Raw genomic sequence first — 220,136 nt, 5'->3', positions numbered from 1 at the left:
GGCGGCGGGCGGGAGCGGTGGCGGGCTGGCGCGTCGCCCGGCCCGGCACACCTCTCCTGAGGCGCCGGGCGGGCGGGGTGAAGGTGTCCCGTGCCTGGGAGGCCGGCTTTGCGCGTCGTGCGCCGGTCTGGTGGCGGGGAGGGTGGAGGGGCCGAACGTGGCTGCCTCGTCGTGGGGCACGGCGGGGGGCAGGCGCGGCCGGGAGGGGAAATGGCGCCGGGCTCGGGAACGAGCTTTCGGGAGAAGGGCTGGAGCCGGCTGTCTTCCCTGAAGTGCTTCCCGGCAGCGCCGCGATTGAAACGGCTGTAAAAGATAATGGGGGGGGGGAAACGAGGATGGCTCTCCCGTATCTGCCCGCGTTAACGAAATACGGGGTGAAGGAGAAGCAGATTACAGGCTTAGCGTCTCAGAGAGCCTTTGATGGGGTTCTTTCGGCTGTCAAGGAAACAATGGCCTGTGTTGGGCGCTGGGCTGGCTAATCCCTTTCTAATGACTTGGGAAATGTGAAGCATTTGTGAAGGGTGCAAAGCGATGCCGGGTAATCGAGACGAGAGGTAGCTAGCTATACATACTCCAAGTCGCTGTGAAAGCTCGGAGGAGGAGCAGTGAGCAGTGTTTGGTGGGATCTGGCGATAAAACTATGGGAACTTTTGCATATTTCCATCTTCCAGATTAACTGACGCTTCTGAAGGGAGAGGGGGGAGAGGGAAGCTCTGTGAACAATTGAACATGGATTTTTTGTGTACTGGTTACCAAGGTGGACTGTGTAAGGAAAGGAATAGTATAAATCCTGAGTGTTTTGTATCGTGATTCACTCAAGTGTTAAATCGTACATCCTTGCCTTACGTTTACAAAGAAATCCCCAAAATAGGCACGTTGTAGGCAATAAATATCCAAACTTCTCAAACTTTAATAAAAAGAAGAAAAGGTCCTACTTGTTTTGTATTAAATGTAGACTTTTAAAAATCTCTTCTCTTACGCGTCTCTTTCCAAGGAGAAAGTAAGCAAGAAAAGGGAATGTTTTTTTCAATGTAAGAAATGTATAATCAATGGTTTAATTAAAAAAAAAAAAAAAGGGGGACATCTACGCCAGCAACAAGAATAGTCAGTTATATTCCTACGGGGAGCATGTTTCTTGCTCCAGGTTACCAGCCAGCTGCCAGCTGAAAAGGAGCAGCTCCGCTGGCAGGCAAGCTCTCCCATAGCCTCCGTGGAGTGTAGAACGGTGTCTTCAGCAAGATGGACTGTTAACTCCAAGCTGGCATGCCAGCTCCCGCGTTGCTGTAGAGGCTGCCAGCCGATGATGCCTCAGCTGTAAGGAGAGAGGAGACACCACCTGTAGCGGAGCACTGTGCCTCACCTGTCCAGGTAGGAAGGGGCAGGATTGCGACAGCGGTGAGCCCGGCATGGCAGTTCTGCAGGCTGCTTCAGTGGCAGCGAGATGAACCTGTGAGCCTTAGAGAGGTGGGTGGGTGCTGATGGTTGGTTGGGAATTTTTTACTCCTAAAATCACTAAAATGTGTTTAAACCTAAGTTTTGCTTTTTTTTTTTTTTTTTTTTAGGTTAATTGAGGGTTTTTTCAATACAGGTGGAAGAAATGCCTGCTTTGTGCTGTTTATAAAAAATAATCTATAAAGCATAGAATGACAAATACTGTCTGGACCATATTTTGCTACAAACAAGTTATTTGCTTAGTGTATTGCAAGCGTTTGCCTCCCCATTGCAAAGATGCATTTTCCCAAATATATGAAAATCATTTTTTATATGCATCAATAAGTGCAATGTGCCCATTTTATGGCCAACAAGGTGCACTGTTGAAGAAAATACCAACTTGCATGCACTGAAATGAGATTAGGCTATCTGTGAGAACTATAACTTAGAAATACAGGCTTTTTTATTATCTTTTCCCTTCTTCCCATCTCTTCCAGTTTAGTCCATAATAAAATTCCTATTGATTTCAGCAGCACAGGCTCAGACTTCGTTGATGAAAAGGCAGGCAGGAAATTGTCATGCAATTTGACTTTGCCCCAGTTAGAGCTGTTCTTGCTTGGAGAAGCTCTGGTCTTGGTGAATTTTCAGCCTTGGCTGGGGAGGGAGGCATATCCTCAGCTTGGCTGCTTTCTCTGCTCCTCTTGGAGAGGAGAGGTCAAATCAGAGCTGCGGCAGGGGTCATGCTGAGCTCTCCTCTCACATGGCTGCATGGGAAAGAAGCTCTTGGTTCTGTTTTCAAAGAAAGGAGGAGCAGCCACAGAAATTTCAGAAGCTCAAGGCTTACACTTGTGTGCACACAACAATAACGCTGTTGAGAGACTTGGCAAGATTAGTTGTTTTAGCAGTAAGCTGGAGATGAGTATTAGGAGTTCAAAAATTGGGTGACTGTAAAAGGAAATATATAGGTTTGCTGCTTCTTGTTGCCTTTCTGAGGTTGGCAGTGCTACCGCTCTTTGATACAAGCGCTTCTAAGAAGGATGAGCATCATGTCTAAATTCAAAACCCCAGCTTGCGGGAATTGGAAATAGGTTTCAAAAGTCTGTTGGGGTGGCAAAGGCAAAACTACGGGAGGGAGAAAGCTGGGGCAGTGGGGTTGCTGGAAAGAGCAACAGGACTTCTGGGGGGAAGAGGGTTCCCTGCACAGTGCTTTCATGTGGACCTGATGAATTGCACAGTTGTTAGGTAGACTACAGATAACCCCTGTAAATGTGTCATTCTCCCTAAGGGTGACAAAGAAAGTTGGATTTTTCAAGCTATAAAAAAGGAGGATGAAGCTTCAGTTCTGATTGGGGCTATTGGTTCCTGCAATCTTATAGATCCTGAATTTCTTAACATTTAAGTGCATGGATGAAAAATGGTATATCTGATTATGGACTGCCATTGTGGACCGCAGGTCAGGCCTGCAGTCATTATATAGGCAAATTTGTTGCACATAGATAACGCAATGTCTTAAATTAATACTTCAAGGTAAATAGCACATTCTAAATGCAATTCTCCAAATAACAAACCGGACGCCAGGTACAATACAACAGTCCGTTTCAGGAGAATAGTCAAGCAGAAGTAATGAATAATGCTGAAACGTCATCCAAATTGTATTCTTTCATACAGTAGTGTGTGTCACTAAATTATATGCCCTGGGAGATTCATTGTGAGAATTTTGCAGTTTGCAAGGGTAAGAGGATAATTCAGCATAAAATATAATCTGATTTTATTTGATAGGTGTTGATCTATTTCTATACTGTCTATTTACTGGGATTATGATATTTTATCAAAACTTCTGAATCTGCTGTTGAGCACTTTTTAAAAGCAGTGACATTTTAACAATCTTGAGTATACTGTCGCGCTTTCCTGTTGGCTCTTTGCTAAGAGGTAGGCAGTGCCCATTTGTAGGGCAGAGAAGGATGGCTGTGTTCATGTGGGTTTTTCAGGCTACTTAAATACAGATTTCTACTGTATTTTCATTTGTGTTCATTCTCTTAATTCAGCAGTTTTCAATCTTCTGCCGTTTAAAGCCGATGACAAATTTTCTAGTGGTAATGGGAAGAGAACAGGCCTGGTAAGTCTCATGCATGCAGTCGGCTCTCGCCTCAGGCTTTCTTGCAGGCCGGCAATACCTCACACACGCGTGCAGTGTGGCATCGGGACCCCCGTCCAGCTGAGCGACCTGATGTGCGGGACACGGCTGGCCCGTATCCTTAGCTTGATGACCGGCTCTACCTGGCTCATCTCATCATGGAGCATGGGCAAGGTCTTAGGGCCGCAGGGAACAGGGGAAGTGCCTGGCAGGAGGATCTGGTAGGCACACAGGGGAATTGGGGTGATGCCCTTGCAGGGGGCTGCCCTGCATTGCAACCTGTCTCTAGACGTCAGTCTGGCCAGGTCCTGCTATGTGCATCATGTCCTCTGCTGTGCGATAGATGACTGACAGGTTGCACGAGCAGCATGGTAGTCTACTATGTTAGGACTGTCCCGCCGTTGTAATGCACTGCTTAGTCTGGCTTAAAGGACATTTGTGCTCAAGAAAGGCTTGGGCATTCCCAGCCCAGGCGTACTGCCAAATCTTTCCAGTGCAGTTGGCGCTGAGGAATCAGAACATCGGCTTCTCCTTCCAACATTGTTATTGTTACTTTGTGACTCCAGGCAAGCCATTTCTTCTCCATGCCTCAGCTTCCCCACTTGTGAAATAGCTACAGTAGTGATTGCACCCCTCTGTGCATGAATATTTATCCAAGCATGCAGCCAAATATTTTAAATTGGCTCCTCTTTGTTACCATAATGGGGAGCCTGGAAGCCTAACTTCAGATATGGATTTGTTGGTCCATCAAAACCTGTTGATGTTTAGCCATGGAGCTAACAGTGTTATAGAGCTAATGGGAAAGACAGCAGATTACTTGCTATTTCCAGGGAAGTTAAACATTTACTGTTCTTTGGAGCTGTGGGACAAATGTTCAGTGGGAGGGAGGTAGACCATATCGCACTCTACGAGACAGCCTCCTAGCTATCCTGTGTTTGTGTGTTTTAGAGCTTGGTCATTCCATTTCTCTGTCAGTTTTTTAATCAGAGAACTGTTTAATCACACAGGCACCTCCTGGACTTGGCATTTAAGCATTCTTTTAATAATAAAAAATAACAGCACACAAATATAGTGCAAAGATTTCTTGTTAATCACTTGATTTATAAAGTGTTGCAACATTTTGCAATATTGTATCCAAATGCCTATGTAAATTATGAATAATAAGAGTTTGATATCTTTCATCCTTTTCAGAAGACATCAGAGAATCAGATATGGTGTGGGAGAGTTCCCACACATAATATCAGTTATTGCAATGATGCGTATTATGAACTTACAAAGCTTCAACCTTGTATTCAATAGAAGTTAAGGTATGTATTTAAATTCTAATGAGATACCATGCATCACTATACATCAAACACATACCAATAGCCAAAAACTATTTAGACTTTTCCATTGCAGCATTTGCATGAACATAAGACTTTTTCTATGATGTTATGATAAAAGCCCAGTTGAAAAATATCAATGACCTTTTAATCACAAATGAATTTATGGCCTATATCTTTATTAGTGATTGCATTATTTGCTGACAATTCAGTACTTCATGACACAAATCACTGGTTTGTGAATTGTACAGGGCTATTGTACCTACAGTAGAGCATTCTTTGCAGAAGTGTGTGTGTGTGTTAGAGGAAGGGGGTGCGTAGCTGGTTACTGCGCAAGTGCTCTGCTTTTTTTCTGTTTGTTAAAAGGGCTACAAAGGGAATCAATTAAAAAAAACCCCAATCTATAAGTTTTAAAATTATAAGTTGTGTTTCTTTTTTGATCTATTTTGTTCATAAGATTAAGTTTGGCAACTATTTTTTGGAATGGTAGAAAACATACAGTAACAGATTGAGAGTTCTCTGTCAGTCACTCATGGTTTGTGAGACAGTGTGCCCCTGTGAGACAGAGAATCTCTTGTGCAGCGTGTAGTAAAGTACACTACAGTTCTAATTATATGCTGTGAACAGCTTAAGAAAAGAAACATTCTGCAAGTCATAAAATAGAATCTTTGATTTTATTTGAATTTACAAAAGTCCCCTTTCTTATAATAATGCAAAATGGATTATTTTTTAAATGCTGAACATAGCCGTATTAGTCTGAGCTTCTTTTTGGGCTTCTTTACTAACAATGTTGATATCCACTGTAAATTTTAAATTGGTTTCCCTCTGTCAGACTGGAACTAAAACTAGCTAAAGCCTTGCTATCCTCAAAAGAGTGTATATTCGTTATAATTGTAATTAAGTTAATTACAACTCACTTTACTATTTCAACCATACAAGCTGCATTTTTTCTGTGGGTAAAAAAATGCTTTCTTCACAAGTAATTCTGAAATAGGAGCAAAACAGTAACATCCTTTCTGGACCCCACATCTTTGAAAAGCTAACAAAGGAGAAAGAACCCCTGATCTAGCGCATGGCAGTGAAGTGATGAATTGCACTGTTCAATCATTGACTTGAACAACTTGACAATACCATCCATAACCTGTGATTTCTCCCTGTCTAACAGTCCCTGAGTGTTACTCACAGAATTTGAAAAAATACACGTATGCTGGAAAAATACGAAGTGAGCACTTATTTCAACATGAAAGTACTTTTGGCCAGAAAGATTTATCTGTGCAAACACCTAAAGAGATGGAGAGAATATCAGGGAAGTAGATCTGATTAGTCATACCCAGTGGGAGAAGGACTGCAGCTGTGAAGTATTCTGTCCTAAACTTAGAAGTAGACAGCTTGATTGTATTTAACTGCTGCTGGCTAATACATTCAGACAGTGCAAACTCTCACGCTCTTCTAAAAACAAGGGTGGGTACCAGAACATGCTTAATTGCAAATGCTTTGTAGCTCTGCAGCTGTGGTCAGATAATGTTTAAATGCTGACCCTCACTCTCAGAAGTAAGGACACACAGAATTATGCCTGAGCTGCCATTCTCCACCCAGACTTTGGATGTGAAGGGAGTTGTGTGAGTTTCTGGGCTAAGATGCTATCCAAGAAGTTTCCTTCTTGCACAGCTTCTAGAACGAGCTAATTTTTTTTTTCAGAAAGGATAAACCAGCACTTTTTGTAGCAGTTAGGAGAAACTTATCTAAACTCCACCTATGTCACAAAGCTCTGAGATGCCAGCTTTGGCAGAAGGGGACGCTAGAACGGGTTTGGCTCTGGGGAGTGAAGAGCTGATTACATGTTTAGTTGTGTGACTGCAAACTTGCTTGACTAGGAGTTGGTGAACTCCTGCGACTTCTCACTGTCCATTAAAATGGAAAGAAAAGTACAGTGAAAAGGCAGAATGTTACACTTGGAGCAATGCAGGAATACCGGTCCTCTGGTGGATTATAGGATGTTTTGCTTATGGACAAGAGGAGCAGATTGCTCTCGGATGCCATAGGAGCATGCGCACAGGCAGCAATTCCGGCCAGTGCCCGTTTTGAAAGATCAGACAATGTAGGCTGAGGGTGGAATCGCCTCTAGAATCATAGAATCATAGAATCATACAGGTTGGAAAAGACCTCTAAGATCATCGTGTCCAACCGTCAACCCAACACACCATGCCCACTACACCATGTCCCTAAGGGCCTCATCTACACGTCTTTTAAATACCTCCAGGGATGGTGACTCCACCACTTCCCTGGGCAGCCTGTTCCAAGGCCTGACCACTCTTTCAGTAAAGAAATTTCTCCTAATGTTCAATCTAAACCTCCCTTGGTGCAACTTGAGGTCATTTCCTCTTGTCTTATCGCTAGTTACTTGGCAGAAGAGACCAGCACCCACCTCGCTACAACCTCCTTTCAGGTAGTTGTAGAGCGCGATGAGGTCTCCCCTCAGCCTCCTCTTCTCCAGGTTAAACAGTCCCAGTTCCCTCAGCCGCTCCTCATAAGGCTTGTGCTCCAGGCCCTTCACCAGCTTCGTTGCCCTCCTCTGGACACGCTCCAGCACCTCCATGTCCTTCTTGTAGTGAGGGGCCCAAAACTGAACACAGTATTCGAGGTGCGGCCTCACCAGTGCCGAGTACAGGGGCACGATCACCTCCCTGCTCCTGCTGGCCACACCATTTCTGATACAGGCCAGGATGCCGTTGGCCTTCTTGGCCACCTGGGCACACTGCCGGCTCATGTTCAGCCGGCTGTCAATCAGCACCCCCAGGTCCTTTTCCCCCGGGCAGCTTTCCAGCCACCCTTCCCCAAGCCTGTAGCGTTGCATGGGGTTGTTGTGGCCGAAGTGCAGGACCCGGCACTTGGCCTTGTTGAACCTCACACAGTTGGCCTCGGCCCATCGATCCAGCCTGTCCAGGTCCCTCTGCAGAGCCTTCCTGCCCTCCAGCAGATCAACACTCCCGCCCAACCTGGTGTCGTCTGCAAACTGACTGAGGGAGCACTCGATCCCCTCGTCCAGATCATTGATAAAGATATTGAACAGGACGGGCCCCAGTACTGAGCCCTGGGGAACACCGCTCGTGACCGGCCGCCAACTGGATTTAACTCCGTTGACCACAACTCTCTGGGCTGGGCCGTCCAGCCAGTTCTTTACCCAGCGAAGAGTGCACCTGTCTAGGCTGTGAGCCGCCAGCTTCTCTAGGAGAATGCTGTGGGAGACAGTGTCAAAGGCCTTACTGAAGTCCAAGTAGACCACATCCACAGCCTTTCCCTCATCCACTAGGCGGGTCACCTGGTCATAGAAGGAGATCAGGTTGGTCAAGCAGGACCTGCCTTCCATGAACCCGTGCTGGCTGGGCCTGATCCCCTGGTTGTCCCGGACATGGCTCGTGAGCACCCTCAAAACCAACCGCTCCATGATCTTCCCCGGCACCGAGGTCAGGCTGACCGGCCTGTAGTTCCCCGGATCCTCCCTCCGGCCCTTCTTGTAGATGGGCGTCACATTGGCGAGCCTCCAGTCGTCCGGGACCTCCCCAGTTGACCAGGACTGCTGGTAAATGATGGAGAGCGGCTCGGCAAGCTCCTCCGCCAGCTCCCTCAGTACCCTCGGGTGGATCCCATCCGGCCCCATAGACTTGTGAGCATCCAGGTGGCATAGCAGGTCATTAACTTCGTCCTCTTGAATTATGGGGGGTTTATCCTGCTCGTCGTCCTTGTCTTCCAGCTCAGGGGGCTGAGTACCCTGAGGATAACCACTCTGACTACTAAAGACTGAGGCAAAGAAGGCGTTGAGTACCTCAGCCTTTTCCTCGTCCTTGGTGGCAACGTTCCCCCCCGCATCCAATAGAGGATGGAGATTCTCCTTGGCTCTCCTTTTGTCATTAACATACTTATAAAAGCATTTTTTGTTGTCTCTCACGACAGTGGCCAGGTTGAGTTCTAGCCGGGCTTTTGCCTTTCTAATTTCCTCTCTGCACGACTTAACGCGATCCCTGTACTCTTCTTGAGTTGCCTGCCCCTTCTTCCACAAGTGATAAACTCTCCTTTTTTTCCTGAGTCCCAGCCAGAGCTCCCCGTTCAGCCAAGCCGGTCGCCTTCCCCGCCCGTTCTTCTTGCGGCACATGGGGACAGCCCGCTCCTGCGCCTTTAAGACTTCCTTCTTGAAGAACGTCCAGCCTTCCTGGACCCCTTTGCCCTTCAGGACTGTCTCCCAAGGGACCCTCTCGACCAGTGTCCTGAGCAGGCCAAAGTCCGCCCTCCGGAAGTCCATGGTAGCAGTTTTGCTGGCCCCCCTCTTTACTTCACCAAGAATCGAGAATTCTACCATTTCATGGTCGCTAAGCCCAAGCCGGCCTCCGACCACCACATCTCCCACCAGTCCTTCTCTGTTCGTGAACAGCAGGTCAAGCGAGGCATCTCCCCTGGTGGGCTCGCTTACCAGCTGCGTCAGGAAGTTATCCTCCACACAATCCAGGAACCTCCTCGACTGTTTCCTCTCTGCCATGTGGTATTTCCAGCAGACGTCCGGAAAGTTGAAGTCCCCCACGAGAACAAGGGCTAGCGAGGGCTATCCTCTGTGCAAGGATCCTAGTTCTCCTGGAAACGCAAACTTCTTATACCTAACTAAATACTGCCTCTTGTGCCAGAGGGATATGCAGTGCTTCATGTGGGGTCGGGCAGCACCTGGCCAAGCAGTTTTTTAGAGATTTTTGTGGGGCACAGACCACATCCTGAGATCTGCATATAGCCCGCAATTTGTGCAACTTACATTTTAGCTTAGAAGAAGGTTCCCAGCTCCGCTGATTGCAAAGGTAATTGACAGCCTGTGGCTTGTTGCAGTGCTGTCCGAGTCTGCAAAATGCTAAAAATTGTTACCTTTCTGCACAGTTCTAGAATGCAGAAGACACAGTAGAAACTCAGTAAATCCTAGCAACGTTTTATTTTAAGTTGAGGTTCAGCTGGGAAAGCTGTAGCTCCTTCTGTCTTTTGTTTGTTTGTTTTTTAGGAAATGATCTGATCCTGAAAATGGACACTTCTTGTGAAAATGCCTTCTCAACAGAAAATGCAGCACCCTGCAATGGTGCCATAGCGCACACTGAATAAATCACATGGGGAAATGACTGAGCTTCACCTCTGTACGTCACTTATTAAAATTGGTTCCTTCAGGCTTGAGAGCATTGTTGGAAAGAAGAGCCATAGCAAAGCTACCTTTCTCCCTCTAGTGCCTACAGAGCCAGACTTTTCAGAGTGTGACAGCTCAAAGTAAGACTGAAAGAGATGCAAAAAAATTAAATGGTGTCTTTCTGCAATGTATTTAGGACAAGCAAAAGCACATTCACAGCTAATTTTAAGCAGCCTTCAGAATGCAGTATAGCACTTTATTAACTCACTTGTACTTAATCCTTGCATTCTGGTATTTTTAGAAGCCATCATGCAATTCAGCAGTACTTTCAGCCCATATCTGCTTCGTAATGGATGACACTGCTCTATTTCTCATTTTAATTTAGAATACGCTTTCTGACAATAAGCCTTGCTCACACACAAAAGTTATACTGATTTAACTAAATTAATTTAGAAATGGAATTAGTTAAACATGCGCACTCTTCCTTCTCCTCCTGCTAATGTGGCCTGCTTAATTTGGCTAAAGAGTGCCCTTTGTCGCAATCTAGGTTGAACTGGTAAAGGCCTGCTTTCACCACTTGCCCCCGTCTGATCCTCTGCAACATGATGAGAGTTTGGTCTAGTTGAACCTCTTGCAATCTGAAACTGTAGGAGGTAAAGTCACCTTCATAGATTTAGGGCTCCTTGCCAGAGGGCTACCTGCAAGTACCCCTGCAAGTACTGGATCGCAGCAATTTGAAGGATGGGATTTGAGACTTTTGAAGACAGCACCTCTTCCTTCAGTGATTTTTTGATCATGTGGGAACTGAGGGTACGGCTGTATCAAGCATAAACAGTCCTATTTTGTCCGCACCTGGTTTTATCTCAATCCAGTATCTCCCAGCCAGGAGGCTTAAGTTAGCTTTGGGCTGCCTCTAATGAGCTGCAAATGAAAACAGAGTCCTCTAAACCATAGTTTCTCTCTGTTAGGTATTATCTAATCAGGGCTCTCCGGAACAGGCCTTTGGAAACCTGTTCTCTGCACAAGCATATGAACTAGACTTATCAGGTATTTGTGTTAAGGCTGCTCTGGAGCAGAGAGAAACTTACAGAGGTCTTTTTGATGATTTTTTTTTCTAAATGTATAATGTGCTTACTTACAGAGACATACACAAAACCCCCTCTTTCTCTATTTAGCGTCTTGTAGAGCACTAGTCAGAGGTACAGTACATAAAATACCAGTACAGCAAGAGGTAAGAATTTAGAACACGGGACAGTAATGCCACACTGAACATTCTCTGGAGGAAAACAAGGAATGCAAACCAAAACCAATTCCTCTTCCTTCAGCGTGCTAGATGTAGATAAAAAGAAAACTAACATTTATAGGAATGGGTTTGTGTACATGGGAAAGCTGCTGGGAAATCGGTGAACATATGTACTTAAAACATGATTATTCTGCACCTTTCCCTGCATAGATCCTTTCAATCCCTTACAAAGAGTGTCCTTTTGCAGTTTAGCTTAATCTGTTTCTAAAAGGTGAAGGAAAAGAGGCCAGAATATCTGCTGCAGAATAGCTGGTCAGACCCATTTCTCTATGCAAAGAAGTTCTAGCTTAATTGCAGTTAATCCAGTCAGAAAAGAGCAACAAATCTCTATGCATAAGAGGTATTTATCAGTCTAAAATGTGACAAGAAAACAATGAAAACTTCTGCAGAGAGTGCTGAGTCTGAGCCCTCATCTGGAGCTCTCCATTTTACCCCAAAGTTTGTCTGTTAAAGAGATTCACAACTTATGTTTGTATTACATCACTGCTTTGTTTGTAACATTACATTACATGAGGCAATTCTTTCTAGGTCTTCACTGTGCTGGTAGATTGTATACCCACCTCTTGGAGAGGGACGCAAAAGGACAAGGGAATGACACGGCAAGTGTTTATCAATTGTAAGTATTTTGCATGGGTGCTTGAGTATGGGAGAACTTCAACTCTTCACATGCTCTGAACTGCATCTAATCTTGATGCCCAAAGGAGCTGATGTGAAGAGGGCTCCTGTGCGCACGCGCAGACACAGATAGTGGAGGTGCGTGTCTGTGTACACAGTACATAGCAGCAGGGAGGGCTGAACCTGACCAGGGCCATTATTCTTTCCTATGATAAGAGTAATAAATCACAATATTCAGAAAGTGCAGGAGAAGTAGCAAAGAGCACTGAAGATAGGGGCTGTCATCCTTCCCTCCCCACCCCCAAAGTAGGAAAGCCTGTCTTCTAGCCCGGAACAATTTCATTCAATAGTCTGTTTAGCCCTTCCCTTCAAGCACCGTTTCATTTTCAAACACAAAACTCTCAAACTATCTTGAAGTGATTAACCCCCCTAAGCAGAGCAACCTGCAAATGGTGTTTCTCCCATCTGACTCCAGCATCTCAGTATGTCAGGAGGCCTTCCCTACTCTCCTAATTTTTTAAGGAGTCATCTGAGCCCTTTCTCTCAATGACTAATAATCTACAACCCACAGATAACTTCTTAAAATGGGTCCATCTCTGAACAGATGTGGTTTGCCTTAACATGTGTGATGCTGCAACGGGAAACCAACTTGCTGCAGAACCAGACTCACTATTTACAGTAGTCCTGGACCATGGGTAGAAACTTGTGACAAATTTTGACTCAGAAAAAAAAATGTTAGTCATAGGAAAAAGGGAGAAAGTTAAAGTTAGAGAAATGAAGTAGGAAGCCAGAGGAAGCCAATCTGCTTTTAAATCGAGGCAGGAGAAATGTGATCCATAACTTGCCATGGCTGATGGGAATGAGAGCTAACTAGGATACCGATTAGGCCACTGGAGGACTCTGGTTTAAGGAGTTTTACAAAAAGGTGCTTCTTATCGAACCTATTGCTAGGGCAGGCACCTACCGTTTTAACATCTGTAGTTCAGACTATTTTTCTGCGTGCCTTATGAGTGTAAGAAGTCATAATGAAGATAGGAAATGAATGTGTTTCTGCTTAAACCCGTGAAGAGAGGCTGAGAGCCTCGCTGAAACGAAGTATCTTCCACAAACTTTGTAGTGAGAACAGAGATTACATTTTGAGGGACTGAAAGGTCTCCACTCCGTATGCAATCTTGCACCCTTTGGAGTGTGCTCCCTGCATGTGCTGCCGTCACAGCCTGAGCGCGAAGGGCTGGGGCAGAGCACCTAATTTCTTACTGTCACGGGAGAAGCAGGAATGACGAAAACATTTCCAGTACCTTGCTAGGAGAATGCTGAGGTGCCACATGTACATTCAAAAATTACTCTTCTAAACAGAGAGAGAGGATCTGCAATTTCTGTAATTGCTGGTTTGGTGTTTGTGTCCACAGATCAAAAGAAAGGGAGATCTCCTCCTGTTAGGTAAGGTAGGACGGTGCATCAGTAGGGACAAACTACTAATCCAAGCTGAAGGGCATAGGGAGAAGTCCTCTTTGTCTTGGAAGAACAATGGGAATTGGTTGTCTTTTTTTTTTCTTTGTGTAATCTGTACTTTACAGATTTACAGAGTATAAGATTCTCTCCTTTGACCTCCTATATATCACGGACCCTTCAGTCTCACTGAACTAACCCTGTTACTGAGCGTAACATGTTCAATGAAGTATACCTTGTCTTTGACATAGCGTATCTTGAAGAAAGTGTCCAGTCTTGGTCTGAAGATATCAAAAGATGGAGCAGCCAAGGTTTCATTTCAGAGAGGAATCACTTTCACAGTTTGACAGCTGTGCTGCTCTTAGCTCCATTTATGCACTTGTCCACTAGTCTCCATAACAGGGCAGGCCATAGCTGATACTTAATGGTTTTCAGTGTTTCACATATTTGCTGTAACATCCCGAGAGGCAGATTTTCCTAGAGGTATAGAGTGCTGTGCTTGAAGGGGGTCTCTATAACACTCTCATGCTATGAATAGTGGTAGAACATGCCAGCTGAGCAAAGAAGAGAAAGAAAATTAAATATAAATTCATTACCGCATAACTAGAACAGTGAGGATAAATTCCCTCTATTTCCAGGCATCTGTATTATATTCCCAACTAGGGATACAGTTAGCGGAGACAAACTGAGGTCTTTTGATCACTTTCTGCTGTGAAAAGGGTCAATCCTCCTTGCTCTTCATGCTCCCTCCTACATGATCCTGACTCACCCTTGGGCTGACTTTCATATTCACTGAGCTGATCCAGCTCATTAACCCATCAGAAAACTGTCCCTTTTTTACTTCTCTGGATTTATTTTCTGCCAGTTCAGTGAGCTGAATCAGCTCAGCGAGGGGTCAGGCGAGTGTCAAAAGTGCTGTAAGGAAGCATGGGTGGACAACACAGAGGTGGAATTGGGGGAGGAAGAGGAAAAAGACAGGAAAAAGCATGCAAGGTGAAGGAACAAGACTGCTTCTTTGAACGACAGAAAGCCTTAAGATCAGCTAGTCTCACCAAGTCTGATCACATTTTTAGGAAGGTAATTTCCTTAGAGTTCCTGTGGAGTCAATGTAGAAAAGGGAGTTTCTTTAGAAGCTGGTTAAAAAGGAAATAAAGGGAAGTAATGTAATTTAGACGCATAGGTTAGGCAATGTAAATATGCCTGTTCTTTACGGCAAAGACCCCTGTGGATTAAAGCTTTAAAACACAGTTAATGGCTAAATGACCAAATGCCGGGAAAACCAAAATAATGGTCTTTAAATGCAGAAGTAGTCTTCTGAGAGCTCTAAAAGGCCTCAAGCACAATCAGAAAGACCATGTAAGTCCAGAGAGCAGAGCATGAGCACCAGGTAAATCGGCTGTGTGAAGTCAGCGTTGGGCAAAGGTTGGTGAAGCTGATGTCACTTGGAATTTGCTCAGGCTCTGCCTGAAGAGAAAATCAGGAACGATCCTCCAGCGTACATCTTGTTTTCAGCAGAGTAGAGTTTCCCCTGCTATTCCCTGCATGCTGCCAGCTCTCCCCCTAAATTTGTTTCTCTCTTGCTCTTTTCGCTTCCACCATTATTTGTAAAACTACTACTGAAAATGACCTACATAAATAAATAAATTGTATGAATAAATTATGAGGGAGAGAATGAATGTGTGAGTGTGTGTAGGTGGATGACACAGAGAACCAGGCTGGTGGGAGCAGCAGGAGCTATCAGTTCATATGCTGCCAGCGGCAGAGCCCCAGGGAGGGTAAGGACATTAAGTACCTGATTGTGCAAGGTGCTGAGTGCCTTCATCCTCTGTCATTTTTGGAGATAATTGCAAGCATTTCCGTACCTTGCCAGTAGAGGCTTCGAGGAAGGAAGAAGAGGGCAGCAGCCTAAACCTGTGATTTTCAGCCTTTTTTTGAAGTTTGCAGATCCCTAAGGGTTTCTCCCCTGTAATGAATCTTTTCATAATTACTTTTCATGGAACCTTTTAAAATAATCAATGGACCCTCAGGGGCCCGTGCAACTGAGTTGCTGGCTTTCAGATAATGCAACACAGGAGAAACTTCTCTCTTGCAAGAGCAAGGCTGGAAGTGTAGTTTCAGAGTTGGTATTGGGTGTATCCTCTCAGGTGCAACCTCTTCTCCATGGAAGACACTAGCCATTATGTTAATCAAATAGCTGAGCCACTGGCCCCTTGCTGCACCACTGAACCCTGGGACATTTTCTGTATGAGGGAGAGCATGAGGTGAACAATGAGGTGCATTGAGGATGCAATGCTCCCTTGAGATTTGCCACATCTTGCCCCAGAGTGCCCACTGCACTGCGTCGTAGAGCCATGCATGCTGACAGCTTTGCCCTTCTGGATGGGGCATATATAGCTGGAATTCAACTGGTTGCAGAAAGACATTTGCGTTATTAAATGGATAAATATAGAAAAAAAAAGTGGTTTAATTACCAGTGGCATTTGCAGTAAGTACTTAGTAATCCTGACACTGCAGCAGTCCTCTCTTTTTTTTCTGAAGTAGTTCAAATCTTTGTATGATACTTCCAGAGTATAAGATTGTATTATCGTACCTGGTAGGTTAAGCAGCTTTTTAAAGAATGCTTGGAGATGTGTGTCCATATCTGTGTATTTTGTATGCATACAATTTCCTCTCACCTTTTCTAAGTATGTGGCTCTATAGCAGTCTTCGTAGGACTCTAGGTATCCCTCACAAATGGTAAATAATAGGGCTAGAGCTAGAGAAATTGTCTTGAATTTTCCTTCAAAACAAGTGTAGCTTGTTCTTGATCACTTCTAAAAGATCCACTCGTTGCCCTGACACAAACTTACTCTTTAGAGTTGTCCATTGGAGCTGTTGTGGGAGATCCAAATGACAGCTGCAGCCAGCCAGATTACCCACTCCTCTGGAGAGCACTAGAAAGTAAAATAGAATTTTTCGATTTTTTGTGGTATTCAGGGTAGCAGCAAAGGAGACAATAGGATACAAAGGATGAGGTATTGTAGGTTGTAGGGTCTGTCTTTGAGAAGATGTGATGTTCTGAATTCATTTTCACTTTAAACTTGGCAATTGTATATACAGGAATAGCGAATTACAATAATAAAGCCTGGAAATCATAAATACACTTATAACTCTGGTCAAGTGCAAATCCCGCAGGCAGTAGGAAAGGGGCCCGGTCTGCCTATCAGTCACAGGTAGAATAGTCTCTACAGATTGCTCTACAGTGATCGCTCTTAATCAACCCTTTATTCAGCTGCGAGATGCTGTTAACATGTAAAGTAGGCCAGGTCGTCATCTGACCGTTATTGACAGCCAGAGCAGCGACTGAGTCTAGAGTTTGTTTGTGTGTTTAAGTCAAAGGTTACCTAAGTTAATGCAAGAAGAAGAAGGAGAGAATTGAAAGGAAAATCTGGGCAGTTGCACCAGAAACCTCATAAACGTGAATCCGGGAGCCTCCAGAACGACTCCAGTCAACGTCACTGCCAAGTCAAAGGACATCACCCTCCACTCCTGCAGAAAATACTGCTTTCTGTAGGACCCGATTGCTTAACATCACTTACTTACCATGTGGGCTTGCTTTGTGCCAGCGTGACCAAAGGGGCTGTGCAGCAGTGTTGCCGGCCCTGCCCAGTGGTTTTGAGCCTGTGGCCGTGGGCCGTGGCCGGTACTGACGCAGGAGCTGTGCTCCTGGCTGCCCTGGACCTGCCACCACCCTTCTGTATCTTTCCTTGCCTTGGACACCTTCTGTTCGTCCTCACAGTGTAATGTCTTGAAGCAGTGGGAGAGGAAGTGAGTCTTGGCCACAGGCTGATATACGCAGCAGTAAAAATGCTGCCCTGTTGGAGATTATGTGCGTTATCTTCAATTTGATCGCTTCTTCAGCTGTCTGAAAACAATCAAAATAATAAAAGTATCTACAGGACACAGAACCCTGCATCCCATTTTCAGAGAGAACTGGACCGTACAAGTACTCAAGGCCTCACTGTCAGTGGGACAGATTTACAGAATATTTAGGGGGGAGACCAAACACCATGCTTAGTGGGATTTCTAGAAGGATTTCATTGCCTAAGGTTCACATTGATTTAAGAGTAGGTGCCTAACGATGTAAGCGCTTTTATAAATCTATCAAGTGTGCATTTGTATGTGTAGATGTCTAAAAATTTATTTTTGTATGGTGCTTAGTAACTCTGAAAATAAGGCTTACTATCCAGCTCCAGTCCAGAAGCCTGTACAGTCATCTAAATGTGGCACTGCCTCGCAGAAGGGGTTATTAAATCTGGCACCACATGGAGCTAACTCAGACATATGTCTTCTCAACCAGAACTGCACTTGGATGCTTTTAAAAATGCTATCTTATTCAGCTAGAACAACAGAAGTGGAATTAGAACACCACCCTGTCAGTGCCCTCCACTCCTTCGGGTAAGGGTTATCTTCATGTCATTCAACTGTGTTGAATACAGCATCCATGAAAAACAACAGAGGCAACTGCCCTGCACTCTTTTCCGGGCATACAATTGTGAGCTTCCCTGTATGTTTCTCAATTCTTGAACCCAAAAAAAACTATTAAAAAAAGCTTTAAAGGATCAGAGATAGCATATTATTTACACACCTATGAAGTTAAATAACTCACACTGCCTCAGCCACCTTGCCTGATAATCAGGACAGCAATATGGAATAGTATTGCTTCTCCCTTTCACCTCCACTCTCTCATCAGTGCTGCAATCCAGTACCCAGAGCGCCATCCTGAATACAGATTTTCTTTTTCCTGCTACGCTTATTTCCTTTAAGGCATTTTTTTCCCTCTTGTGGATTGACAGACTTATCAACACCAGCTAAGATTCATTTAATATGCCTAACATAAGCCAAACAGTATCCTGTCCTGTCGCTCCGTATTCTTTTCTCAGAAAGAATTGGGTTTAGCTGCAATTATTTGCATTATCTGCTTAAATATTTGGCAAATGAAATAGTTTGGTAGTCAGGCATTGCTGTATTCTATTCCAAATTTTAATTCTATAAGCCAGTTCCTCAGCTGCCAGGTTGGGTTTTTGTTTTGTTTTTCCTCCTGGCTATCACGAGACGATATCCCCAGGAAGCAGGAACGCAGCAGCACCTGGGGCTGGATGCTGCACTAGCAGAGATGTGGAGGGGGATCCGCACACAGCAGGCCTGCAGAATCAATCCTAGATGCCAAACGTGGAGATCAGTATCACACAGCAAGGCTTTGAATTTTCGTTTTTCGTTCATTAAAAGGCAGTCAGAAAGAAAGAAGCTCCATTCTCATCTTCCTAAGCGCTGTCACGCTCACCCATATGCGGGCACATGCACTGCTGCCTTTATAGTTAATACCAAGGGATGTAACAGGTCAGTAAGGAGAGAACGGTGCCAAATTTATCTGAATTATGGAGTATATTTTTATGAATCCTGTTGCAGAAGGTTCGTTCTTATTTTTTTTAGGTTTTAGTATCTTGCAAAAAATATGTCTTCTCCTTTCTCTGTCCATTGTAAAATCTCCTCTGACATTAGCCAAAATATTTCCCTTACTAATCCCCCCAGGTATAGTCCCAGTTCGCTGCCGATTCTCTGCTGGCTATCCTGGCTTTTCCCCAAATCATCGCAAACTGTTACTCTGAATGTGCTTATCTGTGTGCAGGAGTACTCTCCCAGGCTACCACAACCTTCCTACGGGCAAGACTCGATGGAGCAGCTAGCTGTCGGGCAGCAGCATGCACAGGCGCTTTAGAGTCGTCCCTTTAATCTGAGGTTACAGGCCACTTCCAAGTGCTGGTGGACAGAGTGCAGGCAAGACTGTCAAAGGTGCCAGCTGAACACAGAGCAGTCACATGAATATCACCTCTTGGTGATAACAGCAGAGGAAAAAATGCCTTTACTCACTGTAAAGACGGTGGCAAGGCATGCCCAACTCAGCCCCAGTCCTGAAATCGAATGGAGAAAAGGAAAGACTTGCATTTTTTTCCCCTTCTTGCTGTTCATAAAACCGTTTCTAACACACTCCAGGGCTCCATGTTCTGTTTCTGATAGATACGCAAAAGCCCGCGGAGGGTAACTTTGTCCAGCTTGAAGCTAACGCAAGACCGTATCTGGGACATCCTGGTTTTTATGCCCTTGATATTGGCACATCAGACTAGGTGACATCAGAGGATATCCTGCCTGCAGCTTCCCAAAGTTTCTGGGAAAGCTTTGTGGAAGAATGCGTCTTTCCACAGAGCGTCACTGACAGACAGCGGTGACACTGTCACTCTTAGGGAAGTGACAGTGTTCCTACCTCAACAGCATGTTCACCTTGGCGCATGTGGTCTGACTTAAAGGTTAAGAAACCTTTAGAGAAATTCTCTCAGTGTGTAACTGATATTGGCACATCAGGGACACGATTAACATTCTGCTCATGTGGAAAGGAAATGTTAAAAAAATCCCTTCAACTCATTCCTAGTATTTTTTATTTATCATTCACGAAATGTACACTTTTAAAATTGTAATACTTGCCTAAGTGTAGTATGGTTTTTAGATTGTTTTTAAAGTCTTTTTTTCCATGTCTCTGGTTAGCATATCCCAATTTGCAAACAAACTGTGTTTCATGCTGGTGCACTATGCCCAAATTTGGCCCATTGGCTGGGATGATGGAGCCATTATCAGTACCTATACACGTACGTACTTCATTGATGAAAGCGGCAGTCTCAGCTCTTAGCGACAGCCCTTTCTCTGCCATTAGACAAATGGCTAGGGAAAGTCCCCGCACAAGGCAAGTCTCTTAGGAGCACTCCTTGAACATTCAGAGTTACAGAGCAGCATTCACCTTCTTTGGCAAAAGCTGCCTCCGATCTTCAGGACAGCGTGTGGAAGTGCATACAGGGCAAAAGCAATGAGCAACTGTAGTCCTTGTAGTTTGCAGGCAGATACTTGTCCCTGTAAAAAGAATATCCTCATGGTACCGGAAATCTGTCCCAGGAATATAAGAACAGGCAAATCCTCAAGCTATAGACTGCTAGAGACAGGGAAATGTTGGGAATATGGTTGCCCTCTTTTTCTAAACTTTTCTAGGCATCCAGGTTTCGCCGTTATTGGAGAAAGGGGTGCTGGGCTAGGTAGACTATAGGTCTAACTCGTTGGTGGAATATTCGTTGTTAGAAGTGGTTAATGCCTGAAAGAACCAGGTGATCAGGAAACCATTTTTTCATGCATCTCCATTGGCTTCAGCCAACGGCTGAGAAGTGTTTTGTCAGCACAAGCAAGTATTTTCTGTTCCTTTTTCAAGTTGTATGACTCCACTGAATAGCCTCCATAATCTATTTCACTGTTAAGAAGCAAGTATAAGCCACATACTGTGGATTGCATGCTCTATCGTGGTCAAAGGGCGGCAGATGGAAATGAAAGTTGGTTAGGCAACCAATTAGGAGAAGGTACTTGTCATACAACAAACAGAAGTGACTCATGCAATGTCCCCTTCCCCCTCCAGTCACTATATGAATCACCTCACCTGTGTCCAAGGAAAGGTCAATTCAGTTTCTCAGTTCTTGGGTGAGTTTTCAATTTAAAAGTACTGCAGGATCAGGACTTTATTTAGGGTGAAGAGTTGTACAAGCTGTTATTCAGTTTTAGCATGTGACTACAATTCTATTAGAACTGTGTCTCAAAAAGGCTTAGTGTGATAAACATACATCTTGACTAGCTCTCACTCTCTGCCGACATAGATTTTCTTCTTCCAAACTTGTTTGGTGCTCTGTCTTGCTCTGCCTTGTTACTTTCAATTGTTTGCCTCAGAAATACAGAGTAAGGAAACAAAATTTTTGCTGGAGGAAGAAGTTCAGACTCATTTTAAGAGGGCCAAGGAATTGGAATTAATAAAATATTACTCTTCATGATATCAGCTGCAAACCCATCCCAATTAGGCTAAGAGGGGCATTTGCTTTTTTTGCTTCTCCCTCACATTTGGGCTGTACTGACCTCTTCCCTGTATCATTCAGAAGTTAAAGGGAGAATAAGCGCTGCTCTGGCAAACTTCAACTTGTCAGAAGTGACGCGGTGTTGGTGCCAGGAAGGCTTTTTTCATCCCATCGCTTGGCTTTTCCATGACGCTCCTCCTGCTCCCAGCCCCATCTATTTCCATATTACACACTTGTTACCAGGAACTGGAAGAGTATGGGAAGAAATTCATCCTAGTATGGATTTATTTCAAGGCACATTTATCTCGTTCCCATTTTGCCTTGATCTTCTGTTAACTATCATAAGATAAAATCAGTCAGCTTGACATTTTTATTGTGTTTTCCACACAACAGGTTGGGTTAACCTATGTGGATTTCCCGTACGTAACTTACCCAGCTGATTTATGTGGAAAATACCAACTCTGTTGTCCTAGCTTGGATTTGAGTTTGAATTAGCTACCTCAGTGTTAGAGCAAACCTTATTTCAAAATGAAGATACGCTTTTTCATTATCTGAAGTAGTTTGTCTTCCTGCACAGATGTAATAAGGGAACATCTCTCTCTCTCTGTCTCTGTTGTTTCATTTTCCTCTTTTCAGTTGTACACTCAGAAAGCAGAGGGTGAAGATGTCCTGGCAAATCTGGTCACTGCCATTACCATACCTCCCAAATGAATAAGGAGGCAGTGAGCCTTTTAAAATAAGGTGTTTAGATTCCATACATAGGATCATGCTTGGTATTTTAAAACAAAATCCATCTATTTCTGTTTGCATCTCATGCAAGACTGCACACATCTTGATAAAATAAATTGTTGGGAAACATAGGCACTTTTTTTTTAATTATTTGAGTTAGCTCAAGGCTATGCTTCTCTGTGACTGCCTGACCTGGATCTGTTAAAACTGCTTTACAACTCAGAATTCAACAGCATTAGCAGTTTTGATGGGACTAAATTGTTATTGGAAATGCCTGTGCTGAGTCTGACTTCAAATATAACTAAAGCAACCAGAATGTAGCTCTTCCTATTGATTATTTAGCCTGAATACAAATTAATAAGGATGCAATCCTCCATCTTTATGTTAAAAAATTTATTTGCTTCTTTGGAGGGGCCAGAAAGTAAGTTGTGGTGAATGAAGTGGAAAGAGCACTTTTGCCCACTGGACTATTGCTTTGAGATTGAACAAAATCATAGACAATTTTACCAGAGAGGGTTTGAAGAAGCCCATCAAAATGCCTGCACGCAGACTGGCCCTGCAGCACAGGAGCAGCAGAATGCACTGCCACAAGGGAGATCTGTCTAGGTATTTATACCATGCTCATCGCCATGGTAACAGAAAGCCTTATGAAATGTAGATGTTACATACAGAAGTGTTTGTGCTTTCCTGCCTCTCTCACACTCACTCTTTCCTTTCCCCCAACACTGATGCTTTTATGGATGCTTTTATAGCGAGGAGGCCCACTGTCAGAGAGTGACCTGCACTGATACCCAAAACCTTGGGATTCCTGGGCCAGGCTGGTCCAGTGCCCCACTGGATCCTCCGGTCCTGCAGCCATCCACCTGTCACAGGTGCTCCTGAGCCCCCCCGAGTGTGCCTGGCAATTCCAGTGTATGGCAAGAAGTCCCTACGTGATATCTGAAGGGCATAGCTGTGGAGAAGGATCACCAAGACTTAACTCAAAGCGTGTCTCCTGCCTCCCCAGGGACGCAGGAGACGGCAGCCACGGGGCAGGATGCACCGACCTCAGACCCCGGTGATGGGCTATCTGCCAGACGTACCGAGCAGTTACGAAGGGATGAGTACAAGAGTCCTGTCCTCACTCCTCTACTGTGAGGAAACACCGGTGTAACACCGTGCTGCTCTCTGGGCCTTAAAACGGTTTAGGGTGTGGAGGTGCCCACCTCCACACAGCCAAGCGTGGTTTTCTAACTCTGGAGCACCACGCATCATGGATTTCCTGCTTCTTTAGGGAAAACATTTTCTAGTTGGGCAGCCACATCCCAGAATCATTCAAGATGGGAACTCTTCTTTCTGTGTTCATATCTGGCACTGACCATGTGAATTTTAAAAAAATATTAATCATGCTTTTGTACCTCCATACCTCACTGGCATGCCGTGAGACTTTTTTTCATTAATATCACTCTAAAATGCGTGGGAGCTTATCGAATGAAGCTGATACCAATAAAAGTATCCTAAGTGACTTTAAAAAGAAATTAGTCTATTTCTGCTTCTGCTTGTAAATGAGATCTGCCCTAAGAGCTGGGTAATTGTTAAGCTTTGGCCCTCTTAACCCCTGTCTTATAATTTGCAAAGTTGGGTTTAACATGATGTTTCAAGTTAATATGCTGATACAACCTAATTTTCTAAAGAAAAAGGTTGACTACAGGTCTTCAGAAGGAAATATTTAGAAATGCTCTGCTTAGTTTTATGGCAGTCTGTTGTACTAGCCAAGAAAAATGCAAGACCAGGTTTTGGGCATTTTGGAGCAGTTAGAGTCAGGAGTGCTGTGGAAGGAAAGTGCACGTTCCCTCTTGCTTCCTGTGGACTTCTCCATGCTATGAAATATTGCTGTGACAGATTTCAAAGAAATATACCTCACTCTTCCTGACCAGATGGAGAGTTTACAAATGGCAAGGAAATTAAGAATCCAGGAGATTCTGGAATGGGGAGTTGAGATGTCTAAAGCCAATGAAAAGATGCATTGCAATTACAGTATATTGTTGGTTTTTTGAATCTGTTAGTCTCTTGGTTTAAAAAAGGTTGTATTGTTAACGTAGTACTTCTTTTGCTGTTGCTACACACTTAAGTAGGCATGATACAACACCAGAAATTGCTACCTAGAGATCCGGTATTTTGTACACAGTATGATTTCTAATTGCTTGAATAATACTGCACAATGGGATAATTTCTTACTCAGTAAGAGTTGTTTCCCACTGCTTGAGATATAATAACCTCTTGGGAAGTCACGGAGCTGCAAACTATAATGATCTATATAGAGCATTTTTGCTCAGTCTGTACTCTTAAAATGCTCTGCATTCAGAAAAAAATGAATCAGGAGAAACTGGTAAAGTAAGTTGCAGCAACTGAATGAGGCGGCTCTTCAAAATTATATATAGAACCCTTTTTAGACGCCCACAGTCCCTATATTAAAAACAGTGATTCAGAAAATCAGCCAGCAGATTCCTGAACCAAAGTATTGTGTGTAATTTTTGCAGTCCACATTTAAAAAGATGCATTGTTTACAAGAATGAAATGAGCATTACAAGACACTTTTTCAATAAAGCCTTTCTGTGGCGTAGTCTCTTTACTTGGATAAGAGCTCTTTTGATGTTGCTATTTTTAATATACCAGTTTAATTTGTTATATGCATCCATGCATTTGTAAAAACAAATTTTCTTCTCAGAAATATATATGAAACAATTCACCCATAAATGTACACAGTAATACTGAAAAAAACAACAGAGTGAGCCTGAAAAGAGTCGTAAAGTCATATATCCAATGCCTACAGCAAAGAACCTGGAGCTGGGAAGCTATTGTGGTTAAGCCTACCGGCAAGTCAAGTATTTGCCATCCAAATCCAGAACCACCTCTTTGCTTTTTAAAAGTTGTGTACCACACTCACTGAGCAGGACTGAAGGGGCTGACTGCAGCCCAAACTCTGTGCATCACTCTTCCAGTCCTCCTTACAGATGAGGGGCCACTTGCAACGTTTCGGTTTGTCGGTCAAACCACAGTAGGCAAATGTTAGTTAAATTCCCTGGAGGGACAAAGCCATTTTTTCTCGTCAGCGGAGTTGAACTAAAGGGGAGGTCTCTCTGAAATAATACTGCCTACTCCCCCGGCATAGGACCCCCCAGGGCTGGGAAAGTGCCTTAAGACCTCAGTGCCAAGGACCCAGCTGGCATCAGGACCTGGTACAGGGGCAGTGGCTGCCCTGGCCACATCCCCCAGCAAGGTTTAGGATGCAATCCAGAATAGGAGCTGTAACATTATTTAGAAAGCTGCAGCTTTTCTGTGTGAAGGCATTCTTGCTTCTTGCCAAGCAGTGAGACAGGTCAGAGTAAGAAGTCTCCTGCCGCAATACACAGCGAACCCAAACAGGAGACCCATCAGGGGAGACCCACAGACCCAGTCCTGAGTTCCAGGAGTGGGACTGCAGCTGCTCTTTGCGCAAGGAGCCAAGGGCATTTTGCATCCTTTCCCTTTCCTTCTTCCTCATTCAAGGCAGGCTGAGAGGTTGCTGATCCACTACAAGCAACACAATGGTGGCTCTGCACATTACGTAGACAGTTCAGTGGACTGGAAGCTACGGCAGTCCCAAATGCAAGTTAATACATTTTGAAAGGTCACGTGCCCTGAAACAACTTTATATTGGTGTATATTGATGAGCCTAGGACTATTTTTTCATAAAGTCCTTACTGTTATTGACCCACCTGCCTAGGAGCATCAGCCCAGGTTGCAAAGCTCCGAGTTGGTACCGATAGCTTGGTACCAACGGCGGCCACCCCTCTTGTCCAGACCGAGAAGCTGTTGTGCAAGAGCTGCCGGCCCTGACGGCAGCTGCCCGGAGCGAGGCGAGAATTCCCCGGAGGGACGGCTCCTTGGTCAAACTCTGCTCAAAAGCCATGAAAGAGAGGAACCACCTACTGCAGAAACCCTCCTTCTCCACCAGAGGAAACCAGCATATGACCTTTTTGAATGCCCTTGCCCAGCTGAGTGTTTCATTTTTGTTCTGAATTATATTCTAGACTCAGTGGTGGCTACGCATATCGTATAGGCATGTAAGTGGACTGCAAGCTGAGTAACAGTTCAATAACTTTAAGGACTTTTTAGGCAATTTAGTCTACCTAGTTGGACTAAAGAACTGTAGCTATTTATTCCCTTCCTGGCTCCTCTGCTTAAACAGCAGTGGAGGAACTTTCTAAAATATCAGTCAATGTTTCATCCACTGCTATCTATGATCTTTCTCCAGACAGAATAAATGGTGGGAAGGGCTTTTCTGGATGGAGACTAAGCGTAACTCTAGTACCTCAGAGAAACAACAAGCCTTTGTTTCCCTTCTAGTGTCAGCAAGGAAGAGAGGTCTGCCATATAGGATATGACATAACTAAAAGTAGCTGTCATATAGGATGAAAATAAGGTCAAGAATAAGGTACATATTCACAATAACTTTGTTTGCTGTTTCAGACTGGATATCAGCGCTGTGCCATCTTCTGAGTTAATGTGAAGATCAGGCATTGCTGGACGCTAATATAAAGGGAGAAACTGTAGCGCAAGGGCAATTACTGGCAGAGTTCCCATAGACGTTAAGGAAAGGCAGAACTCATACAGAAGGAATTTAGAAGAGTCGGTTATATTTTAAGTGTGGCCTCTTGTGTACTATTTCTCCAGTGCTTTTCAAAATGAAACTGGTGCTTGCAGAAAGGGCTGTCTTGCAGGCCTCCATTCCCCTGCAGAAAATCCTCCGGCCATGCATTAGCAAGACAAGGCTTCCTATGCAGTCCCCTTCTAGTCTGCCTCAGGCCTGTGCTGGAGCAACCTGCTTTTAAAGTAAGCGTTAGACCCAGGCAGTGCTTGACCTCTCTGCAGAAATTACCAGCAAATGGAACAGCAGCTTAGACAATTTGGCCCAGTGGAAGTAACTCAGCCAAGATCTGAGATGGTCATCTGTGTATGAACAGTCCAAGGGGGTTTCAGGGGGCACTGGGCCTCCTGAAGTCCACACTGGTGATGAAGACAGGAGATAGCCAAGTTTTATTCTATTACCGTCACTTGGGGAATTAAAACCCTTAGAGGTGGCACAGGGAAGAAATGAAATGTCAGCCCTCAGAGAAAGCTGTATTCAAGGAGAAGGAGATTCCCCTAATAAATCTTTCACTTGCTCTCTCTGAGATTGTGCCAGCCTGCCACAAGTCTGCAATACTTTTCTCTAAAACTCCACGTAACCCAGAGCTAGACAAACAAACAGCACTTCTGCAAAATGCACGAGGTCCTAGCAAGTGACAATTGTCTCGTTCATCCTATACAGGATGCATCGGAGGTATCCCGCCTGTGTGTTGACTTGTGGGAAGGGTTGCGTTTAAAACTGGGCTCTGACTGTATTAGGTGACCAGTGTGGGGCATTGTGCGGGGTTGTATAATCTGTATGAAAGACCTTATTGTAATGGGTGCCGCTTATGGCATAGAAAATTGTTGTGAGATTTTCAGGCCAAAGTCTGTTAACACTATCCCAACACTATGCTGTTTGTGCATAGCTTGTGCCATGTTCCCTTAAGGAGCTATCGGAAGACAATCCAAATGAAAGATGAGTATGCTGGAAAGGAAAAAGGAGAAAAAATCAGTGTATGGATTGCAAAAGTAGAGGTATACTGGGAACCCCAACGTCTTTTACTCTAACCTTTCTAGAACGCAGGGTTACATCTACTGAGCATAGCATTTTTCTTTCTTCTATTACATGGTCTTACCCAGCAATTTTGTATTTAATAGTAAGTGCATGCAGAATATTAATGCATACATAAACTAGGACAAAAGCCCAAAGTTGATAAAGCCCGATGTAGACAGTCTGGAGCATTAAAGAAGACACCAGGGGAATAAACATATAAGATCGAGACCTGAGTTGGACTAAAAATGGTTCAAACCTATGTCTGGATTACCAAAATATCTCCAGTCATGTTAGATCGCATTTCAGATATTTGGAAGCAATACAAAGTTTCCTCTGTTAGTAAATTATTCCCTTAACTGTCCACTACAGAGTTTCTTTCATTTCCTCTCCCAAACATCTGGCAGTAGATGCTGCAGAAGCCCACAGTCAGCAAGATAGGCAAGCAGGGGCCTAACTTTAGTTCATGAGTCATCTCCGTGGCTCCAGTGGGACAGTTCAGGTGGTTAAAGTTAAGCATGTACTTAAGTACTTTGCTGAAACGAAACGGATCTGTGCCAGCGAGAGGTTACTGCCTAGGTAGGGAACTAGTCGGCTGCCTAATGGCGTGTCCTTGACTGGTTATAAAAGGGATTCGTTTAAAACATAATTAAAAGACACACCTCTGCTGTGAGAGCAGTGATTCTTAAAGAATTTAAGAAAGCAGACCGCTGTCAGTCTTTACAGCCTCTCACAGGCCCCCCGTTACTGTCGAGCTGTTAATTGGAAACACGTCAATCAGGTTGAGCAGAGCAGGGAGCTGTTGCCCACCCTCGCCTCGCAGGGCCCAGCGAGTCTGCGGGTCATGGGTAGAACACCCCGGCTCCAGAAGCGGGAGACCTGCTCTGTTACAAAAGTTCTGCTTTGCTGTTAGTAACAGTTCAGCTACTGACCTATAACTACATTTCTAGGCAAAAATTTCAGTCGACGGGAGTCATTTTTCACCAGCAGCCCCATTTCCACTGCAGAGGCGCAAAACCAGAGCGCTTCCTCTTCGCCATCCAAACATTCACAGAGCTTAAAAATCCTTATTTTTTTAAAATTCCATTTGGAGCCATTTTATCCAGGCCACGGTGGGCGCATTCTCCGAAGCCCCGATCACCACAAGGCCTGCAATTTATCCTGCTCAGGCTGCGGTCCTGCTTCCGCGACACCCCGAGTGTTTGCTTTCCCTCCGGCTCTCGCCCTACAAACCCAGCCACAGGTAACCCGCTGGCGGGTTAGGTGGGCTTTGGGCTTCGCAGTAGCACATCTGAGCAGTGCTCACTCAGAAGACGAGACTTGTATGATCGTGCCTGTACAGGAGCTGTATGATGCTTCCAAATAACCCTTTTAATAAAATTGGATACTTATTTGTAACTGAAAGAATGGTTTCAAAATTCTTTTTAAGAGTATCTGTGTCACCAGTAATTCCTTTTTTTCTGAATATAAAAAAAACCAAACAACTTTTGCCAAATACAGAGCAATTCTTCCTAAGCCTTAATATCTATGTAGTATTTCTCCTTTCACATCTTTCCCCAACCTGTCAAAATCATAAGACTGAAAATTATAAAGCCAGCAGCTTTGCTAGAAAATGTCAGGCAGCCACACATTTTTCAGAACAACAGCAGAGTCTATTTTATGCTGGGCAGCATTGTTTAAAATTGAGTTTCAAAAGTCCCCAGTTTTTCATTTCCGAGTCAAGGCTAATGGAGAGATTTCACTTCCAAAGGTAAGATACGGAGCAGGTGAAAACAGGGATTTAGAAAAGAACTGCCATCTCAGCAATCATTTTGAACATTAGTATCTTTTGACATTTTAATACTGGTGGCAGTGATTCACCTAGCAGAGAGACTTAACTAGGATTTGTTTATATGTCTTTCAAATACTAAGCGTCAATCATCGGTCTTTCATGTCTCCGTTTTTTCCTCCACAGGATCTCTGCAAGCTCTCAGGGTTTCTCCCATCCGTTGAATCATCATGTGGTATGGACTTTATTATTTACTCCCCATTCAGCATTAAGCAAACTTTTCCTTCCTTCAGTAGTATTATTCTGTGCCTATTGAGCACGGCCTGAATTGGAGGCATGTTCCTGGGGTGGAGGAACCGAGCTAATGCCACATGATGGTGCCTCCATTTCTACCCGGCTGTGAACTCTGCATCGCTCAGAGGCTGAGGTCATGCACATGAAATGCAGATTGTGGCACAGTTGGTTGAGAAAATGAGTATGAAGATAAGTAACAGCATTAGTGGAAGCTACAGAAGAAAGTTTTGAGTTGCCATCTTTAAGAGAAGTTAGCTCAGGGGACTTTTTTTCATACAATGCATGGAAAGGTTGCTTTGGCCAGATCCTGGGGAATGGATGCAAGAGAGCATTTTCACACACTAATGCTCTCCTGCTGCTAAGCAAATATCATGGCCTTTATTTGAATACACATGCATAATAAATCCTTGGCAAACAACCCACAAAAACTAACAACAGTTTCCTTGAAATTAAGAACATTCAAGTATTGCTCCACTGCAAGAAATTTTCACTGCAACGCCTCTGTTCTAGCTGAAGAGCCTCCTCCAGTCCTGCCACAGAACAAATTGCCCACCTTCCTTTTAAATTGCCGCTGGCAAAACCTGGGTGGCAGCCTGCCATCCTGGGCTGGGGAGGTGCCTGACTTCATTTCAAGGCAGGCAGAGGGAAGATGATTCACACTGTGGGAGAGGAGCAGCATTGAAATGGCAAATGGAAATGACCTACCTTGGCGGAGGAGCAGAGTGGAGTCAAGAAGCAAGGCCATTCTCTCCACAGGATCATCATCTGCACCATTTAAATACATATCTATCCTTGCAGATGTGTCTCCTGCTTATTTCGGCTAGAGGAAATAAGGTAGCAGGGAATACAAAAGGGTCAGGCAAAGGACCTGCCTCAAATTACAGCTTGTACAGCTGTCCCTAGAGCAAGACTAGGCTGCCCAAAGAAGACTATGGAGGAGAGGAAGGTTAATCTAGCAGAAGAAATTCTTCTTTCTGCTCCCTTTCCCCCAGCATCTCTTTTCGCTTCCCATACCTTTCCCCTACTCTTCTGCCCTGCTTCCATTCCTCAGAGTAACTTCAAAAAAGTCCTCGTAGTTTATCACCAATCTTGTCACTATTTCCCGCACAACCAAGTAGAGAGTACAGCCTGACTATGAATGCTGAGCGTCTTGCAGCACAGTCTGGAATCATCCTTTTATATCCCCGATTTCCCCTCGTGTCCCCACACTGTCCCCATTCAGGTGCTTCAGAACAAATGTATCTATAGCATGGTCACACACGCTGCTGCTGAGAGCTGTCAATGAGCTCTTCTTCTAGCAGTCATTTATCTATGATCCAACAGGTATATATACTCCATAGAACTTCTTTAAAAGCATTTTTCTTTACATTATCCAAAGTGATTGTTTAATAGTAGCCTAAACTTACTCACCTGAAATGCATACCTGAACTTACGCATCTATCACATCTGCCACAGATAGAATCATAGCAATCTGCTGGATTACTGGTCTCTAGAGATACAGTTTATCATTCCAAACACTTGAAAATGCTTCTGCAGGGCAAAAGCTTATATCCAGGCCAATTATTTACCTAATGCAAAATTTTTGGAGGACAACTTCCATTTAGAAAAGAGGTCAAAAAAATCCAAAACCCTCTCAAAAAGTTAATTTTCAATTGCTCTGTGCTGAAGGAATGCAAGAGTGTTTCACACAGTAGCCATACTAATGTGCTCCCTAAGTCTGCCTGGAATAGGAAAGGAATATAAACAAATTATTTCATACAGTGTAGTTCTGTCTCTGACGGAGAGGAAGTGAAACTGTGCAATGACACTATTTAACCCTTGGAGGATCAAATATTAGCAGCCTGGCTTAAATGACAGCATTGTTTTGCATGTTTTCTTGCCCCAAGCAGAAGTAGAGGCAAGGGGATATGCACTCTTCTCAGGGAGAAAGAAGCTGTCGGAGTGTATGCCTACCTCCTTTCAAAAAAGTTACAGAAGGAGTGCATGTTTTTTCCTGAAACCAGATAAATATCATTATGCCACGGCCAGTTGTGTCCCTCATTTAAACAGCAGATGAAGCCCAAATTTAAGGAGGGAGAAGAAGAACTTGTTCTTAAGCATATATTTTACACATACGTAAGCATCTCAGACATATTAAGAATAAATGTAATTTGAATAGGCTGCATACTATTTTCATAAAATAATGCAAGGGAAGTTTAGCAATCAGTGGTAAAGTGTGACTGTTTCAAAAACTCTCCGAAGAGTGTTTATTACCATTAATATGCTAAGTAGCCCGTCACCAACAGCCCCAGAATGAGTGAGTTGAAATCAGCAGTCAAAACCTTTGCCGAAAGAAATAAAATGTACGGACATCAAGGTCAAGCACAATAGGTACCACTCCTGGTACTGCAGCTGCACAGAAGTCTAACCTGTGCACTCTGTTGACAAAACATCCCTACTGCGGATACTGCTAAATGGACAAACCTTCGTTTCTCACTACGATAGCAGAACCACCACACCTTGGAGGAAATGAGTGCTATCAATGGAAGGGCTATGTTGCTAGTGTAACTGTGTCTGCACACGGGGTTTCTTCTGGCAGCAAAGAATCCTTCGCCTCTTTATACCCCCAGGAGATGTAGGTGTGTTGGCAGTTTCTTATAGCTGGCAAAACACCGTAACAGAGGCCTGGGCTTCCACACTGAACAGTACAGTGCTATTTCTGAACAATTATCGCCTTGAGTGTTTACACAGCCCTAAATGTAGATTAATGTTCAGAATAAAAATCGAGTAGCGTCTACCTTTGGCTTGAAAGGGAGCCAAATAACACTTTTCTAAACAAGAAATAGATCTTAAGATGCTAATGGCAAAACAAACCGAAACACACTTCATTATAGGTGTCAAGGCTTAGCTGTAAAGAAGCAGCTGTGTGGTCAGCATCACACTGCACAGAAATATCTGCGTCAGCCCAGAACAAAGCTGAATTTGTGGCAATTTTCTTCTTCTTTCAAAAGCTTTTTGTTCTTTGTCCTGTGGAGAATGGAATGCAGTTCCTTCTTTCATCACCTTTCCCTGAGTCTGATGCAATTTTTAGTTATTGCTTTGCAATGGGAATGTTTATGATTCTGCAAACATGGAGAAATATGTTGCTCACATTTCCTCATCCTTCAGGTCCTGGGAGAGAAATGGTGGGATTCATCTGGCCAAGTGTGTGCTCCAGCAAGCCACTGAAGGCTCTCTGCAATGTCAGCTGGAAAGAAACAGGCCCTTGTAGGGCATGACTCCCTCATTTAAAAATAGCTGCCTAGAGAGAATTTAGCCCCTTTAAAATTTCAGAGAAGTATTTATCACCTTTAGATGTGTGTATCTACATCAGAATGGGATGAACTGTGTCCTAAAAGGGCTTGCTTCTCTCCAGTTGACTCCAAAGGGAGCCCTTCCAGCTACATCAGTGTAGCTGTCTACACTGTAGAGCTCTGAAGTTAGAAGAGACCAGTCTTGCCCAAAATGTCCTTCTAGCTCAGCCTCTTCTGTAACACCGCTGCACAGGCACGCATGCTTAGCGTGTGCTTTATATTTCTATAATTCTAGTTTAGCATCCCTGACTGCATTCGACAAGCACCCAGCTGCAGGCTGGCCTGCACGCAGAGGTCTAAGCTCTTCAGGTCTACCCCTGCAGCTAATGGGACTCAGCCCGTAATGGGAACGCTTCCTTTAAGGCTGCAGGTAACGCTAGCCTTGAATGAGAAGGCAGTTGCACTAATTGCACTATGACAATAAAATGGAGCAATGGCAGATGGCCATGTTACCGCCCGTCAGGTAGCTGCTGGTAACCCATCCCACACACTCACACAGCCAGGCTCAACGGTGGCATGGTGTAACTCAAGGTGTGGTTTGACATTACAGCGAAGCCTGTCTAACAACTCAGTGCAGCTGAAAAGGCAGTCCCTCTCCCCCTCTGCTGTGCCCAGCTCCCGTTCCCACCCTTCCTCCTCCTCCTCGCTGACACTGGGGCTCCTCCAGCGCCGCTGGCAGTCAGTTAAAACTCACCCTTCCGAAGAAGGGATTTGCTTTCTGCCAGTTTGGCTCCCTGCTCTGGCTCACATCACTGTCAAAGGAGGGTTGATGGGGAGGGCAGGAAGGCTCAGATGAGGCCAGAAGGACGGGAAAGGGCAGGGACTGCCCAGGCTGAACCTCCAGGGAGAGGTTTTCTGTCAAGGCACAATAGCTTTCAGTTGAGGCGTGCTGAGAACAAGTTACCCCACCTCAGGTGATGGGAAGTAACATATTCAACTGTGGTAACTTTATCGCTTACCTTGAACTTCTGCTTCCCAGCCTCCTAAAACATCAGAGCATTTCCGCTGAAGGAGGCCAGTGCTGCCCTTTAATGTGCTAGATGTGCTCCCACCGAGCATGGGAAGCCTTCTTCTCCGAGATGGAAATAACAGGTAGAGTTCAAAACCTCGAGATTGTTACATGCTCATCTGCTGCCTTTTCTACTTCAGAGCTTGCACTCACGGGAGATGGATGCCTACAAACCCTGCCGAGGCCATCGTCTCAAATTCCACCTGCCTTCAAAATGGCAATTTTGTAGAGCTAGCAGGTGAGCCATGAAACAGCAGTGATCACTAGACCTTTCTTCTACCAAAACGGGTTGTGATTTTCTGGGTGCCCTTAATACTAATTTATGATTAGTCCATAATCTTTTCAAGTAACTGTTGCTTTATCACCACTTTTTCATTCTTGGCATTATAAAAGGAGATTCATTTGATTACTTCGTGTAATTTGAAATGGTCACCAGTGTGTGGTCCCTTTTCCTGTCCTATTACTTTGGTATCTGGAACCAATAATGGACCAGCAAAGTAGCTGGTGAGAAAACTACATGCAAGAGCCAGAGCTTAGTGGTGTCAAGCCTAAGTCCTATCCCAGGGACTTCAAATAAGGTTTCAACAAAAAGGCAGGTATGGGAACAAAGACCATGCTGAGTCAGAGAGACTTCTGTTGTCACGGCCATTTTCATGACCGTCACGACTTCTCTGCCCTTATCCAAAGAGCACCAACACAAAGCCAGGGGCTAGGGCCTTTTTTTGTTAAATGAGCTGGCCCAATTTCTCTTGTGTCTATGCATGTGATAAAGCCAGTCTGAAAGACTTTTAACCAAGTTTGCTGTGGAGGTCATTTGCTGACACTTGGTTCTCTGGCACCTGCCCCACTCTGCTTCCTGTGGGGCTGCTCTGTCTGTGCTCAGAGCAGGCGGTGGTGGGGAGGCCCTTGCCAGCCTCTTCTCCCTCTGGAAGGAGATGAGATGAGGTAGATCCTGCCCCTCATCCCAGGAGGTTCCCCTCAAGTCCCAGGTTGCCTGGTAGCAGCTTCTGATCAACTCCACTCCTGAGCAACACATCCGTATCCTTCTCAGGAGCAGTTACCATCCCCAAATCCTCCAGGCTGCCCTGATTTTCCTATACCACTTACTAATGTTTATAATTACAAACTAAGTGAGTTCGTAATGAAGGCACATTTTTAAACGCTGTAATCAAAGAACTTTCAATTGGATTAAGACTTCAGTGTGCTAGTGGTTTAATTACAGGAACATGAAAGCACAAATAAGCTTTCAGTTTACTCCTGTCTTTCAGATAGGCCACAGCAAAGTCTTTCTGCCCATTTGTTATTGCTGAATATTTGATGCTAACTGTGGGTTGAATCTCAGTGGCCAGGACTGCTACGTGGCATCCCAGCCGTGAGAGTCAGCCCCAGACGTGCTCAGCCCCCAGGGTGAGATGCCACTAGATGCACTTAGTCAACATGACAAATACCAGTGATTGTGAAGAATTCCCTAGGAGGAGGCGTCATGTGAAATAAAAGGTTGAGCTGAAGGGTGTACTGTTTGACAAACACTCCAAGTCAGCACAGCCACTGAAAGATATTGTCCTGCTGTCCCCTTGCCTCCAACCATCATACTCAGCCATGCTACCTCCTCCCCTCTGCCGGCAAAATTGGTTCTACATCCACATGGCAAAATAGCATCAAGAGACTGATATGGTTGAAAGCAACCTTTTTCTTTCTTTTTTTTTCCCCAGCTATATCAGTTCCTTGAGCAACGGCACAAATATTTACAATAGCATGAAGAAACAGGGAGCCCAGGGACAGGGACGAGACGCTGGGGGTGAGCAGAACCACTTAGGGTGACGGGAGCGCCAGCATCTGTCTACTTGAATGTTGGTCAAGTTGAATCCTAAGGAGAAAGGTGAGAATGGCTGTCAGCAGAAGTTTAAAGGTGGTTATTAAGCTTGAGTCCTATAAAGACAAATTGGTGCTAGAATTTGGTAAATGTTAATTATTTCTGCACTGCAGCACTAGAAAGGGCAATGTATTTAAACAGCATTAGAAAATGTGGTCTATCAAAGAGGCTTCAAACAGCCCCTGTTGGCAAGCCTCCTAATTTGGAGCACGGTGAGACGTCGTACTGCAAAGGAGATCTGAGCAATGAGTAAAACACATTGGGACTTTAGTTTCAGTTCTGCTTTGTCTTGTTTGCAGCCCAGCCCCTTTCTGGTTACAGTCTTTGAACTTCTCCCAAGCCCACAGAAGGACTGGTTGGTAGGCGGGATGTGCTGCAACTGCCAGAGAGATTAATTGAAAGAGAAGTGTAGATGAACACAATCAGCTGCACACAATTTAGAAAAGATTGAGATAAATTGGTACAATCTTCTTTTTGGACAAGACGAGAATGTATATGTCTTTGGCTTGTCAGGTGCAAAACCAGAGAGCTTTTGAACTACACCACCACCAAGAAAGGGAAACTGCGGCTGTGACTCTATACCGGTTATAAGACGTTGTTATAACCAAATAGGTATAAAAATAGCTAGGACCTGCCCATATTTTTGCAGAAATTACCTTCACGTACAGCATACGAGGTTTAATTGTAGTTGATAGCATTTTTCTAGTAGTAAAGTAATTGTTTTATTTTACTGTGGGGTGTTTTGCTTCATCTATCTGGGATGTATCTGCGTTGATGTCCTAGCCCCATTGAAGCCACTAAAAAACTGTCAATGATTTCAGGATGACCAGGAATTCACATTAAATGATTAACCACAATGCAAAAAGAATTTAACAAATGCAACTCTGTAGTCATTGAATTTTGACTGTTATGTAAATCCTGAGATTTCATGGACATCTCTATTACATTTTCTCAGTGTACAGGTAAGAGGTACAAACAGAAATGTGTTACTATTTCAAACAGAAAAGAAAAGCAAATAAACAGCCTTGACCAAGCTGAAGCATCTATGAATGTATCTAAATGCAATTTGTCTTTGTTATAAAGACTCAGCATTGAAACGTGGGTTCTTTGCTGATGAGCATACTAGAAATTATTCCAGCTCCATTTTCAGATATTGATAATAATGATACTAAATTATATTTTATAATTATATCGATTGTATTAGATAGTATTAGTACTTGTTATATTTAACATATTAAAATAACAATAACGACAACAACAACAATAATAATAATAATCTTTTGTCTATCTTTGAAGGGGCAAATGGAATAAAAGCTAAAGGGTGAGAGTCATCTCTCCAAAGGTAGATGGCAGAATATGTGTTGCCTTCAGAGAGAGGCCCTTTGGCCGCCTTTAGGCAGCGCAGAGACGGATGCCATGGGAGTGATTGCCCTCAGTCTACAGCAGCTCAAACAAACCCACTTTGCCACTTTTTACACTCCTAAATGTCCACAGGGACATCACCCAATGTTTTATTTACTTAGTAAATTTGAGCAGAGATCAGACATTGGTCTTTCCAAGAGGAGAGAAAACCGCAGTTTTGTCAAGTGTGACTGAAAATAGGAAATTATGATGGCAACAGCTGCTCGGCCTGACCTCTCTGTGCTGCCACAGGCATCCGGGAACACATTTAGGGGGAAAGGGAAAAGCAGTGTTTGTTAAATTGATTTATTTGTGTTAGCTATGCCATATAAAAGTCCCGGCAGTCAGATTACCTCTCTTAACAGGGCGGTGAGAGTGCACATCCCCTGAGGTGCTGAACCAAAATCATCACCTTCACCCGGGAGCCCCGGAGGGGACGCGGGGAAGTTTCAAACCCATCGACAGCTGCTGGAGGGGAAGTTTAAGTAAACTGTGTGCTTCCTCGGCACTAAATCCTCCCGCTCGTGAAACGCTTGCAGACGATAGCAAAGCGGATTTTTCATGAGGTTAATGTCACTTGAAGGATTCATGTGAATCCTTCATGGGTTTTACTTTCATTTTCAGTATGACCGAATTTTATGGTATAATCACATCAACTCTTTCATTTTAAATTCGGTTTCAAGTCTTGCACCAAAGGGTGGTTTCTATCACTATGTCTATAGTTAGTGAAATCAAGTTTACGCTCTGAGCTGCGTAACAAACTGATACAACACTTTACAGACCATGTTTTCCGTTTCACAATATTTAGTTCCTCAGACAATAAGCAAATACTTCACTCTTCTAGAGGAGAGTTTCATTTCCTTCTTACGTACATTACCTCAAGAATGATTAAACTTCAGGCTTATTTTGCAAAATGCAATTTCCGCTTCATCCAGCAGCTCTCGGCGGCCTGTTTATAGGGTTGTGTGGCGCGGAGTCAGTGCCGGCAGCCCTGCTCCCCCGCGAGGATGCCCCCGCCACATCCCAAGGGGTGCAAGGAAGAACCTTCCTCCTTCGCCTTTCTCAGAAGGACGGGGCAGGAAAGAGAGGGCTCGGAGCTACTGTCTTTGGAAGAGCAAACAAGACATCAGCTGCTCCCTGAGGTCTCCCTGGGAAACGCACAGCTCACAGGGGCGCTGGGTATCGCGGTTCCTCTCCATAAATGTTGCCTAAAAATAGAGCTGAAATGTGACTGCTCAAGATACAGCCTTGCGGTAAACAAGGAAATCGAGCACATAGCCATGCAAAGCTTTGTTTATTTTTCTGTCGTGGTGTGTAAACTGTTAAAATCTATTGATTGTAGCGTCTTATTTCAGGGCCAATTGCCAATAAGTTTAAGAAAACCTTCTGTTGTTCCACTGGTCTAGCTTGCTGCGGATCCGTGGGCTACTTTCATGTTTACAAGCTTTTCTTCAGTAGGCACTTTGATTCATTTAGCTTACAATGTAAATAAATGTATTTGTAGATATATGCCAAGTAGTATAGACATTTTATATTATGATTGCCTAAAATTGTCCATTTGTCCTGGTTCTGGCTGGGACAGAGTTAACTTTCTTCCCAGTAGCTTGGGGGGTGTGCTGTGTTTTGGGTTTGGTATGAGAGGAGCGCTGATGGCCCATTGATGCTTTGGTTGTTGCAGGGTGGTGCTTGCACCAGGGAAACTTTTGTTTCCTTTTTTCGGCCTCCCATGCCCTGCCACGTGCAGGGCAAGCTGGGGCGGGGGGGGGGGGGAGCACAGCCGGGGTGGCGGACCCAGCTGGCCAATGGGGTATTCTATACCATGTGACATCATGCTCAGTATAAAAACCAGGGGTGTGGTGGGGCTCGCCCCCCGTTCATGACACGCGGTCGGCGAGCAGTTGCATTGTGCATCGCCTGCTTTGTATTCTGCTGTTGTTGTTGTTCTCATTGTTATTATTACTGTTCTACTTTGTTTTATTTCAATTATTAAACTGTTTTTACCTCAACCCGTGAGTTTTCCTACTTATGCCCTCCCAATTCTCTCCCCCATCCCACCGGAGAGGGGGGTGAGCGAGCGGCTGCGTGGGGTTTATTTGCTGGCTGGGGTTAAAACACGTCACTGTTATAACTTAACTTTCAGTTGCCTATGACTTGGGTAAACATTTTCCAGTTTTCACATCAGATTAAAAGTATAAGTTCAATTTCAAGGCAAAAAACCCCCAACCCACAACCAAACAGCTCATTTCAAAATACTGAAACACAAGCAGTCTAGCTGATATTAGCCATTTCCCTCTTCAAATTTATGTTGCTTAAACGTTTCTAAAGACAATCGGGAATCAGCAATTGTGGACTTTATAAACATATCTTTTGCTTTCTAGAAGAAAGCCCATTCACAGACTTGACAGACTCCTAAGTCGTTGATGTGTATGATGGACTTGCTCAGAGCCACAAGGAACACCACATGCTGGACCTGCCACAAAGAACTGAGTCTCTCAGGGAGGACATAGACAAGACTGATGATGCTTTTCCAGGCTTGCATCGCCAAGGGCAACCATGATTCTGACATTTCCAAACCCTTGAACATCTGAATTTGCAACCTGAAGGATCCTTTAGCTCAGCTGGCAGCGTAGGCATTACCAGGTGTGTTTGTATGCATGCCCGTGGCTGTTTGCCATGCATACCTAAAGCTTTCCTATCACATCTTGGAGAAAGGCTGCTCAGGAGGGACTGGCAGGGCAGATTCTTGAGGGCCTGGCAATATGGGATCTAGAAGGCCTAATGATCAACCTCTCTCCTTTCCCAGCTTCCTCCAGACGTGCACAGCTGCATCCTCCCACAGGAGTGGGAGGAGGGGTGAGAGAGAGATGTGTGAGACAGTTGACCGCAGCTATCAAAAAAAGCTGCTGCCCTCCCTTGTTTAGAGATGAACACAGGCTGAACTTGCAAGCCGTGCTTTAATGATATCCACTGTAACCTGCCTTCCCACTTATCCATTATATATTGTGAAAGTAGCACATCCCAAATAGGAAGACTCAAATGCAGCCGAACCTTCGTTGGGACAACTCTCCATGTCTCCTGTACACTCCTCCTTAGCCTCTATTTCTTGGGAGCTGGGACACTTTATTTTACCATATGTGCTCTTTAACCCTGGTAGCTGTTCTCCACAGCTCACCTGTGCTCTGTCAAGCTAAGGAAGTCCCCTGACATGTAGGTAGCCAGTCAGAAGACCATGCAGACATTCTCAAGAGTGCATGGAAGAAAGACTCCAGGAACCTCATTTTTTGCCACGTCACCAGTTTTTCACCATTACCGTGCCATTTCTGGCACCCCTGGCTATTGATAGGACTAACAGTCAGCACTGGGAGCAGATTAAACATGTTGAGCAGCAATACTGCAAGGTGGAAGCCATAAACTGGGCTGCTTTCCTTCTCCAACACCAAAGCATCACAGACAGCCAGAAAAGATAGAAAGAGGACAAAACCAAGAGTATGGAGACTTGATCAATGAGGATTTAATAACGTCTGTGTTGAAGGATTGTAAAAGGTCATGTGAGCCTTTATAGACAAGCAATGTCTCACTCACACAAGTTTTTTTATGGACCCTGCATCACATGTCTTGCTGTCCTGCTTCCTCTCAGCACGCCTGACATGTTTCCCACCTAGTGTAGTATCTTTGGTTCCCTCACTACCACTTCCCTTATGGATATCTATCAGTAGCCCAGATCCTTCCATAAAGGAAGGGTTTATTCCCTAAACCCATCCATCATACTCTTGGTTTAATCTCATTTCTCCAATTTTCTTGTTTCTCCTCCCAGCTTGGGAAGATGATGCCCACACATTTGTCATGCAGCAGGAATGTCAGCCAGTCCATGAAGGTAGCTGGGAGGGCAAACTTTGTGGTTTTTCCCCCGCAGCTGACTGACCCTTCCCCTCACAGATTTGTCACGCTTTTATCTGGCTCTGAAAAATCCTGGTTGAGTATTACAGTGGGACTGCACACCAGTCTGAGATGTCCCTTCTTTTCCTTTCAGATTTTTCATGGGTATTTGTCTTTAGTGTCTCACCTGGAAAAGGATCTAGGAACCTAACCTTAAAATTAAAGCCTTGCTAGGTACCACCCAAAACGGGTCATATGGACATCCAACTTTACTTTACATTTTAAAAAAATTATGGTGCTGAGTGCAGTAATGTTTACAGATGTCTTTTTACTCAATTTACACCTACAGTTTTTTGCGCAGCCAATCTCACAAATGACAAACACAGGCCTACTAAAAATAAGCTGAAAACTGTACAGAGGAACAAGGCTGGGACGGAAAGGATTTTGTTGTTGTTGTTCAGGATGGCGTGAACAAGGGGAAGCAATGAATGCACCATCTTTCATCGCCTCGGCAGGACAAGAGCTGTGAAGGGGTCTAGGCACGCTCAGTGCGGCAGAAGAGAAAACGAGAGGGCTGCCGATGACGTGCTCTCCGGCATGCAGAAGAGGAACAGAGACTATAAGAAGATGCCACAGGGAAGGAAGAAGTAAACACAGAGATGGTTGGAGAGTCCCTGGAACAGGGGAGGAGTGGGAAGGCGTGAGGCTGGGAATTCACCAAATCCTCTGTGCAGTTGCTCTGGTCACAGCTTCGCCTCTCTTCTCCCTGGGGTGGACAGCAGGAAACTGGGTTATGCTCCCACAGCTTCTAGCTGCACGTGCATATGCCCAGGGAGAGACTGCAGCTAGGCCAGGCAGGGAACATATGGGATGATGCAATGTGGATAAATGGAAATTTTGCCCAGGTCAAACTGTCAGGACAGAAGACAAGTTATGAGCATGTAATGGGGTTAGACGTACTCCTGATTATATACAATATGTATGTTTTAAATGCCTCAGTCCTAAGAATATAGCATCGTTAAAGCATGCTATAAGGCAGGAATCAGAACAGCTATTATCCCTTGTCCTTTCAAATGGGCAGACCTTTTCAGCAAATCCCTCCCTTGGCAAGAGGGGCCAGAAAGACATGAGAAACCAAAGGTCCAGGGCAGCTGGAGTGAAGGAAGGGAAGAAAGAGAGAAAAGGGATCCCCCCAATGAACCACACGTGGCGGAGGCAAAAGGGCGCAAGGGATTGGGCAGGGGGGAGAAAGGGAGCTAGTTATGATGAGTGGCACGGGAGATGTAATTGTGTCACTGAAGGTCAGAGAAGAAAAGGGCAAGTGCAAAAAGAGGCCAACAGGACTGGAGGAGGGGGAGGCTGTGCAGGAAGAACTGGGTGATGAGGTCTCCTTGGAAAGACAAGTGGTGCGGGGGTACTGGCTTTCACAGCACTCTGGGTAGGAAAGTTTCATTTGCAGCTCTATGACTTGCACGTACATCCAGCGGCTGAAACCACCTCAGAAATGCAGACCTATGTCTCCCAAGAAGCGATGATTTCTTCTGGACAATAAAGAAGCTCAGAAGTTGTTACTGTTCATGCTGAGGAATTTGGCGCTGGCAGGAGTTGTTATCGTGTGCGTTTGTAAAGGTCCCCATCACCAACAGTACCCGAGCAACACAAGGAAGTTGACAGAGTCGAGGTAGCCAGGTGCAAACCTGCCGACCGCATGTAATGTTCATTGCTAACAATTTTGTAGCTCATTTGAGACAGCCTCTGCCCATACTGCTGTACGCTATGTACTGAAAAGACAGCTTCCAGCACACACATTTAATTCACATTTGTAACGGGAGATTATAATTTTAAAATGTTTGTCAAGAATTATCAAGAGCTATGCCACAAATTACTTGTACATCAAAAGCATTTATAAAGTGCAGGAGGCTGCCTGGAAAAGCTGATTTTTAGATTGCAAGTACTGTGGTATCATGACAACTTTTCACTGAGAGTTGTAGCACGTGTGTTCACACTTTTATTATAAATCCTTGTTCAGCTGCTGAAGGAGCTAAAGCCATTCTTAGGTTCTCTAAAAGATCTTTTTAATTCTCAGCTCTCCCTGTGGGAGACTGGAGGCCAGCTATTCTTTCCACTTGAAGAGTTGGTACCTAGAATTCTTGACAAGTAAAGTTCTTTGTAAGCAGACAAAAGCAGGCTAAAAGCAAAGACACTTGTTAAGTGTCACTTATTTCACTACATACAGAAATTGAGAATTGTTGGGTCTTATCCTAACTTGGCACTCCATTTCTAACATATGCTAAGGACTGTTATTCTTGAAGAAAAGACCTTTTTCATAAGCAAAAAAAGTCATATTTATATTGCTCGTAAGAAAGAATATAAAACATCACTAATAAAATTATTCAACAAAGCCAAATAATGTGTTTAAGTGCTCACCTATGAAAATTTAAAATATTTACTCATTTTATGTATCAGTGGATGAAAAGTAACCCCTCTAGAACTAAGTTTATAACAATCTTTTCCTGTTTTTGTGCAGAGGGTGTTCTCAGCTGTGTTCTGGACGTGGCTGGTAAATGTGATGGGCAACATGATCCTAATGCAGAACCCAGACCTTCTTCCACAAGATTGTACCCAAGGAGAAGTCACACCTGCAGGCCGTGGCAGACCAGAAGAGTTGAAAAGAGCTCCTGAAGAGCCAGAAACTTACCTCAGTCATCACTGCAGTGCTAAACTTCCTACAAAGATTTCAAAAACATCCAGCCTCCCCACAGAATAAAAAAAATCAGTAAAGCAGCAGAAAACAATCATTCTAAATCCTTAATACATGCACTATTAAACATTTAAATTTCCCTTTTAAGTATGTCTGATTTTGTTTTTGTAGCCAGAGTGCGTTTCTCAGTGCCTAATTTTATTTCAGGAGACTTAGTCGCCTAAATCAATATTTACTGCAATGATTCAGTAGAACCACTAAATAAGACATGTCTATAGAATCACAGTGTCTTAATATTTTAGTTTGAAAGACATCAATTCTAAGAAATGGGATGTAAGAAATATAATCCTGAAATTGTCCACCCTAATTTATGTGCACTGGACAAAGTTTAATGTAAGAAACATAACCCTGAAATTGTCCACTCCAATTTATGTGCACTGGACAAAGTTTACTACCATAAATGAGCGTCTGTAAAGCAACACCATTGTGCTATTTTTATCGTTCCTTTATATCACATTAGATGAACAACAGTTTAGGAATCATTCACTGTTTGTCATCTAGTGATAGGCTTTTTAGGTTATGTGAAAAAAAGGAGAAATATCACCAACATTATATCCACATGTTATATTCCTTATGCCATCAGCTCTCCATTATCTAGGACAACCTGGGTCAGAGAGACACCATGGACAAGAAAACCCCGTGCCAGTACTGCTGCAGACCCAAGAGTCACTCTGGCATCTCCGTACCACATTCCAGTTTCTGCAAGTGCTCATTAGTCGAGCCGGCTCCTCACAGATAAGATACGGAAATATGACTGTACCAGTGACACAGTCTACTCATGGCTGAATAATCTTCCCACAGGCTTTGGGGAGTGAATGATCTTAGCAGTCAGACTCTCGGAAACTTAATTTTTTAAGTATTAGTCAATGCTTTTGACAAGGTATTCTCCTTGCCAACACAGAAGAAAGAATTGAACCCTTTATTTTCTAATATTTTTCTTTATTTTGCTGCTTTTCCCAATATTACATTTTAAACTGGCCTTTAAGTTATGTATACAGCTGCATGTATACAGCAGCCATCCTAGAAGCAAATAACGAATCCAGCTTGTGATTTTTCTTATTTTAGTTGTTGTTTGATTTGATTTTCACGATCTGTTTGTTTTATGTTTGTTGAGGACCATTTCAACTCTTTTTTAAGCTGGAAGGCATTCCTAACATGCCATAAAATATTAAACATGTTTGTATTTTCATAACATAATACGAATCCCCTTTCCAAGCCAGATCCCATCTGTTAAGAAAACTTCTTAGATCTTTCTGACGTACATCCACTCTCAGATCAGGATAATCGGGGATTGCTAGTCCTACCCCAGCACGTAGAGGCAACGAGCTGTTATCTTCATCTTTTAGTGTGCAATTTGTACAGTAACCGGGGGAATTAACGTAATTTGATTTCCGCTGGGTTCGTGTCCTTCATCTTTAGATCCTCTCTCTCACTGAGATCGCCTCAGGCAGGTGGTCCTCTGCTCTATACGTCCTCTCCTGAGGGGCCCTGAGGGACAGCCCGCTCCAGCCTGGCCACCCCCCCACCACATGGCACTCGGGTAATAAGGGGGTCGCCATGAACACCCAGAGCAATGCTTTTGTAAAATTACACCAAAGGTACACGCTCTCCACCCTGGGTAAGGCCTGCTTGGATACAGCTGGAGGGTTACGTGGGGCTGCAGGGGCTCAGCTCCTGCTGCCGGTAACGACCTGCTCTTGAAACAAGCTACCCCTGAGCCCCACAGAGGTCTTGCCTTGGAGGGAGCTAGCTGGTTCGCCCCAAAAAGAGAGCTCCAGAGAGGACTAAGATACATGCCGCACGGGGCAGCCGGGATAGCAGAGCCCGGGGGCACCTGGAGAGCTGTGGGACTGGGTGACACAAACCCAGGTGAGGCCCATGGTCCCCACCATCACACGCTCAGCTCTCCCCACCACCGACATCTCATTGCTTCACCCCAAAAAACCGCCACCCTCCCTGGCTGCTGGCTGAGCGAGAGGAGACCTGCAGTGGGCCTGGGTGCGAGCCATCACCAGCCATCTTCTGGGACAGGCGTGACAACCTGCTCCCCTCTCCCAGCAGGAGCTGAGCTGGTCAGTCCCTTCCACCCAGTCATGGTGTCTGCAGGGACAAGATCTCCTGACCTCTTTGGGCAGTGGGTTTCAAACTGAGGGAGCCGGGGACTAACAGAGCGATTGCATGTATCTGAGTTCCTTGGAAAAGTCAAATAAAATTAAGCCAAAAAAAGGTGGAAATTAACTTTGTCACCCTGATGTCCTAAACAAGAAAAATACAAGACCCCCCAACTGTCTTGAAGTGCCCCTTCTCACAAAATAAAATAACACCTTAATGATAATCTTAATAACTCATGCTTTTCTTTCTTTTAGCTTTTCCTGTGTTAGTGAGAGTCAAGGCGATTTTAGAACAAATTACTTCTTTTTTGTTTGCTTGCTTGTTATTCAGTTCCTTCCTAGTACGTACATTTTGAGCTTCTATATTTTGAGTGAGGTACTTTTGTCATCTGCAAGTTCATCACATTAATGCTTTCATTAATAAAACGGCAAAACCTGATGCGTTTCCTTTTATGCTTTTGAAGTGAATTCTCCAGGATAAAAAAACCCTTCTTGCTGGTTGTATTAGCAATATTTACTCTTCGCATTTGTTATTTTTTATAACCTTTTCTCCTGCATCATCTCATTTCTTATTAGAAATGCACCCTTTTAAAATGTTAGATACTGTTTCTCATCACTGTGTTTTATCACTGGCAAAAGTACAGCAGGAGCGCAGCTGGTGGAATTCTGCTATCCTGGAGCCACATTTAGGGTTTTTTAATCAAACCCTTTGTTTTTCTTTCATCCTTATGCAGAAATAGCTCTTTGAAGTAATAAGCATTATTTTGAAGAGACACTCGAGCACTATGTGGGAAGTTCCCTTTGGTGGTACACTTCTGACTGTCACATACCATTCTGCCTTGTAATCTATGCAGAAAATCATTAAGTCCTTATATCCCGTAGAGGAGAAGATTTTACTTGGCCAGAAATCTCCACAGAGCTGTCCATCCTAGCCTTCAAACCATCCTCCAGTCCCACCAAGCATGTGATCAGAAGCAAACTCCTCGCGGTCTAAAGTATACCAATGAGACCCAGACTGCACCTCATCAAACAATGTAAAACTCAGCAACTCTTGTCCATCACAACTGCAGAGGAAATACCAACTACAGCAGAATAATCCTGGATCCTATCTCTGAGTGTCCAGGAATGTAATATACTTCATGCAGTGCATGATAGCAAGCAAAGGAAACTAAATAACCATTGTGCCCCAGGAAGAATTCACACAAAATACCTATAGAGGAAGAAACGCCAACTTGCCAGTGGGTGACTGTTTCTCGCAAAAGGGTCATTTCATCCTAATCCTTCAGACCTGACCCTCATGAGAAACCTCCTGAAGATGAGCCTGTGCAGATTTATAACTCTGCATAATCCCGGAAGCTAGAGACTTAACAGAGACATATTTTTGACATTTTATAAACTCTCTTCTCCACCGTTAACCTCTCCAGGTTCTACAGGTTATAAAGTACGAGTCTCTCTTTTTTCTGCCAGGAGGTAGCAAGCCTGAAATTTCTCCATCTCTTATGCATTTTCCTCTCTCTTGCAGTATGCCCCATACTTGGTGGGTACCAATCACCTTTATCTTTAAGCGATGATCTAATTGGTACATAACCAGCTAAACTCTGAGCAATCATTCTCGATTCATATTTATCTTATAGACTCATAGAATCATGGAATGGTTTGGGTTGAAAGGGACATTTAAAGTCATCCAGTTCAACTCCCCAGTCTTTGAAATCTGTTGCTTTTATTTCAGTCCTGAAGAATGGCTTCATATGTCTGAAAGCTTGTCTGAATTCTTCAACTATGACAGTTGGCATGTTAAAAAAATATTTCCTCTTCCTACAAGCTTCAGGGCTGCAGCAAAATATTCTATCGTCTTTATTTGGTATTCCATAATCGATATACCTATCATTGTTATGGCACCAGAAAAGCCACACTATATAATTATTTCTTAGTTTATAATTAAGCACGCACAGTATGTAATCACTTAACACTACACTACAAACACATGTATGACAAGGAAGGACTTAAGGCTGTGTATTTTCTTTTCACATTTACTCCTATGTGAACAGCTGTGTAGTTGTACCATCGCATTGTACACTTTTATATATTTATTTTATACTTGTAATAAAATTGACACTGATAGCACATATTTTGATTACCATGGGATAGATCTTTTAACTATAGTATTCAAGGTCAGGTTGGATGGGGCTTTGAGTAACCTGATCTAGTAAAAGATGTCCTACTCCTTGCAGGGCAGGTTGGACTAGGTGATCACTAAAGGTCACTTCCACCCCAAACCGTTCTAGGATTCTATGATAATTTGCCTATGTTAAATACATCACCCATTTTTACTGTACAAAATAACAGAATTTTTAGATTATTTCATCTTGCGGTGCTAGGGATATCTATGAAGTCAAAGAAAGTTCTCTGTATACACGGAATAGCAAGTCAAAGCTAATTAGTGTGGTGAGAATCTGCCTACTGTCTTTGAAATGTTCCACATCTTGGGTGAGCTGATCAAGCAATAAGTGCTTTGTGACAAGCTGCAAGGCTGATTATACACTTTTTTTTTTTAATTCGTTCTAAATAACATTTTCATGCTAATATGCAGTAGTTTCCTAAGTGAATGTGTAGTGCTTACTTAGGCAAGAATAATACTTCTTTTTCTTGTTTATAAGACAGTTGCTTTTAAAATTTTAGATTCATAGAAGCTGAGTAATGCAGTCAACATTAAGTAATTTTTTGCCCCTTTACAGTAGGTTTTAGAGGGAGAAACTTCCTTAAGACATATGCACCAGAAGAGAGGAAAATGTGCTGGTGTACTGCAGCTATGTGGGAAACAGTTACATAGGTAATTGTAACATTTGTTAAGCTTAAGCTTTTATAAAAGCTAAAACTTTTAGCTTGTATTTTTCTTTAATCAGAATAAGAGATTTAGCAAGAATAACAGAGCTTTCTAGAATGTTCAAAAGTCAGCATGTTATGTTCTGGTGTACCAAATTGGAACGTGGGATGAGAGAATCCAAGCAATATTCATTGAAAATAGGTAACTTATTCTTTCTTTATATTTTTTGTATCCAGCCAATATGAGAGTGAATATTATCAATCAGAAATTTAGATGGTCTTTCATGAACACACGAAAGAAAGATGAGAAAAGCAACAACACATTTCCTCTTGTTTCTCTGCTTCTGTTGCTGTTTCTCTGTATAATATAAAGACAATCTGAAGTCTGTAAATGTGCTCCAAGTTAAATTCAATAGAGTTACAATAGTAATCCTCAATTTCTAAGATAGCTTTTTGGTCTTTAATTAGGAGATTATAGAGTTAGAAAACAATATTCCTTCCCAAAAGTTAAGAAACAAAGTTTGAGAAAACTCTTTTCCAGATGCTTTTGAATTAATCAGGTACTTATCCCAGATGGTAAGAAGTACTAACATGACTTAAAATACTTGATACTAAATTTTGCCATTGAGGACATCTACATGGCTTTCAAGGATGACCTTTGCTCACCATTAAAAGTAAGTGAAAAAAAAGTATCATCAGCCACATGTAGGAACTGAAAAAAACCCAAATATAATCTTGATGAATTCTTCACATGTATGAGACTGAGCCAGTCTGTCATGCATTGGTTCTCGCAAGCACCATCGGCACCTAAATTCAGCACCCTTAAGGCAACTCCAAGATGCTACACCTGAAAAATGTGTGCAGCGTGATGAGCCCCACATTCCCTGAGTCCGTTTTACAATTTTGAAACAACTTTTCAAAGAATAAATTTATGTTTAAATTGGCTCTTTGGCTCCCAAGAACAATTTGGACCCAAAATTTTCAATCTACACATGAAACAATGGTCATCTTGTAATTTCTACTCCCTGATACCACGAATTAAGCCTTTGAAGGAGGGAAACAAGGAATAACGCTTGACTGAAGTCAAACAGTGAGTATCTTCATGTGCAGGACAGATACTCACTTGGAAGATCAGCCATTTCCTGAACAGCTGACCAAAACTCGAATCATACAAATGTCCATGAACACTAAGCAAAGGGCATAAATGCAGTTGAAGCAAACAGCTGTTTGCTGTTAGAATGAGTGTTCTCAGGTACTACGTAGGTAATATTTGGACAGCGTATCCCATTGTTTAGGATAAGTTGAAGAAACCGTTCTCTGGAAATAATTGTTTCTGCTCGGACTCCCGTTATCGTGTCTCTTTTCTCACCCTATCTTTCTCTCCCATTAGCTGCCGTGGCACCTCATCTATGTCTGGTAAAACAGATAAGTGGTTGTCATCAAGCCCACAACATGAATTGCTCATTCTGTCTGCTCTCTGAATACTTCAGATGCTCTGAACAGCACATTTCTCTTCCTCTGGCCCGGGCAGTTTGTAGCACCCTTGCAGCCCGCGTGCTGACTAGGGGAAACGTGAGTTGCAGGGTTCTTCCTGGCCCTGACCACGGGCGATCGCTTGCCAGTGGGCTCCTTGCCCAGCTTGCTTGCAGCTGCAAAACTCACTTCTGGGCAGACACCCCCCTTGTTGAGAACCCAAATTTCCTATCACCTAATGCTGGCAGGCTGAAAGTTACGTAGCCATTCGCACTTTCTCCGCAGCTACGGGAGAAAGGAAAGCAGCTCTGGTGGAGCGGGGCGAGTCGTGCTCGGGGAGCGCCTGCCTTTCCCCACGGAGTGCCCAGGGACGCCAGGCAGCCACATCCGACACGGTGCCCCATTTGTAGGTGGTTACAACCCGGTGAGATGCATCCAGCTGGAACGACTATTGTTTAACATGTTAGGAGCCTCATTCTCCTTTGAAACAGAGACAGACTTATGATGGATTTAGCCCACGAAGTAGGGGCTAGATCTGTGTTAAACTGCAATCGGCCGCAGTCTTTCAGCCATATGTTTTTGATACTTGTAACATTCCTTGAATTAAGGTTCAAGGAAAACTTCAAAGTCTACTATTGCTCGGTGAAGTGAATACTACTAATGGCATTAATCCATGGACTTCTGTTGGACTCTCCACCTGAGAAGAGCAAGGAATTAGTCTTGTCTAATGATGTATAGTCACAAATTAAAATCCTTAAGAACTGCTGGCATTTTGGTTCATCTACTAAAAATCTTATTACAAAGATTACAAAACATGTATGATTTAAGATTTTTTCTGTCATTCCAGAAAATAAAGGAGTAACTACTTTGTCTCTGGGAAGTTAATACATTATTTTGTGCATTTTTGTTTTGTTTTGTATTTTCTGTTAAAGATTTTAAGATTCTCTGTTAAAGATTTAAAAATATAGAAGTACCCCTAAACATGTATTACTACACGTGCATGTAAAAGTACAAACACAAGGAAAGGCAAACAATTAAAGAGACATTATGATCTGAAATTTGACTTTCATTTTAACTTAGGAAATAACCGGTAATAAGTTTAAAAGCAGAAGAAATACAGAATTCTGGTAGTTAAGATTTCAAAAAGAAAAGTAACTTGTTGGTATCAGATTTGTCCATTTGGTCTCAATTTGTAACGGAGAGCAGTGCAAAAGATAGTAGTGACAAGTCAATTGGACTTTTAAAGTGTGTTTTGCTTAATACTCAAAAAGGCAAACCACAGAAATAAACTTTTGTTTACAGCATAAACTTTAGCTTTTGTCCCTTGATGTTACTTCTATATATTTAGATCCTGAATTACGTTTACCTTCCCAAAACAATAGGATACAAAATAAATGGAAAAGAATTAGTGTGCTGAGAAAAAGCAGATTGCCTCTGGATGATAAAGGATCTACTTATATATTGTTTCAATAGACCAACTGATATGTCTAGTAAAAACAGACAAGCTTTGATGCATACAAGCCTGTTTTCAGATCTAATAAAAGATATTACCTCTCCTTACAAGTTCTGGCTTGCTTATTGCCTTAATACCATTCTGGCTACAAAGACAGTGTTATTGCTCAAACATTATTACTACTACTAACCTCCCAGCTAAAATAACACTACTACTACAAAAGTCCTAGTATGAGTTACTTCATATTTATCAAATATAATTTAAATGTATGTAATCTTTCAGAAAGGCTATAGGGCTACATAAAATACAATATGGCATAAAGTTGATCTGCATTATGTTCTGAAATGACCTGTCACAGTGAGATAATGGAATAGCAATATAACTGCAGTTACCAAAATTCAGTCTTTACGAATCAGCAATGTAAACTGACATTTGCTTACTATACTGTTTCATGAAAAGACAAATAATGATTTTTTTAGGGAAGTTTTTGACAATGGGAATTGTTTTTGCAGGTAACTGGCTATAAAATATAGATAGCTGAGAAAAACTTCTGGCAAAAAAGAAGAGTGGAGTGACAAACATGTAACTAAAGGTTCCAAAATCCTACTACTTTGCACGCTGCACTGTTAAGTTCCTCTTTAGACTGAAAAAAAATTTTCAATCCCAACAAAGAAGAAGAAAACTGGTTTTACAAAATTACATCCTTCCTTCTGTACATATTTTTAGATTTAAGTCTTTCTGACAAGCTATTTTATAAAGCTTGGATAAAACTATCGATACAAGATCTGAAATGGATCTGTGCTTTGGCTCAAATCACATTAGCGTGTTTGTTTCAAATTTTGTGGTTTACTCTCAAGTAATGTTTTTCTATTGTGTCTTTCTCTCTGATCACACCTCTGTCTTTTTTTTTCCATTCCAAAACTGCAGTAGTAGCCTTTCTCCTATCAGACTACTCTGTTTTGAAACTTTTCATGGTTTCTTAACGATACTGGTTTCACATAATCCTGTTGTCTAGCTGTCCCTCTGCCTATCAGTTCCCCTTGAGCCCTTCAGCCAATTTTGATAAACTTTGAACGAGGGATAAGGGCTTCCAAAGAGACGTTAATTCCTACAAATTTTAGGAAGACTGTTAGCAAGAGGAGGAAGGAACGCAAAAGAAGTGACCACTGTTGGAAAGGCAAGTACAATTTAGTTATTATACCTCCTATTTGCTATTAGCTAATTAAACTCCTGACTAGTCCAGCATATTTAACATAAAACAGGCACTTTAGCATGTGAGGGATGTAATTCAAGGTTGGAGGGAGATCGGGGTTGGAAGGGTGTAAGATGCTCAGCCTCAAGAAAAGCTGCTTCAGTTCTACTGCGCACACAGCAACTCTTGTGTTTAGAAACCCTATGTAAGTGAAAATGACCGTCACATAATACATAACGGATATAATTTTGTGAACAGCAGCCTCCTTCAAGTTTATACTGGTGCAACGACAAACACCCTGTGTGCAGAGATGCATCCAGAAAAACTGATAAAATGGCAGTAGTTCGTGAATCTACAAAGTTTCTTGCAGTTTTTTGACAACGTTCTCATCTAGCACGCTTAGGAATAACATTGACAAGTTTTAAGAAAAGTTCCCTTCTTCCCTCACTCTACTCCTAAGGCTGGAAGGAAGTCAGACTTCTTCAAGGTTCATGTGGATGAAGAGGACCATATGGTTGTCAAATCAATTTGCTGAACTCTGTCCAAATCCTGTGAGACGGATGCTTTTCACATGGACACCACATGGTTTATCTGAGGACAGTTCGGCTACGAACCAACTAGACAGGAAAAATAAAGTATTCTGAATTGCTCCCTCTCCAAAAGATGGATGAGATACTCTTTTGGGCCTGTAAATAGAAGTATTCACAACCAGTCTCTGTGATATTTGGTAGACACACACAGAATTTGTTTATGCTATTCATTTAACAAATAAATGAACAACAGGAAAATGCCACACCATATTTTTCATATGATAAGAATTGTTCCTGATCAGACACCACTCTTTCTTCAATGTAAGAGACCACAGGTCCCTACAAAATCTTTTTCTTATCAAATTTCTATGATTTCTACCTAAGCATGCAATCTTTGGTACCTCTAAGTATGGTGCATAAATTGGGGTTAACTGCTTCTATGAGTCTTTCAAGAGAGACATTACGCTCACTCCAACATCACTGTTAACATCTCATACAACCAGAAATCGAAAGTGGAAAGATGGAAAGTTACGTCTATGAAGAGAAGTCTTACGTTGATGCGAGGAATGGTAATTAAAGCAGCCATCTCAGGAGAAACTAAAATGTAATGTCCATACTCGACCTTTATTTGTAACAGAAAAGAGATACAGCATCACTCCAGAACAGTTTTTGCAGCTTCTTGATACGTTACTTCTATGGGATTTTTTTTTCCTAATTTTGAATGTTAATTGATATGTATAGTGAGTACTGTCTGATACTTCAGGGTGACACCCTCCCTCCCCGCCCCCCGCCGCGTTTTTTAAACTCAGGATAGTATGGAAGGTAGAGATTACATCTGAGTTTTGGAACACATACACAATAGCTAAATTTTTAAATTTACTGCATTTGGATTCTGGCTTTGTTCCATATAGACAAGCCTAAATATATGGTGTCTAAATATAGTAATTATATGCTAAACACTTTAAACCCATCTTAATTATTTGTTATTGGAATAACTTTATTGGGTCTTGCTTATCAATTTAAGGGATACAGAGGCCAAAGTTCTCACTGAGGTGCTTGGCATTTTCCCATCAGATACACTAACCACCTGCCACGTCGGCTAGAAAATATAGATGTATCAGGGCCCTGAGGGCACTAACAGGGCCTCTCGGCAGCCTCCCCTGGGGCCTCCCTGTACCCCTGCCCAGGACCCCATTTCAGCCCAGCCAAGCACGGAGGTGCCCGATGCCCAGGGCTGGGGCTGCCCAGGTGGCCCCGGCTGCTCCTGGCTGGGGCAGTGGGACGGGCCCGGGCTGCCAGGGCCTGCTCGGGTACCCTGGGGAGCCCCCGATGCCCCCGGCCCCAGGGAAAAGCTGGTCCCTGGGGTGCCCTGATGAAACCCCTTTCCCGTGGGGAACATCTCTGCACATCTGTGGAATCGTCTTTCATTTTCATCGTGCCTCACCCAACCAACGGTACGCAACAACACGGGCGCCGGGCGCGAGTGTGAGAGTATCAGACACTGTCCACCACTCATGCTCTATTTGGGACTCGTTATTATTCCCAGTATGAAAATATTATTTAATCATCTATGTAACGTTCTAATGTTCTGTTACCACTGTGAGATAATTATGCTTTACATGAGGAATGACAATTGTGAAAAATAGGAGTTCTTTTCTGAAAGGGACGACAGCCTACCATCCGACCTTGCACAAAATGGCACAGACCCACACATTATTATTGCCAAAATGCTGGCCAAAATATACGCTGCATAAACCAAAGATTCGGGCAAGTGCAAAGTACTCTTCTCCTTACTGGCACTCACACGCAGGCTTAAATAAGTCAATGAAAAATAATGTAAACCAAGAGCACTACTCATGCGCTTAAGTGATTTACTGGATTGGGCCCAAAAATATTGAAAATGTTGCAAGATTGACCCCTTACAACAAATCTTAATGTCCAGGCAGTAACTTGTTTGATTTCCAAGCAGTATTTTATCTTCTTTTGAAAGGAAACTTTCCTTATCTGCTACGCTGCCTATTTTGTTTTCTGAGAGTTGGTAGATACTACGTAATGCAGCGTCTAAGGGGCTGAACCGGTAGGAAAAAAATGATCTTTCATTGGTCTGTGGTAAAATTCTGCTTTCTCTGTTATTGCTCTTTCACGCTACCCAGTTGCAAAGCTCCATAGCATTACTCTGCATCAGCAACGTTATAAGTTTAATTTTTGTCTACGGAGCAGCGCGGCGTCAATCAGAGTTTAAGAACTGGGGATGAATGCATCTATTAACATAGAGATTTTCTAAATTCTGAATCATTCCCTCACCAAAATGTTTTGTTTTTCGTTTCCTTTGGGTTAGTCAATGAACATAACCAGCTAGTTTGCAACTGGTTTCACTTTTTGTTTGATAGGCTGACAGCAGTGCGTGAGCTGGGAGCCTGCAGGGAAACGCTTCCGTTCCCCACATTATCCCACTGAATTAAAAATGTTGCAAAAGCATTTCTAATCATACCAACAGTTGTGTACAGAGAGGGATTAACCAGAAGGACTACTGAGGAATACATTAGTCTGTCATAATTCTCTGTGTGGACGCTTACTTTAGAACAGTGAGTTTTGTGAGTGCCTACTGACTTCTGTCTTCACACCATGGATAGATACCCTTCCATCAGCAATTGATCTCACTCATATCCTCATTTCCACAGTTGCTGCACAAAGATAAACCAGTAACATTTATTTGCAGTATCAGGGGGGTGGAGGAAGAGTCAATCATCTTTTCCAAAGGCAAAGCAGTGTTGTACAAGATGAGCCACGGCAATGCCCCCAGAGAACTCTGGAAGCCCGAACGAAGAGGGACTGGCGTAGATTTTTGCTTGGGAGCAGAGGAAGAATTCCTCAGTCAGGTGTGCAGTTGTCTTGTTCAGTAACCACAAAGTGCCATTGCCGTCCCAATATCTCCTTTTATTTTGTGCCATAAATAGCTGCCTACTTCAGCCTATCGTGACCTTTGATTAGCACGGCTACAAGCAACTGCTGGTCTGTCAAAGCACTTCAGAATATACTTTCAAAAGAGGAAGGAGGTCAAATATAAGTCGTGTATTTTTTTTCCCCATATAATTTCCCAAAATTCCTCCTGTATCTCGTTATGCTTCTGCAAACTGTACATAAAGCAGAATCTAAAATCAGAAAAATACCACCAAAGGACCTGGAAAGCTGAAGAGGAATCAGTTCTTAGTTTGTTCCAAACCTAAGGTTTCAATTAAATTAATCAGAACTTCCACTCTCTCTCTTGGCTGAAAGAACGCTTCTTCACAAGAGGGAATACTTGCTACAAGTTGTACCAGTATTGTTTCCACAAGTATTGTTTGTATGGTTTTTTTTTGTTGACTTTTATGTGAACTGACAGTCAATTCCTTGGTGGACAATTGCCCACATTACAAAAATCCACTGATGTGTCACTGTTTGGCTCTGCCAAAAAAGCCATAGTAGTTAGAAGGAACACGATATTTGGCCTGTCATCAAAACAGGGGTTTACTTAACAATAAAAAGAAATGAACATCAATAAACACAGCAGTTTATTTTTAAGGATAAGAAGTGTCAAAAAATATACAACAAACAAAATATACAATTGTTTGAGGTGCCATCGTGCCTCTGTAAGTCATCATAAACAGTGAAGAGATCGAGGGAGAACACTGTGGCAGGCAAGGAAAGTTAAACGCATTATAGGTGCAGTAATTTTAAACACTTTCCCAGGAGAACAAACTGGATAATTTGGAAGTAGGAGGGAAAGCCTGAAATAATTGATAAGGGACAAAAAAGGAGAAAGGAGGCCACAACAACAAGCTCAGAGGCATGAAAATCACTGAGATAAAAGGGCTGTTCTTTCTATGATTACACGTATTTATGACCCAAACATGAATAGGTTTACACTTATGCAGATTTTCACCATGGTTATGGCTTGTTTTTACTGTTGGTGAAGAAAATGCATGTAAAACTATTCTTTCAGTAAACTGCTGCATTTGTACAGTGGTGAAGCAGCCGCATCCTCTGTCTTGCTTACTGAGTGGTTAATGCAGAGACGTACTTCAGATTTCCTTCCCAAATAATACAACCTAGTGATTAGCAAAAAAAGGACTAACTCTAACTTTGTTAAAATAGGAAATAACAGTAGGTATCACCACTTGGTTTTGAGCTCTACCTTTTTAGAGAAAAACACCCACCCACAGCTCCTGCAATGAGCAACCGGTATTTTAGTCTTTGTCACTGCGTGGTCCAAAAGATAAACATTTTGCAAGAGAGTTAAGGCTGTTAGCCCTAGCCTCTTGAGCAAATTCCAACCCATGTGACCTAAATTCCTTCTGTGTTTTCAGCTGGATACTGTATTTTTCACTTCCTGCTCTGAAATTCTTGAATGATGTTGTTAAAATGAGACTTTGACCTTGGAATACAGACAAACAAAACAAAAAATTAAGCACCATTTCAGGTACTCTCCCAGTCCGGGTTCCCCATGTCTGCCAAATTTCTGTCCTTCCACAAGGCATGCTTTCCTATTTTTTCCAGGTTTTAAATCCAGGTTTAAAGTCTCCCCGATTGCTATATAAAGCACCTACATAGACTTGGATTCTACGGACTTCACACTTATAAAGTTGCCACGCACCTAAATGTAAATGTATTAAAAGATGAAAAAAGAGCAACAAAAGACCCATTTGGCTTTTTAAAATGCTGGTGACCCCTAACCAGGTACCCGTTCTGAGGGAGGCAGCGTTTCAGTGAGGAACGAAGCCACCCCTGCGTGCACCTATGTCACCTCCGAGGCCCTGCCTCAAGCCCGATGTCAGACGGCGGGCCCGAGGCCTAGAGGGGCCCAGCGGCACGCGAGCTGACCGGTGCAAAAGCCGCCCCAACCGCACCGGACGGCCCCGCCTCTCCCCCTGCTTGCCCAGCGTGTTCCTGGCCCCGGGCGGTGAGCGGGCACGCCGTACCGCCTCCCACTGCCACGGCACCCCCTACCCGCCCGCCCGCCCCTGCCCCCCTCCCCCCGGCTTTGTCCGCCCGTCCTCCCGTACGGCGACCCGAGGGCGGAGCGGCACCACCCGCCGCCCCTCGCAGGCCACCCCCGGCACCGCCAGGCCCAACGGGACGCGCCGGCGGAGGTGCCCCGGCTGCCGCCCCCGCCCCGACAGGGCCCAGCGCGGCGGCAGCGGAGGAGAGGGCCGGGCCCAGACGGCCGCGCTGACGTCATTATCCGGGCCCTCCGCGCGGTTCGCCCGGCGGGTCACAATGGAACACGCTCGAGCCCAACCGACGTGAAACGGCCGCGCGCGCGCACACGCGCCGCCTCGCACACGCGCCACCGCCTCCCGCTTCTCCCCCGCCTTCCTCGCGCGCGCTCCCTCGCCGCACACATAAGGGTGGGGGCAGGCGGGCCGCGGCCTGGGCCTCGCCGCTGCGGCGTGAGTGACAGCCCGGGGGGACGGGGGCGGGGAGCGCGTCACGCCGTTCGGGTGGCGGAGCCGCCGCCGCCGCCGCCGCTGCTGCGCTAGGTCGGGGCCTGCGGCGCGGGCCGGGCGCGGAAGGCTCTGCCGGGGCGGCCATCTTGCCCAGGGCCCCGCCAGACGGAGGTGCGCCGCCGCCGCCGGGAGCGCGAGGAGCAGCCGCCGCCGCCGCGTCTCGCCTCGCTCCCTCCCCCCTCCCCCGTCTTCCCCTCCCCCCGCACGCACAGGAGCCGTCAGCGCAGAGCGCTCCAGCCGCCCGGGCCGGCCCCTCCGCTGCCACCTTCCTGCCTGCCTGCCCCCGCGCGCAGCGGCCGCTACCGCCCAGCCGAGCCCCGGGCCCCGGCGAGAGGCGCGGGCTGCGTGTGCGCCCCCTCCCCCGCGTGCGCCCGGTCCCCGGACGGGGCGGAGCGGAGCGCGCAGGCCCCGGCCAAGCCCCAGCCGAAGCTGAAGCCCAGGGCCGCCGGGCAGGAGCTGGTGACGCAGGAAAAACGCCCCGGCGGTGCCGCCGGCGCCGGAGAGAGCGGAGCGGCCAGGGCCGGGATCTGAAGCGCGGGCAGCGGCGGCAGCTTCGCCCTTCCTCCTCCCGTCGCAGTACACGGCGCCCGCCCGGGGGGGGAGACCGGGAAAGCGGAGCCGCCCCCTCAGTCAGCCGGCTGCACGCCCGGGATCGCGGGGCCTGGCATGAGACTCTGCCCTGCTGGCTGCCTGGGATGAGGCAGTCGCCGGCCGCGCTCCTTCGGCAGCACCCAGGAGGGCACCGGGCCGTCGCAGCAGCAGCCGCGGGACAAGGGGAAGCCGTGCGGGGGTGAGTGGCGGAGCGCTGTGCCCGGGCGGGGCCGGGGGCCGGAGCCGAGGCCGGGGCCGGGACGCGGCGAGGCGAAGCGGCTGCGCGGGGGCAGCTGTTTGTGCTGCAGCCGGCCGCCGCCGTGCGGAGCGGAGCGGAGGGAGGCGCTCCCCGGGGATGGGGCTCCCCGGGTCGGGGTGCGGGACGGCGGGGTGCGGCGGGGAGGAGGGGGTGAGCCGGGCCCCGCGGGGTGGGGGGTGGGGATAACGGGCGGCGGGTGGCGGCAGCGCCTCCTTCGCAGCCCCCGGCGTGTGGCCCTGCATCGGTGGTGTTTTGGAGGGCAAGGGAAAATGGCTGACGGCTCCTCATCCTCTCCCCGGCTGCCGGGGGGTGGAAGTGCTCCCCGCCCCGCGGCCCTCGGGGGGCTCTGCCAGCCGCCGGGCGGCTCCTCCCGCCGTCCCCCCGCGGTGCCGCCGGGCGAGGAGGGCCCGGTGGCTCCCCGCAGCGCTGCACCCAGCTTTGCCTCCTCTGGTTCTCGCTTCCCTTTGCACCGAACGCCATTACTGAGGTGGAGTGATTGGAGCCGTGTAGGCCCGGGCGACGCCTGGAAATAAGGCCCTGCCGAGGCGCTTTTCCTACAGTCTCAATGAAAAGCACCAGCACCAGCTCCTTCACGCCCGCTGTAAACATTATTAACACGTAGGCCACTCCTCTAGTCTCGGCTTCCAGCAACCCTATTTCGATGCACAAAAAACGTTTGTGGCTTTTCGCATCTTCTTCCTCTAGCTCACTCTGCCGCTTCTCGAAGTTATGTCTTGGGGCTTGTCTGCTGCGATTTATTTTAGGCAATATAACCCTCTCCCCTTGTCTGAGGTGTGCGGTAGGGGTAGTTGCATGCAGTTTGGCCACGGTTATTCTTTGTTATTGTCCTCAAGAAAACGGAGGATTTCACCAGTTGGATGGGTTGTTGGGCATTTTTTGTGTGTTGCTAATCGCTCTATTAATGTGTGCTGTCCCACTTTGTGCGGCATTGTTTGTATGAAGAGAGAATAGCTTTTGAAAATTATTTATTTTGTTCTTAAGTGATTTTGTTCTCATAGAAGCATGCAAAAATGTTGAGGTGATTCTTAAGATGCCATATTTCATTTTCAGGTTGCTCCCTCAGAAATCCAGTTAAGTATTTTCAGGATGTACAGTAACACACAACCGTCCAGGAAAGAAAAATCTTTCAGAAAAGAATTGTTCTACTTAAATGTTCAAAGGACTCCAAGGCTTACTCTAGACATATTGTGTCTGTCTCAGCTGTCTTCATGTTGTCTGTACAGCTTGATTTATATTCACAGTTCTGCAATTGTATTCATATCACTGGATGTTGGTACCAGCCCAAAGACCCTCTGAAGTCACAGGCTCAAAGCTAGCACAAGGCCCACTTTTGCTGACCTAGTTGCAGAACTGGGGCCTGTATTTTTAAGAAGTTGTTGAATTTAGATATTAATATGCAGTGTTAAGTATACTAGTGGCAACACTTGTTATGACAGACGAACTAGGTAACCTGTGTTTTTCAGGAGGCTTCTCAAATGCCTGACAAATGGATATTAAAATTGTTACGTTTAGGCAGGGACTATTGATGGGTGTTTGGAGGATTGACCTTTATTGATTATGGAATTGAAATGGTGTCTCTAGTAAGAAAGATTTAGGGGTGACTGAAATCTGTAGGCAGCTAATCTTATTCGTGATATTTTAAGGTTTTACTTTGAGAAATTGGCAGAACTCCTCACAATAAATGTTCCTAATCGAGTAACATGTTCATTTCAGCAAAACCCAAGTCATACATGAGGGTGTTAGGGTTTTTTTTTGTTTGTTTGCTTGGGTTGTTTTTTTGCCTTTTTTTTTTTTTAAAAAATAATGCTCTTGATTCTTTGAGTTGAAGTAATGTTTATTCTTTGAACCAACAAAGTACAGTAGCTAATATCAAGAATTTTGGGGAAGCATATAAAATACATGTATTGATTATTCTGTTGCAATACCCTGGACAACGGTGATGCTTAATGATCGCCTTGAACAAAAAACATAAACATAATCATAAAGCTGCGGTGGAAGAAACTCAAGTATCAGCATGTTTTTTGGGGTGAGGGGCGAATCTAGCTAAAAATAAATGTAAGATTGTATCATAGTAACTTTTTCCCCTCTCTCCCATATCTTCTGTACTTCTCTTTTGTGTAGGTTCTCTTAATGGTATTTCTTTTGGGTAGCCTCTGTCTTAGTCTTTCCAGGCTGCTGCTTCATGCCTGGCAGAATTTGCCCTTGTGGGGATACTGCTGCCCATTGAATTGACAGGAAGACTACATCTGGAGGTGGTAATCAATAAGGATAGAGGTAGCAAAACTGTTTACTCTTTCTGTATCTGTGGAACACTGTCACCCTTACATAAACATTGTATTTCCCACATCGTGGTGCATTTGTACTCAAACAGACCAGTGCAACTACTCTCTGTTCTAAATGCACACTTTTAGGTTTATGCATTTTATTAATATTCTGGAATTCTTACAAGTGAGACTCGGGATAAACAAAAATAGTGGATTAGTGTCTATTCAACAAAATTAAATAGACTTTTAAGAAAGTAAAGGTACCTGTAATACCTTTGTTCCAAGACATCTTACATTTAAAATTGAAATTAGTTTAGGGCTTTCCAATATCAATACAAGTTTGGGTAAAAATGGATAGGAATTCAGTTATTTATTAGTTTGAACAAATTACTTTTAAATGGCTTTAAAGTTATGTTTCTGACAGGTGTGTATTGAAAATATATTAAGTTCCATGGGAAGTATTTCTGTCCTTCCTGCTCTGGTTTAGAAACAAGTTCAGAACTTATTTCAGGTATTTGAATGGCAAGCACTTTTGTGTTAGGCAGTACTCTGAGGGTTTTTTTTATATATATAAAAAACCTCTCCCCCCCGACATATTGTTTTATATATCCTAAGAGATCTAAAAACTGTAGGTATATTTTGAAAACATCCTGAGCAGGATAGCCTCATTTGTGAAGTAAATGAATCAAAGGTGTCCCTTACTGTTTTTCACTTAAAGCATGGTTTATTTAGTTTTTTAAAAACAAGCCAAACCCTGCAAAATCCCCAAAACCATTACACTTACTTTAATTCTTTTTCTTGTAATCACAAATGTTGTTTAATTGAACCAGTAGTCTTGCTTATCCAGTACTTGCAGAGACCAGTGTGAAGTGGTTGTCTGAAGATGTCAGGACCTTTGCTGGGTTTTCTGTTCACTTGAAAAGCTGTACATGTGAAGGCTTTTGTGTCCTTTAGAAAATTGTTTCCCGGATGTTAGCATTAGTATTAATCTGAATGTGTGGACATGGTTTGTCTTGTTCAGGTGTCTTAAGTTTTTCTTATAACATGGATGTGTCTCCTCTTGAAACTCTGTGTAACTGCATCCGGTTTTATTATCCATATCACCCTTGTTTAAAATCAGAGTTCAAAATTTAAAGCTGTACTTGAGGGTATGTTTTGGGAACACAGCTTGATGATGTCTATCTTTTGTTGTAGTACCTTGCCTTTTGCAAAGCTAGCAATACTGTGTGCTGTTGCTGTAGACTTGTCTTATATCGTACATGATGTTTGTGGTATATAAATACACAACACTTCTATTTATTTTTTTTTTTTACATAACTGAGCTTTGTTATGCATATTGTCTCCCTAACACAAACCTAATGAAAAGAGAATTAAAAATTAAGCTATACTGCTATACCTGCCCTTTATCATCAGTGTAGAACATTCATCACAGTCTTTTTTTTGCTCAGTTTTTCTTAAGAGATTCTTATTCTGCAAGATCCAGTAGTGATGAATGTCAAATGCTTAGCTGTCTTGCCAAGCAGTTGGTTATGTTTAGGAAGAGCAGTTTGGTAAATTTTTGTATTGCTGAATGGCAGTTAAAAGAAACAGTCTTTCCATAGCAGAAGCAAGGGATGGAAGGATGGTCTTCCATAAGCGTATGCCTGCATGCCGTGAGACTTGAATTTTTCTGCCTGGGAAGTTTGAGCTACTTTGGATTCATATGTTAGAAAAATGCAGTGACGTTTTTCATCTATTAAATTTTGGTTTTGTTCTCTTATTAATGTAGGAACATCTTAAAGTTCTCACACTGTTATAATGAATTACAGTTTCGTAAAGAGTTGAGATATCTTTTTAAAACAGTTATGTTGTATTGGCTGTCTCTGTTATGCTTAAGGCTGTAGCATGACTTGAAAACATGGTTAACAGAAATTCCCTCTGCACTTCATGACAGAACCATGTTTTGATTTCGATCTTCTTGTTTAGAGTCTTGAATAGATAGACAGTGGCAGAAAGCTGTTCTGTCATGACTTTGCACCCTCAAAATGTCAACTACTGCATTTCTGAGACATTACAGTGTCCACTTGAGCCCATTGGTGCTTTGAACACTTCCTGTAGATCTGGTTTGGTAAAAATCATTTAAAATATTGAGTGTTGGTAAGGTTACAGGAGAGCTGTTAATAACTTTCCCCACAATAGAGGAGAGGAGGAAGGTAAATGAGGTCTTAAAGTAGCCAGTTGTGACTTAGTGCAAAATCTTTTTGCTTCTTTTTTTTCTTAAGGGAGCTTAACAGCACAGGCAGTTCCTTCTGCATTTTCTGTTGTGAATTTTCTGATGCTTGCTTCATTTTATAAGAAGCCATTAGTTGCTCATTTTATTTGAGAGTTGAATTCAATCTGCTTGATATCAGAGCTTTTTTGTTTCCAGCTGTTGACATGTTTTCAAATAAAAATTAAAATGCTGGGAATAAAAACGATTTGGATACATGTATGTTCACAGGCTTGCTTTCTAAAGGAAACATTACTGATGTATGGTTTTCTTAAAGGATTAGTTAGCATTAACTGTAAGAATGATTACTTGCTTTTTATTAACTTCTTTGTGTTAGTACACCTCCAAAAGTGATCCATGGGATGTAGATTTAAAATCTAGTCATGTTTTGAATACTTGTATTTTCAACTTTCTTCATGAAGTTAAAATGAAGGCTGCTTTAGAAGTAATGGATAGCTATCAGGAACATTATCGTGGGAAACTTTTATTTGTAGCATCCTTGATCTGCTTACAAAACCAGTATGTAACCCTGTTTTGTGATTTAGTTTTCCTTACACATGTAACTGCCAACAGAAAAATGTGATTTTCTTGCATATAGATCTTGCATGGACATCTTAGCAAATCATACTGTTTGGTAGTTAGCGTTTAGCCATGAATTCACTCATAAGAGGGGAATTCCACATTGCATCATGCCTTAAAGATGTACATCTGTGAATGGAGAACTCTCACAGAAGAAACCTTTTTTCCAAATTTTTTTTTTAAGCTGAGATTCAAGAATATGTTGAAGGCAAGACACAAACATGTGACTCCTTAATGTTTGCTCATGTCCTCTTCTCTCTGCTATAAGCTGTAAAAGACTTCCCTAGTATTTTTTTAACAGAGTGTTGTTCAAATGAGTGCTTCAAAATAATGAAAGGTACATGGAGGGAATTTCAGGGCTAACTCTTCATTAAGCTTTCATATAAAATACCCAAAAGTCAAGTAATGGAAAATTGTCCCTAGAAGAGCCTTTGTTTAAGACAAGTAAAACTTTTTTGTGACAGCTGAATGGCAACGTGGCGTGACACAAAAACGTACATTTTAAATTCCATAAGCTTCAATCCTGAAATCACTTAATTGCTGTTTAACCTTTTCTCTAGCTTCAGTGGGACTAGGTATAGGAAAAGGAAAAGGTATTGTTTTGTCTTAGGGTGGTCTTAGCTATAATGCTCTGAAATGGTGAAAGAAGAAAAAGGAGATTGTTTAGAAATGTATTCAGTAAATTAAAAACAGTAGTGATATGTGCCAGGTAGGATTCCCCTGTTACCAGACAGGCTTTTTTGGTTGGAGGGGAGTGTCCTTGCTAGCACTGTGGTGTGGGATAGTGGTGACAGGCCTGTATTGGCTGTGGGTGGAACTTCAGTTTTCTTGTCCGGAAATGAAAATTGACAGTGAGGGGAAGAAAAGTCTCTTACTTTTCTAATATGAGACTGAACGTTGTTGTCAAAAATATACTGGTATCTCAGTATATGAGCCTTGCATCTTTCGGTGTTTAATTTTTCTGCTGTCTTAGCAATGAAGTACTTCAATGTGTTTTTGAATAAGTTTCAACAGAACAAGTCCATGAATTTGAAAGCTAAATAAGAAAGGTGGATCTGGCTTAGCTTAATTTTTAGGTGAACAGGTTGGTAAAAGACCAAAATTTTCATAAACTAAAAGCTTAAACTATAGGTTAAACTATATTTTATATTAGACTTTGTATATTTCTGATTTAGAAATAAAATGTTAATTGTTTGGTGATTTCTGATGTTTCCTTTTAATGCATTTTCCTGAATCCTTTAGCTGTGAGGATTTCCATTATAATTTTTTTTTTTTTAATTGTGACATAAATTCTCTGGAGCTTGAAGGTGAAAACTCCAGTGACTCGTTCTACAGTTTCAGGCTCCAGTTTTGCACAGCCCTCCGTATGCCTTGACCTGTCTTTCAGACAGTGCTTTCAGACAGTGGGACCTTAAAATCCCAGGTCTTTTCCTGACTGCTTATAACTGTGTGTGTGTGCGCACACACATGCGACGGGACACTTTAAGTGTACTGACTTTTTTCCCTAGGTGAGGTAGTAATGTCAGATTTCTTAAGTGCTTTATAGCTCTCTCGCTGTGTTGGAGTTTCTTCATTATACTTCTGGTAATTAGGCAGGAAGGTAACCTCCAGATTGCTTGAAAATTCTTACTGTTCATTATTCTTGTAGCAGTTTGCCGGATTGCTGTGGTTGACAGTTTGTAATGTGTCTAGTGAACATGTAACTTGAAACATTAATTCCCCTTGCGGCATTTGAGGAGCCATTAATTCCTTTTCCTTTCCTTCCATGTTTTAGGATTAGGAAAACAGAATTTTTTTCATAAAATGAAAAGCTTTGAAGTGAAATGAAAAGCTTCATTTTCATCAGTGGCAATGGATGCAGCAAGGTTAGCATAGTGTTAGTAAAACCTTACTCTAAGCTAATGTGTCTTCAGCCATGGAAAAAAACCCCCATGTGATCAGTATCAGCCTCTGGTTAGCAAGTGTATGACTGAAGTTTTTCACTTACCTGCACCATGCTAAGATTTCTGACCAGATGAAGGAGGGTTTGGTAATGCATCCTGTCACGAATTTTCCTTTTTCTTCGTATCACTTTCCTGGTAATGAAAATAATATTTAGAACCTGTAGCAACTCTGGATATGGTGCCTGAAGGCAGCTGGATGAGGACAGTGAATGACCAACACATTGTTATTTTAGTTTTGTTGTTGGCAAGTAGTAGCCAAAATGAGAGTTTGATTTGGAGATTCACTGTGTTGATTGATCCTTAGTTGGTACTTCAGAAGATCATCTTTTTTTCAAATTGAAATTGTACTTGGTACTTGATGTGCTGTTTGTTTATATGCTTTATATTTACTTAGGTGCAAGTATCACACAGGAAGATCGAGATGTTGTAGAAGTTGTATACATTATCTAGACCAGCAGCAAGTAACTAACAGTTGAGAGCAGAGAATCAAAATCTCTCCTGTGAGAGCTGCTTCACGCTTTTAAGTATGTGCTTACACTATACTACACCTAAACTACAGCTTGAGGGGTTTTCAGCGTTGATGAGCCACTGTGGTTCTTCATGGGTCTGAAAATACAATAAATAGTAGTAGTTCACACTTACAGTGAAGACTACCCCTTTAGTTCTATTTTTGATTATTCTAACAGCAAAATTTTGCTTCAAATGTGAGTTTATCATTGTATGTCATTTAACTTCTAAATGACAGTTGTCCACTAGAATTCTTTATTCCGTATCTCTAACATAATCAGCTTCTCTAGTGTATTTGATGAATTTAAGTTCATTTCTCAGAACTTCCGTGCCAGAAATGGGGGTGGGGGACAGGGAGGAGAGAAGCCTTAACAACATGTTGACGTTTAAACAGTTCAGCTGCAATGTTTTTTCCATCTATATGAATTATGGAGACATTATTTTTGGGGTAGATTTCTGTAGACTGGTACAGTAGGCATAAAAAAGTTTTCTTTGTTACTTTCACAAGCTCTGGAAATGTTTGTTTTCTCTTAAGATACTTTCTTATGATTTTTAAGATGTTTTCTCTTAATAAGAAATGAGGATTTTTTTTGTGTAAATTTTTGTAGTTTGCTCCTACTTGCCTGCTTGGTCGGGTGTTATTGGTCTGCTTTAAAGAAATGCTGTGGTGAGATTTTATTGATCTGATAAAATCAGTGTCTATGCATTTACCTTTTTTCTTTTCCTTCCTGAATATCTTCTGTTTAATTCATTCTGTGTTTTCTTGTGCCATTTTTCCTTGAAAATGTTACTTATGAATTCAGAGTGCCCAATTGTTTTAGTGGATAACTTCCTTTGGACTTTTTTCTTTTTCTTTTCTTTTTTTTTTTTTTTTCCCTCTCCCATACTTCTGGTAGATAATGCTTCTGGGTAACTAATATTTTGTATACTTTGGAGAGACTTTCTTGCTGGGAAGAAAGCGTCGTCTTTACAGACAACAACTTGTCACGGGGTGCGTATAATCAGTTGGTTTTTTTTCTTTGCTTTGCTGAATTTGTAAATATGAGGTTGATGTTTGAGGTACCTTATTTTGGCTCAGGTGCTTGATAAATGCAAGTGAAAAGTTTGATTTCTCCTCCCTTGCCCCGCCCCCAATCCCCCAGCCCCAAGTTAAAGTATAAATTGAATTTGGATAGGAGTATTACTTTTTTCCCAGCTATAGTACGTATTACTTCATCAGGACTTGGGGGTTGTAGTATTTCAGAGTGGATTCCTCAGCAGAACTAAAAGCTTGATTTTTAAAATGCTTCCATTATTCATTTTTCAGTTGAATTATCAGATGGCTCAGTGAAGTTACTTAAAAATTGTGTGTGGTGAAAAAAATGATGCAAAGAGCCTCGGAAAAAATGCACAAGTCATGATCTATTTAAGCATTTTACCATTTAAGGGGGATATTTTCACTTGAGCCACGGGTAATTTAAGAAGATTCCTCTAAGTTTACATAAAAGTGGAAAATAGGGAAATATGAGAGTGAAACCTGTCATTAAACCAGTGTTTTCCCCCCCACACTTAATTATGAACTCTTCCTCGCATTGGATCCTTGACTCATTTGGTCTGGAAGATGGGTTGAATTGGATTGTCATTCAGTATTTTATCTTTGGAATTCATTCTGTAAATGCATATGTTACATCAGTCTAAATTCCATTCTGAGTAGAATTATTACTCTGTAAGTAAACTTCATAGGTGCTTTTCACTCTCAGCCTGTACATTTCCCAAATATTAACATACTATTTCTCACATCACTCTGTAAATTAAAAGGCTTGTGTTGTCTTTTGTTTTATTGATGAAGAATTGAGGCACAGAGGCTGTGAACTTCAAAAGTACCTCCTGTCATAACTTTTCAATGGATTTTTGTTAGATGTTCAGGTGTTGCAGACGCAGCTTCTGTTGGCTTAAGTTGCTGTTGTGCTCCCTCGCTCTTCCTCAGTTTTGCCTTTATCTCTGTACCCAGAAAAGTGAGAGGAGGATGAAGAGGTTAATCTGAAAAATCTGTGATTTCTCCAGCAATGCATATGAACAAGACACAGACAGAATTAACTTCTCAGGGGTTCTATGTAGCTGCCTTATAACTCAGAGATTTCCCTTTGACTTCTGCAGTTCCGTTTCTTTTCTTGTAAAACAACATTTAACTTCTACAACAAGTAAGGTATGGACAATTTTTTTTCCTGGTGCCTCAGTTGATTACTGTTTACCCAGAGGACTTAGTTTGATGGAAATGAACTTCCGTTTGATGGAAATGAAATTACAGTAGAAACCAGATTACTCTGAAAATCCCAAATTATGTAGGAGAAAAATGACAAATTGAGCCTTTGACAAATTTAGAGACTATGTTCTGTCTGTGTCTCTCACACAGACACAAAATTTTGTTATATGAAAATTTCTTTTGCTAAAAAGTAGTAAGATGTTGACTGTCATAGTGAATACAGCTGCTGTACTCAGTTATTCGTACTCTGTCATCTCTAATTCCATTTTTTTGACCTGAATTTCCAGATAATATTTGAATCATGCAGTCTTGTTTACAGTTTCACAACTCTGGCCTTTTCTTTTTTGTCAGGAAAAGTAAAATTTTTGCCAGCTTCTGTGTTTTACATCATCTGCATTACCTGCTGTAGCTTTTTTACTGATTTATATACTTGTGGTCAGATTGTTCAAAGTGTTACTGCTAAATTAATTTTCCTGACTCACTGTGATCTGTTAAGTATTCCACTGGCTTTATCATAATTTCCAGGGCAAAGATGGTTTTTTGCCTTCACCTTCTTAGACTTCTTGCACTTAGCCTGTTTTACTCCGGCTACTTAATATTTCTGTCATGTCTGAACTTGTGCTGACATGAACTGACATTCCTGGCATTTATCATATACTAAACAGCTTTCTCTGTGTGCATTTTCCTGTGATATCCATTATGCTTGAGAAAAATTCTGGTCTTTATGACACTTCTGTGTTGTCAAGACTCAGCTCTGCTCTAATGTATGTGAACCTTGGTTGCTATCATAGCTAAGTATGTGCTAACTATAACTATCTATATTCTGTTTCCTTCCTTTTTCCTCTTCTTTCAGGGTGTATTTCATGATAAATTTACACTGATGCTAAAAGAGTTGGTTCTATTCGTGGTTATGTATTCTTCCTGGTTCTTGTGCCATTGTTAGTGTTCATATGTCATGTGATGCAGCTGAAAACTAAAATGATTTTCATTCCTTTCCCCCAGTTACCTTTCAGCCAGATTGGTTTTTTGATCTGGCTGACCTACGTGGTGATGCAAGGGCTAATACTAGTGGTGAGAAGGTGGTTAGAATGAAAGCGAGCAAGATCACCCTCCTTCTCTTCTTATGACGGTGGAGACTTACCTGGTTTCAAACAGACTGTGAAGCTGTACCTTCAGCTAAGGCTTGTTCATGTGCAGAAATACAATAAAACTTCTGTTCTAAAATTTATCAGGATATAATACTCTTACTGGGGAATAAGATTGCTGTTTCTCACTGAGATTCCAACTGTGGAAGCAGAAAAGATCCACACTGTGGTGGAAAAACTACCTTATGAGACTTCTGTCACTGTCACTTTGTGCTAGTTTAAGCACTGTCCCTAAGAAGAAGAGTTTCAACATTCCTCTTGTCTCTGTTGGCCTGTTGGTGGATTCAGCTGAAAACCGGTATCTTTATAGTCTATTTTGTGTACCGAAGGGAGGTGCTTTTTAGCAAGGGGGTTTAATGGGATTTAGCAGTTAACCATTTTCAGTGCAGGGAGATTAGTAGCAATGTATGTTTTGGATTGGGTTTTTTTGTGTGGTGGGTTGTTTTTTTTGAATGACTTCTTGTTTTTCAGACAGAGCTGCAACAGACTTCTTAAACCTGTCCTCAATTGTTAGGATGTGGTAGTAGTTGATCATTATCTCCTGCATTTCTCAATAAAGAAGGTTATGACATGCTTTTTGGTATGTTTTATAGATACAGGAATATTAAGTTTCTCAGACAGTGGAGTCACTTTTTGGTTCTATGGGGGAGTGGGTATAGTGGAAGTAATTCTCCTGTTTCCAGCCCTGCTTTGTTCTTAATATACTTTCTAGGGGCTTCCGTACTTGTTCCTATGCAATTTCCTCTGCTATTTACATTTTTGATTTATATCAAACTACAGCCTTCGTCGTGTTGGCAGAAGGAGCATTAAGACAGAAGACAAAACTGCTGTTCCTGTTGCCACTTCTTATTTCCCTGCAGAGAGGCCAGGATTTTTAAGGGGAGTTGTTATACAAGTTATCTGGAGCAGATAGATCGTTTTCAGTGATTCCTTGAGCATTCAGTCTGCTTAGGCAGATGGCTTGTATGAGCTTAGTTGGAATGGAGCATGTTTAAGGCAGACAGTCTTAAAAAAAAATTAGCTATCAGCTTATAACACCTCTGGTGAGCTTGTGCAAGCTTGATATTTCGGAGCAAGTATCTTCTGACTGAAATGGTTGTAAGGCAACAGGAAATGGCAAAATGTTTACTTGCAGGTAGCTAGCATGGAACTATACAAAAATCTCCAGGCTGAGTCAGGCAGTTGGTACATTGAAAACTAGTTGGAAGTTTGGCTAAGTTTGTTAAATTTATGTTTATAAAGTTATGAAGAAGCTTATTGAAACATGCATTTTAATGCTGATATCACTTTCTTCTGTATTTGAGACATTTTAGATTATGCTTGATGATGATGATAGTAGTGTTTGAGTTCCTGTGCTCAGTTTGCGCTGTCTGATTGAACATTATATGAAAAGCAGAGTTTAAAAAAAAAAAAGTGAATTAAAGCCAGTACAGTAATGGAAATACTTAGATTATTTGAATTTAAAGCATTTCAAAATATGTAGGTATTTCACAAAGTTAATTATGTCATGATTCAAGACTGTAAAATGCTTCCAACTTAATATCTGGTTTAGATGCTGTATCATGCTTTAATTATTTGCAGTTAACCAAGCAATAAGTTGTGTTAATTTTATACGTTGAGGGAAAATTTCTATGTGTTGATAATGTCACAGGATACTAGGAGTATAGACTAATAATAGTAATAGTAACTATCAGTTAATTAGTTAATTAAATAATTTTCTTTAGTGTAATGTTTAACAGTTTAGAGAAGCCCTTAAATTCTCCATAGAAAACATGAAGGGAGTCAGAAAGGACTAGCCTGATTTTTGCAGGCTAACTTTAAACTTCACTTTTCTAACAGAAGCTTTGTAGTATAATTGTGGTAGTGGCGTTGGCTACTACAAGCTACGGTGATACGTCAGGTGCTGTGTATAAGCATGGTTTAACAAAGAATAGCGCGCCACTAAAATGTAGAAATAACATCATAGTAATGTCTTAATTCATTGTCTGAATGGCTTTAGACAATATTTCAAATATTTATAGTACTGAGTTTCGCAAAGCCTTAAGTGCAGTACACTATAAATAATTTCATGTTTTAAAGCCACTAGTGGAATGAACCTGGAAGATGCCATTATGCTTCCCTTCAAATACTTGAGAAAGAATGAAGGTAGCAAAAGCCATTCAGCACCTACTGGTAGCCTGCTAGAATGTATGAACCTCATCAGAAATAACAAAAGCCACGATGTATTTATATATCTCTGGGGGAAACCAAGGCTAGGGATGCCATTGAACATGAGAAGTGATGATTTGGACATTTGTACAGTTCGGCAGGATCTTCCAAGGATGGAACGTTGAAGTGTTAACTTCCTTTTTCACTCTGTTCCCGAGGAAGAATTGAAGTTGTGAATAGTATTAAATTGCTCTGGTGTAGCAGATCAAAGGGAGCATTTTGATTTAAATTTTTTTCATTAAGTTTTTGGATTTTTTTCCTGCAGTTAATGTTATCTGTAATCCTTAGGCAGTTGGACTAGAGGATCATTTTAGGTCCCTTCCAGATGAAAAATAATTCTATTCTTAAATATTCTATTCTGTTCATTGGAGGAGGAGGTGGCAGATACTTTATAGTTTTAGCTTCATCAATCGTGCCTACAAAATTGTGCTAAAAAAAATCAGATTTCTTTGTGAGCCCTTCCGCAAAAGGAGAACACAACTTCCAAGGAAGTTTCAAAGGTCCGCAGAGCTAGAGGATAAAGGTTCTCAAAAATTATGAAGGGTTTGAGCCCAACTCCCAAAAAGAAGTGAAATATTTTGTAGATGGTTTTCGGAATTTACAAAACTCATGTTCTTCTCTAGTTAACCTTAGGACCTGATTTAGAGAGAAATTATACAATCTAATGCAACCTAAAATAACAATAAAAACTTCCTGCATAAGTTGCAGAACTAAAGTTCTGGATATTTATCACTGCTACCCTCACAATATCAGATACAAACCCCAAAGCTTTTATGAAGTTAAAAGTCCAAGGATTTGATCATGAAAGAAGAAAGGAATATCCATTCCTAAAGATGGAATTGAAGGAGCTTCTGAAATGGTTAAGAAACTGGAGTTTGCAGTTTGGAGGAAAAAAAATCTGTGTAGATGCATCAACATTTGTTTATTTTTGTCAACCCGAATGTGAATATTGCAGACTTCTTGTGGCAAATCTGAACAAAATGAAAAAAAAAAACCCACCACATTCTTTGCTGTGAAATGATGCAATGTCCAAACACAAACAAAATCCAAGTAGGCTTACGCTACTGCAAAGTGTAGTATTGATGAATTCGTCTCACAAAGATGAAACAAAAGTGAGACAGGCAGCTTTTCACAAAAAAAAATTTTAGCCTTGTTTTAATTTGCTTTAGTGCTTCAAAAATGGATACTGCTCAACAGAAAGCCATAAATGTAATAGACCATTTTCTTATGTTAGCGGAGTTGCGTAAAAGGTTACATGTTAACAAAATCAGATTTGATTTGTTTGTTTTAACATTACCTTGTAGAAACTAGTATACTTCTTGGGTTGTATGAATTGACTTTCTTGTGGAGTTCTTGCTTTCAAGAAAACTAGACTTTGGTAAAGATGGTATTTACTGCTCTTTCTCTGGCATGGTTGAACTCCTTTTAAGAGTCTTTTGCTGAAGTGCTTTTTTGGCTTTGTTTTTTTATGCTGAAGACTTACCGGTATTCTTTCCTCTGCATAGCTGGTAGTAATTTTTTTACACCCTACTATTACTGATTTTGTTTCAAACCTATTAAACCTAGACCTTCCTCCCATTTAGTTCTGTATTTTGTCTATATTTTATATCTGCTGTCTGCTTTAATTTCCAATGCAAAACCATAACAATGTCCCTCTACTTAGTTCCTCATATGTTGGAAGATACAATTCCTAACCCCTTCCAGTAGGAAAATTGCAATGGATGGAAATACTACTTCATTGTTACCTGGGATGCATTCAGCATCCTTCCTTCTCACTTGCTATGAAGAATAGTGTTACTGAATATATTACTGTTTATCATTTACGCTTTAAAAGTTATGTTTAAAGATGGTTTATTGTATGGACATTATTTTTAATTGAAAGTGTAGCTATATATAGTTGGTAGTGGTATCTGTTCGTTGTCTTAGCTCTGTATGCTTTTTCAAACAGCCAAGAAATGTTCTCTTGCATGACTAGCCAAAGATTTGAAAAACACACATTTTAGATGTATTGGTTCTGTTCTTGAAGCTTACAGCTTAAAAGCTCTTAGCATGAAATAATACCTTACTATATTTATAACTTTGGGCTTCAGAACTGAAAAGGAAATATGTCGTGTAGAAAATTGTCTACCTCTTCTCAGAAGTTGTAGGGAAAAGGCAGGTCCTCACTGCTTTTTCTGATTTTGTTTATGTACTTGCTTGGCAATTACTGCTTTTTTTGAAAAGAAAATGTCACTTACAAATACAGTTTGTATAGTACTTGCCTGCTGGCTTCTCAGTTCTTTTTCTCCTTTGGTAGGCCTAAAAGTTGAAGAGAGTAGAAATAGCAGTCTTAAAAGGACATCTTTATTCCTTTACTGCAAGGGAATAAAATAAATAGCAGTTGGAAACCCCAGAACAACTAGGCTGCCTTAGAAGTGGATGGTTTCTGGTGTTCTGTCCTGTGGCCAGTCTTGTAATGGGTTCAGATATTTGGTTCAGCTTGTTGCACTTTAATCTCACTGGGGCAGCTAATTGGTATGGAGGGTGTCTTTGTTGCTACTTACTTTTTTCCTAGATCTAAAAGGCTGTAATTCACAAGTTTCTTATCAGTTCTGTGACCAAAATTATATGCTTCTGTTAAAAAAACAACAATCCTGAGACTTATTCTTGCTACAAACATGCAATTGTGGTGTTCACATGCAGTCGCTTTTCTAGAATAACCATGCTTCTAGTCATGTTTCCCAATATATAATAAGTTTTCTGTATGTCCTTTTTTTTTAGGTGAATGACCTGACACTTGGCTACGTTAGTGCACATTTTATTGTTCCAAGCTTATCAGATGATCCAAATTGCTCTGTGACATGTTCTCATTGTTTATCATCCCATTAGTTTGTGTGTGCAAAATTTCTTAGTAATGTTACAGTTTTGTCTATGTTATTGGTAATATTAAATAGTATGGGATTGAGAATTGATATGTGAAGGGTTTGGCTAGGAATGTTGTCCCTGTTTGTTAAAATCGTGTTAATAATTCGGTTTGAGTCAGTGGAGATTGTATTTTTGTTTTAAACCTGTTTTGTTTACTCTAGATTTAATCGGACAAGCATGTAAAAACGCAGTACAGAAATTCAGGTAGTCTCTAATATTTTTCACATTTATGATAAAGTATTAAATTGATATTATTTATTAAACTGTAGGAAGTTGCATTAGTGGCTATGAGTTTCACTAAACGGGTTTATGTCCTGAGATGGTTGTTTGATTTCTTCTCTCGATTCCTCTGACTCCTCGCCCCCTTCCTTTCTGTGCTATTTTGCACTATATCCTGTTTTTCAAGATCTAGTAGAAGTTTTATCTGTAGATTTCTCTGGATTCTTGATCATATCATAAAACTCTTGAGTGCAGCTTATCTGGGTTTTCTGAGTTTAAAATATTTAGTATAAGTTGTTTTAATACATTACATTATAAATATTGGAAACTGAGTTTTTTGTTATGACATTGATGCATCTTTTGTGTTTAGATTCAGAGCAGAAATATTACTTAATATCATGGCAGAAGAGGCTGAGATGTTTAACATTTATTTAATGATTTATATGATTGTTGCTAGAATGTTTTAAATGTATTAATTATGAATGATAATCATATGTGTGTACTAGGAAATACATATTAGCTAAAAAATAAGAATAATCAATTAGAATAAATTTGGAGACCATGTATTAAATGAATTGCATGAAGAAAAAAATTATTTGGGGATACATCATTCTGTTTTGTTAGTATATTGCAATATGTTTATCCAAACCTAAATTTTATTTTAAGTGCAAGAAAAATGAGGTGGTGTTTTCTACCTGCATTAGTATACAAACCTGTATGTTCTCCTGAAATAGCTTTAAAGACTCATTCCCCTAGGAAATTGAACCTGTTGCTATCACTGTCCAGTTGTTCTCTGAACCACTGCTGGATATTGTTATAACTAATAAAAAAGAAAACTTTCACTGCCAGCACAGAAATACAGTATGTCTGTCTGCTCTTATGAAGAATATTAATTGGTAAGTATTATAGACTGTATTGTGCTCGCCCTCATGCAGAGAAAACATGGAGATGAGTACTGCTGTGTAAACTGAGGTGTCTGGTCTGTTGTCTCTTTCAGACTTTGTAATAAATCCCATTCTGTACGTTCCCAAAGCTTTTCATTCCCTTTTTATAGTGTGCTTCAGCAACATGCAGGAAGCCATTGATACCTCAATGCTCAGAAATTTTTAATTTTTCTCTATTCCCTAGTGTTTTGCTGTAAAAATCCATGTCTTGCTGTGAAAAGCCTTCATTACTTAAGTGAAATTAAGCCTATATTTTTTGCTACCCATAATACTGAGAATGTATTTTGATTTTTCCCATTGACTTTTGAGCATCCAATAATAATGCTTTTTGTAGCAAGAAGGCAGAGCAGTCAAGTTGAATATGAAGTAGCATTAGAAGTTAATTATCCCTTTTTAAAATGAAGTAAGATTAAATCTTTTTTAAAAAGTCTAATAGCATAACATCTTGCAATTATTAGCATTTGGATTAATGCTTTAAGGAACAAACAGGGTTCTTAAAGTGTTCCGGACAGTGAACTTTGCTATATAGCTTGGAGAGGTGTTAACTATTACATCCATTTTAGAATTGGGTGAACAGATTGAAGTATTTGATATGGCTATGACCAAACTACAGATTTAATAATCAGAAATAAGGAACCAAGAGCATTTAATCAGTCTTTGGTGCAGACTTTATACGTACTATTTTCTTGAAGTAGTGATAAGTAGAGAAGATGCAAAAATGATTACTCCATAGATGATAGAGTATCAACTGCAAATGTGTGTATTCCTTTTAATCTAGAACATTATTTAAATGTAAACATTAAACCATGATTTGTCCTTGCTTATAATGTTCTACTGCTACCTGTAAAGGACGGAGGTTGTAGCTGGACCTGCAATATCAACTCAATCCTAATTGGCTATATTGCCAAGAACACATTTTTTGGGGTTGCAGAAGAGCAGCCTCCTGCATAAATAAACTGTCGCATAATTGGAAAAAAGTATAGCATTGTGTTGCTTAGCAGCATGAGATTGAATCTGACTGTCTGAAACAAATGTACGTATTAAAAAAACCCACAGATCTAAGAACTTTAAATTTTAGTTTTGAGGTTGTTTCCTGTGGTGGCTTGTTCTTTTAAGACAAGGTGAAAGGAAGTCTTGCCCACTGCTTTGCATGTTCATTGTGAATTCAAGGAAAGGGCTGCATAGTAAGTGAAAGTCATAGTTCAAAACATTTAAGCAATTTTTAAAGCAGATGTTAGCATTTTCTAGATAGAAGTGACTTAATAAATTTGCTTTTCTTAGGTTATATTGCATGCATTTACCAGTGCTTTTTTTTTATTCACTTGACTTCATTCTGTTCTTGGAAAGTCTGGTTTGTTTTACTGCTGTGACCAAAATTCTCATCTCCCAGCATAAAAGCCCACATTATCTACCTATTTACCAGTGCCTTGAATGTAGTTTCCTAATCACTTGGAAATGTTTAAAACAAGAATTTAAATAATAGAATTGCAGGGGCTGTAAATTTTATGTCCCTCCTCCTTCTGTCATTGAGATATATTGGCTATCATTGAGGACACAGTTTCATGCCAGTTGAACCAGTGTAACTCCCACTGAAAGCTCCCGAGAGTGAAGGAATGGTCGTACTGGGTGAGAGGCCCGGTCTCGCTCAGCGCTTTGTCCATGATAGCGGCCTGAAACATACACCTACAGAAAAGCATGGCAGCAAGGCCACAGCTCACTGAAGGAAACACGGTTAATTGTCTTAACATTTGCTGGTTTTGTATGTAAGGCATTGACTGCTTTCTTTCTTGGTGCTGTATCTTTGGCATTCTTCTCTACTGTCACAGGAGCAAAATGCTTCTCCTTCGGGACAGGAACCGAAATTGACTTTTCTGTTTGGTAGCCAGAACTAAATGTATGATCTGAAGACCTGACCTCTTGTTACGTTATCTGGGAAAAAGCATCATGTACCTTAAGTAACCAGTGGTGCACTATCTAACTGTTAAATGCCCCAAGAATTATTGGCAAGTGAATGTGTTTTAGAGAAAGACACTTGTTGCTGCTGTCCAGTTCCCTTTCAGGGCCCGACCTTCATCGATTATTGCCTTGAAATAACACAGTCCTTTGAGTGGTATAAAGGATTTCTTTGGTTTTTTGAAGTCTTTTGGGAAGTTATTCCATGTGGAAACAAGAAGTTAGTACATTTTGAATACGTCAGTTTTGTTGCCTTGACGTGCAGGGCCAAATACTGGGTTCTCAGCCTTAGCTTGAATACAGTTTGCTTTGGTTAGAATTTCTTTGGCTCCAAGCTTGACATTTCAATGAGAATTTTATATCGAGACTGAAAAACTTTTGATGGAAGGGGGTCAGCTTTAGCCAGAGAAGCCTGAGGAGAGACTTGACTTCTTATCACCTGAAAAGGGAATCTGAGAACTATAAGCTTAGGCTACCTGTTACACCTGGAACAGTTAAATGTAGTCAGATTCTGCTCTTCATCAGTATGTCTCAAGTCCGGTTACATGAGAAACTAGTACCATTGTCCAGTTATCTGTTTGGAAAGTTTTTTTCAAAAGATGAAATAATCCACATGGTTTTGCTGTAACAGAGGTATATTTAAAAAAAAAAGAAAAATTGCTCTTTGTATCATTAAACCTTCTATGTCTAGTTGTTTGGTTTTGGGTTTGTTTGGGTTTTTTAACAGTGATGGGAGAAATACCGAATTCTCTACCCCTGTTCTTGAATTATGCCATGTACGAGTATTTTAGTTCTCTTAACACAGAGTGTAAACACGGCATTTTCATTTCTTTGAGGTTGTTGAACTTTGTTTTCCCCAAATTTCATTCACATTAAGGCTTCAATATTTGAATGTCCTCAGAACTTTAAATTTTCAACCAGACCTTTGCATAAGTTCCCCAGTGCTCTAAAATATGGATGGAAGACTATAGGATCAGGCTTTCATACCTATAAGTCTGTAATACAGATAATACTCATATTTGTTGCTCAAGAAGGAGGAAGCATCATTGCTTAAAACTAGTACTTTCTGGAGCATTCCTCTACAGTCTCTTCAGCATAGAATGCTGTGTATTTGAAGATCTGAATGTGTTTAGATGACTCCTTTGAGACCATATTTATGGGGTTGAGAGTTATGGTCCCTCTGTTTTGCCCTTGATCTGACAATAAGCGGTGATGCTTTCTTCTGGAAGTTCACTTTCTGTGCTTTTACTGCCTGCTTAAATTCATGTGAATGGTAGGTGTAGGAGCATCTTGTACCAAGTGAAGTCACATTCCATTAAGTAGATGTAGCTTAGCTACACTTAATCTCAACACTAAGCTTTGAAGTTAAAAAAAAAAAGAAATCCTGAAAGAACTGAAGTATGTTTCAGGACATCCCTCTTCATTTTGTCATATGATATTGAGGGCAAATAGAATTGTATGTTTGCATGGATGTTTCCAATGTTCCAGAAACTTATGCTGTCAAGTGTCTTAATTTCAGATGTATGATGTGGAAAGATCAACAAAAAAGGTTACTTGAGGTAACCTATTTTCCAATGAGAATAGTTTTAGTTCATAACAATTACAGTTACTCAAAATCTGTCTTTTACTGTATCACTTAAGAATTTATTGCTTTGAAATAATGTGTTGAAGCCTGATGCAGTTGACTAAGTCCCATGTACACTCCTTTACTAGGAAAAGGAATCTAAATTAATTGCCTTTGTAATATAAACCACTTGAAATAACCTTTTCTCTCATTGCTGCTTATCAGGTATTTTTTTAAACGTTGAAAGTTAGACACTTCTTGCTCTACTGAGTAGTAGCTTAATGACAAGTTTTTCATTAATTATTGAATATATTTCAATTTTAGTGCATGTTTGTGTTAATGAGCAAATTGCTGGGACCACCAGTTTTCTATTCTGATTATATAAATAATTTCCTCCTTCCTGAAAGGCACAAGGCAGAGAGAAGAAGGAAAATAAGTATGTGGGGGTGTGTATAGATTGTAACTACTGAATTAGGTCAGTGTTACAGTTTTGGGGGAGGTGTTTCTAGATGAGAAGGCGTTTTGATTGAAATAAAGGAATAGGGTAGAAGGTTAGATTTCTAAGTCTACAATTTTTAGACTAGAATCACATCATAACTCTTGTGATGAGTCAATATTTATTAGGATTTTAAGAAGGCAATTCCCAGAATCTTGTATGAAACAAAACTCTGATACTTTTCAACCTAAAATTTGTATTGCTGCAATTAAGCTTTTTTGCAGCACTTACGATAAAAAAGCACATCTTCTGTGAGATCCTGTTAAGATAAGAACGCCATTCTATAAATAATGCTGGAGAAAAAATAATTTTATTTTTTCTTAGCATAGTTCTGTGATTTTTAGAAAGCTCTGTTATTACATGTTGAGTAGGCTAGTGTCCTGGCATACATTGTTACCACACTGCAAATTAGATTTTGTGGCGTGTATCTTCACTTGTATATAACCAGAAAACTTTAAATAAAGGAAAAATAGGTCTGCATCCCTAGATAGGGCTTAGGTAATGCACATGAATAATAAATTGTATTTTGAGGTCTCCTACTGTCATCTGTCACCTTGCATTTGCTTTTGTCTAAGACTCTATATTATAAGTCGCTAATTTAGGAGAAAGGCTGTATTTACTGGGGCGTTTCAGTTACTTTTGAGGAGATGACTTTGAGAAACTCAGATGAAAGCTGTTCTAGAAGTCAACTGTATTAGAAAATTATGTATGTTCCTTGATCATTATATGCTAAAATGCCATCCTTTATCCCATGTTATCCTGTTACAAAGTAGTATGTACATTTTTGCTTCTTATTTAGCACTTACCCAGGAGCCTATGTCTGATGTTTTCTTCCTGGCTTTTGAAAAGGTGCTTGATTTCTTTTCTTCCCCAAACAAAATTAACCTATTCTGCCACACAGGTGTGAGGTTGCTGGCTGTGGAAGCTGAGGTGAGGCTCAGATGCGCAGCTGTACTGAATGCTTGAGCCTGGAAGCAGAGGCCCCTCCCGGAGGGCAGTGTCGTGTCTGGTGTCCTCTGCGCAGTCTGCTGGTGCTCTGTTGGAATGCTACTTGCCAGCGGGTGGTGTCTTCTAAATGGGGAGCATGCGGAGTCAAAAAAACTATAGTTGTCTTTTCCTGGTGTTACTAAAATTACAAGGAGTCAGGTGAAGCAGAAGCTGACTTTCACTTATAATTCAGTGGTGGATCAGGTTGACATAAGGAGATGGCAGAAGCATGGCAAATCGGAATTTGCTCAGCTGGCAATCAAAACCAAATGTCAGTGGGATTCATTTGACTCAGTCTTCATAGTCTCATACATTGCTTGATTAACAATGGAGTAGTTAGTTTGTCATTTAATAGGTGTCTGTCTACATCTTGACACTGTATCAAAACATCGGTTCAAAGCTTTGGGTAAAGGTGATAAATTTTTTAACATGGCTTAGTGTGCTGAATCCAAAATCAAATGTAGTAGAAATGAGACCTATATAAAAATTAATATAGTCTCCATTAGAATTCAGCTGGATGCAGGCAGGTTGAATTGCTTCTCTTGGGCTGTCTGTATACTCAAAACCAAGGTGTCGCTGCATCAGTTTACATTTGTTTATAAATAATCAAATTAATTATAAATAGGTGTAAAAGCTATTCTTGAGCTGAGCCAAACTGTGCCTTGGTTTTAACTCTAAAAAATTGGAATTGAATAGTCTGAATTAAAGAAGTCATGGGAATTCGAAATGTCATAGTTAATCAGTTCTAGAGAGGTTAAAGCAGTAGTGTGTTCTCTCTGCATTCTGTGCAGTTTGATGTTTTCTCTAAAACATAAATAGTTAAATCAGTGACTGAAAACAAGACTGGTAGATTACTCCCTTCTAATACTGTTTGAAATGCATAAATTGGATGATGATTTGTGCTTACAAAAACATATTCGTATACTCCGTAATTAGAAGGAAAATATCTGAACAAGGATATCCTTGCAATTTAGAATATGCAGATATTACAAGATACTACTATTGAAGATGGGATGTTTTTAGTTAGCTGCAACATAACTTGAAGTTACTTTTGTATCTCTGAGGACATCACACAAATAGGGGGGAGAAGTGATGAACTCACTTAAGAAGTTGGCCTTGTCTTATGCACATGGCCAAGCCAAGGGAACTTCTCTGGAAGCCCTGAAATACACTTTTCTGGGAATGTAATTTAAGTAATATACATAGAGTATCATGATTAGAGTCCTAAGCAAACAGTCACGAAATAAGAGGAAGAAAAAGATATGTTAATCCTTTATGTAAATGCTATGTATTTACTAGTGTCTACAAAATTCTGTATATTTTTGTTACACAGGTTTTGTTTTAATCTGTGAATTTACAAGATTTTGAATAAGTTTATTATTTCAGTAGTAGTTTTCTCGTATCTCCTAGTTAAATTATGTCACTCACCTTGGGCAGAAAGGAATTTACAAGAATGCTTTGCCCAGACCCTTCAGCTAAGCACAGAGGGAAAATCTGAGGGTAAATCCACACTAGTTTAAGTCAGTCTAACAGGAGAGCTGCAGTTTTGTCCTGGCTCTGTGGCTGGCATTAGGATGAGTGCTCTCTGGCCTTGCAGTACACTAGTTCAGGTAATTAAAGAAATTGAAAAATAGTCACAGTCTTTGTAAGTTTGGAGGGGTTTTTTTGTTGTAGTTTTTTCCTTTAGTATTTTAAACTGGCTCACTTTATGATAGTTCAGCCAAAAGCATTAGAATAAGAAAGAGATGAGATTGAAGTAGCTTGCACTTGTGTAAGTTATTGTGGAACCACAGCTGCCAGTGGTCACTTCTCTCTGCAGTTTAAGCCAACCTAGTCCAGGATTGCTCCTGAAAGGAGCTTTTTCACCCTTTTCCTGCTTCTTTCCTACCTTGCTCCTTGTGCCAGCACAAGTTTTTGTGTGGCTGTATTGTGAACCAGACCTGTTAAGAAAGAATGGTCGTGGTTATGGAAGGTCTGTTGTAGTGGTAGTTGGCTTAGGGCTGTTGAAAAGTACAATGTAAGTTGGCAGAAGTTTTATTTCATTGGTTTATGCAAGTACCTAGAAGCCTCAATCAGGTAGTGCAGGGGAACTGAATGCATTGAACTGCAGTAGACTGTAGTGTGTTTGTGTATTTGTGTATATATATGTGTATGTGTATATATATATGGCAGGAAACTTAGTCTTGCTAATATTTTCTACCTAGTGATCCTTCTAAACATCAAAATAAAACAATTAAATACTCAGGAGGGCATTTAAAAAAAGAGTACCAATTAAAATAAGTTCATTTTTAAAATTGCATTTAAAAATCAGTTTCTTCCTGAAGAAAATTTGAGTTGGTAATGCCTTTGTTCTGGACTTAGCAGGCTTACTAAGCCCTATGAATATGAATTCTGAAGGGTGGGGATGGATTACAATTGACTGTATTCAAAGAATACAGTTTTGTTCAAAAGCGAACATTATTTTAGTGACACTATTAGAGATCTCTAAATTTGTTGGTGCTGTTAATATGGGAGACTGGGCAGAGGAGGAATAGTGTATTCAATCAAAATTTTTATTGTATATGTAATGGCTTGCAAATTTGCACAATTTAGGAAAGGATTTTAAAGTGTCTTGGAGAAAGATAACAGCATTGAAAATTAATTTGAGATGAGACGTCATAATAAAACACTTACAAATATGTGTAGTGTTACAGCAGAAATTTCACTCTAACTTCTTAACTCAAAGCTTTTGCTGATGGAATCAGGAACTTAGCACTGCCAAATGAATCTTGCTGAAAGCTCATACATTTCTTTCTACCACACTTCCTGGCTTTTGAACTTTCTGAGTACTGTTGTTGGTTTATGTGGTGCTTGGAAGTCTGAGTTGCTCTGGAAAATTATGTTTTGTCTTCCGTGGTTATACAGTGCCCTGTGGTATAGAGTGGAATTGCTGTTGTAACTTAATGCAGCTTTTTATTTCTGTATTTAACACAGTGAAGTTGAAATACATAGTGATTATTGAACTGTTGGTATATCATGATTACAAGATGAACAAATAAATCTGATGTCAGAATTTTCTTCATATAATCCACTAAAATACTTGGTGGGGATGTGATGGCTTTGTAGTGGGCCTGAAAGGCCAGTGGACCCAGGCTTTCATAGGCTGAAAGAAGGGAATACAGGTCAAATGCCCTGGGTAAATACTGATGTGCTAATAGAAGAAGTTTGGCTGCAGAGTCTCTATTAGTCTTAGCTGAGGTAGAACCAATCTCTAACTCCCTCTGACATCTGCAGTTAGACAGTGTCAGGAGAAGAGTGTTGGAAAAGATGACAAATTTGGCTGTTTATGCTTTAACCAGGTCATTTCTACAAAGACCTCGATCAGCACCTTGAATTCAAATTGAAAATCTACTTTAGCAATTCAGGGACAACAGAGTCAGACTAAACAGTTGCATTTTGGATGTATGTAAGTTTCTCAGTGGTATAGAGGTAATAATCAGTGTAATTTTTATTTAGAATATTGAAATAAAAAATTAAATATTTAAATGTTACGTTCTTCTGATGTCAGTTCTACTCAATAAAAAGAAATACTAAGTCTAAAATAAAAGATTCTTCATAGCAGTGTATTTGGTTTTGTAGTGTTCTTTTTGAGGTACAGATTACTTTTATATGTATGTGTCAATATAGCATATTGTTTTTCTTTTTCAGGTTATGCAATGGTCTCTGCAAGATGGCATGTTCTTGAGTTGGAGCTTTTTAAGGCAAGCATATGCTGGTACTTCAACTTTACTAAGTGGACTATAATTTCTTCTCTCACAACAACTACATAAGCAGACAAAATTGCAAAGATCTGCCCTGTGTCGAGTATGACAGCCACGACTCGTGGCTCTCCGGTAGGAGGGAATGATAGCCAGGGCCAGGCTCCTGATGGACAGTCCCAGCCTCCTCTCCAGCAGAATCAGGTATGATATTAACAATCAAGTTGTCTAAAAATAGAGTGGTTAGTTCTTTAGAAATAGTATTTCTGAATTATTTGAGTTTGTATATTCCTAGAGATGTCTTGTTAAGTTAAATATTTCTTTGTGTGTGTCTGGAAGTACAAAAAGATTTTGAGGGATGAAGGCAGTGCTATTGGCAAAGTAGATACAGTTAGGGAGCACTGCATTGCAAAAGATGCTCCCTTTTCAGGCAGTAGCATAGTTCTTTCAAGCATATGTGTTTTGGATAAGAAGTCGCCTTGGAATACTATCAGAAGCTTCCTCAGAACTGCATTGTAGACTTACCTGCCACAGATTGGTAAAACTACCCTCTGTGAGTTCAGTTTATCCAAAAAGTGCTTTTGCAGAACTGAACATAAAACTGCTTACAAGCGAGTATCAGCTATTTAAGACCAGCTTCATCTAGGTCTCCGTTCATTGTGCTAGACTTCCTGAACAACTTAGCATGTTTCTGTTGAACAGGTTATCCTGCTTTCAAAGAACAAGAAAAAACTTTCAAATACTCCATCATAATGTGATAATTCTTTTTTGTTGGGGAAAAAAACCCAGAAAAGATGCTTTTAAACAGTGCAGCCAAACCAGTTTAAAAGAAAAGCCACACTTTGTCATTTAATTCAGTATGAAGATTATATTTGTTTAATACCATAAGGTTTAATGGTTATTACCTCCTGAGAGTAAATTGTTCTTCAGAACGTGTGTGGTGGACTGACCCTGGCTGCCAGGTAAGCTCCCACCCCGTCGCTCTCTCCCTCCACCTCAGTGGGATGGGGGAGAGAATCGGGAGGGAAAAGTGAGAATTGTATGGGTTGAGATAAAGGCAGTTTAATAAGTGAAGGGGTAGGGGGGGAAACAAGTGATGCAAACACAGTCACTCACCACCAGCTGATGGATGCCCAGCTGGTCTCCAAGCAATGGCTGCCTTGGAAAAAAACTCCCGTCCTGTTTTATTGCCAAGTGTGACACTATATGGTATGGAGTATCTCTTTGGTCAGTTCAGGTCAGCTGTCCCGGCTGTGTCCCCTCTCAGCCTCTTGTCCACCCCCAGCCTACTTACTGCAGGGTGGGGGGGCAAAGTGAGAAATGCAAGGCCTTGAATCTGTGCAAGCACTATTCAGCAACAGCCAAAACACTCGTGTGTTATCAATACTGTTTTGGTCACAAATCCAAAACCCAGCACCATACAGGGTGCTGTGAAGAAAATTAACTCCATGCCAACCAGACACAGTACAACATGTGAAAAACGTTCTTGAGGTTTTGGTCCTTCCTTGCCCTCCTAAATCTTGCTGTTCTGATTTGAATCTTTATTATTGTCAATTCATTCTATTTCTATATATGAATAAGCATGCATCTACAAAATGCATTGTATTTTGTATGGCCCATCAAAATGGGCTTAACTAATTATGTTCTTGGAGGTTGGTTAGTAGCCAGCTGTAGTATTGTATTACTCATTTTTAGCAAACTTTTTTAGAAAATGTTTTTCATGATTGTTTTCTTCTGTGCTGTTGCTGAGGTTCGTCTTTCTACCTAAAAGAGTCATCTTTTCTGCAGAAGATTTGTAAAAACTGGAACATCTCTGTAGTCTTTATTTTTACCTTCTAGATAGGTGGTCTGCTGAAAGTAGTAGTCTGTTACAAAACAAAAACCCACTTTCCTCACTGGGAAAGTAGCTTAATTTTTAAACTCTTGAGATAGAAAGCATATAGCACATTTTCTGCTCTAATTTTTGTTAATAAATCTGAAATCAAATTATATTACTATATTTTTATGATGACAGGTACTTACTTCAAGTGATTTTTTTGAAACACAAGGTGAAGGAAAAATGCCAAAATAAGTGGCACGTAAGTGCAGGCAGTATTTAAAGTATTTTCCATACCAATTTTAGACTTCTTCACCTGATTCTTCCAATGAGAACTCCCCAGCTACCCCGCCTGATGAGCAGGGCCAAGGAGATGCTCCACCTCAGCTTGAAGATGAGGAGCCTGCGTTTCCACACACAGACCTGGCAAAGTTGGATGACATGATCAACAGGTATTTTCACACTTTTTTCAGAAGATGTAGATTATTGTGCAAATATCTTGGTAGTGAAATCAGGATTCTTGCATCTTTGTTTTACTGGATTTCTTGAAATACTTTTTTAATTGGGTTAGAGTTGTAAAGAGAAAGAGGCTCAAGTCAGAGTTGTTTTTTTTTAAAATGGAGTGCTCATCAGGGCCTTTAAAAATGCATATTCCTACCCTATATTAAAAGCACTACAAAGGGACAAGGATTCTCAATTTTTAAGAAGCACAATTGAAATACAAGGGGGTTTGTTTTGTTTTTGAATATAGGCCTCGATGGGTTGTTCCTGTATTGCCGAAAGGGGAATTAGAAGTTCTTCTAGAAGCTGCTATTGACCTAAGTAAAAAAGGTAAGCTGAAAAGACAATTAATGATTATTGGGCCAGTGTGTAAAGTCTTTTCTTGTTCTTTTGAATCCCTAGTGGAGGCTTAAAAATTCTTAATTATTTCTGTTACAACCCTGGTCCTAAAGATTGTGTCAGAGTGGTATGCAGAACCTTCATAGATCAGAAATGTAGTTAGAAATTAGGTGCCTTAGCACGAGTAGGGAAGTTGAATAAGCTCACAGCAATAAAAATCTTGTCATTCCTGTCCTACCTGTTTTCTGTATTCACTTTGATATCAGACCTAGTGGGTTTGGTCTTTATAACAGATACTAAAACTCAAAGAATTCTAATTTTTTAAAAGTAAGTTACTAATCTAGCTTTCCAAATGTCTTGCCGTAAATTTTTGTTCAAATCTGGCACATATATACTTTTGACAATATTAGAGAAAAATTAGAATTTGAAACAGCATGACTTAGACTAATAATTCTACCATATTGCTTTCTGTGTCTGACTTGCTTGGAAGTAGGAGAGTTCCATACCAGGACTGTGTATGTGTTTGCTAAATTGTACTAGTCAGATTGACAAGTTCGTCATGTATTCTGGAAAGTTCTGTTCTCTTGGAAAGTTGCTTTGGTCTCCTGTTTTGGTCAGCATTTGTTGCCCCAGGTTTTGAGTAATACCAGAAGTCAGATCAAAATATTTTTCCAGGAGATCTACACTTACTATCTAGCTGTGTTTTAAATATAGTGACGTGCAAAGTGGCTGTTCCTTACTTTTGCATAGCTGGACCAGGACAACTTCATTTCCATGTTAATAAAGGTTATTCTTAGGCAGTTTTAAAAATAAAAAGCTGATTGTGGTCATGATATTCTGGGTTATCTTGATTGTTTTCTGTAAGTCTTTTTTGCTTTGGAGCGTTCTCTGGAGAAACAGAAGTTAGGGTGCACCTTTGTGATCCAAAATAAGATAATGACATGTTGTTGCCAACACTGATTTATCAGCCATAGTTGCACTTGGAATTGGCTTCTTTGCATGTAGCTAGGTCTGGCAGGAATCCTAAGGTGAGTGTAGAATTTTCAAGTGATCGCATCTGTTCAGGAGCAAAAAAAATGCCAACTTATGGAAAGAAAATGCAGCCATCTATGTGTCTAGGCTGTGCAGTAAAAAGAAATTGTCTGCTTGTGATTTGTGAGAGAGGAGATGTATGTACTGCCAGCTGTTAAATAGTCTTTTAAAAAAAAACAAAACCAAAAAACTGTCAATGCAATGAAGTAACAAGAGCAGAATGAGATTTTTGGCTACTCCTAACATCAATGTACTTCTCCAAAGCGTCAGACTTAGTTGAAAGTTCCCAGACAAAGAGTCTTCTCTCTTTCCTCTTGAAGATGTGAAAAACAGTGGAAATCTATCCATATGCTTTATGCACTTCAATTTTTATTAAGTTGTTGATGTCCAATTCTGAAAAGGGCTTCTGCATTGCTGTTTAATTATTCTTCATCTTGCCCTCTAGATGAATTCCTGTGTGTGTACGTATGCAAGGATTATTGGCTGAGGAGAAAACAAGGAAAGATGTTAGAAATAGTTGTTTGTTAACCGTGTTATCTTTATGGTTACATCCTAGATTTTTTTTCCTTGCTACTTGAAGTCACATGGTGGCTAAGGTGGTTCTTTTTTAAATAACTTTCAGTGCTCAAGAAATATGATAGGGTGCTCAGTTGGCGAACACTGTTTCAGAGCTGTATATATAGAGAGAAGTAATATAAATGATTCTGTTGTGTACATGTTTTAACAGATTGAAAATGTGTTCCATTATCTCAGTAAGATCTAGAATTGGACACCTTGCTACCTGTCTATGGGCATTTTTCTTAATCTGAGGAGTTCTGTTTCAAAAGGGAAGAACTGAAAGAAGAAATTGGAAAAAAAACCAGCTGTTGAATTAAATAAGTTTTATATTGCAGTCTAAGACATTTAGATTGTGAAGCAACAAAACCTAAAAAGAGCCCACTATTTTTTTTATGAAACACCATTTTCTCGTGGTTAGGGTTCTTAAGTAGCTTTTGTTCCTAACATTGCCAGTGGTCATCGGCATTGGCATTCTGGATTGACTCTGGGGTAACTGCTGTCTTTGTGACCCTGTCTATAAACTAAGAGTGATATTTGCATCTTTAAATCTTTTCAGGAACTGAAATTGAGAGGGATGTAACTGAACTGAATTGAAAGTACTCATAAGAATTAAATGTTATCGTTACCACCTTCAGGTGCAAGGAGCAAACTTGACAGAGTAGTATGAATCCTGTCTAGACTGTAGCTTGCATTATTCCTGGCAGATGCATTTATTTATGGAAGTTTATCTTTATATGTGTAGGCATCAATGTATTATTCTTCATTAAGCAAGCCATGAGACTATCAAGTGATAGTCTGGAGTTACTTGCTAATAAAAGAAAACCTATTTGAAAAATAGTGTTTAATAGCAATCTTCACAATAATTCTGGAATACTTATGAAGTGTTTTGAGTAATGAGATTTGTTCCAGAAATAAATGTCATCGTGAGTTGGATGCTATAAATTTAAAAGTTAAAAAAAAAAAAAGGTTTGTTTTTTTCGGAGGCTAGAATATTCTCCGCTCCTTCTTTCAAAATCCCCTCAACAACTCTGCACTGCTCCACTGTTGTTGTGGATTTTATTGCTTCTAATGTTTACATTCAATTTTTAACATGCTGCCAAAACTTTTCAATGTGACACACACAAGAGAGATGCAGGGCAACTTTTAGAATTTGTAGCTTACTTAAACTGAAATGAGATTTCACTGCACAACTTAAACCTTCAACCTTGATCCCAAACCTTTGTTTTTGATGAATTACAAAGGCTTACAGAGTGGGAAAGACTAGAGAGGCAGGCCCTAGAGCCTCAAAAAAAAAAAAAGGGTATGTGTGTGCATGAGCACACGTGCACCCAAAATCTAGGCAGCCCAATAGCGGGAATTGTTTCCAGCATCCTCTCTAAAGACCATCTCTCTCTCTAGATGATCCATCTGCATTTCTGTGGGACCACTCTTGAGTTCCTTACTGAAGCTGTATCTTCTGCATTTTCTTGAAATGGTTATTTTTAGCCATCTGTCTGAAGCAAGGACATCAGATTTGTGTTGTCATGTTCCAAAGTTTCTTAGCCAGCTATTTGGGCTAGAACCAATTCATGTAGTTCATGAAATGAACTACAGCAGGGCCAGTGCAGTGTCTTGGTGTAGAAGGACTCTCATATTCCTGATAATTAAGAATTACTGAAAGTCTGCCAGAATCTGAATGCTATGTGTAGCCACTGTGCCCATGGGCAAGTGTGCGTTTCCCTAGAGCTTATTAGCTCCAGGTCACTGTCAGTTCTGCAGGGTCTGAGCCAGCCCATACCAAGCCGCTGAAAGGTTTCTGTGCTGCACTTCCATAGGCTCCAGGTCTGGGGGGGGCTTCACTGGCACAGCGCCACACCAGTGCGTGGAGCCAGATCAGCTCTGGGGTTGCAGCTACAAAGTTGTGTAATCCAAAGTCCCGGAGGAGAGGAGCTGGGTGATTTTGCTTGGGGCCTTGGTGCTCCAACCCTATACTGTTAATATCCCTCAGATGCATCAAAGTTTGTTCGTCTACAGTTGCACCTGGACTGACAAGTTTTGTGGACCCAGAGCGTTTCTGCTCTTGTGACAGGGTTAATACACTTTGCGTGGTTTATCTGGCAAATTGACCGCTTTTAAGTGCAGATACAGAAGTCAAATGGCCCTCTGTTCTTCCTCCAATCCCCTAATTGCAGCTACCCTATACTGTATGTTGCACATCACCTTTTGCTTTCATATTCACTTTTTTCCTCACTGCATAATCCATTTCTCCAACTTTTCTCTAAATACTTATCTCAGGGCTGCATGCGCTTACTTACCTCTTGTGTTCTTCCTTATCCTTCTCTGCCCTCAGAATTTGGACAATGGAGAAAAAAGGCTGCTTGCGGTCTTACCTAAGAGTTAGTGATACTGAATCTGATTCAAGCGGTAGATGCCAAGTGCCTAGTGTAATTGCTGTTTCTCTTCTCACTGTCTTTGGATTACTGTTGCTTTTTCTCCCAAGCTGCGATCTTCTAGGACTCCTGTACCCTGCTTTTAATGATACTCTGGTCCTTGTAGACACCTAGCTTTTGTTCCTTCCGTAGTGTCATCTGTTGTTTCAGCAGTATGCCGCATTGTGGGAGAACATAGAAGGTGATTGTATATCCAGGAGTCATACAAGTATCTTCTAAGGTTCTACATCTTCCCTCTCTTTACAAGTTCAGCGAAGTACATAAGGGACAATACATTTTGAAACATACTCTGTTCTGGTATTCCTGAACTTGGTTTGAAATGTCTTGTTGACTGAAGCTGACCAACCATTGTGGGGGGAGATGGTCCAAGAAGTACTGGAAAGTTTGAGAGATATTTCAGTGCAGTATACTGGTACTCTAAGGAGCATTAAAATCACTTGGGTGCCTGCTTTAAATTTGTATTCAAGAATTAAATTCACTGTTACATTTGGGTTCAGAAAGGAACATTTCCCTTAGGTCAAGTTGACCACATTGGATGCCTTCCCTGTGCTCTGTTTTGTATAGGGTGAAGTTGTTGTCTTTACCTTCTTGAGGAGTTAATTTAACAAAGTCCTTTGTTTACTGCAAATGCCTAAGTTTTAGGCAGTGTCCTTCTATCTTCTCTTCTTTTGTCATGTTGTCATTGCTGTGGCTTGTGGCCTTCTGTTACTGGTCTTAGCACTTACCATATAGTGTAGGGATGTCAGCTATCCAGACTGCAAGGTGCATAGGAAGATAATGCGGAGTTTTTTATACTTGGCCGCATAGTGTATATCATGTACCTCTGGTAGTGATAAAAAGAGGGAACACTGGAGTAGTTTTCAAGGAGGTGACAGGGGCTGTCCAAAGATTCCTGCTTTACTTGAGTTGCTCGAGAGCTGCACACACTGTAGGAGTATAGGCTAGCAATCCCCGTTACAGAAATTTGGAAAGCCTTTGTGGTATGTACTAACAAGCAGGGCAGATGTTCTGTGACCACTTTTGAAAGGAACCTCTATTGTACAGTTGTTTGTGACTATGAGGAACTCCAATTTGATAACCCAAATCAATCCTTCCCAAAGCAATGGAAGTTACTGTCAGGATGTCTCATTAAGGAGGTTGCGGGGAAGGGGGTGTGTGGTGGTGGCAATAATTTTTGTGAATCTGGACGCTGTAGGCTTGTTGAATGCTAAGATTCCCTAACTGAAAATTAAACTTGTTCTGTAAGGAAACTGTGCAGGCACGTCACAGTTTTCTTTTTATAATGTGCCCAGTGACTTTTGTTGTTTCCAGTGTGTACTGATATGTGTTCAATATATTTTTCTGTTGACTTTTAGCCCGATTTAGATTTTCTAACTGAACTTTTGAAGGGCACGTGCAGATTTCTTGAAATACTGGGTTATAAATAACTCCAGAGTTTTAAAATAGCTAAAAGAAAATTATGGAGCACTGTTCTTTAATTTTAAACTTGACATATGGTGGCTGCAGAGGTTTACGGCAGTGTTGGGATCTAGGTGTATTGGGTCCTGGCAGAATTACAAGAAACTGTACTTCAAGTGAGGGTGAGAGACAGAAGGATTCATATTTATTTTTGCAGGTTAGTTGTGTCTGGGAAGCTGAGCAGGTCTCACCCTTTCTCCTCTTCACTCACTGAGTTTTAGTAGCACTCACTGGTAGCAACTAAGTAAGAGAAGAACATAAATGCATGGGTACTAGAAGAATGGAATGTAAAGATTGTACTTATTGTTATTTTTGCTACTATATCTTTGAGTGTTACAAGCGTGGAAAAAACCACACACCTTATCACATGTTTTTAAAGTAATTTAAAAATTGTCTAAAGGAGCGCAATTGTTGAGGTGGCTTTATTAGAACATTGATCCGTCAGATTTCTGTGCATTCAGGCTTATGTAAGTTTGTCTTCATCCAAGGCTTCTCTTTTTAAAACAATTCTGAAACTCTGAACACCAAACTTTTGAAGTCCAAATCACTACTTTCAATATTTAAAAGTTCATGTAACAACTAATGAAATTGCATATCTAATAGTTTGGTTTTTTCTTTTCTATTTTAAAATAGGCCTTGATGTCAAAAGTGAAGCATGCCAGCGATTTTTTCGAGATGGGTTAACAATATCTTTCACAAAAATCCTTACAGATGAGGCAGTGAGCGGCTGGAAGTTTGAGATTCATGTGAGTTTTTAAAGTTGTGTTTCTGCAAAGCATAGTAATTAAAATGAGGAAGGAGACTGCCTTTTTGTGACTTTCATTTTTGAAACTCATCTCAACAGAGAACTGGGAGAACTCTTGTATACATGGCTCTTGGGCGGAGGCGGGGGGGAGTCATCCTTCTATCATTGTTTCATCTTATTGCCTCTGGTGTTTTTGGAAGGAAATAAAACATGAGAGGTGATATGGGGAGGAACTGAACTTTGCATGTTCAGTAGTGCAGCTCTTGTTAGGCAGGCTGTCTTTGGCCAGATGTCTAGAGAACTGCTTATATTTATGTGCATGCTAGGACATGAAAACTTACTTTTTTTAGTAAAAGCTTTTAGCAACCTGCTAACTTCTGAATGTTTGTAGCAGCTGTTTGAATATAAAAACCACCTGTTGGACAGCTAGTCACATGCCAAATTAGAAACTGTGAAGATCTTCATAAGAAAATTAAAATCTGTGAGAGAAATAGGTGAAAGAAGGAAAAGTTAATTGTTCAGTGGTGATTCATGTATGTCTCAACCAAAAATATTTGTCTTTCTCCTAAATTTAATTTTTAGCTGAAAACAGATAGTTTAAAGTTTGTTTAAAGCCTTTATTGGAGGAAGTACAAATTAAAGTACAGTGTTGTAAAACTGTTATGCAACTCTGCATGCTAGGTACAAATGGTTCAGAGTTTATAGTTCATATTCATCGTACAGTCACCTGCCATATTCTTGGTTGTTGTTTTTTTCTTAATAGAGATGTATTATTAACAACACTCATCGACTAGTGGAACTCTGTGTGGCCAAGCTGTCCCAAGACTGGTTTCCCCTTCTTGAACTTCTTGCCATGGCCTTAAATCCTCACTGCAAATTCCATCTATACAATGGTACTCGTCCCTCAGAAACAGTTCCTGCAGGAGTCCAACTTGCTGAAGATGAACTTTATGCCCGTCCTCCTGACCCACGATCACCAAAGGTATAAGAACATTTTCAGACCTGTATTTTTAATTTTATGCAGTGTTACCTAATTACACAGCAGCCATAGAGAGGTGTTTTTAGAGGGGGGGAAACCCCTTTCATTCTCTGTATCACTAAGATGTTCTGCTGTTTTTGACTTGTACATTAAATCATGATCGGTTAAATTTCCCCTTCTAACACTTTCAGTCTTTGGTTCACAATCTGTGTCATGTGTTTCTGTGGTAAGCTGGCACAACTCTATTGGAATGCCATTCCTACTGTGTTAATTGGCTCGTTTGTATTTGCCAGTTGATGGATTTACCTTCTTGCTCAACATGATTTTGTAGGTGACATATTTTGAGGAGGAGATTATGTGATAAAGTAGGAATTTTATCTCCCTTTTCATATAGTTCCCAATGATGGGAGAAGTGTTTTTAATTGGACATGGGATCCTAGTGTCAGTGTGGTTTTGGGGTTTGTTTTCTGGTTTGGTTTGGTTTTTTGGGGATTTGGTGGGGGTTTTTTGGGTGGTGGTTTGGTTTTTTTTGAACTGGCAGTGCAGATTAGTAATTTGTTCTGGTTCTTGTGTCTGAATTTTTCAGAATTGTGCTCCAAATGGCATTGGTACAGCTTCAGGAGCTAACCGAATTATATTTTTGTTGCTTTCTTCCTTTTTTTTTTCCTTTTTAGTAGAACTGCTACCTATTGATATGTAAGAACCAAAGATAAATAACTTGGTGTCCTTGGCCTTCCTTGCATTGCTAACCATGTTTAGGAGAATGTTATTTTGCATTCTTCCTGCTTTTATAATGCAGCATTATCACATCCAGGACCAGAAAAAAATACCAGAATCATCATGCTTTCTGTAGTAACTGAGCAGCCAAAGATGAATTTGAAGTATAGTCATTTTTATTCCTATATATTTGATACAATTCTTTGAATAACTAATATACAGCATCTGTTTTTTGACATGATAACAGGAAAGCTTGTGTTGCCTATTTCTAAGCATTTCCTTAAAACTGAGTATTTAAACTATGTAGGCAAGTTCACTGTCAATTCTATTACCTTCTAACGGTTTATTGTGTAAGGACTTTTTTAAAGCAAGTTTTGTTACTACCAGGTACTTGAAAGTATTTCTAGATGGTAATTTGTAAATGTCAGAAAATAACTGTTTATTATATTGCAGGGTTGGCTAGTCGATCTTATCAACAAGTTTGGCACATTAAATGGATTTCAGATCTTGCATGATCGCTTCATGAGCGGATCAGCATTGAATGTTCAGATAATTGCAGCTCTCATCAAGTAAGTTGTTTAAAAATAAGAATTTACATATTTCGAGAAGTTGGACTAAGTGAAATATTATGTTAGCACAAAGCTTAGTCTTTTCTTGAAGCACTTCCCCTCACTCTATCTCTTAACTAGTTGTGTTTACCTTCAATATTTTATGTGCTTGTGAACAGACTTGAGTTTCTTGAATGAATTGCTCCTTACTATCTTAATATTACGTAACTACCGATTATGGCACTTTGATCATGTTTTTCTTTCTTCTTAGGCCATTTGGACAATGTTACGAATTTCTAACATTACATACAGTGAAGAAATATTTCCTTCCAATTATAGAAATGGTTCCACAATTTTTAGAAAATTTAACAGATGATGAACTGAAAAAAGAAGCAAAGAATGAAGCCAAAAATGATGCTCTGTCAATGATAATCAAATCTCTGAAGAACTTAGCTTCAAGAGTTCCAGGACAAGAAGAAACTGTAAAAAACTTAGAAATATTTAGGTTAAAAATGATACTTAGGTAAGATGCTGCTCCTAATATGATATGCTACTTCTGACACTTTTTTCACACTTCTCACATTTAATTTCTCTTGCAGGTTGTTACAAATTTCTTCTTTCAATGGTAAAATGAATGCACTAAATGAAGTTAACAAAGTAATATCCAGTGTGTCATATTATACTCATCGACATGGTAATCCTGAAGAGGAAGAATGGCTTACAGCTGAAAGAATGGCAGTAAGTTCTCCTCTTCACTGAAATTCATTGAATAGATTTTTCTTCCTCCGTATTACTTTACTTGTAGAAGTACCTATATATTATGGATCCTGCACACTGCTAATTTTCATATCTAGTGTTATAAACAGTAGGTATCACATCATGGTAATAAGTCATTTTAATAATAGTCTTTCTATGAAAAGTTGCTGTATTTGTTTCAAAGCTGCTGTTGAGAATTATTTGTAAGCTGTAAAAGCACACTTTAAAAGGGGATCCTTGAATAGTATGGTTTTTATGTAGTGTTTTTAAAAAAAAAAACCCACACACCTAGATAAAACAGGTGCGATTCATTTGAAACTCTAGTGCCACTGTACCTAAAAATTGAATGTTCATTTAAATAAGGATTTAGTCTGATTTTTGTGCTTCAAGTAATTTTTTCTCATTAGAGTTCTAAGTGACTAGTCTGTTTTTCACATTTCAGAAGCTGGGTTCTTTGGTACAGAAAGCTCTAGATACCACATTTTTATTTTATTCACTTGATATTTACATACTTTGACTACTGTTTCATGCTTGAGTGCATATGTAGGGAACTATTAAAATGATCATTTATAAAGGTAAAGTAAGGACAATTTTTTCTTAATCTTTGTGAAGATTAGTTGTGTTAAGTGATTTTTGCACTATTCTGCCCCATCTTTGTGACTGGCTACCTGTTGTGAGGTTTATAATTTGCAAAAGGACTGCTGACAAAAAAAGAATGACTTCTGTCATTTAAAAAGTTTGACTTTTTAAAGCAATAGGAGTAAATAGTTCTTTTTTTACATACTTCCTGTAGTTTGGCATCTCAGACAACATGTCTGTTTTTAAATGAAAACTTCTAGATGTAAGTATTTCACGAGACTAGCTTGAATATTGTAAGTCTGTAATCAGGGACACTGTTGGAAGGTATGATGCCGTGTGTGTTTGTTTTCTTTTTCAGTGCTCAAAGCACACACTGCTTTGCTTCAGTTGGAACAAAAAATACATGACCCTAATCTGACTGTGTCAATGACACCACTGAAAAAAATTGCAATATTTGCCTCTAATTCAATTAGAAGCATTTTAAAAAACCCTATAAGTGGCAGTATTTAAATAATCTAACCTTTTTATATTTCAGTTCTTGCTTATGCCCTTTTTATGTGATATGCTGTAGGCATACCAGTAAAGCTGGAAGTGTCTTAAACAATTTGGTTTTGATATTTAATGATTGTGAATTGGAAGAGAAGAATTTTGTTCCTTGGATAGAAGAGTTAACTGTTCTTCCCATTGGCTTTTTATGTTTGAAGTTGTTTGAACACTTTTATGCTTTGAGTTCATGATTTAATATGTCTGAAAAAATATTTCCCCTTAAGATATCACAGTGACTAGCATATTGGATTATTTAAAGTACTGTTTTTTTTTTTAAGAGAAGTGAAATTTAGAGATAAATACCGTCCTCTTGTGCTGCATCTTTCTCATTTCTCCCAATTAGAATATTGTATATAAAGTCATTGATCTGTAACAGGTTGAAATTTTTCTTTTTAGCTTAAATATCAGTGACAGCACTTCAATAATTTGAGATGGCACTACTTTCTTTTTGTATTCAGGAATGGATCCAGCAGAATAATATTTTATCAATCGTGTTGAGAGATAGTCTTCATCAACCTCAATATGTAGAGAAGTTAGAGAAAATTCTTCGTTTTGTCATCAAAGAGAAAGCCCTCACTTTGCAGGATCTTGACAACATTTGGGCTGCACAGGTAAAGAATTCAACTGCTTGCCTGCTACTGCGCAAGAGGGATCTTGTTCTGTGTCATGTATTGAGAAGACGACGACTTGTGCTTCTTATGCTTGGTGTTAGACAAAACTAAAGAAAATTTGGAAATCAAATAGTGTTCTTTTTTGGGGTCCTGGATCTCAAAATTGTCTTCTCAAATGTCTTCAGTAGAAGAGGTCAACTACACATGTAGGTAAAGACTAAAGGAACAGTTCAGAATGCGGTGCAAAGATTATCCCTTTTAAGTATCAGGGAACTCCCAATGTTGAGCAAAGTCTAGATTATGAATGAACACTTAATATTTTAAAATGCATTAAGAATATGTATTGCTAATCTCTGAGTTCACCACAGCTGCATAAACTTTTCCTGGGCAGAGTTCTACTAATAAGGCTTATAATAATAGCAAATTCTTTCCTTTGTTGTAATGATTATTTTTGAAAAATTACAAATTTTGCAATATTGGCTTGTTTACTTAAATGATTGGTGAAACTGGGCTTCCTACCTGTGGGCTACATGAGTTTAGCACACATAAAGGGCAGCTGAAGAGACAAAATAATTATTTTTGCATGAGTACGTGTATCCTTGTTCATAAGTAATTGGTAGTGAAACTCTAACTTAATTGTACAAGTAAGCCCTTAGGCCAGTTTTTCAAGTGTCGGAAGGCTAAATCTGGTTTCCAAGATAGAGGACTGTACTGGTTTTGGCAGGGATAGAGTTAAATTTCTTCATAGTAGCTTATATGGGGCTATGTAGGTAAAGCAAAAGATTTACCTGTTAAACTCTTTATCTCAACCTACGAGTTTTCTCACTTTTACCGTTCTGACTCTCTCCTCCATCCCACTGTGGGGTGGGGAGTGAGCGAGCAGCTGGGTGGTGCTTAGTTGCCAGCTGGGGTTATACCATGACAAGGGCTAATACAGGAATTGGGTAGGATTATATCCCTAGTTTACGTGTGTTCATGTTCTTCTGAAACTGTAACAGTTTGGCTTAAGTGGATTTATCCAGGTGTCCCTATTTTCAGGCATGCTATTTTCAGATTACGTTTAAAGCACTTGGGACTACAGGTGATGTAGTGGAGGGGTGACGTGAGATCTGTGGTGTTTCAACTAACTTCATAATCTCTAGACTTCCGTTCCAGCATGATAGTAACTGCACAGGCTGAAACTCAAGAAAGTCTCTTTATTTTCTTGTTATCCCCAAGTCCTGTTTAGAAAATTACATTATGTGACAGAGTAATACACAGATTACTTGAACTAAGGTCTGTGATCATACTGTTAGTTTTCAGCTTGTGATCTGTAGACCTTTCCAGACTGTCTTTGTAAGAAGTCTGCAGGGGATAATAAGACTTTGAGAAGTCTCCCACGGCATTTTCCTAGAGAAGCTGGCGGCTCACGGCCTAGACAGGTACACTCTTTGCTGGGTAAAAAACTGGCTGGATGGCCCAGCCCAGAGAGTTGTGGTGAACGGAGTTAAATCCAGTTGGCGGCCGGTCACGAGCGGTGTTCCCCAGGGCTCAGTACTGGGGCCGGTCCTGTTCAATATCTTTATCAATGATCTGGACAAGGGGATCGAGTGCTCCCTCAGTAAGTTTGCAGACGACACCAAGCTGGACGGGAGTGTTGATCTGCTGGAGGGTAGGAAGGCTCTGCAGAGGGACCTGGACAGGCTGGATCGATGGGCTGAGGCCAACTGTGTGAGGTTCAACAAGGCCAAGTGCCGGGTCCTGCACTTCGGCCACAACAACCCCAGGCAACGCTACAGGCTTGGGGAAGAGTGGCTGGAAAGCTGCCCAGAGGAAAAGGACCTGGGGGTGCTGGTTGACAGCCGGCTGAACATGAGCCGGCAGTGTGCTCAGGTGGCCAAGAAGGCCAACGGCATCCTGGCCTGTATCAGAAATGGTGTGGCCAGCAGGAGTAGGGAGGTGATCGTGCCCCTGTACGTGGCACTGGTGAGGCCGCACCTCGAATACTGTGTTCAGTTCTGGGCCCCTCACTACAAGAAGGACATGGAGGTGCTGGAGCGTGTCCAGAGGAGGGCAACGAAGCTGGTGAAGGGCCTGGAGCACAAGTCTTATGAGGAGCGGCTGAGGGAGCTGGGGTTGTTTAGCCTGGAGAAGAGGAGGCTGAGGGGAGACCTCATCGCGCTCTACAACTACCTGAAAGGAGGTTGTAGCGAGGTGGGTGTTGGTCTCTTCTGCCAAGTAACTAGCGATAGGACGAGAGGAAATGGCCTCAAGTTGCGTCCAGGGACATTAGGAGAAATTTCTTTACTGAAAGAGTGGTCAGGCCTTGGAACAGGCTGCCCAGGGAAGCGGTTGAGTCACCATCCCTGGAGGTATTTAGAAGACGTGTAGATGAGGTGCTTAGGGACATGGTTTAGTGGGCATGGTGGTGTTGGGTTGACAGTTGGACTCGATGATCTTAGAGGTCTTTTCCAACCTTAATGATTCTATGATTCTAAGTTAGTTTGCTTTTAATAGGCTTGTGTTGGCTATATTAGAGCCTCGCCTTTTATAAGGAAAAAAAAAAATCTGAAATTTGGAAAAAAGTCTTCCAAGCAATTATATTGCTCACAGTGCCTGGAAATGGGACATGTGGATAGGCTAGTTTAAGTCAAACTTAAGCCTTCCAGAAAAGTGTGAACAAGTGGTGCAACCCTTAGAAGGTAGGGATAGTCCACCCCAACAGTTGCAAAAAAAATGTAGGAATAAATCTCCTGTGCTCTCAAATACCTGGCATTCAGTTAGGTAATTGCCACAGTGCACTTCCTGCAGCTTTGCCCTGTATTTTTTTTTTTGTTGTGTGGAAGTTGAATTCAGTAAGTAGTATCTGGGTAGATGATTTCACTGTGGCTTTGGCCATGGAATTAAAATAGACTAAAAGGTAAGAATACAAAAATCTGCTAATACAGAATGATTTTTACCAACTTCACTACTCCCTGTTTAGTAGTTTTTAAAAGTTCTTATTAAATGACTGCTTCTAAGAGCAGCTGGAACATGAAATTCAGTAGCGAGGCGTTGATTTACTGTGTAGCTTTATATAACAGGGAGGCTATTTTAGCTCTGGCTCAGTGCAGCAATGGTGTGGTTTTGCTTTCAGGCTAGAGCTGTTGTGTTGCTGCCTGGGTTTAGAGGGTGAGCACGCACAAATTTACAGTTGACGGTATAAAAGTGCCCTGAGAATCTCAGTATACAACTAGAATAAAAATAAGTGGTTTATGAAAAGTAATATAATCACGCTGCTTTTGCCTTTAGAAGGCAACATAAGTTTTAAGTTTTATTGAAGTGTTTTTGTGTCTTACAAAGCAAGTGCTCGCAAAATAGAAGTGTATTTGATTCAAGGAATAACATTAGAAGTCTCTAAAGGCAAGCATTAAGTTGCAGCCTGTTGAGTTCCAGGGAAAGATCCAGCTGGACAAGAAATAAGATTGCAGAGTGTTGGAGTCTCATTACTTACATTCTGGAGCATTTAACTAGAACTTGACATGTGCTTCCCTGTTTCAGCACAGCAAGCTGACAGTTCACACACCAGGTTCCTTGCCTCCTCCTGCTATCTTGTACTTCTTCCCCAGCCTTTTCTGTTCTTAAGGGCCTCCCCATGTCTGTTAAAAACCTCTCAAGACAAGATTGTTATATGCCTTATTCTTAGTCTTGTTGCTCTGCCCCCCTCCCCCAGCAACTGTGCATACTTTTCCTTTTATTTGTTATATTGTAGATACTCTTTCTGCCCTGTATGCCCTGTTTTTCTTTCTATCCAGGAAGGGGTCTGGTCAGAGAAAAAAATTATGTGATGATTTGCAAAATCAAGTGGAATAAGTGGTTTAGTAATTCCCTCTCTCATAATCTGACTCATAACATGAAAATAAATGCCGCTACTTAAAATCACTTTTTAAAAGAAAAATTTATGGCACACTATAAAGAATTTACAGCATAGCATGTAACACAGCTATTAGTCTCTTTTTTTTAAGTGAACTACTGATGGAAGCTTTTAGAAGGAAATGAATTTCAAAACTGCTTATGCATGCATTTTTAATATTGTACAAGATTAATTACATCAGAGTTTGTTTTCTAGGTATTTGTTTTGCATTTTTTATTCCACACTTACAGGAAATTTTTCTACAGTAAATCAGCTATTGATTCACATAGTCCAAAGTTGTTGGTTTTGAATGCAGATTTAAAGTATGGGATGCATTTTCCAGCCTGGGCATGTAGGAAGGAAATTTGCTTCTTGCCCAGAGTTAAAATTGAGCTAGCTGGTTTTTCGTTATTGTCTTCCTCCTTAAATGTCAAAATTGTGATATACACCAAACTCTTATTTAAAACAGTGTCTAGTATATAACTCGACATCTTGCCATTAGTTGTTTGATTCTTAGACTTCATAAGTTTATAAGCTGCTGGACTTTAAAATGTTGTCTGCCAACAAGTTGTTTTTAATAGAAAGCTTTAGTTGTCCATGAATCCACTAGCACAAAGGAGGTACTTCAGGCTGAGAAACTATGTGGAAATACTAAAAATTGTTTTACAGCTTAAAACACCTCGATGAAATTCATTGAGGAAGTGGATTTTGAGTCTTTTCTTAAAAGAACAAACAAACAAACAAAAAAACCCAACCAACCAACAACCCCAAAACTGACATTAAATTAAAATACTGATTTGTACGTTAAAATACCCTTTTAGACTTTGTCTGCTGTCCCAGCATGATTTTGTTAAAAACATATTGTGACACTGCAGTATTTACATTCTAAATAAATACTTTTGTGTGCGCATGCACAGAGCACACTTACATACTTAAACATACAAGGGAAATGTAAATATTGTGACTTCCCTGTGAAGAAACTATTCAGTTTGCCATGCTGCTCCCACAGCATCAGCTGTTCGTGCTGGCCACCAGTCTTCTTACAACAGTCTTCTTGTAAAAATGATGTAGGATATCTTGCTGCTTGACTTAATATGGATTGCTACAAATGTTGGTGGATTCTTTTCGTCTTCTTTACAGGCAGGAAAACATGAAGCCATTGTAAAAAATGTACATGATCTCCTTGCAAAATTAGCTTGGGATTTCTCTCCTGAACAGCTTGATCACCTGTTTGATTGTTTTAAGGTAACTATGCATGTTTTGACTGTATTCAGGAAATGGGTTGTAAAGTTGGATACAGACTTGTGACTCTTTCAATGTCTGCTTTCTACTTATTTTAGATATGGCCAGTTCCCTTGTGTTAAAAGACTTCTTTATGTGTATAACAACAGTCTGTAATATTTAATATTAAAAATGCTAGATTGTGCTATTCTTTAATGAGCATTCATTGTGAGATTTTAGGTTTACTTCCTGTCTAAAGCAAAGATTAGTTACGCTAGTTTAATTGACAATTTTCTTTTCTGGTTTAAATGCTTTTGGATAATGTACATCTGTTGAGGCCTCTAGTATTAAAGTGATGTTTAGCAATCCTAGGAATATTGAATTTTTCAAATAAAAGAAGTTATTTCTCTTAAATACCTTTTTGCATTTGTTCCAAATTACTTAGTGTTGGTGGTCTAGTAAATAATGTTTTTCTCCTAGCATTAGAGTCGGTTTCATCAAGTTTACCAGGCATTGCTACTTTCAACCTTTTAAGTAGAGGAGATCAAGGACTTCCGTTCCCCGCTCCCCCGACTTCCTCTTTATCTTGTAATAATTTTTTCTCTGGTTGACATAGATATAGAATGAAACAGTCTCAGGAAAATAATGTTGAATGTTTATAAACATATAATGATTTGATTGAAATCGCAAAACAACTTGTTTCTGAAAGTTTGTTATTCACTGGCTTTCTATGTATGCTAACATTAACATTTGTAGCTTCCAGTAATGGTACTATCTGGCCTGTTTACCTGTTTCACTTTTAGGAGGTGATCTGCTGTACTAGAAAATGCAAGCCAGCTTTGTAGACTCAGTTTTCTGTTTTTAGATAAACGCGTTATAGTCACGTTGTGGCTTACATGCAATTTGTGCTCCAGTTAATGGCGGTCTCCTAGTTTGGTAAATACGGGTCTAATGTTCTGTAATCTAGATATTGAACTAAATGCTCAGGAATTCTATGTGTAAATGTTGCAAGTTGTGTCTGACCTTGAGAGATGGATATGAAGTAATGTTATATTGGAAACTTACTCAGAAAAAGGTTAACTTAATGCAGAGGACATTTGTTTCAGTCAGATTAAGAGGCACCAGTGATACTAAAATTTTACTCATTCAGTGATTTTAAGTTATTTAAGAAGTCGTATAAGCACAAGAGTTTTGAGAAAGCATTTGCAAGAAACAGCTGAGTCCGATCTATTTTGACTGTTGGTGAACTTGTTAATGGTAATGTTAACTTTTATAAGCACATCTGTTACTTTGAAATAAAGATCCTTTTTTTTTAAGTCTCAGGTTGAATACCCTTTAGTTGTAAACTCTAGAGGAGCTATTCAGTTGTGTCTGACTTATGTGTTGATCTAATGTGCTATTTATTTTTAATGAAATAAATTAATGTGAAAGTTCTTTATATAGTTGCATCAATTTATTGTTGCATCATTTGTTAACGGTGCAGGTTATGCGTGGAATTTAAAAAAAAAAAGGAAGACTGGTTTTCATATCAGATAAAATTTTTTCCTAGGCAAGTTGGACAAATGCAAGCAAGAAACAGCGTGAGAAACTACTTGAGTTAATTCGTCGTCTTGCAGAGGATGACAAGGATGGTGTGATGGCACACAAAGTGCTGAACCTTTTGTGGAATTTGGCTCATAGTGATGACGTACCAGTTGATATTATGGACCAGGCTCTTAGTGCCCATATTAAAATCTTAGATTACAGCTGTTCACAGGTGAGTAATCTGGTATGTTCTATTGTGAAATCAGTCACTGACAGTTTCCTTCTATCCCCTATGAAAAATTCAGGGGATTTGGTAATTGAACAAAAGTGTTCCTTATTGTAGTTTCATATTGTTCTACCAACATCCAGATATTTTTAAAATGTTATGGGACATATTTTAAATAACACAGTGCTTTAATTGGAGAGAGTGAAATATATCAGTTTGCCTGTCTTGTTGCAATTGGTGACATACTGTAATGACCACATTGGAAGAATTGGAAAAGAACCCTAATAAAGTAAATAGGGAGAAAGGAAAAGCAGTCTTTGCTTTTTTCTGAACTCGATTATGCTAATTTGTTTGGGTTGAGGGTTTTTTTCAGTAAGTCCTTATATGTCTTGTGTAATATTAGCAAGGACCTAGCAAAGGACAGTGAAAACTATTACACGCTCTCCTTCCCCACCCAAACTTCTGCAGAAGTCTGCCGGAATAATAATTCATTGTGGTTCAAAATTAATCCATTATCTGTCTTGACAGCCACTGGCAGGTTTTGTTTCTTAGTTGTTAAGAAACGGTTTCGTATTGTTTCTTGATATTTTATAGCAGTTTACTCTTGAGTACCAGTGAGTAGACATAAATGAAAGAAGGGAAAGAGCAAATCATTTAAACACTGATGATCCTACCTACCTACAGGTTTTCTTAAACACGTACTGAATGCTTGAGTGCTTGAAGACAGAGAATTTGTAACATACTGATAGCTTCTGCCAACATTTAGTGCTGCTCAGATACTTTTCTTATGCTTGTATGAACTCAGTTGATCTCATATTTGTGTGGCTTTGTATGTTCTGTTCTGTCTTCAAGACAAAGTTAAGGGAATGATGATAGTTTCTGCAGTATATTTGATTTTGATTATAAACGCTTGTTCTTTAAGGATCGAGATACACAAAAGATCCAGTGGATAGATCGTTTTATAGAAGAGCTTCGCACAAATGACAAATGGGTCATTCCTGCACTGAAACAAATTAGAGAAATTTGCAGTTTGTTTGGTGAAGCACCACAAAACTTGAGGTAAGAATGGAATGCAAATAAAATTTTGTCTGTTAAAAGTTGAATGGGTTGGAATGAGGCAAATTTTAAGAATTTTTTACAAGAGGTAGGGAAAGCTTAGATGAAATCATAAGCTGTATTTGAAGATGTTCTTGAGTTTGTCTTAATGTGTATACATAGCCTCTAAAAATTCAGACACCTAGGTTCGGTAAGAGCATTAACTGTTTCCTCAAACATGCTTTTCTTAATCCCTATTCTTTGACAATGAATTTATACAGATCATGTAGTTTATTTACTTGAAATCAATGATGATTTTTTTTCTGGGAAAAATACTCTACTGATTCTCTCTCCTGAATGGAAGAGATTAGAAATGTGTTGGGTTTGTTTTATTGTGGATTTTTTTTGATTGGGGGGGGGAGTGGGGTGTGTTGTTTGTTTGTTTTTAAAAGGAAGAAAAAAAGAAAAAAGCCATTGTCTGTTTGGACTTGTTAAAATATACATGCATATTTTCATTATTTTAAATGTCTTCTCACTACAGCCATATCTGAGATTTTGTGTCCCTAACATTTTTTGGTATCCACATCAGAATTTTTACAAACTCCAGAAAAATGTTGTTTACTTATCAGTATTGCATAATTTCTTTGTTTTAATTCTTGTAAACAGGTAAACTATTCAAATCAATGTTGCTGTTGCAGTGTGCTTACAGGAAGGATCAAGGCAGGGAAAGTTGAAGAAAATAAGCCTTTAGCTTACACAGCACTATCTTCTTAACTCATACTGTTTTAAGGAGCTGTGATAATATTGCATTCCTGGCTTTTGCAGGTTTCTTTATTCATTTAGTTTGCAGCATCTTTCTCAATTCACATGACACTTAATCCTTTACAGTTTCACATTAATGATTGTTTGAGGTTTTTCCAACAAGATTACAAAGTTACCTGTCTATTAGCAGATAAGTCTGTTTTCTGTGTCTTGGAGTCCTTAACCTTTTACATGCTGTAAGATCTAGGCAAATGTAGCTAGCTGGTTATTTGTGGTACTTGTTCAAGTTGGATGCTTTTTAGCACAATGCCTTAACAAAGAGGCTTTGGTTTAGGTAACTATTGAAGCAGAGCTCATTCAAGGCACTGATTAGGTTTCTGCTCTGAATTAATCTTGGGAGGAACCTATCTTCTTTTAATTGTGGAAATTTAGGTTCCCGGTATGGTATATGTAGAGTTAAATGGCTTTGAATATCTCTCCTTTTTTTTTTTTATCAGACTATCTCTTCCATTCCTCAGATTTCAGGGAAGTCTGCGTTGCACTATGTGATAATACCTAATTTTTACGCAGAATTTGAAAACACATATGGCAGGAAAGTAAACTTTGAATTAAAGGTTTTAATCAAGGGACTTACAAAGACCTCTTCCTGTGGAGAAGCCTTTGTTAGCAAGATACTGTTGAGGGAGTTTTTTTTAATCAGGTAGTATTACTGCCCAGGTGCCTGGGAAACCTAGTGAGCGAAAACATCATTTTGAAGTAATCAGTACTTTCCAGTCCTCTGAGTTTTCTGATGACTCTTAACATTGATACAGTTTGGAAATTGCAATGCATGCATCTAATACCTGTTCCTATCAGTTTACCTTATCTGACTTAAACCTTAAATCTCTAGCATCCTTCTAGAATTTGGATCAAAAATAGATCAAAACAAATATTTGTGTCAACAGCCTCAAAAACATTTCACAGAGCTTTTTGTGTGCAACATTAATTCCATAATCTATATAGTACTTTTCTGAGGTGGTTCAGTTGATTGTCATTGGCAATTAAAAGTTTGGTCCAGAACAACTAAGGCTGCAAAAATAAGTATAATTTATCTTATACTGTAGAGATTCTTTTGAGGAGGAGGATTTAATTGTTGCTAGTTATTCATGCAGTTGAGCAAAGTGACGAACTGGTTATACAGTTGCTTTGGCAAAATTTAACTCCCTGACCACAAAGAAATGGTATGTGTTTTGGGAAGTTTAGCTTAACCAGAATTGCAACAGCATAAGAAAATAATTCTTACTTAGCTGCAAGGATTCTTACGGGTGCAAGAATACTTACTAATATTAAGGAATAGTCAACTTTATTACTCAACATACTGACCTTTAGTGTACAGATGATTAATCATCTTAATTTTCTCGGTGTTGGCTGATGGAGGTAGAGCTTACTGTAGACCAATTTCAAGCACTTAGGTTTGACCTGTATCTACTCAAGCAGTATAAGATTGGTCTCCTAAATTACTTGCCCAGAAGAATTAACTGAACGTTGAGAGGACCTTTTGTAAGAGTTTAGGGTTTTGTTAGTGCTATAAGGCAACAATGATGCTAACTTCAAGTCACTTTTTAGCCTGAATAGTAGAATTTGCTGGGTCTGGTCACTGCTCTTTGGACCTTTCAATGTCTGATTTTAATGGTACATAGCATTTGTCCGTCTAGTAGAAGAACTCTCAACTTCAAAAGCTGAGTTACATGTGCAGTATTATGTTGGGCAAGTTATATGTGCAAATAAATAATTTTTTAAAAATGTATTTAAATTAAGTTGTTTGGAATTTTGCCTTTGTCACTTTGCCAATATTTTTCTAGCGAATAAGCACGCATTCTAACTGTTAAATGTCCTTTTTAGTATTTCCAAAGTACTTTGGCACCCATTTCAAAACGCTTATTTTTCTTCTTATATATTGGCTTTTTTATCCATTTAGTAGAAACACGACAAAAAGATGAGTTTTGCTGTTAACTGAGGAGCATGAAAAATTGAAGTTATTACTAAAGGAATATGTCCCAATGGCAACATAATCATTTAGCCAAACCTCAGATGCTTAAGGAATAATTCTATAGTTGCATGTGGAGTTTTCTTCAATTCTAGAAAGCATGCTAGAAAATCTTCTCAGATTAGCTTTTTGCTGTGCCTAAAGACAATTACAGTCCTGAAGGGCAAAGGGGTCCAGGAAGGCTGGACGTTCTTCAAGAAGGAAGTCTTAAAGGCGCAGGAGCGGGCTGTCCCCATGTGTCGCAAGAAGAACGGGCGGGGAAGGCGACCGGCCTGGCTGAACGGGGAGCTCTGGCTGGGACTCAGGAAAAAAGGAGAGTTTATCACTTGTGGAAGAAGGGGCAGGCAACTCAGGAAGAGTACAGAGATCTCGTTAGGTCGTGCAGAGAGGAAATTAGAAAGGCAAAAGCCCGGCTAGAACTCAACCTGGCCACTGTCGTGAGAGACAACAAAAAATGCTTTTATAAGTATGTTAATGACAAAAGGAGAGCCAAGGAGAATCTCCATCCTCTATTGGATGCGGGGGGGAACGTTGCCACCAAGGACGAGGAAAAGGCTGAGGTACTCAACGCCTTCTTTGCCTCAGTCTTTAGTAGTCAGAGTGGTTATCCTCAGGGTACTCAGCCCCCTGAGCTGGAAGACAGGGACGACGAGCAGGATAAACCCCCCATAATTCAAGAGGACGAAGTTAATGACCTGCTATGCCACCTGGACGTTCACAAGTCTATGGGGCTGGATGGGATCCACCCGAGGGTACTGAGGGAGCTGGCGGAGGAGCTTGCCGAGCCGCTCTCCATCATTTACCAGCAGTCCTGGTTAACTGGGGAGGTCCCGGACGACTGGAGGCTCGCCAATGTGACTCCCATCTACAAGAAGGGCCGGAGGGAGGATCCGGGGAACTACAGACCGGTCAGCCTGACCTCGGTGCCGGGGAAGATCATGGAGCGGTTGGTTTTGAGGGTGCTCACGAGCCATGTCCGGGACAACCAGGGGATCTGGCCCAGCCAGCACGGGTTCATGGAAGGCAGGTCCTGCTTGACCAACCTGATCTCCTTCTATGACCAGGTGACCCGCCTAGTGGATGAGGGAAAGGCTGTGGATGTGGTCTACCTGGACTTCAGTAAGGCCTTTGACACTGTCTCCCACAGCATTCTCCTAGAGAAGCTGGCGGCTCACGGCCTAGACAGGTGCACTCTTCGCTGGGTAAAGAACTGGCTGGACGGCCGAGCCCAGAGAGTTGTGGTCAACGGAGTTAAATCCAGTTGGCGGCCGGTCACGAGCGGTGTTCCCCAGGGCTCAGTACTGGGGCCGGTCCTGTTCAATATCTTCATCAATGATCTGGACAAGGGGATCGAGTGCTCCCTCAGTCAGTTTGCAGACGACACCAAGCTGGGCGGGAGTGTTGATCTGCTGGAGGGCAGGAAGGCTCTGCAAAGGGACCTGGACAGGCTGGATCGATGGGCCGAGGCCAACTGTGTGAGGTTCAACAAGGCCAAGTGCCGGGTCCTGCACTTCGGCCACAACAACCCCAGGCAACGCTACAGGCTTGGGGAAGAGTGGCTGGAAAGCTGCCCGGGGGAAAAGGACCTGGGGGTGCTGGTTGACAGCCGGCTGAACATGAGCCGGCAGTGTGCTCAGGTGGCCAAGAAGGCCAACGGCATCCTGGCCTGTATCAGAAATAGTGTGGCCAGCAGGAGTAGGGAGGTGATTGTGCCCCTGTACGTGGCACTGGTGAGGCCGCACCTCGAATATTGTGTTCAGTTTTGGGCCCCTCACTCCAAGAAGGACATGGAGGTGCTGGAGCGTGTCCAGAGGAGGGCAACGAAGCTGGTGAAGGGCCTGGAGCACAAGTCTTATGAGGAGCGGCTGAGGGAACTGGGGTTGTTTAGCCTGGAGAAGAGGAGGCTGAGGGGAGACCTCATCGCGCTCTACAACTACCTGAAAGGAGGTTGTAGCGAGGTGGGTGTTGGTCTCTTCTGCCAAGTAACCAGCGATAGGACAAGAGGAAATGGCCTCAAGTTGCGCCAAGGGAGGTTTAGATTGGACATTAGGAAAAATTTCTTTACTGAAGGAGTGGTCAGGCCTTGGAACAGGCTGCCCAGGGAAGTGGTGGAGTCACCATCCCTGGAGGTATTTAGAAGACGTGTAGATGAGGCCCTTAGGGACATGGTTTAGTGGGCATGGTGGTGTTGGGTTGACAGTTGGACACGATGATCTTAGAGGTCTTTTCCAACCTATATGATTCTATGATTCTATGATTCTAATTGCCTTGCCTTTGACTCCATCCTAGCAGATGATCAAAATAACATTTTACATGTTGCTTACAAATACTATGTAACAACTCACAACTCATAGCTCATAACTCTAGTTCTTACAATTATTTAACTTTTAGAAGTAGTTGCTAACCAAGATGAATCCATGTGTCCAAATTTACTGTTTGTGCATGTGGTTGAGAAAGGAGAAAAGTAAAAAATATCTAGTGCAGAGGATTTATTTATTATCGGTCTTCTGCTGATAATGCTTTCCTTTTGTGATACTTTGTAACATTGGTACAAATGCATAATATTATGAGTATATGAATACACACACCAATAGCTTGATTCAGCAAAATACCCCATCTTGCTTCTGCTTGTTCCTTTAGTTGTTTCATTATATGCATTTCCCAAATAGTCAATATTCTTATTTACTGTTATCCTTTGTAAATGCATCTCTCTATCTAGAGGTAACATCTCGGGTAGCCACTAAAATAGAGACATCCAATCTTTTGCTGTTTTTGCTGCTGGTTTATACCGAGCAAGGAGGGTTGGCAGAGATGGAAGGAAGTGTAATTGGAAAGTTCTTCAAAGTGAAAACAGAGGATATTCTTTCTGGGTATATGAAGTCCTGTATGTTTTCTTTCTCCATGCTTCCATCCATTTTGTTTTCTCTCTGACAAATGTCTGGGTCTTTTTTTTTTAAAACACAATTTGTGTTTTAGTGCCTCTTTCAAGCTGTTTTGGAAAGCTCTGCATATTATGGAATTTAATCTTCCGTGCTTAGCAGGCCACATTGTTGGTTGCAGATAACAAAATTATTGGAAGGGTGTTGATGGCTTCTGTCTTTTAAACATAGATTGACAGTGATCTTTGGCCCAGTGAATCAATTTATCTGTTACATGTACAGTGAAATGTGGTTATCAGCTGCAAGGTCATTATCAGCTGGTGCTGGAACTGGGATTTCTTGCATTCCTTACTGTTCTCAAAAGGTGTGGCGGTACTGTAGAGTGCTGTAGGTCATCTAGTATGGAGACCCTGTTTCCTAGGAAGGGTGAGAGTTTCTACCTGTAATTCATTTAGCTAATTCTGGGGTCTACTTTCTTAAGTGTTGAAGGAAAGGAGAACAGTTCTGAAATCACATTTGTATTTCTTCAGGGCAGGCTATGGGATCAGCTGAGCGGCAACACAATGAGGAACGCCTCTCTCTTTCTCCCCCCCCGCCCTTCTCTCTTTACCATGGAAGAGCAGTGCAAGTTTGCATTGTTTATGCAGACAAGATCAGTACTCTGATCTACAGAAGTTGATGCATTTTGAGACTATTCTGTAGATTTGGTTAGTCCCTAAGTTCTAGAATTTGATAGTGTTCATGGCATGTGAGTTTTGGACCCAAGCTCTATATTTTCTCTTGCAGTTTACTTTTGTAATCTAAATACGTCTTGTATTGTTTGAGAGCAGCATTTTTGGTCAGATCTTGATAATAGACTTAAATTATAATCTAATTATTTATTTGGGGTATTTCTTATCTGTTTTTTCTTAGACTGTATGCTCTGCATAACTATGCTTTTTTATGTTTGTACCAACATTTTTTCAGTGAAATATTGTTAGAAAAAACAAACAATGCAGAGTTGTGCAGTTTTTTTGAAGTATTGAAAGAATTGGCGTTATTAGCGGCTAGTGTTCTTTCACTGTAGTTTTAAGAACATGAGCTTTCATTTTGAAAATTAACCTAGTATTACTTAGTGTTTTAATATTAAATTTAAAAAAGAATATCTGGTGGAAGAAACCGTGCTTATGTGTATTGTAATTATACTACAGTTGAGGGTCTCTATCCTTACTGTGCATTTTGTGGGCAAGTTATTTCTATTCCTGTCTTGCTGCAGATACTCTCCGTGCAGCATGCTGAGCTGCTCAGATTGCTTTGATATTTTTCATACATACTGTAACTGTATAATCCTCATTAATTAACTGCTTTTAATAACTGGTAAGAACTGTTGATGTGTCAGAAGAAAAAAGAAAAATATTGTCAGAGACTTAATATGCTTTCTATTAGAGATCTTTTAGGAAAATTTGGAACTTGCATCAAAGACAAGTTTCTTAAATGGATTTCTGAACTGTTAGGTGCAAGACTACTCCACTTTTCTTATAACACTTGTATTTTAATTTCAGTCAAACTCAACGAAGTCCCCATGTGTTTTACCGACATGACTTAATCAATCAACTTCAGCACAATCATGCCCTAGTTACATTGGTTGCAGAAAATCTCTCTGCCTATATGGAAAGCATGAGGCAGTATGCTAAAGGTAAGTTTTAAAATGAGTGTAAGCATTTTGTTTCATGATTAAAAATGTGTGTTTTACAGCAGAATGTGGGGAAGTGGCAGCTCTTGTTTATCTGTGGATTGATAAACATCATCGTGTCCTACTTAGGCTAGGGTCGTTATTTTTGTGGAAAGTGCTAATAATCATCTTGGATTTTGTTCCACTTCTAGTTTTGAATTTTTGTAGGCTCCTTTGAGAGGTTTTTTAATCACCTCTATTTGAAGCCAATGTTTGGAATTTGTCAGGGAGAAGGACTTTAGACTGCGGCGATACTGTTTCTTTTTACCATGTAACTCCATTTCTCTTCAGTTGCTTTCTTGCTGCATTTGTTATCAGCAACATTTTGGCAGCACATCATGTTAGTATTTATATATTTCAGGCTAAACTCAACCCTTCGCTGATGAGTTTACACTCTTATTCTGGACTAGCTTTCTAGCAACTGAGGTAGAAGTAGGGAAGTGAAGGAGAATGATGGACCAGGAAACTCCTTGTTACACAGGACCACAGTACTTTTTATATTGAATTAAGCCAACAGAAGTGAGAGGAGGAGATTTATGCCCCCCCATCTACTTTACTGACTGGAACTAGGGACCATTCTATCCTGGCATCATAACATCCTACCAGCCTTTCAATTACATCTCAAAAATGACACAGTATGTTATGTAGGAATTCAGTGTAGATTGTTCAGAGAGGTCAGGATATTTGCACATTGCAAAGCATGTGTGTGCGTCTTCCAATGCTTAGGTAAGTTGCGTAGACACCTTTAATTTTGGAATTCATTTAATTTTGAAGTACTTGATAAAAGATATCCAGCATACATCCTTGGAGCCTTGTTTGAATAATTGTGCTGTATGAGGATGATAGCTTTAGCCAGGTATAGGTCGATGAGAATGACATTTAAGCTAAATCTGCATACTGCAGCTATATTTCTCTATTCAGGAATACATGAGGGGGTTTACCCTAACTTAAGTTCCTTAATTAATGATAGCATTGCACTAATTCATGTTAAAATATGCTAAATGCTTTGTTTTGTTCTCAAGCCATACTGTTTTAGGCTTAGTCTTCTCTGGGAAGGTGGAATAGAACAAGTATTATTTCATGTAACTTCTGTAAGCTGTTGGAGTGCTCTTTAACTTTGCTAAAGTGATGCAAAAATGCAATTTCATTTATAATGAACTTTGCATCTTAACTATATGGATAGCTTAGAATCTATGATTCTCTCCTTCTCTTAGGACTTTGGCCAGCTATGAAATCTGGGGCTTGGCCTCAGGGTTATGAAGGAAACATGATCAACAACTATATTCTAATGCAATGTTGTCTTTGTCCAAAAATAGCCTACACATACTATTAATGTATGAACTATTATTATTCATTCATTTCAATTATTTTTAAACTCTGAAGCCAAAGGTCATTTTTGACGATATTGTTTACCTATCAAATTGTTGATGACTTTGGCAGAAAAATTAGACTGATATCTTGCATGATTCTTTTCTTCTGCCAAATACCACATCCCATTGCCCTGCCCCTCCCCAACTGCAATGACTTGGTAAAGCAATAATATAAACATCTTCAGCATGATAGGAATTAGAAGTGTGCAGAGAGTTTAAATTGAATCCAATTACAAAGCAATTAAATTGTGCTTTCTTGAGACAAAGCTGCTGCAGTACTTCTACTCATTTGCATCAGAATACAAAAACAGATGAACAATAGTGTAGATTTTTTTTATTAGATGCTTTATTACATGATTAAGGGCAGCCAGAAAATATCTCCTAATGTTCCAGATACTGTACTAAGACTGTAATACACAGTTCCTGTGCAACTTCTCTTTCAGTTTCAGTTTTATGTACTAAATAGAGCAGAACATAGAGAGAGCACTGTGAGGTTTGCCTTCCGTTTCTTCCTGGAGGAGGAAAAAAGATGGCAGGGGGCAGGGAAGGGAATAAATGAAAGGAGAATAAAGATTATTATAATTGTGAGGGCAGAAAGAAAGAACTGACAGCTGTAGAATTAAGCTGCGCTGGAGAAGGTGAATGAGACAGAGGGAGAAAACTCAAGGCAAACATCCAAACAGCAGAGGTCAAACAAATGCCATAGGGGAAAAAAAAACCCAATTGCCCACAGATCTTTTTGGCAGTTAATGCCACAATTACTGTGCAATTTGTGATTATTTTTTGTATTAATTTTTATTTTGCCATATTTTTATTTTACTTGAAGGCTTCCATAGTTGAGTTCTGTGATGGAGAACAGTGTTCCTGTTCTCCTGTTATTCACCAATGTGTATTCTTTCCTATCATACTCCCTTTTATATGATTGCCTTTTTAAGGTTAAAGAAAAGCCTAATGCGTTCCAGAATTTTTTCCATGATCTGTTACTTTCTCTTGTACTGAACTCACCTTTTCCTCCAACTCTGCAAAGTCCTCCGTGAGATGAGACAACTGCTATTGCATTGTGTAGTCCTGAAGGAGGAGGTCACAGTTTCATCTTTTTGACTATTTATTAAAGACCTTTTAAAAAATTGAAAAGGTTGCTAGCCAGTTCTTCCGTTTTCCTGAAGTAATAAAAAATCCAAAGTATTAATGGATTGTAATTATGTGTAGAAATCGTGCCATATGATCTTCTCTGTGTGTTTATCACTAATTATACTTAAATTTTCAACCAGTCATTTTTTGATCTATAATTTCTCTGTTCATTCTTCTGTATGTAGAAAGAATTTTTAAGGAGATCACACTTAGACTTGCTGTGGGATGCACAGTGTAGAAAATAAATTGGGCAAACGTAGAAAGAAGCTGAGAAGGAGAATATTTAAGGAGACTGAATTTTTTTTGTAGTTCAGAGTTTTTCAGAATTCTTAAGTACATACATACATATTGCCTTCGGGCAACTGACTGGCCTTTAATACTTGAATTCTTCTATCATTGCCACTATTGACACTTGCGTCTGTGAATTAATCTCTATTCAGAAAAAAAAGCCCACATAGTCCACATAGCTAAAACAACACCGCCTCCCCCCCAACAAAACAAAATGAAACAAAGAAACCACCCAAACCACCCAACACTTGAAGTAATTAGTTTCACTTTCTCTGCAATATGCTTATCTACTGTATTGTTTCTTCTGCTAGACCCACAGCATATTTTTCAGGTTTTCTACTTCTAATACTTAAATAACTTTTGTTCTGCTACTTTTATATAATTTCTTAAATTTTTTTTTCATATTTCTTTTGATAATTGCCCATTTATGCTCACTTCATTAGGACTATAATTTAAATTTTTGAAGGATTTCTGGTGAACATAAGGTCTCCAATTTTGTAGACATCAGTTAACTACTAGTCTTCTGTTTTCCCTTTTATTTAATTTTTAAGCTAATGTACCTTTTGCACTTGTATATAGAGGGCAGTATTTATGACAATTATTTTTCCGCTAATTTTGAAACACTGATGATGCACTTCAGCTGTTAGACTTGTTTGGGGTTTTTTTTTCCTCTCCTTGATATAATAGGAGATACTGATTTTCAGTTCTGAAGGTAAATTTTATCATGAGTCTGGATGTTGTCATGATACAGTCTCCCACAGCCGGGTCATCTTAGCTATATGCAATCTGTATACCTCTGCAAATAAGAAATAATAGCATTAATAAGTTTATAATAGAGCTGTCATAATGAACATGTGTCATGATGAAATATTACTAGTACAGATCAAGGTAGTGCAAGTACAGATCTAGATTGTATCTCTTAAATTTTAAAAAAAAAAAAACAAACCACACCACACCAAACCCAGGTTCCTATGAAGCAAACAGCTGTTTGTTAAACAAAATATTATGCTGAGATTTGATAAAATGCTGGTAAAAGTTTGACTTCTTGCCTTACTTTCAAATTACTCAAGAACTTCTGTTTCAAGCTTGTCAGTATTGCAGGCATTTGTTTTTTGTATTTGGAAACTTGCAGTAAATAAAGTTGTCGTATACTTTCCTCCAAGTGATGTCATGTACGTAGCTACTTATAAAGCTGTTAAAGAACTGGAGTTGTGATTTTCCTCTGGAGAGGAAAAACCCTAAAAATGGAAAACTGCAATTTTGGAAAAGGTGCTCTGTAACGAAACTAAAGCATCCTCAGAAAAAACACTGGATAATCTGAATTATACGCTTGGTATACTTTTATCTTAACTGACTTCTGACTTCAAACTGACTACTTGAAATAAGGAAAAAATGATTCGAATAAGTAGAATGCAGGTTCTTAATTCTTCTGTGATATTTTCATTATATTGAATGATGAGCACATGTATCTGCGCCTAAGTGTTTATTGATTTGATTATAGACCTCGGTAATCTTTGTCTATACCCATTTTAATTTAGGATGAAATATTAACTGGTAGCAGGCTGCTGAAAATTATTTTCTTACACCGTACTGAAAATTTATTGTTCTTTGAGTGGTTTTAATTATGTTCAGACTAACAAGTCTTCAAACATGTCCTGTCTTTTAGAGTCAGCATGTCTTTTCTGAATGTATTGTCTAATTAACCTTTTTATATTTGCAGAACATGGTGAATATGATCCTCAAACTGTAAGACCAGGAAGCAGATACAGTCATGTGCAGGAAGTACAGGAGCGACTTAACTTCTTACGGTTAGTTTTAACTTGATCATTTGTTTAACTTCTCTAAGAATACTTTAAAGAAAAAGAAAAAGGGGAAAAAAAAAAACGCAAAACACCAAAACCAAAAAACAACACACCTTGATATCTCTTTCTCTTACCTAGTTTTCAGTTGCTGTGTTAACTTCTTTCAAAACTCAAATGCAAAAATATGCCAAATGTTTTTGGTTTGGTGTCCCTCCCCGCCCCCCCCGCCCCGAGGGTTTCTGTGCTGGTATTGGAATATTCAAATAAAGTTTATTGGGGTCTTTGCAATCCAAGGCTCTGATTCTGCACTAAGATTTTTATGGGCTTTTTCTGTCTGTGTGCAGAATCCTACTGACTTGAATACAATGTGCATGTGGATACAGTTACATACATATGGGGTAACTTAGCTGAAAATTTAAAATATTTCATGTAGGGATATGCCCGTGTGTCCTTATTTGTTGTACCACACCAGAGTTAAATCTGTGATCATAAACTGACATATACTTGTGTTAGACACTGATGTTAGGTTGTCAGTGACTGAGCCTTAGAAAGAGGTTGGAATAAAAAAATTATTTGGATGACTTTTGACCAGCTGCTGTTTGAGTAAAATATAAAAACAAAGGATCTCTGCTCATCACAGAGCTGCAGTATGTTGATGCTTTTTAGGCTCTGTCTCTCTGTCTTACTTGGCTTTAACCTTTTCTAGACAAGTAAAAATACACGAACTGTCAAGTTCTGAAGTATTTTTTACTTGTTTTCTAACTGAGTTTGTTTTTGCTTTTTAAAATTTGACCAAGAATTTTTATGAATTAAACTGAAGTGTTAAACAACTCTTTAATGAAATTATAAAATAGCATATGGATGGCAGACCTAATTTATCACTCCTGCACATTAAAAATTGTAACTTCCTTTAATTTCACTAGTTGTTGATGTAACGGAATTAATGAAATCCCATGGCTGTCAAATGTAGAATCTGTAGGTAGCAATTTCTGAAAAGCAATGCCTTAACTTAGTCCCTGATTTCTTTTACAAAGAAAAGATTTTGAATCAGAAAAATGATTGTGAAGAACTTTGATTATCGTTTGTTCTTCTTGAAATATTCTTAGTGTTAACTCTCAGAAGTGAAGTTCTTAATAGTTCTTTAATAATAATTTAACACAAATGAAAAACTTACTTAAATAAAAGGAAAAATTTCCAGTTCATTGACTACTGCTTCTGGCTCTGTTCCATAGAATTGATACCTTATTTTGTGATTTTGCTACAGCGAGTGCTAAAACATAGTGAATGATTGCAGAAGTAATTTAATCTCTTATGACCTGACTTTTAAACTAAATAGTTTACATTAGGAGATGTGCATTTGTTTGTATATAATATGTAAACAGTGCTTGGTATTTTTGTGCCAAATTTTATTCCTTTTTTGTTTGGACTATAAGGTCTTGATCCATTCAAACTTACTAAGAAATCACAGGCTAATTATGAGTGGACTGATGATGTAAAAGTTTTCAGAGTCATACTTATGATATATACATGTATAATATACATATTCACCTTTTTGCCTGTACTTTTTACTGAATTGTAACTCTAGATGTCTATTAGACAGTGCTGTTAATTGTCTCTTTGTTTTGCTCAAGATTTTTATTGAAGGATGGTCAGCTGTGGCTCTGTGCCCCTCAGGCGAAGCAAATATGGAAGTGTTTAGCTGAAAATGCTGTTTATCTTTGTGATCGCGAAGCCTGTTTTAAATGGTATTCCAAACTAATGGGGGATGAACCAGACTTAGACCCTGACATTAATAAGGACTTCTTTGAAAATAATGTGCTTCAGCTGGATCCTTCCCTATTAACAGAAAATGGAATGAAATGTTTTGAACGTTTCTTCAAAGCTGTGAACTGTCGAGAAGGAAAGCTAGTAGCAAAGAGACGAGCCTATATGATGGATGATCTGGAATTAATAGGATTAGACTACCTTTGGAGGGTAAGTTAATTGGAGGAAACATCTGAAAGGTTAACTGCTAAGTCTTTCTCAGTGTCTTTTTATATTTTTAGGAATGTGTAATTTATTAGTTATAGACTGAAATTACAAAAAACTACTTTTCAAACTAAATACATGGATATTGACTCCACTGCCCTCCCAGCAAGTATGCAAGTTGGTAACTTTGCAGACTGATGTTTAATGGAAAGTTATTTGAAACATCAAGTATATTTGGGTATGCACATGAGATTAAAAATTTGCCTATACTGTTGAAGAAGAAAGGATCATTCCAGGTGAATTATCTATAGGTTTCTCTCTCTCTCTCACACGCACATTAGAACTAAACTTTGTTTTGTGCACTTCATAAGCTAGTTCATGTCATTCATTTTAGTATGGTAAACTGGAGTGATTCTAGATTAGACCAAGTGATCACTGGTCTGATTCTTTCTCTTTATATGCACAACCTTTTGCCTAAACATGGTTATAGCTTTTCAATAGAAAGATTGTAGCTTTCTGAAGCTTGCCAAATATATTAGTGAAAAACATCAGTATCTAATTTGATACTTAATTTTCTCAGAGTATTTCTAGTTTTCAAGAGCTGCATTAGAACCCACAGAGCACACTGTGGCATGATTATCGTGGCTGTGTTTTGTAAAATGTGCTGTATATAAAGCTTCAGTCATTTTGGTTGTGGCTTGTTGAAGGGTTAGATATTTTAATCACGGTGATAATAGTAAAAACCAAAGTAAATCGCAATTTTTATACAAATAAGTTTTCACACAGTGTTTGTGTACAAAGTGCCCACATAATGCTAGCATTTTAGTTGTGGGAACTGACTTACTTGGATCTGCCCTGCTGTTTGGCAGCATGACAGAATTCGCGAAGCTTCAGCTCAGTATCCTGCAGGGGCTGTCTGTAAGGGCTGCTTTCAGACCTGGTGGCTAGTAATTAAAATACAGATTCAGGTTAGAAACAACTCATTTGACTGTCCCCCTTCCACCCACTTACAGCCGTTTAAAATACTTTAAAATTCTGTTTTTAAGTCTTTGGTGATATAGATTGTTCAAGCATCTGAAAAAATAGCTGTCTTACTCTCTGAAACTAGTGAAAATGGAAATGTAATGTGAAGATGAATATATAAATGCTACTTTCATTCTGTTTACAAAGCATTGGCTTTTTTGCTAACTCTGAACTGCTTTAAACTAGCTAATTCTTAATTTTGCGCTTTGACTTTAGTGTAAGTTGTATTGATTGTATTTTGTAACTAAGCATTTTAGTCACTTTCTCCTCATAAAATAATTAAACGTACTGTTGTGTCAAGATACTTACGTAGTCATTTTGGTTTTAAATTTTATACCAGAAAGTTTTAAGATGTTCTAATGCTTTTTTTTATTATGCTAGGTTGTGATTCAGGGAAATGACGACATCGCAAACAGAGCAATAGATCTTCTTAAAGAGATCTATACTAATCTTGGCCCAAGGTTACAAGTCAATCAGGTAAAAAAACAAACCAGCAACAAGAAAAATGGAATATAATATGATAGAAAAACAGTGATAAAATTCAATTTGGTGATGTTTTTATACTTGGAAGCTTTGGAAACAGAATAGTTTTCAGAGAGTATACTCCTGAGTCCAGCCATCAGGTTTGGGTCAGATGCAGAATTAAGAGTGTTTTTCTGATATTTACAGACTAAACTCTAATAATTTTTTTTTATATTAAATTGATCTGTTGTATTTGCTCTTTCTACTCAGAAAACAGTTCATGTTATATACTTAAGTAAGCCTTTTGTTGAACTTCCAGTTGTGGCACTTATTTGTACTAGTGTGTTCACTGGATGGGTCTGTTGAGTGTTGTCACAAGCTAATATAATCTTTTTTATGGCATGTCCCTTACAAAGGGTCACAGAGTTTCCATATAATGGTCTAAGCTGAGCTCTAGCAAATCAGATATTTTCTCCCTACTTTAATATTTGCTGGGAGCTGCATTTCTGTGGACAGAGAGAAGAGATAATGAGTTTCTGAAAGGTTAGAGGAAGTGAACTGTTGGGATTTCACAAATTTGGGGGGGGAATATTGTTCTCCAGACAATCTCCAGTTGGTAGCTTGCCAGTTGTACGAAAACCGGAGTTTTAAGAAATACTTGTCCTCAAAAACACTTTTATAGTCTTCTAGAGCTACCAGTCTGCTAGATGGAGCACAGCTGCTCTACGTGGTGCATTTACAGCCATTCAAGATATATCTTACTGTAGTCGCAGATGGGCTGTATGCTTCTTTCTTGGTATGGGTCTGGGCTTACTGAGCATGCATAGATCTGTCCATCTTCAGATGGTTAGATCTGACACTTCCAGGAAGTGTTGGATTTACTTCGCATGCACACAAGTATGTTGTTTCAGTGTGCTGGTAACTCCTCTGCTCCTGAGCTGCCTCTAAGAAAAGTGGCTACTGGACTGTTGTTTACTGTCTTAGCTGTTACTGTTAATGCTTCTATTGCAGATTACTACCTGGAGACACTGCAGACTTTTTACTATAGGTTATATGTCAGTCTAGGTCAGGAGCAAGCAGATATTAGATATCAGGCAGAAGGAAGAGATCTGCTGCAGCTGCCACTATACTGAATCTAGCTCAAATCCATTTCTGAGTTTATGCAGGAAAAGAGTGTATCTGGAGCTGGGTTATGTGATTGGGGTGAGGGGGGTGGTTGTTCTGGTGGTCTGTAAATGTTCTGTGTTCACTCTTAGTGTAAAGTAAATTAATCTGTACTAGATTGTCAGCTAGAGATTCTTTAACATAGTCTGAGGAAATGAATAAAAGAAAGTCCAATTCCAAGTATTCTGTGCGCAAACTTAAACATTTTCTATTTAAGTGCAAGTTTGCACTTAGTTACAGCTACTGATGACATGCAAGATTTTTGAAGTGTACACTAAATTAGAGCTATTTATCAATGGGAGTTTATTCTAAAGTGGAAAAAAAAAGCTTTATAAAGTAACTTACCTGGTTTGGTTTTGTTTTTTACTTCTACCATTGGACTATCCTGCTAAAAAGATGGTTTTTAATGTTTCTTGTAATTGCACTGATTTTTTAATGTAATTAGGTAGTGATTCATGAAGACTTCATTCAGTCCTGTTTTGATCGTCTGAAAGCCTCCTATGATACATTATGTGTATTGGATGGAGATAAAGACAGTATCAATTGTGCAAGACAAGAAGCAATACGAATGGTGAGAGTGTTGACTGTTTTAAGAGAGTACATAAATGAATGTGACAGTGATTACCACGAAGAGAGAACTATTCTACCTATGTCAAGGTATGTGTGAAAATGCACTACTTTGATTTTGATTTCTGTTAACTAAAATATTACTAATATCTTTGATTTTTACATTCTAAAGGGTTTCTGTTCAGGGAATGTATTTATAGAGTTTCAGAATTCCATTTTCTCTGCTAATACATCTAAACTCTGATCTGTAGTTTAAAAAAAAAAATTTGAAAGATCAGGCAAATACAGGCATATATGAAAGGCACAGCAGACCTGAGAATAAACTTGTTTCTGGTGTTTTATTCTATAACTAGCACAATGTACCTTGTGGCTAGATTGTTTTGGATGTATTTCTTTTTTTCAGAAAATTATTTAAAAGCAATACCATTCTTTAAGTTGGTATGGGCAAACCGTCTTTGGTTTTCATAGTCCTGTCATACAAAAACCATGTTGTTAATGTATATCTTCATCTTCCAGAATTGTTTACAGAGATGCTAAGCTTACTTTGCAAGCTTAAATTAGGATTATCTCTAAGTAAAATATTCTGTGTAAATTCCTCAAAAAAAGGGGAAGAAGAGAACAGCACTTCAAAGTATATTTATTTTCTGTATACCTTCACTCTTTTTATACTTGTCCGTGAGTAAAAACTTAGCTGAAGTCCTAGCAGCTCCTTCTTCAACTCTGTCTTTGGTACAAAGAAAAAGGTAACGCTTAAATCCAATGTTGTGTAGATATTTTCACAAACAAAATACTCTTTCCTGAGAGGGGAAGGCAGAACAGAAAACTGTTTAAATGTTCTGGTGTTAGTAGCTGCTGTCTGTGAGAAGAAGGTCTCAAAAATACATAAGGAATACACTGAGATTGCTATGGATTTATGATGCAGCTAACATTTTTAGGCATGGTAGGGGTTTGTTGTCCCCTTATTTTAAATGCCCTTTTTGTCAAGAAAACTGAAGAGATTGCTTTTTCTTCATGATGTGTCAGTAATTTGCAGCATTTTTATTGTATATATTGATTAGTCCTAACTAAGATCTCTTGTTGATTGCAGGTGCATCTTTTTTATATGGACTGCTGATTTAATTAGACTAACTTTTTCACAGGTCTTGTTAGCAGGCAGCTTTTATGAGGAATTTTTACCTTTTGTTGCATGGGATTAGTTTGTTGGGCTTATCTGGACACATCTTTCTTAATGAGTTTCTGGGTATTGTGCAAAGTGTCATCACTGCTAGTGGGAAAATGTTTCTTCTTTTTTTGACCTCTTTGAATTTTGTAAAAGCATTTCAATTTTTAAAATTGGAATTCTAATATAAAACTTTTAACAGCTTTTGACAGAAGGCATTAAGAATTGGTGGCGTGATGGCTTTTTCTGATCTTGATGTATTTAAAATAAGTTGTTTTGCTAAAAGAGTAAAACATAGTTGCCAGTCTGAGCTTTATTTGCACATTTTGATCAGGAAATTACAAGCAAGAGAAAGGATCTAAAACTTCATAAGAGAGTTCTTAAAATTCTGGCAATGTTCCTAACCTGACTGTAAAGTTGACCAGATGTTTAATGCACTTATGCGGAATGTGGCTTCTTGAAAGTTTCTGTGTATGTTATGTTTGCATAATTCCTGGTGCCTTCACAAAATAATCTCATGCTGGAGTATACCACCAGATGTAAAGTTTTGATGTTGAAGTATCTGCAACACAAAATACAGCAGGAAAAATAATTTACTTAATGAGGATAAAAATAACTTTATCTGGTTTGTTTATTTTTAGAGCTTTCCGTGGTAAACATATCACACTGGTAGTTCGTTTTCCAAACCAAGGCCGACAGGTGGAAGATTTGGATATTTGGTCTCATACAAACGACACAATTGGCCAAGTACGGCGTTGTATTCTCAATCGTATTAAAGCCAATAGCGCGCACACAAAAGTAGAACTGTTCATTGGTGGTGAGCTGGTGGACCCTGCAGATGATAGAAAATTAATTGGGCAGTTGAATCTCAAAGATAAAACGGTAAGTGTTGCAGGTTGATCACTTATGTCAATTCAGATGTCGCTTCCCTTTTGTAAATGCTTGAAAAATACCATGCATGGGATCACTCACTCTTGTGAAATGGTTCCATTCTTCCTCCTTGTATTATGCCATTAACGTTATATCAGATGCTTATTTAGTAAAGAATCTTCATTTTTGCATAGTATTAAAACTATGATTGTGTTTTTCAGCTAATCACGGCTAAGCTTACACAGATAAATTCTAATATGCCCTCAAGTCCAGATAGTTCTTCTGACTCTTCAACTGGTTCTCCGGGCAACCATGGCAATCACTACAGCGATGGTCCAAATCCAGAAGTCGAAAGCTGTTTGCCTGGGGTGGTAAGCATATACTTAGATTCTGAAATGAACAGTTTAAAAGCATTTTGTCTTTAACTAATGATTTTTATGGGGTTTTTTATTTGCTTATTTTAAGATCATGTCACTACATCCTCGATACATCTCTTTTCTTTGGCAAGTTGCAGACTTGGGCAGTAGCCTAAATATGCCGCCTCTTAGAGATGGAGCACGTGTTCTTATGAAGCTCATGCCACCGGGTAAAACTTCATTTGATCCTCTTTTATATTGTAATATCCTGTATAATAATTGGTCACCTGTTATTTAAAAATTAAGTTAGGGGACTGTTTTCCACTTTCTGGTAATTTATTGATACTGTAATTCAAGACTGTTATCCTAATTAGGATTGTATGTATTTCCCAAATAGTTATTTCTTGTCTGTCATATAAAGTTGCATACTTTGCAGTTGGTACTGGGATACAGTGCCACAGTGCAGTGAAAATGGGGAGAAGCATTTGAAGTGGATTTGTAGCACTACTTTAATAGGATCACTTTTGTACTGATAGAAATAATCATTGCAGAACACTTCATAGTCTTGTCTTGTCTGTCAGTTACATTTTTTGCAACTTTTCTGATACTCTTAAAATTTTTCAGATTTATAATTGTAAATACTATTGGCTTGTTCTGGAGTAGTGGTGTTATAAAATGTTTATAAGTTGTGTTTTTATTGCAGATAACACTACGGTTGAGAAACTAAGAGCTATTTGTTTAGATCATGCAAAACTTGGGGAAAGCAGCCTTAGTCCATCCCTTGATTCTCTATTCTTTGGTCCTTCTGCTTCACAAGTGCTGTATCTAACAGAGGTTTGTGATGCTTTGCCTGTTCTTTAAAAATCTTCAACTCTTTTTTTGGCAATCCTTTCTGTAACATTGTGGAACCTAAGATCAAAGTCTGGTTTGAAATTAACAATTGAAAATACTTAACAATTTACTGGAATAAACTGGTGTATGGCCAATGCTGTCACAGCATTCCAACATAGTTTCATGTTCAATCATCTATATTCAAGCTAGTGCATTTCTGTTAGTTAACTCTGTATTTTGTTCTACAGGTAGTTTATGCCTTGTTAATGCCTGCCAGTGCACCTCTGGGAGAAGATGCCAGTGACTTCCAATACAACTTCTTAAAAAGTGGTGGTTTGCCTCTTGTATTGAGCATGCTGACTAGAAATAACTTCCTGCCAAATGCAGATATGGAAACTCGAAGGGGTGCCTACCTTAATGCTCTAAAAATAGCCAAATTATTGCTAACAGCAATTGGATATGGCCATGTTCGAGCTGTGGCAGAAGCTTGTCAGCCAGTTGTGGAAGGCACAAGTACAATTTCACCGGTAATATAAATCTTCCTTGATGCAAATAGCCATGTACTCCAGTTTTTATATTGTCTGCAGCAACATCTGTCTGCTCTCCATTGACAATCTCTTTGAGTGAGTTGCATGTCAAGAACTAAAAAAGGGATCAACTTACTAAACAAATCCTGTTTCTTTCTGACTGTAGAAAAGTTAGGTGTGAGATCTGCATGCCCTATATATGATTTTCAATGGTGTGCATGATTGTCAGTACAGGTAACTTTCCATTTTCAAGTACATCTATTCCATAAATGTGAATTCTGATTCTTTTGAGCTGTTGAGTCTATTGAAGGATGTGCTTCTGAATTTCTTGTTTTTCCTATTTATGATTAGAGCATAAAACAACAGAACTGACATTGAGTCATGCCAACCCTCTTTCTACACAAAAATAAGTCCTTGGCTTGCTAGATTCTAATTCTGTGCATTGCTTGTAGAAAATTCTTGCAGAGAACAACTAGGTACATGGCAAAGTTAAGTGTTGATAGTGGAAAGGTGTCCTACCCTAAGACTTCTCAGAATTGGAAAGGGAAAGTGTAACACAGGTGTTCTCAAAGGTGATCTCACATGTCTGTAGTAGTAGATTTTGTGTATGTTTAATATGGCTAGTCAGTTTTTCTACATCTGGACAAGTATGTTGGGGGTCAAGATTTTATTTCTGCCCTTTTACAGTAGGCATACAGCATAGAGTCCAAAAATTAAAATTTGCTGTTGTCCTTCTTGGGCATTTGCTTCCAGGTATTCCAGCTATTTTATTTTTTTCTTTTGTGAAGTTCTGTCCCAAATAGTTGCTTGAGCTATCAACCTATACTCAAGAATACATAGAGGGCCTCACTCCAGAGCACTTTCTCCCAGAATATTTACTAAGATCCACCTCTGAAGCAGAGAAGTACATTCCCCTTAAGTCTGAAAAATAAATATCTGTACTGGTTTGCTCTGTTGGAAGATACCAGATTCATTCTTTTTCGAGGAAATAGAAACTCTTGACGATTACAAAGAGGTGAAGATCCCTTTTCATGTCTCATGTTAGAATGTAATAGAAACATCTTAAATCAAACATGTTTGCCACCCTCCATCATCTATTTAAAATGAGTAAATTTTACTGCCCTATTTTCTAATGACGATTATTCAAAAGGCAGTTTGGAACACAGATAACATCAGTTGAGTCTTGAAGTACTGTTTGAAACATTTATGCTGACCACTTAGGACGTAGTAACATTTGTACATGACTACTGACATTCACTGTTAAGTGCTGCAAACATCTAACTTCATTATTAACTGATTTGTTGGAAAAAACATGGTTATTCTTGCTGTTGTCGTCATCCTGTTTGAAGGACTTTGGCCTTGATAGTTGTCATTGCTGCAGCACCAATAAGCTTACACCTTGAGGTGGAGGTGGGATTTGTAAATACCTTTCATCTATTGTATCTAAAGCATAAGTAGCATAGCATAACTTTCTGTCTTGGCTTTCTGTCAGTACTTAAGAGAATGAGGTAACCAAGTCTATGTGCCTGCAGTCTTCCAGTTACTGGTCTGCTGCTGTCACTAGGACCTTTTAAATTTTTATTTTCTTCCTTGCTTTCATAGAAAGTTGAATGAATAATGTTGTTAAACATAGTATTCTGGTACATAGATCCTGATTTGCCCCCATACGTATTGTTTGATCCTTTTACAGCCAGCTTCTGTTAGCTAATTGACTGTGTAAGCTCTAGTCCAGTCTTCAGTGAGAGTTCTGTAATTTTGCTCCTCAAATTAAGTGTCTTAGTGAAGCTGACAAAGCAAAGGGATATGACCAGCACCAGGTATTACAGACCAACTTCACAGTGTGTCTTTTGAGCAGCATTTTGAGCAGCGGGTTTTTTGGCTGAAATGGTACTAGAAAATGAAGAAACTCTTTTGTACAAGAAGCTTTAACTTCTAGCCACAGCACAGAGAGTCTTTTCAAGCATGTTTGTCTATGAGAAGGAACAACCATTTCAGATTTGAACTGTCAGAGCTATGGAGCTCTGTCAGCCCAAGGAGGAGGAACTCTATGCTCGAACCAATACAGAAAAGATAAAAACTTGTCTTGCTACTGTTTCTGTTCTGAAATTATGATAAAGAACAGGAGGGATAATCCGGAGCAGAATTCTTCAATAGCGCTCTAACTCAAATGTTTAAAATGTAGTTAACTATAATGAACACCACAACCATGTTCTGTCTGGACACTATTAGCTAATCCAGAGGGGAAGCCATTGTTTTAGCCAACCCTTTCTTTCCTACATTAACAGAAAGGGAAGGAGGCATTGTAATTCTAAATGTTCTGTTAAATTGAAATAGGCTGATCAATAAACATAAGTAGTTTTGAGCAAGTGCCTCTCCTCTTTAACTACTTGTACTTTATGATCGTGCACTGTAGCATACAGTGTCTTCAGATGTGATGGTTATCTATTTGAAGAAGAGGGGGTTTATTTTTCTTGGTGTTTGCAGTTTCTGTAAGTAGTTTTCTTTCCAATGTCTTATCTACTTCTACCAAACCTTTCTAAGTAATTTTATATTTTTATATCTTCTTGCCTTTTTTTCCCATGTAAAAATAAGGAATACTTTCTTCCAGATAAACCAGGCTACACACGACCAGGCAGTGGTGCTACAAAATGCCCTACAAAACATTCCTAATCCAACTTCAGAATGCATGCTAAGAAATGTAGCAATACGTCTTGCACAGCAAATATCTGATGAGGTTAGTGAATTCCTTTCTGTATCACCTTTTTTCCCTGTAGTATTTAAAAAAAAAAAAATCCTTAAATTTTATTGCTTTGTAAGACATAGATTTTCCTTCTAAAATGTCATGAAACATTTTAGGTAGTGTTCATATGGTTCATAAGCTGTTAACTAATTAAAAGTATTTAATGAATTGTTTCCATATGAAATTATGAAATTCAGTGTCTAATAGCTAATAAAGAGGCTTAAGTGAAATAGGTTCTGTACAAGCTCTTTAATGGATTGTGAATATTGTTACACTTACATCAAGTTTCTGAAGTTCTGATCTAATAGATTTAAAGAAGTTAAATGGGTATTTTGAAAAAATTTTTGTGATACTTTCCTTTTTTTTTGGTCTTTTATGTTTTGGTTTCTGTGTAACATTCTCTTCTTGAAAAGAAACACAGAAAAGGGGAGGGAGTTTTTAAATATTGAGCATGATCTTTGAATGCTGTGAAAGATCAAAGTCTCAAATTATTGCCAGTGTATCTTTATATATTGAAAATGCATTAATGATATGAGTGAAAAATTGGATTGCGGAGCTCAGTAGGGTTAAACAATGTGCTTTGCAAATATAATAGTCTTACCTGTATGGTACTCTCTGGTATGACCAAATACCATTTGGATTTGGAATATGAGTCTTGTTAGTGAATACATCAGTGAATTCTGCTGAATTAAGCAGAATCTAAAATTAGAACTACTGCAACTTCCTCTTCCACAGTGAGTCAGGATCCCTCAGTTTCCAGTGTGGAAGCAGTGAATATTGTTTTTCTGTACTGTATAGAATCTCTGCAAAGCTATCTCCAAAACAGTTCTGAGCTACCTAAATAAAAGTAGTCTTGTATTATCATCTTAATGTTGAAAAGTACACTGTTTCTTCTGAGCAAAGAGCTGTGTCTAAAGAAAGCACAATGTACTAGACTGCAAGACTGAACTATCTGCCTTCCTTTAGTGGTGGTATTGCATCCATAGGTGATGTGTATACACGTAGGTGTATGTGTAAAAACAGCCAGCTGAACTCTGATTTAATTAACTTCCTTCCACAGAAGAAATGTCTGTTGAGGTGAGGTATGAAGAAAGGTTATTAATTGTGCCTTTGTCCATTTTGGAGGCCTTCTAATAAATAAATAAATAGTTTTTCTTTCACCAGGCACATCAAAGCAAACAAAATCTGAATCTCTTTTACAGGAGTCTACACAGTATTACTGTTAAAGTATTGTCTATAATTTTCTGGAATTACGAAAACTGCTGTAGATCTATATTTCGTATGTATTGTAGTTTGCCTTTGAAAGACTTTTTTTTTTCTTTTAATGTTTTGATGGTCAAAGACTCTTTTTCAACTGACCTCACAATTTTTTAAAAAATAAATCTGACGTGGTTTCCGTAGGCCAGACAGAAGACTACAGCATGGAAAGAAATCTTTCAGCTTTTTAAAAAATTTTGATAAGACAAGATTTTAAAGCTACAGTGAGATTAAAAAAGAAAATGTTCTTTTTCTGTGTGACAGATTTTTTCTTGTAATGCTGTTACTGTAAGGTTGCTTTGCTTGTGGCAAAGGTGAAATACCTATTTTTCTTGTAACTACTGTTAGTGTCCATATCAGTAGCAAGAATGTACAATGTTCAGGTTTCCTGATGCAGCTAGCTTATTAGTTAAGCTTCATAGAATCTCCTTTTTTCATTAAGTCTGAACATTAGAAAAATGAAATTTGAAATTTTTGAGAACTGGCTACCATCTGCTTTTAAAGATTGTCTATTTTTTTGGACAGTTCTACTTTGAATATAGTCTCCAGATAGGTTCGGGGTTTTTTTGAAAGTTGATGCAAACTATAAATAATGTCAGTTGTAGTATGTTTTGTGACATTTGTGTATCAGTAGAAACTATTGGATGTTAACTCCGACCATGCCGAAAATACTGAAGCGTGAGTCTACATTCATAAGATACATCATCTGTGTTCTTACTGATTTAAAACCCTGTATAACTTGAATATAGAACAATCCCTTTATACATTAATTGCACACTTGATAAGTGTTAGTTTGTCTAGCTATCAGCTAGCACAATAAATATCCGGGGGAGGAGGGGGGCGACAAACCCTAAAATAACTTCAACTTGTTAATTACTTAAGAGACTAGCTGCCTTCCAGATGCATGCTTGGTGGTTTGTTGGGTTTTTTGTCCTGAAACATGAATGTTTTAGCATTGAAGTTGGTAGTTTCTGCTAAATCTTACTCAAAATCAAAGAGTTGCTGGTTGTTCATCAAAAATGTTCACTTTCTTGTAATTCCTGGTACTTGTAGCATTATGATGTAAGATTCTGCAATATCTCTAAAATACATGCTACTTTCTATTAAAAAAAATACATACTACATGAGTGAAGTACAAATGCTTTTCAAGATACGTCATCTTTTTTTCTCTATTTAAGGACAAATTCTTTGTTAAATTTTAAATTTTTAAGTTTTAAGCTTTCTATAAATACATTTGTGATAATTTAGAATCCATTGTAATGTTATTTGCACTGCATTTTAATGTTGCTTTGGTTTATTTCCCTTTTTTTTTTCAGGCTTCAAAATACATCCCTGATATCTGTGTTATCAGGGCAGTACAAAAAATTGTTTGGGCATCAGGTTGTGGGTCAGTTCAGCTGGTTTTCAGCTCGAATGAGGAAATTAGTAAAATCTATGAAAAGGTAAGAATTCCTAAGCAACTTCTTTTCTATGTAACTATTCCTTTGTTTATAAAAGGGACAGTGTCAACCAGGCCAGGCTTAGAGTGTGATGAGCTTTTAGGTAGCTACCTTGGTGATGATGTATTTGGAGTCTAGTATGATATGTCACTTGTCATACCACAGTTTAATTTTCTATTCCAAATTCCTTTTCTTGGTAGCTATTTAATTGTAGCTTGAATCTGGTTTCAGTTCAAAAATGCACCAGTTCTGTAAGGTGCTGTAACGTGTTTTCAGCCCAGTTAGATTCTATATCTAAATAAGAAATAAGCACTTCATTGCAATGCTAATTTTTCTAGTCTTCAAATTTAAAAGGTCTATTCTACAGAAGTCGATTTAAAGCATATGTGCAGTCTAGAAGGAGAAACGAGAGCTAATTGATCTGAAATTAGCACTGAAGCATTGGTAAAATGAAATAACTGCTACTCCTATATGACTTTTTTCCTTTTGTTATGTAGATATGTAGGCCATCTTCATGGTTTCACGTGTGGTTTTACGTTGGGAGTTGGGGGTTATATATTAGTATGTTATCACACAGCTTGTGTTTAATGAATGTTGCTTACAGTTATAGGAAATAGTAATCTGTATTTTGACTGTGATTTAAAAAAAATATTTTTGTTCTCTAAATATCTTCACTTGTTTACCTTATAAAATCAAGTTTAGTACTCGTCAATACTTGCCTGAGAGTAAAAGGGAAAGGAATATATAGGGAAGTTTTATTCTTGGTGTATTAGCTGTTGTGCTTAAATGATCAATTTGCTGAAGTAAATATTCATCCTCTAAATGCAACACCTTTCCATTTAGCTTATGTAGTAGTATAATGACATCTGTATAATGGCATCTGCTTCTATTGCTGTGAGAATGACTTCTTCATGAAATAAGTTGGGGGTTTTTTGGTTGGGTTTTTTTTTTTGGGGGGGGGGTAGTGATTTAACTTGCATGTAAAAAGTGGTTTAGTTGATGTGACAGTCCAGGCACATGAAGATGTGCTCTTATATCTATACATCTGATGTTTTAAGAGTAGTAGTACATTAGAGAATATACATCTAAAGGAAATTATACCTGAATGTTCTTTTCTGACATTTTTCTGGGTGAAAATTGTACAGTTAAGTTCTGTAAAAATATTTTTTGAACAACTGAAGTCTTAAAATAAGTGAAATTTAAGCTGTGCATTATTAATCATCATTCAAAGGCTTTTTGTCTGTGGTTTTTTATTTTTATTGACACTTATGTGGACATTTGTAATAAATGGCAGCTGCATTTGGTTTATCCTAAGCAGAAGGGAGATAAAAATTGAAGAGAAAAATTGGAAACTAAAAAGAAGAAGAAATTGGCAGAAGTCATAAGAAGGGGGAATAAAGTACACTTTGTTAAAATAACATTAAAGGAGAGGAAAGTATCACAGTAATAGATGAATATGATGCAAGAAAAGACATATTCTTAATTTAAGAGAATTGCATTTGGTTATAGATGAGAAGAAGTAACTCCTATGGTAGTTGTATAAGGATTGAATATACCAGTGACTGGCAAACACTGGCTTAGAAGAAAAAGTATTTTAAGAAAAATGCTTTCAATTTTTGAAGTTGAACACTAAACCTTAGACTTTTAACTCATGAGTCGTGGGAGCATTTTGCTAAGTCTGCGGGGTAGAGATTTATCATTAAATGTTAGTTCAAGAACAAAAGCAGACTGATTTTTGTGGAATCAGGAGTGACATCTCAGGATTCCTAAAAACGACAAAGGCAACTACGGTAGATGGGTTTTTTAAGAGGCACTTCAGAGTAGTCCCATCAAGTATGACTTCTGAAAGAATGTTCTGAGCACTTCAAGGAGCTTCTGAACTTAACTGGTGAATGAAATTGAACTTTAAAGTCCAGATAAATTATTTTGAGAGCATAATTGTTATGGAGTCTCTTCTGCCTCCTGCCTCAAAAAATTCTGGTGTGGGAGTCCTCTCAGTGGTTGAAGAAGACTGTGTGGCTTTCCGTGGTGTCAAACGACCATTTCCTTATTAGCTCAGAGAAGGCCCATACCCATCTGAAATACTGCAAGTATGCTGCTTGTACAGACCTGTCAGCTCTTGGTGCCTGAGTATAGGGAAGTACTTCACTGAGTATAAAATACACTTTGCCTTTCTGCTAGATCCCTGCACCCATGCAGAAATAACTTTCCTTTCTAAACAGGGCTTCAGTGCTGAGCAGGTGCAGTCCTGAACTTCTGCTTTTACTTTCATATCTTGATGTGTCAGAGTTACCACATCCTCCTGCTGCAGTGGTAGTGACTGTCTCTGATTTTTAGCTGTTGTGCAAATACAAAATAGTGTCTGTTGCCAGACTGAGACATACTTTGTCCTCTTCTGCTGCTGTTTACAACCTGTTATCTCTTCTGCATTGTAATCCCTTCTTTCTGCCTACTTAATCTTGATAACCTTTCCATATATAAAACAAATACTTATTTTATATCTCTGGTTAATGTTGCTAACTTGCAGCCATGATTACTGATGAATTAAGACTGAAACGTGCTCACATTCAGTTTCTTCAGAACTTCAAGCTAATTAATTTTGGCTTTAAATTTTGGCTCCTCCTTTGGAGGAGAGGGCTTGCTTTTTCCTCAAAGTATTTATTTTGGGAAAATGCACCAAAATCAACTCACTTGATTCAAGTGTTTAATTGAAACAATAACCTATGTACCAATTAGAAATATTATCCTTTCATATTTCAAAAGTCACCACAGCAGCTATGTTTGAAATTTGGTTCGGCTGTTTCATGTTTCTGAAAAATAGTGAAGTACTGAATAAATTTTAGCAGTATTAAGAAGCTTTTGGTCAAATGAGTTGTGAGTAACAAAGCTTGGTAAAACTGGACTTCTTGATGAGTCATACAGCACTACAGCCTTTCTATAGCATTTCTCTTTTTAAATAGTAACTGTTTCCAAAACTTTAAACTCCAGGTTCTGAGTAGTGAAGAAAAGAATCTTACTTAAAAATTTAAAAAAACCAAGCAAACAAAACCCAAATGCAAACCAACAAAAAAACCTAACAGTACTAACTGATGTAACTTTTGCCTGCAAGCTTGTGATTTAACTTCTGGCTCCTTAAGTTTGTGCTTGGGGTCCTCCTTTGAGAAGCACAGCACTGTAAGTTCAGGTCATCCTGCATAGTGCTTTGAATCACATCTGAGTGGAGCGCATAAAATACTTGGCACTGATAATCACTTAGTATACAAATTTGTGGTTTGTGTTTGTATTTAGTGTATATACCTTGGAGCCGGTTGGGGTTTTTTTTCTATACCCACTTGTGCTCTCTTGTTTATTTTCACAGACCAATGCAGGAAATGAACCAGACATGGAAGATGAACAAGTTTGCTGTGAAGCATTGGAGGTGATGACCCTCTGTTTTGCTTTGATTCCAACAGCACTGGATGCACTCAGTAAAGAAAAGGCATGGCAGACGTTTATCATTGATTTGCTATTGCACTGTCACAGCAAGTAAGTTTTGGTGGTGGTTTTTTTTTTAATCACATATATTATTTTACAATTCAAAATTAATGTAACGCCTAAATGCAGAGCAGTGACTCCTTATTTAAGTGATTTTTCTGCAGTTGTTTTAATTTATTGTTTAGCAATATAATTCTGTAATTTGGATACCTGTCCTAAACTGGTAGCTGTATCAGTCCCATCTTCTTTGTACTCATAAGGAGGATATTGTCAAGCCAGATAGATACCTGATAATGTGCTATTGATGGCTTTAGAACAACTTATTTAGAATAAAATAATACGTACTTCATGTTTTTCAGAAAATTAGTGAATACTCAGTACTTTAGAATATTTAAGTGACTTTGGTATAGAAGAAATTTCCTATACTTTTTCTGATAAGTAAAGGCAAGGATACAGTGCTAGCAGTTTGAGGAGAGGGGGAAGTTAAGATTTAATCCTCTGGTCTTCTTGCATTGGAGTGGTACACTTGCGAGTCTTCACGTGACTCACATTTTACGTAGAGCTGTTGCACTGGAGCTGTCACCTGGTGCAGTAGCAGTGCCTTGGTGGAAGTCTTAGCACTGTTGGGGGACAGACAGACAGGGAAAACCAGCAGGAGCTGCCAAGAGCGATGTGATTCAGTTGCCCTGCAGTCCTTCCGTAGGGATCTCTTGTTATCTCCAGGCTATTCCTACAGGTTCCTTAGACACCATTTGCATGATACAGCATCTGTATGATGCGCGTCTTGTGACTTTCAGCCCACCTGAAATTGTGAAGTATTGGGGTGTGTATTTTTAGTAGCCATCCAGGTGGAAAGTTTTTGTATGTTGTTATTAAACTTAGTTACTAGTGCTTTGAACTGTTACTAAAGATTTAATTCTAGTTTTGTAAGATATCTCTGCTGTTGTTCCATGAATATTTTAACTTTTCTTTGAGAAATGACAGAGATCAGGAATTAGTGAAGTTGTCTAAGCATTTCAGTACGTTTTAAATGGAATTGGATTGTGGCACTCTGAGATGACTGGGGTCAGAATTTCAGCACCGTGTTTTGGGTTTTTTACTTTTCTAGATAAAACAGGTTGAAAAGTCTTCAGGAATATTCACCATAACAAAAGGATCAATAGTATTATCAGAGTATCTCTTTACAATGAACTACTTTCACACGTCGGTGAAACTGTGGAGTGTTATTATCGGAATCCCACAAGTTTTATTAGTTTGCAACCTGTGATATAGGATGTTCAATTTTCAGCTTCACTGAAGCTTTTTATTATCGCTTAAGTTAGATAAGTGTAACAACACATGAGTAAGAAATCACTGATTTTTTTTTTTAAACTGTCAACAGTTGATATCAAGTTACTATTTTGACAGTAAGTGTATGTTGGCCACATGTCAAATTTGGAGTACCAGTACAGCTGAATAGCATGGGCAAGTGTTAGTGCTGCCCCCATCCTTTGATCCCTCCCCCCCACACACCATGTGGGTCCAAAGATTTATCAGATTTGTGACTTTTTTACATTATCTTAATTGTACAAATGTAAGTAATGGGTGATAATTTTTATAATAAATTTCACTGTAGTTATCTGTCTTTCTGGCATTGCACTTGGAATTTAAGTGACATTTCTCAAGTGTTCACCAGCATTGTTTATATTTCAGTTAGTGTTTGGTATCAACACTTTGCAGACAGAAGTATTTCTTTGCATATTAAGTTCAGTGAGCAGTTCTTGGATTTAGTTTGTAAACGAGAAGTGTGTTGGCACAAATAATAACTTTGGAGAACTTAAAGATTATTATCTCATACAGTGGCCAAATCTGTGTGATCTCCGTACTTATTTATTGGCAGTACTACAACATTAAAACTTTCTGGGGCTGCTTCTGGTGTGACATGTCTCATGAAATGGTCTTAAAACTTTTCTTTAAGCTTTGGATATCACAAACTGAGATTCTTGTCACTTTACATGGGCTGGGAAGCTGTCATCACAGCTAGGTATCTCTCTTCTTTTGTTTTTATCTCTGCCACCATGCGTCAGGTGTCAGGATTAAAAGTTTCTTATTTGTTATCACTTTCACTGGTTTGGGTTAATAAGCCAGGATTTCTTCATCAAGAATAACGGAAAGAAGAAAATACTCGAATATTCTTTTGCAACTATGAATCTGTTTTGTGATCCTTCCCAGTCTAAAAATGCTGTGTGCATAATGCCTTTTTTGCTGCAAGAACTCGCAGAATAGCTGTGTTAATGTTTACTTTAAAACAAAAACAAACAAAACCCCATAGAATGAGTACATTTAACTGTTAATTGGTTACAAAAAATAATTAGTATTCTTTTTGTACATTTACAGCACAATGTAAAATACTATAGTAGTTACTAGTAAGATAGCAATGTTCTGTTTTTACACACAGAGTAGTGCCAATGACAAACCTACAGCAAAGATGACTTGTTCCCACTCTTTCAGTCTTTGAAAACTGCAGATGCTCTGGGGATTTTTCTGTTCTGGTCATATTTCCCTAAGGAAGTGAACTATTGGTTCAAATTGGGAACTTCTAAATCTATCAGTGTTAAAGAGTTTAGTCTCTGAATTTCATAGTGCAGGTTCTATCTAACACAGTTTGTGATGGAGTTAGAAGGTCTTTTTAGCAAAACCTGCAGTCTTGATTTACAGATGGGATATCTGTCATGGTTTTGCCAGTCTCTTCCAATGGTTACTCTTCTTGCTGATTTGAGCTTTGACTGAATTTGAATCCTAACTATTTCATATTGTTATGCCTAGTGAATAGTTGACTGTTGTACTTTTCTTCCTAAAATTTTGGAAGAAACTAGGTGTGTCCCCAAGCTGGGGCTTCTCTTTCCACATGTTTTGTTGGCATGTCAGTCCACGTCTGAACAGCAGTGGCTTAACTCCCCAGCTATGTTAGCTTTTTGCCCAGTAAAAATAAGAGTAGCATTAATGGATGGGGTTTATTTAGGTTTTTTTTGTCAGAGGGGATAAAGTTTTCAAGGGCTTCTCTTACCCAAGTAGACTGCTGCTCAGCTCCTTACCTCTGCTTTCTTTCTCCACCAGAATGGGAAATGAGCTGAATTTATTGTATGGAAAAATAGTTCATACTGTCAGTACAAGAAGCTAACCATTGAGCTCTTTTCTTTCATATGCATGTAAAATTTCTGATACATACGATAATCTCACTTAGAATGCAACAGTTCATTATTACATGGTGGTTAGAATAGCATAAACATGAGTAGAAACGGAAGACTGCTTTGAAAATGAAGACAGTGAAGTTGTAAGCTAAAAAAAGGTTGTTCTTCTGAATTAATGTGGAAACAAATTTAGTGTTTGCAGTGCAGAGAAAGTTTAGCAAATACCAGACAGAATTCTGAATATCCTTCCATTTTCAACTATTGTTCTCTAATCTCCTGTCCTCAATCAGAGAACAATGTGAGCAAAAATATGCATGAGAGAAAATGTTTTTGGTGCACCATAAAAGACAAGGAAGATGATCAAGTTCAGATCTCACAAATATGATCATTCTGGAAAAGATCAGATGGATTAGTGGGTTTTGTTTGCTTCTTTCAGAGATTGAGATTGTATGGGACTTCGGCTGTTTCCTCATAGCATAACCATGCTACCTATAAATTGAGAAACAGAATGCAAAATGTTTAATACTAAATACTAGAGCAGTTCTGGCTCACCAAGGTAATTGATTTTATAGTGGTGACCCCTGAATACAAGACTGGCTTAGTCAACAGCAGATAGCTGAACAGCTAGTCCTAAATGACCCTGTAACCCAGAAGTATTCTGCTGATGGCTGCAAAGTGTTTGGTGGTCATACATACGCAGCCCAAATAAATAAAAATTCTTACTGCCCCTGTAAAGCAATGGTACTTATAGCCATTGAAGAGGCTGACTTTTGTTAGCTAAACAGAAATCTGTATCCTGGAGCTATCATAGCATGGGATTCAAGTTGCCTGCCTTAATGTGGAGTCATTTGACCTCCAGCTGTTTCACCAGGTGAGTGCGAGTTCATCATGCAGCTTGTGTCCTATCTGCCAGCTCTACGCTGTTGTCGTGGCGTCTAACATGGCACTAGATGCCTGCGTTTAGGCACCAGCATCCCTCCCATGGTTCCTTAAGAGCTCTTAGATTGTTATGGCCTCACAAAAATATAATGCTTGTGTTCAAATATGGCATACTCCTTAGAAACATAACAGTGTGAAGTATGTGTTTCCTTGGTCACATTTCTCACTTTAGGAGAATACCACCTTTATCTATTTCATTCTGCCTTTACGTGCATGAACTTGAGGAGTGTCTATGTGATGCGTCCCAAGCAGTTGATGGGTTGCATCTTAAAAGAAATTTCTGTGAGAAGTTTCATGAAAACATCAGCTCAGCAATCAGATCCCATAAAATGTCAATTATTATTACGAACAAAACAGACCCCCTCCACCCCAATGTCTTCTGCAACTCAAAGCAATGTAGTAGAACTTACAAAGATCAGAGAAGGGTGACAAGGGAGATCAAAGCTCTGAAATTACTTCCATCTGAGGAACAGCTGAATAGCTTGGGGCACAGCTGAATAGCTTGGAGAAGAGATAAATGGTGGGAGGAGAATACCACAGAGACCTTTAAAATCAGAAGTAGCAAAGGGAGAATAAGTAGAGAACAGTGTTTCTTTGTATAAGAACTTCTTGAGTATAACATTTAAGCAGTGTAAACCTTCAGTTTGGAAATAGTTTGAGGGGTTCTTTCATGAATCTGTCCAGTGAGGGCTGTGAAATACTGCTTTTGGTAGTCTTCCTGAACCACAAATTGTTAGAAGCTGAGAGAACATTCTGGAGAAGTGTCACTGCATGCTTCCCTCTTCTTGTGCACTTTCCTAGATGTATACCAGAGATGGAGTGCTCAGCTAGGTGCATCTTTGCTCTGACCTCATGGTCATTCTTGCATGTCTTTGAAGCACAATTTACTGCACATGAAAGAACTCTGAAGGAAATAAGATTCTTTTGTGTGCTTTCCACAGTGACCTTATGGGCAGAAAACATTGACAGCCACAGCCACACTGTAAAATTCAGTTTGTTATATGTTGAGATACTTTCATAAAGCTCAGTGTTCATTTGTATTCTCTCCCCACCCAAGCAGAGTTGTTTCTAACAGTTTTTACAAGCTATAATGCTCAGACAATTAATCTTACAATGTGAAAGAATAGGATTTGCCTTATTTTTTTTTTCCTTAAGCTTATCCATTCCCACATTATTCCAGTGGTTAGATTAAGTTCTTAAACGGAAAATTTCTTTTAATTCTAGCCATTTGAATTTTCAGGGGGTCATTTTTTCTCATTTCTTAGTAATGATAAATTATGATCACTTCATAGATGCTCAGCAAACTGCTGTAGTGATACATAAGAGCAGTTTTACTGGGGTAGTTCTATTTTGTCTTTCAGGTACAGCTGGTGCTTGATTAGAAAAAACAAATTTATTTAGGGTTGCAAATCGCTTGTTGTGTTATGCAATATTTGCTGGCAGTTGCAAAGGTTTGGTGGTTAGGTGCTGATAAGTTTCTTTTTCTTTTACCTTTAAATATTTGATTTGTGGAACAGGTTTTGTAATAGCAATTCATGTGTCTAAAATTTCACTTCAAGGAGAAGCAATATGATGAGTAGTGAATAATTAAAGTATTCCCATTTCTTACATTATGTGCAGTTTTAGAAAACGGCATTAAGCAGATAAGCACAAATTTAATTGGTTTTTTTAGTGTCCTGTTTGGATGGGGAGATTGTATTTAATGTTTCTATTAAATGATTTCCAGAACTGTTCGTCAAATGGCACAGGAGCAATTCTTTTTAATGGCTACTAGGTGTTGCATGGGACAGAGACCTCTCCTTTTCTTCATTACCCTGCTGTTTACTGTTCTAGGGGTAAGTTTTTAGAGGTAAAGGCTTCAGTACAATGTGAATTTCTGTAAAAGGTAATAAAGCAAAATAGCTGCAAGAAAAGACAAACTGCTATTAACAACAGTCACTAAAATACAGATTCCTTTTGACCTATAGGCAAGCAGCACAGTTGATTTCCATTTGAGTTAGATGATGGGGAAAGGAACTTTTCTTGCACTTTCTGATAAGAATATGAACAATAAGCTTTAATATATGCATTTGATCTTCAGTGAATGCTAAGCTTCAAGTAAAAGTCATTAGCAGATTAGGTAGATACCTACAGTTACTGCTTTCTTTTACTGGGCCTGCCAGGGCTTTTCAATTCTGCATGCTCATGGCTCTCCTGAACATTTGATCACTTCATTGTTTGTTTCCCATTCAGGTATAGAATTTGCTACTAAAATAGTCCAGAAGTCATTCATTAACAGCTAAATACAATTGTAAACTTCTCAAAGGTTAAAAATTACCTTACGCTTCTTTTCTTTCATACTTACTGCCAGTTTTAGGGAGAATATGTTAGTGTTGCCCTATAAGTAGAAGCATGTATGAATTCTGTATCATTTGTTTTTGGTTTACATAGAGTACTGCAAGAGAGAGAGCTAAGCATTCTGGAGACTACTTCACTCTCTTAAGACATCTTCTTAACTATGCTTACAACAGCAATATTAATGTACCCAATGCTGAAGTTCTTCTCAATAATGAAATTGACTGGCTTAAGAGGATTAGGGTAAGTTTTAAGATCAGTTTATTTCTGATAATGAGCTTTTTGCTGCTTTGTTGTAAAGTACAGTTTTAAGCTTGGTAAATGTATATTATTTAGAGATCCTAACTTTCTCTTAAATGGCAGGATGAAGTAAAAAGAACAGGGGAAACAGGTGTTGAAGAAACTATCTTAGAGGGTCACCTTGGAGTAACAAAAGAGTTGTTAGCATTCCAGACACCTGAGAAGAAATACCATATTGGTTGTGAAAAAGGAGGTGCTAATCTCATTAAAGTAAGTTCAAGTTTTTTGACCTATGGAGTTTTTTGGGGGTTTTTTTTGTTTGTTTGGAGGTTTTTTCGTAACTTGTGGTCTGTAACCATAAAAGGTCCCAATCTAACTGTGTGACTGGGGCTTCTAATTGAAGTTTAATGTTTTCTTTAAAAATATTTTTTTCAAAAAAATACACATTTTACTCATAAGGGTGCTTAACATTCTCATTCTTCGGAACCACTGCGTATGGAGTTGCTGTAACCTCGTGAGCTGTTATTCCAAGACTCGGCAAACATCACACAAGGATAGTGAGCTAGATACATGATGGTCCTGTACAGGACTGCATTCTTTCCTTACTCCATATTGTCTTTTCTCCACATGTTCTTAAGTAGTGCTATTAACGTTTATGGCAGGTTTGAACAAATACATGACATTTGAGTGTCTCTTTAATCAGACGTGTTTTCTTTGTACCTCTGATATTATACAGCAGCAACGTTGGGTTTTTTCAGTACTGATTGATAAAAAGCTTTGTAGATAATACTGGTTTGGCAAAAGAAAATCTTTGCCAATCAAGAATAATACAGATTTATTTTTAACTTGCACTGGTGGGGGAGGTTTGCAGGGAACCACATTAGAATGGAGTTATTCTGTTCTAAATTTAAAAGCTCATCATGGTGTTGGTCTCAATTTTAACTCTTGTATTTTTTTAAGTACTCCTCTGGTTCTCAGACACTCATTTATGTACTAGCTCTTATTCTGTTATAAAACAGTGTGCATTTCTATGGTAACAGGCGATTTCTTTTCTTTTTTTTTTTTTTCTTCTTCCTCAGGAGTTGATAGATGATTTCATCTTTCCGGCATCCAATGTTTATCTACAATATATGAGAAATGGAGAATTGCCTGCTGAGCAGGCCATACCAGTCTGTAGTTCACCAGCTACTATTAATGCTGGCTTTGAGCTACTAGTTGCACTAGCAGTTGGATGTGTCCGAAATCTCAAACAGATAGTAGACACCTTGACTGAAATGTATTACATAGGTACAGCAATCACTAGTATGTAATATTTTTAATTATCTATTTTCTATTTTTTAATGTATGTATTATGTATAGGTTTTTTTTATATTATCAACTGAACGAGATGCTGAGTTTTTTAGTTTGTGGTTTGTTTGTGGCTGCTTTTAATGTTGCAAAATCAGGCTGTCAAAATCTAGAAAAGTTTCAGTGTAGCCTTTATTTGTTCTTCTTTATGCAGTGAATGTACTGACTTGCATTACATGGTTGCATCCAAGTTCCAGCCCCAGTCACTTACGCAGTCTGACCCTTCCTACCCTGATCTCTGGCTATTCCCCTTTGTTCCTACCAGCTCCCAGGAACTTCATTCTGTCTGTATCTTCTACTTTTGTCTCATTGTTTCAGGCTCTGCCTAACCAATCCCAGAATCTCATCAGGTATCTTTGGCTTAGTTTTAGTGCCAGTCTCTTGGTTGCTCGCCTAATTTGTCATCATTGTCCACACACAGACACAGATCCACTGTCCTGTTTCCCTTTTTAGTTCTGTACTCATTCTCTGCTTGTCATATTCCTTTCTCAAATGTTTGTTCTCTCAGTTTTGGCCTTGTCTCAGCACAGCTGTGCACTTAAAGAACTTTCTTTTTCTCACTCAAGAAAGATTATAGCAATTCCAGTATGTACAAAAACTTACAAATGTTAGTGTTTCAAAAGCCAAGCCCATAGTCAAATAAAACTTGGGCTAATTTTCACAAGGATGGCAAAAGGCTTATACTTAACACAGATTTTGTTATCAATAAAAAGTATATAAGACTTTTTTAAAAACAAACAGGAGCATATTTTCTGCAACCCTAAATGGGATAGTGAAACCATTTTGACTGTAATATTAATGGGGGGGGAACACTGAAAAACCAAACCAAGCAAACCCAAGCTTGTATAGGAAGAAAGGCTGGGAGAGTTGGGGTTGTTCAGCCTGGAGAAGAGGTCTCCAGGGAGACCTTATTGCAGCCTTTCAATACTTAAAGGGGACTTATCAGAAAGATGCAGAGAGACTTTCTACCAGGGCCTGTAGTGACAGGACAAGGGGCAATGATTTTAAACTGGAAAAGGGTAGATTTAGATTGGACATAGGGAAGAAATTCTTTACGGTAAGGGTGGTGAGACACTGGAACAGGTTGCCCAGAGAAGTTGTGGATGCCCCATTGTTGGAAGTGTTCAAGGTCAGGTTGGATGGGGCTTTGAGCAACCTGATCTAGTGAAAGATGTCCCAGCACATGGCAGGGGTTTAGACTAGATGATCTTTAAAGGTCCCTTCCAGCCCAAACCATTCTGTGATTTAACAGAATGTTTAAACTTGTAGAGTTTAGCAAAACGATAAGCAACTAGAAATAGTATCACATAGTGGGAATTGTCCACTACCTCTCACAATGGCAGTGCTACTTGCCCAGTTGGTGGTATCAGTGAGTCATTTGAGGTTTTTCGATCTCTTCGTGTTTGGTTCCATCTCAAATGAACAAATGAAAAGGGCAGCTTTATGGTTTTTCCCCCTGCCTCGTCCTTTTTTCTTCACCCTTTTCTATTGGGAAGTAGAGTATTTCTTACCACCTCACAATTAGAAGGATTTTATGGCATTTCCTTCCACTCAAATATTTGATAAGCATGATAGAACACCAGATCTCCATGGTATGTCAGACAGAAGAGAGAACACATGTATGAACTGTGCATGCTGTATGTTTTATATACCAAGTAAAGTTTGCTTGTAAACATGCATGCTTTCTTACTTTTTTTTACATCAGATTTTTTTAAGTTAAAACCACAGAACAACAGGCTAGCGTAGGAAACCTGTGATCATAAATGTACTCTGAAGAGATGTGAGAGGTCTGAGGGAGAAGACTCAAGAGAAAAAAATCTTATCACAAATCATATAGATAGCATTATTTAAAACTGTTTCCTATCCTGGCAAGGAAACGTGGGGCCTAAGTGAAGTATTGTAATTTTGAAAGGATTATAAATTTGTGAAGGGCTTATAAATTGCTTATATAGTCTAGATTCATTCAGCTGAATTCTTCAGCTAAGAAACTTGCTGGTGTTGAGGGAAGACTTCTGTTTGATACATAAATAGACTGAATTTTTGTCTTCAAAAAGACACCTTCTTAGTTATGCAATAGAAGAAAATGGTGTAATGTTAAGATTACAGACAGAACTATTGTTCATAAAAGTTGTGTTAATTTTAGCAATTTAAGTTTTCTGGTGGAACATTTGTTTTATTAAACTACAGTGTGATACAGACTAATACTGATTTTGTGCAACTGCCCTTTGTACTGCATTGATGCTCTAGTTCTTTTATAACAGAATAGTTTCCTAATCACATTCTGCTATTTTCTTTTAGCTTGTGAAGCGCTTACAGAGTGGGAATATCTACCACCTGTTGGGCCTCGACCACCAAAGGGATTTGTAGGACTAAAAAATGCTGGTGCTACTTGTTACATGAATTCTGTCATTCAGCAGCTGTACATGATTCCAGCCATCAGGAATGGGATTCTTGCAATTGAAGGCACAGGCAGTGATGTAGATGATGACATGTCTGGGGATGAAAAGCAGGACAATGAGGTAAATTTAATTACATAGAACTTGCTTACCTTTAAAATAGGATTCTTTTTTATGAAAAGGTTATAACAAATTTAAGTTGCTAATCACTTTGCTTTCCACTGCTAGCAGTGGGGACAATAGCATAATATTTCTTACTTGAATAGGCTCGCTGCCAGAGAGGCAGTTCAAAAGATCCAAGTAGCAGGCTTTGCAGATCCAAGTAGCAGGATTTGCAGAATTCCTGCTCATAGATTTGTACTTGAAAGCACCGTACACCACTTCTGCCACCAGATCTCCGTTAATGCATACAAAGACATTATTTGTTTCTTCAGATGAGAATATGAAAAAGCTTAGATTGTTAAATATTAAACAAGGGATACAACTAGCTATGAGGTAGCTACATATCAAAGTTAATTGCACAAATTTTCTTCTGCTTTTCAGAGCAATGTTGACCCACGAGATGATGTGTTTGGTTATCCACATCAGTATGAAGACAAACCAGCACTGAGTAAAACAGAAGATAGAAAAGAGTACAATATTGGAGTTCTGAGGCATCTCCAAGTAATTTTTGGTCATTTAGCAGCTTCCAGGCTACAGTACTATGTACCAAGAGGGTTTTGGAAACAATTCAGGTAAATAGAAAACTTAGTATTGATGTCTGTTCACTGGACCACTGAAATGCAACAAAACTAATCGTAGTAGAAGAAATGATAGTGATGTTAAGTGTAAATTAGCAGAACTTGTGCAGCGTTGTATCTGTTATCCTACCTTTTCACCATTCTGTAGAAGTCTGTTAATAAACCAAAGTTTTACAGCAAGATGGTTATTTTCAATTCTAGCATTTCTTGACCTTGATATCGAGACTTCGAATTAATACGAAGTTATACACAAAAACTTGTTTTTACTTACCAGTAAGTAAGAGTCAGGGACAGAGCACAGTTGGTATACTACATCACAAACCAATAAATAGTTTTGCCCAGTAAGAAGGAGGGATTATTAGCTTGAATAGTATTTTTTTAGAAAAGACATTTTTGGAGAACAAAACAAAAAATATTTGACAAGAATATGCTTTTGTTTTCAGACTTTGGGGTGAACCTGTAAATCTCCGTGAACAACATGATGCTTTAGAATTTTTTAATTCCTTGGTGGACAGTTTAGACGAAGCTTTAAAAGCTTTGGGCCATCCAGCAATGTTAAGTAAAGTTTTAGGAGGGTCCTTTGCTGATCAGAAGATTTGTCAAGGATGCCCACATCGGTAAGTGTTTAAGATTCTCCTTTCTTACAGAAAAACAACCTGTGTTTGTATCCTTATAGAAGTGACTAAAGAGTAAAGAGTGGGTTTTTTTGTGTGGTTTTGGGTTGTTTTTTTTAAAGCTAATAGAATTTGCTACCTTGTTTTTTCTAGAGCCTTAATATTAATTTGTCTTCAAGTGCCTTGAAATACTTGATTATTATCGGTTCTACTTAGCAGATTGTATGTGAAGCATTGTGTATTGATCAGGGGAGGAAAAGATAGAGCTTTTTCATGTTAAAAGTGAAAACAACTTAGGGACCAAATGCAATGTATAAAATTTTAAGACAATGGCCAACAGCTGTTGCTGTCTTCAGACTTCCATCGCGTGTGGATAGAGCTGACCCAAGTATGAATCTTCAATTCCAATGAGTAAAACTCCATTCATTCTCACCATGTAAGCTGTAATTAAGGAGAATGGTGTAGAAAGTTTATCTTTTTCTTAAGATTTCTGCTGTATTTTTAATTAACTTAAAATGTGAATACTGAAATTTAGCTTCATATAGGGTATGTAAAAAAAGCACCCATACCAAATCAGACTGAAAGTAGCCCGCTATCTTGATGATGGTGATCAATGACAAATGCTTAGTGAAGGAATAGAACTAGGCATTGTACAGTTGTACTTCTCTAGACTTTTTCTTCTGTATCCCTTTTGAGGTGGATGATTAGAATTGCATGCAAGATTCAAGATGGCCTAATGATGGACTTGTTCTTTTTCAACAGTTGGCTTTTTTATTACTGCGTTAAATTTTGTGTCACTAACGGTTGGCCTTACTGTTCACTACATCTTTCAGATCATGTGTGATTCTTAAACGATGTAGATCTCTCTGCACATTACCACTGCAAATTCTCTTTTATTGTGGAAGTTGACCATTTACTGTTGTCCTTCAGTTAGCAATTAAAATACAGGAAAAAACACTGATACAAACTGATTTTATTGTGGTAATCTTTCAACTTCAGTTGAGCTCGTGGGTGAATTAGAAGAACTTAAAAGTGGAACATCTTAAGTTTCATGGGTTAAAATGTGTGACCAGCAGTAAGTTGAAATATTGCAAGATAAAATGAAAGCACTGATTTTATTTTATATGCAATGGGTAATTAAATGGAAGATACAGATGTGAAGCAATTTGAGTTACCATTCATTCCTGATATTATGTACTATTGTGAAGTATTACCTGTCTTTTTGGAACTCTACTGGATTTGCGTAATTGTACTTCTTAATAAAAATGTTACCCTGATTGTAGTTTAGGGAGGAGAAAACTGATGGTAAACTAAACTATTGTATTGGGGTATGACAGATTAACAGCCTTTCTAAATTTGTAAGTCATTTAATAGATGAATGAATATTACTGTTTTGGTTGAAGTGTTTCTAAATATTAATTTATTCACTGTTATAAAAACCTTTGTATGCTTGATGGCAGAAACAAGCCCTGTAGGGTTATGTTGGAATAGATGCAAATTTTTTAATTTATTCATCACTTCTTTATCTTTTTTAAAAAAAAAAAAATTGTTTCCAAGATGTCTTAACTGGTTGTTTCTCAAGCATTGCTGGTTCATTGTTTGAAGGTTATAGCAGAACACAGTAAGTCAAAGCCAGTCATAAATAGGCAAAGTGATTTTATGAAGACAGCTATTCAGGTTTTTTCAGATAGAAAAATAAAAAGGCTTTTTTTTTTTTTGAGCTATTGTCTTTAAAAAAAGGTCAGCAATGGAAAAAGTACTCTAGTTTGCTATCTGTGCTTCTCTACTAGCTTAAGTTAGCCAAGAGTCTGTCACGCTACTTTAGCTGCTTTAAAAACAAGATGTACTAAAAGATTCAGCTTCCGTGATCTTTTCAGTGTATTTGAGACATACAGGTAATTTCTATGATCTTCATGAAATAACTATAGTTAGTGCAGATCAAAAAATACAATGTGCAGGTACTGTAATTTAATTGTAGGAAGACTAGAATAAAAAAGAGTTCAGTTCTTTTTTTACTGCTTATAGCCTTTTGCCAAAAGTTGACATCAAATGCTGAATAAAACTTTCACAGTAACATGCTGTGTAGCACCTGTAAAACATAAAAGTTGAACACATTTCTACCTTTCTCTTATATCTGTTCGTTGGTAGGTACGAATGTGAGGAATCCTTCACAACTCTGAATGTAGATATAAGAAATCACCAAAACCTTCTTGATTCTTTGGAACAGTATGTCAAAGGGGATTTATTGGAAGGTGCAAATGCATATCATTGTGAAAAATGCAACAAAAAGGTAATGATTCCTTATATATTAAATTTGTGTACAACTGTGATGTTATAGCCGTAATAAGTTCAGTCTTAGTTCATGTTCAGGGAAAAAAAGTTACCCTTTAATTACTGAATTCAGTTGTTGCTAAGAGTATATGAATGGAAACTTAAGAGCTGATAACGGTTATGTCCTTTTTTAGGTTGATACAGTGAAACGCTTGTTGATTAAGAAGTTGCCTCCAGTTCTTGCAATCCAGTTGAAACGATTTGATTATGACTGGGAAAGGGAATGTGCAATCAAGTTCAACGATTATTTTGAATTTCCACGAGAGCTGGACATGGAGCCTTACACGGTGGCAGGTGTAGCTAAATTGGAAGGAGATGATGTAAATCCTGAAAATCAGATAATACAAAATGAACAGTCTGAAAATGAACACTCTGGGAGCACAAAATACAGGCTTGTTGGTGTACTTGTACACAGTGGCCAGGCCAGTGGTGGACATTATTACTCTTATATTATCCAGAGGAATGGTGGAGATGGTGAGAAAAATCGATGGTATAAATTTGACGATGGAGATGTGACAGAGTGTAAAATGGATGATGATGAAGAAATGAAAAATCAGTGTTTTGGTGGAGAATACATGGGAGAAGTATTTGATCACATGATGAAGCGTATGTCCTACAGACGCCAGAAGAGGTGGTGGAATGCTTATATTCTTTTTTATGAACGTATGGACACAATAGACAAAGACAATGAACTAATAAAATATATTTCAGAACTTGCTATCACCACTAAACCCCATCAGATTAAAATGCCATCAGCCATTGAACGAAGTGTACGGAAGCAGAACGTGCAGTTCATGCATAATCGTATGCAGTACAGCCTAGAATATTTCCAGTTCATAAAGAAGTTGCTTACTTGTAATAGCGTCTACTTAAATCCTCCTCCAGGTTAGTATGTTAGAGCAATAATTATGGATTAATTTCTTGCAAGAAGAGTGTTGATTTGTGTTGTCAAGAATTTGTTTAGCCAGTGAAAATTTTGTGCATTCTGCTTTGAATACTCCGTCTTTCTGGACTTCTGCAGTTAAACTCTGTTGTTGAGTTGTTCTTCAGTGATAACATGCCAGAATATTTAGCAAAAAATACTTAGATAAACTATCAACTATTATTCGGTTTATGTACTAAGTCATGTTAAAATACTTAAGTTTGTGGGTTGTTCTGCTGAAGACAGTTCTCAAAGGTGAGATGCTGAATTTCTAAAAATCAGACATGTTACCTGTCTTAAAGCTTACATTTTTCAGATGATACATTATAGAACCTAGAGGCTGTTTTGATCAAGTTTCTTGCTAAAATTGGAACACAATGTCAAACAAAATAGTAATCTGGAATCAGTTAAATTATTAAAAGTAAATTGCTTTTACTTTGTCTACATGTGAGTATTTTGATTTTTCTGTAGGACAAGATCATCTGTTGCCTGAAGCAGAAGAAATAACTATGATTAGTATTCAGCTTGCTGCTAGATTTCTCTTCACCACAGGATTTCATACAAAGAAAATAGTCCGTGGCCCTGCTAGTGATTGGTATTTTGTCTTTTAACAACAATACAGTTTTGGAAGTTTGATGTCTGTTAAAAGATCCCACTTATATACATAGGACAACAAAAGGTGCTAGTGGTCTGTCCCATTTTCCCCTCTACCCCAAATACGTGGTCAAGGTGCACGTGAAAAGGGGACAAAATTTGAACAGAAAATACTAGGAAGAAATTGAGCCTTAAAATAAGCTGCTGAGCTGAACAGCTTCAAATTTAATTTTCAAACAGAGCTTAAATCTACCTTTTGTCTGTCTTTTAAAAAGAATAAAGGGAGTAGAATCTATCGCTAGCACAAAACTAATAGGTTGTGTATTCTGACTAATTCAGAATGGTTTGTTCATGGTTTGAGTAGTTTTAAACAAAGCTCTTTTCAACCCATTTTTGCAGCTTATATTTGTATTCTGTTTTTGAAACTATATATATAGTCTTTTAGACTCTGTTAGTAGAGTGCTTTATGTACATTGCTACAGGGCCTGTAATTCAAAACTGTAGTATAACAAACAGTACAATCTTATTCATAGCACCACAGCATTTTAGTCTTTAAGCTAGGTTATTCTGTGTTGGGGAGAGAAGTGTGGGTTACTACTGGTAAAACTAGAGAGAAAATTTAGTATTCGTGATGACCAGTAGTTTACCAGCTACTAGTAAGTAATTGAGTAATACATGGCAAATAGTTACCCTAAGTTTTTCTCCAATAGCAACTTTCAGAGTAGCTAAGTTACTTCTGTTACTCTAACAGATCAAGAGGAGTTCAAATATTGCTGCAGGAAGGAGGAGAGAGTCACACAACACCCTCTCTGGAGCAGATACTTTACTCTTTGGGGTTGTTGTGTGTTTTGTTTTTGGTTTTTGGTTTTGTTGCTTGTGGGGGTTTTTGGGGTTTTTTTGTGGGTGGTTTTTTTTTTTTAAGATCTGTAAATGCGAATATAAATTCCTGATGGGTTACATATTTAGTTACCTGTCTTATACACAGCTCATGAAATCCACCTCACATGTTCTCTGCTGCTCACCCTCTCCCCGAGTTCCAATACAGAGGGAATGATGGCTGCCAATTTAGGACCTGCTTTGAGTACTAGTTTGGGAGTTAGGGGATGTAATCCTGTCTTAGTTCTTATGGGTGATAGAAGTAAAATGCTACAGTTTAAATGTAAGGTTTTTAATTGAAGTACCTTTTAAATTTGTGATTGCTGGTAACAGAGAGTATCACTATAGGAACTACAGTTTATCTGACTGTAAGCATTTTGTGAGCAAAAATGTTTGGGGATCAACTTTAACATGTATTTTCATCAAATTCTGTAAAAGAATACATATGCCACAATTCATTAATGTCTACATTTGGTCATAATCTCTTAGTTGTGTCATCTTCTATTTCAGGTATGATGCATTATGCATCCTTCTTCGTCACAGCAAGAATGTACGCTTTTGGTTTGCACACAACGTCCTTTTTAATGTTTCAAACCGCTTCTCTGAGTATCTTTTGGAATGCCCTAGTGCAGAAGTGAGGGGTGCATTTGCAAAACTTATAGTATTTATTGCACATTTTTCATTGCAAGACGGACCATGTCCTTCACCTTTTGCCTCTCCTGGACCTTCCAGTCAGGTATTTAATTTTCTAATGAAAAACTTTAGAAACTTATTCTTACTTATTCTTATTTCTTCATTATAAGCATTTAATGTAAAGTAAATTCTGGAGTAGGTGCATCAGTGTTGACAGGAAAGCTGGACAGTCCATTTTGCACTACATAACATGATCTAACTCAACCAGTTTATGTGAGAGTTGCTGTCAAAGGGGTTCAGTTTCCCCTCATTTGTAAATCTCTGTAAAGACTAAGTAGCGAGAACTTTGAGTTGAGTTGCGAGTGTGAAATCTGCGAAATAAAAGTAGTGGCTTATAATAAAGTAATGTGTAGGGGAGTGAACCCTTGTTTTTCATTTAGAATTAAAAAATTAAACAAACAAAAAACAAACAAAACCCACGAAAACATGCAGGAGCTCCTTATGTTTTCTTCCCCTGTATCCTGAAATATTGAAATTGTCAAAAATCGTAACTTTGCGTGGGAGTAGACAGTGAATTGCCTAATTTTATACACCTAGGACTGACAAACAAAAAAAAAAAAGCCAAAAACTTAATGTAACACTTGTCATAATGATGTTTTTGTTTGGACTGTATTAAAATATAAAAGAACAACCTTTTTGAGCCTTTGCTTTGTCATGTTTTTAATGTCTACAGCAAGACACTTTTTATTTGTATTGTTCCACTTAGCTTCTCAGAGTGCTTTTACTACTGTATCCAGCAAAAGAATTTGTATTAAGTTAAAGCTGCATATGCTTTGACGGTGTTTTGTTTCATGAGATATTTGAGGTAAACCTGTAAAGGTGATTTGGTTGTCTGTCTTAGTCTATGAAGTTCACAGTGGAAATGCGTGTGCTTTTCTGAGTATTTAAGCCTAGCTGCTATTGAAGAAAAAGCTCAATTAAAAGCTTCTATACTTTCACAATTTCTTGGACTTACATGGTAGTTAGTGATGGGAGCCTTATTCTCTGTATGTCTGTGTTTCTTTGTGTGAGATACAGAAGACTAACCAGCTGCTCGTATTTTAGACCTTGTATGAATCCCATACCTTTTAACCAATTCTGTTTTCTGCCATAGTAGAAAGTATAAACTAAATAAAGATTTGATAGGTTCAACCACTAATACTAAAACTCTTTTTTAATAGGCTTATGATAACTTAAGTTTAAGTGATCACTTACTGAGAGCGGTACTAAATCTTCTAAGAAGGGAAGTATCTGAACATGGGCGCCATTTGCAGCAGTATTTCAATCTGTTTGTGATGTATGCCAATCTAGGTAAGCAAATTACACACACTTTTACTGATGATACTGTAATAAACTGTTTTTTATTAATGATCCAGTTACACAGGTAACAGCAGGAGAATCCAGTTTTTCAGCATTAAATGTCATATAAATGCTCTCTAGAGCATCTGTGTTCCTCCAGCTTGGAGTTTGGGGCTTTAATCTTCCTGCCATCCTTGGAAGATTAACACAGGAAGCTTGGAGCAGTAAGATTGTGCCCTCCTGAGAGGGTGTGGGGGTGAAAAAATGGCAAGAGAGATGATGCTTTGTTCAGGGCTCATTTGCAGGGAGGTCATGAGACCAAAGAAGCATGTGGGGCTGTCAACTGGTTTGAGCCTGAAGAAGTTGAGGAAGATAAAAGTTCAAAGAAGGGAGAGGTGCATGATTCTCCTTTATGGAAATGTCAATACAGATGGTCATGCCTTTTTGTCTATATATTCTAACTGTGCGCTTTCAATATTAATTTCTTTAGTTCACCTTTGAAGTTCACAGCTATGTATGCAAAACACTGATTCTATATTTGTCTTCCCTTTAAAGACTCTTTGGGAGGCTGAGGAAATAGCTCAATCTATATATGTTCTTAGACATCATTGCTTGCCAGAATGCTTTTACCATAGACATCATATGAGGTAAAAGAAAGCAAGAATCGGGAAATTCCACTATAAAATTTATTGGATGTTGTAGTTCCTCCCAAGATAAACAGGCAAGAAAAGCCACTGTTTTTGCAACATAGGAAGGCTTAAGTAAAGTTCTCCCAGGCTAGAGACAGTGATTCTTTTCACAAAGACTAGAGGCCTAAATTTTCTGAATAAAGATTACATTAGAGATTGAATATGATCGCAAATGCATATTTATTTTTAGCATCTTTGAATGCAAGACTAGTAGGACTACCTGTATTTGCAGGTGCTACACGTAAGACCCATTATACACGTGCTATAATATAACTGAGATGAGATGGTTATCAGTTTTGTGGTGATGCACTGTGGCACTTCCAGTATCACCCATTTTTATTCAGGATCTTAACTGTATCCAGCATTATGAAAATAGAAATAAGTATAGATTTAGAAGTATACAAAAACTTGTGTTAAATTCTGGATTATGTAGGTTATTTGCATAGAAGGTCGCTAGCCTGTATACTAAGAATAGAATAAAATAATACTAATAGTATCTGAAGTAACTGTTACAAACAAAAATCATTTTTGCAGTTAAACTGAAATCAGACCTATTCACGTTCAAACGAACAGCTGTAATCATGCTTTCTTTTAGCATTACTAGCATGCTGAAAACCAATTGATGATTTATTGATGAAACTGTTTCTCAGAGGGGTTAATCCATTGCTGCTTTATATATTTGCCTGGAGGAAGAGCGATTAAGAGTATTAAAATGCAAGTCAAATGAATAAAGGATTGCTTTTGCACTCTCAGGTTGATGACAGTAGTCACAGGTTCATATCTAGTGAATTGTCACAGAGCTCTCCATTCTTACTTTCCGGAGTTATTAGGGTTTTCTATTGGGGGCCTGTTTCTCTTTCACATGTGGTAGCCTAAGTGACAAAGCGTCTTTCTCTACGGCAAGATACGATATTCTTCCATAGTGGTAGTCTATTACGCTCTCCCTCTTACTCTAATACAAGATATTTTCACCATTTTATGTAAAGTAACTAGGAGATCCAGTTCCCTTGGAAATTTTACAAAATGCCCATAATACTGAGCACCTCACCCATTGCTGGTTATCGGCTTATGCAGGCAAGTTATAAATGTGTTAGATTACTTTATGGCTAAAGTGTTAAGCAAGTGTATCAGTCCAAATGGAGTTATTTCAGTATTTCCACATAGAAGTCACACACACACACAGAGTTCTGGAAGCTCTTTCATGTGAGTAGGCAATTTTAAAGGAATTTAATTTCCTATCTGTAAAATTAATCTGGGTAATTGTGTTAACTGAATTTCACCTATAATGTATGTTGCTTTCATATACTTTGTCTACCAAAGCATTCTCTGTTAGGCAGGTTCCGTCATGACCCCCAGAAGTGGACTTAATGTCATTACAGAGAAGAGAGATGCAATTCTTCTGCTCTAAGTTTCCTTTTCTTTACTAGTTTTTCATAGTCAGTGCAATTGAAGCCTCTGACTAGGAAAGCACTCAGAAGCCAGATGGAAAAGCATAACTAGATTTTATTTGTGGGTCTGATCGTTAGCGCAATCTACGCTGCAAAGATAAACATGGAAATATTAAGCAGTTGTGCTTGTCTTACTACTGTTAACTGAAGGCTTCTGTAGGGATGTAGAGTGTTCATTCGGCAAAAGCCACAATACATCATTCCTGCAGCACCCCAAGTTCTGTGAAAAAGATTAAATTGTCTGACACTTTGAGAAATCAAATAATACATTGTTCACGTCAAAGCAAGCGAGAGATCAGTTCTATAAAGGATGTAACTACAAAACTACCTAACATAATCAAAAAGATACTGTAAAAGAGCTCTAATAACGTGCTATTTGGATTCCTCCTTATCAGAAAGATGGTAGGTAAGGTCCAGTTGTATTCAGAATAAGAAGTGTATGTAAAGTTGTGACTTTTAATCAAACTGAGAAACAAGATCAGAAGGGACATACCGAATTTACTGGTAAGTACTTGTGTAGTACGTGCAAAATATTCTTGCGGTGAAACTAGCTTTGGATTTTTTGGTTGGCTGGGTTTTTGGTTGGTTTTGGAGGTTTTCTCATTTTGTTTTTTGTTTTTTTCTGAAATTGATTTTGTCACTCTTGTTTACGCTTACTGCATAGTATGGCACGGTTGGAAATGTCTTAAAATCTAGGACATGATGGAAAAACAACAAAATATACTGTGGGGGATGTTCATCCTACCCTAGGCCTCACAATAAAAAGATTAATTCTTTGTCCAAAAGACTTCTCTGAGGCTTTGCTATTAACACAGATGCTAGTTACTTAAGTGCTAATGAGCATTGTTAAGAAATTGTAGTAATTTACAGCTTTCCTTCAGTGTGATTTTTCAGCTGAACATAATTTTCTTGTGCATTTTTACTGATTTGATTTTTTTTTCCTCAGAAAGCATAAATGATGGTTATAATAAAACCCAGCAACTGAAAAGTTACAAATCATGTAAACAGTAGTTATTTTTCCTTTCAAAAAAACCCAAACAAACTATTGTCAGTGCCAGAAACAAGATGTATCTTTTTTTTTACTCCCTGTCCTCCCCTCGCTCCCCCCCCCCCAGGTGTAGCAGAGAAGACACAACTTCTGAAACTAAATGTTCCTGCAACCTTCATGCTTGTGGCTCTGGATGAAGGTCCAGGTCCTCCAATTAAATACCAGTATGCTGAACTGGGGAAGCTATACACTGTTGTGTCACAACTGATCCGTTGTTGCAATGTGTCATCGCGGATGCAGTCGTCTATCAATGGTATAGTGAAATTTAAGTTTTCCTTAGATTAATTGAATATATCAGTAAATGTCTTTTGTGCATATTTAGCTATTATGTGTAAAATGGATTAGCTGGAAAAATGTTTGCCTTTTATGTTTAGCAACTCCTTTTGTTTAAAGACAGAAATCTCTTTGTTGTAAGCAAAACTGATTTGCTATACTAAAAAGCACAAGACAGAAATCTGTTCTATATCTTATGCTTCTTGGCTTATTCCTTAAAGATATAGGAAAACAACTGAGTAGTAAAGTAGTAGTTTGTTGATTACAAAATAGTAATGATTTTAGATTAGTTTAAGCTCATTGTAAAGAGTTGCATGAAGATCTTTTGATTCTGAGTAGGCAATAAAATAATAGATTACTTTCACGTTACCAGTACAGAAGTAATATGTACAGGAGAAACACTATAGCAGGCTCTGAAATAGCTACTACTGCTTATCAGTAAAGAGATCTTGCATTGTTGTGGATAGCTCTTGAAAATGATTTGGTGCTTGTTCGCAGTCAAGACGACAAACAGAAGCCAGCACTTTAATTTATAAAAGATAATCAGCTAGAAATTGGTCAACCACAGTATAAATCATTAATATCTCCAGTAGCTGAATAGAGTGCAGTTATTTCTGAGAAATGGTGACAGAATATTGGGCTACGTGGACTTTATAGCCTGTATATGTGCACGTTCTATTAAGCATATTTTAGAAAACCTGATTAGGAATCTGTAGAGAAGCTATTTAATGGCAAACTCATTACAGCTTGATGTGTCAGGCTATAAAGTTAATAGGCTAGAATGTGCTATAGTAAGATTAATGAACTGAAAATTTTACCGTGCTATAATAAGCTTCAGAACCATTAGACAGTTTTGATTTGGTTTTGTTTCCAGTGCATTATTTGAGGCTTACACTGAAAAGATATTCTACCTATGAAAAATAATGGTATATTCACTGTATTCATAATGTTGTACTAAAAAAAATACTTTGTGTGAACATTACTCTTGACTACTGATTATGATTACTATTTGCAGAGTGAAGTTATTTTTTGCTTCAGCATATTAAGCTAAAAAAGTTCTCCCTTGAACTTCTGGGCATCTTCAAACAATAACTCAAAACACTGCCAAATTTAGAAACATCAGGAGCAAATCAACAGTCTTTCCTTACACAAAATGAAGCTTACTAAATAAGATGCATTAATTTTTATTCTTTCAAAAATATATTACTTCTCTCTACGCTCTAGAGATTCAGACGGGACTGTTCTGACATAGATATTCCTCTGAACCCTTTCCCATTGCCTAGTGAAGTAAATAGACCTTGTGTCCTAAAGTGTCATAGATTTGGGATGTGTTACACAAGCAACGAAGCAGATAAATTCATGAGATAGGAGGCTTTCACTGAGGAAACTCTCAGTAATTTCTCTTCTTGCATATGAACGTGTCTCCAGCTGTTCTGCTTTGATTGTCACTGCATAATCTTATCTGAGAGGAAGAAGTAGCTCCCTCAGGCAGCAAGTGTCAAGCTTCACAATCAGAAAACTTAGTTATTTCATACCATAGTATTTTTCAAAGAAAATCAGCTGTTAGGGAGGGGTTGGGTTTTTTCCCATCTGTTGTTTTTTGATGGGTTACACTAGTTTATATTTTGTTGGGTCTACACTGAAAGTACTTCAGTACCTTTTCATCTGTAATAACTGTTTGTTCTAGGTAATCCCCCACTTGCCAACCCTTATGGTGATCCTAATTTATCTCAACCTATAATGGCACTTCAGCAGAATGTAGCAGACATTTTGTTTGTGAGAACTAGTTATGTGAAGAAAATTATTGAAGATTGCAGCAACTCTGAAGAGACCATCAAGTTGCTTCGTTTCTGCTGTTGGGAGAATCCTCAGTTCTCTTCCACTGTCCTCAGTGAACTTCTCTGGCAGGTAAAATTAAAAGCTGGGAGAAAGATGGGAATATAAATGTCTATGATGCAAGATTCTATATTTATATATAGGAATGTTGTATTAAATACTGAACAGGTGCTTGATAAACTTTCCTTAAGGTGGCATCCTCTGTCGGTATTTACATCATGTTGGAGTACTATGAGAAGTCCTTTTATGAGTTTAGCAAAGCAATTGACCTTGTATGAGTTAGGAACGCTATGTTAAGGATGGAAAGTAACTAGGCTGAGGTGGTCTTTATGTATTCCAAGAGCATTTCCTAAAGCTCTTCTGTCATTATCCGTAAAAGAGCTTCTTACATTGCATGGAAAGTTAGAATCATTTCCTAAGATCTCCCTTGTACTTATTTTGAGTATGTTCATAAGGTTCTTTTTTACAAGTCTGCAGAACATACTTGGCTTTAGACTCAGGAAAGAATCTTTGGGACCGTCTTATTTTTCTTTTGTAATCTCTGTAAGGTTAGTCACGCTTTTCCCCTCCATATAGAATTTTTGTCTTCTGTTAGCTCATCTTTATATTTGCCTATTTTTTTTCCCATGTAAACATCACATTTTTCTATGTCCTTTTGTTTGGCACTTGAAAGAATCGTAATAAAAATCACTTTACTGATATTTTGCTAACCATGTATTTTGCATTTTAGGATAACCTTTGAAGATAATCTTTGAATGTACTGTTTAAAAGTAGCAATATCAGTGAAAAACACCATTTTGTAATTTTGCTTTTCTAAAGGTGTTTTTTTTAAGGTAGCTTCTTCAGCACCTCATGCTTGGGGCTTCAGATAAATTGTGTTAGAAACTCATGAGGAAACATGTTGTCCTTTACAAAACCTACTAAATTTAAAAAAAAAAAAAAACAAAAAACAAAAAACAACCAAAAAAAAAAACAGAACAAAAAAAACCCCACAAACCAACAAAACCACAACTCCCCAAAAACCCTGACACAATCAACATTTTAAAAAAAAAGTATGCATTGTATCTCGAAATATCTTTTAAATTACAGTAAACTGCACTTCAAATGAATTGTGTTCTTGTATTGGACCATGTAATCTGCATGCTTCAAGGAATGCTTTCTTATGTTCTCTGCATTTTTACTTTTTAAGGTTGCATATTCATATACATACGAGCTTCGACCTTATTTGGATCTGCTTCTGCAAATCCTATTAATTGAGGACTCTTGGCAAACTCACAGGTTAGTATTTACCTGTCTGTTTATAATTCAAGATTATTATGTTTTGTTGCTAATACTTTCAAAAGGTTTGTTTTAAATAGGTATTAAATCAAAATACAGGAATAAAGCATTTTTTTTCAACTTTTATCTCAATTTTTGAGATATGTCTACAATTTCTTACCCTCACCTTCCTTACTTTTGAGAACTTTGCTGCTTAGTCCTATAAACCCAGGATTTTTCACATGCAAGAGAATGTGCCATTTAGGCTAAACTCATTGGTATTTACTGCCAGGTGCTTAGGTTGATTCTTACAAACATCTCATTCAAGAGGGTCCAATAATAGCCTGGTCTTACTAAGAAGCACATAGTCAGTCATAGTAGTGATACCAAGACGTGTAAAGTGTGAACTTGGGAGAAAAGTATATTTCATACATAAATATTCTCTATGTGATCACATTTCAAGAGAATTTTAACTTCAATATATTAAATATTCATCCAGTTTCAAATAAGGCTTTTGAAAGTTGAGGTGAAAAAAATGTAATTATCGCAAATACTGACTACTTGAAAGAAGAGTCAATTTTTCAGAAGTTTTATATAGTAGTAGTAGGTGAGGTAACACAAAATGAATGTCATCAACATGCTACCTGACAATATTGCAAAATGTCACTGTTTTCAGATTAAGTGAATATACATAGTACCAGATTTACTAAATCATTTGCAACCATGTCTCATTTGACATTTAAAATACTTTGAGTAAGAGCACACTTGCCGTGTGCAATAGGGGTATTGGAGTGAACTCATGTACTTAACCTGTAGAAGTAGACTGCGCTCTTAGGATTTTATCAGTTGCCTAGCCTTACTTTAGAAGATACTCTAAGAGAAGATGGTAGTCTGGCTTACCACACTGCAAAACATGAAGACTAGGTTGGAGGGATTTCTTCATTTTCTTTATAGGAATTACAGCTTAGGTAAGGGACGAGAATACTCTTTATACATAGGCGTTTCAGTTTTGCATATGTATGTATATGTAATGCATACATAACGCAGTTTCTTTATATTTTCTTCCTGATAAACAAATACTTCCATAAGATGTCTTTAAGACCACAGAATGCTGGAGGATGGGCATACTTTAGTAGATGTGAAGTAAAATAAAATATTTTATTGGGTGGAAATGCAGGTGAGAAATCATGGAAGCGGTTGTTTGGGATAGTGCTATGTTTGAAATAACGAGGTATGAAGGAGGTTGAATATTGCGGTATGGTTTTCACTATACTTGGAGGTGTACATCACTTCGTATTCAAGATTGCAGTCTCAGGAATAGCAGTATTCGTTGGAATTGTATTAGGCTTCAGCGGAGGGGTATTAAGTGTCCAGCTGCAGTCATCCTCTGATTTCTTGCTGCCACTTCTGGCAGTACCTTGGAGTACTGGTCTTTGTCCTGTGCTTGGTTTTGCTGTGATAATCACAGATTTTTAATGATCTTTGTCTTCTTTTTCAAAAAAAAACTGAATAGTGTAACTGTCCATAGTAAATGGTAATATCTAACTCATAGAAAACAGGCATCATCTGATCTTGGACAGTGAGCATCCTTCGGTGTTCCTTGTATTCTTGTACTGTGAGGTGGCTGCTGCTGTTCTTTGGCATCAGACCTGCTCTCATAAATTTCTTGATTTGACAAGTTCGAGTGCCAAGTCTGGGATAATAGTGTTACAAGTACCATTAAGTTAAATCAGCTGAAGTAAAGCTCATCATCACTTTACAGATGGAGCCTAGGTTGCCAGCTGCCTGGGGTCTATGCGCTGGCTGTTGCCAGGGCTATGAGGAAAGAAGGCAGTTGCTTTTCCTGCAATAAGTGTAATTCTTCGAGACATCAGTGTAGGTTCTGTGCCCTCCTCTGATTTTTTTTTTCAAAGCCCAAAGTACGTCAGTTCTCAGTTCTTGCACAGTTTCAGGTGGCAATTAATTCCTCTACCCCTTGTTAGAGAGCAGAAGACACAGAAAGTGGGCTTAGTTCCAGGGAATGCCCAAGTCCCTTATCCCCATGCACAAGTACGTACCATTCATTCCTCTTCAGAGGAACTGCATCTAAAAAGAGTGTATCTTTGAGAAGTGTAACTATGATGTAAGTAACCATTCTGTTGAGGATTTAACGGTTCCAATTCAGTAAGGACCTATTGAGTTAACAGGTCTATTTTGTAAATGCAGTTGATTTTAAAAATAAGTAATAAAAATTAAATTAGGTAAAGTTGATTGCTGTGATTAGAATTAATCATACTTACATGTTTTACATATCTCATTCAGAGAGTTTAAATGTTACCAAACGTGCTAAAATTATATTACGTATGTGATGTGTCAAGTTAGTTTTCTGATTTAAAAAAAACCCTTAATAAAACCAGAAGTCAGAATATGAGCTATCCCTTTTATAATTACCTTGAAAGTGAAGCCTTAATTCAAATACTAAAACTCTAACACTTGAAGTTGTGGTTTGGTTTTTGGGTTTGGTGGGTTTTTTGTTTGTTTTTGTTTGTTTGTTTTTGTAGGATTCACAATGCACTTAAGGGAATCCCAGATGACAGGGATGGACTATTTGACACCATTCAGCGATCTAAGAATCATTATCAGAAAAGAGCTTATCAGTGTATAAAGTGCATGGTAGCTCTCTTCAGCAACTGTCCTGTAGCCTACCAGATCCTTCAGGTGATACTTTTCATTCTGTTTCTTGCTGCTTTTTTTCCAGTTCTGTGTATTAAAAAAAACCCCCACCGTTACCCAGTTTCATCGCCTTGATGGAACTACAACTTCCAAGCACAATTCATTTGAACCTTCCTATATCAGAAGGTCAATAGATGGGATTGAGAGCAATTCGGTTAAGCTTGCACTCATGATTCTGTGATGCAGCTGCAAATCGGCAGAATTCATTTCAAATCTGAAGTTGTTTTTGTGCAAAAAAAGATATTTCAGGGAGTCTCTTAAACAGCAGCATATGTGTTGGTGGACTGTTCTCTGATAGCTGATATATAGGAAGGGAAAAATATTTCTATTTTAAGAATAGAGAAAATAATTCTGAATTGTTGATTTTCCATCTGCAGAGCAATGGAGATTTGAAGAGAAAATGGACCTGGGCAGTAGAATGGCTTGGAGACGAGCTTGAGCGTAGACCATACACTGGCAATCCCCAATACACCTATAATAATTGGTCTCCACCAATACAAAGCAATGAAACATCAAATGGCTACTTCCTAGAGCGATCGCACAGTGCTAGAATGACTCTTGCAAAAGCTTGTGAACTCTGCCCAGAGGAGGTAAAGAATTAATTTGACTTCTGGTAAAAGATTTGAGTGAAGTGCTTCTGTAAATAATTAACCTTAGCAACAATCTCCAGTCATTGTAGAGGTAACATGTTTTATAAGTGTTTTATAAATATGGATTTCTGTTTTTGTTGGCTTCAGTTACATACTCCTGTGCATTTTTCCACTTTTATTACTGTTTCTGTAGACATCTGTCACTTAAAGAATTAGCAGTATAGAATTGAAATTGACCGTTTAAAGTAGATTATGAATGGGTCTGTTTTTCCAATAATGCATCAATAGTGGGAATTTTTATGTAGTACAGTACAAGCTATGGGTGATGCGGTGGGGTAGAATTTTTCTCCAAGCATGTCTGAAACAATCACTTGCATGTAGGATTGGTTCTGGATAGAATAATTGTAATATGTTTTACCTAAGTAAATTAAATGGTTTTTTTCAAACTTTAGGAACCAGATGATCCTGACGCCCCGGATGAACATGAGTCTTCTCCACCTGAAGATGCCCCACTGTATCCCCATTCACCTGGTTCCCAGTATCAACAGGTAAAAGCTCAGAGTTGAACCATTTATTCAGAGTTCCAGGTTAGCTTTTTTAGCATTTATGGTAACTTAAATTATAGGCATCAGGCCAGAAGCATGTTATTATCAAATACCACACTTGGAGGAATAAAGATAAAGATACCCCTCCATTTTGCCAGGAACAGTTTCAACATCAGAGTTTCAGGTAAGAAATGTTATCAGATCAGGGATTAATCATCTATAGAAAGAGCAGGGGGACAGATGTCATCATAGTCTAGTGCATACTGAATTTGATTCTGTCATATTTGTTGACATTGATAATATTTTCTGAGTTGCTTTCTTGTTTTGAAATACAAAATCAAGCCTTAAGGCCTGAATTTCAGTTTGGGTAATTGGAAGGCTTTCAGGAAAATGCAAATGGCTTTGTTACGTATAGCTTGTGCTATGAACACTGACCTCTAAATCTTAAGTACATATGAAATCTACATCTGTTTTTATGTTAAATGGCTGCTTTGTTAATATCTTTCAGTGGAAAGCCAGATCTGAAAGAAATCATAACCAGGTTTTTTACTGAATTGACTAAATGAATAGATCCCCCACTTAGTTGCCATTTTTTGTTCCAATTCATTTTATATATTCCAAATCTGCTAATTTCCTTTCCTTTCCTGCCCAAACGCATTTTCCCTCCATCTCGCTTTCCTTACTTGATGTTCTCAGCAGAGCAGTTGGTAAGTCATGCAGATTTTCCCACTCCTTTCTGAGCTCCTGAGTTCAGACACGTACTGTAACCTCACCATTACCCGTGTGACATGTTCACTTTCTTGCAAGAGATGGCATTTCTCACTAACACACACAATTCTCATATTCTTAGTTTCTCCACAGTTGGTTAAACTCTGCAAAACAGTAGATAAATGAGATGTTTTAATTTGCCAGATGTGTGTATGACTTTTTAAATTGGGGCAGAGCATCTGCAGAAAACTACTGGTCTAGATTTCATTCAGTTCTGTAACATTAAAGTTTTCCCTCTTAAAAATCAAAGTATGCTGCATAAATACAGGTATGCTTTTTCCATTGTCTTAGGAAAAAAAATGCAAGCTGGTTGAAACTGTTGATAAAATATGTGCACATTTTAACGTCCGCAGCACATAGGCAGCCTCTTCTTTTTTTTTCTTTCTTGCTGCTTTTGCTTTGCATGTAACTGTTGTTATTCAAAAACTGAGATTACTATTTCAAGTCATCCTTTTATCTTTACAAGTTGAAAGTTGGTTTACCTTCTGTGTAAATTAAAAAGGTAAGTGAAAGATGTGATTCAGAGGAATCAAGAAACTGTGATGTGCGTTCATATAGATATTACTACACGGGAAGTTCAGTGTGCTTGAGGATACTTTTCAATAGCCTGAATGTAGAGGGGAAAAGCAAGTAACTAGTCAGGAAACAGCCCACAAGTTTAATGTCCCTTTAAAATGTTTATGCTTTATTACAGAATAACCACGTGCATGGACAGCCATATACAGGCCCGGCAGCACATCATATGAACAACCCTCAGCGAACTGGCCAACGAGCACAAGAAAATTATGAAGGCAGTGAAGAAGTTTCCCCGCCTCAGACAAAAGATTAGTGAAATGCACATAATCAATTAACTTGCTCCATCAAGACTGTGCACCCAGGCCTTACAGTCCAACCTTTCTCTGTGTCTGGCTAATATTTAAAACTAGAAAAACTATTCCTAATCAACATGGAGTGGAGAGTCTATTCACTGTCTTATCTGCAGAAAATTGCTGTCAATATATAACCCGCCTGCAGTGGAAAGTGTATAGTGTTTTGTAATAAATGGCCTGATGCTAATGTGTAAATGGCAAAGGTGTATATAGTATATTAATGTTTGACTGTTAATTCTTGAGCAAGAAACATTTTTTTTGTCTTGATGAGACTCACAGATCTACAAAAACAAAAAAATAATTTCTTGATATATCTGCTGCGCTCTGCAACCAGTGTTGCCTGCCTCATGGCAGTCGGATCAACTCCTTTACAAAAAAGCCTATCCATGTCAACCACAAAAATAGTTTCATGTTAATTCTTTGCCACTGGAGTCGATTTTACTATGAGCAACGTAATGGCTGGTAACCTTTTAAATATTTGGTTGATGTGGAAAATTGGTGATGTAACATTGTTTCTAGATCTTTTTTCATTGCCTTTTTCATTCTGGTATTAGGTTAATCACTTTGAAGCTATAGTTATGCTGTAACATTTAGCATGGCTTCACACCAAGTTAGTGTAGCCAATGAGGGGGAAAAAAAACCGTGACAGCAGTTGTCCCAATGTGACAACTGTATTGCTCAGAACTTTTTCTTCTTACACCTAGACTATAAAATGGGGAGGGAAAATGTGACAAACAAGTGGTTTTCAGTTTCACATATGTTCCTCACATCTGATGTTTGACAGTTCTGTCTCTGGGTGGGATGAAGAACACTTAGTTTTCAGTAATAGGAATTTAAAAGATTTAAAACAAATATGCAAAAATTTGCTATGCCAGGATGCCTGGAGCATAATAGACTGTATTTGGTGTGCTTGTTTTGTTTCTTTGGTAGAGCTTATTAGATAAACTTCTAACACTTTCCTTCTACTGCATCCCAGTGAAGTGGAAGTCAACAAAATCACACAGTACTTGTGAGTGCCACTGCACCAAGTTAACTTGCTGGTTTTCTGCTCGTTCACAGTTCTACTTGAAAGCGAGAATTGTCTTAGCTCTTTATCCATTATACAGGAAATCTTAACATTAGAAGCAGGGTTTAATTATAAAAGAAACTACTGGTTACTCAAATACAATTCTGAGGTATCTCTATTCCAGAATAAACATTTGTTTAAAGACTTAAAGAAACGCATCAGTAAATACTGTATTTAAATGAAAATTGGTAACTTGAATGTGTGTAATTTTTTTTGGAACCTGTCTAAAAACCAAATACCCCTGCAAAACAGATACAGCCCACCCTATACTATTTAAATATTTTGCTGTTTTATTTTATAGAAATTATTTTGCTGAATTCACAAATAGAATTTGATTTAAGAAGAATGTTTTGTCCTGTGGTGTGTGTTGTTTTTGGGGTTTTTTTAATGGACTGCACAGAAAGGTGAATTCTGTGCAATGGCACTATGCTGAATTCTGGAACAACAGTCACATTGAGATTCTGTGCACAAAAAAAATTGGCCCTTAAGAATAAAATAATCAGGACAATTACACTGTAAAAGTTTCTTAATGTGATTTATCTTGTACTTTTTGTATGTTTTTTATATACATATATATATTTAATGAGCACAAGCTTGATGGTGTTTTTTACAAATGAGTTGATAGAAACAAAGCTGCTTATCAAATTAAAGGTCTGTAGTTTTGAAATGAACAAAGGAAAATTCGGTCGCAAAAGCATTCTTATGCATTTAGTATAATAAGGAAGGGACGCAGAAGATTTTTGAATATACTGTGTAGCGATGATCACTTTTATGCTTCCATGTTTTTCCCTAGTGCTCAAGTTAATTCAGGTTTTTTCATAGTTTTTTAGTAATACCATTTTACCAGGATTTAGTAAATTTGGATAAAGTGTTCCCATTTATGTTTGGGAATGCTTGTTGGAGGTTTTAACTCAAAAATTCTACCCTGAGTACTCAAGTTGAAATAGTTCATATTTATTTGGACCAGTAATTGTTAAACAAGCTATCTCAGAGGCAATTATTACGTATTTTTTACTATATAGGTAAAATCTATAATGTGCTAGTTCAGCCTTGCCAAATGTGTTTGCTTTTAATAGTGCAATGGTTGTAGAGACATGTCAAACCTGTGACACTTTAAGGCTGTGACTCTCTTCAGTCAAACACACCCCTGTCCCTGAATTGAGAATGACTGCAGTGGCAGTTGCTTTTCAGGCGGCAAATTGAGAATATTGTGCATCTTTGTGACTTTGAAGAAGGGTAGCCTGTATTGTTTGTTGCAGCTGCTGCTTTTAAACAGATCGCTACAGTAAAAGGTGCAATGTTTTTCTTCACTCTGGGCAAAACAATTTTGGATTGTAATTAACAAATACTGTACAAGCAAAATGTTTCTTATGCATGTTACTGTCACAGCATTTTGGCAGTGGTCATTTTCAGGCGATACACAGTACCTCATTGTTGATGGCACACTTTTCAAAATGGTAGTCCTCAAAGTGCCTAAAGATTTAATTCCCCCATCACTAATTTCAGTCCAGTTTTCTTTTTAGAACAGTTACTAGGGAATCTCTGGTCTTCCATAAAATGAGCCAATAAATAGTAAAGCAATTATTCATGTTCCTGACAATGTAACATCAACGATATAGAAACTGAAAATTCATAGGTGATGTTATATGGTGGTTAATGTGTAGTTTGACCTAGGGGAAAATCCGTAACCTTACTACGCAGAATTTCTCCCTCTTGTACATTTGGATTGTGGTTGTTTAGTGACTAAAATCAGCTTTTAACACTGCTACTGTTAGTGTTAAAAAACCAGTACAGCCATATATAAAAAGAATTCAGTTACTATTTGAGTATCAGTGAATGTACTAAGTTTGGTCACAAAGTTGGTCACCTACACCTGTGTTATCCCATTGACAACAATGAGATTGCACAGAGCTCAGTCAAAGCTTATTTGCCATGCAGAACCTGATTTTGTGGTGATGCACAAGCAGAAAAGGACTCTGCTTGACTTTTTCAAATTATTTTCCCTGCTAACTACCCACTCTGAAAATTTAAGTTCTCTATTTTTAAAGCTAGTGTATCTTGCTGAAATTGAGCCAGAAAGAAATGAAATTCCGCAATGACATTTAATTTTTTTTTTTTGGAGTGAAACTTCACTTTAGACGACATGAGAAAATGGTGTTGTGGTAATTGCTATTATGCCTTCTCAGCCACTTCGTTGTGCCTAGCTTGTGTGTTTTATCATACATATCATGAAAAAGCACTTATGGTTCCAAAACTTTCTATATATTTCCTAAGTTCCAGGAGAGAATGAGATTAGCCATTCTGCCAAAGCTAAAATGGGCAAAAATTGGCTGCTGCAGCAATTTACTTCATTTTTGGTTTCAATAAATTTTGTCTACCTCTGAGTCTTTTGCCAGAAATGAATAGGCTGATAAGCTATGTCAAGGCAAAGTGGCTCAACATTTTTGTCGGCATGTGTTTCAGTTACTAGGCATTGCAGTGAGGCTTTCAGTGCAATGAATTTAACTTCAAATGAAAGTTAAAGACTAGCTATATAAAGTAGAGGAAGAAGTGACATGTTAGGAAGTCTGCAGAGTAACCAATTAAGTGTTTAAATATCTTAGTTAAACCTTATTAGTCCACACTTGCAAATCCACTTTGAAAGCAAATTCACCCCTGTGGTGAAAGACACACACCTTAATTTTTGGGAGGGTGAGATGCTGATGCTGACCTCGCATTTCTTAAGACAGGTGTGGGAGTTTCCCATTTGTGGCCCTGCTCCAGCACAGTGTAATCAGGACAAGAGTAATTTTGGCTCCCTGTCTTCTTACCTCCTGTGCTCTCTGTCATGTCCATGATAGCACTTTTCTCACAGCCATGAGGTCTTGGGAATAAAGTCTAAACCTGCCTTCTGTCTAGAGCAAGACGAGGCTTTTCTGGGGGAGAAGTCGGGACTGTCTTGTAAATACTGCGTGCTGCACAGTGGTACTACACAGAAAGCATGGTGAAAGAAACCCAGCTACATCCTTCTGCATGATTTCTGTTCCTCTTGCAAGTGGTCTCATGAGGAAGACGACAGCAAACAGCTCTTCAAAGCTCAGTGCATTTTCTTTCTGGCTTGCAGCTAGAATCAGTCTACAGTAGTGCAGTAAAGATCACTGTGCAGCAGCAGCACAAGCAACGTGCCCTATATATGCCCTCCATACTGTTCCAGGATGTTCATTATACCTTCCTCCTTTTGGTCTTTGGGGATTGTCACGTTAGTACATTCGTTTACACTGAGATTTGCCCTCTGTTACAGACTAGACAGCTCTACTGCACTAGAAGGGCTTTAACCCAGTCTGAGCACTGTCACTTTTTACACTATGTAACTTCGTAAGGTTCATACTATAAATGTCCTTTTATTTCTAAGGTATACAAATTTCCCTTGGACTAACTACTTTAAAAGGTCAAATAGCCATTCTTTTGTCCTTTTTTACAAGAGCATGTGTTCAGTCCTGCCCCTGTAGTGCCTGTTACGGTAGGCTGTTCACAGAAGTGTGTTGACATGGATTTCAGCACTTAAATTCAGAGATCCTCATCCTGTAATCTCATTTTCCAATGCAAGCTGTGGTGGATCCATGGATTTCAATGGCATTTGTATGAGTCCTGTTGATTTCAGCATCATAAGAGTTGAAGTTGGTGATGTGTTGCAGGGATCAAGCCAGATAAGTCAGCAGATAGCACAAAAGGCGGCGATCTTACTTGCTTTATTTACACTTGCAGACAGTGAAATCAAAACAAGCACAGGAGAACCAGTTTCTGAAGGAGAAGAACACTCTCCTGAGTAAGGGCTAACTCTTCATCATATTTTAAATAGCCAACTCTATTTTTTAGCTTTAGAATTCCTTAAAGCCACTTTTTGATAATAAAATTGACCTAAAGGCTGTTTCCGTAAAAGAATTTCCATATAGCCTTAATTAAATTACATCAGCACAATTCTGGAATGACAGTGTCATGCTTCAATGGTCAAAATAATGTGCAAATGTCATCTAGTTTTTAACAATGAGCTAACATTTAAACAATGAAAATAAGAGAAAAAAGGAAAACAGGTTCTATGAATTCATCCAAAATCTAACCATAGAAAAACATCCAGTGCAGGAAAACAAGACCATTCCCTTCTTTTCTGTCTCTCTACTATTTTAAATGTCTGATAATGTTGATTTTTATTCTCAATTTACAACTGCTATTCCAGTAACTTGGTTTGTATTGCCCTAAGCAGTGCCAGCGGCACAGTTTGCAGCTCCCTGATGCATTTGCAGTTATGTCCCCTTTAGTCCTTGCCGGAGCAAAATCTTTAAATGTTTGTTTTTCCCATATAAGCCAGTTCCCTATTCTGCATTTCCATTTTCATTGTCATGATGTGCTGTTTCTGTTTTCATACAATGACTGGGTCTGGATGAATGCTTTCCAAGTGTGATTTCACCTGAGCCATTAAGCGAGCAGTTATGTTCCTTTTCCGTAATGATACCTCTGTGGATGCAGCTTTTAAAGGTATTGGCCTTTTTTGTAGCTTTATTTATTGAAATGCTGCTCAGTTCTTGTCCATCACTCCTAAATGCCTGTCCATCATTTCTTATGATTCTTTCTTACCAAGTTTCTCACTCTGGATTGCCAGGATCATTTTCTATTTAATATTTCTGTGTTTTTGTGGAATCGAATCCCTTCACTTGCCGTGATGTTTTTTACCTCCTTTTCTAGCTACGCCTGCTGTTTTGCTGTTAGCTGCTGCAAAAGAACCATGTTTGCCAGGCAGCCTGGCTCTCCAAACCAGAGTCTTTTACAGTGCAAGTAGCAGCAGCCACAGCCTTGGCGAGGTGGGCTTTGTCATCTCTTAAATCTTCTCAGAATTTATGCAGGATATGAAAGCTTCATGCTACTGATGGCAGTCTTGAATTCAAATAGCTTGTAGCTTACTGGTTTTTGTCTGGGGTTTTTTTTTTTTTGCTTCATTTTCTATCTTGAACAGTTAGTTTCTAGAGGTGAATAAAAATGGTAGGTCTCGCTGGAATCTACTTTGGAAAAGGAGGCTGACTGAAAACTTGGACGCTTCTTATTATACTTGATTGTATTTCAGTATCTGGTAGGTGCTTTAGAGTCCTCTAGAAACTCTTCTGGAAGCAAATTCAAAAGCTTAGAGTCATGAAGACTAGGTCTTCAAGATCTAATGATACTCACAAATGCTGTCCACTTGTCCGACTGCGTGGTTAAGAACAGGTGAAATAGCAGAAATGGAAATACTTCACTGAAGGGAGAGAGGCCATGCTATGCGAAATCCCTTGGGAACTGGAAATGCTGAGCGTGCTTTGCCCGGGCACACACCACTGGAAGCAGCTGAGCGTGAGCCCTCCCGGTGTGAACTCACCTGAAGCACAGGCTTCCCCAAGCACCGAAGAATTGATTTCCAGCAGGAGGCTGATTAAGTAGCATATAAAACACTTTCTATTATTTTTCTTCTCTAAAATCTCTACCGAGTTGAATCCTCTGAGCAAATAAAGACAGGGAGCGGGCTGAGCGAGAGGCTTCGCAAGCTTGTTCTGTTAATACTTCTACCTCTTGACGTTCATTGCCGAGCCACCGCAGGCTGACAGGCTGGTAAGTGGCTTTAGCAGCCTGGCAGTTTCTTCTGGGTCAGGCCGAGACGGGGGCAGAAATAACGGGGTCAGGCCGTCTGCTGGGCAGGGACAGGGCCGTCCCTGCCTCCCCTCGGGATGTGTGAAGGCATTTGAAACTTGACTCCCAGAGTAGGTAGGTGTGTTTGCATCAACATGAAGGAACTGGCGTTTTTCAGGTGGCACCAGGTGGACTCACAAACACTTCTACTCAGTCTCTCATGCTACCTCCTTACCCGTGTGAAGTAGCATGAAATCCTTTCGCAACTGATGCTGTTGAAATAACGCAACTGCGGGGAGGTATGTCGGTGTCTAGCTATGTTGGTATGGTGAGGGGTTAGAAAGGGAGGGATGTCAGAATGTGAAAAGTATTCTGCAGATCAACCCAGGTGTTTTTCTAGAAAGAAATGTTTCCGATTGCTACCGTGGTTGTGTGTAAGACTGAAATGCTGAAAGAGAACTGTGTAACCCTGCCACTCCGAGTCTGAGAGAGACCTGGCACTGGCTTTCTGAACACTTCTGCAACCTGAACCAAAAAACGGCTATGGGAATGTAGACTTACCATATAGCTGTGGAAGAAAACTTCAATCGTGTCACTTCTCTCGGTCTTCAGAGCAGTCAACATGATTTTGATGTAGGTTTTAGATTATGTATATATAAATCTGATTGAAGTACCAACAGCAAACCATAAATAAAATGTGGACTTAACTGAAGAATGGGCTAGTGGAGGACTCTTGTGTTGAATTTATTAAAATACAATATAACAAAGTTGTTGATGGAAGAAACTCGCTGTGACGAAGACAGGGAAATAAAGCTGGGGTGTCCTCAACTCGGGAAAGTAGCCAGGTTCACTGTTGCCTTTGAATCTATTATAGCACATAAGGACGGACTCGATTACACTGTAGTGGCTGGAGAAGAGATGGCTGCATGGGAACGTTCCTGGGGGTCACTCCTTGATGCCTGCTGAGGGCCAAAGGCTTCTGTAAATCGCACTTCCCTCTCCTCAGTACCGCGTGGTTATTCCAGGGACAGGTGTCCTTTCACGTTCCTGGTTGTCGAAAGCCGACGCAGGCTGCTGGATAGCTGCTGTTGCCCCTGCGTTTCCCTAACCTGACAGTTGCCCGGTTGCTTTGCTCTAGCGGAGCAAGGGCCGTCACCTAAAATGATGTTGGAGTGTAATGGAGAGCTAATGGAAACTTCTGGCTGGCTCTTGGCACTGGCTTTGAAGACATGTAAATGAAAATACAAAACAATGGCAAATTACTGGGAATTTGTAGTACTAACATTAAATAAAAAACAATTTTAAACAAGACATCTGTGGAAGCAGGTAACACCCGAGTTTATCGTAGCTCTGTTCAGTTGATGTAACCCATCTGAGTGGACGTGCGTGTGAATTCTCTGGACGTCGACACGTTAGCAAAAATAAGAATTCAGGATAAATTTTGGATGTATCCCAATAGTTCATTGCCGGTTGGGGGGGTTGCTATAAAGTGGGAGAAGAGAGCTTTTCATGAAGACAGCAAAAACGTAAAGTGATTCCCACGAATATGTTCTGTTCTCACGTTTCTCTCTGAGAATTCATTAATGCTACAGCACAAAACCAGCCAATTTTTAATTTAACTTCTGTGGACACTGTGAAATACGTAATGCGTTATGGATCACCCGACTCCCTGAAACCTTTTAGAATTTGGGCTCCTGTTGTTTTTACATTAGCTGAAAATAGGGCCCGAAGCGTTTCTCCTGGTTTTGACCCTTGCTCACCTGGTAACTTCAACATAACAAAGTCAGCATTATGATTTTGTTGCTAAAGCTTGTTTCCCTTTTTTCTTTTTGCAAAACCTCTCTGGATGGATTTGCTTTGACCTTTTTCTACCTTACATGGTTTCCTTGCATCTCCCTTTGTATTTCCTCCCTCCCTGCACTGGTGTGTAGCAGGCTGTGGATCTCCAGAAACGCACCCCCCTTCCGATGTATCAAGGGCGGGCAGTTAGTTTGAGGGCGTCCCGGTAGGACCGGGAGATGGTGGTGTGGAAAGTGCTGAGAAGTGAGCCTTGCCCATCTCTGGATGAAGTCTTTCTTCTGCTCCGTGGGTCTCGGCGCAAGTTAGAATTGCGTGCTGACTGTGCAACAGCCGTCGGGCTGCTGAGGTAACGGTGGAGCAGTAGATCGGAAAGGGATAATAACATTAATGAGGGCGCTATATTACGATGAAAGAATTTGTGATGCACGTCCATGCTTAGGACTTGATGTTTCACAATACACCCTTAAGAAAGTATAAAGAAAATGCTGTTTGGTTTTTCAGTACATGGAAATTTGAAGCCCCTCTAAAGGAAGACTTTTTAGTGCTTCACTCATATGTATCTTTTGTTTTTATCTTTTTTTTTTTCTTTTAGCAAACAAAGCCTTATCCTGGAAATAACCACTGAAATTCCTGCATAAACACTTAACAACTTTCTTTAAAACAGAGTTTGCTTCATTTCAAGATTTCTGATGTCCTTGTAGCCATGCTAATCTTTATGGGAGATTTCTTTTATTACTATTTTAATAATAAGCATGGCTGTAGTTTCTGAAATTTGACTATACGTATAGTAGCTCATGTCCTCTGTGCTGGGAATTGAGACACTCATCCATGAAGTAAGTATCCTGAATATAAACTATATAAGCAAATCAGCTGTGTAGTCTATCACACTGATAAGAACAGCTAGTTTGAGCAAGAGGTTCCTGAATATGATATACATTTAAAATATAATTACTAAGAGTGAATATAAAAACATACGATGAGTGATGAGTGTAGGAGAAGCACAAGACCACGCAAGGATGCCATTTGTTTTCTATTGAACATGGTTTGCGTTTATTTTGCTAACTTATATACAAAAGCGTTTTTGTATTAAGGCTTCTTCAGTGAAGCTAGGAGCTCAGAAGTCCGTCCACTTCACCACCAGGTTAGCAGTTGTCTTTCCTGCTGCCTGTGGTCAGCAACTTCTCAACAGAAAGGGGGGTTTAGAGCCGGGAGAGGAGGGACCACGTGAAGATGAGCATGGCTGCTGGGAGGAACCGGTGCCTTGTGCAGACACAGGGGAAGGGGGCAGAAGGGGGATGCTCGAGCTTTCAGTTCTTCCATTGGCATTTTCTGGCTTTAGCGGTACCCGAGCTGTGTAACAGTGGAGCGCAGCAGACGTCCGAGTACTGCGCGATGGAGGTGACACCAACCAAGGCGGGAAAAAAGGGGGGCTATTTCCAGTCGGTTTACTTCACTGGATGGTAAATCTCTCGCCTGTGAATCCCAGGACCAGCCATAGATCATGGTTAAATACACCAGGTCATGGTGACAAAATGCCCTTGATCTATCAATTGTCTGAATACCGTCCCACTTGACACGGCCACGTTTGCACCACATTTTTATTGTTTGAAAGCAGTAAGTCTACACCGAGGATCTTGCCATCCAAGGTGGTACAGAAAGGCACCCTGTTCTTTGCAGTGTCCCTGTCTTGTTTAATTTCTAATTTCTACAGCGTAAATTCAGAAGGCGCTGCTGCCCTGCTCAGCTGAACCTCCTGCCTGCCACAGGTGGCTGACACTCCCTTCAGCCCACGCAAAGGCCAGCGACTGACATTAACTTCAGTCCCATTTTCATTTTCATTTTCCATTCAGTGCTTTCCAGATCCTCCCAGGCTGAAGTAAGCTCGTTAGTAACTCAACAGGGTATTTTTATGAGTGGGGTTTTTTTATTCTTTCCTTGTCACGTTGTTAGTTCTCTTTATTTCCCCTATCATGTAATCTGCTGGAGTTCACCCTCTATTCTACAGCTTGTCTTAAGTGCGACCTTCAGTTTGGAAAACATATTTCAGTTCATTGAAATTTTTCATTTTAGGTTGGCTTTAGAGCCTCTGATTTTTTAGTCATTCACTTTATTTAATTCCCTCTTCCCTCCCATTTCTTTTCATAAATTTGTAGCACCTGTGGGGCTAGTGCTGGGGGGAGTATTTTGCCTTGGAGAATGTTTGTCTTGTGCTGTGGTTGCTTGTTAATATCACTGTGGCTTTTTTAATTTAAGTTACATGTTACTGGACTTAAAATCTCTAGAGTAATTTCCCCTCGGAAAGAATTAAGTTCTGATATTGCTCTTCTGTATTTTGTCACCTCAGATCATTTGGCGGCCTGGCTGTAGGTACCCACTGTTTCACTAAGAAACTGCTCCTTTCACACCTCTCCATGGTGTGCCGAGGGGCTTGGCTCAACGCCAGCGAGGCTGAGGACTCCCGTGGGTGTCGGTGGCCTTTGTGCCACCTTCAGCACACTCGTGGTGCGGTTCCACCAGTGCGGGGGGGTTCCTCCAGCCTGATGCTCGCAATCGTAAGTTCTGCTCTGCATGTGCACACACGCGTGGGCCCCCCCCAATTTTTTTCAAGCACCGTCTTGCATAAAATTCCACCCCTGGCTTCATCTGCCCCTCCAGTTCAGTTTGCCCGAGTAGTCCTGTCCTACTGCTCTACTCCTACTGAAATGTGCATTGCCCCAGGGGCCACTTCATTACCATTCACGTGCTTAAAGCTTTCATGTGTGGACAGATGGACACCTTGGTCAACTGGCATAAACTCCCTGTTTAGCACGGTTATGGGGTAATGTTTGGAACATACGCCAGGATTTTTCACAACCCTGGCTTTCGTTTCCCGGTAGCCTTTCCAAAGGAGCAGTTAGAATGTGTTGCTTGCATTCAGGATGCAAACATCATTAAAGATAAGCCTCCAATCTGTAGCAAACTTTATAAGAAGAGACTGTGCTTTAGTAATAGTTACTCGCAAGAAGAGCAATTGTTCCTCGCTTTGGAGAATGGACTCAAATCTTCAAAATCCTCATACTACTGTGTGAATTTAAAGTGACATTTAGCACTGCATCCTGTATATTTACATAAAATGCGTTTGTAACTACCTTCAGCATTATGGTACTTATTTATTTCTGCACTTATTCCATACCTCTAGATTTAGTGCACCGATATTCCAGCTGTTGGCTGTGAACACCTGGCAGTCAGTGAGCTACCTGTCAGAGCCTGGGATCAGCAACAAAAGCAGCAGAAGTGTTGTCAGTAAGAATCTCCCCCTTCCCTAGAAAATATATGGAGTCAACAAATACAAGCGTGATTGCAAAGCATGGTTTCTGTGAGTCCTTTAGGTGCATTTAATGCAAATTGTTCTGGAAGTTCTTTGTACCAACAGCCTGGAAGCACGGATCTGGTCCCTTTCTTCAAGGTGTGTGGTTGGTTTTTTTAATCACCTTTTCCTCTCTAGACATGTGTGGCCAGCTACAGTATTATTTTTGCAGGTAGATACAGAAAATAACTTTTCCTCTTGCTTTGCATTCCACTGGATTCCTACCAATATAAGGTCATGCTCATACATGGAGGTGTGGCACGGGCATTTCAGGATCAGTGGCATTATTTTGATTGCTGTACATGAACTTCCCTGTACCTTAAGGGAGAGAATCTTTCGCTCTGAAGCGCAAACACATTTTTGCATTCCATGTATGTTCTTGTCATGTCTTCCAAAGGATCGTCACTACTATGTTTGGGAACATCCAGCCCTTAGCGCAATCCACGCCTGTTCTGGCAGCACTTCCAGCTATGCAGGAGTTAACACGACAGACTGAACGGTATGTAAAGGCAGTCTGCAAGTGAGCCAGTGTCACAGAACCTGGACCTGACCCCTTCCCTCTGCCACTGGCTCCCAGCAGCGGAGATACTGGCTGAAGCCAAGACAGCAGAGGAGGACTGGGCGCTGCGCTGGCGCCGCAGCAGGCGGGGACCACTTGCCCCGGGATGCCAGCCTGTGTTGCAGCAGCAGGCACATATGCCAGCGAGCCCCCGAGACCTGGCTAGCAGCCCACAGAGGGAGGCGTGCAAGGAGGGCGCGCTGCAACGCCGAGGCTTCAGCGGTGCAAGTCTCCGCCGAGATACCGAGCAAGCGGTGGCGCCACTACAGAGCCTCGGCACTGCGTGTCTCCAGCAAGAACAGGGGTGCTGCAGAACGCGAACAGGCGCCCTTGCTCTAGGCGTGCTCAGAAGTGAACTTGAGCTCCAGCTGCTTTGAGAGGTTTTTTTTTTTTTCCCCTCCTCCCAAGGCCAGTTCAGGAAGGCTGTGAATTAAGCCATTTTGCAATAAAACCCACAACTTTTGTCTCATTCCCCACCCCTCCAAAAAGCTGGCTTTTCACGGGATAGCTGTTCTTACGAGAATACAGCTTTGTGGTGTGAAGCATTAGTGCTATTACCTGTGTTTTTACAGTACCTAGGAATATCCAGCCATGAAAAGCTGGACCACCCTCTGCTGAACGGCCTGCAAAGGAGAGAATTTTGAAGCCGTTTGCCCTTTCCCAACACTGAAGAGTAAAGATGGCAGGTTGTGTGATACTTTGAACTTCTGAGTCCATGCTCGGATGGAAGTACCTTCAATTTGAAGCTTGATGGTTCAAAAAGGAGGTGCAAACTTGACAGTAACAGCAGCTGAAACACTTCCTCTGTAAGGAGTTCTACTACTCTCACAAGCTTTTTTCCCTCCAAAGAAACATAGCAGATGATAGATAGATAAAAATGGAAAACAATTACGTTAAAAGTCTATGAACTTAGAAAACTGAGCACCCTTTAACCATTTCAGCTAGATTCATAGGTTAAACCAGGTAACAAAGGGATTACGTGATCAGTCTGTAGTGCTTTGTCAGGCCTAAGCAACCACATGACGAGGCTGGTGTTGGCATCACACCTGGGCACAACAGCATCTACACCAGGTGTTACTCCAGCCTCTCGTACCAGCTTACAGACTGAAAGAACTCCTGCTCCTGAAGGTAGGGGGGAAAACCCTCATCTCCACTCAGAACTTCCCCTGTTGAAGTTGAGTATTACCCCTGTTTTAGCCACACTTTAGCAACAGATAGATAACTTGAACTTCACCAAGCTACATTTTAAAAATTTATTCTGTAAACTCCATACTGGGTCTTTAGTTCTCCTTTTCCTGCACAGTCTTTGTTCCACGCAGTCTACCCGTACGACGGGCAGCAATGAGACCAACTTTGCGCCCAGCAGGAGCATCTCTCCTGATGGTTGAAGGCTTGCCAATGTGCTGATGGTTACCACCACCAAAGGGATGTTCTACAGGCTGTGGAAAAGGAAAGCAAGTCGTCAATATAATTAACAACAGAAATGAGTAATGATGTTTAACAGCAATAAACTGATTTAAGGGAACAAAAAATTTAACTCTTTCATTTTTCATACAGTGCAGTAACTACCCAGTGCTGCTAACTACCCCAATTAAATGTGCAATTTCAGGGCAGTCTGTGAAGCTTTCTTTCCAGATACATGCCAGACTCTCCCTGTATCAAACAAATCCTTTCTAAACCATAAAAACGGAAAGCAAAAACACTGATTGAACATAGACTCACATTCATGGCCACACCACGGACACGTGGCCAGCAGTTTCTCTTCGCCTTGTATTTGTGATAGGCACGGCCAGCCTTCAGGATGGGCTTGTCAATACGACCTCCACCAGCAACAATTCCTGACAAACATTGCAGGAATGGTAACACGCAAATATAACAGACAAGAGTGCAAAAGAAAGTGTTTACGGACAAGACTAATTCCTAATAATATTCAAGTTTCTAAGAATAAGCTTCTAAAGACCAATCTCACGCAATCACGACTGTGTATTTTCTAGTATTTTCCAGCCAACACTAACAGTGAGATGAGACTCAAACTACTAGCTGCACATTAAGTGGTCTGCAAGGGGACACAGATTTTAATCACCATTTTTCAATCCATTCACACAGGATTGAGTTTAACACTTTCTAAAGCATTACCAGTTTCATTGCTAAAATTTCTTGGGTAACATTAACGACAGTTTTTCAACTAAAAAAAGTATGAATTGAAAGAGCTCTGGGGACTTTCAAGTCCTTTGAGGTTTAATACCTAGTTATTTCATCACTTATTTAGTCGATTTTACCAGAGTAACGGACCACAGATTATTCACTTTGGTGTCTTCTATTCAGAGGCAGGCAAGTTGTCACTTGCTGACTACGTACAGCAGCCATCTCAGCTGTCAGTCAAGGGTACAACAAACCTGGTAAAACCTCTGCTTCTTGACAATGGTATTTTCATTCCTTGTCAGACCTTCAGAATACTTCAGCAACTGATGACATCTACAGCGGCTAAGCACCTCCAGCACCACCCTATAGGCTGTCGCTCTATCAAAAGCGGGAAACCATCAATGCCATTTTCTGCAGAAGCTCTTCCCCAAGGACTGCAGATTTCACAGGCCGAGTGACTCCATTATAGCTTGAGGACAACCAGCATCTTTTCTTGGAGATAGGTCAAACTATCTCCAAGTTCAAGTTCCCCTTACCAAAAGTAATGCAGGCATAATACACAAGTTAGGCACCTGTGCACAGACTGTACCTGTGCACAATCCTGAGTCCAGCCTGTAAATTATGCTATTTTCTAGTATTGGGAACTGGGGCCCTGTTTGAAAGCTTGCTTAGCAGTATGTAAACTTAGTGACAAGACTAGTTCATAGTTGTCGCTCCTTACCAACAACAGCTCTGTTTGCAGAAGAAATCACTTTCTTGGAGCCAGAAGGCAGCTTCACTCTGGTTTTCTTTGTTTCAGGGTTATGAGAGATGACAGTGGCGTAGTTTCCAGAAGCACGGGCCAGCTTTCCGCGGTCACCAGGTTTCTCCTCAAGGCAGCACACGATGGTGCCTTCCGGCATGGTGCCAACGGGTAGAACATTGCCAATGTTCAGCTGAGCTGCAAAGAGCAATCCAAGCATCAACAGCTTCATTCAGGCTCCTGTACTTGAATTACAATTCTATTTAACGTGGGCCTCTGTGCACAGAAGGGCACCGCATGAATGCTTCAGGAGCAACAGGCAGGGGCACTTTTTATTGTTTGACTCGAGATGCTAGTTTCACATTCGGTGTAACAGAAAGGCAGGCAAAATGGGACTCTAGATAGAACAATCCAAACACTTGACAAGAACTGTGGTTAGTCTTGTTAATCAAAACAGGCTGCGTGAGGAGACCGCGATCTCCAAGAAAGAGATCTAGGTTTGCTTGAAGCTAGTGGAAGCTACTGCTTTGTGATGGCTTGCAACCGCACTTAAACATCCTGAACGTCACGTATTCAGACGACATCTGCTTTAGCCTTCTGAAACTGCCCAGGCAACGCACGTTCCATCTTAACTCACCTTTCTTGCCGCAGTAAACAAACTGACCAGTATGAATACCCTCAGCAGCAATGAACAGCTCGGTTCTTTTCTTAAACCTGTATGGGTCACGGAAGGCAATCTTGGCGAGGGGAGCGCCGCGGCCAGGATCATGAATGATGTCCTGTTGGAACGGAGATGTGCATTAGAATAGGATATAGCATTTGCCACAGGTTCTGCAGAAATCTAAGAACTAGAAAAACTGGAGATGATTACTACTGAGATAATTCTCACTAGTATCCCCCTTTCTCAGAGGGATCTCCATATCTCCTGACATGAATGAGCTGAAGACTCACATTTGCAAGAGTAAAACCTCATGCGTCTGTATCACAAAATAATGACTCTGGTTAAGTGTCCTGCTTGAAACTAATCATGTCTGAACTGTTTTATTCCTGACATTCTGCAGATATCAGATCTCTCCATACTAAGAAATTCACTCTCACTAGTTGCCCCATCACCTTTGGGCAGAGACAAAGTTGGACACAAGCAGCAATTTCTCCAAGTGTTCTCTTGGAATGAAAGTGTTTCTAACCTTCTGATACTGAAGTTATCTAAGTCCCTAAATGAGGAAGCACAGACTTGTTGTTTCTTTTTCTTTTGGAAGAGTACGTCAACTCTGTTCTTGAAGCACACTGAGATTCCAATACACAACCATCTATTTAGATTACATCTATGTGATTAACGCTCTTTAAGATGTGGCTATTTTCTAGGAAAACTCAGATTTTGTTGGTATCCAGTATTAATGGTTTTTTTGCTCTTTTCAACCCTGTTGGGCAAACCCCCCCATGTATTATATAAGTTTAAGTCAAAACTACCTACTTACTTTTTATCATCAAACTCAATTATGTGAATGTGAAAAAAGTTCTTTCTACAACCTGAAGATGACCTTGCTCTAAAGGGGTGAAGAGACAGCTAGATGCTCATGGCATCTAGCTAGGTACCCAGTACCACTGTTTGCAGACTAAGTCACTGACACCCAAAAAATACCTACAGCACACCTAAAACACTGTACCATACCCCAAATAAAAGTACTGCCTTGTCCCCAGTGCTCAGGACTAAGATGATGGATACTACTCAGTGTTTATAAAGATTGGTTTGTTTTTTTTTTTTAAAGATGCAATCAGCTATGTGGACAACTCTCCCCACCCACGTTTCTTGAGGTACTGGGAGTTACCTCATGAATACAGATATAGAAGCACGCTGATATTCCTATGTTAGCAAAGTTTTAACAGAAAATCGTACTGCTGCCTGCGTGCTGCCAGCTTCTTTATGTAAACGCTGTCATAAATGCAAAGTAGTTTAACGTTTCAAGGAACATGACTTACTTAACGAGACCTGAGAAGCCTGAATAAGGAACAGTCAGACGGCTTTCCGCGCGGCTGAGGGAACTTCAGATCCCTCACGCGGGCGCGGTGTGGCGGGACGCGTGCCTCAGGGCCCGGGGCACTCGACGACAAGGCCGCCGAGGGCCCTTCCCGCCGCGCACCCCTCCCGCGCGGCCCAGAGCGCCCGGGGACGGGCACCCGCCGCGGACCCCCGTCAGCCCCGCCGCCAAGGGCACTCGGGCAGCGCCGGCCCCAGTCCGTCCCTACCTTGACGATGCCCTTGATGTACCCGTGCCTCTCGGCGAAGTCGACGGCGCGGAGCTTGGCCGGTCCCTTCCTGTGCTTCACGTGGGCGCGGAAGACGGAGCCCGCGCCCTTCCTCTGGCCCCGGATCACGCGGCCCATGGCGCCCTGCGGGCAGAGGGCGGCGCGCCGCCGACGGCCGTTAGCGCCGCCGCGAGCGAGGGCACCCCTCCCCCGCAACCCCCGCAGCCGTTAACACCAGGCCGCGACCCCCCCGCGCGCAGCGGCGCGGCGCGGCCCGCCCCGCCCGAGGGGAGACGCGGGGCAGAGCCGGGGCAGAGCCGGGGCGGGCGGCGAAGGCGGCCGCACCTCCGGCGAGGGGCGGATGGCGGCGGATGGGGGTCGCGGCGGCCGCACTCCTACCTCCGCTCTGGCCTCGCTGGGAAAGAAGGAAGCGCCGACGTCACCGCGGCGCCAAGACCCTTCCGGCGCGGGGAGGGCAGGCGGCAGTCGCGCCGCCGTGACGTCACGCCGCGCCGCTGCCAGGCAGCCGAGCTCTCGCGGTTCCTGCGGAGGGGCAGGGCAGAGCGCGGGAGCCGCCCCGCCCCGCCAGTGACGTCAGGGCGGGGCAGGTGACGGGGGGGGAGAGCGCCCATGCGGGCTGCGCGTTCCCGGAGCCCTTAAGGCCCCGCCCGCCGCCCGCCGGGGCAGGCGGGTCCCCTCGGCCGGGCGGTTCGCGCCAGCCCCGGACTGAGGCGTCCTCGGTTCCCCCCAGGCCGACCCGGATTGACCCGGCGGGGCCGGCCGTGAGGCGGCCCGGCCCAGGGCGGCCGCGGCAACGGGGCGCCGTGCGGATTTGCCTGACCCGCCCGCCCAGGGAGCCCTGCTCGGGCCCTGCCGCTCTGCGGGCGTCCTCTCGGCCGCGGCAGAGAGGCCCCGTGGAGGCGGGGGGGTTGCTCCCCCACACACCCAACCAGCAGGCCCCGGTCGAGGCGAGAGCCCGGGGCCGTGGCCCGGCCCGCGGCAGGCCGACCGGCAAGGGCGGCTTCTCGGTAGCTTGTAAGGCCGTTTGACGCAGCTCTGGCGGGCTGGGGGGGAACTGCGGTCAAGGGTCTCGGAGTTCATTGCCCCACTTCCTTGGGGTTTTCTTGAGGCAATTGCTGTTTGAAAATGGGGAGGGCTGACAGCCTGTTGCCTGGACACCTCGCACAAATAGCCAAGTTCGCCGAGCCAAGAGCCATTCCCAAAATAAGCCGTCATGCCAAAACCTTTCTTAATTAGCTGGACTGAAGATGCTGTTTGCAGGAAGAGGCTCCTTGACTGATTGTATTTTTTTTAAGACTTCTGTACCGTGCAGTTCAACAGCTGCAGATTTCAGGCTAGGAAGTGACTGAAGATAAAAACCCTGGAGCTGCTTTCAGCTGCCTTTGCCAGATTTTTATCAATATTAATTAGGGCATAACTGAGAGAGACTGCAAAGCAGAGGTAATCGTCTTAGTATTCCTAATCAACTTGTGCTATGCCCTGGAAGGGGAAATGAAAAGTGCCTTAACTTCTTCAACAGTCCACTAGGTTTTCAGCATCAGAGGCCCTTCTTGCCGAAGAGGTCACTGCTGATGACCCAATTCACTAAAGGTGGACTATTTGACTTTAGATTGACTCGTTGGAAATTAGGAAAAGTTCATCAGTGTAGGCGCATATATGCAATTGTTCTCCTTGCCTTGAACTGAGAAGAATCTAAGCGTCCACAGTTTCTTGATAGATAAGCTTTCCCGTGTCAGTCTTCCCAGGACAAATGGAAGTCACCCCTCGTTGTGGGCAAAAAATCCTAATACTAAGGGCTCTGAGTCACCACCCTTGTCAGCTTCAGCCACCACAGGTAAAGACATTAGCACAGCTAGCCGTCCACTCTGCCCATCTGCTGGAGGTTACTGTCCCTCCAACAAACAGCCGGTGTGTCAGCTTCTCAGCCTGAGCCCCATTTGACATGTTACAGCTCGACGTGTTATGACAAACTGCCACTTACTTTGGTTTGCGTTGGTACGCTGAGTGTGAATATCTAGAGACTTTGATTTATGGTTCCTGTTGGCTTCAGTTGTGGGGGCAGGAGCGTTGATAGTTTTGGCTACTAAATCTGACAGGAGTCAGAGCCTTAAGGAACTGTCTGAATTTCCAAGTAATGCCCACCAGCAAATTACATTGATCATTCCTCTTTCATGTTCTTAGTAAGGACTTAGTAATCAATTATATAAGAAGATAAGTTGTTGTGTAATGATATAGTACACTCATTCGTTTTATTATCCTGTATCAACTATACTTTGTATTCATTTTATTATTCTTTAATTCATGGTGCAGTCTTGCATACTGCTGTCACCATCTGTGAAGCTGCAACCTCTCAGTTATATTGTGGGCTTGGCCAACCGCCTCGCTGTTCAGGTATCGCTGCAACACAGAGGGTAAGGCTGAAACTGGAATAATCCCTTGCTCCTCCCTACCAGCTTTTTGGATGTTCTGAATATTATTAGAAATGTCTGTACCGTAACAACGTGAAGAGTTCTGAGTTCACCATCGCAACAGATGCTGTTTCAGCCTTTCCTCCCAGTAATGCTGAATGGTTATTACCCATTTGTATCACCTCAGGCTGTGTTTATGTGTACCTCTGGATCAGAGCACGCTGCGTACCCAGGGGATTCCAGTGCTGATATCGTCCACGCCAGTTCTTAAGTGTTTTTCCATCAAAAAAAAACAGGAGGAGGCTGGCAATAGTATGCACCTAGGTCTCACCTCTATATGCTCTCATGATTTCCTTAGGGACGCAAAACCCTGAAAGCCTCCCAAGTTTTCTAGCCTTGACAGAGTTTGGGAATCAGAGAAGACATGCAAATAGATGACAGAACTCCATCAATGATGATGTAACTTCGTAATTGATTTCTCCTGCTATAAGAGACAATGTTAGCTAAACACTTTCATCATCAAGGAGTAACAGCATTGTGTTACCTGACACAGCCAAGCATGGACTGAACTCACAATAAGGTTAAATAGCTGCACCTTCAAAATTTCATGGATCCAAAGAAATGTAAGGAAGTAGTTTACACCAGATTGCAATTAAAAAATACTGTCCAGGGTTTGTCAGAACAGTGTGGCTATGGGTCATGCCCTTTGAATCTTGGTGCTAAAGAAATATGACTGTTGGGCACTACCAATGACCACTATTCTGTTAAACTTTTAGGAGGCGGAGGTGGTGCTGTGGTTTGAAACGAGGTTGTTTCCCTCCTCGCTCAGCCCCCATTCCCTGGGCTGGCGTCATCTGCCCAGAACCCATCTGCGGGGGATTTCGCTGCGTGAGGAGGAGGTGGCAGCGGCAGAGGTACAGTAGGACAAGCCCATGCTGGACAACACAGCCCCGTGAGACATGGGGCTACTGATAGGACAACAAAAGCATCACCCACCAATACAGATATTGCCTGGCACTGCCTACCAGCAGCACTGCTGTGCAGCTGCTGTTCTCTGGTGCAGCTTCAAGTCCTGAGATTTTGGCCTTCAGGACATCATCTCTGGTGACTGCAGCTGCTTTGGCTTAAGATGTCACTGCCTTTACTGGCCACCTTGCCTCTCTGCCAGGACTTACAGCCGCGTGGGAAGAGGAGCAGAGGCAGGTCCAGCGTGCTGGATTTCCCCAGCAAGGCCTCTTTTTCCACCAGAACTCGGGCTGTACTGGAGCTGGGGGAACCGGCTTATCCGCCTGAGGGCTCTCTGAGGCCTGGCAGCAGGCACAGGGATGTCCACATAACATCTGCACAGTACAACTCCGCTGCACAAGGGCCAGAGGTCTAAGGCTCTCGGGAAGCCTTGGCCTCGGCGTGCGTGCATTAGGCCTCCTAGGCGTGCGCACAGAAATCTGGATGGAAGTCTGATGGTGCTAGGCAAAATAAGGTATGTTTCCAAAGCACAGCTGCTGCACATCACAGCCTGATATTTTGGCAGCAACTTCGTTCTTTGGCTGCTTAAACTACAACACTTAGCTGAGGTGGCTGAGGCATGGCCCCACATCCTTTGCTACCAGGGCAGTAACATCCAGCAGCGGGGAAGCACCCACACTGCTGGGGAAGGCCAGGTCTTATATCCCCATAGCTACTTCCACAGGACTGTGTCTGTTGGAGCCCTTCCTCATGCATCTCCCTGTGGCCGGCAAATTTGCTGGGATAATGCAGAAAGGATAAAAAGTAACCCCCTGATTCTGAAAGGGTTTTGGCGGAGTCGTGGGTATGCTGCTGCAAACGCAGCACACTACTTGCACGGTGGGAACAAGTCAAGGGTGTGTTGCCTTAATTAATCCTTTCATGACAGTCACAGGCTAATTTGCTAAAGGTTAATTGCACTGTAAATAGCAAAAGAGGTGGTGTTCTGCTTGCAACAGATGGCAGCCACTGAGAAATTTTGATGAGATTGCTGTTTGGAGAGGGGGAAGAAGCAGCAAGGTTTCTCTAGGACCCCGCCTTGAGAAGGGAACTGAGAAGGAGGGAAACCCCTAACTCTATCTGTGCATCTTTTGAAAAGGAAGGAAATAAAGGATGGCTATAAGATTCATCTGAGTGTTTCCTCTCTGGGAGTGGTATGTTACAATGAAAATCATCCTGACCTCCTTCAGGTGGGCACATACCTCTGTTTATGGTCTTGCTGGCCTCTCTGGGCCTTTGCATGGGATTAGAAACTGACATGGGCTGCAGCGTCACAGTTCCAGTCTGCAAAAATAACATACCTGCTAATCCCAAGCAGACACACTCAGGGCGATCCTGTTACCGCAGGCTGCTGCTCCCAGAGCAGGGCACAAGGGGTGCAAGTCACCTGCTGCCACTGAGGCAAAGGAAGGGTCACGGAAAGGAGCTACTTCACAGGCTGTTGAAGGGGCAAAGCCTCACCTCCTGCTGTGCATCCAGAAAAACTCCCTGGACTCTGAGGAAATGTCCTGGCCCTGCAGTATCCTGTATCTAAAAGCAAAGGAGCCCTTTCTAAGGATCCCCTCACATCCCCCATACCACCCTCAGCATCCTGGCAAGGCACAGGCCGCTCATCTGTATTCAACTCTTCTGGCTTTTCAGAGGAGACAAAAATCCCTCTGCTCAGACACCACAGGCCTCCATTCCAGTGACTGCTCCCAAAATAAATACCTTTGCTCTGTTCAGAGGAATTTCTCATGAAAGGACCAGCTTCTGTTTCCTGTCTTGAAATAAGTATTCTCCCTCAACTGTACCCAGCTCCCTCCTCCCCAGCCTGGCTCATTCCTAAACCCTGGAGAGAGCTCCAGGAAAATGACTTGAGCTTTCCCTTCTGCTCTTGCATGAAGCAGATGAGGTCTCTGGCCCCATGACAACCACTTAATCATAATTAAATTGTAGCTCTTCTTTAAACCTTCCCTGTAGATACAGCACTGGGTGACCTGGAAGGAAACCTTACTCTTTATAGGGTTTCCTGTGTTTGCAGATCATAATTTGCAAGGCAAAAATGTACATAGAAAAATCCTTGCCAATTACCTAATCTGCACACTCAGCTGTGCTCACTTTTGAGCTATTGCTTTCGTGCCTCAGCACAAGAGAAAGAACTGGCATCCCTCTCCCTTTGGTAATACTCATGGCATTCACTGGGCTTACAGAGGTGTGGCAAAGACATTGCCCGTGGGGCACAAGAGACTCCAGCTGTGCCAGGGCAGGTTTTATCACAGAAGCACGCAGGTAAGATTGGAACCGAGGAAAAGATGCCAATTGGGTGACTCTGCTGTCTTACCCAAAAGGGAGCTGACTTCTGTATAGCCAAACCTCTCCAGGAGGGTATGGGTTTGCAAGCATTTTATGTTATTCGCCATCTGATGACAGTCTGGATTCCTTGCCAGAGGGGAGACCCAGAGCTGCAGAGGTGGAAAGTCCCAATCAAAACAAAGCAATTTACACTTCATAGATGGGTTCAGCAATGCTTATTAATTAGGTTCTGGTGACCTCTAGAGGCCTTTAGCCCAAAGCACCTGATTTCTGAGGATCTTTCCTGTTCTGGAACAACGGGCACGACAAGAGTCCTGCTTTATTTTAGTTTCAAACCAAGATCAATTTTAGCCTTAATTTTAGCCTTCCCATTTTGCAAGAAATTTGCTTTGTGCATTGTCAAGTAAGAGAGGAACAACTACTCTTCCTTCATTATCTCTAACGATATATTCAACTAATCACTGATCCTGGAAAAACTGCCCACCTATCTGGTGAGATAATCCAGTTGCTTACATGCATGTAAGTTATGCGTGCCTAAGATACTGGTGTTACACATGCATTAAGATGTCTTTGCAGAACACAGCCTTTGTGGACTAGTCCTTGCAAGGGAGTGCTCAAATACTGTGCTAGTCCTCTCAGATTGGAGTATGACCATGTTTTCTGAAAAATTATTTTCAGCTGCGAACAGGGAAAAATGGACAACCCACCAGATTCAGGGCTAAGCAACACTGTATGTGGGAAAACTACCTGTACTGTAAAACAACAACTAAATTACCTGCAGAGAAGAGTGATGCAAGAAAATGTCTAAGAAAAAATGTGTTGTTTTAGTTATACATCTGGATCAGCTTTTTTTCTTAATGAGATAAATAATAGGGGCAGCTGATGGAGAAGGGGAGAAATCCACTGAGCTAATTTTCTTTCCTCTCGAGCAGCTGAGTGAAGGACAATCCTACGGGATTGAAACCGTACCGAGGAACTAAGAGAATTGGAAGGAGAGACGGAAGAGCAGTGAGACACTGCCCAGAGAGACAGTGGGGAGTTAACTGAGAGAGGCTTACAGCCACAGAGAAGCTTAGCAAGAAACAGATAGAAAAGCTGGAGGAGGTGAAGCATATCTGCAGCAATGCACAGCTCAAAAAACTCTTTAGCAAACTTGCAATCTTACAGGGATGTGTGGGAGACCTCCTCAAGGTTTCTAATTTAAGAGCACCCAGCTGTACTTCCAGATTTAGTTATTAGTTGCTTTTCCTACCCACCCCCCCCCCAAAATTGTTTTTCTCTTTGCATGTCCTGATGGACCTCCTACCAACACTGTAATGGCAGCATTTGTTTGGTGACAACATCCCTGGAGGCTACAGCCAGGGTAGTTTGTGCATCCAGCTTAGAAACCAAATACAATAGCACAGGATTTTCTCTTGCTTGATAGCTGTGACCCATAAGAGAGGAAAAAAGTGTATGTTTTGGTGTTTTTTGTTTTCTTATGGCATAATGATGGATAAGCTTTTTTTTAAAAGAAAATTTCATTATTTTCTTGTTTTTTGTTTGGTTTTTTTTTTCATAATCTCTTGCTTTGTTCTTGCTCTTTTTGCCATGTAGGCAATAGAGCTGAAGGGATTTCATGCCTCAAAACAGAAAGGAATCCTGAGCTACTGAGGGGAATTAAAAATGGAGTAAGGAGGAAAGATTTTTAAAAGGATTTTAAAAGAATTTCTATTCAGACTATGTAAAAACTCTTCTGAGATTGTTTGAATTAAAACTCCTGAGAAACACATGGGATCTTTATCATGCAGTTAAAGATCTGCATTCTCTTGTATCTTCTAATTGCAACCTACAAAACTAATTTGAATTTGTTGGACCTCCGAGAAGTCCTCCAGCAAAGGAAGGCTGGGGGTGGGGGGGCCCTCTCTTTTTTGATATTTGTGAGATAAAAAGAAAACCAAGCTCTAAGGCCACTTGCATAAACTTTGTAAAGCACTATGAAGTAAAAAAAAAAAAAAAGCATTTCTTTTGTAATTACCAAGAAGTGCTGGCTCCATATAGTGCACAAGCATTTTTAATTTACACAGGTTTGTTGGCTGGATACTTTTGATCAATAGTACAACAGTGCTAATCAGAAAATGACAGGTACTTTTCATGTGGACTTTTTCTGGGTAAAACCTTTTGAACTTTTCTAATTTCTCAACCAAAAATGAGAAGAAAATATTGCTCCTGCCTTTTCTCCAGATACTGTTTTTCCTTCCTTTTTCAGAGATAAAATAGGAGAAAGAGTAAAAGGAAAGATGGGAGAAAGAAAACAAACATAAAATGGGAAAGTAGAGAAGTGAAACTCCTCCTCCTTCCAAGTAACTGTTGGTTTTTTTCATTAAATATTCCATTACATTTAAGATTTCCATTTCCAAATGGAAAAAATGTGACTGGCTCCAAATATAAGAACAATGCTTGAGGGCAGGCCTAAAGACAGCAATAAATCAGAGCAGAAAATATTTTGCTTGGGGAACACATCGTGGTTAGAACATAAATAATCCTCTTTTCTTCTATATGCAACATAAAATAAACACAGCTGTGTGCACAGGCGCACGCACATACACATGCTCATACACATACACACGTCTCGGCCCCATTTCCCCAGGGCAGTTCTCTGACGGCACGAGAGGTAAAGGGTTATGACAGAGGGGTCGGTGACATGGTGTCTGCTGAAAATCTCAATAAAATAGAGTAGCAGAGCCAAGCATGCAGAGAGCACTCAGAGATGTCACTAGGAGGAAGCAACCCCTTGGCTGCTGGCCAACAGGAAACTCTGTGTACCAGTCCCCGCAATAAAATGCTACTTATTTCTCAGTAATTATGACAGTCCCAAAATATTTGCTTCTCTGTGGCAGGATCACATAATGGAGGGTGGCCTTAAATTGGGGCTGTGCTAAGAGAGAGGCTTGCCAGGGTGTGTGTCTACTCCGAGCTCTACTCCAGAGCTCAGGATCGCTGCACAAATCATGCATAGGTTGCCTGTGTAGGTTAGATGCTCATATGGGGCTGATTTCAAGCACAATATCTGGGGCTCCAGAGCCTTCTACCTGATCCGGGCTCTCAGGAGCCTGTTGCTAGCACACAGCGAATTTGAGGCTCACACTGCTGAATCTGGCCTCGCTGCACGGGCGACGCACAGACCCATCTGATGGCCTATGGGAGAAAGGTTGCGCTCTGGGTTGGGCAAATCCAAAACACTGCAGGTGCTGCAGATGTGCTTGTGCACACCCACAGCACCCTGTGCCTTCCCAATTGTCAACCCAGTCTTAAGTACAAGATTTGTTTTCTCCATTTTGGGCCCTCTCACTGGCCTTCCAGAGTTTGCCCTCCCAACAGGCATGGTATTATTCTTCCTTGTCCACTTGACCATTTCCTTAGTAATTTTTAGCACCAGAAATGAAGAGAGAGTTTTTTTCATTAAAGACCCCTGAGGAAAGGTAGCTTCAGTGTCTTCAGGGATGCTTCCAAAATCCAGCACAGGTAGACCTGGGGTGAGCCACACAAGTGGGAGCGATGCTGGGGCAACTGCTTTCTTTACCAGTCCTGAGGAACCTCCAAGATGAAAACAATTCAATTCAAAGCGAGTCTGAGGCATCTAGAGGGATCCTTGGTGGGCCAAAGCTCTTTTGCAGGGAGAAAAGCAAACTCATACACCTTCCAGCAGAACTTGCTGGGATCTGTGTGGCAATTTCCTCCCTCTTAGATCTTCCAGTTAATTTTTCCATGACAGGGATAATCCAACCTAATCACTTCCATTTGACCCAGTTTAATCACCACCTTCCTGAAATGGAGTTAATAGGCACTTAATGCTAACCAGCAAAGCGAGGAGGATGGTTCATAAAAGATCTTGGAAAATCACTCTACAGTTCCTGATGCACTCAATTTTTGTCTTTTAATTTGTTAACCAGAGTTGGTAACTTCTGAGGCCTAAACCACAATACATCTCGAGCTCACTAAGCTAAAAATACTGACTCGCCAATGACAGAATACTAATGAATCCTCCACAGGAAAACTAATCCGTCATTTCCCTCCCCTCAGGAACACACACAAGTGGCTAAATATCTGAAGATTTTGTACAGCCTCTCTGCCTATAACACTGTACGCTGCAATCTTAATTCAGGTACTGTAGGCATATATTTTCCTTCTCTCAAGATTTGTTTTTGGCTTGTTTTTACTATTCCACATCTGTCATCCTGCAATAGCATTAATTTTAATTTTGCTTTGCAAGCATGACAGCATTCATAAATAGAGCCTATGCTTTTGAGATGGTCTTCGTTTTACCCTTAGATATATGTCAGGGAGCAACAGGAGTGGGGCTGCTCCATGCGGCAGGACGAGCCAGGAGCCCCAGGTAGCCCCGAGGCAGGCACGATGCAGACCCAGGCATGGTGCTCCTGGACCGGGGGGGCGGGGTGGGGGTCCCGGGTCAGGCTCCTCAGGGCGGCTCAGGCATATTAGTGCCCTCAGAGCCCCAGTGATCCCACAGCAGGACAGCAGTGCTGTCCTAGTTAAAGCTTAAGACTGCTTCTTCATTTAAACTATTCTATGTTCTCTAAAATTTGCATCTGTCATATTGTCTTGAAATCTCCTGTAAGTGAGGGAATAGAGTAATTGGTACATCATTTGAGCTGGGGTTGTCAAGTTACAGCCCTGTCTTCTTCCTTCTCCCCTCCTCCTTCCTCCAAAAAGGTAATTTTACGCATATTTCCTTGTTCTCCTTTGAGTGACAACATTTGTAACCATTGCACTGTGGTGACACATGCATTCTGGGTGTGTGAGCTTGGCTAACTGTATGTATAGGGCACGCTTGGTGCTAAGAGCATAAGGGGGAATGTGCACTAAGTTCATTGCAGTTCACCTCCACCTTGAGATGGAGTTTCTTCCTGCAGCAAACCCACTGCTTCTTAACAACTTTATGCATTTGTCACCTCATTAGACCAAAAGTTGTTTTTCTCCCTTCCCTGCTACCTGTTGGCACCCTTTTTTGGCTTGTGGACTTTCTTTTCCATTTCATTACTGCTTATTTTTTAATTGTTTGTTTGTGTAGGCTTTAAACATGGATCTTTGAAATAGTAAAGACACTTAATGCCTTCACTGCCTGGAAAAATCTCACATCCCAGGGTTGGGGCCCCAGTGGACTTAACACTGCACAATCTCAATTGCCTGTTGTCCTCTCATCCCTCACTGATGGTACCATCACCCTCTCTGCCTTCAGCACCAAGCTCACCTGCTGTTCTTCTACTGAGAAAAGGACCTTCGCATCATCTGTGGATAGAGAGCATTTGCTCTGTTCAACCTCGAGATCAGCATCAGGGGTGAGTGGGATTCAGTGTTCACACAGATATCATACCAGCAGGACTTTGCTCATGCCCCAGTCAGGGGCAAGTATCACAGAAGAGCTGGCGGTCTTCCTGTCGAATACAGCTCCTGGCTCCTTGCTACTGGAAACTTACTCATTCATGGCAATGTTGTAGTTTAAGGCAGAGGCTCAAATAGCCGATGCTTATCTTACCACCCTAAGACCCTTTGTGTAATACTCGGATGTTCCCCAAAACCAGTGAGACTGAAGATGAGGAAAGACTCAGGGGCAGCTCAAGGACTTGTGCCAGCTGTGCATTCTCACCAAGAGGGCCGCTGCCAAGGAATGGGAGGCAGTGGAGGTGCCCAGAGAGGCTGGGCTCTGATAGATGTCAATCCTGAAAAATGACTATTTAATAAATAAACAAACAAGACATTATATCCCCACAAGCATTGTTAGCAGAGAAGCGGATTGCTTGTGAAGCCTCACTGCCATCTAGCATGTGAAGATGGTCTATATTTAATTCTTTGAAATTTTGGAAATAAGAATTCTTTTAACATGAACCGAAACCTCTGACCACCATAAAATACATGGTAAGGTTACATGTCCCCGCTTCCTCCTCGTTGCCGCAATACAGCCTTCATACTTCTGTGTTTGAATCATCAGGTTTCCAATGCTAACACCCAGTCTCCAGCAGCGTTACTACACAGTAGGAAAACAGAACACATGTCAGACAAAACCTGACAAAGCAACACTTGGATTTAGGTCAGGCACAGCAAACAGGAGTTACTTGTACGCTATACCTGGCTCCCATTCAAACACGGAGCCTGATGAATTCACACTAGCCCAGACATGCAGAACGGTATCTCCCTTTTTTCTTTCCACAGAGATTTCTTTTCAGACAGCACCTTCAGCTGCTCGTTTCTGTGTCCTCACAACTACCATTCACCTAGACTGCCTGACTGCTGGCCACCCCCATGGCAAGCAGACACACTTGTGTTGCTCCTACTATTAACACAAACTGCGGAATTCATTGCTGACACACGGCATGTTTGAACCATCAAGATACACGTGTACCTCTCTTCTTACTGCAACCGCAGCACTGCCAGCGTGCTGCTACTCACTTACCCATTACCGTTCAATACTGCTACAACTGTCATAAAGCAAGCAGCAGACAGTGCTGAAACTCCAACTGCACATCCTGAACCATCCAGATTGTCTAGCCTGGCCTCCTGCATAACTCTGACTAAGAAATCCTTTGCTGGACCTAATACCTTATGCTGGACTATCAGGACTCACAGGGCATGCAGCCTTCATTTGATGATGCCTAAGATGGTAAATTCACCTTTCATCCTGAGGTCTTTTAGCTTTTGTCTCTCACCCCACTGTTTCTTGATCTCTTCCCATTTTCCCCTGGCTGCTATCACTTCCCAGTGGTAGAAGCAGACTTAGTTTCTGTTCCAGAATTGGCAGAGGCTTTTAACTCTGCATTTTAGTCTGGTTTTGTAGAGACTGCAGTTTGTAATGCCTTAACTCCTCATTCGCTGGTTGTTGGAGTTGAATTTTGTCCTTTCCTGTCTTCTGGACCAGCTCGAGGCTCCTTAGTGCAGCTCAGTCTGCAGTAATGAAGTTATGGACAAATGTTACAAATCTTTTGATTAATATAAGTATTATTATTCCATAATAAATGCATGATGAGTTTACACATTTATAGGGATTATCTTTACTTGTATTTTATGTTCAAAATAAAAAAGTACAAATATTACAAACACATAAAATACGTTGAATTTAGCCATAAAGTATTTCTCAGCTTTGCCAATTTCTGATGGAAAAGAGATTAAATCAGACTGAGAATTTAGTAACCTCACCTACAAATTTAAGACTGATTTGGTGGTAGGAGATCACATAGATACTGGTGGTTTCTATAGGATCACTTGGATTAGGTGGCATCTTGAGTATTTTATCAGGCTGTACTAGAAACCAGTTTAGCATGGCTTTATTTGTTCTTCAGCTTATACTCGAAGTTTAACATGTATACGCCTCAATCTTGAAACGATTTTCAATGTTTCTATTGAAAACATATGCGAGCTAGGCACAGCCAACCGTGGTATGATTTCTCTGAGGCAGATCTTAAGCGCTGGGATTCCTGAAAAGCTTTCAGGCTGTTCTGAAGGGAAACACATAGCTCCTCTCTACGGCACACGTCCTCCCCCGGCTTCTGCACCTGTGTGCGGCTCTGGAAGGACAACTTCATAGAATGCAATAACTCTGGTCCTCCCAATTTCTCTCTGCTCGGTGCTTCAAAACAATTAACTAGCATGGGTTCTCTTCACATTGCTAATTCGATGTTGGCTCTCACATGCTTGGGCGTCCCCTCTGTAGCAGCCAGAGTAAATTTCCAGCCCTGGTATTTTCAGAGCATGTCCAGAAGTCTGGAATGGGGCAGTGAATTTGAACCCTAATGGTTCCTGCATGTTGTAATTTTGTTTTGGACATATTCGCTACTTTCCTTTTCTACCTTAATTGTGTATTTGTATAAAAATTAAGTATCCTAGTGGATATTTTTAGCGCAGGTTCCAGGGACTTCATCTTTTTCTTAAGGGTTTAGATGGAGGACTGAGTTCTTTGTTAGCCAGTGCGTTGTCTGTACTGTTGCCATATGTTAAAGGAGCCGGAATAAAATTGGCGCAATATCCAGTTTCACCCAAATGAGGTTGTTGAGCAGGATCCAGAAGATCTGTATCCACAGAGGGCAAACACAGTATTTAAACAGAAACAAAGCCTGTGATTTATTTCATTATTTACTAAGTGCTGTCATGGTGCTCAGTACTATATAAACATTCTCTGCCCCGGGTTATTAATACTACCAGGCACAAGCAGGTTCAAGACTCAAAACACCTTACATGAAATATTCCCAGAACAAAAGCTTTAAGGACAAGTTAAAAGGACAAGTTATCCGTAGAGGAATCATATTAATGAAACTTCAGACTTCAAAAATAGCTACGTGTTCCAGTAAGAAGAAATTTGCATTTGAGGACCTAACCCTCTACCTGTCCCCGTAACTACCCTTCACTGACTATTGCTATAATACATTTCTGCCCTGTTGAGTGTGTGAGTGAGGCCAGTCTGGTCTTTTTGTTGTATGATAAGGAACATCCCCCCCCAGCAAACATGGAGAACTAGCAGGAGATCAGATTTTGGGGGTTACACTACATAATGATCCCATATTTAAGAAGAACAAGAAGGTTTTGGTCTTTAGACTGGTCAGCTCTGGGAGTGCTAGGGAGTCACTGCAGGGTCCCCAGCCTGTGGCGTGAATGGGTAGACAGTAAAATGGAAAATGTCGTGCTGGAGGAAAGGCAGTATGAAAGGACTCTTAAAGGGCATGTCTTTAACTCTCATAGAAGGACTAAAAGAGACAAGCTATTTGGAGGCATACTGGCAGAAGAAAAAGGAGGAGTGTTTTACATAAAGATAACTTAAACACATAATAAAATCTTAAGGCTGGGAAAACTGTACTTTTACCTAAACATATCAGGTTGAAATAACCCCAGAAGTATACAATTCCTTGATGAAAACATCAGCGAGTATAAAAAAATGTGTCTGCATGCTTAGGTCAGTGAAGATTATATCTTATGTAAGGCTACTTAAAAGACAGAGCTCTCACAAGAATTACAAATTACTCTAGGCCCATGAAAATAATTCTGGTTTTAATTACAGCATTAAGGACAAATCCACAAAGTTATAAGTTCTGCTGGCATGGCAAGCAATCATTATAAATCTGGACAAGGGATCACACAGAAATTGTAAATAATGACTGTGAGAGATTTCAGTACTAGCTATTTTTGTCTTTAGAAATATTTTTCATTTCAAAAAAGTCATTAGCACTTGTGCTCAGCCAAAACTTGCTCATAAGACTAACCAGGATTTCTTAACATAAACTGTTCTTAAAAGGATACTGTCAACTCCCAACTAGCCACTTTCAGAAGAATTTTAAAGATGTTTCAGTACATGAATCCCTGGGGTGATGCCTGTCCTTTTGCCACAGTACTTTACCTGTTTTTTCAGTGCTTTACCTTGCCCCGTTGCAGCATCAAAGGCTCCACACAAGCTCAGGGAACCAGAAAATAGAGAGAAAGCAGTGAAACTGAGAGCCTGGAAAACACCGCCAAAAGCTGAAAATAAGCCAGGGGAGCTAAATGAAGAACTGAAAAGGTATATCTCCTTTTATTAATTTTCAGTTCCAGGAATTGTTTGGAAAAGAGAGAAAAATATCAGGTAATGATGTCCCTGTAATTTAACATTTAATTACAGCCAATACTGCAATAAAAAGAGGAAAGACAGACAAAATGAAAATTCTCTTCTGATATTGAGATGACTTTTAAAAAAGAAAACGATCTTTTAAGACAAAAATTCAGCCAAAGCAAGAGTGCAGCATGTTGTGGAACAGTCGTACAATACAGTTCCTCTGTCTTGGCACTTTAAAACCGAAGTTGGTTATGAATATCATGATCCAATGCCAGGATGAGTTGCTGGAGATGATCGTTACACTGACTTCAGTGGGTACTGTGGGCCAAACTGGGAGAGGAATCCCTCAGATCATCAGACAAGAGTTGTAGAAGTCTGTAATGCATTTTATTGTATTACATTTGTTTCAGCAGCCCTATCCTGCAGTGGGATTTGTGTAGCTGGGCCCTTCTTCTTGCAGGGACCCCAAACGATAGCAACAAAAATCTTTCAGTAAGGATGACACTACGAGGTTGTGGCCTGAGATGGTGGAACAAAGTAGCAGTTGAACAGGATGGAAAGTCCTCTAAAGCTAAAGCTGCTAGAGTTTAAACTACACTGTTTCTGCCAGGTTTATTTCAGTACTAGTCATATAATTAGTACCACATCAGAAAAAAAAAATCTGACTTTCTGATTCTAGCTATACTGTCGTTTTGTCTGGAGTGTGACAAGGATAACTGCGTGTTTATCCAACTTTTGGTGATGACTTCTTGGAAAGTTATTTGCGAAGATGGAAAATCCCTAACTCTTCCTGTTTGTTGGAACAGAGTCTAGATGCCTGGAAATTTGTGACTGACTAGACAGAAACTTGTACAGCTAGACCTGTGTAAATAAGGAGCATTAACTATTACCATGTCCTGATAAGTGGGAATTCACACCATTAAAATACCACCCAAGAATCAGTTCCTATGCGAGTGGAAGGCAGAGGTGGGTGAAGAGGTAGAACTGCTGACAGTGAGGCGGATACATCTGCTGTGTAATCCTTTCCCTTCTCCTATCCCCTTTTTAGCAACTTCCTTGTCAGAATTCAAACACTGCTGCCCCACTTCTGGTGCTAGATTTGCATGAATCCTACTGGGACCTTCGTCTGGCCTTTTCTCACCTTCTGCATTTGCTTGAGAAGGGCTGCAAGGAGAACCCTAAAAAACAGCTACGGCAAGCCCCTGCCCAGTCCAACACCAGCTTTAGCCCAGAAGAAGAGGTTTGGATCTGGTAATCCAGATCATCCGTGCAAGATGAATTTCATGTATAAATGAGCATGCATATGAGCCTATCATTATAGGCTCATACCACGTCACTTTAGCTGTCTAACATTAGACGACAAGTAGGCAGAAGCACTCTTTGGAGGTATCTCCTGTTGACTCAACAGGATGACTAACCTCCTCACTGGTGCCTACAGTCAGGCTGGGCATGTTCCCCCTCCCACTGTGCCAGACCCTCACTAGGCAGTTTTCCATATACAGCAGGCAACTCACATGCTACACATACATCACTCGTGGTGTCTGCTGATATCCTAAGACACAATTATAAAATAGTTATTTGGAAATGGCAGAGTTTCTTAAAAAGACAGCCTAAGTTAAAGCTTGGGATACAACTCTTCTCCTTTGCTTTCTTCTTTCCATTTGTCTTCTCAGCAGCTCGCATTGTTGTCTAGCATTTGGCACTGCTGTAAAAGTTGTTGTGCCAGAGTGTTTCAAAAAATAAGATAACCTTCTGCTGTGTTTTATACTGGGTCCATTCATGAAGACCAGAACTTTCTATCCTGCAATGGCAAAGAGTTAATATCCCTGAAATATTCTACTATTCTACAGTTGTAAAAAAGAAGCCAAATCAAACCTAAAAGAATTTAGTACGGAAAACATATTCCAGCTTTAATGACACACTGGGATTTTGTTTAGGTTTTTTATTACGATGAGTCATAGTATGTAAACTTCACATGCAGTTACTGAAGTCACGTGTCTGCCTTATTTTAACGTTGGAAACAGCCAGCAATGCCAACATCCTTTGCTGCCTTTAAGGAAGGACTTGAGAAGTCCCAAAAGACAACAATGTTATGGTACCCTAATAAGCAATGTGTTGCTTTTTCACCTTTTGGCAAGAAAATACAGGCATAGATTCTCTAGACGAGCCCTCTCCACATAAGTCTTCCTACAAACACCTTGGCATTGCTAATGCTGGCTCAACTTTGCTGGTGTCAGCAACGATGGGATTCCTGTTTGGAATGGTCTGACAAAAGGATGTCTCGTTCTGTATCTATCTGGCCTGCCTCAAACAGAAGTGAGCCATACAGAAGTAAAATCAGCAGAGCTCTGTTAGTACTGTTAGTTCCACTGCTACTTTTATTACTGGAGCTGTACCAATGAGAAATTCCTTCAGAAGGGGTAGGGTGAATGGAGTCCAAAACCACCTCCCCACCCCTCTCCTTGCCTCTCAGCTAGGCCCTACGGAGAACTTAAACTATGCAGAGAGATTTCCACTGTTCTCATTCATCAGGTGAGTTTCCTGCAGTGCAACTCTGCAGTCTGCAAACAGACTCACAGAGAGAGAGGGGTGGAAAGGAGACAGAAGACTTTCTTGATTCAGTAAGTGCAATGCCCATTCTTGCAGGTATAAAAGGGCAGCATGCAGTCATCTATATAAAGAATGTTCTTCAGATGGATTATGTATAACTCCCTGATAGCAAGGGTATCAAATGAAGGTTGAACATCAGAGACCTTTAGGCTATTACGAAATATGACTCATGGATTAGTTAACTGCCTGTCAGATTTTCCATTATGAAACTTTAACCACAGCCCATATCTGCACAGCACCAACACCTGTAGAAGTACAAACAAACAAGTGGTTATGCATGCATTTGCACTGAAGTGGGTCAGGAGATGTGCTGTGGTATCAAGAGAACCTTTTTCCTTAATTACAAACTATTAACTAAGGAATAAAAATTGGGGGGGAGGGGACGAAAATTCTATGGTAGTAAAAAACTGTTTTGAAGTACATGTTTTCCAAAGATTCTGCAAGATAAATCTTTACAGTTCAACTGTATCAGACGAATCCAACCTAAAAGTCCCTCTCTGCAGAATATCATTATTTTAACCATGATGAGCATCAGTGCTTCCTAATCCAAGATTTGCTTTTCCAACTCTACATGCTGGCATGAGCAGAAGTGAAAAAGCAACTATTCCTGTTCCAAAAAATGATTATTTAAATACTAAACTAAAAAAGAAGTTGTTTTTTTTTATTTTGAAAATCAGTAAGAAGGTTCAGCCATTTGGTGGAAGACCCGCATATGTCTCTCAGCAGCCATTACATCTGGCTGTTTTGAGGTGGCTGTAAATTCAAAAAGGCAGAAGGTATGCTCTGAAAATTCACCACGGGAAGTGGGGCTTTTGACCTGTGCGTCACCAGTTTAGTGGACTCCACAGGTGAGATTCAGCTCACCTAATTTTAGATGTCTACAGTGTCTATCTCTACATCTAAGCCTGTTGCCCCATAGGCACTTTAAAGGCATGTCTTATCTGATCTATTTTAAATATCTACCTTAGGATGAGATGATTCATGACCTCAGAGTGTCTTTTTCTCCACTGCAGCTGTAATAGGGGCCTGAGGTGAGCAGCTTGGCTGGAGAGCCTTCCATGTAGCCATCTACAGCTGATTAGATGAATCCTGCCTGAGTGCTCTGCCTCCGCAAGGCTGGTAATTTATGTGAAATGAGTTGGTTAACACTGTTCGTTGCTATTGCGGTGTTTTGTCTGTATCACAGAAACACTACCACATCTGGCACAAATGAATCCTAGCAGCCTGAAACAGCCTAGAGGCTATTGATTAAAGAGGAAATCTGAATCACTTAGATAAATCTCATCACTACATTATCTTCTTGCCTCTAGAGATGTTCCAGATCACAAGTTAGGTATGGAGTTCTCACTACACCTACCACTGTGGTATCTAATCTGTGAAGACAGAAGTCTCTGTTTCCATGCCTGTTAGTCCAGCTCATTTCAAAAACACTGTATTCATGTAAATGTTAAACTGCTACTCTACTGGAAGTTCAGAAGATATGAACTGTAAGGCAGAATGAAAAACGATTTAGTCTCAAGAAGCAAAGTCTGAAGAGACGGAAAATAGCAGTACACAAATATATAAAAAATAACTGCAAAGAGGAAGGAAGTAAACTACTCTTCCTGTTTACTATGAATAGGCTAAAAAGCAATGAGCTTGTAGCACAAGGAGACTTAAGTTACTCCAAAGTGAGGTGGCATGCAACAACAAGCCGTGCAGCCACTTCTTGGAGCTGAACAGCAGCATCGTGCCATCTTTTAGACAAAGGGGAACTCAAGAGGAGCTGCTGTCTCACAGAGCTCCTGCTTCCCTGCAGGCACTGAGCTGGCTGCCTCTGGAAAGGGTGGGGGGGTTACAGCTCCACCGCACCCGTGGGCCTCTGAAAAGAGCTGGGAGCCCTTGGCTCGTTAAGCAGCTTTTCAGTCTCAGCATGAAGCAGGGGTTCCTGGCTCACAGCTGAGGGGCAGTGGCTGTGGTGACATGATGGCAGCCTGGTGCCCTGCCCCTTAGGAGAGCCCAGTTGCTACTGGGGTTGGGAACCCTCCCCCAGTTTGGGGATGCGGTTGCTGTTCTGGAGATCCAGTCCGGCAAGTATTCATCCGGAGTGTATGGATACATTTAGTCTTAAGGCAGCCCGACGGACTAGATGTCTCAAACCCCCTTTACCTTCTATGATTTGTAAGTGGTGAGGGTGCAATGTGCAAACTGAAACCTGAGCTAACCCTCTTAAAATGGCGTGGGGCAGAGCTCCAGCTGCGTGACCTGCACTGCTGACCAGCTCCAGCCAGCAAAAGGGACAGGGTGGTCTTTGAAGAACCCATCTAGAAAAAAGACTCTTTTCTCCTGACATAAATTTTTTTATGGATCTTTCTCTGCTGCCATCACAAGAAATAGGACTGAAAGATTATGCAGCTGGGTGCTCCTATATACTACTCCTTGTTCCTCTGTAGGAAATACTGTTGCGACACTGTATCAACAATGTAAAAAACATCCGGGAGGGGGTGGAGGGGGAAGGGGGACCTTAAGGAGAAGAAAGTGATTTTATTTAAAATAAAAACTGAAACAAAACTGCTTTCACTCACCCACATTCACTGTCTCCCACTCACAAGTGCAGCCACCAGGCACCAGGTCAGCATGTTCAAGCCATCCATCCAAAATCCAGGCAACATGAAGATTGTGCTCAGATAATAGGTCCAAGATCTGTTGTGATGCCATGGAGAACAAGGGATGCCAGCTATCAAGTCCTCCTCATGTCTCCTGGGTTATTCTTGGGTTGGTGACCATGCACAGGGTTTGGATATCTTTTTGTATCTTTGTGGAGCTGGCGGTATCTCCATCCTATCCCAGCTCTGGCAGTCATCAGGATTAATCACTTTGTCTCCAGATCTGAGCATCTTGTGAAACAGCAGATAGATGCCCTGCGGTCTTGATGACCTCCTAATCTAGGTGTTATTAACACAGGCCATTCAGAGAGCCCTTCCCCTGCTGAGTGCTCCTGGTGGTGCCTCCACACCCAGGCCTTCCCAGTCCTTCTCTGTTCACACCTATATGAACCTTTGTATTACATGTCTCTACACTGGTTCCATTCCCTTGGGGTTGCTGGAGATCCTCCACTGGCCAAGGGACAGACCTAATCAATACTCAACAGCAACACTGAGGGAACTAGGAAGGTGTGCCTTTCTCCTGAAGACCAGCATTGTGTTTGGTTCATTTGCCCCTCAGGCTTCATGACTTAGGTCTTTTAGTTCCTGGCAAAGGGCAGTAAGGGCAGCGAGGGCAGTGGCTGCGGCCACTGTGGCATCGCTGGGGCTGATGGCCCTGGGTGGCTGACATGGGGTCCTGGGCTGTAGCAGGGTGGGGGGAGCCCCGGCGGGCTGACATGGGGTCCTGGGCCATGGGCAGGTGGGGGAAGCAGTCAGGGCTGGTGGTGTCTTCAGGGCCCTGACAATCCCATGAGCATTTTTGAGTGATTTGGTCAGTGACCCTCCAGAGGTTTTTCAAAGAAGACTCTAATGTGACATGAAAGTTACATTTGGTATTTAGAAATGGTAATTGGAAGAGAAAAGGTTTACAGAAACCAAAGTGAGAAGCATTAGTGCCTTCTTCAAAGTATAATACTAATGCTGTTTAATATAAGAGCCATCTTGACTAGGTGCCTATTTGGATTTAGGCAATTACTAGCTTACCAGTTCAAACCAGTTCGCAATGAGAATGTACAGCACCCGAGATTTACTGATGTAAATGTACTGATGTGCCTTTTTCATTTCTTCTTGCTACTATAACTCTCTCTTCTTTTGTCTTCACCTTCTGTTACTTTGAGTTTGCCTGCAAGAGAAAATTGCTCATAAAATTGCAATCCGCTTGTAAACCAATACAGTTAACTCCAGGCATTCATGCAGTGTTCAAAGAGGGGCAGTAGACGGATATGCACGGCTTTTTCCTATTGAGCAAGATCGTACTATAATTTTTTTTGGCAAAGGGCTACATTTTTAATACCTGTAGGAATGCAGTGGCAGCCAACACCTTGAAGAGGCAGCAGTCCCTACTCCTGCTCTATGAGTGCTGCAGACCAGGCTGCCTTGGGTAGGAAAAAGGCAGTTGCTGCAGTGTGAAGCAGCCTGCTTCACAGCACATGCCAGAACTTAATAGCAGCAGAGGCTGCTGCTTTGGTGGGACTAGCTGACTGGTGGTATGTTACCTCCGTCCAGCAGATTGTGGCTCCTGCTGAGGTTAAGACCATGCCCCCAGCCTTTCTTCCCATTTGGAGGACACAATCTTCAGAAGAAGCTTCTGGACTCTCTTTGTTCTGGTGTAGGAAAATTTATTGCTTTGCAAGTTCTTCCTGTTCCTAATTGACCTGATCTAACCTGAAATAAGCCATTTGTATTCCTGCAAAGGAATACCAGGGTATCCACATGGCCTTTTGCCCAGGTTTAACATAATTTCTTTAAAGCAAACTGCAAATTAATAGTAGCGCAACTTTCCTGTGCAGGCAAGCCCTTAATCTAACTGGAACATGGAAAACAGCATTTGGGAAGACACAGCAGTGCATAAGCTTGGGGAGTGAGAGAGGGAGGCAATGTAATTTGGAGTCCAGTGGGGAGGATGGAGAGATCTGAATGCAGAGAGCGAAAAGTGATTAAGGTTTTTTAAATCCAAGCTAGCAAGGAATCTAGGGATATGAAAAATAGAGCCCGACTCAGAACTTTTCAATGTTCGTTGAACTGCCATGTTCCTTCCGTTCGTTCTTCCACTTGGGAAAACAACAACCCGTGCCATTTTAGTGAAAAACCACTCTCCCTTCCATCCCCTACAACCCTGAGCCATGGAAAAAGCCCAACATTGTTCTGACAGTGCACAAGCCGAAACATACAGTTAGTGCTGCCTCTAAGTAACAATATTTACTACTTCAAAATCTCTCACTTAACAAGGAGTACTAGCAACCTTGGGCATTCCTGAGATAGCTGAGGCCATTGCTGCTTAACTGGAACACTCCTGGCAGTTGCACCATGTTGCACAACCACCCCCTGCAAAGGTCAAAACTTGCCAGGTGTTCAGACCTGGCGGCAGGAGTCAAACCCATTCACACAAAAGGGGAGAGCGCTGGCAAGGCCCTTCCTTGAAACCCCAGGACATATCTGCCCCATCCCTTATGTGCAGCGTGGCCAGGGCAAATCCTCCACAGCCAAGAGAGGTGCATGGCAGAGTGAGAGACTCACTGGCATAGCAGGGATATTGAGCTGGGACATGGGCCGGAGGCTGGGAGTGAGGGGCTGGATATTTCATCAGGCTCTGCTCTGGGTAGTAGCTAGTAGCAGCAATCCCTGCTAGGCTGGACTGAGGACAGCTTTCTTCAGACCACAGAGCGGTGGCTTCAGTTGGCTGTGTACACGGGGGGCTGAGGGAGGAGAAAGGACGAGTGAGGCAAGCCTCTCCTGCTGCAGTACCACACTCGCTCTGGACCCAGGCAAGCGAGGCAGCCCTGGTAACACACCAGGCCAGTCCTTTCTTGGGTCAGGCACGTAACTTTGTAGGCTCACAGCAAGTAGCATGGGTGTATCTTTGCTAGTCTTACTCTTGCCTCAAAAGGGGACTTACTCCAAGACCCAAGCAAGAGACATATAGGAAGGGAGTGCCATTAGGAACTATTCACCTACAGCAGAGAGCTAAAACTAACTAGTTCTTGTCTTGTCTCCCATCCCTTTGCCCCTATTCTTGTTCCCCTCTGCTGCCATTTCAGTGGCAGCCTTGGGCAGCACTTAGGTCATCGGCTCCTGGGCCCTGACCCCAGCTCAAGAAGTATCTCCTGTGTGAAATTCCTGGACTCATTCTTCCCTGTGTCTTATCCTAGTGTAACAGAAGAAATAAGGACAAAACTACGCTCGTACTTCCTCAGTTCCCACAGAAGCCTGTGACTACTTGATCTTGTCACTAAACCATTACAGAAAAGAAAAAGAGGACTTCATTAAAGAAAAAAAAAAGAGAAACCTTGAGTGCTGCCTCAGATAAGAACTAGCACATGTTTGAAACGGCCAAATCCTCTCTGTGTATCCCTATTCTAGAGTCATAGCTTATAAAACCTTCTGATTCTGTCTCTCCTTTCTGTAAAGAGTCTGTGCTTTCTGTAAACAGTCTTTTGTGGCTTTTCAGGACAAGATGTGAATGTCTTTGAAGTTTTCAAACACGTTCCAGACATCTTTTCAGAGAATAATCATGAATCTGCTCTTCATCAAGGCCTCGCCAATCAATTATGTACATTATATCAGCCTCTACCAGTCTGGGGGTGTGAAGAAACACGGGAAGGGGAACCATCAAGGCTTGGGTGGCAATACACTAGCCAAAGAATCAGATTTCCTTTTAATTCTTCATGTAAGTTAAAGGCATAATGTCCTCTCTAAGACTTAAGGTAGAGGTGTACTCAGCATAGGCAATGACAGAACAAAGTGTTGCAGCATAGTGGAAAATTTTGTAAATATTCTGTCAAATGCTGTCCAGGCACAGTTTAATAATCATATTTTTATTATTAGCAATTTCCTTTATTCCTTACAGTAAGATTTTGTATCAAAACAGAGACAAAAGGACCCAAACCAGAAAACCAACTGTGCACATTTTGGCTAAAATACCTACTGTAATTCTACAGGCAACAGAAAACTTTCCCCAGATTTTCTTGAGATTCCCCACTGGCTCCCATGGTTTGTGTAATGAGCACCCCAGTGCATTCCTTCCCTGAGAAAATGTGGGTGCGCATCCTGTGCTCTCCTGTTCTGCCCCTGCCTACCTGGGGAAGGAGGCTGCGGCTCTGCACAGGCTTTGTCAGCAGCAGCGCTCGCTGTAGCAGCTCCCGGCCCCTGTCTTCCCCGCCTGGGGCTAGTTACCCTTGCTCCTGTTGGACTGGCATAGGCATTTGTGTAGCCACCCCAAACACACTAAAGGACTCATCCGGGTGAAAAATAACACCTTCTCCCCAACGGTTTATTTGAGAGGCTGAAAGGAGCTGGGGGTGCAGAGTGAGGTAGGGACTATGTAAGCTGGCAATGCCAGTGAAAGAAATGCCTGGCTTAAGTGCACCGGCTTTGCCCTGCATGCTGAGATAAAGGATGAATGGTGGGAAATATTCACTAAATTGAAGAAACTCATTGACTACGAACCAATATCCCACAGGCATTTCTCTGGGCAGAGAGTTGACTTAGGCAGGTTTTTTTTCTACCCCTACAAACAGGCGGAGTTATTTTAAACTCAGATCAGTTCCTTCATTCACTGCATGGACTGGCATCACTAACAGCTATACTGGGACAGCTGAGGGGACACCTTGAGGACAGGAACAAATGGCAAGTGCTGGGAACAGCCTACACCAGTACTGCCACTGAGAGAAATGTCTGAAGAATGACAGCCTCCCAAATGTGAGGAACCTGGGAAGGCCATCCAATACAACAGGCCTGGCTTTGTTTTGAAGTTAAAGGAAGGGTGCCAGCTTTAAAAATGCTTTTTCATTTTAATCTGCCACATAAGGCTCTGCAGAGGGACCTGGACAGGCTGGATCGATGGGCCGAGGCCAACTGTATGAGATTCAACAAGGCCAAGTGCCGGGTCCTGCACTTGGGCCACAACAACCCCAGGCAACGCTACAGGCTTGGGGGAGAGTGGCTGGAAAGCTGCCCAGAGGAAAAGGACCTGGGGGTACTGGTTGACAGCCGGCTGAACATGAGCCGGCAGTGTGCTCAGGTGGCCAAGAAGGCCAACGGCATCCTGGCCTGTATCAGAAATAGTGTGGCCAGCAGGAGCAGGGAGGTGATCGTGCCCCTGTACTCGGCACTGGTGAGGCCGCACCTCGAATACTGTGTTCAGTTTTGGGCCCCTCACTACAAGAAGGACATGGAGGTGCTGGAGCGCGTCCAGAGGAGGGCAACGAAGCTGGTGAAGGGCCTGGAGCACAAGCCTTATGAGGAGCGGCTGAGGGAACTGGGGTTGTTTAGCCTGGAGAAGAGGAGGCTGAGGGGAGACCTCATCGCGCTCTACAACTACCTGAAAGGAGGTTGTAGCGAGGTGGGTGTTGGTCTCTTCTCCCAAGTAACTAGCGATAGGACAAGAGGAAATGGCCTCAAGTTGCGCCAAGGGAGGTTTAGATTGAACATTAGGAAAAATTTCTTTACTGAAAGAGTGGTCAGGCCTTGGAACAGGCTGCCCAGGGAAGTGGTGGAGTCACCATCCCTGGAGGTATTTAAAAGACGTGTAGATGAGGCCCTTAGGGACATGGTGTAGTGGGCATGGTGGTGTTGGGTTGACGGTTGGACTCGATGATCTTAGAGGTCTTTTCCAACCTGTATGATTCTATGATTCTATGATTCTATGATTCTATGATTCTATAAATCGCTTTTACATACATTACTCTGAAACTTACCCATTGGTCCAAAGAGTTTTGTATCCGCCGCTGTAGGGAATGCAGACGTTGTAGTGGAGGCTTCACTAACAGTATATCAATGGTTGAATGTGGTTCTTCTTTTCATGTTATGCCTCCAAATCAGTAAGACTCTGCCTTTTGATGTTTAAAAATATCCCCCAAAATTTGGGAACTGAGCAGATGCAGCAGTTAGAAATCATGCTCTTAAAGACAGATCTCTGATATTACTGAGAGATATACACTGTTGACTAAAGGCTGTTCCTTAGTTCCTTTGCTAATTTGGGGCTGGACAACATTAACTTTGTATTTTTTATTGCTGTGCCAGCTTGCAATATGAAAGACTCACAAAAGTATGGTCTTAGTCTCATAGCTAGCTCTGTAGAACAAGAAACAAGTTTTCAGTACTGCAACCTGAGAATTATATCCACGGTAGGATTTATTTTTTACCACACTCTGGATTTCAGGGCCTAAGTCTGAGTTGCCTTACCATTAGCAAAATACCTCCTTCCCTTAGAAGTAAGCCTGTAGTTCTGCAAGATGGGAAATCTGCTTGTTAAGATGTCTAGTACCATATGACCTGTCGGTAGTCTCAAAACAGATAAGGAAACTTGTGTACGCAAGGCCAGCGTATATCAGGTTTGGGCAAAAATATTCTAAAAGGAAGCTACAACTTCATAAACAGTGTTGACTTTACAACCCATACTGCTTGGTGGCAATCGGGGATACGGCTTTTCTCATGCACAGCAAAGATCTCCTCAATACTCAGAAAGCTGTATCTCTAGTTATTTTGAGGCTAACAGTGTAGCCTTTCAGAACTACCAGATGAGGCTCTGCAGGTGAGGGAATAGCAGATTTGGGAATCCTGCTAGGATTTAAGAACTGAGTGTCCAAGCACCCAGCAGTGTCAGGTTTTAAGCAGTTTTGTTTGAGTCCATCAGCAAAACCTTACTGAGTTTAACAGACAGTGAACAGGATTTGTGAGGACTCCAGTGTTAGCTTAATGCTTGACTCAAGTACCCATTAGCTGCTCAACTTCCTCCAGCAAATTGTTTCTGAGTCAGCTGCAGGAGAATAAAAAGTGAAACTGAGAATACCTAGTCCTGCCTAATGCAGATGGTAACTTAATAACAAAGGGAAAACTGACTTCCCTAAGCAATGGGAGCACTCGCATGCCTGCAGCAGAAGACTCCAACTTTCTCATTTGCTCTGCCTTGGGTGGACTGCATGGAAGCACACTGCCAGCGTGACACATGACACACAGAGGCCCCTCTACTAAACTGTCACGGAGGCAAGTGGGCCCACCTGCTTTCCTGACTGCAGGACCAGGAATTAAATTACTGTGATACTTCTAAAACCTGTACAGTGAAGAAGGATTAATTAATGTAATTTCCTAGTGTGTATGAATTGTATCAAACAATGGTCTTGTTTACAAAAGCACTGCAGACATTGTACGGATGTAAACATTGCAGAATTGTTCAGAATTTAGAATTGTCCGCAAAGTTGTAAGAAGAAAAGGAATTAAAAGATTTATTTGAAATTTGCTTTCAAAAAAAACAAAATTTGGGCCTAAGTCCAGTAACAGCTTTTTTAAAAACATAGAATCTTTTTTTTTCTTTTAACTGTCAGGCAGCCTTGGTGAATACACCTGCAAGCATTTAAATGATATAAATAGGTGCACCTGAGGAAGAAATACAAGTATAAACCTTTAACTCTGGAGCTGTAGCTGGCTAAAGAAGCATTATGGAAGACCAAAGCAGAAGAATGGTAAATGTTTTGTTTAAGGACAGATTCTATCCTGTACAGAACAGGCTGGTTTGTCTATGAGAAGGAGTATGTGTTCCTCATTTAAGGATTTGTTTGTGGGTGTTTAAATCTTGTAGGCTTAATTTCTGGAATGAAAGGACTTTGGTTCTAGAGCTCCAACTTTAAGGGCAGCTATGTGAAAGAATTCTGTGTTCAGGAAAAACTAGGTAAAGATAGGTATTTTTATGGGCGAGTACCGTGGAAAAGTTTTGTCTTGCTTTTAAATCCCACAGTGTATCCAGCCATCCTTCTGGAGTACGACTCTTCCTTATACTTCCTTGTTGGAAGAGGCAGGACCCCAAGGAGGAGGGAAATGGAGGAATAATTGCTATGTGTGGAACAAGGACAACCAAACCCTGTGTCATTTTCCTTGTGACTTAACAGCCTCAGAGGTATCCTGATCCTGTAAGCATGTTTGTCAGTACTTTTACTGACCCAAATTCAAGGAAATGGCTCTAGTATTTTCCGTGTCAGCTGGCTGTGATGTGATGGAAGGGTATGGGGGTGTTTCTCTCTTTTGAAAAGTGACAGGTAGCTTAATGCTTATTATTTGATCGCCATTTTACAGGCTAACAGTAAACATGAGTCCTAATGAGTCCTAGGTGGGGGCTTTTTGTGGATATAATGGGATAGCTTGGTAAAACTGTCACTATAGGGAAAATAGGGGTGACCTTTAGTATCTCAATAGATTTGATGGCTAAAGATATTGGGAAAAAGATGATGAATGTCTGCAATAACTAGTGTTGACCACCAACACCAATGTGTTTGGGGTGAGTGGCTCACAGTGACATGCCACTGGACAATAGGCACAGTGGATCATTTTGTAGCCCTGTAGGCACAGCCAGAGCGACAAGTTAATGTGCCTGCACCCATGTTGAGGGCAGCTGAACTGTGATGGCCCAGAGCAGGTGAGAGGGGTTGCCTGGGAAAGGGTGGGTGACAGAACCTCTCAGGAAGCATGCAGAAACTAATGCCAGGATGCAGTGTGGGGCCTGTAAAGGGAAGGTGCTCGAGTTCCTGCCCGGCAAAGGCACCGTGTAGGGACCCCTGTGCGTGTGGAGCGAAGCAGGACGTGGGTGTATTTGTGGGTGAAGCAGCCCCTCCCCCGCTGACCATAGCTCCAGCTTCCTCTCTAGGTGACACTCAAGCCGGGCGGTCACCCCAGCGCGCCACTACTAGCACCCTCCTCCTTCCCTCGCCGCGCTCAAGCCCCACGACGCGGGCTCCCCGCGCCTCCATTAGGACCTACGCCACTGTGCCGGAGTAAGCGCACAAGATGGCGGCGGGCGCCGGCCGGGTCGCCCACGTGACCTAGAATCCGACTCCTTCTAGAGACATCTTAGCCACGCGCGCGCGCGGCGGGCCGCTCTCGCGAGCACGCCGAACAAAAGGAGAAGGCGGGGGGGGGGCCTCGCGATCTCGCGAGACCTCGGGGCCGTTCTCCCCCCTGCGGAGAGCCGGGCGGAGGAGGAGAACCGGCCGCCCGGGGGGGAAACCTCGCGGTATCGCCAGCAAAACCCGGGAGACCCAGCGGGTGCCGCGCGGGCCTGGCGCCCGAAGTCTCGCGACACCTCCGGAACGCCCTTCACCGAGGGCTGAGCTGCGGAGGCCAGCGCAGGTCTCGCGATAGCCCTTCCCCGCCGGCGCAGGGCTGTCGGTTTCTCTCGCGATAGCGCTAGGCAGGAGGAGGGGGAAGGGAGCGCGCGGGCAGGGGCGGTAGCGTGCGCGCTGAAGTCAGCGCGCGCCGGCGGGGGGGGGCGGGGACTATATAAAGGCCGGGGCCGAGGCGGGGGGGGCTCAGTCAGGAAAGCGATTCGTGGTGGACGAGCGGCAACAGCGGCGAGTTCCTAGCCCGGCGAATCTGAATTTCTCGAGGCGGAGCGGGACACCCCGAGACGATCTCTCGTTATGAGTCATGTGGCGGTGGAAAATGCCCTCAGTCTAGACCAGCAGGTGAGGGACGGGCCCCGGAATGCGGGCGGCGGGGGGGTGGTGGTGGCGGGCGCGGCAGGCCGCTCCGTTAACCGGAACGGGGCGGCGGGCGGGACGGGAGGAGAGGCGCGTAGGAGCTCCGAGTGCGTGGGGCAGGAATGGTCAAGATTCCTACTGTGGGATATGTTTCGCTCCTCGGTCACTGACGGTTGCGCTGTGATTCCCCCCCCCCCGCTTTTTTTCACCGGCAACCCCGCTCCCCCCCTCCCTCCAACGCGGCCGGTTTGTGGCGTATTCGGTTGTTGCGCAGTTTCCGTCGTGCGGCGGCTCCACGCCGGGTTTCCTCCCGCGGGGGCGCGCCGTTGCCGGGGTGGGGGGTGGGGTGGGGGGGGGGGCCGGGAAGGACGGGACCGCCGTTGCCGCCCGAACGGCCGAGCCGGGATCTGCGCCTGCCCCCGCGGCCTCCTCGCCACGCTCCAGGCCCGGCTTTTGTGTGGCGGCGAGCGACGATGGTAACGTTGACTGCCGGGACCCCTGGCGGCGGCGGCGGGGAACGGTCCCGCGCGCGGGGCCGGGGGGGGGGGGGGGAGGAGGAGGAGGGAGCCCGGGGGGAGGGGGGCAGGGAGAAAGACACGCTAAATGGCGGCCATTGTGCCTCTGACGGGGCGAGGCGGGGGAGGACGGCGCTTTGTGTTGGCGCCCCCTTCCCCGGGGAAGGGGCTGGGGGAGGGGGCGCGGGCGCTGGCGGCTGCCTTTGTTCGAGCTGCGTCAGCAGAGGCCGGCAGCAGCCTTTCCCGCTCTTTCCTCTGGTGCCGGTGGGCCCCGGTGACGCAGTTGGGCCTGGACGAGGAGCGCCTCAGCCGGCATGTGTCCGGGCGGCTCCCAGGCCCGCGGTGTTGTTGTTCTCTCTTCTCTTTTTCTCTTCCCACCCCCTGTTTCCTCTTGCTCCCTACGTCTTCCACCCCCCCGCCTCTGCTGGGCGGAGTCAGGCGCAAGCCCCTGCCCAGTGTGGAGCGGATAGATGGTTATCTAATCCCGGGAGAAGGGGCGGGAAGAGGCCCCTGTGTTGTAGCGAGACCCAGAGCGGGCAGCTGGCGTGGCAGGGCAGCGCTAGTCCTTGGCGTCTAGTAGGCTTCGGGCGGCCGCTGCTCTGGAGTCTTCGGCGAAGTAGGTCAGGGAGCCGGTCCTTCCCCCACCGCTTCTTTTTCTCCTTTCCTCCCCCAACCTCCCTCCCCTCCCCCCCCGATAGCACGTGACGGGTGCCGGCTGCTGGATTAGCTGGGCGGCTGCGGCTGCTCCCTGCTGCGCCGAAAATCCCAACCCGCAGTGCCGGCTGCACCGCCGCACTGAGATGGCGGCCGCGCCGGGCTTCGTCGCTGCGCCATCTCCGAGATCAGATTTTGGGAAGTGTTGCCCCCACGGTGGAGACGGTGGGGGTCCAGTGCGAGAAGATTTATGCATCGCTTCTGTGGACTGCTCCTGGAGAGCCACTTTTACCTAGTAGAGACTCTTTGTTTACTGTTCAAATAAGAATTATTCTTTAGCCTCGTGTTGATGCTTGGATCAACTAAAGAGATAATATTTTAAGTAGTGGCTTTAAAGAGGATGATACGAGGCCTGCCATGGGAGGATTTTTCAAGAATCTGAATGCCCTAAATGGCAGCACACACAACTGAACATCTAGAAGGACAGTGCATTGGGATCTTTGCTTTGGATTGATTCAGGTGATAATGGAAAACACTTCTGTGCAATTGGTCTTGCATAAAATTTAATTGTATTTAAACATGTCTTGTTATTTCCATATAAGCTTCTAATCTTGCTGTGCAGGCAAACAACTGTGATACGCTGGTGTTTAAGCTTTGAGAGTTGCCCACTGCCTTCTGCTGAAATGAGTCCATATTGTGTTTGACCTAAAACATCTGGGTTACATGCTAGTAGTGCCTGAACTGAAATACCTTTTAGTAGGCTTTACTGGAAGACTGAAGGCTGTGAATCAAGTTTTAGAAAAGCAAGCCAAAAATTGTATTTGCTGAAGTAATTGTAGGAAGAAGTCACTTGATGTTTTGTGAACAGTAGCTGCCTCAAACATGAAGACTATAATGTCTCAGTAGTGTTAACGCAGTGTAAAGAAGTAGCTGAGTCTCTGCAAGTGAAATACCCAACTGAATTGGTATTATTTAGGCTGTAGTCTTTGTAGACCTAAAAAAAAAGTTGCCATTGATCTCAATCAGAATGCATTTGAGTGGACTGAAAGACTATTTTAAATGGCTATTTAGCCTATATACAGTGTGTGAAGCAGAAGTCTGTGGTATTTGATTTGATGGGTGTAGGATACTCTTTTGGCCTTGCTGCCCGTATGATGCATGTTTATTGGTGGATATGAAGAAACTTGGATGTGAAGATGGTATAGCCTTGAGTACTAACTATGGTTTTGGTTTTTATCCTTTACAGGAGATGTAACTGACACTATAAACAAATTTCTTTGCAGCAATAACTTGTTGGAACACTGCTTGCTGTGGATAAGCAAAAGGACTTTTTGTATCTTAGCATAAATTCATGATACATGTTGATACTCGTTTTATTTCTTCTAGTTTTCTGGTCTAGACTTGAATTCCTCAGACTCTCAGAGTGAAGGAAGCTCTTCAAGCAGTAAGTACATGCAAGTTCTCAAGCTTACAAACACAGTTGTAGAAATAAGGGTTTTGTAGCTGTGAAGAGTAATTAATGAAGCAAAGATTCACAGAGGCTGTGGGGAAATTGAGGAGTTTGCTGGTTATGCCTGCTTTGAAAATGCTGTATACTTAGGTAGGGGCACTTAATTTAACAATGATATGGCATGTGTAAATTTCTTAAGTGCTTAACTAACTTGAGAGAACTTAGTGTTCCACTTTTGTCCCAGATTTTCTGTTGGCTCTAGTCAAACAGCTTAGGCCACTGATTGTGGTAGTAATGTGATGATCTGTCTTCTCAAAACATCCAGCTAGAGTTGGAATGTTTGAAGGTAAAAGTTCTAATAGTTAACAGTACTAATCCTAATGCACTGAGTAGAAACTGCATTCTCTGACATGCAAGGCTTAAGTACATTAAGAAGAGAGGGGAATCTTCCAGGAATTCACATTCAGCTTGTGCCTGGTACATTCTGATTCATGTTGCTTAGCAGACAAATGCTTCTGGATTGTAAATGAAGAATGCTATTCAGAGGCAATTACGTGTGGCTTCTGGTTTGATCTGGACTGAACTGATAGGGATAGTTGAATTTAAGGGGAAGGAAAAATACTGGTAATAATAATATGGTGAGTGCCAGTATTTGAATGACATAGTGAAAATCTTAAGCTGTTCAAATATCTGGCACCAGGTTAAGCCATAATGAGTTCTAGGAAGACAGGCTTTCATCACAGACACTGTAACATCCATAAAGGACATGTGTGACTTAGTCAAAGAAATAGCCTATACATCTATTTAAAAAAAAAAAAAAAAGCTGCTACTTAAATGAGTATGCAAGAGCTTAATCTTTACTGCGTTGGTCCTCTGAGCGAAGGATATTAAGTGCTGTGTTAAAGGACTCTTGTTTAAAGACGCTGTAAGAGGCCTTAAAGCTTGTGAGGCAGAGGACTTTTTTGGAAAGGCTAGTACCTCAAAAGGTGCTAACGCTGCAATCTTGTAACACTACCTTTCTTTTATTCTTTAGAAGGCCGATACATTCCTCCTCATTTGCGGAACAGGGAAGCTTCAAAACAGGGTATGTATCAGAAATACAGTGGCAACACTTGTAACTGGTTCATGGCCTACTTCTGAATCTCTAGGAACAGACTACTAAAGGCTTTGACAGTACTCTTAAAGGTGATTATACAGACTGCTTGACTGCTCTGTGCAAAACACTGCAACTTAATCTGCTTTTAGTGTGCTATTCTTGGTTCCTTCACCAGGTTGTATTCTAAGCTCAAGTTCAGTATCTGACTGGCAAAATATCTTCCATATCTCATTAAGCAATTAACTGACTGAAGCAAGAGGGAGTCTCCCATCTTAACTTGACTAGCTCTGTAATCTTGAGGATCAGTTTTAATGGATTTTGGGAGTACCAGCTTTTCTGCTAGCGACTGTGATGTGGAACTTGTAGTAACCCGTTCTTTAATATGAACAAATAGCACAGTTTTACTTTGTAAAAATGGATGTTTTACACAACTTGCTCTTAAGTAGGGAGGATGAGAAACAGAACAGTTAGAGATGTTGTCCTTGTTTAGCTTGTAGTTTTTATGGAAGTCCACAAGAGCACTAGCAGAAGGAAATGTGGGATGCTGGTGCATGAAACATGAAATAAATGACCAGTGATGGTCATATGTTTACACAGGGGGGTTTGTGCTGAGAAATGGCCTTTATATCTTGTGCTTAATTTTTCTAAACAAAACATATAAAGAAGAAAAATTCTGTGGAGTTCTTCAGTGAAGAAAATCATGATCTTTATTTGTAAGATACAAAGATTGCAGATACTGCAGCATGCATTATCATCATGACTAATGACTTGGGGAAACATTTCCTCTAACACCTACTGAAATACTGGAATGGAGGAACTGAAATACTTCTTGCTATGCTACAGCTTACGGAAGACTTAAATCTCACCTGTTTCTAAAGCAGTGGACTTCCACAAATTCAGTCTGGTTTTGTCTTGCGTTTGCATGTGTCCAAGCTAGTGTGTTGTGAGGGTTTTTTTGTGTGTTTTTTTTTCCTATCTAAAAGAAGCATGGCCTAAAGCACCAAATGATGAACAGCCTGTTAGGAGAGCTGAATGTTTTGGGGAAAGTAGAGGGACTGGTTGGCAGGTCAGTGCTCTTGAAGTTCCTGATCACATTA

The 220,136-nt window shown here is 40.8% G+C and overlaps 3 protein-coding genes across 6 annotated transcripts in view; 2 read left to right on the top strand and 1 right to left on the bottom strand.

Annotated features, from left to right (window-relative positions):
• The first annotated feature begins 59,533 nt into the window (after positions 1–59,533).
• On the top strand, positions 59,534–169,142 carry USP9X (ubiquitin specific peptidase 9 X-linked). Of its 4 annotated transcripts, none has more exons than XM_075173969.1 (45): positions 59,534–59,903; positions 85,875–86,128; positions 88,047–88,192; positions 88,492–88,571; positions 94,691–94,803; positions 95,566–95,784; positions 96,952–97,067; positions 97,318–97,569; positions 97,646–97,784; positions 99,386–99,538; positions 104,550–104,654; positions 106,180–106,386; positions 107,303–107,439; positions 114,624–114,757; positions 119,303–119,390; positions 121,016–121,358; positions 122,757–122,852; positions 124,447–124,658; positions 126,369–126,609; positions 126,819–126,968; positions 127,063–127,183; positions 127,657–127,787; positions 128,033–128,311; positions 130,920–131,045; positions 133,625–133,750; positions 137,106–137,272; positions 143,057–143,165; positions 143,761–143,907; positions 144,028–144,174; positions 144,984–145,191; positions 147,550–147,770; positions 148,191–148,381; positions 148,831–149,004; positions 151,150–151,291; positions 151,467–152,217; positions 152,726–152,849; positions 154,235–154,460; positions 155,578–155,707; positions 158,948–159,133; positions 160,841–161,061; positions 162,179–162,267; positions 164,787–164,943; positions 165,336–165,548; positions 166,001–166,096; positions 167,556–169,142. In XM_075173969.1, the coding sequence occupies exons 2-45, from the start codon at positions 86,033–86,035 to the stop codon at positions 167,688–167,690; spliced, it is 7,644 nt and encodes a 2,547-aa protein (XP_075030070.1). In that variant the 5' UTR covers positions 59,534–59,903; positions 85,875–86,032; the 3' UTR covers positions 167,691–169,142. The 4 variants fall into 4 exon arrangements, with proteins under 4 accessions (XP_075030070.1, XP_075030064.1, XP_075030086.1 ...); XM_075173963.1 differs by having other exon boundaries at positions 144,984–145,206; XM_075173977.1 differs by lacking the exon at positions 97,318–97,569 and having other exon boundaries at positions 59,572–59,903; positions 144,984–145,206.
• Positions 169,143–181,371: 12,229 nt separating this feature from the next.
• Positions 181,372–185,771, bottom strand: RPL8 (ribosomal protein L8). Its single transcript, XM_075174020.1, has 6 exons — positions 185,663–185,771; positions 185,264–185,407; positions 183,654–183,795; positions 182,996–183,214; positions 181,855–181,970; positions 181,372–181,571 (listed from the first exon to the last, which is right to left on the bottom strand). The coding sequence occupies exons 2-6, from the start codon at positions 185,399–185,401 to the stop codon at positions 181,413–181,415; spliced, it is 774 nt and encodes a 257-aa protein (XP_075030121.1). The 5' UTR covers positions 185,402–185,407; positions 185,663–185,771; the 3' UTR covers positions 181,372–181,412.
• A 28,962-nt stretch (positions 185,772–214,733) lies between these two features.
• DDX3X (DEAD-box helicase 3 X-linked) overlaps positions 214,734–220,136 on the top strand; it is a 16,986-nt gene continuing 11,583 nt past the window's right edge. The window contains exons 1-3 of the mRNA XM_075173957.1: positions 214,734–215,309; positions 217,880–217,937; positions 218,977–219,027. Of these exons, the coding sequence (XP_075030058.1) occupies positions 215,265–215,309; positions 217,880–217,937; positions 218,977–219,027 (154 nt within the window). The 5' untranslated portion in view covers positions 214,734–215,264. The remainder of the gene's footprint in view (positions 215,310–217,879; positions 217,938–218,976; positions 219,028–220,136) is intronic.

Source organism: Calonectris borealis, chromosome 1, assembly GCF_964195595.1.
Source record: "Calonectris borealis chromosome 1, bCalBor7.hap1.2, whole genome shotgun sequence".
Taxonomy (NCBI): domain Eukaryota; kingdom Metazoa; phylum Chordata; class Aves; order Procellariiformes; family Procellariidae; genus Calonectris; species Calonectris borealis.
The sequence above is the reverse complement of the archived record's forward strand: the minus strand, read 5'-3'. Positions and strand labels throughout refer to the sequence as shown.

Coding starts and splice junctions, on each gene's coding strand:
- USP9X (XM_075173963.1), top strand. CDS start 86,033: ATGACAGCCACGACTCGTGGCTCTCCGGTAGGAGGGAATGATAGCCAG. Junction 128,312..130,919: donor GCACAAGTACAATTTCACCG/GTAATATAAATC, acceptor ACTTTCTTCCAG/ATAAACCAGGCTACACACGA. Junction 152,850..154,234: donor CGTGGCCCTGCTAGTGATTG/GTATTTTGTCTT, acceptor CTTCTATTTCAG/GTATGATGCATTATGCATCC.
- RPL8 (XM_075174020.1), bottom strand. CDS start 185,401: ATGGGCCGCGTGATCCGGGGCCAGAGGAAGGGCGCGGGCTCCGTCTTC. Junction 183,796..185,263: donor ACATCAAGGGCATCGTCAAG/GTAGGGACGGAC, acceptor CCGTTCCAACAG/GACATCATTCATGATCCTGG. Junction 181,971..182,995: donor TGCAAACAGAGCTGTTGTTG/GTAAGGAGCGAC, acceptor AATGTTTGTCAG/GAATTGTTGCTGGTGGAGGT.